A 288,358-nucleotide genomic window follows, 5' to 3' on the forward strand; every position below is an offset into this window, starting at 1 on the left:
AGTTCACCAGTTGCCTATTATCAAATTTCCTCTCTTTCTCTCCACCAAAGTATCTCAAACACTGCACAGAATGTAAAATAAGTGCTGTTAAGGCTATTACGACTAGACATGATTTGTTTTCCCCTGAAAGGATTACTTGTCCAATTACTACTTTTAAACATGTTGCAGCTGATCTTATGGGACTATGTGGAGTTAGCAACTGTATATTACAAAAGCTTTAAGAAATCAGCACAGATTTCAAAATGGAGTCATACAGGAAATAGTGGTAAACATGTGAAACCAGCCTAGCGAAAGAAAAGGGACCAGGGACTAGGCTTTAAAGACTGTTACAGAAGTAGCAAGACTGGTGTCTAGCAGAATTTACAAAAGCAGCTTTATCTCACTGCAGTGCTCGTAACTCATTTAGGCAATCCTGTAAATATCATTAGACATCTCTCTGCATTAGACCTTCACAAATTTCATCCAACAACAGCGAGTTTTAAGTTTTCATGAATGCTATTTATTTTCTATGCTCTCACAAAGAGATCAGGTACAGGACAGCAGGTAGAATATGCAGAAAAAAATGTAAATGGCAAAGACAGAGGAAGTAATAGAGACTACCAGACACAGTTATATCCCAAGACACTCTGCTCACAGACATTTTTCTTTCAAAATGTGATGAAATAATCTGGATTGGAAAAACAGCTGTAAACTCAAAATTATTTCTTCAGACAAACAAAATATCTATAAAATAAATAAAGGTTTTAGTAGTAGGAAAGTAAATGTATTCTATGCAGCCTGGAAAAAATCCTACAAATTGAATGCAACACAAACTATAATTATCATCCTCTTCAGGATTTGGGATAGTATTACATTATATCAACTTAAATTCCTGCGTGGGGCAGAAAACTTGAAGCTTAAACTTCTAGGGGCACGAAAAGGAGTGTGACCTGTTTTACAAAGACAGTGGTAGAGCCAATCCTCGGGTGAGCTGACTAGGATAGACAGGGTGAAACAAACATTTTGAGTAAGTAAATCATAAGGTATTAACTACCAGAGGTAGTTAATTAAAGTATCAGAGTTTAAGTTACCTACTTACTTCTTATACAGCAGGAAGCAACAGAGCTATCACAATGCTTGAATGACCTTCTCCCAAAACTTCTAGCTGAATTGTAGATGCCCCAGATCCATCCCATTTTTATGGAAGATCTACCAAGTTCAAGAAGAGTTCTAGTATAACCTGGTTAAAAGTCAATATTTATTTTTTATTCTGTGAAGAAAAGTTTTCTTCCATAGAACAAAATATTGGAATTACAAAATTGCCCCCCGATTGGAAAATCTGACACAAATCATTCTGAACAAAAACCTTAACTATGAATGTGTTTAAACGACTCTTAATGAAAAACTCAATATGCTGCAGCAAAACTAGGAGCTAGGGCTGCCAGGTTGGCAGCTATGGGTCACTGAGCCTAGAAACCCTGAGATTTTCCTAATTGTATCTAATCTAGAAATCTAGGAATCTGGGAATCCTCAGGACTTCTTTGCTTCAGAGAAATACTCCAGAAGGAGAGATCCCTAACACAACTGGGATCTAGCTGGCTGCCCAGGAGACAAGAATTTGGAAATATAAGCCACTCATGGTTCATTGGTTTATCTCTACTTAATATTTATTTATATAAGATAATACATTACCAGAAAATATCCTTAGGCTTTAAAGAATTGCCATTTTCTGATAAAATCACTTCTTCCAAACATTTCTATGAAATGCTACTTCTGGGGCAATAGGAAAGCAGATACTGTAACGTACATCAGCATCCAACTGGCTGCAGCTGCACATGCATGTGAGGCAATCTCTACACACCAGTCCCGGTAGCAGTCAGGAGTTCGCAAGTTGTACATGTTTAGAAATCCAGTCCTGCTGAAAACCAACTAACGGAAGAAATTGTTTTTGAAAATGGAATTTAAGGTTCTCAGATATCAAGGGATTTTTAAAAGTCTGAACTTTGTCCAGAATGCAGAATCTTCCTTGCTGAAGGAGTTCTCAAAGGTAGACTAAAACTGAGCATGAAGTCAGATACCCCATGGAGCTCGTGACAGAAAGACACCCTTCTGATTGATAACCCAAGCTGAAAAAACAGTAGGCCTAAGAAATGGCCTCTTATTCAGTTTGCAGGGCTTCCCTTAAGATGTTCTGCTTCATCTCTGCATATTTTTCAAGATAATAAAATTACATCACAGCCTTTTCCCCTCACTCTGTGTTACAATAAAAGATGTTTGGTAATGACTTCTAAGTAATGTGCTTTGCTCCCACTAATATCCACACACTCAAAGAGAGAAAGAAAAACACAAGGGTACTTAGCACCTGGGATCGCAGGGCCTATCCACGGTGGACAGCAAAGCCAGCCTTTTTGACCCTTTTCTGAGGAAATGGTTTCAGTCATTATCAGAAAGAAAGGGGGGAAGGAGAAGACTGCAACTTTTTTGCCTTTTCTTTATTTATCTTAGTTTTCTTTATATTCAAAATTGTAATTATATAGGTAAGATGCAATTAATTAGAACTGATGACCTGACTGTCATTTTGAAGCTTATTTAAATATACGTTTTAGCAAAGACAACTCATTCATTGTGAGGTGTCAGAAAGATCTGTTCTGCTGTGTGACACTGGATGGTACTTTTTCTTTGTAAAGGACAAGATGGTGAACATAGCTCTGGCCCAAATGTCAAAGCCCCAGTATAGGTCCCTACAGCTCCTTGCTCCTCAGTCTAAAGACAGGAAAATACACTGCAGTTTTTTTAGAATACCTCATTCTCTCTCACAATTGCTTGGTGCCAGCATCCAGGAGTCTCAGCCACAGATCAAAATCACACTGTGTCAGACATTCAGACGCCTAGTAGCAAGAGTTAACACCTCCGACTCCTTCCGCCTCCCTTGTCCTACCGACTGCTGCCTCCACCTTTGCCTTAATAATTTGTTCCTGGATATATGGGCTTTCTGTGGAAACAGGAGGTAGTATTCCATGCTCGAGGAATTTGAGCAAGTCATGTCATTGCTCAGTGCCTCAGGTTCCCTGTTTCTGAAATGGAAGTGAACAACAATACTTCCCTTAGAAGAACTGTGTAAATCTTAAGGTAGTCAATATATTCATAGCTGTGAGAGGATTATCTCTGAGGATGATGATGTGAGTAAAAGAAATACCTGTTAATGAATAACACATGGCAATATATCAAAGCACTGTCACAATGAAGACATTATAGAAGACAGTATGTATTTTTAATTAAGGAAGATGAAAGATGAATGGAATATGTTGTGGATTTTTTCCCCAGATATTTATACAATTATAAAGTACTTAAAATACCACAATCACCGTGTTTGGGAATTATATATTAACCATACTGCATCCAAGCCATCCAGAGGACCTGGCTAAATCAGTGACCTCAGCAACATCCTGAAGTACGTATGCAGTCTTCGCAATAGTTCCAGACAAGCATAAGTTTAAAATAGACAGACACATTTACTCTTATGGCTTGGATAAAAGCTCCAAATAGTTGCAGATTATTTTTAATATTAGCCATTTTTACTAGCAGTCTAGCTTTCCTCCCCTGCCGAGTATATATCATTTCAAGTACATATCTGTAAGGAGAGAAAGAAGAAGAAATCAGGGGAACCACAGGGACAAAGACCAACCAGAGAGTGCTTGGGAGCAGTTCTCTTACATGTCACTATTTTTTAGCTACCTAGTGATATGGTAGCACATTTTGACAGGTCAGATTTACTGACTGCGTCTTGTGTATTTCTCACTCTGACCCTGGGGCCAGTCTTTCCATGGGGAAAAACATTTTCTTCTTTGCAAGTGTTTAATTTCGATGTACAACTGTATAGTCATTTAACAATTGCTGGCATGACAATATATATTTAGTTAGTTTTATTTATTTTTATAGATTATTTCTAGGTGTTCCTTCCAAATAAAACACATACAGATCTTGTGAAATAAGCATGCTCTCACAATGTAAGCCATTTAAAATCAAATGTCAGCATTGTAAGTCGTGTCATGAATCTTAACTGGTATTCTCCTGCAGCCTTCTTCTGGATGACATCTCAAGCAAAAAGACAATCCATATTCTCATACTGAAAGAACATGGAAAAAGAATCACATCATATTCCAAGATAATCAAATCTCTCTGGCTAATGCTGAAAGGAAGCGAAGTAATGTTATAGGTTTTTTGAGCAATTCATTTCTTATGAATTATAAGACATAAAACATACATATTCAACTGAATTCATACAGATAATTTATTTTACCTTTCTCAAGCCAGGAAGGTGTATTAATCATTTGTGCTTGATGAGCGCTCTCAAAGATTTATAAAGTAAAAATCTAGACCTCAGTGCTTACAGATCCTTAAAACCCCCTGTGCTTAAGTGTTTACATATTAAATGTATTTCGGCCATACAAACTGTGGCCAAATGCTGTGTCTGATAAGGCTTTTTGGTGCCTCAACACAGCTGGTAATGATATAATTATCAGTTTACATAATTCATCACAGTAATAAAAATCGAGTGAAATAACCAAAATCTACACTAGTAGGAAAAGGAAATAGTATCAAATCTAATCCTGCAGCTCAGCAAATTTGGGAAATTCTCAGAGTCCACACTGAGAGAGGAAAATGAATGACTTCAAAATTTGAGCTTCACCTTTATATTCCATCGTTATCCCCCTCCCTGCTGGCTACATCTCAGGTCCCAGACAGTTTTAGGAGTTCTAATAAGGCCTGGCTAGAAAAGCTGGATTACAGGCTAGAAAGGATGAAGATAACTATTAGATAGCTGGATCTTAAGAGTCAAAACAAGAGTGTCTATGATCCTGTACTATATCTGGAGACAGTTGGACCCTGTAAAAAAAACATCAAAAATCTAAGTGCAGAGCAAGGATTCACTTAAAATTAGCTGTCAGAAAGAATGAAATAGAAGGCATTTTTTCGGAGATCAGATACCTGCTGGGGAGCTGCAGGCAGATGTTTCCGTAATACAGACCAGCGAATTCTCTCTGAAGATAGGTGTGTATATTCTTTTAAAGAACTGAGCATGGCTCATTTCCCTTTTTTAAAGATTGCCAGAGATGGTGCTAGCTTTTTTGGAAGAGCACTATAGTTTATCACTAGTAGGAGATATTGTTCTCATCCTCAGATTGAGATACTTAAATTTAATATCTGCTCCACTTATAAGAACAGATAAAGCTGTGGGGGCATTCTCCACTCTTCCATTGACACAACTTGTCCTTTATTTTGGCTCTAGGAAATACCCTGACTGCCCAGTCTCCTGTGGGAATTCCAGCAGCCTTACATCTCTCTTCATTCATGGGTTTATTCCCAATTCGGAATATTTACAAAGCTCAGAAGAAGGGCTAAAGTAAGTCAGTCATATGAGTTTAATTCACTAGAGTTAGTTTTATGAGAAAAGGTAAACTATAAAGATAGCATCACTAAATAGTGATTTAGTAATATGGAAAAAAAAAACCTAGGGCACATCATAACATTCCACATACATTTCTCAGTCACCCAAACACTATCTTGAAGCCACTATGGCCACTCATTCACTGGTACTGCTTGTAGAAAACACATTGCCCGCATTCTTTGAAGGCCAGACTCAATTTTTTTTATAAAATCACGGGCTTTAACAGCTTAGCTTCCCTCTCTCCTGGTCTGACAGGTGACATCAACTGGGACTCTCAGGCCTATAGTCCTAAGTGAGAGGCTGAAGAGATGTTTTCAGTATTGAGTCCCAGGCTTCCTCCCCCTCAGGGTCCACTTTGCGTTGTCTGTATCATTCAGGCAGCTGAAGGAAGAAATCTCTCCTCTCTGCCTGTGCAACCAACAACAGAGGCCAGAAAATACTTGCTCTCACTAGCTATTTTTACGAGGTAAAGAAGCCTCTGTGTATTGTTAAATATGCATTCTTTCTTTTTTTCAGTTTTTTGGTGTATATTACATAGTTATATGTCTCTGTCTTCATCTTCTTTCAGAGTTCTGTATTTGTGTACCATGGTTTTGCATATGTTATGAGTGAGAAGCACCGCCATGAAATATGAAGATCAATGGAAAAAGAGTTCTTGGAACAGAGGGAAGAACATATACCACACCTCCTGATTTCCAGCAAAGGAAAAATTGCTATTATCAGTTCCTACTTCTTTGACACAAGGCTGCATCGTGTTCAGAAAGAAGTTTCTATCCTCTAATAGGCACAGATTCTTAGTGATATTACCCTGTAGATATGACACTTTTTATGCCTGACTGGGGAAAAAGTTTGAGTTTTTTAGGAAGATCTCTCTGAAGATTGCCATATACAAATGCAGAGGGCAGGCTCTTACTTGAGTTTAGTACGAATAGCAAGTCTTTCAGGGGACTGTGAAGGAAAAAGAACAGTGTATGCATCATATAGACATTTGGACTCGATAGAATCCAAATCCGATCATGCTGAGGCGAGGAGAGAGTTCGTAAGGAAGAAACGTTTGAAAGCACAGGCTGCTATGTTTTTGCTACTGCAGTCCTAGTGTTATATCCCCAGAGTATTACATATCACTGTGCTTAGTCCAGCAGGGAGTTCACACATTCTTCCTATTTTTCCATTTCAGTCCATCAGCTCCCATTTTTCACACAGGAGAAGGTGAATCATTCGACTAAAATGCGTGATTGGTGACTTCCCTGGTATTGCAGCAAACACAACTGGTAGCTGTTCTAATGCTGGGCCAGCAATGGTGCCCAGCAGAAGGCAGCTCAGAAAAGCGCTTCTCCCTGAGTCTTTCTCGCACTAGCCTTCTGGTCAAGTGGCGAGGCTGTAGGAACAGTCCTATAGTCAAAATTGCTTCCTCAGTTAATCGGTCCTCAGGTGCTTGGCCCAACTTCCTGACCTAAATAAATTAAAAGTAATCATACAGAGATGAGCTCAAACCAGCTGAAAAAGGAAAGAACAAATTTCACTTACCGCTGAAGGGGCTCAATGAAACAAAACAAATGAAAATTCCTTAAAAATATCTGACTACTATAGCGTGATTTTCATCAAGTGATCACATTATGTTGATTAATAACTGCAGGAAATGAGTACCTCAATTCAGGTTTTATGCAGACCAGCAAGAGGGTGCAAGGAAGTCTGTGTTGCATATTGCTACTATACCTTTCAAGTTTTTATGGCCCTCAAGAGAAATGAGGCATTCATAATGTGGGGAGAAAATAAAAATCATAGAGGGCATCATAAATCTAAAGGACTAAGTTGTGGAAATCACATCTTTAAACTGACACAGCCATGATTAACTGGCAATGGCTTTTACAGTTAGAAAAGTTTTTGGTTAAAGTTATTTGCCCAGAGAAAGTTTCTGTTAAAAAAAAAAAAGGAGCAAGTACAAGTATTTAATCAAATCCTTGTTTGGGAGCTGGTGGGATGGAATATGTTAAACCACAAGCCTTTCACCTCAAGAAGCTTGGGTTAGAATCTGTTTTGATCACACAGACTGAAATTTCCAGTGAATGTTGACTCATATTTTTTATAAAACCACCCACAGGATTCAGTAGTCTCTGTTCAGCAGAGCAGTGGAATAAATTGCTGTTCGTGACTGAGCTGTAGTGTCTCAGCTGTCTTTACAAGTTTTGACAATCCCCACATAGATAATACAACGATCCTCACTTTCCTATATTCAAATACCAACTTGTAATCAAAACTAAAAAGGATGCATGTATATGTATGTATATACATTTAGAGAAAACAAAGATAATTACCGTTGATATTGAAGTTTTTATAGAGGTCTGAACCATAATTGACTTACATGCTGTGCAATCACTTGTACTTACTCAGGATGTAGGAATAGCACTACAAATCAAAATAATAGCATCCTTCATCCATTTTGCATTTGCTTTCCCCACAGGAGACTGTACAAGGTGAAAAGTGAGCACAACACTGCGTTAGAAATGTAATCTTCCACCAAGGAATAGCTATACTACTGCAGAGTAGAAAAAGATCTAGGTCTAGACAAACACATCTCCCGAGTTTGCCCGGGACACTTATGCCTACGCAAGAACATTGAAGAGGCCCGAGGACATTCCTGGGCATAGAACATGTCTATGGGTTGTAAAAGTGCTAGAACAATCCCTTGCACAATTTATCCAGCATTGACTCCCCACAAGTTTCTAGGCACAGCTCAGGAGTTAGCATGGACCATGTGAACCATGTCCTTCCTGTAGTTTTGTTTCTTTCTTTGCACTCATGCTTGTAAGACTGGACTATATGTGAATATAGATCGACAAAGTGGTCAATACAAAGGAACAGTTTACACGATACAACACTAGAAAAAAACATTACATTGAATGTGGCAGCATTATGTGAATTCACAGATGATAAAAGCAGGACGAAACTGCCAACATTTTCAGTTCTAGCCAATGTGTCGATAGTACCCTAAAAGCCAAAAACAAAAGCAGTCCTCATTTGGAGCACTTCAGAGACTGTTATACTGTTAATAAAGCATATTATGCCTTGGCTATGCAAATTCTACTTACAAAGAAGTAAGTAAAAACTATTCCTCTTATGGCTCATTCACACACGCTGTCACATCTTTCATTCCTCTGAGAAGTAGTTTGATTAAAGTAAATGGACTTGGGGTTTACAAACTTACAACATCTCTGTGGAAAGAAAGCAAATGCCTGTCATAGCTTATTGATGAAAAATCCCATTTTGAACAAATTTATGGAAATTGTTCAAGCACATTAATCTAGGAGATCAATAACATCCCTTAAAGTAACTAAGACCCCAGTAAGCTTTCCTAATAACACAGGAAAAGAAGAATCTGGGAAGGAAAGGCCAGCAATCCAACCTGAACCCTCTTTAAAGTAGTAGCCAGAAATACAGGTAGGGAGTATTTTAAACTTACACTGCCAATTTTGCTTAGATGAAAGGGAATTATGAGAGGAAATTGTGTACATATAAAACTCCTTAGCTTGCATCCTTCTCTGCATACTCTTCTAGCCACACGTTCTTGTCCTCATGTGTAAGTAAATGGTTTGCACATATGCTTTTCATATTGCAGGACTATAATTGCAATACTTCTTCATTATTCATGACTGCACATTTTTGCATTTTAATTCAAATATCCTCAGTTTTGCATTTTAATCATAATATTCAATGTTTTTCTAAAGGCTAGCTGTATGAGTGAAAAATCGAGTGACAAGAAGAGAACTTCAACAGATTAGAAATTCAGATCACATAGCTATGCTAATAGCTATATAAAATAATTGAACAGAAGTAATACAGCTATACAGAAGTAATTGAACAACATAACAAACAGCAAAATGGTCACCTCCCTTTGAGCCCTCTCTTTCAACAACTAAGAGACTACCTAAGACTAAAAAAAAAAAACCAACAAAAAAATTCTAGTCAAAAAGATAACCTAGTCCATCCCTTTTACAAAGAGGGATGAAGTGCCAGTGAGTCAGGTTCAGTGAGTTATTAGCAGCCACCCAACGACTTTTGTAATCAAGGCATCACATGAGACAAATGCTACTGGTACTGTCAGAGATACTGCTGAAAAAGAGATGCGGGAGGTCCAAAGCACTCAGTATTTGAAGCAAATTGAGGAAAGAGAGATACTAAAAGATAGGGCAGTAAGGGAAACCATGGTGTTTCCTTCACAAGCAATAGCCATGAAACAGGATGCTTTCTTAGTGGAAAAAAAATGTTACAAAGAGGAGCAGCTCAGCAATCACAGATCAGATTTCAACTTGTTAATATTTACATCCTCCCGATTAGCATGGCAAGCCTGAAATCGAAGTCTGCAGAAGATAATAAAGAGGCAAGTAGTGAAATAATACAGTTCCACGGGTGGAATATTGCACCAAGAGCAGCATGTCAGCTAAGTTGTAACACACCCAGAAGAGAGCACGAGCGGCCTCCTGGAATTCCCCATGGGCAAGAATTTAAAAGTCTCTAGCACAATATAGCATTGCCAAAAAGACAGCAAATCAGATCTCCCAAAAGCAATGAAAATAGATTATTGGTTAAAAAACAGTATTTCTAACACTGTATTTGTCAAGTCTCTTGTAAACAGTGATATCTTGATCCTTAGTCCTTGAGCCAACAGATCTGTTTTTATTTACATTCACATACATAAACATGCATACAGATACACATATATTTTACATTTAAATACATATTTAAATTACTTGGGGATCTTTGTCTCCTCTCATCTTCAAACTTTCTCATACTGAATTAACCTTTGTAGATGTAGGTGACAAGAAATATGCCAAAACCCCAAGCCGTTTATCTAGGAGGGAAGGAAGGAGCATGACTTTTTCTAACCAGTTACAAATTATTGTTTGTTTAACAGCTCACATGGGAAAAATAATACGACCAGAGTTGAAAACCAGTAAGAAAAATATCAGATATCTATCCATTTCTGGCCTGTTTTACCTGTACAAAGTCCATCAGAATATGTAAATAAAATATGTGAGACAGGATCCAAGGGTTTGTTAATTAAATGAGCAATTCTTCATTCTGCCTGAGAACCTATAAGAAATCCACTGCTGCACTAAATACTTCAGCCTGCTATATGCAAGTACAGTGGGGCATTGCCCAAAGCATGCTGTTAGACTGAGCTACGGTTGAATGGTGATCTATACAGCTACAAGACAGCAGGTTGAAGAAAACATTTTTTTTTCTCATTTCCCCCCAAACAATGGAACGCTTTCTCTTTAAAAGTTACAAATTAGAATTGCTTGGCTGATGATAAGCTCTGGCTTTTGTTGGACAAACCTTAAGCCAGGAGTTCCTGTATTTTTTTCCAGACATAACCTCTTGAGACTTGTGCTGCTCTTGCTTCGGCAGCAGTCACTCTTCCTGCTGTTAGTGTTATTCCCACAGCCTCAGCATTTTGCAGAATGCCAGTTTTCTGAAACTGGATGAAATCCAATAGTTGATGCCTTGCACTAGAGCTTGCTGCATTCAGAGCTGCTACTAAAAGGGTCTTATGCCCAGTTCTGATGCTTTAATTTCCTTTTATTGAATTCCATTTCTCTCCCTCTAACTTGAATGGAAAACGTTTGCCACATTTAAGAAAATCATCCTGAGGGAGCTATTATGTGGATTAACAAAAAATGCCAATTTAAAATCAACTGTATTTTTTTCATGTGCTTTTCCTCTTTTTCACCTGCTTTCATACTAGGCTTTTTCAAGGTACTGAGCCCTAAAGTAAGTCTTGCTACATTCCTTAAGATTTCTTGTCTTTAGTGATTAGAGAGCTTTCATTGTGTTGATAGCTGAGCGTAGCAAAGCTGTGGGCCTCAGCTGCTATTGGCTTCATTCACTTACTGCAGTCCTATAAGCATCCTCCCAATATTATAGGTGGACAAATTCCTCTTGGAGAGGGCCCTAGCTATGTGATCTGTGCAAAATTATCTGCTGCAATTCGCACTGCACTGTAATTCGCAACAAGGAAGCTGGCCAAATGTGTAAATACATTTTAATGAATACAGCACATACTCTTCTCAACAGCCACAATATCTCTTCCTAGAAGACGTTCTGCTTCTCCTCCTGTCATAAAAGCAGCATGTGCATTTGAAAGCAGCCCTGTTCTGTTGCAATACTTTTGTGTTGCTGCCAATTAATGTCTGGATTGTTAATCTCTCGTGCCCCGCACTACACTGTTCAATAGGTGAATACAATATGTAATAAACTTTCCTACTGGAAAATTGACGGTGCATAATGAGAGACCCTGAGATGCTGTGACTTGGTAATGGAGTAGCAGTTAGGCCAAAGTTAGTACAAATCCTGTCCTTCCTGCTATCTGTGGGTACTGATTTTATTGGGAGTCTGAGATTTCACCACTGATCTAATCCTTGGCTTTGCACGTTTGGAAGTCACAGCATTTTCCAGCTCCGAGCTCCCCAAAATAAGGAATCTCTCTTGCATCACAGAATTCAAGCTCCAGCCTCTAGACACCAATCAAAGGCAAATTATCAGTCTTTTCAGGTAGCAATGATATATTTTTTCCTCTGTCTCATATTTATATTTGTGTAAAATACTTACCAGCATTCAAAATAATAGTATTAGTTTCACTATTGCAGCCCAAAATCTGCAGTAATAAAATAACAACTTTTACAAAGCAAAAGCTAAAAATTTCAAAAGATACAAGTTAATATCCACTCATATATAATTAAAAAATAAAATATTCTCATAGGCAATGGAAAAAATAGTACATTCACTGAATTAATAACCAGTCCCACAAATGTCTGTATATTTTATGAGTTGCAGATGTGCATTTATACTTTAAACATACCCACATTAAGTATGACATGGTTCTTCATATATTTGCGGTGTTTTCATGACAAAACCAGTTCTACAGAAAAAACAAGTCAAAGGACTTATTCTTTAAAATCAATTACAAAATGCAACTTGTGACATGCTTCTGCATTTTATACAACACTCTGCATGCAAAATACTGTTTTGTTTTCTGTATTTGTATTTTGAACCAGTGGTGAAGCCTATTAAGATAAACACAGCATGGAAAGCTAGTTTTTCTGTTCACCTAAGTATTTTTAAAAAGATCACTGCAGAAAAGTTTTACCCATAAACTTTCGATGTTGTTGAGACCAGTGAAAGTCAAGAAATAATAGTATCAGATTAGTTTACTTCTTAGAAGAATGTTTTAACTTTGAACAAAGTTCTCAAAATAGTGCCCAAATGCATAGTACTTGTTGAACAAATTCAGATTTATTGAAAGTAAACATTTACATTGGCTACAATCTTATAACTGTTACAAAGCTGGATAAAAGGGGCTTAAATAGCAATAGAAAGCAAGTGCAGTAAAAAGTGAATAGAGAAAATATTTGGCCTTAGTGATCTTTCGGCAGTATTTACATTATGTACACGTTGTTAAATATTTGTAATGACTCTAAGGCACCGTAGGCTAAATAGCAGGCTGCAGTACTATTTTGTGCACAAAATTTAATAAATTTATTTGGAGAAAAAAAGGCTGTAAAATTAAAAGAAACATAGGCATATTCTCATGTTAACATAAAGGAGTGGCTGCTTTTTCCAATTATATCACAAAAGATATAATACATATTGGGTAAATTTAAAAATTATTTTTAGAATGCTAAACTATATTGAACATCTACCTATAAGGATGATTTTTACTGACTTGCTGGTAAATATTTAATGCAATCTATTCTTCAATAGCTTTTTCATACACTAGATATGTTCATCTAAAATCTACTCGGATTCTTTTTGCCCTTGCAAAAATCTTATGCATAATGTATCATACTGTATACAAAATCCCAATGCAAAGTGTAATGGGTAGTAATTTACACTGCAGCTGTCCATTGGCAGACTAACACTTAGCAGGAAAAAACAATCAAAATATTAAATTTGTCACACTAAACAGCAGCTCAACGTATTTTATTCCATTTGGTGTTCCCATCGGCTCTTGCTTCAGCTAGTGAGCACAGGTAAAGAACTTCCATCCAGGTAAGACAAAAGGAGCTCAATGCTTTCTAATCTAAAGCTTTCAAAACTAAATCCTGAAATTCAACCCACCAAAAAATTCTTCTTCCATAAAACTCCACATTTTTTTAAATTTTTCCCTTCTGAGGCACAAGTTTCCCTACACTTGAGCACTACAAGGAATAAATTTGATCATTATTACTGCCCTGACAGACTAGACTCAAGATACTTTCTGGATGACTTTTAGTCCTGCACATATTTTGACTGCTCTTCAGACAAAGGACCTTATATAGCTTAGTCAACAGGCTTGTCTTTCACCTTGAGGTAGTGTTTGTAATGAAGAATTTCAGCAAGACATCAGATTGACACCTCCATTACGCAAATAAAGCGCTGTAGGACCCTAAATGCCCGAAGAAGCAACCTGAAAGCTGATGGGAGCCGGTGGGGCTGCTGCTGCGCTGCCAGCGCGCTGCCCTGGCCACAGCAGCCGGCGGGAGGCAGCTCTGCGAGCCCACCCCGGCTCCATTTACCGTGTCCTTTACAGCTGTTTCTCTCAATCGCCTTCACCAACAAGGTTGCTGCTCACTCTACAACAGTCTTAGCAATAACGCAGCCAAAGAAAAGCTCAGTCCTGCTAAATTCCACCTAGGCCTACAGATTGAAAGATGCATAGGTTTCTACATCTAACGCGATCTCATTTGCAATGGGCCTTTGCTTCAGAAGCTTTTAAAAAACTTACTATAGGAGTGAGAAATGACCAGTACAAAAAACAACACTTAATTTTGTTCAAGGGCCTAACCCTCAGCACCTTCAGTGGGTGTTCGGTACAACACAAGATCAGACCCAAAACCTGTATGTTTCGAAAATGCTAAGATTCCAGAGTGCTTTTACTCCTGCTTAGTTATTTCCTCGTCAGTCACGACAAGTATTCTTTTCATTTTACTTACATTTTCTAGAGCCAAGAAGAAATCCATTTAATTAATACATTGCTTTTAAGTACTTGGATACTGTTTCCATATTTGTTTAGGGGTTTTAGATTTTCTTTTTAAATAATGAACCTCTTCATTCAATCGTCCTTTCCTGGAACTTTGTACTCATCAGTATTGGAAGTACACTGATTATTTTTCTGCAGTAGGAAGTGCTTTATAGACATAGTACCTTTGATATAAGCACAAAGTCTTCATTTAGAAATGGTCATAGATTTGTATTAACAAAAGCATAATCTTAGCATTATTCATCTGATTCATTTTCAGTACCGAAATTACACAGCAACAGTAACAGTTTTTCAAGGGCTTTAGAGAAAAAAACAAGCATAAACAAATCTGGCATCATCAGCTAATTCCTGTAAAACATTAAGCAGAGAATTATACAAACTGGCCATTCTATGTTAAGTAATACGGAGCTAAAGACTCAAGTGATCAAAACAGTGTAGCACTGCTGAAGAAAACAGAGCTATGCCGATTTGTATCAGGTAAGAAGATAACCCATATTGCTTAACCCCTTGAATGCTAAACATCTGTCTCAATTTCAAGAAAGATTTAAAAGTGTATTTTTAAAATTCCGTTCTCAATGTTTAAAATACTCACAGAAGTATAAATGGGGCAATTTATAATTAGGGGGCAACATTAAGGTATTAAAATAATTTTTCCATCAAACCGCTTATATCTGTGGGTTGCAATTTGGTGTAGGATGCAGGAAGTTAGAAAGTTTTCCCAGGAGTGGTCTAGGTTGCTCCATTTTGTATGTGGTTACAGCTAGATAGATATGGCCTCATGCAGATTTCTACCAAGGAAGGTAACAGAGCCTGGGGCTCTGTTTTCTCTCTGTCACTAAAAGCTATCTGTGAAAAGCCTGCATCTTTACAGAGGGAGTTTCAAGGATGGCTCTTATATAGAGGATCAGGAGGAAGGGGAAAAGCTTTAGAAATAACACAGGGCCTTTGTTCCGATGACCCTAGCTTTTATTTTTCATCCCCTGGAATCCTCGCAAACGTTAAGTATTTGGAAGTATTTGACAATATGCAACCCCCGCCCTTAGATAAAACTTCTAGGAGAAATCCTTCAAAGAAAACCTTCTCCTCAGGCTTTTTCATTCCAGCTCTTGATGATCAAGTATTTGCTTCAGTTTTGAAGTCAGCGCTAGAAGGGCTATTTATTTTTGAGTTACAACCCCCCCCCCCAAACCTCCCTCTTTCCCTTCACCTTTCTAAAATGATGAGAACTAACACCTTGTTAAAGGAACGATCTGAAGAAACATTTCCACCTGCAGATAATATAACACCTAGAAGAAGTTTCTGATTAATATTTCACCTAAAAAAAAAAGAGTGATCAAGATACGGCGTAGCAAGTGAATTTCAGTTTAATTCTATTGCTGTTGGTAAAGTGGGAGGATTTCCGTGGGATGCAATCCCATAAGGTCCTGGATTCCCTCAACTCCCGTGGAGTTATGAGCTCTCAGATGATGCATCACTCTATATAGACTCTGGCACCTGCAGATCATGACCATAGTACCTCCGAACCAATTTTTGTCCTCGTGAGGAAATTAACTTAGCTTCCTATACAATTAGGTGCATGGTAAAGGTAAGGAAAATAAAGCTGGTAAGAAAAGCAGCATACTTTCGTGGATAGATTGACTCTGCAATGAGCTCATTGCTCTTCAGCTCCACTAATAATGGGGTTTAACAAGGCCTAGCCTCTCAGGACCTTGCAGGAACAGGTCCTTCTACTTTTTTAAAGTTAATTTTTATGCACAGGAGATTTCTTTAAACAAATACCTCTATATGTAAGTAGGAGTTCAATCAGGACAATCTGCTTCTTAAGTGAGGTCATCTGAGAAAGAAAACCACAGAAATTAAGATTGATAATCACACACCATACACCCTTTCTTAAAGCCTGCATGCTCCCTTGTGTGGCTGCACAGAGCTGAGAGTAAATACATGGAAAATCTTCACATTTCCCTTGAAGCCACAGTGTTGGCACAGTCCCACGGATGTGGACACAGCAGGGAAAGCAGAAAACACGCCCGCAGCTCCCTAGGGATCTTGACCTCCTCTCCTGCTCAGAGGGAGCTTTTCAGGATGACTCCTACAGATAGTAGGAGTAACTACAGATATGGAGGGAATAAACAGAGCTCCTTACACACTGACATCAGGAGACATAAGAAGCTGTTTCCAAAGTCAAGCTCTATTACCTCCGTTACCACCTTGTGCACTGATGCTCTTTGTGCCCCTATATTTGTATGTGACACTGGGCTGGCGTCCTAGCACTGCAAAACCTTCACCCGTAGCCCTGGCTCCCCAGAGCTCCCCAGGGCTGTGCCCCACTAGTGGGCTGCCTTTGCCCCACACTATGGCTTTGCCCTAGCAATCCTTTCTCCTTCCATCCATAACTTTCATATACGTGGGTGTGACCTGAGCTGTTAATGCCACCTATCAGTACCTCGGCACCTCCCATCCCTTTATTTTTCCCCACCAACACTCCACTTGCCTCTGCAGAACTATCCTTCTCCCTGAATAGTTTTGCTTTCTCCCACTGTTTTGCAGCCTCTGTGCTCATCACCCTATGCCTTTTACTTTTGGTCACCTTCCTTCTCCGCCATGCTTTGGTCAATCCCCTCAAAACTATTCTCTCAAGTGGACTCCTTACTACAGCAAGGTCCCCACGCACATTGCAGAGCTCTGCTTTCCTCCACACTTTCCCTTCCTCCCATTGAACCATGTAAAACAATTTTCCAAACAGTCTTAAAAGATGGCAGAGATGTACTTCTTTCCCCTTTTCAAAGGTTGCACTTACGATGGCTCCATATACGGCCAGCACCATGACACCACTATGCAAACCAAGGCTGACTTACTGTCATAGCTATATTCCAGGTTTCTTCCTTCAAAGGCTTCAGTTGTGATCCTGCTACGTGGGACAGGTAATACGACTGCTCACCTGGCTTCTCCCCTTCTCTCAGGGTCATCTTTCTTCCTAAATTTTGAGGAGGCCTCTCAGAGCAGTGGACAATCATTCCAGTAAGTCACTGTAGGATATCTTTGTGGACTTGCTTCCTAATTTTTTGGCTATGTTCTGTGACACATTCTAATTCAGCCACCTAGAGCAGGAAAAACTATGGAGGGATAGCAATTCCATGTTTGCAGCTCCACTTCTGAATTACTCTGATTTTGTGCAGTTGCAAGTTGCACAACCTAGTGCAGTCCTAATACAGAAATATTAATTTCAGGAATCCTCTTTGTTTCAAGAAGTTAACTTGTATCCCAAAACAAGAGATAACAATTAGAGCAGTGATTCCCAAACTAGGGGTCCACCAAACGGTAGTGAAAGCCAACAGAAATTCAAGAGCAAAAGGGGAATTTGCAAACAGAATCAGGTTTACAGGTTTAGATGTTAAACCAGAATTGAGGTCAGCAATAAGTAAGCCTGAGCTGCTAAAAACATCTCCAAGTAAAATAACACTACTTTGCCTGCAGAGCATTTCAATTACTGCAGGAAATAAGGAGAGTATAGCTGGGACTAAAAAAAAAAGGAATCACCCACTACTAGAAAGTATGAAAATTATCCCTCTAATGCAGTTCTATCTAAAGGAAACAAACACTAGCCTGTGATGTGCCATTATTAGGCTCTTCAAGATCTCTATTATGAAAATCACACAATGGAGAATTGAGGGTATGAACTCTCTGGTCAATTTTTACCTTCCGAGGTGGCCTGTACGAAGTGTATGGATGGGCAAGCTCAACTGCTCTCCTTATTTAAGGGTGCGATCCTGCAAGATGGCAACTGTGAGGGCCAAATGTGCTCAGCAGGGCAAACGGTATGCTTTATGACTCAGGGACCGGGCCCCTATGTGTGTTGCCAACCTGCTTACTTGGTGGTAACCATTTATTAAGAGAAAAGACAGTTGTTAGTGTAAAGGACAGAGAGATATGAATGGGCTCAATGTGTCTTAGGAATAAATTAATAAAAGAATTTCAGCAAGAGGAAATCAGTAAAATTTTATATTTCTTTGCATTTTCTAATGTATTAACAATCAACTCAAACATAAAAATATTCTAATTCTGGTGGCACTTAAATATGTGGCTAACTTAAACCACAAGAGCAGTCTCACTAAAGTTAAGGCAAAAACATTAAAGAATGTTGTTACTTGAAGAAATTGCAAAAATAATGTATACAAAATAAATCTGTAAAAAGGATGTTATCTTCTGAATTTCTAGTTGTTTGCTGGGCTTGTATAATTAAAATATGTAACTGAACTATTTAATGAATAGTTTTTTCCAGAGAGGCTAAAGAAGAGTAAAGACACACCATCGGAGTCATTACGTTTCATTTGGTTTCACTGACTAAGTCAACAATGTATTATTGTTTTAACCTTTGATTCTAAATCCTAGCTGTATCTGTGTAAAATAAAATGAATCAAAGATAACTGCAGGTAACCAATCTCTTTAATTTACATGTTCCAGATAGCCTTTTATTGTATTTATATATGAGAATATTTTACTTATTGCAAAGTATCCTGCATAATACAGGTTCTCCGCTATAAAATCTTCTCTCTTGGTTATAATTCAGTCATTCTAAATTTAAAATACCAGTATACAGTACTAAAACCTCCAATTGAAGAGTTTAATGTAAAAATATCAGCACAAAACTCCTTTTCAAAGTCTGTTTATTGTGAGCAACCCAAATGCCTGTTTAATTATTATTAGTTGTAGTATATCAATAGACTTTTTACCCCTACAGCTGCTAATTCATACCATCTTAGGTATCTTGATGAGATAAGAAATACTAAGTAAGAAAACAGTAAGTATTCAAAGGGTTAATTTGCTTAGAATAATAATAATAAATTAGTTTTTTGCATCTTCTTCAGTTCAAAATCCAGCTTTGAGACTGAGGAAGGCTTCCAAATCACATCAATTAAATAAGAGTGGTCCTTTTAACCAGTAGCAGTTTGATTGCCAATGACTCGAAGAATCTCTTTATGAATGCTTGGTTCCTGTGTATTTATACTTGTATCACCCACTTGACCATCTTCATAACTAAAAAAAAAAAAAAAAAGTACAGAAAATGAAATTTAATTAGTTTGTTATGAATTTACCTAAAAAAAAAAATCTGCTTCATTCAATAGTCAAGAGTGTTTATTCCATATGTTAACAAGTTTCCTGTTACAATGCTCTACTGTGCTTCACTGCTATATGCAGATGCTGAACGCTAGGGAGTGAAGGGTGGTAGGACTTCCCTTTTACCTGAAAAGCCTCAGGTTGAATAGCCCCTCTGATAAACCAAAAGGAACCACTGCAACGGGTTAACTGGAAGTCAGCATGACTCTTTTTGCAGGGCTGAGGTCTATGTCAGCCCGTAACATGTGTCATGGGTGAGAGGGGGAAATGCTGACATCGGAGACAGGAAGCCTTCTTCTCATTAATGAATTCCTTAGCTTTAAAACATAGATCCTAACAAAAGAGAAGTTTTATGATACATGGATAGACTTACTAACATGAGGTAACGCTACAGAGTGGGAAGAATCAGTAACTCTGCATTCATTGCACTTTTTCTTCTGGAACATAATGTTTACTAAATCATTGTCACTAACTTATACATTTCCTAGCAACAATAAGTACACAGTGAAATTAAAAATCAAGTAATCCTTTAAAGAATTAGGAAGAAATTTCTTATCTCTTTCATTTAAAACTGTCAGAGGGAAAAACATGGGGAAAAAAGCCTAGAAAAGACAGAAGGTGAATGTTAAAAGAAGTTTTGTACTCACACAAAGAAAAATCTTGTACACACATGATCAGTATTGGGAACTACCCATATCTCTCCATGTTTGTGCAGATCGGATGAGGTTATCACTATTAGGGAAAGAATAAATTTCAGAGTGATGAAAACATGCCTGGAAAACGTCATTTTAAAATAACTGCTCTTCTATACACTTTAAATGGCCTTTTGGGAACGTCTAGTTTTCCAGTGCGTGTCTGTGGCATGGTGTAGTAGCTCAGAGTTGGCTGCTTCTACAAACTGGGAGATGAACTTGATTTTTTTTTTCCAAAATACATTATATTTTCCAGAAAACACAGATGTCTGATGTATGGAAGCCAGTTGTTCACTGGAATGATTTTAACCTCAAGTCTGCTTTTATGGTCATTTGGCACTTCACTTAAACAGAGTTCTTTGAAGGCCCCAAACCTGCTCTGGAGACCAGTAAACAGAAAAAATGAAAAAGTGTATTTATTAACAATTGATTTTAAATAGACATAGGGCTGTTAAACAGGACCTGTGTCAATCAATCAGCCTTTGGCACAGAGATGTTTGGGTCTGATGATGGCTGAGCAAAAAATTAAATGCAAAATACGAAGCCTGAAACTGAGATACCAAGGATTTGGGATTTGAAAACTAACAAATATTTTTACAAAATAAGAAGAGTAGTTACGAATCAAGGGCATTATGAAAACACTCAAACACTTGCTGTACTGTTAGAAAACAGTAATGTATTTGAGCATAGGGTGTTTAGCAGCAGAATGAGAGCTATACATGAAAGAATTAATTTTTTGCTAGATAGAAACTTTACCATGAGTCCATATTTGAAAAGATTTCTATAAATGCACTTAAACACCCGCACGAATAAATGCGCATTCAATTTTTACATCAGGTCTTCTATTAACTGTAATCTTTGACTCTACTCTTTCTTTTAAAAAAATTAACAAACATTTATCTGTTGTAATTTATGCTGGTTAAAAATCTGTTTTATCCATGTTCCCTAGACACTTCCTTGCACAGAAAAATGAAGTGATTATCCACTGAGGTAAAATGTGTTTCACCAAATATTCAAAATTCACCCTTAAAAAAATCACAAATCCATTAATAAATGTAAGGGACAAAAGATACAGGTGAAAAGTCTTGCGCATTCATCTCTCCTATCACATAGGAACGTTTTGGAAAGATGTAAGTTGTATTTAAACACTTTGGGCATTAAAGCCAAGAAAATACTAGTAAATCCTAGATTCATTTCATATCTTTAATAAAAACTTTAGAATGGAAGTTATGCATTTTTCAGTCCAGATCAAACTGCAGTTTCATGTTGATTGACATTTTTGAATCACATCTGATTATTTTAATTGCTTCTCTTTAAAAAACACTGCAAAAATATATTTTAAAAAGTATAAACTTAAATTTTGCATTTTGAAATAATGTTGTGTCCAATCTTACTAATTTTTACTTTCTAAATGTAGAAAATGCTCAAAACATAAGGCAAACTGAGTTTAAATATAGGTATGCATGTATGTATATGTGTATTTTGGCCAGTGAGAGGAATTACGTACATAAACACACACACACACACACACACGTTTGGCCAGTGAGTCTAATTATCAGACACATTCAAATTTCATAATAGTTCTTATTCAGATCTCATAATCCTTTATTTTTTCTGCAAACCGTATAAGTTTTCATTAGTTGTTAAAAGAATGGTCAAATCTTTCAGGAATGATTATAGTCACATGTACTGGATTTTAACTTCACAGGATTTCTGAAGTAGTCATGGAGAACAGACTGGTTAGCAGATGAACAGCGTATTTGCCCAAGCAGTGAAAAGTTATTTGGCAATTCAAAAGGAAAGCTGTTATTTCTGACTGTTAGATGTTTAATGCATTTGTCGCAGGTGTCAAATAAGACTATGACTTGAGTTATATTGATGTAACAGGAATATCATCACATTTGAAAGGCAGACCAGACGATCAGTCACTACATGTATATGACAATTTCATGAAAGCTAAGCGTGCATTGTAGGTTTTGCTGGAAGAGGGAAACATTCTGCACTGAAATATAAAGGTTATCTATTTAGCAAGTACTTGTATGACTACCAATAGTCTCTTATTTAAAACCAACCAGTACTAGAATTAAAGCTTGCACTGATTTGCATCCAATAACAGCATGCACATGATTAAAAGAATTTTTCAAGGGTTTTCGACTTACCTTCACATAAGGCTATGCATTTTAAGTTACGGCTTTGCAAAAATTGTGACTGTTGTCCTTTCTTCTGTGACTGAAATGTAAAAACATGAGAAACATTAATTAGTGCAGTAAGACAAACTGAGTAAAAAAAGTAACAAAAGGGAGAGCTGCTATTTTCAGTGTTTTATTCATAAATAAATAAGGAGGTAGCCTTCTTAAAAACATTTTGATTACTTGTTTAGAATCATAGGAGGGTTTTAAAACCCTTTATCCTGACAGAAAAGTTCCAAATTACTAGAAATTGAATAATATTTTTTAGAAAGATCACATTATTACTGATCAACAATTGAGAGCAGAAAAAAACCCTAGAAGAATTTGATCACTGATTCTTTGACCACTGCCTTGGTATTTTACCGGCCTTCTTATTCCTACAGGCTTCTGCTCTAATACACAGATCTCTGAAAAGCCAGATTACACTGTACTTTTTACGTTTTACATTTGACTATGGAGACAGATGTAAGATTTCTTTCTCAAAATTTAGCCCTGCAAATAATTGCTAAGAGTTTGCTTTAGATAAAGCAGTGTTTTACTGGTTTAATGTTTAAAACTATGAAGAAGAAAAACTGATGTGCTATCAGTGAACCGCTACTCATTTTACAGCAATAACCACTCTCAATTTCTGCTTCATCATTCTTCAGTAAAAAAATCTAGACTTCAGAAAGCAAGGCCTTGCTAAGGGTCAAAATGTAAAATCTGTATTTTGGTTCCATTGCCTTTCTAGATATTTCTGCATGGAAAAGCATGCAGAAAGGGTACAGGGACCTGCAGTATACCCTGTAAATTGTTACTATAAGCACTTGAGCCAAATTTGATGGTTGCAATATCTCTGGAACTGTTGATTTCACACAATTTAAAAAAAAATCTGTTAGCTTTCACAAAAGCAATATTGCCTGCTTGTCAGCTACCAAGTTCCCAAACATAAACGCATATGTATCCAGAGATAGTTGATACACTACTGTACCTGTGATGTATTACTGCCCTTGCTGCTTGAAGCAGGTTCATCCTTAGCTGATACCTTCTGCTGCTTCTTGTTCATCCCTAAGGATTTTAAAATCATATAAGATATCCTGGCATATACATACCATAATAAGCAAAGTTAAAGATGGATAATCAAGCAGGTAATATGATGCGGATCACAGTCCTCTGCATAGAGCCACGAAACCTAGTTAACTTTGTCATAGAATAATTCAGTTTAATCCTGCAAATTATCTGTACGTCTGCACGTGTTGCAAGGACCTTAGGAAAGCCAGATTAGCTTTAAGCAGGTGCCAAAGTAGTTAAATATGAGCTTAAATTCCACTGAATTCAGCTCAGAAATGCTCTTAGGTGGTTGCTTAACAGAGTTACATGTCAGCCTGTCTGAGTTTAACTGAGCCTAATCAGGCTAAAGTAGCATACACTCTGATTTACTCTGGACAGAGTAGTAAAATTCTGAGAGAAAGGATTTTAGATATTCCTCTTTAACACTTTATTTATATTTTTAAAATCGCTATAATACTATTTTTAGGAGTAGTTAATTTAATTAAAGGTAGCTTTAAAGTCTGCCTAGCCTTTATTAATTTATCTAAAGATAAAATTAATAAAGTATTTGTTGACCCGTTTGGATGCATCCATCTCCATCTCAGAAATTTAAATATTTATGTTTGTATCTTAGATCTCTCTTGTATTACTCATGTTGCTTTGCATAACGTTCCCCTATTGTATACAGGCCTACAGGCCTAATATTTTTCCCAGTATCCCACACTTCTTGGCAGTTTGCAATCTCAGACTGATTTACAGGGAAATGGGATTCTAGGACTCCACCCTACTTTCTACCAGTATAAACTATTATATTCTCTGTGGAAATACATGCCTCTTTCTGGAGGACACTGGATGGAGTGACAAAGAAAGGTAGAGAGATGAGAAAAACACACTCAAGCTGACAAAGCAAAACTCCATGTAGCTAGAAAGTGATACTGCAGTCTGCACTTGTAGTGAGCCCTAAAGTTTTCATACTTCTTGAGTAATCTCTGAAAAGCTAAAAGCACATTTATAGAGATTGCTGATATTGTAATTCAATAAATAGTGGTAGAAAATGCTGAGCTCTAAAAATGGTTTGTGACATTACCTAAAAATACTGAAAATCAGAAAGCATAACTCTCTCAGAATAAAATATATCTACACACACACATATACACACACACAATTATGTGAACATTTAACACTTGTGATTAAATGGTAAATAAACATAACTAATGGAAAAAATCACAGTATTTTACAATCTCCATAAAAAAAATTCTTAATATATACATTTGTGTATCATGCTTCTATTTATGATTTTCTTTTATATGGAAAACTCTGCATGACTCACTTTTGGATTTACTAATGGGGCAAATTATGTTTCCGCCCCTCCTCATGCTAAAATAAACACACTGCTGTGTACTTTCGATGTAGCCTTGACCTAGTGATACACTTGGGAATATTCTTAAATATAAATATTGGAATACCTCTATTGATTTCAGTGCAACCACTCTCTTTATTGAAATGAGTATGCATTTTGTCAGATCACGTCCTGAAAGCCTATGAGTCCATAGCCGCTGTTAAATTGACAGGCAAATACTGACAACAACCACAAACATAGAGTTGGGTTCCCACCACTTAGTGAAGATCTGTTTAGCTCTATACAGCATCCATCTGTTGGATCTGTTGTATAGAGCATCCATCTGTTTAGAGTTGTATAGAGTCGTATAGAGAGTTGTATACTGAGGTTACTATCTACCTCAATTCGAGTTTCAATGTACTCAACACCTTTGAGCAAATCCAGATAGGTACTTAATAAGGGAAATTAGATTTTGTCTTTTTTTAATAAATTAAATCTTGACCTACAAAGATAAAATTGACTACAACGTTGTAAACATTCAAGCAGATAAGAAAAGCAGTAAACTAAGATACCCCCCTATATTTCTCCAACTTTAGAGTGATTTATAAATATCACCTGAGTAACCAAATGATATGCTTGACAATGGACTAAGGTAGATTCCACTTCCAAACATTGCACCATGGAGCTGAAAAAGAGCACAGTGGTTGTTTATCATTAATTTGATTATCTTAACAAAACAGTAATGCAAGGCACAAGTCCTAATGTGGACAAGTATCCACCTCATCACACTAATTTTTTGCCTGATAATAAATGGTGGTCAAAAAAGTCTGGAAAGAGATCATGCGGCAAATTTTACTTCCCCTCCAGGGACTGACTGACTTGTCTGAAAGGGCCTTTAAAGAAAATGTAAAAAGTAGCTGTTACAGCACAAATGAGAATCCAGATCATCTCCTAGCCAGGGAGATGTTATGACCACTGGGCTTCAAAGTCATCCCCACCCTTAGATCCTCCTTTTTGCCCAATGACCTTCACATCATCTGTGCAAGATGTCAGAGCTCTCATAGGAGTGTGCAAACATGCTCCCACTCCTCCAGACCCCACAGCTGGGTAACTGGTTGTTTTTCCTGGCTTGCTGGTACTGGGGTAGGTGGAAAGTACTGGGCTTAGGATATGCCATTTTTTTGAGAGATATATGATGACTTGTGTAAAATGGGGCTTTACTGCTTGCCTCACTTTCCAATATCTCACTTCTGGGAAAAAAAAAAAAAAGGTGCTTACTTTAGTGAATTTTGGTGTATAAATGTTCCTTCCATGGGGAAGCATCTTCCAAAGATGCTAATAAAAACACCTATACCACTGAGGGGAACTGTACAGATTTCCACTCCTATTTTTCAGGGTTTTCTGTTCACTACCTTAGTTCCCTATTCTGTACACTCATATCCTCCTCTAAGGCTCTAAGGCATGTAATCAGGGTCATGGATTCTGCTCTTGGGGAACAGCTGTCAAAACCCTGATGCTAAAATACTCTGAGTAATAGCTCCTCAGTCCCTCTGGCTCTGCCTATTTTGCTCTGCAGTACTGCTCTCCTGATAATTCAGCCTGGGGAACCAAACTGAAGTTTGCAATAGCTCCTCCCGGCCAGCACTCATACTCCTTTCTCAAGGGAACCAAAGGAGATGAAATGCTTAAACCCAGCTTCTGTAAACCTAGGGTGCTTTTGGATCCTATAATATAGATAGAGTTTATGTGGATCTTAAGTGTGAGATTGCTTTTAAGCAATACCGAGCTAAGCCTCCTGGAGGTACTGCTGTGCAATGCAAAACTGAAACTGCAATTACATTGAAGACAATGGGATTTTTGCCACTGATATAAGCAAATACATTGTTTCATTTTAATTGCTTCAGAATAGTATCGTTTTCAGTGAAACATGAGGGTATTTGCAATCGCCCTTTTTTGCCACCTACGTGTGCACCAACGTCAGACCCCTTGAAAACCTGTCTGAGATTATTATGTAATCAAACATACGCAGGTTAGCTGAAGTCCATTTAATCTATTATTTACCTGCAGCCTGGTATTGGAAGCAACAACTAAGCCGTTCCTCAGGATGGAATGCCAATTTTCAATGTGTGAACCACTGGAAAAATAAAATGAAAGGGTTAAAATCCACAGTGTAAAATTCAAAATAAAATCAACAGTCCGTTTAAAACAATAAATTCACAGTGGTAAACCTCAAATGGCAAGGGAAAAAAATAGCTTTGGCATTTTGGTAACCTTTGATTAATATAAATATATGTACTCACTGAAATGCAAAGGTACTTCCATAGAGATTTTTAGCAGCTCGGAAATTGGATTCTTTGGCTGGTGGACTACTGAGAAGAAGGAACTGGTGGGGAGTGTGCATAAACTTTAGTTGCTGTAAAATACAACAGTGCATGAGTGAAAAGAAGTTGATTAACACAAAAACATTGTATTTCCAGAATGGCAGTTCTTAAAATATCATGCTGTTTCACACAATATATTACGGCATCAAAATACCTATGTGAACTAAGTTGAAATCAGTCTCGTTACCATAGTTTTTATTCCAAATCAAACAGTAAAAATACTTCAGGGCTTACGAACATATATAAGTTTCTGAAACAGATTTCAGCCTGAAATGATTCTAGTAAAATAATTAAACTGAACAATTTCATCACGGAATTTTGATGAGAGCTAGCTTTGAATTAAAGCTCAGATTTGAAAGGCTGCAGATTACTACACCCTTAATCAAAGGATGAGAGGAACACATAACCAGAAATGAATCTCAACATCATCCCTCTAAAATTCCAGAGCCATATTCTTTTTTACAGCATTCTCACATTTCAATCTCTAGGCACATGTCATGTTCATATGTGCATTGCTTTTTACACAATCCTGTATCCAATATTCTGTATGGTAACAAAAACCAAAGTGAGGTTCTTCTCACCACTCTCAGATGACTACAAGGTAGAACTTGCATTTGAGCTACTCACCTTAAACAGGGTCTTTCAGAGCACGATTCCTTTGACCTATTTTAGGTATTCATAACATGATTCTATGACTCATGACCTAAAACTGCCTATTTCTTTCCACTGTCTATTAATGGAACATAGATGACTAGTTTGAATGTAGACACCTACATTTGGCCCTGTGAATCCCACCTAAAATGCTAAAACAAGCCATAAGAAATGATAAAATAAGAAAGAACAGGAAAAGGAACCCACAGACACTTACCCTATTCACTGGTAGCTTCACAATATGTGATCTATTACTAGAAATAACCCTAAAATAAGAAATAGTTAGATGTATTAGATATGATAACAAATCAGAACTTTCTTCTTAAAAACATTGCAGAATGCCTGTCACAAAGAACTCGGCTGCTGGCATTTGAACCTATTTGATCAAAGTAGACCAAATTTTGACTAGAAAATCAGATGTGAGGCCATACAAATCAGCTGGAGGCTTTCCAATGTCTTCAGGGGACCCAGATGAGGTTCAGAAACAGTCCAGAAACAAATGCACTTGCAAATGTCAGCCCTGACAGTGATTCTTAGGGTGAGCTTAAACAAAATTAAACTGGGAAGTAATTACTCATTCAGTTTGGTACTTTTATAATTATCATTTCATGTGGGTCAATTTTATACCATTGTAGAAGAGGATGCGCAAGCGGGTCCTGTTTATCCATCTGCTTCTTTATTTCCAAGTAAGGTGCCTAGAAAACAGTAATTATGCTCTTTATTGCTAGCTGAAATAAAAAGGTTACATTTCGTATGTTACATTGCCCATGACTTCATCTATTAAAATGAATACATGGGACTCATTTTTGGGCTTAAATCACAGATTTACTGACATTTAGCCTTGTACAGTTATAAGCGTGTTTTGACAACAACAAGAATTAATATAGCAATTATTTTCCCTAGAGTAAAATAATAAGCATATAATTAGCATCAAAATGAATATACTATAGCAAACATTGTTGATCTCAGTGAGAACAGCAGAAGACCTCTACTTATGTTTGGCTCTTGCATTAAGAAATTGGACTGGAACTTCAGAAAATTAAGTCTCTCAAAAAACCCTAGGTTAATTCACCCCCATAGTTTTAACTGCTTCATGGTACAAACTGGTAAAGTAACATGCTTAATCAGCTTATATTCCCTTTGAAATCTTTTCTTTATTTCAATCACCATGCAAAGTGTCCCTTTGAAACTCTTCAGTTCAATAATTATTGTTATTTTTATGTTTAAAAGATATTCTTTAGATAACAACAATATCTGAATCTTTATCATTAAAAGATGTTATATGAGCTTACAAAAACACCTCAATGTTTGCTTTCAGCTTATGTTAATGTTCTCCAAACACCTGCTTCCTTATTCCAGTATCGCAAAGTATTATACAAATACAAACAGAATAAGAGTTATATAAGTTTTTGCCTACATAGCATGGTGCATAGGATAGAGGTATTATGGCTCATGCTGAGTCAGAGGAAATCAGTTATAATCAGGTGGGCTGTTTGGAAAACGAAATATTACATAAACTAAGTATGGCTATTACATTCTGTCCCACTGTGAATATTGGAAAATCATATGGTAGTAATCTCAAGAGACCTGAGTCTCCAGCCTCCCACCACACTTTACTGACCAAATGGCTCATTATAATAGAAATAAAGTTATCAGTTATCACCTCAGAACACTGCCATAACATCAATTTCTTCTGCTTTGGAAATAAAAGACTCAGTTTGGCCTTGATATTTTCAGAAATGCAGCAACTGGCCATTATTTTGTTGCACTGTTTGATTCTGCTAGTATTATCTCTTAATTGAAACTCCACAAGACCTGAGTTCTATTTCATCACTTTTATTGCACTGCTGTTATGGATACTGTAGGTTTTTTATTTTTAACATGAATTTTAATATCCTTACAGCTCTATAGGAAAGAGATGATACAGTTGCATTCCCCTCTCCCCCATAGGCAACAATGTAAACACCTACCTAGTTCTAGAAATAGCTATTAAGTTATGTAAAGATTTTAATGCTCACCTGTGTCATCTCTCTAATAGAAGTGATACTATCCAATGCTTTCATGACTCGGTCATAATTCTTCTTCTGATGTAATATAAAATAAGCAAATAAATTAAAATAATATTCTGGGTCTTTGGCTATACAAAAACCTCAGTTCTTTGAGTGTGTACAAAACCACATTTAGAATCAATGTTCAGCAAACCAATCCTTTCAAATTTTTCTAACCAATAGCTTCCTTCCATCTCAGACATAGACTCTTGTTCGTAGTCCACGACAGCTCCAGGAAAAAAAGAATTATGTTTTTTGTTTGAATTTCACTAGAACCTCCAACATGCAACAAAGTGATCACTTCAAAAATTAGCTCACTTTTTAAACAAATATTTGTAGCTAAACATAGGCTCTGCCAGTTATTTAAGTAATATGCTATTATGTTAAATGATGCAGTGAACAAATAGATGTTAAATAAAATGCTAAATAAGCAGATGTGTTTACTCTGCTAATAGCTCTGTAAAACATCAGAGATACGCGCACCGCTAGTAACATAGTTTGCTACTCCACAGACTCGGTACCATGCTGAGTAGCATGATCGGCCATCCACCTCTGAGTCAGCCTCAGTTGCCACCCTGCCTCCCTCGACTCGTGCCTGTCTCCTGCCTGGGAACTGCTACCAGAGGGCTCCACCTTTTCCAAGCAGATGAGCTTAAGAGCGTGTGCTTCGTGACCCCCATGTTTCACATCAGCCTCAGGAGCTTCACTACTTCCTGCCTGCGGGTCATGCCAACTTTGGCACTTGTGGGCTTTCACCTCACAATGGTGGCAAGGGGCTGGGGGTAGTGAGGGCCCTGCCAGCTGCAGGCTCTCTCCGCAGCTCTGCTGGTGCTACCCTCATTCTTGTTCCCTGTTCAGCTTCATACCTACACTTTACCCCAACCGCTGGACGAGCTGTCTCCTCGCCCACCCCTTTCCTGGCACCTCCTCAACAATCCTTCCATCCCGTGCTCTACAGAATACACTTGCCACTTTCTCTGAAGAAGAACCACCGCTAACCGGCCTTCTTTCCAAACTACTAATGTGTATCCCAAAGAAGGCAGCCCAAAGTTCTTATTTATGCCCTTGAGAACAGCTCAAGTGGAATATAATAGTTCACGGCTTCCCTAAGGCTTCCCTGTGAAGCAGCTTTTGCAGTCCAAGGAGCAAGTACTGCAAACTTAGTTCTTTGCTTCAACTTTGATGCTTGTACAACACTCCATTGCATACCCAGCATCTGATAAATTAAGGACATAATTATTTACAAAGTGAAAATGAGATGGTACCAATAAACAGTTTAAGAATATAAAAGATGGATTGGAAATCCCCCTGGTCTACATGGCCTACACTTCTCAAAGGCCATCTTTTTCTTGACGTTCAAAGCATATATTGACAGGACACCAAAAATAAAAAAAATTTCATCTTGGATTTGTACCCTGAAAGAAGGAGCTCTTGGCTTCAATATAACTTACAGTTTATTTACCTTCTCACAGACAATTTAAAATACTGCAGAGTTCTGAAAGCAGAGCCACATAGCTCTAGAGCTGCATCTCTAATAGTAAAAAGACATCTGGAGAAGAAGGCTTTGCTTTGAAATCTAACACATGACTAAAATCAAGCTACAACATACTGAAATATAACTACTCACCCTGGGATTAAAGGCCAGCATCTGAGGATCATTAGGATCAACTACAGAAGGATATGGCTCAAAAATGACAACTTTTCTAGGTGACTCTAACGCAGACCGGCACATGGATACTAACAGATCAACTACCTGAGGATAAAGAAAAAGATTTATTCAGTATATGTACTTTCATATTGTATCATGCAGTCTGCTTTTCATTTTATACATTATAGTAATATGGTATTTCATTATTACCTATTATATCCAAACTGTTTTATTCACGGCACACAATTAGGACTGAAATTGTCCTCAACAGGCTTTGGGTTTGGCCCTGAAGCTTAAGTCTGACCAATATTTGGTCCTAAAAGTATTCCCATGTTAAATACATTGTCTACAATCCTGCTTTCTCTTGTGTACGTGTGATAATTCCTGGATTAAATTCATCCTCTAAAAAAATGGCTCCGTGTTGGATCTTTGTGCTAGATACCAGCAAAGAACATTTCATAGGGAGGAGAAAAAGGAGGAGAGGATGAGGTTGGTGAATCTGTACCACTGACTACTGTTCTTCTGAAGATAATTGTGCAAACAACAGTAAACATTGCTTCTGCAAGAGCCAGAATCGTGCAGTGATTTAATAGTCATTTGCATGGCTCACACTGAGAGATCCTCTTCCCTTCTTTTGCACGGATTTATGACACGGTTTTGAATATGCGTTGATTTCCAATATATCATCATAAGACTGTGTGTGTAATGCGCACACATGCAAGTATGCACATATGTGCATGTAGATGCACACAACACACAGTGAAACATTTAAGTATAATTGCACCAAAATTCATAACTGAGAGCTTAAAAATAGACTATAGCAATCACAAAACAGAAAGAAGGTAGTTTTATGGCAGCTATGAAACCTAAATCCAGCTCATAATGAAATCCAAAGTTGCTACATAAAAATGTAGTTGTAAATTGGCTCCGTTCTCTCCTGACTCCGCTGTGACTTTTGAACACATTTCTCTGTGAAAATGGACTTTTCCATGAAAGGAACAAAAAGCTGAGATGAGCTGTAGTTAGTAGGCACCCCTGGTTCCTCCCACAATCCCAGATAGATCAGATCTCAACTCACAGTTCAAGCTGTTCTAAAAGTTATTACATCTCTGTTATTATATCTGATCACTTGAAGGAAATAAAAGAGAAGGTCCTTTAGACAAGCAGAATGAAAACATGAATCATGTAATGAAAGTGAAAAGGAATTGCGCTGCAGTGAGTCATACTGTTGCCATTCTCCTCCTCTGCTCCTTTAGCATGAATGGACAATTTTCTCCATCTGTTTAAAAATATTCTGCTAGTTCCAGTTACTCAGTATCTCACATATATTGAAAAATGAAGTTATTTGAGTAATCATTCCTTCCTCCACAGTGCTCTGATTTCTCTCCAGTTTGTAATACCTACAAGTGTGACGACCATCCCAAAATAGGGCCTCTGCACTAGTATTTGCAAAGGAGACTAGGAGTCTGTTTACACAGCCAGGTCAGGCAACCAAGCCTGCAACTGGGTAAACTGGGAAATGTATTCTCATGAAAGTGGGCCCAAGTTCATACTCATACTTCTCCGAAGCACTTCTTAGCTTCCAGCTGTAAAACACTACTAGGAAAAGGCTGTACGAGTTCCTAAATCTTATAACGCAGTGACCCAAAGTTATCTTGCTTTATGACTTACATGGTGGAACTTTGTCTTAAAATTGGCACAGTTGTTATAAGAACATCATCCCAAAGTCTTCCTTTAAAACAAATGTTGACCTTTATATCATTTCTCACCATCATACCAGTATATTACTCTTTCATGGGGGAAAGACAAATAGATTAGGCTTAATTAAACCCCTGATTTCCCCTGAGATCATTGTTTTGAGCTGATGGAACTCAGCAGCTTAAACTGGGAGATAAGCATAATGCAAACATTACAATACAAACTTGTTTATGTGTTCCTTCGTTAATAGGAAGGTCTGTGGATCTAGTAAATGTCCTTATAGCTGGGCCTGAACTTCTCTTATTTAACAGAGGACATTTAAGTAGCTAAATTAGGATTTAAATATTTTCAAGGAGGAAAAAATAGACATCTTCTGAGGACAATTCTCTCTTACGACATCAATCTTTCAGGTAGTGCTTACCTCTCTTAAGAGATTCTCTAGAGGGAGTCTCAACTATCAACAAATCAGGCACTTAACTTTCAGGCATTCTGGGTAAGTGATTGAAATAAGACAAGGTGAATTTAAACTGAAAAGTTTTCAAAAGCGCAGTCTCTAATTATTAAGAAAGAGCCATCAGAATATTGGGAGTGACAAAGTAGAGATGTATACCTTAGAAAACTAGCTTTAGCTAGTTTTAGCTAATTTTTAAGCTAGTTTTCTAAAACTAGCTTTAGGAAAAGCACAGTCGAAAAAACAGGATGTGATTTCCAATACTGGGAGCCTATATTTAGGCTTCTTAGCTACATAAAATGGTTTGGAGACTTAGGGGAAGATTCTTCTGGAGAAATGTAGATATTCACAGTGTAAACACCTACATCTCAGCTAGTTAGCTTAGGTTCCCTTTATAATCAATGGAGAAAATAACCATAGATGTTGATGGTTATACTGTGATTCATGTCAAAAATACCTCAGATGAATCAGTCCCTAAAAACGTTGAATTCTTTCTGCAGACAAGAAAGGAAACCCAGTAAGATCAGATGTAGTGAGCTGGGTGAGATCAATGGAGTGAGAGTTACCAAAATTTAGTCATGTAGGTTCAACAACACAATCGATAAAACCTCTTATCGAATTCCTTTAACCACCATTAAGGTTGTAATAATTTCAGTACTGCTCAGCAAAGCTCTGCAGATGTAGAAGTGCCACATCTCAATACAGCATTCCTAGAACTAGCTATGCATACCTCTGCAGCAGAGAGATCTGCATAAAACAGCATGAGTCCAAATCAGGACTATCTCTCCTTTCAGTTTCATTGAAAAAGAGGAGTGAGAGCTATTTTTCTGTACCTAAATGACCATGCAAGTGCCTACGTTCAGAAAGTAAAAATCTAGCTCCACAGCATGCATAACTCAGGTCTTTAGGGGATATTAGACTGGAGAGGAGATGGTGTTTCATCAGCACGTATCTCTCTACATTTCTTATAGGCTGGCAAAGGTATCCCTATGCTTGGCGCGTGAGATGTTGCAAATAAAACTCATATCCATCCAACTCATATCCAAGCCATCCAACTGTCTTCTGACATCAGACCTCAGATCCCATGGTTATATTCTCAAGTCAAGAAGCTGATGTATGCTGCTGCAAGTTTCTTCCCCTGTGGATGTGCCCATCAGTGACATTCAGGCACTTGGCTGAGTAGTTTATTTCCAATGGCTAGACTCACCAGTTAAATGAACTGAATATCTGCTCTTTTGAAAAACATATTGCTTACTACATACCTAAGTGCCTAATGAGGAACATATGCTTAGGAAATTAGAGAGGAGTGTACTTATCCATAAGATTTCTAAAGGCCACTGTTCCTTGAATTTACTGAAACTCTGTGGCTATTTTAATCTACAGTTAAATGGTGATTCGGCAGCACAGTTAAAAACCTCTGATTAATAACCGAATTTAGAGTCGGAAGCAAGCTCATATTAAATTCCTGATCCTTGACAAGAGAGGAGAAACTTAGGTAGCAACATCAATAAGGACCTTCCCACTGTTATTTAATGATCAAAACAGCAGATGCTCAGGGGATAGCTCTATCCCAACACCAAGAACAGGAAGTAGCTTACTAATTGCATGAGAGTAGTAATGGCTCATTAGGTGAAAATAAAATGGGAATTATCTCCAAAAGACAATGGTTGCCTTTATTGACAGCCCAGGTGACCTAACTGAATACAACTAAATAAGAAAACAGGGCTACTCTAATTACATAGAAGGAAAACAATAGAAGCACCTCATTAGTTCCTTTTGAAAATGCCAGGCTTAAACAGTGTAGTTACAGCTATACATACAAGAGTGGACAAATAAATAATACTTACCAAAAAGTACTGACACAGGGCAAATAAGTCAAAATAAATTCTAGAAGAGATTGAGAAGACTGAGTATATTTATACAAAATCAGACATGTAATGAGCATTGGATAATTCTACCTGAGCCCCAGTTGCAATTTCATCAGCAGCTTCATTCATCACTCCTAATGTTTGGAAAGCAAAAACACAGAGCTCCCGTTCACATACAGTGGGCTAGACAGAGAAATAAAGTTAATTATATTTTTGTTCTAGTTTAGGGTTGTTAGTTTTATTGTGCAATACCTACAACAAAAACACAAACGAATTTTATCTTAACTCTTTTCTCCAGATATTAACGGGAACATTAATTTCAAATTATGAATATATATCAATAATTGAGGAAGACACACTACAAAAGCATTTTGCAGAACAGGTGATAAAAACTCAAAAGCTCTTGAGAACTCATAAAGGCTCAACTTAAAAGAAATCCAAACAATTTACAGCATATAAATTATAGTTACAGTAACCAAATGTCCTTAACACTGTCCTACCGGACTCTGAAAACTACCTACATAATTAAAATTAATGGTGAACAAATCTAGAAACTAACACAGGCACAATCCCTTCATAACTGCAGGTTTATTCTTCACAGCTTGCTGTTCTGCCAAAGAAAACACACAAAAAAAGATCTGATTCAAAAGATAAAATTTTTGAAGAACCTACTTTTAATTTGTTTTTTTATCTCATTTAACAATTTATTTGTTAACTTCAGGTAAATGCATTATATTTTCATAGAATAAATACCTATTTGGGAAGGTCACATGTTATTTCTATAAATATAATTTGTGAACTCTTTTTTACATATGGAAAAACTCATTGATATACCTCACTTGAACCAATTTTTGCCTTTCTTTTTTGAAATGTCAAATTCACACTGCTAACACAAAGTTTGAATAAAAAATACCTATTTAAAGTTATGAAAACTAAGTAAGATTTGAGAGCTCTGTCTTCATAAAGCAAAGAAAAGCAGAAACAAAAAAGAATACAGCTTTAAGTAAAGAGAATAGGCATGTCTTCATAGGCCTCTTAATTAGATATGCTCAATACAGCAACTCCACGCTTATTTATTGAAAGCTAATTAGCAGATCAACATTTTAAAGGCTCAGGTAATGAATCATACAAAGTGAATTGTTATAAGCATTCAAAATGAACAAACAGCTGAAACAAATACAAGAATGAAAAATAAATTAAAACCTTCCTTAAAATTGATCCCAACAACAGAAACTTTAACTACAGTGTTGAAAACAGTCTAAAATATATATTTTTGGTTACCATTTCCTTGAGTTCACAATATTAAATCCCAATTCATAGAAACTTACAACTATATCTGACAGGTATCAGAGAATAGCTAGAAGTTCTGAGTCTAGCTACCTTGACAATTGCTACAGAATTTGTAATTGTATGCTTTGAAGTTCAAGCCAGTGTCTCTAAAAAGCCCTTGCAGAAATGAAAAATGCATCAAACACACAAAGCAAACATAAAATTTAGTTGAATTCTGTTCCAGGAAACAGCTCTGTCAGTAATAAGCATAATGCTGTATTTGCAGTCATTTATTTCATGGCCCTTAAAACATGTCTTTGTTGGGTTTCAAAGATTCCAGACTTCAATAAACATCAGAAATCTACTGCCTTGACATAGTCTCACATCAGTGGCTTTACAAGAGCTATCAGCTTTCAAGTCTAATAGAGGGTCACCCATTTGATTTATTTTATCTGCTATGTTACGTTGCATTAGGCAGTAGACAAAGCCTAACATGATCCAATTCGCTGTGTCATCACGCAGTAGACAAAAAGTATTTATTACTGCCATTATTCTTAGGCTTTCAGATTCAGAAGGTGGCCGAACCATTTGCTTAAGTAGTCAAGGAAGCATGGCAGTACCACTAGCTTGACTTTCATAATCAACAGCATATACAGATGCCCTTTCATCCCAGAGCAAGGAATGGAGAAATAATTCAGCATAGCTAAATTACCCATGCTTGCCATAAAAAAAAGAAGCATTAGAAAATACTTACTGTTGTCATTTTGTTTATAACCTCAGCAAAGTAAGTTACTCTGAGACTTAAAGATGGCAAGTGGAACACAGAATTTTTCTGTCTGTTCTGGTTTTTTTTTTCTTTGTTTTATGATGACAGAAACATTGGAGTATCCAGAAGGGGGAATTTAGTAAAGGGATCATTGTACTTCTGTTTGACATTTGAAAGGACTTATTGTCTCAGATAGATATTGGAGCTAAAATCTTAAAGCTGGAAAACGGTAGGTATGAGAAGCAGCAAGACACCAAAAGTTGACCTCTGAAGAGGAACTGACATTGCAGTTAGGAACTATAAAATTCTTCTAATTTTATGCATTTGATGAACTTCAATGTCTAATGAATAATTTTTTAGAATAAAGACTTCACAAGATGATGCTGATAAAATAACACTTCAGGAAACGGAAAGAGTGAAGAATCACTACATTTCCAAAATGCTTACAATCTAGTGTTATTTATTTACATATTCAGATAGTATGTTTAAAATACCTCCAGATGGTACCCCATATCATCCAAGAATTCCCAAAACAGTCACTAAAACCTCACATACTAACTTTTTTATACATTATAAAACCAGAGGAAATGTAATGCTAACTTTGCCTGATCCCCTTCAAAACAGGAGAAACAACTTTTCCCAGTGTTTGTTTGTTTGGTTTTTTTTAGTCTAAATCAATTTCTATTTGAGCAACAACATATATTTCAGGAATCCACCCAGTTTGCTACAGAATTCAGGTAAGTAATATAGTACACACCATTCCCAGAAAATTTTCTCCTATTTTTAACATTGCTATTAAAAAAAGGAAGGTATATCTAGTCTGAATTTATCTTCCTTTATTTACTGCTACTTTAAAGCATTTCCATGGTAGGTTCTGTCTAACTTCAGAAATCATGAAATCCCTGTTTGAAGTGGCATCGGTTAAAGATAATACGCACAAAATTACACACTATGCAATGTCTGCATTCCACATGCTCTCTTCCACTAAAAGCGGGAGCAAATATATAGCTTTGCATTAGATGAAAACATCTGAGCTCTGCCAATGTAATGGGGAAAAACACCCAAACCCTGTAGCAATACAGATGCTTCAATAACCTGCCTTCATATATCCACTCCAATATATCTTTAGAAGACAAAAGTTAAAGAAAATCACAAAGTTTTTGGTAAAGCTGTGGGACTCAAGGCAACTCTTATGCTGCTACTACTGTTTTGCGTGCTGTCAGCCTGTTTTCCTTTAAGGTGTCTGCGTGTCTCTTTTCTTGTAATAGGATGTGAGCCCTTGGGACAGGAACAGTTTTTTGTTCCAACTTCACATCATCAATATGAGAAATGCCCCTAGCCACAGTAAACAAAGAAGAACAACAACAGTAACACATTTTATAAATGTTACATTGCTCCAATGTCATTTCTGAATAATCTTGGTTTAAGATCACTTAATATTCAGCAAACTGAAGTTTCTAAGAACTTTCATGTACAGACACATTTTTACTGATGTAGGCTCATATCCGCAAAGGTACATAAATATTTAACCTGCATCAGATCCCATTAGCTTACATTGTTTCCAAAGGGAGAACACAGGTCTAAATAGGATTTACACACTTGAATATATGGGTTTGAACTCGGACCTTATCTATTAGACAGTGAGAGGTCATGCAAAATCTTACAGGTTACAATCACTACCTTGAACGGCACCCTGAACTGACTAGTTGTGCAACTTTGTTCTCTGCTACCTGAAAAGTGGGGCTGTAACTCCTATTCAACAAAACCAGCCAGTAGTCTCAAATATACTTCATTTTGAACTGGAAGGCAGAAAGTAAATGTAAAGCCATTGACTTCCACAAAACTGTTAGCTAAGTGAAGATCATTGGTGCTGAAAGACTATTTAGAAGGATAATTATTCCACTGGGAAAAGCCAGAAGAAAATAAGAGCCAGGCGGCTAACAGGCTGAGACTGCAAATGCTCAAAAGCAGAAGGCACTGATGAAGCAGAAGGCATTTTTTGAACAGAATAAGGTTTTCTGAGTTTTCCCTTAGCACCCCCATTTTTTGCATGCTCAATAGCACTCATCTACAGCTGTTGTGAAGAGCTCAGTCAGAACTGCTGCATGAGACAAAGCAAGTACCACTTCTTACAGCAGTGACTGAATAGCACACAGGCAAATCATCAAACTGCTATGACATATTCTGGTTTCTGGACACACGCATTACTTAAAATATTTCCCAGACATTCTTTCAATTAATTAGTTGAAACTTTCATAGCCAACGTTGATCTATCTTGCTATTTTATAATGTGTGGCACAGCTGTGCTCAGAAGAGCAATGTGCCACCCTTTCATGTACCCTGTGGGATGCCACACAGACACTAATGAGGCTGCAGCAACGACTGACACACCTAAAAATCTCCTGATCTAATAGGAGAAGCTCAGAGAAGGCTCACAGCCTGACTTACAGCAAACGTCACAATTGGCAAAGGTGAAACTATTAGCGACCACCTCACTTGTGCTAATGAAAGGAGCTGGCAGTGGAGATAAGATATATCTTTAAACCTATGTTCTGTTTTCAACTTTCAGCCATGATAATACTAGGTTTTCAACAGGAGGAACTTTTTCTATTCAGTACACTCACTAGAAGGATGAGGATCCAACGCAGCAGCAATAATATTCAAAATGTGGATAGACAGATACATAGAGAGAGAGAAAGAGAGAAAGGGAGACAAAGAGAGGCAAAAAGAAAGAGACAGGAAAACAGCAAGACAGACAGACAGAGGCAGACAGACAAAGAAATAGAAGGAAAAAGAAAAAGAAGAGAGGATAGAAAGAAAAAGATAGAAAGAAAGAGAAAGAAAATAGGTAGGTCAAGGGTTTTTTTTGTAAGGGAGCTTTCACATTTTCCATGTTTATTACATATTTTTTAAGATATGGATTTTCAGATATATATCTTATCTATATTTGTAAGGAAAGACAAAATAAGATTGGTTTCTAATTCTCCAACACGAGTCCATGTTACATAAAGATCAGGTCATATTTGGAGCATAAGTATAACATTATCACATCTGAAACAGAATCCTGAACTGTAGGAAAGGCTCTCTTCCAGACCTTTCATAGCTTACATCTGTTAGCCATGATTTCAGATGAATTAACAAGTGCTCCAGAAACCTCAGTTTTGTCTACAGTCCGACACACAAGGATCAAAATGATAACTGCAAGACAGGCACTAATGAGGGGCTTGTATACTTTCTACCAATGCTACTTAAACACTTTATGTAAATTCTCATTCTCTGTAAGAGGTCTAAAGCACATTTATGAATTAAAGACTTTTATGTTTCCTATAGTACAACAGAATGCTCAATTCAATTCAAAATTGATAAAACTTTAAAAAAAGTATTGTAATGTCTATCCTTGAACATGCTCCCATAGAATTATAAAATGTAAAGATTTTAAGAGTCCAATCTGTATGATTTCTGCACTTAATTACATCATTAGTGAAACTATCCAGACTTATCATTAACTAAAACACAGGGCTCATCAGGCTTCAGATTTCAAACAAATTTTCATTATTAATGATCAAGACTATTCTGAAAGGCAAATTAAACGCACATCTGCCTACTCTGCCACGGTGTATACTTCGCTGTTTCTGGTATTAGTCCACAGTGGATTAAAAAAGTATGGTTTATTAAAATTAAAAATTAGAATTATATTTTAATAATTTTTATTGACAGGTTTTACCTTTACATTAAAAATGTATTTCAAAATAAACATTCAAAATTAATACTTAATCATGGCACTGTATAGGATCTCAGAAACTTACACTGATTTAGGAATTGCCTTAAAATTAAATAATTACTAAGATGTACATCTTTGTCCTGAGGTTTCAAAGGAAGTCAAACCACTGACCCAGTAAATGCCTAGCATCTGAAACTGAGTTTATTTTTGAACTACTAAACTAACTTTTGATAGCTGTTGCCTCCTCTCTAGGCACTGAGAGAGTAATGAAAATATTTCCTGTATCTTTCATCTTATATCTGCAGGAAAGATAGGGATTTCTACTAATTCCCTAAAGTGAGTCTCACTAGTTTGTTGTTTTTCTTCGCTCCTTCTGGGAAACCAATAATGTACACCAAGGCTAGTGGTGAGGTCAAAATCTGCTTTTGTCATCTTATTCCTTAAGCCGTTAGATATAGGTGCTGGTAACAAGTGAGTTTTGGAAAATTACCTGTTTTTATCATAGCTTAGCACATAGGTAGCACTTCTCTTTACCTGAGGTGAGAGCAGAAAGACTGAATGGGCTAATTTGTCTAAATATGATAGCATGAAAATTCCTTACTGGTATCAGAAAGAAATATTATTTCCTACTATGAAATATAAAATCATCTGTAATAGGAAAACTAATATTCACTGCATGATTTGACCTCTAAATGCCATGTTACCAGAACACATTCAGCATACCTGCAAGCACCTGGCTTTGTTCAGTGAAGAACATTTCCTCCATGTTTTAATGAGATGTCTAGAAATCTTGTAAATGAACATTAACTGCTCTGATTTAACTTTCAGCTAAACAGAGCGAAGCAGGTACTGAGAGGGGAGGCAGGGTAGAAGGGAATGCTGCCTGCAAGCAGTTTACCTCATAGCCTGTGAGCCTATTTAGCAGTGTCTGTTTTCATAGCTAATTTTCAAAGAAAAATGCTTCTGCTCAGGTTTTGAATCCTGGCTATTTTTTACACCCATGTGACACCGCAGTGGATTATAACTGAGCAGACCAGTGCCCAAACACTGGACTCAGGTTTTAAAAGAGCTGGAAATCTTTATAGGTGATGTAAGGCAGCTTCTGTCGCCTTTAGGAATTCAAGAGCAAGAGCAGCCTCTATATGAGTTTACACACTGCCAGAGACCAGGAATCATTTATTTAATAACCTATCAATCACGTTAAATCAATGAGATAAGCTCTCTGAACAATCTCACTGTATTTTGTGACACATGAAACACACTGCCAAAAGACAGAGTAGAGACTACAGCGGTGAGCAGACCTTATATCTATAAGACACAGAAAGATAGGAGAATAGACTGAGATTGAGTGAGAAACATCACTTGCTCTGTTTGGCTTTGTTTATCTGGATTTTACTTTCTGCTTTTCCTCTTTCTGCATTCTTTGACAGTTTAGACTTTCTTTATTTTTATTTTTTTTCATTCCCAGAAGCATAGATGTCAAATAAACAAGCATTATGGAGTGCTAGCTGGGCAAGGTGAGCTCTGATAAGCTCTTGGCTCCTGGACAGACTACGCTGCAGCCAGCTTGCTCTCCCAGTAAACAATAAAAAGATTCAAGTCCGTTCCACTAAAGTACTGGTTGTAACTGGAGACGACTTTTCCATAAAAAGAAAACGAAAAAGCAGGTTATACTGTGCACTGACGATAAGAAAGATCATGGCACTATTCTACAAGAAAGAAAACTTAACTCCAGCACTTTGGCTAAACTCCAGTCTGGCTAAATATATTTGCATAGCTACACTTTCCTCCATAGTTCAATGACTTTTATTCTACACCCGCCCCTAAACGGTGTACTCTTTCTGCAACATCAATGCTACTGTGTTTCTGTGGTGGTTAAGAAACATATATCTGAAGGCCAGAGAAATCCAAGACCTATTCAAGTCAACAGGAATTCAGCAAGGCCGAGATTTCGTCCATAATGACTAAATCATAACTCTGCGGGGTGAAAAACATTCCAAAAATGTAAGGTTGCCGATATAAGTACAGATATATCAGAATTCTCAGATTGTACTTAATTTTAGAGCTAAATACAAACAACAAACATTTCAAATATTGTTTCAAAGTATTTTACCATTCATATTTTATAGACAGCAGAGACATCTGTACCAGAGTGCAAATTTTAAAGAAAATAGCTTCTATATTTAGTTTTTCTGAATTTTTTTACTGCCTATTTCCTGCTTTGTTCTAAAAAGGCCTTAGTGTAAGATTTCAACACAAGATGGCACTCTAAAGAGGCTTCTTGACTCAAAGAAAATTTATTGATACCCTGAGGTAGGTTTTTGTTTATCATCTTATTCTGGGAATTTTTACCCTGTGTAATTGTCTCACAGGTTTTTAAAATCCATAAAATGATGCTCTTTTACCAATGGCTGTAGTACTGGTGAATGAGAAATTCAGGAAAGCATGCAGACAATATGATAGACATTAGCTACACATTTTAAATTATATTGTGCAAAAGCTGACTATGATAATATATTTTTACTATTCTTATTTTAATCATATCCTTACATACAATAACCACTTTCATTAATGACTCTTCATCTCAATTCATCTGAATGTTTATAATAAAAATACTATTATCACATGCTGTATCCTAAAACAAGATCTCTCTCTAGCATTATGTCAGCAAAACTGTTGCATTATTAAAATATTTAGTCCTTCCCTAGAATATTACTACAGCTCTATAGAATAACAGTGAGAATTTCAGATGACGTTAAAAAAAATGTTAATAGCTTTTCAATATAGAATCAAATAAGGACGACATTTCTTTACTATCTTACTACACCTGTTCTGCAAAATACACTTAGCTAGAGGAATCAAATCACAGGATTAGGAAGGACCTTTGGAGGTCAGTTAGTCCCTCTTGTTTTCTAAGGCAGTACCAGCTTTACCGAAACAGAAGCTAAAACTATACTTCATTGACATTTGCATCTTTATGTTTTACCCAGAAAGAGCTTTCTCTCTCATGCCCAGATACTATAGACAGGAGAGGGGCAAGGACACTCCTTGTCTCAGCAGCCTCTTCGCTGTCAGTATTTCTAGCATTGCCAATACTAATTTATTCAGGTATCACCTTTTTAGACCAATTCTTATATAGAAAAGCACAAGAGGACACCTTTCTTCTTGTCTTGTACTTTGTATCTCTTCCAGATTACAAATTCTACAGGGCTGGAATTAACATATCTATTCTGCCTTGTGCAGCACCGTAGCCTAGTTGGAGAAAAACTATTAACAGGAACAGGTTCCTGGTTTTCTTTCATCTCTAAGTTGATGAGAGTTAAATCTCACCTGTAATTTTTCCTAACAAATCTTCTGCCCTCTGTGTGACATTTCCCTCACTGTCCTTGGATAATTTGGAGCTGACTGCCAAGCACACATCAGGTAGAGTCTTTATCACATTAAAATTTGTCTTTTTGTGTCCCTTTTTTGAACTCTAAAAATTGTTTTAAGTGGTTCAGGCAACAGGGCTACAGCTTGGTAACGTTAATGTTAATTTCTCAGACATCTTTGGTCACAGCAGTAAAAGTTCACTGAGTTTTATGGGCATCTTACATGCATTGCCTACCACCACTACAAGAAGCACCTGGAGAGGTAACTGATCAAGTGCCTATGGGAAAAAGTGAAAAACTTAAGCCAAAAAAGCTACCTTCATTATATAAACAAAACAACAATGCCACTGACTTCCATGAGATTTGGGAATTCTTGGGGGATTAATTTTGTGGGGAGAGGAGAAGGGAAACGTACTTTTAGCTCTATTCCTGAGACAAAAGTCAAAACTTCACCTGAAAAACTGCAATCCAAATGTATTTTTTTCTGTCTTTGTGCATGTCATGAGTTAAAGGGATGAGCATAAACTTGAAATGTTTACAGTGCTTGGTAAGAGAAAGTAGTTTTTCCTTACAGAAGGTAAGTGTTCATGAAAAGAGAGTCCCTGATCTAAGATACTCTCAGTAATAAGAACGAACAAGAAGCAGGCGTTAGAAGGGAGGAAAAAAGAGATCGTTTAAACAAGTTAAATGACTTGATTAATATCTTAAACAAAACATATAGCAATGTGAAATATAATATATGAACTACAAGATCCAGTTTCTGTTTAAGACTGAATCGATACGTTAAAGTTCCCAACTTCTGTGATTCTAAGACTGCACTCTCCCTTTACGCCCTTTACTGTAAAAGTTATACAAAGACATATTAAGAGACAATCCCTGCCTTGGAGTTTATCTATCACCTCAACCACAACAAACAAATAAATAAGTAAACAGGTATAGGAAATACCGTACAAAAACTGAGAAAACGATATTCATTTATCTTAGGTGAGCCTGGAAGAATTTCAATGACGCATGGTAAACTGACATAATGCCTAACTTAACTGACTCAGGTGAAATTCTCTCTTGCTCAGACGCTGCTTTCTATAAAATTTTAAATACATATACTTACAAAATGCTCTAAAGGGCAGTGGATGAAACAAGCTCCAGTTTCAGGCACTTTTCACTTGCCACATTCGCCTCAATACTTTGGAATAGACTTTGTGGAAGTGTTAAAATTTCCAAACTTTACCTCCAAGATTTAGTCTAACATGCAACTTTGACAGAAATCAAGATTATCCATTTAAATATTTGAAAACTATGTAAATGAGATATTAACTGCTTGAAAATGTCAGAAAAAACATTTCAAAATATGTTGTTGGAACAATTTAAGTTTAGTAAAGAAGATCTAGATTTACTACTAGATTCAGTAAAGAAGCCATTGCCTTACAAACAAATAATAGTCCACGTCTCACTGATCTAAGCAACTTTTCCATTGAGAAATGATTCAAAGATATTCATATGAGACATTGTCTAAAGATTCACATGAGCAGATCCTTATTGTTCTCAAGAATGTTCATAGGAGCTGACTTTCCTGTCTCTCCTCAGCACAAAACCACCTCTGAACTTGTACTTCTCACTGTTTATAAAGCTGAGCAAAGAGCTACTTCAGCACAGACCGATTATGGAGCTTCTAAAAGCTGTGCAATGCAGGTCAGCTTTCAGGAGATGCAGCCATTTCTCTCAGATTCTTTCTATGAGGAAAAAAAAAGAGTGGTTTGGATGCAGCAGCTGCATCCCAACCCTTGCTAATTATTTCAAGGCTGTTTCTCAATCTTTTTATGAAGAGCGAAGTATCTCATATTCACATCAAATTGCTAGGCTCAAGGTTAGAAAGAGCTGCATGAAGTAGTGTGGCCTATACTATTTAAGAAGTCGTACAATATTTTTTCTTCTTAATATCCATATATTCATTGAATTTTCCCTGTGCTTTCCAGAAACATTGCAAATCATGCCATGTGGTAATTTCAGGGAATTTCCAGTTTTCTGTGGCTTTCTATAGAAGTGTGCATCTCTATACAACCACTTTAATATTTATATCACTTTGGATGCTCTAAGCATTAGATTTAATAAGTACTAATAAGCATATATCTCACTGTGCTCTTAAAATAAATACTAAAGAAACATGCTGTGACAAGAAACCCCATTCACCCTCATCTCATATGGAAAAGGTGTGAATACTTATAGGAAAACATTGCCCACTTGCCTGACTTTTCAAAAAGGAGATATCTTCATGAAGGGTTTTAGTACTTTTCTAAAACTTTTTCCTCCGTTCCACAGAACCTTTTTCCTTCCCTGCATAGTAATCACAGCAGCTACAGCACTCTGTGAAAGCACTGGCTTGTGAGTAATTCGGAGTTACCTCATCTACTTAATGTGCATTTATCTATGCACACACATGTGGAGTACATGCAGGGACAGTATTTGTAACTCTGGTCTTCTACATGTCAGGGAACTTTTGAAGCTTGAAAGTAAACTTTAGGTAGTCCTTAGGATCCAAACTTTGCTCCAGAAAGAAATTTCCAGGAGAAATCTAAGATTTTCCCCTTTATCTTCAGTAAGTCACTAAGACAGCTTAACAACATTTAAAGATTCCTGTGTGTGACAGGATCCCTGAACTGGCAGGGAACACTTGCATGATTACATTAGCACCGTGGTCTCTGGAGCAAGACAGCTTTTCATTGTAAGAGCATAAACCCAAACTTAAGCAATTGTTCCATGCAGCTGTTCTACAGTAGACATCTTCCACATAATGGTATGTCTGCCAGGCCGATCTAGTGACTAAATTAAGCAATTCAAAGAGAAGTATCTTGCTATTATCAAGTTGCTCCTATCTTAAGGGAAAGGAGATGTCAAGATGAATAAATACATAAATTGAAATATATTAAAACCAGACCAATCCCCCCAAAATGTTATCTAGGAAAAAAAAAATCACAATATTGAGAAGAAAGCTCATACTGAGAGGGACTGATTGAAAGATACTGCATGGCTAAGATGTAAAAATACAGCCTGTAGAACAAATTTGCAGAAAGGAAAAGCTTTATCTCATAGCTTCACTTGATATCTTCAGCTGTCCTGAGAACAAGACATCAGAATTGTGCAAGTCATTAATAACCAGCACAAGAAATTACACCAAAGTATGTGAATTTTAAGTATCATTTAAAGTATTAAAAGAATGTAATTTTTGTGTGATGGCAATCGTTAAATTTTTTAAATTGCATTTCAAGACAATTAATTAAACTGCATTTCCATTCAGGAAAGGTGTCAGGCTGAGAGAAGTGAGGGCTGCAGAATCAAGTTCTTTACTGGAATCAAGGAGTACTGCTTCCTTGTAATTGAGTAAAATCTAGACACATTAGACATTAGAAACATTAGACAACAGAAAATCAAGCCTAAATGCATTTAAAAAGAACTTTGTAAGCAATAACTCTGCTATGCTTTTATAAATGCATATGCCTTCTTTTTCTTTAAAAAGTAGAAGGAAAACTCATCACTAAGGTACATGCTCCTCTGTACACATGATCTGTGCACACACTCTGTGCATGTGTGTGAAGGAATCACTCTTTAAAAGGAAGAGAATAGTTAAATATCCAGAGCTATTTAGTCCGTGTCATCTTTTGCGGTAAAACTAACTATAGAGCCTATCTAAGTAATGTTTCTGAGATACAGATATATGTTGAAAATGAGATCAAGCCACAGAATCTAAAAATATAAGCGGCCCAGAGCAAGGTTGAGATTGTTACAAAATTCAATGAAGCTACTGTGTTACCAAAATCAGGAGCACTCTAAACTCTTTAGGAAGGCTAGGGATACTGTATCTGGGATCTGTAAGAGAAGTGAGGCTAGATCCTACAGAGTCTTACCTTAAATAAAAGCCTCCTGCACTCTGCTCAGTAGAGCACTGTATTCCCAAGATTCACTGTTACAGCGGTATCAAACAAACTGCTCTTTAATTTGGATCATTCTTTCTTCTTTTCACATACCAATATACAGATATATATACAGAGAGAGAGAGAGATGCAGGGATATATATGCATGTGTAAACTATTGAAGCATCTAAATAAATGGAACAATCTTCCTGAAACAAACTTTAAAATTCACTACTTTGGGCTGCCTCCATGGGAGCGCTCAGAAGAATGAAGCACATATTTCCTTAAAACCTTTTGGCAAATTCATGCTAGATTCAAACTAAGATCCTTTCTTTCTCACCCTCTGCAGAACTGCAGATTCATTAATGGCTCTACATTGCTTATTGAGTCACTCAAGCATACAGAGGGCATGACAGATTTCTTCCCACTATCTCCTTCTCTCTGGGTGATGTAAGGACACACTTTCATTTTTGCAATGCTTGCTAGGTTATGCTGCCTGCAAAGGCAGTGATGAACATGTGTGAAATGGCAAATATGTTTGCACTTTCCTCTGTACTGAAGCACTAAACAACTTCCAAACTGATGGCTAAAATAACTTCTCTATATGCTGAAGATGATCCAAGAGAAAAGTCATTCTGAGAGATCTGGATCACTAAGATGGGAAAGGAATAAAAACATTTAGCAGTAAACCTGAATTAAGATTTTTAATTTAGACCTGATGACTTTCTTTTAGTAGTTGAGCATGTGAACAGCAAGAAATTCTACTTTGCTTTATCTGAGTCCTATGGACAATAGAAAAAACTTGGTAATTTAAAAAATTATATCATCCAGAATTTGCACATAACTCACTTGAATCTTATCTCGTCCTGTCACAGGTAGCATGTGTAGTACTGCATTCAGAGAGAAAAGACAAGAAACTGGTGCCTTCTCTATCGGTTTCTCATCAGGATTTCATCGCTGATAAAGCTGGCCGAAATCCGTGTTTATAAAAGGCAGATATGAGCCTAAAGAGGCAAATAACCACTTGGTAGGATTTTCAAAAGTACACAGGTTTAACTGTGACTTAAATCAACGTTAGCCAAATATGTAGGTGCTTTTGAAAATCCTATTAGCAGCCTATTTGCATACTCTGCCTGCAGTCAGAGTTCCTGGCCGTGGCGCCACTGAGTACCACGCGGGCTGACTACGAGGTGATTTCTGCTTCTACGGAAGCAACGACTTTCCTGAATGTAGTTCCATGGGAATATCATAGATGATGTCTCGCTCAACTCCAGTAGTTGCTGACTTAACTGTGGACCTGATATTTGGGAAAGATATTGGCAGGTGAGGTGTTAAGACTACTCATACACTGGTGCTTAACACAATTTTCCACAGCTTTAATCTTAACAGTTACTCGAGCTTCCACAGGATTCACGATAGGTGAAACATAAAAGATTCCGAAGCGCTCACACAGTAAGGTCAGGCCAAAAGGTAAGAGTTTTATTCTCCTATATACTTTTTTACCAAGCTGTACGGATCCAGTAGCTCCAGGCAAAGCGTGTCTTTCATGATCAACCTTACTCTTTTTCACTTTATGCATTCACCAACAGCACTTCGAGGATGCAATGTTTAGAACGCAAAATTCCTCATGCTCAGTTACAAGGCTATGAGAAGGGAGAAAGAGCTGCATAACTGGCCAGAACTTGGACATGCTGAACCACCACAGTACCTCTAGTCTACGATGCTGCTTGCTAGGATGCTTCACAGAGCATCTCCTTCTACTGCCTTTTTAAATCAAATTATGGAGGACGATTCCTCCCAGAAGGGCAGAAGAGAAGGGCAAGAAGAGAAGGGCAGCAGTACTCGTGGCCTTCTAGCATTAATACCAGTGTATCTGAGAACCCCGGTCATTGCATGATAGGAGCTTAAGGACTGAGATAACCCCTGAGCTTTGAGAAGGATGTCAGAAGGAATGGGAAAAGTAGTCTTAGTTGTCCTTATCCAGCCACAAATACTCTAAAACATTAGTTTTCAGTGAAATACGTTCCTCCTTTATATTTCTACGATTACTCTACAAGCCTCCTTTCCCTGTCTCTTATTTGCATTATACGTCTCCAAATGTACAGCAAAAGCTAGTCAAAACGCATTACATTTTTGTATCCTAATAGAAAATTAGGATGAGCCTCATCCAAAATAATTCAATAGTTTTGTAACAGGCTTGTCTGGTCCACTGCTCCTGAAGGCATTAAAATTGCATTATTTAACCCAGCAAACATACAACTTACCCTCAGCATAGGGCCATTCTGGAACACATGGGGTTCATCACAAACCACACAGTATTCATTCAACACTGGTATCCGCTGCTCAGCAAATTCAATAGTCTGAGAACAATGAAAATGAGAATAACAACATCTGCTTAAAAATAATTAACAGTCAGCTCATGCTCCAGAGTGTTTTAAAAATGGGTAAGATATGACATCCTACCTGCACAAGAAAGCCACGGTCTCGTATCGGAATGCATTTTGCACCATAATTTTGCTGCAAGGAAAAAGTTCAGGGAACTTCAGTGATGTTACAAGGCTTAATTACAAGGCTTTCTTGAGGAGATGGTAAAACACTTCTATTTTTTGTGTGCAAATCTGTTACTTAAACAATATTTGCATCTAAAAAAATCTCTCATTTGCATAAACCAATTATCACAAATTGTTAACTGTTTGCTGAGTGCAGGGTGGGTTTGCAGCATTTCTTTCTTAGTTTTTAAATCTGATGAGCTTCTGTATGTCAGCATCCCAAAACTCAAATGGAAACACAAATTTCCTCAACTCCATTCTAAAGAGTAGGCATTTCATTACTTAAAACGTGTATTGTCTTTACGCCAATCTAAATACAGAATACGTGCGTAGGCTTGAATGACTAAAATAACTCCTAGAAGTGTTGAAAATCTTTTTCTTTCATATTTACTATGAGCTCACTTCTGTGAGCTCCAAACTGACAGCTCTCTGTGCTCAGATCCCACTCACACTCCTTCTGCCTTTTTCTTTCAATGTGCAACAACAGAAATAGGGAGGTACCTTTGTTTTGGCAGTCAGTAAGGTACAGGATGCCCCCTAGGCTGACATTTATCATCTCAAACAACCCTTGTTTAGACTGAGAGTCAGACCAGCTCCATTTACAGCTTTTTGGAGTTTTGATTTATTTACAAGCTTATTTTCTTTCAGTCTTCTAACTGCTTATTTGGGAAACTTCACTTTTTTTCTCTTCGGAGATAATCCTGCTATTTGTGCACATATATGAGACTCAAACATTTTAGCTGAGAATCAACATAAGTTAGGGTCCTAATTCATCGGTTACACATTCCACAGATTTCAGATTAGAGTTAGGCACCCAGATTACCTGTATACCTGGTCCCCACATGTAAAATGTGAAATGGATTCTTGATGCCCTTCTGCCAATACCAGTGAAATTACACATGACCATGTAGGTGATGATTTTCCCTCAAATTATGATAATAAAATTACTCGCAGTTCTTATAGAATGTCAAGTAGGGCTTTCATTTCTTCTGAATCAGCTGATACTATCAGTAATGAAGCCACTTAGGCAGCTCTTCGTTACCTCATCAAAATCAATGGGACTTTTTTGCACTTAACTTCAGGAGGAAAAAGGCTGCTAAGTTGAGACCTCCTCTGCTGGTTCAGAAGAAAAAATGAACCTCTGCACTGGTACAGGTAAAAAGTTTGTTGGCTCATCTTAAATTAGTTTGGTTGTGCACTTTACAGGAACTAATAACATAGCATGTATATAAATGATTTTACAATAGTAAATCAATGCTTTCAGATTTGATGAGCATAGCTCACAGCTTATTAAGCTTGTTTACCATGAGACATAATACACTCTATGTAATTTCATTATTCAAAAAGTATTATTTTGAATGTATGTATGTACAGCATTTCAACCAAGGATCTCAGTTTCCATAGGCTGGGAAAATCAAGGTACCCTCAGGCTCGGAGACTGGAGAGGACTGTCTCCTAAGTGCCTCTTCACAGGTAGTGAAGTCCAGCTCCTTCCTCTAAAGTGCAAAAGTCATCTTTTAAGAGTCAGAGACGGAAGAATTAAGTTTGAGCTCTAACTTCTGAACTTAAAAATTTGTACTACTCTTTGTTTTCCCAAACAATCATACCTCTGGGGAAAGAAAGGGAGGCAGTGTGGGCCTAATTCCTTCCCTGACCTTCTGCTGCCATGAGAGCGTTTGAAGGTTAAACCTTTCGCAAAGCGTAAATGCGCCCAAGGCGAGCTGAATCATAACTGCATTCCTTCCAGTATGATGATGGTCACAGATGAAAAGCCTAGAGGGAGAAGTGACTTAGCACCCGAATGAGCCAAGGGTGTTGCTTCCCCCATGAAGCAAACAGGAAAATCAAAAAAGACCTGTGCGACTAAGCCAGTTTTGCAGCACAGAAGCTCACACTGTCCCTCCTTCCTGTGGCAAGAAAGGAAGCAGGGAAGGAAGTGGGTGACCAGACTTTCTCAGTGGCTGGCAGCTGTACAGTAAGCTGTGTTCGGAAGAGATGTAAAGTCTCCATCTTGACTTAAGAAGATTCTGGTTTTATGACTTAAATACATGTGTATTGGATAGTTGTTTAAATCCACCTTAAAAAACAGACTCCATTATTCTTCACTGAATGTTAAACTCTTTCAATATCTCCACTAACGTATGTCCTGAATATTAATGCCTTTGCATAATAAGCATAATAGCATATTTGAAAATAATGTGAGAAAAACAAGCAGAATAATAAAATTATTACGCACAGCAGCTTGTGAAGGTGATGATGAAGAAGATGGTGTTAAGATACCAATAAGCCCTGAGGTAAGAGAGAGCCTCCTGCCCTCTGCTATGGTGGACTCCTTGAAAGGCTCCATTTTGGATGATTTAGGGGCATTGGAGTAAGTCTTGCTGAGTAACTTGTGGTTCTTCAATCCATCCAATTCTTCCATTCTAAGATTACTGGAGTAAGACCTGCTTAAAAGTTTGTGGGGCTTCAAGGTGCTGTTGTGCTCACATCGAGGATCCCCCGAACACGACCTACTTAACAGCTTATGGGGCTTTAACGTGATGCACTCCTCTTGCTTGACAGCTGCAGAGCAAGAACGATTCAACAGTTTGTGCGATTTAATAGCAATTGTCTGTTCAGCTCTAGGGTCACTGGACAATGAGCGGCCAAAGGTTCTGTGGGATTTTGTGGCACACACATCCTCTGCCTTAACTGTGCTAGAGCAAGTCCTTCTCAGTAGCTTGTGAGTTTTGGAGATGCCATCCTGTTCTGACTTCAGTTTTGATTTATTTTTACCACAGCCAGGTGGAGGATAACTTGGCGACCTTAAAAATAAATAAAGGTAGTTGGAGAATAATCAAAAACTTGTGCAAAACAAGCAACTAAGTCCATGTATATGCATGAATTTTTAAGTGCCAGCTGTCTTTATGTATCTGACTAGTGATAAACGAACCCAGCTTTTTAAAAAAATGAGCACTTCCATGTAGGACCAATTTCCCAATACCAAATCTTACTCCTATTTATACACAACTTACTGACTGAAAGGCAACTAACTGCATACATAGAAGAAAGAGCCATATCGTTACAGTTCTTGGTCTAGGTGCCTAGATCTCTAACCAAATGACTTATTTTTGAAATGGAAACCATATATTTCACACAAGATTATAACACATTTTTCTGATCAAAATCTATCTTTCCTATATAATCATTATGGCATGATCCCATTAAAATTACTCTCTTCTGCACATAGCACAACAAATTTTACATGCAGATCAAATGGAAGATATAATGAGCAATGAAACTTGCAGGAAGTATCTCAAATTTAATTCAGCTGAAATGATTTTTTTAACCCCACAATAATCCGAGTGCTTTGTGGAAGACAATTTGATCCCATTCTGTCCTATTTTGGAGAAGTTCTACCTCTTTAACACCGGAAATGAGAAACTGAGGAACCCAAATTATGAATACAGAAAATAAAGAACAAAAGGTTTTTGCAAAACATCATTCATATGAACTGGCACATTTCTATAATGTTCACATTCACCTTTCCTTGCAAAACAAGATACCATAAAACTGGTATCAGGTATGCTGAATCATTTTTCTATGCTTTATAAGTAATCCAAATCTTTTGAGTATTTTTGGCTTGGATCAAATACAAAAGAAACGAAACCCCAAAGGGAAGATCCCTGTAAGAGGCTGGCAGGTTTCCTCAGCCTGTTAGCAAGTGGTAACAGTGGGAGTGTAGCGTGCTGACTCATGGTTGCAGACGGCTCATGATCCCACTCGGATGTATGGGAGGTAGGTATGGGACTCTAGAGAGAGGGAAAGGGGGTCTTGAGCTTGGGCTGAACACTCCTGGGAGAGGGACTGCAATAGCAGCCAAAGCAAGAGGAGGAAGATTGGTCTAGCTGTTGTATGCTCTTTCTGAATAAAAACAACCTCCAAGCTACAGCCTGCACAAACTGCGTTGGCCAATGGTGAGCGGCAGGCTAGGGGATGGGTAAGCTTTCTGCTCAGAACACCATCTTCCTCTTTTACCTTTGAATAGGGAAAAAACCTTTTGTCATCTGTGATATTCCTTCCTTCTCGATGCGAATCAACTGTTTATTCCCCTCCTTTTTTACACGTGGAATTTAGAATGGCAAAATACATCAAAAAGGGGAAACATTTAAAGAAGTATTCGATTCAAATTCAGAGAAGGGGTGATCTTTCAACCCTTCAGAAGCAGGCAAACATGCTAGAGTAGACAGTCACATTCCTGAAAGAGAGAAAATCAGAGCCTGATTTTACAGAGACTTAAAGCGTAAGAGTAACTGGTAGCAGTCATAATGAATTTAACCGAACTAGCACAAACTATTATTTGCATGGTTTTTAATGTCTTTGGACTTTGTCCTTCAAAATTCTGTGCCTTCACTTCAGAAGTTCTGAACGTTCATACGTTCAAACAGTGGGGAGCGGTGGGCGCTCAGCAGCTTTTGAAATCAGTCTTTGACACAGTGACCGTTCTACTTAAAAAAAATCAAAATACAGACAGCTGTGGAAAGAACAGCTGGACAACCACAAAATTAGCAATACACATGCTTGCTACCCAAACAATAGTCAAATGCTACCAAGCTAGTAGAGTGACATATACAGCCAAGTAATATAAAATGAATTATTTCCAGTTCTAGATGAATCATGGTTGTTTCAGAGAGTAGGGCACTGAAATGTTTTGCCTTCAAATAGTCTTAGAAGCTGTAGTAGTACATAGTTCACTTTTGAAGCCATGCAAGGCAAGGACTGGAAACCCATGAGGCAGGATATAAATAGAACACTTCTCTATGGAGAAAAGTCAGCATTTCACCTTGTGAAGTATGCTGTGGATTTTGAGCAGGATGTGACGATAACAGCTCATTTTCCTTGTTATTACCTGCGCAATGTAGAAAAGATGTGCAGAGGGGATTTCACCTTTTTGTCAGACACCTTCTTATTGTGCGTACAGTTAGATTTTTCTTTGCTATTCTTCCACTGCTGTGTAACAAACGTCTGCATGATTCTGCAAATTAAGAAAGAAAGAAAGATTTTCGTATCATAGCCAAGTCACATTCATTTTAATATCAGGGCCTCTGTATTCACCACATAGGCTGTGTGATGCAACATCCTCATTCTACAGGCAGAGCTGCTCTGTGGACTAACTACTGAGGGCTTCAGCACCTCGGAAATGCTTTCTGCCTCCCCTTCCCCCCAAAACTAATTCACATGCTACTTTTATTGAGATTATGCTCTGTGTAATCAACCACTGCAAGACTTGTGGAAGCGTGCTTCTCATGGAGATCTAGGCACAAACTCACTCAGAGTAAAAAGATAACTCATTAAAATTTTAATAAAATTGGGATGTATCAAGAATACAAGAAACTGCTAACTTTTCTCTGCTATTCTTCCTTCTTGTCCTCAAAAGTTGGGCAGCCTAATTATTGTAGTATATCCTAAAAACTACCACTTGGAAAACCTAACTCCTTTATGGTATGTATGATGTTCAGAAATATGCCTGCTCCAGAGACTTCACAATCTAAATGTAAATATGAAATTGAACATGCTTAGCTATAATCTTTTTGAATTTTTGTAGCTTCCTTCCTAAATGTCAGTAAATTGCCAGGAAACCCTGGCAGGGAGCACAAATCAACTTCTTTCCAAGCACTGTCAAAACTGGACTTAAAAAAGGCAACAACTGTTCTTTGTTGTTGTTGATTTTTTTTTAAGAAAAATATGTTCAAAATGCTTTGATTTAACCAATCTGATAATCTGTGAATTTTCTCGTACTTGAGATGGTCCAGGAGCTAAAATGAGTATAATATTTAAACCTAAATACATGGGTTTACACTTTTCCAGACTTACTTTTTCAGCTGATGTCCCAACCCAAATCTTTCCTTCGTAGAGATCTGAAATACATCCACAGTTGGCACTAGGGAAAAAAGAGATCTTGTTGATGCAGGTACTTACAGCAATACTCAGAACAGAGAACTCACGACCATATGTATCGTATTTGAGGACCCCATTCTAGCTAGACCTTTACTATAGGCAGTACCATTGCAGTAGTGGTGCAAGTGGTCATGCCCTGAGTCTATCAAGAAATAGTTCTTTTTGCAATATTAGTCAGTATCAATTTTAAATATTTAATCTTCTAAAATGTATCTCTTTCCTCTGTTTTTAATGACATAAATGTATCTTTACTTTTCATGCTATAGGAACAACTGGAGAGCAGGATCAGATTAAATATGCCTGTATTGACAGTACATCTCAGTCATAATCTCTTAAACTTTCTTCCAAGTAAATAAACTTTACATAGACAGGGTAGGATGCCCTGGCTTTAAATAAATTTACTTATTTAAAATCTTCTCAGTTGAGAACTTGGAGGTGCCACTATTTGTTACCTCTGGTTTGAAGTCTATCATTTTTTAATGGCCCTAGGAGGATCTCAAAAGAATTTTACATGCAGTTACTTTAGTTCAAACTGAACTAGTCCTCATTGGAAACAATGATTTTACGCCTGTGTAACTGGGAAAAAAAAAAAAAAGCCCTTTCACAGAAAGAGCTGCTGATACAGTTTCTTTAGTTACTGGATTTTCCTCAGTAAGATCTCTGAGGATTTTCCTCCACAATCTGAATTTCAGAACTTTATAAAGGTGCAGGACACCTGAAGTATTTCTGTGATTTTTGAGAAGAGAATTCCACGTAAGAATTCAAATTTCCTAAATATAAGTAAAATTCATATGAGTTCCGCACAAGTATCTTTAAACTTAGATCTTGGATAGGCATGTGTGTACTCCAAATCTAGTCAAATATTTCTCCACAGGGTTACAATTCTTGTGAGTATGAAGAAACCCAGATCAGAAAAAACTGAACTGACTTATACTTGAGCTTTCTTTCTAAGGACTTTTTAGTACAAGGTCCATAATACTCATCATCTAAGTGCCTGATGTACGAATCCCAATGGCCAAGGATTACCCTGAATTTCCAGCAAGACCCTTCCTGCCATTGGTATATCTTTATTCACCTGTCAGAAAATTGAGAGCATAAGGGGTAGAGGTTAAGAATAAGCTCCTGGTATTACTAAAATCCTTTAATAACATTTACTAGAGAGAAGTGGCAGATGGGATCCAGCACTTGCTCAGAGTGCTTCAGGTCTTCGCGGCAGGACAACAGCAAACACATATTAAAAGCATGAATCAACTTTATACTTTGTGTTAGGTAAGGGGGCAATGATGATGGTAAAAGAAAAGAAAACAAAATGAAAAATCTGAGTTTGGTTCAAATTTTACTAAAAAAAACCCCAGTATTTGTATATCTATATTATTCTGATCACTAAGAAAGCCAGATCTTATTCAGAATGTCAAAGTTAATCTGTTAATTTCGCTTTAATAAGACAATTTTAAAAAATACAATGTACCTAACTTTGCCATGTAATTTCACTGAATTCAGTGCAGGCACCCTTCCTCTAATATTACTACCAAAATACAATCTCATCTTTTAAATAAAACTGGTTAATTTTTCAAAAGGGATGAATAATTTCATTGAGGTAGCAACGTGTTTAGGTCATCAAATTTCGGACACGGGGTGGGGGAGTTATTTTCAGCGGGATTCATCATACCCAGTTTTTGCAGTCTTAAAAGCTGACAACTAGACTACATTTGTTATCTAACCTTCATAGCCAGAGGAGACAGCTAAGCACCTCCAAAGGGTGATTCATCCTAATCTAAGGCAGGTTTCTAAGATATTGGGTGAAACTGCCCACGGGCATATATAATAATCAGAAAAGATATTAACTAGAAGAATGAGTATCTACAATTAGGATATTAAATAACTACAGGGTGGTTTGTAGACCCCCCCATTGTGCTTTGGAGTATACTGCATATATGCTTCTTTTATCAATCAGCAGAAGGTACTACAAGGAGAAAAATACGTTGCATAAAGTAATGGCTTTGTAGTCTCAGGAGGAGACTTTTCAGGAGGAAGGGGAATATACAGAGAAAGGTCTTGTTAACACAAAGGATGGTGGATCTCACTGTCCTTTTTTGGCAAATAAAAAGACATGGCTGCAACAACAACTGCACTGAGCTTGTAATACCAATAATAGCGAAGCATCTGTCTCTGGCTCTGATCTTGCCTTTCTCAGTATTCAGTCACTACCACAACCAGGCAGCTGCAGGACTGGGAACTAAACTTTCTGTTTAACCTTGTCAATAGTGCAGAAGATATCTTCTTGTTACTTTCATTTCACTAGATCATTTCTCTCTGTACAAGGCTCTTCACACTTCATCCTTTTATTTGCTGCACCTAATTTTTTTAATTACATTGTGATAGAAATTTTTCGTGATTACTAACACAGCTACCTACAGCAAATGGCTATTTAAGGTCTGCACATTTATAAAAAGGATTAAAAAATACAGACAAAAAGACAAAAGATAAGCAAAAAACCTGACACTGATGCAATGAAATGTTCATTTGAATGAACAGAATATAGCCTACAGTTAGCATCAGCAGACAACATATCCTATAAAAATAGCTCATTGGGACATATTTTGCTAAACATACCATGACTGGAAATATCTATTCATTTTCCAGGGGCAGAATTCTCCCACAGATACAAGCCTAAGCTGACAGCTTGCACTGGAAGCCTCCAAATCCAGGCAAGTTTTGATTCAAAATATACATTTAGTTCTGACTTCCCACTGTAAAACTATATTTGAACTTGACTCTTGCATATGAATGTTTCCAAATTTTGAATCTCATTTGGGACTTCATGAATTGGAACATTTTTAATCTCATGAGGAAGCTTTACTTACTTAACAACCACAGAGTCGGATGACAACAGAACATTAAAAATTCTCATTCAAATTTAAAGATCCCCAGAGTTCACACAGTCATACAGAAATCAGAAGTTAACAGGATAATTATCATGGCCTGATTCTTCAAAGGTGCATAAAAAAGGGCATAATATGCTGCACAGATCTGTATATGTGTACATAATCAGTGATGTCTGCATCTATGGCGATGATCCCTTGACTGCATACAAAGTGCCTAATTTCAAAAAATCAGGAAATAACATATTAACAATTTCCGATTCTTAATCCTTAAGCATCTCAGGTTCCTAAGGCAGTTATATTTCACAGGCCATCAAGTCAGCAAGTTCCAAAATCCAACCTATAAAAGTTTAAACTAGTGTCCCTGTCATTATTGATGGCATAATCAGGCAAATATATAATTTCAAACAGACAGGACTGCTCTCCTTAGTAGTAGATCTAAGGGTCAAAGATTTGGCAATGAAAGAGTATATCTGTCACCTAGTACCTGGCTCAGAAGTGAGACACCACACAAATCACATGAAGAATACGCGGGTGACTAACCTGGACCATTTAAGTACTGTGTAAGTGAACAGTGCAATCGCACTATTATAGGCTCTGTGCGAATTACATCCCAAGCCACAGCAATCTCTTCCTAATTCAAGATAAAAAGAAAACAGCAAAAACCATTAGCCATCACAGAGAACTGCTGCATTTTGTCAATTTACCTTAGGCTAGGTATAAACACTGATCTTCCATTCATTTACCCAGTCATGGGACATCTATTCCAACTTTAAAGTTGAGAATTAGGACAAACTATTGCCTGCTGATGCCCATAAGAGCAGTGTTAGATTGCTTTCTGTTCTTGAGTAAGCTCATTTAAACTGGGCACGGGTTTCTACACGGTACTACATCTGCAGTGTAGGCAGACACATTCCCATCTATCAAGAGATACTGGTTCAAAGCTGAGGAGCAAAGGAGCAAATAAAGATGGAAAGGAAGCTCGTCCCATAACATAGGGCAAAGGAAACCTGTTCCTCCTTAAGACTGATCAGAACAATTCATAGATTTTCTCACATTTTAGAAGAGCCCCGAAACAACTATCTTATGTGCTGTACTGAACTGGGAATATGATATATCTCATAGCAGAAGCTAATGATGCTCCTAAAAACATTAATTTTCTCTCTGCTTCTAGAGGAGAGGAAGTAATTGCACAAACGAGGTGAGGAAGTGTGGAGTTAATGACAGCATAACTGTCACAGAAGCCATGCCGCCAGTTGGCAGTACCGCTGTCCTGTCTCCTTTGCCGCTCAAGCCTCTCCCTAATCAGGGGCTGATGTTGAGAAGTACACAGGAGAGCCATAGCCAAGGTCTAGAGCTCCTCTAGGAAGTGCTTTCACCTAACTAAGGTCTAGGATAGCAAAAAAAGAAATGTATTTCATTTATATCAGTTACAACATTTACCGTTCACAAAGCATGTTTGAAAGGAAATATACATGCAGTAAATAAAAGCTGACAAAACATTTTAACAGTGAGATTGTAGAAGGAAAAGAAAATCTTTCCACAGAGCAGCAATCAATAACGCGACAGCCACTTGTGAAGATCAAGCCTCTGAAGAAGGAAAGTCTCAGTGGTTGTCTGGAGAGTTTGATATGTAGCAGAATTAAATGGGCATTAATGTTCATTATGTAATTCCGTGATTAGATTACTTACATCAAGAAAGCTAACATCAATATGCAGATCAATATCTACATCATCAATGGCTCCATATTCCCTGAAAGGAAAGAATTACATTAGATTAGATGTCTTTAAGATACTCCTCAGCCCAGGAGTACTTAGAAAAGGGAAAATTTTATACAGGATAATCTTGGCTGTAAAATCAGAATGGTTATAAAATACACATTTACATAGATCAGATCAATATTCCCAGTGGGTGATGCTCTGCTGCACTGAAACTTCCTTTCAGTACATCTTGCTTAAACGGGCTAAATTTTTTCTACTAATTCCTCAAAATTCTCATTCCATTGCTGCTATGTATTTTGGTCTCAGGTACTGGGCAAATAAATCAAGAAAACAATAATGGTCACATGCTGCTCCAATTTATAAGAAAGGAAAACCCCAGTTAATTTAAAAAAATATTTTAAGTAAACACCCAGTGGTCTAAGGAGAGGCTTCAGATGAATCATTAAAGACAAATACCATATAGCCTAGGTGTTTCATTGCCCTCTGAATTTTTACATTTAAAGTGTGACTGTTTTGTTTGTCTTCTGACTCATTCCCATGGCCCCACTCAGTGCATTTGAAGACTTCTGAAAAACAGGGCTAGAAAATACTTGCTCATATACCTAAATCAAAAATTGGTTTCCTTTTTATTTTCATTACTTAAGTGGACAATTCTGTAAAAGTGCAGTTACTCACATTTTTCACACATTAGCTGATACTCTTTTAGTCATTAAATTTTTGCTTTATACTGCATTTACATGCTTGTTCTCATGATGACTTCCATGTTTTTCAACTAAGCTAGATGAAGACAGCACACAGCAGCAACTGGGCCTAAATGAAGCTGATTGATAAGGTAATTTTGATAATATGAAAATATTTTTGTGAATATACATACCTATCTCTTAACAAAGTGGCCATTCAGCCAATGGTAGGGCCTAGTTTACACTAGAAGCGACCAGTTCCTGAGAGCTCAGTCCAAGCGTACATGGGCCTTGATCTTCCATGAAGCTCTGTGAAGGGAACCTCTTCCACCAAACCTCGGTGTCTCTGCAATGCTCTCCAGTAAGAGCAAACCTGAGGCCTCTCTCTTGATCAGACTTGTCCACATGTGGGATGAGGTATGCCAGTGCATGCCGGGCAGGTGGGTGGCTGGCTACGTGCTGTGAGACCTTGTGGCTTCCCAGCTGATCTTGTGGCTTCCCAGTCACCCTTGCAGCCGCTCATGCAGAGCGGTACAGCCCCTGATCTGCTGCAATGGCTCCCAGAATGCTTTCTGACTTTGAAGCTCCTGGAGGTCCTCTGTCCATCAATGGATAGGTAATGTAAACAAGAGTTCGGCTTGGGTGGTCAATGACCTAGCGCCAGAGGTCTTTCTCATGGCTTTGGGGGCCAGATTTCAAAGGGCAGTGATGAAAAGCAGGCAGGTATAAGAATTTCCCTTTTTATATTTAGAGCTCACTCTCTGACAGTAAAAGACTACTAAAAGAGGGACAACTGTCAAAGAAACATGCATGCTTAGTGGGTGTCACTGTCAGATAGACTTGTTGCAGTCAGAGAACTGGAGCTCCAGGAGAGGGATGAAACTGATTGCTAAAAGTTGTATTTGTGGTTTCCAGGAATTTAGGACTACTTTCAACTATTGCAGACTGCAAGAAGCATGAAAGTTTTCCACATGCCAGAAGCAGCCGCAGATGCCAATTTCTAATACATTGAGCCCTAGGAGATCACAAAGCTTACAATGAAACAGCTTATTCAATAAATTAGCTGCATTAAAGTTTTTAAAAGATTACATAAAATGTTGCAGTCTTAAGAGCCTGAGGGACCATATTATCAAGGTATATACAGTTTCATATTTATCAGTTTAGCAGCTAAATGTTTATCATCTCATTAATTTCCTAAACCCATATACAACTATTTGGATTTTAATTCCCCAGGTCCTCTAAACCTAACGAATTTCCACTTAATTTTAAAAGGTATAGTACGCTATAGTTGTAGATAAACTCTCTTTTCTTTGTAATAGTTCTGGCAGATCTGTAACATCTTGTCTACATGTTATTTTTGCAGAATTTTTACAATTACACACACAGAAAATGAAGTCATAAAAATAAAAGACCAGAAGGGACTTTAAGATATCCTATACCTATGCACACTTGTATATGTCCCACAGAAATTTTGTGGCGTTTCTTTTCACAATCCACCTCTGAAAGAGGTTCCACAAGCTCACTGAGTAGGCTACTCTAGTGTTTCACGAACTTAAAACTAGAAAACTTTCCTAAAATCTAACCTAATTCTTCTTGCTATCAAAGTTAGTTTATTATTGTCTCTCTCATGATGACAATGGAGAACAATTGATCACTTTTCCTACCTATAAACAGCCTTTTTTTTTTGCCTGAAGGATGGTTATTATGTCCGCTCCTTCTATCTTTTTTTCCCAGACTAGACAAATCCAGTTCCTTCAGCATTTCCCCAGTGACAACATTTTCTAAATCTCTTATCATCCCTCTTGCTCACCTCCCGGGCAACAGACAGAATATGACAGAACATAAGCAATTCAACAAGGGTTTAGTGTTGTGCTGAATAGTAATTTTCAGCAAAATACAATAGACTGATCCAAAACCTATTGAACTGCAAAAGAAAATGATGTTTTAGAAAAGGCTTCCAGGACCAGTTCTCCGCGTAGCCAATTGTATTAGTATTCAATCACAAAATGAAACCAAAACTAGCATTACTGCCAGCTAACTGTGTTCCTTCATTTTCCTATAATATGTAGAAATCGTTGCTTCAGAAATGACTTCTGTTTCGGCAGTGAAGGAATACCTACATGGAACTCCATTTTCAAAATATTAAAAGTTCCAGAACATGGAAGTGTAAAATGACATACCTGAGAGATACTGCATTATGTCCATAGATCTCTCTCACTGCTGTTAAATCAGCTTCCAGCTGCGGGTGCTTGTGAAGTTCTCCATCATAGCTAACCTGCCGGGAAAAAAATTGTAAAAAGTTTTTATTTATTTCATCATTGGCACCTGTTCAGGTTCCTGAAAGTTCCCCCAACAAAATATACTCAAATGCATAAATATTTCTTAACACCCTGCCCAAAAGGGACACCATGCTGATAAGCTCAAACACTGAGGTTTGCTCTCCTAAACCATTTGAGATTTGCAAAGTAGGCACCCTGACACTGAAATCCCTCAGGACTGAGACCCCTCAAATGCAACATCACGTGGAGTACCAAACTACTCAACATAATGTTTTCTCCAAGCTGTTTTCTGCTATGAACTCAAAGAGAAAAATAAAAATGAAGGGAAACGAAGCTGTGTTCTGGCAAAATGGAACACCCCACTACATCTTCCATCCCCGAATTAGTGCCACAGCCACGCTGTTGTGTGCAAAGGACGCTGCCCGAGTTCTGTATATCTGCGTTTGCAAGTACGTTCTGTAACTGAAGCACGAGAGAGAGTGGGAGAGAATGCGCAAAGGCAGTAGCATTATTGTTTCAGTCCTCTATTCTCTTCTGCAAATGCACAGAGGATAGAGATCCAGAGTAAGAACTAACAAAGAGTCTCAGAGAAAGTGAATATAAAAGCTAAAAAATCTGATAACTTTGCTGTATCTTAAGGGTCTGTTTTTAGACAGTCTCAGTATTTAATCTGAGACCTGATTCAGATTATTCTGTCCCACATAATGACAAAAGGTTGCATTTTTAAAGGAGATTAAGTGATTTACAAACCTAAATCCCATTGAAAATCAATAGGACTTAGGCTGTCGAAACACTTAGCTACTTTAAAGTATTTATCCGTTAAATCCTTAGGGAGGATTACAAGCAGGTGCATAGGAAGTGGATACAAACATTTAATTTATGACCAAAAGGTCATATCTTGTTTTCACTGCCCATCAAATGACATTTCCCATTTTCCACGGTCCTTGTTTCATCATCAGTTCTTCTCTTGTCCCTCCAGCTGTAACCACTTGGAAATGTTAGCATTATCTCTGACTACCACCTTTTCCGACTGTGCTGATCACACAATTACACTGGCATCTATAAATTGCCCTGTAGTTGTTAAAGTAAACATTTCTGTAAAAAACCCTTAGAATTCACTAACTCTATTTTAGACTCCTCTTCCAAGAGTTTCTCTGTGGGAACAGATTCCCTTGCCTCAAATGAAGCAGCTTACCTCATTTTTTTGCCCATACATACAGTCAACTATTTTGTCCTTTTGCATATTATTCAATCCCTGTACGCTTGGGTGCTTGCTTGTATGGGTCACTCATACAATTATAACATTCAAAAAAGGACTGTTCTTTTTATCTCTTGAGGAACTTTGCTCACTATTTGGTTTCCTATTTATTTCCTAAGTCCTCAATACTATCATTTCTTTAATTCTACAGGTCTTCTTCAGAACTGTTTCTTTTTGACCACACAGTTTTTAATTCTATCTCCAAAGGAGTCTCCTTTTCTCTCCTGTTAAACATACTGTCAGTGGTACCTTGGGCTATTTTTGTTTGTTTGTCCTCCTTATTTTGCTTTTCCAGTATTGCGTACTCAGGATGTTTGCAGTAATTTGTTATTTTATTTTTATTGTTGATTTAATTGTAATTTAACTCCTTGCTTGACCTGCTGTCATTTCTGCAATTAAATGTACTACCTTAAAAAAATTACAATGCAATATAGTATAAAGCTTCCACTTCAGATGTAAAGTAACTAAATTTTGATCAGCACTACCTCTTAGACAGCTGTTTTAGACCTTGCAAAATGATTTACTGGTCTCTATATTCATCCTCCATATACAGTGTTAAAATTTAGTCATTTATTTGGGCACTGACAGGCATCCTCTAGGAAATCTAGTCACACTGGTTCAAGAAGACTGCACTTCCAGCTCTCTTCTATCTTCATCTTGAGGTTACTGCCCTTTCTGTAGGGTTGAAACAGAAGGCCAGTACACACAACTTATCACCACAAGGCAAAATCGGATTTTTCTTCTCAGGCAGATACTAAACTAAGACACCAGGCTTTGCAATGTACTATGTGTACGCAGTCCACTCCAATACTCCGTAGGGCTGTGGGAGCTGGTAGCTGACGGGAGGCAACACTTGAAGCTATTGCCACAATGAATGTGAGACAAAACCCCAAGCTGACTGATTATTTTCTGACCCTGAAAATACATTCTTTCACTTCCAGTTTCAATTTCACTTCTGATAGCTTTTTAGGGCTGCGCTTTTACTGTAAAGCACCTCGCCTGTTATTTTGTTTTCAAACTACAGCCTGTGGTTGGCTTTGCAGCAGAGCAGGGCTGGGCAGCATCCCGCTCATCAGCATGCCACCCACTCTGCGCCCACACAACCGGCTGGCGCTGCTGACGCCCTGGCATAGCCCCTGCCTGCGCATGCAGGCCATAGATGGCTCCAGCCTCAAGGCTGAGCCAGTGACAACTTTCATAAACATTGACCTAATTTGCTAAAATGTTCATCAAAATAAACAGTGCTAATAACATAAATGATGAATGATTCCGCTTGGGCAATATTTAGAGTAAAAAGATACAAAAAAAATGAATAAAATGAATAGAGGCTAACAGTGTGAAGTGCTCTACTGACATCTCAAAAGAAAAAGATATGAAGGGCTTTTATTTCCCAGTACATAAGAGGATGTAATACAACTAATTCTGCTCAGAGAATAAGAAGGAAAGACAGAGAGCAGGACAGTCATCTTAAAAAATATTCTGCATCTTTCAAGGCAAATTTAACTGAAGAGCTCAGAAAAAGAATGGATTGTTCCCTAGATCAAAATTTTGTTTTGTCATAACCATTTTTACTATTAAATTGCAGTGCTGTTGATGTAACACAATGTCAGTCCTCCAAAAGGAAGCAGATTTGGATCCAATCTGACTTCCCACTTGTATTAATAATAGGATACGCTTTAAAGAATACATAATTATTTCCTGGAAGTAAACAATTGGATTTTTTTTTCAAACATATTGAGCAACAGCTGTTTTTTCTGTTCTTACCGCTTTGCAACTATAAAAGAAATCACCTTATTATGATATAACTCTACTCAATACATTCAATATTGTTCTACTATTTTATAGTAGACTATACATAAAAAAGTAGTATACATACTCACCATATTCTATAGTGTACTAAGTAACTCAAGAAAATAATCATTATTATACATTTATAATGGAACGAACCACAGAAGTTTACAAATGTTAACATTCTGAAATTTGTGGTAAAATACCCTCTATTACCTGTCCTCCATAATAAAATTCTTCAGAATCATTATCTCCTTCAGAATCTTCTTCAACTGCGCTGTTGTGCCTGGACTCCTTAATTAAAAGGGAAAGTTAACAATAATATAGGTCATATGTTTGTGTCTTGCATTTATACTTCTAATTATGAATACTGGAATTCTGTCTTTATAAATAATTCCTCCCTGCTCTTTAGTCAGAGATCTTATAGTAGCATTTTTCTAGAAGTGTACTACAGGCCTGTTTTGTCAATAATGAAAGAGCAGATAAAACCCACACCCACTAAACTGGACACATAAAAATACCCTGAATGTATGTTGGATAAATGACACTTTGCCTGGATATAGAGACAGGATGGCATTCTATGGAACTAGAGAAATCAGGAGAATATTCAGGAATATTTCACTCTGTACTTCTGCACAGAGCAATCAGAATCAAAATGTTTATGATAAAGCTAAAGCTAAACTAAGCAAACTTACCCACCAAAAGACATTGGTTTAAGGAACTAACTCAGGCCCAACCATGGGAACTCTTAAGTTCCTTTCTGTGGAAAACTCTGACACATTTCCGTTTAACTATTATTTTTAACAGAGGTATCAACCTGTTGCCAGAAAAGTTCAAACTTAATACTATGCCTAGGTCCATTATAAAACTTTAAAAATTTAAGGATTAGAAAGTAATATGCTTACCCAAGTAAAACCTGCTCTAAATAGGTTGATCTGTGAATAATTGCACTCAAGTAAATAGAACTGAACATGGTACAGCGTGCAACTCAGCATGAGCTAAGTGTTATATTCTGCTTCTTACTAATGAAGCCTATTCTTCTTATTATGTAATTGTTTAAAGATATTAATCCTTGTCTCCATTTGTAATTCTTAGACCCTACAATGAAACGAATCCCCCAAAGAATACTTGCAAAAATCCTAATTCTTCAGTTCAGCCTGAACATTATGTACTTATTACATGTTTTTATTTACGTCCTGCACAGAACTGCCATAATGAAACAAAGATCAAAGAGGACAGTCAAAGATGAGAAGCTACCCCTAAACCCCATACATTCAAAAAAGTCAAATACACTGTTATCACCAATTTCTATGGTCAGACTTTCTAATCCCATTTCCTTACCTTGGCCTCTAAATTCATGCTGTATTCACTGCATGTATACAGAAAGCAAAAATTGTAATTCAGCCAATTTCACAGTAATGTTTTTAAGGCAAGGGATAAAAATCATTTCTGCTTCTACTTTGCTGAAGAGAAACAAAATGACTTCAGTCTTCTCTGTTTAATGATAACCTTAGCTCAAGGGGAAGTGTGTTTTAAAACAGAACTCATATGACCACTAATTCAGTGCACACTAAAGAGAAATGAAACTCTCACACGAGAATAGTGACAAACCCATCCTATCCTGTTCAAAATCTGTAACTGTCTAGCCAACAGAAATGGCCAGCGTTGAAGACTTTTATATAAAGGCTTTTTTTCAGTACTTATCTCCTTAAGTACCTTCTTCAATTAAAAACAAAATGAAAGCTCAAACTCTGTCCCATAAAGCTAACTGTATCTCATGCTTTTAATCAAAAAGGTAAATTATTGCTGCACTTAAATGTCTAACATTTATAGAGCACTATACAATTATGAAGCAGTGAAAGTAAAATATTTCCAGTATAACTTTGTAAATCAAATCTATAAAAAAAAGCCATATCTATTATCATGTCTTCCCATGGTTATCTTCCTTTTCCAGGATCAAATACAGATCTGAGCCTAAAGAGCAGTAATGAAGAAAAATGTGACCAAATTCAGAGCCATCCTTATTCAGTAAAGTCCTTAAGCTAGGCACATGAACTCTGGATACAGGGCTCAATTTCTTGCTTCGGGTGGGAACAGATACAAAACTTTCTTTAAGCTCATAATGCTGTCAGCCCCTGTGGACCTCACATTAACATCATTTCTATCTTGAGTTAATGTCTGTTAAATGCGTTAGGAAACTAAGGTACAGCAAACCTACAGTGACAAAGGTACAGCATAAACACAACTGTAACTGGAAGGCCTTAATTTTCCACATGCTATTTATGGTGAATAGTGTCATGAAGAGGTCCAGAGAATCCAGCAGGATTGCTGTAGGGCACAGGAATAAGCAGGGAGCTGAGAAATGGGATGTCGTCTTGCGTGCAAGACTAGGTTACAAGGTAATGGCATCCTGATCAACTTCTCTGGCACAGCTGTATTTCTAAAACAGACTGTCAGTGCCACTGCTTGACAAGCAGTGATAAAAATGTCAAAATTGCATCTACTAGGGTGAGAGCATCCACATCCCAAGTAATCCAATAGTGAATCACCCAATGAAATGCAGAGAACTATGCCCACTATGCAGAGAACATGCAAGCCCACACTTCGGGTAAGTATGTCTTTAGGCTGAAATTTCTGATACATTTTCGTATATAATTATTCTCTGTAGTTTGTCAACATGCCTTTTGTTAAAATATACATAGAAGAACTACATACCTCTCCATTTTCCTTCTGTAATTTTGATTTTATGGATAAGCAGTAGTTGACATCACTGGTTTTTCTTAATTCTTAAAAAAAGGGGGGGGGGAATAAGAAATATCTGTGATAATGTGAAATAACTTTACATATGCAGACCTGAAATATTTAGTTGGAGAAGGTTTTTTTCTATTTTAAATGACAAGCTTTATTTATTTTTAAATTACAGGCATATCTGCAATATAAATTTATCTTAAAGTTCTGACTATAATGACCATTTTTTGTTCGGGTGCCACTCCACCAACTTTAATAAAATTATTCTTTATTTGCATTGGTATAAACAAGATCAAGGTCTGAAGATCATATTGGTTTTCCAATGGAATTCAAAGTAACTCTGTTACGCAAAAAAAAACCCTGAAGCATTGTAATAATAATAAAAAGACTGCAAAGTCAAGTGCTCCTATCTGATGAACTGCCAGAATTAAGACTAAGATTGCTCTATGCAGTCTTGCCTGCATCCTGAAATCATCAGGGAATTTGGCTGTTAAAATCTAAAAAAAAATGTCTATGGAGTATGCACAAATCTTGATTATATATTGTATAAAAGTGTCCAGAACTCTGAAAAGCATGCCTGTTCATGTACAACATGGAAATAATTTCAAATGAAAAGGTTTCTAAAATTTCTCCTCACTGGAAAAAAAAATATATTTTTTCTATAGCCTTATTTCTGAAACGGCTGAATAATTTTGTTTGAAATTTTTTGAAATAATTCACCAGAGACAAAGGTAGGTATAGACAGTTTTATCCTCAATGGTGAAGATTTAGTGAAGTTTCAAGCAAGTGAGCATGAGAACTTGTAACTGGGAAGTGTTAAGCACCTTCCCTGGATTCAAGGAGAAACGCTTTAGCACAGACTGCAAGACATTGAAAGAATAAAACACATTCTGCCTACACAGTTGTGTTGATCCCAGAAAAAAGTATTTTAATTGCTTCTACTCTCAAATGTAGGACAATACAGTATGACAAGCTTGTGAGGCAATAGCAGGCTACACAGTTACACACATTAACTCATCTCTCTCTACATATGTGTAGAGTCTTGTCTTTTCTCACCAAATGTGAACTTGATAAAACACTCAGGACTTAAGATTACCTGTAGCAATCTGATGGAAAATTACCGGGATTGGCTCTGTTGTAACTAACACATCTTCATCATTATCTGAGCTGGAAACATACGTGTTATCTACAAAAGAAAGACATCTTGTACATTGAAGTCCAATGGGGCCATTCAAACCCCTTCCCATAATGCCCATCACATGTTCACCCTTGTACCCCAAGGAACCATATGCCAGGTAGTAAGGGAAGCTCAGCACAATAATCTTCCTGGCATAGGAAGATCTTTTTTCTGCTGAAATTGCTAATAATAGGCAAAATATCAGAAGGAAGATGGGAGATAACAGACCCAAATTTTATATGAGCAAAACCCTGTATTCCAATGCTGTTCCGTTCATTAATCACATCAAAAGTGCTGCTCAGAACCATTCCACAAGGCTTACAGGAGGCTGAACCAAGCTTTACCCAAATAAAAACTTGTTCTATGTTTTGTGCCATGCCTTATGCTAAAACTCAAGCTAGGTCTGATGTGGAGAGTAAAGCTGTCTCCAGAGCTGGGTGCTAATATAATAACAACATTATGAAAAACATCTGTGCCTCATTTTGACTGGTTCCATAGAGGATATTTGAAGTATCTTATAATCACTGGAGAACTTCTCTTCTGCCTCGTGCAAGAAAAAAAAAATCCTTCATGCGACCCTCCAACTTAACAAAAACCTAGGGATATGAATCTACAGAATCTGTTCCAAATTTTCTTTCACAATTTGGAATTAGGGGAGGATATTATATTTGTGATGTTTTTTCTTTTGCTTTCCAAATAAACCTTTAGTAACAACTAGCACGGAGCAGTAACTCTTTATATGGTATCTGGAGAAGCTAATTTTGCATGAATTATTGAACTGCCTTTGATGGTAATAAAATTTTGTTTTCTGTTGATCTGGGCTGAATTGGAACTTATGCTCTTGAGCAGAAATGCTGACAACTATGATAATAACAGATAAAGAGAGAAATAAGAGAACTGAAACAAGGGCTTGATCTACCATGATGCTGAACACTGGTCCCACTTCAGCAAAGTGCATAAACTCATACGTAATTTTAAGCATACTGCTGCACCTGGGTCTCACTGCCTTTGACCACAGTGCTTCCAATGAAATCTTAAAAACGTAACATTAATTTATGAGTAAAACTAGTAAAATCATTTGTATTACAGTGGTTCTTAGAGGCCCGCATCAAGACCAGGAGCTAGGGCTGCGGTCCCTCTCTCGCAGTGACGTCAGTGGCTCCTTCAGGTGTGCTGCACCGCCCTGCAGACGAGCAGCTGCACTGCTGCACGCAGACAAGCACGCGGGGCTTTCCCAGCTCACCACCTGGGAAACAGCCACGTTCTGTCACATTCACACGGCCCTGCTGCGTCTGACGCTCTCCCACACCTTCGCCTACTTCCACTCTGGCATTGCCCCATGAGGTAATTCGAGTAATCTGCACGCAGCTCAACGAACATACTCTGCGAGGAGGTAATTGGTCCTGCAGACTGACAACGCTTTTCCCTGAGCACTGCTCTCCAGTGGGCATGGTAACTCGCTCCATCTGTTCAGCCAGCGCAGGCTGTGTCTGCTTGGCTACACACTTGGCACAGCGACACGTTTTAGAGCCACAGCATACTGCGAATAAAATGGGGTGCCCCCAGCCATCTGCCAGCATTTACTCCTCACATTTGTCTACTGGCATCTACGCCCACCGGCCCTACAGACATGCTGCAAACTATGCCCCCAGGATAGCTGCGTCTCACTCGTCCCATGAATCTCTGCCTTGCCTCTACTTGTGTTTTCCACTGTCCCATCATCATTTCAGCCTTATCACACCGGGCAGTTCTGGATGGTAACATGTGCCTGCTACTTTCCCAGGTTTGGGCCTGTGGCATAGTGCTACCAATGTGAGGCAGTACAATAAGCAAGGTCATCATTTGGCTCTAGGTATACCTCATACAAGATATATATGGATGGATGAAAGGAAATCACATGCTAGAACTTATTGCTGTGGTGTATGAAAAAGTAGGAAACACATATATGAAACAGTAGGAAACACAAAAGTAGGAAACAATCTGTGCTGTACAGAATATAAAACTACCAAGATATACATATAGGGAAAAAACAACTACTCAATAACAGGTCTTACAGCTTTTAATTACATTTTTATGTCCATTGTTTGTCATTCTTTCTTGGCAGCTGGATAATAACTTTTCACTGCCAAGTTTTTGTTTTCCTTCTCCATTTGGCAACCACTGTAATTTTTTTTCTTTACTTCAGTCAGTCTAATGAAACTTCAGATTAAGATAATGGTTTTGGTTTACTTTCTTCAACTTCCAGCTTCTAATAAGCTATACACTGGAGCACCTCTCCTCTTCAGCAGAGCCTACCTGAACCTAACGCAGGGATGCAAGAAACTACCCCCTGCCAAACGGGTTCTTTCCATCACTGCTGCTATCAACCGAGTTCTAAGGGGAGGGTGTTTCTGTTAACGTGTGTGCAATCCATAAATCACTGAGATAACAGACAACAGCAGTTCTACAAGTTTTTGACAGCCCGCATGTATCACTCAGAACATTGATTCATTAACAAAACGCTTGCTACTGTAATGGTTCTCACAGGACTCATGATCGATTCATATTAATGGAACTTCAGTCTACTCATTGCTGTTAGAGTCTGTAACTGCTCCTTAGAAGTACAGCTTTCCCCCAGCTGTTTCAACATTATGAGAAAATGGTTACAAAGCTTTTTTACTGAAACTGTTTTTACCCACCTCTAAAATTTTCACTGATATTTTCACAATTTCAGCAAAGTATAAATGACTTGGAGACATTACTGTCTCAACACCATTCCTACTAAGTTCTGCAGTGTGTCTTTATAAGCATACTTTTAGCTTTCACTTACAATTATGAAACTTTCAAATACCTCCCATTATTTAAAGTTGTCATGTCCTATTAGAGATCTCATAGCTATTATTTAACACTCAGCTGTTTGTAATCTTTTGGTGCAACTATGAACCAGTTCAGCAATAGATCACACTAATCAGTGCCAAAATGATGACGCTAACACAATGCAGGGAGTTAAAATATATTCAGTATCCAAAGCTCTTCCTATAGTATCTAAAATTTACTTGTGGTAGTATCACTTCTAGCTGAAAGAACATCAGTTGTAGAGTAACTTAATCTCTTCTGTTTTCATATATCTATCAAGTACACTGGCAATTTATCTGACGATCAACTCTGACAGCCTCCTGAATTTCCAAATTTGTTCCACTGTGTATTACACACGCTCAGTCTCTAAAGTATACAACTTTGATACGTCTACGAGCTAAGGCAGTTAAAACTTGATCTGTAAAGACTTATCCTATGATAAATTTTATTTGATGAGTAAATGCCCTTCTGAACTCCCTCAACTAGTAGCAATACTTGAAGATCATCTTGCAGTTGAGGAAGATACGAGCACAGAGCTTTCCAGGGCTGACATCATCATACCTTGACATCTCCCTGAATCATCCCTTAAAATACAGGCTAGAGAAGAGAAAGTCACAGTCAGCAGCAATGTTAAGTTAGAGGTTTAGTACACGGAAGGCAAGGAATCTGCTTCACCAAGTCAAAAGGAGTATATTTAGGCTCAAAGCTGTAAAACGGCAAAAAAGTCATTATCATTCCTAACACAGTAAACACCTCTTCATCACAAAGCAAATGTACATGCTGCAAAAGCTTGAGATGTGAATGAAATCAGCTCTTCCACAGGCTTGAAGGTTTAGATTTTAATCAGTAAACATGCACAGCTGCTTTACTCCCCCTCAGCAAGTTAGCTACAACGTAAAATGTTCAAATTCTAGCTGGCTTTAAAATACAGGGGCTGATAGCAGAGAATATTCAACAAGTTTTAGTGACACTGATTCGAAGTCATTGAGCCTTGTAGACCATCAGGGCATGCTGCAAACAGCACCTGTATAAGAGGTTTTAGGTCTGTCAGATGTCAGAGTCTGCTAGGAAATAAGATCTCATTTGCTGTGGAACTAACTGCTGGCTCAGTGTTCCAGTTTTGTAATTTAGTGTAGGGGTTCCCAGAGATTAAGTTCTGTGCTTTCACAAAACCTCACACCCTTAAAATGAATAAATCAATTGCTGACATTTTATAAAAGAGAAAGTTAACGACATACGATGCAGATTTTTTCAGCTATTTGTCCCTCTTTTCACTGTCAGATCAATGGAGCAATCAATCAATCAAGTTATAATTGGTATGACTGTGTTTTTTATGAATTTGTTTCTCCAGTAACTACCTGATTAATAGATTAGGATTAGTAGCAGTTTTTCCTCTGCTGGTGAGAAAAAAATCTCTCTCATAAAGACTGTGAGCATTCTTTCACAAAATCCGTCCTGTTTAACATCAATACTGAGACTGACTTCTCTTTGCATCTGTTTCAAACATTGTGATGTTGTGAACAGACAGATATAGTACGCTCCTGCTTATCAGTGAACAACATCAAAGCTATACTTTTCCAGAGATTCTAACAGAAACAATAAGTATTTATTTTAGAAATATTACAGAGATGTTACGGATAATCATCAAAAAAGGCCAGAGGGTTTCATATCACTTAGTATATTTACACTGTTAACTACTACCAGGTGCAGAATTCAGAAGGTGCAGTCCCGCAGTACTACCATGTAACTCTACTTAGGCACTTCCTTGTCTGCCCTCATCTCAATTTCCCTCTCCTACTTCTTGTAACCCCTATGCCTCCAGAAGTACTCATGCAATGTCTTTGTGAATGAAATCAGGGAAATAAGAGAGATATGGAGCTACTGGAGCAAGTCCAATGAAGGGCTACTAAGATGATTAAGGAACTGAAACATTTCTCACATCAGGAAAGGCTGAGGGAGCTGGGACTCTTCAGCCTCGAGAAAAGAAGACTGAGGGGGAATTTGATCAATTTGTGTAAGTATCTGAAGGGAGGGTGTCAAGAGGATGGGGCCAGACTCATCTCAGTGGTGCCCAGTGACAGGATGAGAGGCAACAGGCACAACCTGAAACACAGGCAGTTCTCTTTGAACATAAGGAAAAACTTCTTTATTGTGAGGGTGACTGAGCACTGGAACAGGCTGCCCAGAGGGGCTGACCCAGCTTGACCAGGAGGGGTTGGACTAGATGATCTCTTAAAGGCCCCTTCCAACCTCAACCATTCTGTGTTTCTGTTAAATAAGCTAGCTAAAGAATATCTTCTCTTTCTGCTTGGTTGTATTTCTTGTGGATTCCCCTTGTCTAGTTCAACCCAGCTCAGGGTATAGCAGTAAGGTAGGAATGGGCAGCTAGGAGCAGCTCTGCAAGTTTACCTTACCCGAGACTTACATATACGCAAACCTTCAGGTCCAGCAAACCCTGAGAATTATCAAAGCACATACCACAGGCTTAACTTTAAGAAGGTGGGTAGCTTCATTAAGGCTTGACGCATTGAAGTGTTTTGCTGGACCAGTGCCAGACTGCTCAGTCTCTTGAAGCATCAAGCCTTATCTACCTTGCCAAAAAGGAGTTGAGCACTTTCAGATCCCTGACACTGATGGCTCCAGACACTGCAAGTATCACAACCCCTGGCCCCAGGAAACTTGTGAGCGACGTATTCTCACCCTGACCCAGCTGGCAAACGATGCCTGAAAGGCAAACCACGCCTGAAAAGGAGAAATGACTGTGAAAATAATCTAACTAATGGAGAATGATTAGCAGAAGGATGCACCTGGAACACATTAACGCCCTTTCAGATATTCTCATCTGAATATTGCAAAATTGCAGTAACATGCATACATGTGTCATGGACAAGAATGTTGCACTGTACCTGGGTAATCCTCAGAGACATGCACTGAATAGGACACGCTGCAAAAAGAAAAAAAAAAAGAAACACAGAATTAATAACAATAACGTTAACTCCTGGCATAAGATTTTCTTCCTCTTCCTGTATTATTTTAGGTTTATTTATTGGTTTCTGACAGTTTCCAGGACAGGAAGTAACAGCTATTTCGACAGCTTTTGAAGTGCTCAGCTAAAAAAAAAAGTCATGCCCATTTTGAAAGCTTACTTTGCTAAATTGGCACATCTTGAATTCAGCATTCCTAAAAAGAATATCAAGAGATCACACTGAGTCCTGCTAGTTTTTTAAGGTTAGCATACATCTTCATTTTGCATTAAATAAATCCAACTCTGGAGCATGCTGAAAGCTTTCTGTTGTATAATTCAAGTTCTTTCCCTTTCTGACTCCTATAAATCGCGTGTGTCAACCTACACATTTAAAAAATACATGATGCTCATGCCTGTAGTGAGTTAAGCAGACACACAAAGGCAGGATGGCAGAGTTCTCTGAACAGATTTTCGTATGTAGTGTATGTACTGTACATTGCTGAAACTTGATACTTGATTCAGTGGATCATTCTAAATTAGGTGAATACAACTTCTATGTAGACTATAAAATAAATCTATGTATGTTTTTTTCATTTTCTCTATCAAGGAGTTCAGTTAAGTGAGCTCTACTTTCATAATTCAATGACCATGAAAGGCAACCACTAAGAAAAGGTACGTCTCATACTTTCTTCCATAAGTGGATCTATTACAGCACAGCTCTGTCAGCTGTTTTTGCAGATAATTTATTCTAGCATAATTCATTTTATGTATTGTTTGATTAAGAAGCAGAGATGCCTGTTTCTTCAACAGCTGCACATGTTCACATAAATGGAAGCAGAAAGAAGGTTTATTACAGCTGACAACACATTTAGCCACACAACTCTGATAGCTTCAGTCATGCCAGCATTAAATCCCATCATTGCATAAATTCAACATTTTGTGATTTTTCTATTTTAGTTATTTTTCAGACATCTGGAACAGGCAGTATCTACATCCCCTCATCTTGGAGCATTTTCCCTAAAGACATGAGGTACTTAAAGCTAAATAATCTGCAATGGCATTAGCTGTCACTATTTCAAAGAGAACATTCCAAAAAAAGGGAAGATCACCCAGTGCAGGACAAGAAAACTTCCCGAAGATGTGTTTGTAACCATGATTTCTTCCTTCTACCACCAAAAGAAGTCCTTCCAAGTAGAATTAAGAATAATAAAAAAGTTCATCACAGTGAGGGTGGTCTAACATTCAAACAGGGGTTCATAGAAGTTGCAGAATTTCCACACTTACAGATATTCAACACTCAACTGGACCTGGCCCTCAGCAACCTAATCTAAATTTGGAGCTGGATGTAACTTCAAAGTTGGTTTTGCTTTGAATGGCGGGAGGAGCAGATAACCTTCACAGGTCTCCTCCCACCCAAATTACTCTATGTTCCTATGTGCAGAAACCCTATGAAAGTTGTTTCTCTTCCTTCTTCTTCATCATGTGATATCTCTGACAGAAGCATCTGCGCCCACATTAAATGGAAACAAATGTGAAAAAAGAATTCTATACAGTCTTGTGAGATGGAACTAAAATGAGAAGATTCATGAAGATGAAGGTTAAAAAATCATCTCAAATCAGATTCTGTAATGATTGCAGGCAACTTCAGGGTCTAACCCAGAGCCCAGGGAATCCTGTAGCGGCCTCGCTACTATGATGAACCCCTCAGAGAGGAGAAAGGAAAGGTAAAAAAAAAGTATAAAGTAAAATTATTCTGTCATCTCAGTAATAAAAATTCCCCCCCTAGACAAAATTTTGCCACCAAAATGTGATGTCATCTCCATCTGAAAAAGCATTAATGGAATATCTAACTGCCAAACCAAAATCAAACGATAAAATGCTGGATATAATCATGGAATCTGATAGGCCTAAGCTACCACGTCAGAAAAAAGAATTTAAGGGAGATGTGAGCCAAAGCTTACAGAATAAACTTATTAAAAATAGAATGTTTACTTCAAAAAAAAAAAGCAGTTTTGATTAGAAACACGAGTGACTCAGTTTTAAGAACTTAGTTTAAGGTTCCCAGCAGAACTATTTGTTTATTATGCTGGGTGTGGTTAATTTGAAACTGCTAGCCATTTACATGATTAGCCTCCCCACACACAAAAAAGGAATGTCCATTTGTTCTTCTTCTATTTAAATTCATACTTTCAGCACATGTGGGGATCCCTGTGCTGCCCTCTCTTGAGTGTCCTCAGATCAGTACACTCTGAGAAGTACTGTGTCAGAGAAAGCTCTTAAGGGAACAGCTCTTAGATGGGCCATTCCTCTCACACATATTTGAACTCATAGTTGGTGAGAATAAATGGCTTGTTTGAGCCCCCTCAGAGTGGTGGTACTTTGCTTGGGCTTGTTAGTTATGCTCAGACTGTGGAAACAAAAAGCCAAAATAAAAGAACTAAATGGAACAGAATTTCTTTTTCTGTCCCAGCGTACCTTGTCACATATGATCACATTTTGGCACACTTTTCTATGCTCAGGATAAACTTTCTACCAGTTGTGCACCTGCTTTATCAGAAGACAAAACATACCAGACTAATGAAGGTCTCTCTAGAGGTTCCAGTCCTACAGTCACTGAGACATTTTCCCTACTGACTTCAAATAAATTTAGAGCCAAGACAGAAACATAGGACTGTGATGGCTTAAAGCACTTTCAATAATCACAGACCTCAGTGAATATGCAGATGTTAACACCCCTCAGTATTAAATCCCCACAGAGCTAAGGAAAGCCTTCACTCAAGCAGCTTTCTTGTTTAAGTACTCAGAAATGCAACTGGAACTAATTTAGGCCTGGTCTCCACATAGAAGTATAACATGATTATTCCAGTGAAGAGTGTGATTTTTCCTTCTGGCAGTGCACTTCTACTGTACAACCCTATTGCGGTTACATCGCTATAAATACAGCTTATAGCACTGTAATTTATTTCCATTCCCATAAACACATCCCAATCAGCCAACCATCATCCATGCCTGTTCAGGTATATTGCTTTAGCTACACAAAGGTAGTTAAACTCTTGGGTGTAAACAAAGCCTCATTGACCATGTTATCTCTGTTTTATTCAACTTAGATCCTTTGCAGAAGGAATCCTAAAGTACATATATTTCTTGATCTTTAAGCTCAGAACAACCTTCATACTGGAAATGGTCCTGCAAAATTTTTCTTACTTAGCAAACAATAAAACACCATATGAGAGATATCATGTTTCACTGCTTATGAGATTTTAATGTAAACCTCTTATTGCTTGAAAAAATATTCACATGTAGAGCTCCTGCCTTAGTTTAGTAACAATTCTATTTGCGGTGCATTTCTTGCAAATATTTTCTAATGTGTTTCAATAATACCATTTCTTTCTGTAGAGAGATTATCCTGTAAAGGCCTATGTGCATTTGAGAACTGATTCATAAACTAGATGAGGATGAACAACATAATTGCCGTTTTTCAGATGAATCTCTTCCATTTTGAAACAGAACAAGCAGATCCACCTGTATTTGACATTAATGTCTTAAAGCTGGTTAGAAAGGCATTTTAGCCTGTGTAGATTCACAATTTGCAGAGTCAGGATCCACATCTACATAACTTAGCAAGTAAACAGATTATATGCCACCAGGAACATAAATTGCTCTGAGATTTGACAGAGGTAGGACTAAATGGCTTTCAGATATCCCTGAAAAACAACTTTTTAAATGATACTAAACCACACTCTTATACCATAATCCTGAATGGGCTTATATCTTGTTGGGCTCTATTAATCAGCACAGAGTCCAAACTGGTTATACTACCAGGCACAGGCCAGTAAAAAGAATGCCAACATGTAAGCTACTGGGCAAAGAAAAAATGCCATGAAAACTTCAAAAGGTAGCAAAGCAAAACTTACTGAAACAAAGTATGTTTATCAAAAAAAAAAAAAAAAAAAAAGGAAAAGTAACTGTTTATTCCCTTAAATATAACAGTGTTTTTGGCTTCCGTGTGTTTAGTGCATATGAAGAGAAATGAGTGATAGCAATGTTATTCCATAAGATCAGCTTCCTGACATAAACTTGTATCAGCCATTGTGCCAAGCTTTATGTCTCTAAAACAATTTGCAATTGTTTCCTGTGCCTAGAATTGTAGGTTTTATGTATCATGGTATAAACCATGGGATGAGGCATTCATCCTAAAGCCACAACAGTGACGCTATAGCTGAAGTACATGACGTGTCATCCCATCAAATTCACATTATCTCAAATCATGCCACCTGTAGTTTCTCTCTAGGAAAGAAACCCTTTAAGCTGAATTTCCAGCTGTTTTACACAGCAGGAACAGCAAGAAGCATCTGGCACAAGTCTAAGATTTATGCCTACGCAATAGTTATGACAGACAATTTAACTAGCTCTGTCCCATGGCAAAAGCTGACTTTTTGCCTTATTAAGTGTGGAAATCGTGATCTAGTTCCTATTCCAGTTTTAGTTTCTTCTCCTACAGACAGCGATCCATGTGCTAATGTTGTAGCTTAAAAACTTGTTCAAGAAAGGAAACAATCTTTTTGCTCTGTAGACGTTTATGGCAGTCTAACATCAATCTATAACACAACAGAAAAGATATAACAACAGAATAAATATGACCTAATCTCAATGGGTACGGAACTACATACACTGAAGAGATTATGTTTTTAAGCTATCCACAACCCTAGATCTATCTCATCAATGAATTAATGCAAGAATTTAAAAAGATCCACCAAGGTCTGTTCCTGAAGAGAATTCTAAGACTTAGCGTAAGGTATGGACAAATATGTAAGATTAAATACTACTCTGAGACTATATGCCAGGGCCAACTTCTGAACACGCTGATGAGCTAAAAGAAAGGTTAGTGAAACTTTTTAAATAAAAATAACAAAAATACTAGAGAAAACTTTGGACTAAAGGCCTTTTTAATGACCTGAATATTATTTCTGAAAGCACAGCATGATATAGGCCCTCCCTACTCCAGATGAAAAAGTAAGATGGAATAAGAACAAGGTTCAGTTGCACGGATTCAATTGAAATTGTATTCTCTTACCAATTGTTAGCTATAAACTATCACAATTATTACTTATCTTATAATATGAAACTGAAGAACAACATTTCATGAATGTCCATGAATTGTATAGAAAAATTTTCCATTGCCATCTTCACCCTTTTGTTTCATTAGCTTCAAAAATTGTACAAATCCTTCAATGGATTCCTATCATTTTCCTTTAGCCTTCTCTTCTACCTCAGCAAGATGACAGTTTGATAGTGAAGCCAAACCCTTCCTATTATTACTCTTCTGACCGGGGTATTTTTACAAATCAAAGGAATCTGGTTCGTAAGGATTCCATCCACAAACACAGGTCATTCTCTTTTCTAGTAGCTGATCTGATAGGCAGTTTGAAACTTAATAGCTTGGAAATAAATCATATCACAAGTACAAGGTGGAAATTACTATTTTCAGAAGATGTACAGTGGGACACCCTCCAAACTAAACTTCCAGATTGCATTCCTGAAATGTCTGATATATGAACAAGTGCCTTGAGAGTTGGTAAGAGAGAAAAATATTTATTTCTTGACCACCTGAAAAACCAGGCAGGCTATTTTCACAAAAGTTGTGGAATACATAGACAGAAAAAGAAACAAAATCCATTACTCATTCTTTCTTTCTCTCTCTCTCTTTTTTTTGGTAATTGACCTTATTTGAATCTTAGCAAATTCTCTGAAGAGAATCACAATTCTAAACTAATGGTTTAACATTCTGTAGAAAGTTTCAATGTTACATCTTTCTTCCACTTTGTACAAAGATCACATACATGCAAGCAACAGCAGAAAAGACCAGCAGCCTTATATGGCCAAGAGAGCTCTTCAGCTTAATGAACAACCAGCAAAGCGGGCAGGAGACCTGCATGGATGAGCAAGGAACTCCTGGCAAAACTCCAGCAGAAGAAGGAAGTCTACAGAATGTGGAAAAGGGGACAGGCCACTTGGGAGGAATACAGGGACGTTGCCAGAGCGTGCAGGGATGCGACAAGGAAGGCTAAGGCCCAGTTGGAATTAAATCTGGCAAGAGATGTCAAGGACAACAAGAAGGGCTTCTTCAAATACATCAAGAGCAAAAGGAAGACTAGGGAAAACGTGGGCCCGCTGCTGAATGGGGCGGGTGCCCTGGTAACAAAGGATACAGAGAAGGCAGAGTTATTGAATGCCTTCTTTGCTTCAGTCTTCACTGCTAAGGCCAGTCCTCAGGAATTCCAGACCTTGGAGACAAGACAGAAAGCCTGCAGAAAGGAAGACTTTGCCTTGGTTGATGAGGATCAGGTTAGAGATCTTTTGTCCAAACTTGACATCACAGATCCATGGGCCCTGATGGGATGCACCCACGAGTGCTGAGGGAGCTGGCGGATGTTATCGCTAGGCCACTCTCCATCATCTTGGAAAGGTCCTGGAGATCAGGAGAGGTGCCCGAGGACTGGAGGAAAGCCAGTGTCACCCCAGTCTTCAAAAAGGGCAAGAAGGAGGAGCCAGGAAACTCCAGGCCTGTCAGCCTCACCTCCATCCCTGGAAAGGTGATGGAACAGCTCCTCCTGGAGGTCATCACTAAGCATCTGGAGGACAAGAAGGTGATCAGGAGTAGTCAGCATGCATTCACCAAAGGGAAATCATGCTTGACCAATCTGATAGCCTTCTCTGACGGAATGACTGGCTGGGTAGATGAGGACAGAGCAGTGGATGTTGTCTACCTGGACTTCAGCAAGGCTTTTGACACTGTCTCCCATCACTTCCTCCTAGGTAAGCTCAGGAAGTGTGGGCTAGATGAGTGGACGGTGAGGTGGCTTGAGAACTGGCTGGATGGCCGAGCTCAGAGGGTTGTGGTGAATGGCGCAGAGTCAAGTTGGAGGCCTGTGGCTAGTGGTGTCCCCCAGGGGTCAGTCCTGGGTCCAGTCTTGTTCAATATATTCATCAATGACCTGGAGGAAGGCGCAGAGTGCACCCTCAGCAAGTTTGCTGATGATACTAAACTGGGGGGAGAGGCTGACACACCAGAAGACTGTGCTGCCATTCAGAGGGACCTGGACAGGCTGGAGAGTTGGGCGGAGAGGAATCTCCTGAAGTTCAACAAAGGCAAGTGCAAGGTCCTGCACCTCGGGAGAAATAACCCCAGGCACCAGGACAGGCTGGGAGTTGACCTGCAGCTCTGCCGAGAAGGACCTGGGAGTCCTGGTGGACAACAAGTTAAGCATGAGCCAGCCATGTGCCCTTGTGGCCAAGAAGGCCAATGGGATCCTGGACTGCATTAGGCAGAGTGTTGCCAGCAGGTCGAGGGAGGTGATCCTGTCCCTCTCCTCAGCCCTGGGGAGGCCTCACCTGGAGTACTGTGTCCAGTTCTGGGCTCCCCAGGACAAGAGAGACATGGAGCTCCTGGAGAGAGTCCAGCGGAGGGCTACAAAGATGATGAGGGGACTGGAGCATCTCTCCTATGAAGAAAGACTGTGAGAGCTGGGCCTGTTCAGCCTGGAGAAGGGAAGACTGAGAGGGGATCTCATCAATCTCTACAAGTATCTGAAGGGAAGGTGTCGAGAGGATGAGGCCAGACTCTTCTCTGTGGTGCCCAGCAACAGGACAAGAGGCAACGGGCAGAAACTGAAGCACAGGCAGTTCCATCTGAACCTGAGGCAAAACTTCTTTCCTGTGAGGGTGATGGAGCACTGGCAGAGGTTGCCCAGAGAGGTAGTGGAGTCTCCTTCGCTGGAGATATTCAAAAACCATCTGGATACGATCCTGGGAAATATGCTCTAGAGGACCCTGCTTGAGCAGGGAGGTTGGACTAGATGATCTCCAGAGGTCCCTTCCAACCTAAACTGTTCTGTGATTCTGTAATTCTGTAACACCATCATAAGACAAACCTCCTAAAATCCCAGTTTGGAGACATTCTAAATTGCACTTTATGTTGAAATTAGCACAAACAAAACGACTATAGAACAATTGAAAAATAAGCAGAAAGCAGTACCAGATTACTTACAGTTAGGCCAGACAAATTTAATGCAAACTTTCCTTTTGGTGCTGCCAACTGTCGCAGCCATGAGTGAACGATAAATGTTAATTACACTGATAATTTATGAGTAAGTGAATTAGCAAAATACTTGATCACTTGGTATCTACAACTATTATGTTATTAAACACTTTAATACCTCTCTCTGCAGCTCTACAAAAAGAATGCAGTCATGCTATCAGAGCAGCAATCTTGCTATTCCACTCTGGGGCTTCTGAAAGAATCCAACTCACTCTGCACACATCAGCTAAGGGCTACACTGAATCCAACTTTCAGAAATGCACATGAAATTATGGCAGCATCCTATTTTTGTAATTAGGTAAATTATTTAATCAACTACTGTTAGTATTGACTTCAAAATGTCTTTAGTTAAAACATATTGGAGACTTTAAAATGTATTGCAAATCACATTTATAAGTGAAGTAAATACTATTTAAAAGAACCAAATAGAAAGATCAGCAAGTACTGCGTTCCATTCATTCAAGATATCTTTACAATAAGGTCCAAGTAATGTTACAAAAATGTAAGTAAAAAAAGTTTCAGTTGCGTAAAATGCTAACCACAAAATGACACACGTCTCTAATTAGATACACAGAGAGATGAATAGGTAGTTAGAATCATGCCATTTAGAAATATGGAAGATAGCACATATCACATGATTCTGAAAATAAAAGCTTGCATAAAGCCATTTTAAATACAAACAAATATACAGGCTTTTTGCTCTTGCACACAGTCTAATACATGTTGAAGCAAAGGATCTTTTTTTTGAACAGTGAAATACAAATCAATGTCATTAAATAAAATAACAATTACTGAAAACAATCATGTTTATCTTCTGGAAAGAGAATTAAAAGTCCTCCCAAATAAGACAGAAATTAAAAATGAATGGACATAAATTCTCATGCACAAGTTAGCACAGCCATGGAAAAATGACCATTAACCAACTGCAGCAAGAATATTCTCACTATACTAAAATATATTTTCTTTTTTGTTACTGAATTTAGGACTTGAATTAAATCCCGCCAAGATCCAAGGCAACCTCCAGTACTTGACAAAGATTACAGAGGAGCTGCACAGGAAATACCAGGCTTCCACCTCTGCCATGCTCCTGGTATTTCTACAAACACGTATGTAAACACTTTGCTAAAACTTTCAAGAAATGTTTCAAGCAGTGCAAATTTTGGTGAGCATTTTTTTTTAATTTTTTTTTTTTACTTTTGCAGCTTGCTTTACAACTGGACTGTGACTATCAAATCATTTCAGCTATCCCATTTTCTGGATTCCTTATTAAAACAAAGCTCATAGATTTCAAACCAGCTTTTTAAGTACCCTCTAAACTGTTATGAATGTGCTTGTCTGGATCTCAGCAATTTGTTTTCAGATATATAGGCCACCTTAAACCTCTTTCTGAAGCACATTAGTTCAACAAATTTTTGTTTCCCCTGTGATCCAGTAATTGATGACCCAGCAACAGTCACCATTATTTGTGCAACGAGAAAGAGCCAAGTACTTGCAAAGAATCAAAATTTGTTGATACACTCCTTATTCCTTTCACTATATACCAAATTTCCCTATGGTGCACCTGCAATTATACAGAAAAGAATAACAAGCGACTCTGAGTAATCTTTTCCTCTGGATGCTGGAGAATGTATGTATGATGACATATGAAAAGTCCTAGGCAACTATAACATTTCTTATTGATGTCAAATGGAAACTATTCCAAAGACATATGAGCAGTGTCGATACGTCAAAAATGGCACTGCTTTCATTTCCTGACGTACCCTAGAGGAACAGAGGTGCTGAGTCAAAGCTATTAGATGTCTGCATTTGTCACTAAGAATAATTGTGCTACTGGACCTTTTACACAGCCAAAGTGCATCTGAATCAAATGGGGAACGTTATTCATAAAGTGCTGCTTGATTTAGCATGTTATTCAAATAAAGGGGATACAGAAGACTGCAGCTCAACCATTTCCCTTTTACAAAGCTTCCCATGAAAAAAGCATGACAACTTCTAGTAAACGTACAGTGCTCTACAGAATTGTCTCTCCAACAAGCAACACAGGGGAACTCCAAAAAATAAAAATAGTATTACTACTAGAATAACCAAATCAAGGAGAGCTGGAAAAAAGTGTGTGCTTTCATAAGAACCACTTGTTTTTCACATAGAAGGAAATACACTAACACATGGCCACATGTGCAAAGCCAGGTGGTCCAAAACCAGACTGTATCAGAACTATGCAGAGGCTGTGTCTTCTTGCAGTCACCTTTGTCTGACCAGTTCCAGCTCCCTCCCAATGTATCCACAGATACTCTTCAGACCTCTCTTCTATTCTCTTCCTTCTCTTCACTAATCCTATGGGTTTGAATTCTGTCTCCTTATTCCCCATCAGCTCTTCATCCAATTTCAGTCCTACCCAGAGCTCAGAACAAACTCTGGACGGTAACCTCTCAGCTTAGCTCAGGTGGGGCCAGAGCAGTATCAGAGCCTTTAGTGATCTTATTTCCAGGGCTTTTTACACTGTTCGTAATCTTTCTTTTTTTAAAGAAAGTTAGTTTTTCATCTCTTCAAATAGTTTCGTTTTCTTTTGGAGCATTACTGTCAGAAACAGCTACTTGACATGCTTCTTTTTAGAAGCCAGTTAAGAGTTATCTCAAAACTCTAAAGTTTTGGTCTGCATTCTTCCTATTGGAAGGGTGCTCTCAGGATTACTCTCTAGACTTTATTTCTAGTAACTCTGCTTTCAATTCATATTTCATTCATGTAATGGCACAGCAAATTCTGTCTAGCCCCTGTATGGAGCCCCTAGCTGGAGATTTTTCCAAATAAAAATAAAAGGAAACAAACAAAAAATATTTATCGTCCCAAGGAAGAGACAAATGAAAAATTGCAAACTGAACAGTTATCGTTTAACAAGAATTATTATCCAATCCTTTTAACAAATAATTCTACTCACTTGCCAGTCATTAAATACATAAATAAAGCTTTAATAAATCCATAGGAACATGCACTGTTTACCTTCACCAAGTCATTAGCAAGTGGAAAAGTTCCTTACTCTTATGTGCAGTGTTTGGCTAAAGAACAAAGTTCTAGGTATCCTTCTTAGATCACTCTACCTATTCATTAATTAGTTGGCATTTTGCTTGTTTGTCTAATGAGGTGTGCGACAGCCACTGCTGTGTGGGGAAAAAATAACAAATTGAAACCCTATGGTTAGTCAGTTCTTTTAGATATCTGATGGCCTAAGAAATTTAACTTTTTTCATAAATAAAGTCCTAATACTTCCTGGTATTGCTGAAATGTTCTATTTTTTGGATCAATATATATTCTTCTGTAAATTCCATACCTATAGCTTCCATTAACATCAATACAAACAGAACAAACAACTTCCAAATGTAGCATGAACTTCAAAGTACAACCTTTATGAATACTTTAAACTGGTATTGCATATCCTCGCACACATTCAGCATATGAAAATGACATAGGGCAAGATTTTCAATAGATGTTTACCTATGAAATAATACACACCAGTTTATTCAAATCAATATAATGCACTCACATAATACAGGTCCTTGTGGATACATAACAGACACTTAAATTTATCTATTGCTCACAAGTACACGTAGTCTTCTGGTCTGATCAACAAGGTGGTGACTGGGACCTCTGAAAACTGCTAGATCATGAAACAACACTAATCCATATTCTACATGATTGTTATTTCAAGGCAACAACGGTTGTTCCAGACTCTTATGCCATAAAACTGCAAGGATTGTTTGCAGAACTGAAGGACTGGCTCATCTTGGTGTCCCATTACGCTAGTATGGTCCAAACACACCACTTTTGGTAGTTAGAGATACAAAAGCTGCCCTCGCTTCCAGCTGTTTTTGCCTCATTAGGCCAATAGAGCCATAACTACAGTGGTGCAAGGGACAACATGAAACGAGAGTGGGTCATTCTGGCCTCTGGATCCACAATAGGATACCTTTAACTTCTCTGCTACTATATCGTGAAACTCCTGCAATCAAGAAGAGTAAATAAAACAGAAAATTCAGTGAGATGACAACAAGAAAAGACACTTTTCTTTCTTTTTCTTTTTTAGGCTATGACAGTTTGAGAGTATAGGTGAACTAACACTTTAAATACAACATGTAGTCCTGGACATCCTTAGCATCAGAAAGATTCCAATAAACTGGAGGTAGTTCAGGCACCATTGCAAAACAATCGTCGACCTGGTAGAACAGGCCAGTGAGGAAAAAAATTTAAAGATGTTCAGAAAGCTGGTTACACATAGTGTGGCAAATCAATGAGCAAGTGTGATGGAAAATACAATGGCGCTGAGACATGTTTTCCAGACTGCAAACATGAAGATGGATATCATATTTATATGATGGCCTGATGGAAAATGGCAAGCCATATTCAGGTGAAATTAGAGGGAAAAGTATAACTAGGATGAAAATCAGAAACTGTGAACCCCATTAAACAGTGAATTAGTCTTCTGAGGAAGTGGTAGAAGGCTAATCATATAGTCATTTAAAATCAGTCTGGAAAAAGAGCTTAAGTAAAATTTATGGAACAATTTTGCATTGGCAATGATACTAACTAATATGTTTTCCATTGCTACCTTCAAAGCTGTTATGAATGGGTAAAATGTTACTTGCATTTCTCACTAGTAGCTCAGAGAATAAAGTTGTAAGCTGACTATGACATTGATGATTCAATGTGACTCATGGAAAAAATTTCAAAGTATACCCCTTGTGCTATAACTCAACAGCGTGCAGAACAATAGTAGCAGGAAATTTGAGTTCAAGAGCTTTTCATGTATTTGAAGTGGCAGCATCAGTTAAGATCTGAAACAGTTCTCATGAATTTTAGCTGGTCCTGAACATCAGACTCTCTGATTTTCTCTTCATGACAGAATGCAATAGAAAGCACACTGCACTTTTTTTTCCCCCTCACATTAAGCACACTTAGTAACAGCCCATCCAATAGGGAATAATTCCCAAATATAAGGGCTGTTCTTTGAGCCAAAAACCAGCTACAAAATGCATGACTGATCACAGAATACCATATTTCATACCATATCCAAGGAATCATACCTGAATATAGTCTGACAGACATTCCTGTAGAAAATGCTAAACAAACCACAGAATAAACAAATAAAGATAATTTTAGTATGTTACCCCAACATGCAGTCAGAGTTTGAATATTATTTTAATTTGTAAAGATACATTCAAAAAAATCCCTTCACTAGTCTTAATTAGGTCCCTGTCTTCCCATAAAACTAATTACATGTCAGATGAAACAGCAGCTTAGGAAGCCCGTGTAATTCTTGGAAAGATAGAGCTAGATCTATTCTCAGCTCTGTTACTGTGACTTCGGAAGTGCCTCCCGGCAAGAAAAAATGCACATGCTTTTAAAAGGCTTTCAGTAATTACAGAGTGTTCAGACACTGATTTACCTTTCATGTACGCTGAACCTCTAGATCTTCAACAGAAATCAGTGGGAACCTTTGGCAGTTTTGAAAAATGAAGCTTTACAGTCCAGATTTAAAACATAATTAGGCAACAAAATTTGTGCAGAAATGGCAGTTAGACACTTGACCTGAAAATCCCATCAGAACATATCCACCATTCTAGATAACTCAGTGTACTCACAATTTATAAAAATGTCTAATTTATCATGGATTTCCATAGGAGTTTAGGTATCATAAAAGGGAGTTGGCTACCTAAGCACCTTTTTGGAGGCTGGCATGTAAATACCTTTGGGGAATTAGCCAATTGAAACTCAAGCCAAGGCACTCAAAATCAGCACATACTTTTCAAAACACATGGAAGCCCCATGGAAGTCAATAGCCAAAATTCTCACTAACTTCAAAAAAAGTGAGGGTTTACCCTTATTTCAGCTTCTTCATCAGCAAATCTGCAATAATAAAATGTCACAGACAATATACTCCCTTTGCCCCTTCCTTACTACTCATTCCGTTTGCACAGTGTAGCACACTTAGCCACCAAAATGATCACCAAAACTTGGAAAGCATCCTGAAGACAGGAAATGCCCTGTAAGTGCTAAGTTTTATAATCAGGCACGCTTCTATTATGACGCATTTCCCGTAAGTCTAGAGAATGAGAATTAACATGTCCAGAAAACTTCAGACTTCTAACGAGAGACTACAAACAGCACGTTTCACTAATACAGAACTCTTAATCTGAAGATCTCCTCAGAGCATCCAATACAGAGATACGAATGCTGACTAATATAAGAAATGTGATAGCAGAAAGAGAACAAAAAACAATTATCCTATAAAATAAAATGAATAAAAAAGAAAAAGATCAAACAACAGAGAATAACTCCCTCCTTTATGCTTTACTGACAGCACATGCACTTTCAATGACATAAAGAACTGTTCAGCCAGCACTGCCGTTTACTATAAAGTATCTGTGGAAGTAGTAAAGCAGCTGCAAGTGCTTGTCACCCTGTTAACTGAGGCCATTTTACCGAGGAACCTAAATATAGAGATTCAGAAGTCTGAATCAGACATCTACATCTGAAAATCTGGGCCAGTTTTACTGAGATCTAAACTGTTTTCTCGGGCATGTCTGGACACAGAAATATACGTGGCACTGGTAAGTGAACTGCAAAGAATCTGAACTAGACAGAGTTAAAACAATGTAAACACAAGCATTTGGGAGTACTTTCTAGTTTGAGGGTGAGGGTATAGGGTTTTTCTTGAGGAAGTAGAGTTTACATAGGAAAAACTTTTGGGAATATTTTCCTAAGTGGGTGGATGCACTGCATTTTAAAGTCCTCAAAAAAATTCCCCTGAAAAACCCACCAGCAGGCACGGGTCAAACTGCCCACGTGCTTACACAATTACTTATCGTCAGAAACTTCAGTGATATGAGCACCTAGATCAGTAAATATACAGATGTTCTCCACAGCCCAGCCGGATGCTATAGGACTATTGTGAAGGCTGCTTCTGCAGAATGGAAAACTAGAACCACAGTGGCAGAGTGACTATAATTCGTTCCACTTTGAAAAGTCACCCACTTTCCATCATCTGATGCTGTCATTAAGCCCAAGAGAAGCAGGATAACTGTTCAAAATTACTGCCCGGGGTGAAATGGAACAGTAAAGCTGTATCACTTATTTGTACCCAAGAAATTAAAGGAAAAATAACAGTCTCCTTTCACACAGGGACATATGTAGCAGAGGGCTTGAAAAATATAGCAATATTTTACTACTTAACAAAATACTTACAGTGATATATTAAAGCACAGAAATTACTGCTGTAGCAGAGTTCATAAGGTATTCATCAAAACACATTTGAAAAGCTGCAATGAATTTTTGCACCATATGGGATCCAATCTCATGAGGACTTTGCCACTTCCTGGAACATGCTAAGCGTTCCCAATCCTTACCGAGACCTTTGTGGGAATAGCACCTTACAGGATGGGGCCCTTGAATGCTTAAAGGACAATGTAATCTCAATGACTGCATCAGATCAAGCAGCATTAATTAATAGCATTTAGCAAGAATGTGGTTAGCAATGTTAAATGTAATCAAACAAATTTCAAGGTTTTTTTTTTAACTCAAGAACTTTGCGCTGACTGAGTCAGTTCCCCCACTAGTTAACAGCAGTTGAGCTGAGAGAGGGAGAAATAAGCCTGTCTCCCTCCAGAATTTCTCCAGTTGCTGAAGCATCAGAGGGCACACATATTGCTCTCTTTCTTGACATCATTCTCCCTCAGACTCAGTGCTGGGGAAACATTAACACGCATGTTGGGACACAGCTTTGGTGGGAAGCCAACAGATATCCCTCCTGTTTTTTAAGCGGGGAACAAACACGTAGGACATTGAAAAGTTTCAACACACACACACAGATAGTCAGTGGTAGACAACAAGCTGGTATCATAAGCATCAGCTGAAAGGTACCCTTTCTCCTACAAAGTTCTTTAATGCTGGCAAAACTGTTAGCTTCCACAAGATACCAGCCTTTCACATTGACTGATTCCTGCTGAATACATGTATTTTCTATCCTCAAGGGAAGGTTTAGAGTTGACTGAGTTTTGGATAAGTTTTTCAAGTCATGAGCTATATGATCAAAGTGTTACATCTACCACCTGCCTAATTTAGCAAGCTAAGTCAAACTATGAATATGTCATACAATAAAATGAAATTATAACTAATACAGACAACACTGCTCCATTCCACTTTGCAAACTGCAAAACCCTTCCACCTTTTCTTTTGAGGTAACAAAGTAGAATGGTTTACATGAAGACAACTGCTATGTATTTTCAATAAAAATAAGATTTTTTTGTTTTATTTTTGGAACATCCTCTGTATATTTCTTTAAAAATATTCCACCAAACACAGTCACAGCAGTTGATGATTTGATTGCTGCTGGTTGGCAGTCCTAGGGAATTTTACTCAACACACATTCCCTAAAGTGACTCCAAATAGAAGTGGATGAGTAATAATCAGTTTTATTTTTAAAAGCTTGAAGATTTTACTACCATTATGGGCTGTAAGTAATATCATCGACAATGGGAATAAGAGGCCCTTCCACTGGGAATAAGAGGTATAGCTCTTATTATTAGGACACTGCATTTACACAAGAGTTTACTGAGCATGAACATTCTTGCATAGTACTACCAAAAGGACTCATCCTATTATGGCCATAAGCTTTACAGCAGTGGTAAAGCCAATATATAGACCTTGCTGATACAACAGCGCTATAACAATTGTGTAAGGAAAATTGAAAAAAAACATACAGTTAAGTGACTGATTTCTTTAGAGACAAACAAATCCTCTGCATAAAGATTTTTTCTGAAAAAAATCCTTGCAATATGGATCACACAATTATGAGAAAGAAAATTGATTTTGCAAAATACTCTTCACGTCAGTAACAAATCTTAGCTTTGATGAAAAAGTAGTATAATTCAGATTCAATCATCTCTTAAAAAATAATTTGTTGCCCCTCACCTTCTGTGAATTCATCATGTCAATCAAACGTAATGAACAACAATGTAAGGCATGCTACATCTTTCTTACATCAAATAACTTTCCTCACAAAACACTGATCTGAAAGAAGTGAAATTATAGAGAAATAACAGTTTTGAGAAACAGAATATAGAGAATATATAGAAAAAAAAGAATATAGAGAAATAATAATTTTGTTTGCTTGTTTTTGCTTTAAAAATAAAAAGTAGACTCTGCAGGACACTGAAGTGACTGCTAAGTGTGAAATGAAACTCAATTCCATTAGTGGTAGTACACTTTAATGGGTAAGAGAGAAGGGGAAATGCAGTATTGCACTGTAAATGTGCCTAATGAAGCAGGCAAACATAGGCATCAACAACTTGCACAATATATTTTAAATGAGCTGTATTTGTTTTCATCAAAGTATTTGTGCAAGCAGAAACTACAGTCTAAACATAAAAAGACATGGGTATAGCTCATTCAGGCAATTAGAGGTCTAGGAATGTAAACTATTGAATTTAGGAGTCTATTCTGCTTTTCAGGGTCATGCAGCCCTCTCCCTTGGTAGATCCTTGGTAGATGTGTCAGAAAAACAGAATTCTAAATCAAAGGTTTGTTTGTCTCTCCTTTTACAGCTTCTTCTTTCAAATCCACCAAAATAAATGAATTTACTTCTTTCTTTAAGAAAGAACTGAAAATACCAGAAGACGTGGAGAGCTACATGAACTGTGAATGCTTATGCTTAGGAGTTAAATTTCTCAAATGGACTGCCACTAAAACTAATGGGAACTCTGATACCCACTTCCACAGAGGAAGAACTGCTTCCATGCAGTTAAAAAGCCTCATCTTCCACCATTTCTTCTACCACCATAGGCCTCCCTAACAAAACTCCCGAAAAACTTTCCTTTCTTGTAGACCTGCTCAAATCTCCCAAAGACTGAAAGGTGCTGCTTTAGGCCATGAACATCTTCAGCTGTACACTGAACCATGTTAAATATCAACTCTTACAGTAAGCCCTGGCCTAACTAAAGTCTAAGGGATTTTGGTATGCCCTCCACAAAAGGACCAATATTTCCACTAGTTCAACTCCTAAATTATAAGAAAAGTTTGAAAAGAAGGTTTAAGAATGAAAGAATGTTCTAACAGAGTCCAACTTATCCCACCCTAAAGGAGAGTTTGGAGAGACAGGAATGGACTACACTCCACACTCTTGTCACAGTGACCTATAGAGCAGGCTAGACATGAAACAGAATTATACTGTTCTCAGGCAATATGTGAGGCTATAGTATGCTTGACCTTGTCCTCCTTTTGAATATACTAGTGCAAGAATTTTGCCCTTGTTTCTCTTGAGATGACGAAAATCTGTGTTTAAAGGCAACGATGCAATCCAAAGATTTTCACACAATATATGCTTCAGACATATTCCCTAATCAACAAGACACACAACTATGATCAACACTGTTCCAGACTTTCAACTTACATCTAGATTATATCTATCAAAATAAATATCATGCAATGTTTTGAACATGGTGCCCTGTCCCCATACCATCAGGAAGGTATCACTACCCTACGAGATTTCAAGGGAACAAAGCAGATGTGTTTATTATTTTTTTAATTATTAGTTGTGATAAACTGATATTCTGTTATGCAGAATCAAACAAGTAGAGGTTTTCATATTTGAGCATCCAATTTGAGAGACGAAAGTGAACTGTCTCTTTGTTTTATGATACATTAAGAGATCTAGCCATATAGAAAAAAAGGAGAAAAAAGGATAATGTACCCAAATCAGCGTGTTCTCAAATGATACTGAATTTAAATAAACAGAAGAGGGTTCAAGGAGTTCAGCTCTGCCTAGACACAAGTGAAAGTGATGCAAGTTGATTTATTAATAGATAGATAAAACCAGCAGGAAACAACTTGATGAGTCAGTACAAGTCAGCAGCTGAGGGAGCTCTCCATAACCTTTGCAGATTATGGGTGCCTGTTGCTACAAGGTCTACAGATGAAGCCAGGAGCAGCATTCAACTCTTTGGAGCTGATTCTAAGTCTTAAGCAACTGTAACACAAACAGGGCATTCTGCACTTCACACAGGTTATTTTTAGGTGACGTGATGAAAGAAAGGCGCACAGAGGCACAAGGGCAGCTGGGGGAACCTCAGTAACCCCAGCAGAGACACGAGCCCCAGCCCCTGCCAGGGCTCTCCTAAGGGAGCATCAGCCCTTGGGTCGGGGGACACCCAGCACCGTAAGCTGCAGGAGCTATCGCCGTACAGACCACTGCCTGGGGGAATGGAGTCATTATGGGATGGGAGGAACAGCATTTGGGGATTGCACAAGACTTATTATGGGATGTTTAGAGGAGGAGCCAAGCTAGGGAAAGGAAGGGATCAAGGGGGTTTGGGAAGGAACAAGGGTAGGAAACTAGAGGGATAAAGGAATAAAAGTGGAATAAAAAGAGGCCAGTAATGAATCAGTATGGTTGTTTGGCCATGCCCTGCACCTAATCACCTCAGTCTGTTCTGTCTTCTCATTAAACTCAATTTCTAGCTGTTTTCCTGGGTGATGGGGCTTTCTATTCTGTGTGCACGTGTGTGCATGGAGGTCTGAGTGCCAGCACCTGGGGTTGGACCGTGGGTCATCGGGCCCATGTGCCTGGGGTGCCTGCAACTGGAGACACTGGCTTGCAGGTTGCGTGAGCGTCAGGTCAATGTGCGATCGCTAGAGGACATCAAGCTGGACTAGCCAGTGAGTCAGGTGGCTAGTCTGATCAAAGAAGCCCTAGGTCTGGGCTCAATACTGGAGAGACCAGAGGGCATGTGGATAGGCTAATGGAGGGACCAGGTGTCCCAGCCAGCTGCTGGAGAGATCGTAGGGTCTGGGGGTCAACCGAGAGACCTGTTTGTGTATGTGTGTGTGTGTGTGTGTGTGTGTGTGTATGAGGCAAGGGGAGATGAGGGAATCCACAAGGCATGTGTGCACAGGTCTGAGTACCTGCAACTGGACTGGGGCTGCAGGCCTTGGGGGTTTGCATACCCAGGTGCCAGCAGCTGGGGAGAGCTGGGGATGCAGGGGCCTGCTACTGGATAGACTGAGTGTCCAAGGCCACCTGCTGGAGGGATTCACATTATTTATATGTGTATACTCCTCACTAACAGACATTCATCCTGGACTACCAAAGAGGGAGACAGGATTAGGCTGTTTGTGCCACTGGTGTTTTCATGAGTGGTTTCATCTGGGTTAATCTGTATGGTGCATAGTGTGTATGCGTGCATGTGCCCCTACTGGGAACACATGCCCAGACTCGCTGGACATGGAGCTGCAGCAACCTCACCTCTGTCAGGCTACCAGATTCAACAGCTCCTAACAGTTATCATCTTTGGGCAGGACTTACACAAATAATTGGCAACTCTTCATCTGATTTCCAAATAGAAATAATTCTTGTATAACCAAGAAAGTATGATTAAGGATGTTCTGTGAGCCTCACAGCTCACAAGCTTCCAAAAATCAATTACCATTGAACAATATAGCAAAGCTTTCCAGATGTTCTGTCTGTGAAAAGTTGAAATCTGAGAGTAAATACTAACAAATCTAATATAAAATGTAACAATGTAAAACCAGTAATAAAAGATCTGTATTTCTGCTGGGGAAAAATATTAACTCAAAGGTCATGGCAGTTTACCGGAAAACAAGTTTAGGTGATAAATACCGGTTTGTGGCTTTAAGTTTGTAGTATTTCATTCAGTTGAGCCAACAGCCTCTTTGAACAGCTGAGACTCATAAAAGTGTGGGCCAATGAAAACAAATGAGAATGAGTTCTGAGCTTTGTGCCTGACAACTAACAAAGTCCCTTATATGGCTTTGGGCTCTATGCTTCCTGTTCTCCTTCGATAAAATGCTTTGAAAACTACAAAGGAAAAGCATATATGTATTATATATACACTGAAGCCTTATACTCCAAAATCAGATACAAAGTAAAAGTAAATTACTGGCCAAATTCTCAGATGATATAGAACAGCCTCCCGCCAATCTCAGCTTTTACTTTTCTCAGACGAAAAAGTCAGCTCACAAACTAGCTCTTAAATTAATTTTTACCTGTGACAAAACTTTTTAAAAACTGTTTGCAAAGCTGCAATTTGTCAGAGCCTCCACCTCCAAAAGCAACCAATGTCCTTGGCCTCATCAACCCCATTACTTTTGAATCTTCACGTGCCCAAGAGCAGTAAAGTGCATCCAACCAGAGCTGGGGGAGAGCAGTGGAGCGACTCACGCAGGGGCAGCTCCCTGTCCTGGCAGCCCCACCATACCCCACCGCAGGACAGCCTGTGGCAGGGCTTGCAAGAGAGCCCAAGATAACGGGACAGTATCAGCCTCTGCAAACTTGCTGCCCCACTTCTTTCCAAACGCGGAGACTCGGACTACCTAGCAGCCCCAGTGCGAGCACAACCCTCACATCAATCATCTCACAAAACTCCCCAAGTGGCAACCACATCCAAACTGTGAACCGGGGGCAGCTCAAGAGCTACAAGTTGGTGACTTCTTGCTTTAACTTTCCAGATTTTTCAAAGAAAGCGTGATCTGTGCAAAGGAATGCAAGTAGGATCAGACCTTTTCAGTGGTAAATCAATCGACACACAGTTTGTTTGAAGATCAAAATTTCTCTAATGTCAGTTGCAAAGTAAAAATATCTTTTCTTGATGACTCATTTTCCACACTAGAAAATGTCTGTGGGTGGAAGAACAGAGCTAAAGCAATTCTATTTTTTCCTCTTGTCACTATTGTAGCAGTTCTAAATTCCAGTATGAAACAGAAATGAAGCACTTGCAAGATGTTTTCAGAAGTGAACTGAACAATACTATTTTCTCTTTTGTCACCATTTTTATCTAAATGAATACTATCTTCAAATCAGCACTCTTATGCTCACCCTCAGAATTTGACCTTTAGAACACAGAGACAGAAGTGTTTTTTTTTAATTGCATAAACTTCTGAAATGAATGGTGCATTATTTGCAAAACTTATTTGCTGTTAGTGTTGCAAGTCCAATCATGCTTCAGTTAAGTTAGCATCAGAGTCCCTATGAATTTAATGAGAATATATTTATCCCACAGAATCAAATTCTAAGCAATAGCCTCTCAGAGTAAGGAGGACCTCAGAAAATCTCTAACACAGCTGGACTCCGAAACTCTACACAGCTCAGCAAAGGCTTTCTGCCTCCTGTACTCCCCCCGCCCCCCAACTACAGATAACACCATCCCTTTTGTTATAGATGGGGAAAGGGATGGGATGCTGACACCTAGTATCAGGAGAAGTAGGTGATGCCAGCATCCTAATATATGAGGAACAATTTCCATACACTCAGAAGCTGAGCAGAAAACGGCCCACAGCTTTTGGAATCAATGTTCCCAAAACAGAGATACCAGGAAGTGTGGGATGAATTATTATAAAAGGAGATTTCCTAGCCTCCTCCTCATTCTCTTGAGTAAGCTGACTCATGGTTTCTCTGCAGCATAGGCAAAGAGTCTTTTCCAACAATGCCAAGCATGTATCCTGCGGTGACATTAATAAAACTCCAGTGGGTTGAGAAAGGATGACAGAAAAAGTTGGAGGTTTTCAGAAAGGTAGAGGGATAGGAGGAGCTAGTTTCAAGGGGTATTGGAAAGCTCTGATGGGGTGGGAAGTAGTAGTAGGCATCTCTTGGTATCTCAGGCTGCCCTCAAATGCCTCCAGAATCTCCTTTTTCCTCCAATGGAGATATAGGGTCCCCAATCCATAAACTCTTCTGCAACCCAGAGACTCCCACATACTAAATATCTGCACTTCCCTTTCACCCTTATGTGCCTCCCTGGCTGCTGGAAAAGAAACGAGGTCAAATCTGGCTGAGGGAGAAGCCACTACACTTTGTTCCTTGCCACCACAGAAGAAGAAAGCATTGCTACTGAGAATGGTATTTAGAAAGTCTGAGGAAAAAAAAGAAGTTTTCTAAGGGGGGAAAAAGGCAGAGGAACACTCTCTACACAAGAGGCAAACAGCATGCAGATTGCCTCAACTGGTCCCACACTTTGTATACAAACATAAACCAAGAGTCTTGCTCTTAGCTTAAGAGGAAAGGCATTTATACTCATTTCCAGAGAAATACGAAAGTATATTAATTTAAACGCAAGTGTCTCTTGTTATTTTGAGACCATTTTCTCTAATGATTTGCTGTGTTGCAAAAACTGTGACATTACGGGGTTGCTTAGGAGGACTCAAGAATTCCTTCCCGTGTTCTTATTCGCTAGATAAACTTTTTAAATTTATGTAGGCTCAAACACTGCACAGCACCAGGTACAAGCTCTGCATTAAAAACACAGGTGTACAGTTAAACCAGCCCAATAACAAATATTTGGCATGGTTCCCAGATCTCTGTCTGAGATAGCACGATCTGATAGACTGACTTTGTTTTTACATTTAGAAGGGGAAAGGATCAGCAATTGCACATAAAGAGAGAGGACACATGCTTTCAATTAAGATAGAAAATTTCTCAGGCAACTACAGGTATACTCAAAAGAGTAGCGCTTTCAGAGAGTATTAGTGCAAGCAGTCCTAAAGACACAGAAAATATAACTGCCTGTGTGTATAAACTCCTCAGTGCAACAGCTACTGATCTGACAACAGATTTGAAGATGCCTTTCCACACTCTTCATCAATCAGGTCAGTACCAAATACACCTCTACAGATTTATTTCCCGTATCCAACATACAGATAATGACTTTAACTCAAACTCTTTTTACTGATCTAAGATCCAAAGATAGGTAGCACCAAATCGATTCACTAAAGTTTGCGCAACATGATGAAGAAATGAAAAAAACAGCTGTCATGAGCGCTCTCAAACTGCTAAACAGTGCATCAGAAGAGGCACTAAGGTCTCCTCTTCACTGCATTTCAACTCACATACAATGTGATTTTCTTGAAACCTGCTGATTCAGTCAAAGAGCTGGCAGTTGTCATATATGGACAGTTATTTCCTTTGGTGAACCTTTGGCTTCTGAAATCTTGATGAGTGCATGGGCTAGGCCACAAAAATCTAGTATTAGTTATTATTCTATGTTGAGCCCAGGGAAGAAACCACCATAGACATATTTTCTGGGATTAGGGATATGGCAACAATACACAGAGTGCATTTACTACATACACGGCCTGCACACCGTCCATATCTGTCTGAGCCTGTGACACAGGAAAATTGGCTAAACACAGACCATCGGCCAAAACAAGAGAGAATTGTTTTCTGAAGTTCTGTAGAACTTAAAAGAGTTCAGGTTTCACCACTGTCCAAAGCACAAGTCTGGTTTTCACTCAGGATTCAAATTCCATGTTAGTTATGAGTAATCATAATTCATTTAAAAATTTGGCAGGCTCATCAAATCTCTGCTTAGCTGTGAACCTCCAAAGCAATATATTGCTAAAGAACACAGGATTGGTCCTCATTAGGCTTAAAGATTCATCTGTTTTTCAAGGTATTGTATTACATTTTATTTCTTATAAGCTCAGGTGAGAACAAAGCCCTCAGGCAAAATATGAGAGACTAGCAAATTCTTACCTCAGAGGGTTTTAACATAAGCTAGAATGGAGAATGGTTTATTTCTCTTTCCCTCAATTCCAAACTAATCTAGGTGACAATCATGTATTTTCAGTGACAGCTTTCTCCATTCTTTGCAGAGGGAGAAACTTTTCACCCTTGGCATCTCATTTACATATGCTGAAGTTAGAAATGTCTTTGCTGATGTGTATTTCACAATGATCAATATGAGAAATGGAAAGGAAACAAAAGGCACTGTAATAAAAACAGAAAAGAGCCAATGGCAAACATGACACACAATCCTGTAAGGGTCTCAGAGATTATTTTCAAGATTAAAAGAAAAAGAAAACCTTGTCCCAGTCCCCCAGTATAAATCATTTTGTTTATCCAAAGTGCAACATTTGCCTTTCTGAAAAGAACGTCTGCCAAGCTATCCCCAAACTACACGGGAGCCCCTGACGCTCACAAACAGTAAAAAGGAAGAGTGCTTGTTTTCCACATCCCATTTCCATAACTAATCTAATTCTTAGGACTGAGCAGCCTGAAAAAAATGTTTATAATACATGTCAACTTACTTACTCCTATGCACTGTGGAAAATCCTACGTAACAGTAAATTCAGGATTATTTTTAACTTTAAAAATATGAACATTACTATAATTTCAGCATATGAATAAAATCAGGTTGCATTAATTTGACAGTTTCTGAAATCTAGATTTCAAAAACAACACTAGGAAAGCACTGTTCCCATGAAAATAGAAGCCTGTAGATTTTGAGGAAAGCTAAGATTTGCACTGGATTTTTTATAGTATATATTTATAATTCCAAACGACACATTTATGACAGAAATTATTCAAAAGACTTTTACTAAGGATTTTTGCACTTCAAATTACATTGCCTTAAAGTTATTGAATTTTTGCTTCTCTCTGTTAGTTATGGTTGTTAATCACTTGCTGATACACAGACAAATATCTAGTTGTTCTGATATGGCAAGGTAGTCAAAGCCTCCATTTTCTCTCTTCCCTAAAAAGTGTGTCTTCCTGACCTGCCTACCCTATTCTCTTCCTCCTTCTTCCTTTCCTCTGCATTTTACTCTCTCGCCTTCCTCTCACCCATTTCTCCTTTCTTTGTCTACAAGGAGCTCCGAAAGGGCTATAGTTCATTATGCTAAATGGAAAGGGTTTAAAAATTCTTCATTATTTATTTAAAAACTGAAAATTATGCCTCCACTAAACCAAAAAATTCCATGAGAAGGATGTGCTTTCTACAGATGAGTTTTCAATCAAAAAGCTAAATATTCTTCAGCAAAAATATTTTTATATGGGCTCAGAGCATCTTGGGAATGGTAGTTAAGGAACCTCATGTCCTCTGTGGCCTGAACAGACTAAGTATTCTATATTTAACACAGTGGCAGAAACTCTTGCACACGATATAACCAAGGCAACTACCTGACCAACCAAACACATTTCATTGCAAAGAGATAATAAAATAAATTTAAGAGCAAAAATGGGAGCAGAAGCTTCGTGGCAAGACAATGTGCAAAACGTCTTGGGCATAACAGCAAGGAGTTTACACTGGGGTGAATTTGCCCCACTGCGCTGCTATATAATATAAGCAGGAAGAACGCAGGAAACAACAGCCCAAAGGTCACAAGGCACAGCAATGTTCATTTATTTTGCGATTTCCTCGCTAATAACAAAATAAGGATGGCAAGATATTAGGCCAGTATCTAAGCTGAGATGTTTATAAACTTTTACAATTAGACAATTTATTGTAAAAAAATCACTTTAATTGAATTTAATTACGAACAGTTTAAATTAATTACTTGTACAACAAACTTCAGGTAAGACTGAGGCCTCCTGTGCCTTCCAGAAACATACAGTAAAAGAGTGTCTACCCAAGCAAATCTACAGCCTCATTCTGATTAAGGTTTTATAGTCTTATACTACAGAAATACACAAAACACACAGCAAAACTGGACTAAAATTCAGGAATTTAGATATAAGATCCTGCATATAAGAAGGGAGGGAATGTCCATACTGGAATATCTTTGCAAATACATCATGCATAAGACAATGTGACTTTTCTGACTTCAGTGTAGGGTTAGCCTATACATGTGGACAGATGGCTGACCTACAACTTCTAATTATTTCCTGCCTGGCAGGATGGATGCCCTGGCGGTGACATCCATAAAATTCAGTAGTGAGATCCTGTGTGCTGGTAGGAGGCACTAAGGTGATTTGTTCAAACTCATGTAGATAGCCATTTCACTGTAATAACTAATATCTTAGGAGACTAGGTAGTGAAATAAGTGTAATAGCTTTCAGTGAATGTTTCTGGACATCATAAAACCACTGCACACCTAAGACCAGTCTTCGCAAGCTGAGTTCCAGTGACCGACAAACAAGATCTATTACAAAGCAAGTTAGACGTAAGTTGCCAGGGAGGCCTAGTACTGCTTCATCCCTTCAGTTTATTCAGTCCTTCTAAAACTTATTGCAGCACCACTTCCACCAGGGACGTTTTTTGCCTCTTGGTGGGAGAGAAAAAACAAACTTCAGCTGAAAATTGCATTTCACAATTAAAATCGTCCCTGAGCTATAATTCCAAGTATTGTACAATATTTGCTCAAAAGCACTAAAGGGGGATGAGATGCATAAGCCTAATTAGAGAATACACAGACTGTATTAAATTAATATTCTCCCTCTTTCCCCATTCATATTAGGGTATGGCAATTAACAATTCCAGTTAATGTGGTAATAAATAATAATAGTAATTAATAATAATACTGATGTGAGCACAGGAAACTATTCACAACTTGAGGGTATAGAGGGCAGACTTATTATCCCCCTGAGACTTGCCATAGAGCCTACGTTGGTCAAGTAAGGAAATAAAGCACAAAACCCAAATCCCATTGTCCCCATAATGGCTAAATTTATAACAGTGAAAAGCTATTAGGACAATTTAATATGATCCTCCTAGAGTTCCAAACAAGTGTTTCATATTTTGCCTACTTACAGATACATTAAAATGAGTCCTAGTTAAATTATGGTTTTGGTTAGTTTGGAGTCTGTTCATTAGCAGAACCTTTACCTCCTCCATGCATTATTAAGGTTTCTCTCTTAATGAATCTTTTCACACAAAGAAATATTTTATTGACACAACTCAAACACAAGTATATATATTATATACATTACATAGCAATGCAGAACTGAAAAGCTACAGCACTGCATCATTTAATTTTTGCATAGCAGGCTAAATGGTCCTACTTAGTAAACAGCCTAGAATTTTATGGATTTTAAAGAGAAGAGCAGCTATCTAACACAAAAAGAGAGATTTATACTTCCTTGCTTTCTCTAAAATGCAGAAAGAGGGGAAAATCAAACTTTTGTACCCCCCTGAGGAAAACAGAACAGCTGAGGAGAGGATTAGGAAGAAAACAGGTTCTTATGGTCTTTCATCCCTTACATAGTCAAAACACCAGAGAGCTGAATGACCAAAGCCATAAGGCAAAAGTAAGGGAGCAAATGCAAGCAAGAGTAAAACTCTATTTTGATGCCAGAAAAGGTTAAAAAGTTTTATTAAATAATACATCTCTACATCAATTCCATCTTTTGAAGCAGAATCACCAGTTCCAGGTAAGTACCTAAAATTAGGTGGGGTGCATCTGTGTCAGTGTCAAGAAACCCCATCCACTTTAAAGACATGCATTGAGAAATGAAGGAAAGGCCCGTGCACAAAATACACATACTGAATGAATCTTGGTTGAATCTTGGTTGAATCTTGGTTGAGGGCCTAATCTGAAGCTCATACATTGGTGTGGCTCTAGTGAAGCATGCAGAACTAACTTATGCCAGGGAATGATCTGGATATGCAAAGTGGAAGAGCTGGTAATCTGTAAATATAAATCCAGGTGCAGCTTTGTCATATATAGCTTCTTAGGTGCAAGTATGAAACATACAGCAATGACAAAAAAATGGCAATGAGTACTTGGAGCTTTTCTTTATTAGCCACAGGAGGGAAAAATGTATTTCTTCTATCATTTTGGAGACACCCCTATATGCCATGTATTGAGACTCCAACAAGGTCAGAAAATCAACTCTATGAAATACAAATTACGCATGTATATTTTCAGGTGTTTTATCTTTATCCTTACATTTCCATTTGTCTATGACAAAATAAAGGTACTACAAGCCCATTAATTGCTAGGATAGATTTTTCAGATACTGTTTTTATTAGCAGATCACAGTACAACACACGTTTGCATAAAATACTGAGAAACTTCTTCAGTTCACAGGCTCTTCCTTCCACCTATATCATACATGAATCTACAACTTATCAAATGATGTTGTAAGTTGTTACAATGGAACAGCCAAGTCTAACAAATGAGGTTGTTAGACAACACTGGGGAACACTGAGTTCCTTAATTTTACACCAGTGTCTAATAATAAGAACAGATGGTTCCAAAGAAAATGCAGACATGTTCTCTTATGATATGCCAGGTTAATGGCTACCACTTATTAAAGGGCTGATATCTTTTCCAGCTGAGGAGAATAACTAAAATGCAGCCAAGAACACATACAGTTTACTCAAGAAGCTATGGCTTTCAGTTACAGATCTCTAATTTAGAAACTGCTTTCCCTTAATCATATATACTTACTTGTTGGAGGTACCTGCACATAATAAACATTTATTACCGATTTAATAAGCCATAACATAATAAGCCAAATAAGCCAAAGTGCAAAGAAAAAGATGGAAGTTGAATTTACTGTCTGAAATCACAGACCTCGTTTCACAGATTTGTAGCAGCCATCCCAACACTGAAAGATCAGGCAGGGCGAGAACCACCCTTTCAGGAGGAACCCAAGAGAGGTAAGGAAAAAATAAAGTTGAGAGGGAATGCAGATGTACCCTGATAAACACCAACGAGAAACAGCAGCAGCTACTTAATGTAAAGAAAAATGTCCACGCAAGAACAAGCAGATGGGTGCAACGTTCACTAAATACAGCTAGGTTGGAAATGGGAAGACTTTCTAATCATCAAAAGAAAAGTATCTGAAACCGTTAGCAGAAATAATTTGCCTTATATCGAGTTTATACATCTGCTAAGTGTAGTATATGACATCATTACATAGAAATAGCTAGGATCTAATGCTATAGGAACTATTCAAATTCATATCCAAAGCTTCAGCCAGGTCTCTCTCACCAGCATATACCATCTTCAATAAGTCCACCTCATTCTCAGCAGGTATTACTAGACAGGGAAACCCCAAAGCCTCCTTTCCCGTGCCTACACATACCCGCTCCTTTCCCAGTTCCTATCTTCATGCACTAGGAAGTAGCTGCCTAGTAATCACAATTATCTGCTATAGCAGATAAGTGGTTGGAAGTCATAATGCTGTTACTGCTGCTCTACAATGACTCATATTAAGGCTAAGAAATTTTTCTGATACCTAATTCTCAACTTGCCGGCTATAACCAGAGTCTAGTGGGAGCAGAACTGCTCCTGAATGCTTAACTGGTCTGTATGCAGCAAGAGTGTGCCTGCTCCCGCCGCTGCAGCAAGACAGTGAGAGATTGTCTCAACGTGCTCTCTGCATAAAAACATGAGTCTGAAGGAGCAAATGTTACAGCGTGCATCACCTCTTCTTGGGCGTCAGAGGAACTGAACACCATAAGGTGCATGCCTAATGAAATCCAAGCCAGATCTCAGGGGAACAAAGCAAGATGCTTATGATTTTCTCCAGCACAATGTGTATAGCATGCAGATATGTCTGAGGTGACACATTTATAACTACAGAGGCAAAGCAAATTAAGCTAAAAACAAAGGGGCTGAATCATTGTTGCACGCTGACTGAGAGGGGAGATGTGTGGAAACAAGGAAGGTGAGTTACAGCGGTATTGAAGGATCTCAAAGTTAACTAAATATTTGGTCCCTGAGAGAGCAGCTTCACATTGTGTTTAATCCAACCTAAATAGGGGGCTGCCACCAAGAAGAGACATCCCTTTCTCCCCCCTCCTCTCACTGTTTTCACCACTCTCAAGACCCAGCCACCCATTTCACTGCCTCCCTTGCACTGGATCTAGTGACTGTGCAGCATAATCATCAGCTGTCCAACGTTTCAACTCCCTGATGGAAGGCAGAGAGGACAGTAACACAGCCGCTTTACCACAGGGCATTCAAAAAGCAGCCTCTGGGCAGCAGTCTGCAGTTAGACTGGATTAAGTATAACCTGGAATTATATTCTGAAACTGAACAGTCTCTCTGCACCAGCACTTTCCCCAACATTTCACCCACTTCTACCTTGAATTTGCATCATCTGACTTAAATTTTCAGATGTGGATAGTAGCACATATGAGAGATCATCAGTTTATAAAGACATTTTTTCCCCATCTAGTCACAAAACTGTAATGAAAAGCTTTCAGATGTATCAAGCGATGTCAAAGCCCCCAAGGAAACAACTAGCATGGCCATAAGCATAAATTGTGAAATTCTATTCTTGCAAATCATGAACAAGCTTAAGCACTGAAATGTCAACTCCTAAGGTATACATCCATGAGGACTTAAAGTACCATCTGCTTATGGAGTTCAAGGAAAAGAGAAATGTAAATGCTCTTGTCCAGGCAAGGGCAATAAAAGAAAAAAAACCCAGCAATGAAGTTTGGTGGGCAGGTAAAGGGTCTACCTTGCAATTTGCAAGCTAGCTGTGGCAGACGCGTACACAGAGTTCAGCTGCGGGAGCACAGATCAGCTGGTGCTGAAACTGCTAATGCTCTTGCTCCCTAACCTTAAGATATTATAACGAAGACAGGCTTTGACAGGGCTGATTTAATATCGATAAAGCACCATGAACGAATTAATCTCAGAATACAACTACGAATTATAGCAACGTTATCCCTATGCATTTGTTCTAAGATCACACAAAAGATTAAGGAAATGACAGCTGAGAGGCACAAATAAATGAAAAATGACCTAGTATTTTCAATATTTGCCAACATAGTTGAATATCATATACTGAAAAAAATGAATTCTTTGCTGCTGAAAATATACCAACACCCCTGTCAAATCTCTATAGTAAAGGCACTGTGTAAACAGTCACGTATAAGGAAAAAGTAGCCTTTTAAAAAATCTTCTATGCTTATCAGATTAATTCTGGCAACACACTATGTAGCCATCCTTCCATACAGTAATCCTTCTGAAACTGTTCGTTTCTTTCACCAAAACTGCGTTCAGCGCAGAGATAGCTTCTCCCCTGACAAACGTGTCAGATTTTCTTTAGGGAAATACTCTACCCAAAAATTTGTAACGTGAAAAAAAAAATTGTTCTGCTGTGTGATTCTGTGAAGGGTTTGGTGTGTAAGATGGCAGCAGTTCTAACTTGAGGAGATGAATGCTGCAAAAAATACGAAGGGAACAGAGACAACTGAAAGCAACATGCAGGACAGAAGGACTTAGAACAAGAGAGTATCTGCCTCAGGCATCTGCAACCTGTATTTCTGGAAGGAGGTGAAAAAATGCATGTGCTACTAAAAGCTTGACAAAAATATGACAGTAGCATTCAAACAACTTAGTTCAGAATGACCAATACAGAGGGAGGAAGGAGATACCACAAGCAAAAGTTGAAAATGCTATCTCTGGTGCTGTGGGTGAATCTGTATATATAAAACACATGAATTCTCTTCTGCCTTTATGAGCTGCCTCTATTTTTAAGTCTAACAGCTGCCTTTCACTGTGTATTGAACTGTGTTCCTCCTGATGAAGAGAAATAACACCAACAAATTTGTTAGAAAAAGAAACAGTAATTAAGAGCTAATAAGTAATGAGTCAGGTTGTGTCAACATATAAATGTTTTTTCGCTCTTCTCTGCAAAAGGTGGTAAGTTTGAAGATAAAAAATCTCCACAACAACCGAAGAAAGAGAGCAGGGTCTGATGCTGCCATTTGCAGTCTCAGGGGACGAAGAGAAAGAACACAAAGTCAGAAGCACCAAGCCAAAGACAGCCAGAGAGGTACGGCCTTTCCCAGCAGGTCAGCAAGCCTCAAACCCAGGGCTCAGCCGGTTTTCAGGGAACATGACTTAAACACACATAGGTCAGCGCGGCAGGCCTCAACCCGTGGCCACAGTACACGTCCAAGCAGTGAAGAAATAAGCCAGGGAACCAGCTGTAGGACTTTGCTGCTTTTGTCTGCGTGTAATACAGACCGAGTTAAGCCTAACTGACACAAAAAACATATGTTGTACCTATCATACCTATTTCCTTTTCTTCTCACTTGACAGCTACCTGCTAAGTGTAAATCCATCCTGGAGGTGAGACTCTGGAAACAGAAGTTAGTAAGCAGTTGCAGAGGCATCTGCCCCAGGATTAAGACTTCTGGCCTCCACGGTCCCAAGCCTGGGAGGGTAACAACAGAGTGCCTGCACCCAGAGAATATGTTGAGAAAAGACAGTGGTATCCTCTACCAAAAAATAAAAATAAAAAAGAAAGAAAGAAAGAAAGAAACTTGGGAGCACATAGCTGTAGTTTACTCAACCCAAACTCCATTTCTGGCTGAGTGTAGGGAGGAAGGAGCGTCACCAGGTGCAACAGCTTTGCTGCTCGGGGAGAAGGCAGCCATCACAGCAGGCCTGCTGCAGCTTTGCTTGTTGTCTCCTTGTGTCCTGCTCCCTGTCCTGGTTTACCCTCTCCTTACTGCCTACCACCACCACTTCCTTTTCAGAGAAGCACCCCCCCACCCCCAGTGAAGAGACCAAGCTAGTAAGTCTGACATGCTTCTAAAAAAAGTCTGACCTGTTCTTAAAATGTTTCTACCAACAGAAAGTGCATTCCCCCCAAAATTACTTTGGTTCTCTGAAGGATCACGATTTAGCTACTCCTACTGGACACTGCCAAGACAGTGGTGTGCTTTTCCAAAACAGCTTGGATCATTAGGACAAAGACACCCAACTGGGAAGATGTGACAGTGGGACAGACTTCCCTAGGGTGGTTAAGCTGAATCACACTCTGACCATCCTTAGGATACATGATAACACTTTCCTGTCAGACAAAGCATTTCTTGCACACTCAAAACAACATTCACAACATAAAGAAGGCACAGCAGTGGAAAAACTTCTCACAGAGGGAGGCCTATTCATTATCAACAGCTATTTTGAACGGAAAAGCCTCAGGTGTCTTCGAAACAGAAGCCAAGTATCTACAGGGGCCCATCTGTAGATAAAGGCCACTTTGACAGTAGCATCGGAGCACTGACGAAGTTAGGAGAGTCCAAGCTTTGGTACAGAGAATAATTAATTTTACATATGGGCTTCCTACACAATAGAGCAAAGAGAAGATTAGCGTGAGCAGTATATCTTGCCTTTCAGATACAGCAGTTCTGCAGGACAGGAATGCAAGTGCAGCCACTCTGCTTTGGAAACAGGACTACCAGGAGACCTTAGTGGTCATGGAGTTTCAGCAAAAGATTTTAACGAAACTTTTTGGAAGGGACAACGTCAAGAAACAGCATCGGCAGCAGCCATTTCCTTAAGTCTTGTTCTTATTTCAAAAAGAGGAAACTCTGAAGAATTGTACTCATACTGCTGATGTTCCCAACGCTGCCTTCAGACAGAGAGCGAATGATGGACTCTAACCCACAGCACTGCACTGCTCTAAGAGTGCACGAGACACTTTTCTTGTGTACAGTTAAAGCAGCAGTGGCAATGTATGTTTTAATTTTACAGTGTCTCAGCACTGATGGATTAAATACATTACAGCATAAAAATTTCATTCACCTTTCAAGTCCACTGAATATCTGTGAGTTCCCACTGCTACCAGAAGTCTTAAATTAAAAAGAAAAATTTGAATTAAATTAGATTCGCCCTCAGACATACCTCTCCTACATGTCTGTCACACAAAAGTGCTTGAAGGTTTATTTTAATATTCCAAAGTGAAACAGTGGAGGCAAAATATCTTTTGATCAGATAAATAAATCCTCTGAAAAATAAAATAGAGAATACTACCCTGAACTGACTTAATTTCCCAGAATGGTGCCCCTGGCGTTTATCACTTCATCAAATAAGACCTTTGTTTCATTCAGACTTAGCGACTACACCAATAAGAAACACGAGGCCTATAAATTAAAACAATTTTAGGAATATATACAAATATTTGTTTGACATGTTTCAATTACGCTTTAAAACATTTTTATTGTTTATATGCAAATACAGATAGGTAGGGATTGTTATAATTTAGGATCAAAGTGAGCTATAGTCTGAGATGTGGGAAAGGAAGCACACAAAAAATTCAAAGAGAGTAAGTTTCTTCCTTTTTTTTTGCTTGGTTATACATACACTCAACGTTATTGATTTCAAGGGAAATTGTTCCCAATTTAAATGTCATTAGTGAGGAGAGAAAGGGACCCGCTGAGCTGAGAAATAATTAGCAACTTATTTCCTTCTTCCTCTTCCTGTGGGGGCAAAAATTCACACAAACGCCAGTGTCAGTGCAAACTGCAAACAGGAGCTTTGGGAACACGCACTCACGTTCTTGTAGTTTGTAAGTTCTTGAGTTATCAGTATGAAAGTAAAGTACAATGTTAGGAGGCAAGTCATAACAGTATGTGCTGTGAACTTTCATTTCTTGCTGTGAACTTTTACTTCTTGTAGCAGCAGCAATGTCTCCAATTTCAAACATTTCTCTAAATCTTCCAATCCATCTAGATCTCACTTTTCTCCATCTCTTCTCCATTTTAACTCATGCATGTCCCAGCCAGACTTCTCTATTGTAAAAGGAACTTTGAAAAGCATCAGGGATATTACCCTTCTAGTAATGCCAATTCTTGTCTTTGTTGTAAAACTTTTGGAATAAAACCATATCATATGAGAGCTTCTTTTAAAATATGCATAGCAGAGACAGCAATAGATCCATATCTAACTGCAGCTTCTGTTGTTAATTCTATCTACCACAATCTCCACATACTTCTGTAGACTTCATTCTGAGTCTTTATCTGAGCATTCCCCACTGCAATCTCTTTACACTAGTAAATTTATGTGGATCAGGATTGCAATTCATATTTAAAACTCCACTGACAATTAGACAGATGCTACAAACCTCTCCTTCATCTGCATGCATACAAGCATGCACATTTTCAATTTTCATACTGTAGCTAAGTATTTTAATAGGAAACCTAGGCCATATACAGCCAAAAGCTGTTCTATAGTTAATAGAGTTTTAATTTATTTGCCTGAAATGAAAATGCTAGTTCAGGCAGGAGTTAGATCGAGTCATTGCTGTTATAGTTTGCAATAAAACTTGTAAGTTATAGCAACACAACTGATACTAAAGCCAAATTTTAATCTGTTCACGGTACATAACGTGGTTTACCATGTCATCATTAAAACTCTCCTTTTCAGTTACCTATGACTTTGTCAAACTGTACTGTTTTAGTGGAAGTTTCTCAAACTTCCACTTGAGTGGAAGTATCCTCAAGGTGTAACTACGTTGAATGTTCTTAAAAAAAAAAATCTAAAATGGGCCAATTATTTCTAGGAACGAGTCTAAAAGAAAATACGTTCTTTATCCGTATGAAAAATTATACACATCTTTGCAAGATTTGGAGGCCCCACACTTTAGAGCAAGAACTTAACAACCGGCAAGAGAAAGGCGTTTGTCCTGCCCTGCCAACATTATCATATTCCTTATATAGTACATACAAACATATGCACTTATGTGCAAATGCATTAACACATTCTAAGAAAATTTGCCTTATTTTATATAGCTGCACAGGCTACTTACACAATTGCATACTGTTCTGAGGATTTTCTTTCTATTTTCTTTTCTGTAGTTGTTTTGGTCCCTGTGAATATAGCAGTAAAATGTACTACTTTTTACTCCTTTTTCTAACCTATTTTAATCATTTTGTTGTACATTTCTTAAGAACACCCCACGTTTTAAAATCTCTTATCTCAAGAGGGTTTCTTTTTTTTTTAGATGTGATCTTTTCTCACAGGTTCACATTGGCAGCATTTTCTCTCTGACTCAAGCTCTCACACCTGTCTTTCTGTTTCCCCTTCCAACGTACATGTGTCTATCTCTCTGTCACTCCCATTGTCCCCTTCGATAGTACCCAGCCATCTTCTGCTCCCCTTTCTCCCCCCGGTTCTCCACCACCTTTTCACAGTCTCTTTTCATCAAGCCCTTCTCTACAGCCGTTCTGGCTCTGACTACAGTGAAGTAACTCCTGCACACCCTTTCTGAGAACTGCTTACATACATCTATGATGATATGTGGCCTGAGTTAGATTTTCAATTTGTGTAGCTACTGGAAGGCATGAAGGCACACATGGTGAAAGAGCATTAATCCTACAATGTCCCAAAACATCCCAGTGAAGGCAGTGACGTCCACAGTTTCCTCTGATGTCACTAAGCCTTTCAGTCTGTAGACTTCCTAAAGAAATGTGACAATAGCATTCATTTAGTTGTGAGACATATGCCAAAGCTACATTAGGGCAAGATTTGCATAATCATATTGCTTTAAAATTGACTTAACGGCGCTTCTCATTGTTGAAATCCACAGATGTCTACTGTGATGCAACTATAGGTCATTTTGCTCTATGCTATGCATAACATCTTAAACACGATTTTGGATATCTAAATGCAAGTATTTGCACTCATATAGTACAGTTCCTAACGTTCATAAGCTCATGATCAGATTACACTGTTTCATCAATGCAATGCACATCTGTGAAAGATAATCTAGACCTCATTCTCCATTATCTCAAACTTAAAAAAAAAAAAAAAATCTGAGAAGGAGAACACAGGAGAGCAGAAACTGCTTATAAACAATATTGCACCACGGCAGTTTGAGAGAAGTTGTAAGATGGAGATGTATTTATTTCAGGATCACAATACACAGACTTCATCAATGAAAAAAATATGTTGTGTTTTTTTATTGATGCAGTATATCTTAGGTGTCAAGGGCTTGTATATCCTTCACAATTCAGTGGCTCCAGAATCTCATGCAGATGTATACTGGAGTTGCAACTGTCATTTTGCCCAAAAGACCACAGCAAAGCAAGAATCTCACAACTATTAAATGATGGATTTAGAGCAAAATTCCATTGAAAAATACATGAAGCTATGTCAAGTGATATCAGGTTATTTCACTTCACAAAAGGAGTTCATTAGCTGACCCCAGAGACAGAAGACAGAACATTAAAGGATCTTTTGCCATCTATGTTTCTAAACAGTAAAGTTTCCTAAGCAACTATATTTCTGCTGTAGAGCCTGCCCAGAACTGCCTACATCCAAGCAGTCTTACAGAACTAGTCACAGACGTACAAAAAGATGGAAGGATCTTGGGATAAAACTTTAGACACCTCCATGGTTAAATGGCAAATGAGAAGCAACTTGGACAAGGCAGAGGTTTTAAGAAACTTTCAGGCACTAGGTTCCTCAAGCAGCTCCAGTTCTGTTTTTGGCTAGAAGAAAAGCCTAATCATGGTGCTGAAAGAGCTGCACAGTCTGACAACGAAGCACACTAATAATCTGCAAATTAGGTGTTCCTTTGCTCAGGGGACTTCAGCAGGAACGCGCCCTCCAGATCGGCCCCATGTAAACTACTGAAGAAAAGGGAAACACTGCCACAGAACATTTAGCTGTATTTTGGGACAAAAGGGCTGCACAGATACCTAAAGCTTCAAGACTGTGGATAGGAGACAGGCACGTAAATTCCCTGAGAGTTGTTTGTCTTGACAGAAGCCTGACAGCTTTTTCTACCGACCACCTCTGGACATATCCTCTTTATTTACTGACTTTATAAAGACTACTTTAGAGGCTTTGGAGGCTTTACAGTAGGCTTGGCAGCCCACTAGTCCTACTGGAAGCCTGTGTGCCTAAATCAGGATTGCATTAGGCAGCTAGTATGTACAGTGAACTAGCTATAGGGCCAGTATGTGTAGTGAGACAAGTGCAATAGCAAATGAATAAATTTCATTTCACAGATATTTTGAGAATGGTACAAAAGGCATAAGTATAAATTTTTCTGACACAAACACTACACTGCATTCTTACTAGTATACTAGTACTTGCTCAGTATATTCATCCATCTTCACTTTCCATAGATTATAAAAGTCTTAGATTTTATTCTTAAAAGTGAATGTTTTCACTATGTTGTTTCTCAAGACACCTCTGCAGTATTATTTGCCATTTTACTGCTGCAATTGCAAAGTATTTGTTCAGTAACTCAACTTCTCATCATAAGCCTAAACACATGTTTATAGCAGGAACATAAACATTGCATATTACATGTTGGAAAATCCTGAAACAAAACTTGGATGAAGTGGAATCCCTCACAAGTTTAACCAATGGATAGGCCATCAATCATTTATTCTCCTCTCATAATGCTATTCGGTATGTGAGATGGTCATTGTTAATGAAAATAATACTCACAAAGGAAACACGAAGTATCTGAAGCCTCTGTAAATAAATATATATTATATATAAACATAAACAGGCCTTTTGGTTAGATAGATGGCCAGAGAGATAGACAGGGTTAAGCTCTTCAAGTGCAAATAAAACCAATATTGTTACTTCAGTTTTATGCATATGACTGCAGCTGTATGTAATAAGACAGCAAAACACATCAAAGTAATTTGAACTATAAATGGGACTATTTCAAAATGAAATTTGGCTAAATATGTTAACTCTTCGCCTCAGTTACTCCAATAATCTCTAACTGAAATCAGTGGAATGATAAAGGCAAAGTATGACCACACATAGGAAATTATACTGTCTTCTTATACATAGTCTGGGGGTAGAGAGGAACAGGCTAAATGCAGAAACCTTTTCTACACTTATATTCAGTCAAAATACCGATCAGCAGCAAAATGGGAATGTTTATGTGATAATCTCCTGGAACTTATCAAGGACAACAATAAAAACCCTACAGTTCTGACCAATTGACTTCAAAGGAGAAATAATCTAAGCAGGAAAGTCCCAGCATCACCCTGGGCCAATCCTCATTCACCTCACAATTTAAAAATTTTTCACTATAGAACATTGTCTATCATAAGCATATTGAAAATATTAGACATTGAAAACACCCTGAAGTCTGAGAGCTGTAACGGATTCTCACTTAGTAACAGCTAATATCCCAATCAATGTTACTGTAATTCTAGAACTGTGTATAGCAATGTAACAAGGAACTTCAGAGTAGTAGGGACAGAACAGCCTGACCATTTTATCTACTTGATCCTTTAATACATGTCAATCAGATACATAATTTATAATTTATTAATTTTATTTAGAATAAGATGTGGCATTGATCATCCTCAGCCATCAAAATAAAATGAAACCAAATCTAGCAATAGATCTCTGAAGAAAATAATGCTACCATAATATGTAGCATACCTGGCTTCAATCTCCTGCAAAAACCATTCATTAGCACTAAAAATAAATGAGAAACAACTCAGAGAAAAAATACACAGGTAAACAGATAATGATATAACAGGTATTTATATTATGCTTACTTTATTTTAGATTGAAGTATTTTAATTGTAGATCAACGTACTGCAATAAATACCAGTTTATTTTGTCTCTATTGCTGAGCATACAATTTCTTTAATAAAGATGCATTTCCATATACAGCCACACCGAAGTGAATGAAATTGCTACCACTTTGCATTGATTTAACTCAGAGCTGAATGTAGACCAATGTTTTTTTACCACTCATCCACATTTCTCTTCTATAATCCTTCATGCAACGGCAACAACAACAAAAAGGAAACAGTGAACCTTTTCCTGTTACAAGAATCTAACATGTACGGTCACACACTAGCACTCCCCAGAGCAGCGCCGCAGAACCACTGCCATGCTCCTGGCCATTGTGGCAACCTACCAGGAAACTGAGTGGCATAACTGATTTGCACGTACATTTAAAAAATGCACACAGATTTTAATCAGAAAAAAAAAAAGTTCTAATTATGAAACATTACAAATATATTCAGAGCTATAAAAACTCTGAGCAAGAACAAAGGACAGGCTGGTAAAGAGAAAGGTGACACCACTTGTCTAAAATCAACATGCATGCACGCATTTGATATGATCTGGAGTGGCTGCATATGCTGCAGGTTTGTGCACATTAGGTTACTATATACGTAACCTAATACGTATATATGCAATGGAGAAGAAATACTCTCTGCTTAGCTCCTCACTAGGAGAAAATCCTTTATGCTCAACCTGAAGAACGCAGAGCCCTCTGGAAAGCCAAAAAAAACCCAATGAGAAGGGGCTGTGATCCATCTTCAGCTTATTTTTTCCAAATTTCATAGACACTGAACTCAGAGAATTCCCCGTTTGCCTGATAGGCCTGAAAGAGGTGCGCTGGCTAGGCTCCTTGTCTCGCCAGGAGCAGCTCTGTGCCATAGTATGAAACCTCCCTGATCAAAGACAGTCATTCAGGGTAGCTTACGGTGCTATATCTACGCAGCTGTGAAAGAGCAGTCTTCGGTGAGGTTATGCACACAAGACTTTCACTCTCCTTCCACCTCCCCAGATGCACGGGGTACTCCCTGCGCAGCGTCTAGAGCCCATTCCTGTGCCCCTGGAGGTGCCCGATGGCACTAACCCTCCAGGCTAGCTCAGCCCATGTAGGTCCTGCCTGCTCAAGGCACACTTCACCCACCCTAAGCCTTCAAGGCTGGTGACCTGCACAACCGGCAAACCTGGTTTTAAAGCCTCTTTCGTAACCGAAAAACAGAGACTGCCTAAGGAGTCTGGCTCAGGCTAGTGAAACCCCACCGACTGGTTTACAACGGGAAGAGGGAAAAAACCTTCATCTGTCACATAAATCATTACAGGAGAAAGAGAAAAATAACGAAGGAAAACCTCAAACAACATCCTAGAAGGCAAAAAGTAGAGGAAACACCAATTATATTACTGGACAAACACATTAAAAGATGTTGTAATGATCCCCTGAATAAGTATCGAACACCCTGGAAGTTCAGAGTTAGAATTAATAGCACCATGTGCCTAATAAAATACGTGTTGCTGTTGATGGAAGTATCAGAAGGTTTCCTATATAGAACAGTACAGAGTTAAAAAGTAGTTACTGGAGGGATGATTCTGAAGGTCCAGAAGGAGCATTTTTAAAAAAGAGTAGCTATTCTGTAAATGGAGGAATGGGAAACCATATAAAGCAGTATCTATTTTCTTATTTGCTTTACAGTTCTATTTAAGGCATTTTCTATGATTCCTAAGAATTTAAAATTTTTATGGGTTCAGGCTAGGATGTGTTGCTATACTGTGCAGCATCAACAGTAAAAGATCCAAAATACTGCTTATTTCTAAACATCTCTGTTGAGTCTTACTTAGGTACAATAGAAATTTAAAAACATCCCAGTTGAAATAGATTTTTAAACCTAACTCAGCAAACAGCTCGGACTGCAGCTGCAATTATTTCAACAGTGACTTTTTTCCTATCCACCCACATATTAGACACCAGAAACAGAATAACGGATAACAATGAACATGTGATCTCTCTGATTAAAAGTCTGAGCACCCTTTGTTATTCTGGTGAACCTTCCCAAGAACTGAAATAAACATTTCAGGAGATGTATGTATGTATGAATGAACGAGGAGAACTGAGAAATATCTGATCTATATCCTCTGTTTTTAACTAGCTCAGTAGTTATTGAATACCAACTATTTCATGCTTCTCTGCTTTAACAATATGAACATAATAGATGCCAGTTTTTGCCAGAATAAATCAACATGCAAAGCACCCCTGGAAAACAAAAGGCTAGAAGAAAGAAAATGGAGAATGACGAGAAGGAATGCAAAGAAAAGTTGTAAGGAGCCCACGCTGACCAGTGGCATGGCCAGAAGTGGAAAGGGCATGGCCAGGATTGGTGTGAAACCATCTCTAACGTCTGCTGGTAGAAGAGCTCATTATCTCCCGAGAGGGGGCTACAGAGGCAACGTTTTCCAGGGGCCGGGACCTTCTCTATGCCAGAGAGATGCTGTGGGAACAGCCATGCTGCACGCAGACAGGAAAGTGCTCTGTCAAGCTCACCCCAGCACCGAAAGTGAAAAAAGAGACCACTGCGGCATCTTAGCTGATGCCTTTGCTAGTGGGGTTGCACCACATTCAAATCTGAGACTCTAAGACCACACAGCTGAGAACACCTGCTTGTTATGTGGGAAACTTCTCAACTCGCTATCACTTCATCTCTGCCCCATTTTTCCCCTTTTCAATACAAGCCATTCCCAAAGAACATTATATCTCACTTTGTCAGCTTCCATGAAACTGGTCCTTACCTGCCATCTGAAATGCAAACACAGACAATGTGTAATTTCACTTTGCTATGTATTCACACTTACACATTAAACTATTCAATTAGATGTCAATGAAGATAGGTATTGCATTTATATTTAGCTTCGCTCTATTTAAACTTCTTTAACAAGATGACTACAATTATAGATAGATCCTCAGTGCTATAAGTTGGCATGACAATGGTAATTTGTCAATTTAAATCATCAGAGAATATGGGTAATGTTACCTCCCATAAAGTGCAACAGAGAAGTAACTTGGGATAAACTACAGATGGAAATGTGCTGTAAGAAGCCAGAATAATGGCAAAATGCTCATTAATATCAGCAATTTATGATGATTTGCTCAGAACTGATGGCAAACACTTCTACAGTGTGACTGTTATATACTCTAAAATACACCTGCAAGTGTGCTTTAGAAATTGCTATGCCAGACAAGGCATGCCACTTCTCACAGAGGCCTTATTTGATACTTCAAAGACTTGACCCATTGTGCTCTTGGCTCATTACGCCACATTAATAAGGGAGGGGAGAAAGGAGTTGGTCGCTTGGGTAGAAGCTTTTCTTGACCCTAGATGACGATCAGCTTATGTCCTCCAGCAGAAAAATCAATAGCCTTTGTAATTTTTATCCTGACTCATGTAACTGCAACTCCTGCTCCCCTCATAGACAGCAATGCCTAATCCTTATTAGCTCACTAGGAGGCCAGGGCCTTCCGTGCACCCACTCCAACGTTGAAGCCAGACAGCGCTTGAAGTAAAAAGTATTTACACTCCGTATCTAGGTGTGTGTGTTGTCCTTGACAAAGGTCAGTTTTTAGCTGAACTACAGGATCAATGTGTACTTCTTCATGCCCAAATAAACAGTAACACTTTTACAAAGTCGTATTTTTAAAAATCTATTTATTGATGCTTAAACAGAGAAACAATATAGTAACCAATCATTAACAACAAGAGGGACAATCTAAAAGAAATAAACGCACATCAATAAAATATAAATTCAGGTACAGAAAGAGCCTAGAGTCTCCCTCCTCTCATCTATTCCCTATAGTGTGGTTCTGAGGGAAAATGCATTTCTTCTAATTCACTACACATAGCTAAACCCAATAAATATAGGAATTTGATACAATTTGTCACTTTGAATAGGAGTAACAGGAAACAAGAAAAAAATGTAATAGCCAAAAAACAGAATTTGTAAGGTCTTTTCAAATCGATATTACCTAGCAAAATACCTTAATAAAAAGAACTCAGCCGGTAGCAGCTAATCCCATGCAATTTTACTTCAGTAATAAAGGCAGCACAGAGTTAACCAAGACTAAAGTTTGATGTAAAAATTCCCATCAACAGCTAAATTTGCCACAGGGAACATTGAGAAAGCAGGACGATATGCCAAATGTTATGCTGCTTTTGTGTCGTACAGATACTTGCAGCAATATGAAGCATGTGCAAATAGGTTTGCTGAAGGCAGGAGAACTTGTATCTTTGGTAGGCTGATTACTGGAACTCCTTACTTCGTACTCTAGAGACCAATACTAGCTAATTTAAAACTTCTCTTGGCCTGACTTAACAAAACTAGCATATGCCCAAGGAGATTCTTTCAGAGTTTATGTTCCTCCTGTTGCCACCTAAACGTACCCAATTTCACTCTTCTCATCATCCACTGATAAAACATGAGTCCTTTTTCAACGTATAAACCCACAAAATCCTACTATTGAAACTTTATTCCAAGCTTAGTAAGCCTTCTTCTATATGGTGGTTAAAAGTCTTTATAGAAAAATAATTCTCTTACTCTGCCTTCTTGAAAGAAAGAATTAATAAGCTCAATTTTCAGCTGTGACCTCATTACAGCTACGGTAATGTACAAAATGTAATATACAGAGATGTAAAATCCATAAAACCTTGTTAAACCATTAGACAACCTTTATTTATTTAATTCCCCAACCATAAGGGAAGGTTGTTGATAGTGTCCGTAAGTACTGCATTAAGTTGGTAATTAAATGTATATTTTTCAGAAGTTTTTAATACTTGGAGGTCGTATTTTTTGGTCCAAAATACTGCAAAACCCAATTCTTCTACGTTATTTTCACTGTCTTGTACAAATTGTATTGATATGATCGGATTTCACACTGTTTTAATATGGGCAAAGCTAATACGACCCTTTTAGGCATATTCACAGGGTAGTCTTCTTTAAGAAATTACCATTTCTATTTCAACTGGTAGTTGTATCTACAAAAAGCTTTGAAACCATTTTGGGAATTAGTTTAAGATTTAATGCCGATTCTGAGTGAGTGACAGGTAAAGAGTTTTTCATGTGGCCTAGCAAATTATGTTCTTTAAAAAGGACTCTCTGACAACCTGGTTTTCAGATGCTAAGGCAGAAAAAGACACAGAAAGAGGAGCATGGTTTTGACAATTGGCCTTCTATCTTTGCCCTCTGCAATGACAGCGACTTGATAAGAATGCATGAAAGAAAGCTTTTCTCCTTAGATAAATTGCAGGTCTCCTGCCATTGACGAAAGTATTCAAAATGAGAATACATCTTCAAAGATGGCAGTATTAAAATAGAACACTGGTCTTCCTAACTCCCCCAGTGTGAAAAATTACCTGCATTTCCATTCACTAGGAGTACAGTCATGGCCAAATGAGAAATTCAGCAATGCTGTTGTAGACCCAGTTGAGACCCATCACATCAGTGGAACTAGTCTGGATTTACACAGCTGTAATTGACCCTCAGCAAGTACTTTTATGACAATAAAGGACTTCCTGTTTTAAAAACCTTAATCAATCAACTCTGGGCCCTAATCTGACAGAAATGCATACTAATTACTTTCATGTCTTACTCTATGTATGATTATGACCGGGTGAGAACCCCGGCCAAAGATGAATTTTTCAACATTAAAAAGGGGAGATGCATGAAGGAGAATGAGCAGAATTTTGAAAAAATAACATAAAATATCCTATCACTTGCAGAAAAGTTAATGACCTGGAATACTATGTCTATCCTGTAGGCTATTTTTCCTACTTGAGAGTAAACGCTGTCTGTCATATAGGTATTGTCTGTCAATAAGGTATTAAGCTTATTCGGTAGAGACAAGCCAGATGAATAGTGAAAAGTTATCCTGTCTTCTAGCTTTGCTCTTAAAATATGAAAAATGTTTTTCTATAAACATAAGACAAAATATTCATTTAAAGTAACGTTTATGAAACCAAGATTCCAAGACAGCATTCTGCAACCTACAAATTAAACGTGGAATGCTGTAGAGGAACTGAAAGCAACTTATTTTTAATTATAAACTTTTTTTTTTTTTGCAAATGCTATGTTGCCATTTTTTGCACTCTCTTTTTACAAACAGTACATTTCATTAGACAGGAGACATGCTGGTGCTCCTCCTAGCTCTAATCAATGCTTTAAGTCTAGAAGGAGAAATCCGGAGGGCTTGCTAGTTTCTTTGAGCCTCCTTTCTGCCCTCAATTCTTTACTCAAGACAAGTTCCCACTGAGCACAACACAAGCGTCTCTCAGACGGACTGTGTCAAAGGGACTCAGCTCAATAATAACTGCCGAGATAAGCCACAATCTTTTACAACAGCCAGAAAAAGCCAAAACCTCCTACAGGCTTCACACTAGTACTCTGTCTTCAGTTGAGTTATGGAAACACACTCACCCTCCGATATTTAACCAATATTTTTTCTCCCTGTTGCCTAATCTGAGCACGCGCAAGACCATGACTTACTCCCACAGGATTGCATAATGCCCAAAGCATTTATAAAGTTGTTTAGCCCCTGTAGTAGGGGAACACAGTGTCTGATATAAAGCTCCCTGGAGTTTAATGGGTCTTTCCAGGAGATGCCTGACTCATAAAAGCTATGATTGTTCCCAGTCCTTATGTAAGGCTCTTTCCTACTCTTCCCTCTCATACAAACAGGCTGGATGCAATCTGGCATTTAGACTGCATGAGCATGCAGACTGGGAAAGAGAGGTATTTTTGCATCTTCCTTATTCCCTTTTCTTTCAATGAGGTTTTTACCTACTGCTGCACTGGATAGTAGAAGCTTATCTTTATGAGTCAATTTTACCCTGATAAAATGAGGTCCTTTTCCCGAGCTGAGGCCAATTCAATGAAACATGCTGTAAAAATCTTCAACCTGCTGTAGCAAGGAGGACATTAATTCTTAAGAGCTATACTCTAGACTGTGATTTATTTAATGTCAAGGCAGAATTATATATTGGACTCTTTTCTAGATTTACTCAAATTTCATCTCTTTCTTTGTTTTAATTGTAACTAAACTGAACTCTCCCAGCAGTTAAAAATTTACTTTCCCTCTAGCTGCTGAAGCTTATTAAAGTAGGTATTTTGATTCTGAGAGATTAGACTCTGACTCAGAGGAGAATTCATATGCTGCACAGTAAGTAATTCATGGAAAAAAAAATGCCAACAGGTATCTTTGGATCTTTATTTATGAGTACTGAAAAATATGGGATATTGTTAGAGTTTAACAGAAAAAGAAATCAGAAATGGCAATAGTCCCAATACAGACAAAAGTGATCTAAACGAATTTTGTCACAGTGAACGCAGCTTTTAAATTTATTTGTCTTATCACATTAACACTTTAACAATGACAGCCTACAGGTCTATTTTTAGGTACTTTAATATGTTAAAATATGTGATGAAAGCAGAGAAAGAAGAAGTTGCTGTAAACGTTTTCTGTAAAGACATTCAAGCACTTCTCCAAACTCAGTGCTGGTGAAACATTCAAACAACAGTGCATACATTAATACAACAAAAAAACCCACATAAAGAACCTGTTGTTTCTCAAATGCGTTAAGCAAAGTACAGTAATACTGAGACCAGTATGTGGTGTGGGAGTTCAGCACTTTTGAAAACGAGGCCATACATTTATGTGCCTAAGAACATGTTGTACTGACAGAAAAGTAGACATTCACAATTTGAATATATTGCTCTTAGTATCAGTACAGTAGCTAAGTGAAAGGAGATAGCCCCTCACTTTACCAGCCTGGCAAGCGATCTCCGCAAGACCATAATCTCCCTAAATCTCCATCTCACTGATGGAGATTCAGTTCATTTCAGACACCGCTGATCCTCTAAAGCAAGGCAAGAGGGATCTGTCAGAAACAAGACCATCTAAAAAGGCAAGCTCAATGAGATCGTGAGTAGAACAGAGTTATTTTGCTTTACACAAACTCTTAATGTTGCATTTAATTGCTTTTCTACTATAGTGTTTTATTAGAAGTCTTTTTAGGATGAATCATTTGCTAAGTTACACCTACTGAATTTCTCGTAGTATCTATCAAAAAAATTATTATCTATCGGAATGTGCTGGTGGGTTTCAGGTACATACTAAATACAGTCAATATTAGAAGATACTATTAAATCAGAATAGGTATGGGTATCAGGAATTCATAGAGTAGGAAATGCTTGCTTTAAAGAGAGATTTTAAAACTGAAGTACAATTAATACCTGACACAGAACTGCTTTTTATAAGTACCCAAGGCTGTATTCAACATTACTTCACCTACAGAATCTTTAGTGAAGCAACGAAAATAACAATGTATATCAGATCAGGGCCAGTGCAGGTCATAGATAAACCTAGACTGATGTCCCATATTGCATATTTATCCTGCAGAAACAGATGTAGTCCCAGCAAAAATGCTAAGCCATATTTGATAGGAAAGTTAAAACTGAAAGAGGACATTCAGTTTTCCAGTTATTTTGGAATAGCATTAAACAGAATTAAGTACAAGATTGTGCATCTAGCCTTCATCCCTATCTTGCTGTAGCAGAGAGATATTTTGGGAACCTAACTATATACTTAATATCCTGAACACAAAGTTGAGAATAGTAAGCAACTGTCAGCAAAAGAAGACAACCTATACTTGTACGAGCCCTTCCTGAGCACTGTATTTACAGACCTGTATAAAACCGATTCCAGCTACACTAAAACACTCAGAACAATGGGTTCCAGAAAAAACAGTTTCTCATCTTCTTAAGCCACACTTTCATGGAAACTTTTATCTCATATTAGTCACCACTGCTTCAAAGAAGAGCAGCCCAACCTTTTCTTCCCAACCCTCATATAGCTCCCTTCCTAAAGCCAGTAAAAGCATTTATTCGTCCATGCAATGAACCAGGCAGATGAGCTAGGTTAAAACTAATCTATCCAGAAATGACTAGTCTTAAACTGGATCACTTTGGAAAAGAAAGGAAGAGTCAAAATGTTCAGAAAAATGTTTCCATTTTGATGTTTTCGGATGGAAACATTTTTATGCTTTGGTTTAAAAATGTCTTTCCTTTTTTGCGACAGTACAGTTAAACTGAATGTAATTTTAAGATAAAAACATGCATTAATTAGCCTGAAACCATTTTCTTCACAGGTTTTTTGTATTTAAGACTTTCAGTATTATCACAATGACACCAGGATTTCAAAATCATTCATTAAATGGAATCCTGATGTAGGCAGAGTTTTATTAAATTTATATAAGTACCAGTCAGGTATGGGCCTAAAAATTCAAAGAGCCTCTGGTGGGAAAGTTATTTAACACTATTTATTATTATCAAGTGGCTCAAACACACGGTGGACATGACGCACCTGGACTTCTGATATGTGGTTTCTGTCTCTAGCTGTAGTCACTGCTACGCTGAGGTGGGAATTAACTCATCCATTTACGAGAGAACGCCCAGTACTACAATAATAAGCACTGTGGATAACCCCTTGAACAGAAAACGAAAGCTAAACATTCAAAATCAAAACAACGTAAGTTAATATTTTGCCATTATTTAAAGCAAAAATAAAGAGGAAGGAAAATCTTTACTCGTGTTCTTAAATCATTTCAGACCACTATTCAACTTCCCATGCATTTACAGAATTGCCATTATTATCATCATTCTGCTCATGTAGGGAAAGCAGAACATCAGAATCCACTGTGCAAATGGAAGATGTAAATTCTGCCAACAAAATTAATCTCTGTGTTTAGTTCATACAGGTCGTATCTACTTTCTTTAAAATATGCTGCAGTATAATATATGTTCACATGCACAGCCTTTATTGTCACTGTCCCTCACTGCCAATGGCAGTTAAGTACATATTTGATTAAAGAGATATATCAGAACTGATATGATGTCCTTGTTTAGCTCCAAAAAAGAAAAGGGGAGAAAAACACTAAAAAATGAAGCACCTTTTTTTCAGGGCAACCAGGCACTACTTTTATGTAAACCATGTCAAATGATATATCAAGTGAAAACAACTTCAAGGCATCATGCATTTTTATTAGAAAGATGACAGATCAGCAATTCTGTTCAGTCTGTGGGGTTTCTGGAGAAGCAATGTTTCATACAGGCACAGATAATAGGACAAAGGAGACAAGAGATTTAAAAAAAAAAAAAAAACCTTCAACATGTTCACGCTTTAATATCCTCTTTAGTTCCTGCAGTAAAAAGCATAAAGAATTCGGCCATTTCTGATATTCTGCCAGAAGTAGTTAGAGTAGAGTAAATCTTGCACAGTCACAGCATCTGAACGAACACCTCACTTTATAAGACATACCTCTCACCTTACTATCACTTTCTGACAATGAAATTTAAATGATTAAATTGATAGACTCATATTTAGTGTTCACACTGGCCACAAAGATGTTCTTCACTAATAAATTCCTCATTACAACTTTCCAAACCGGGAAGCATCTCCGCACTATCAAACAACACAAATAATTTAGAAGTGTGAACACAATTCCGTTTAGAAAAAAATGAAGTACTGTCCAAACAGAGGCCAAAATGATTAATTAAACTACACAGTTTGTAAAGCGTTATTTATGGTAATTAAAGCAATATAAATATGTTTGTATTTACAGAGATTCTTCCCTCCTAACTTTTCAAGAAAAATCCTGCAAGTGCAGGATCTTCTTTAAGCATATTCTTGCCTACCTAACGATCATTTACACATTTACTATTTAACACAGTATAATAGCTTAATACCACCTAAAGGTCAAATGTTGGAACAGGTCTACATAATGAACAAAAAAGATAATAGTTCTCAGTTGGTTTCACTGGAAGCTCTGTACTTGAACAAAAGCTAAGTCATGCCCTCAAGGTTTGGTTCAGGACTTTACTTTGGGAATACAAATTAACTCCTCAGAAGCTGTAAGTGTGCTCTGGATCAGGCCTATCTGCTTGGTTTGATCTGAAATGTGGTTATGCACCACCTCAATATTTGAATAGTGCTAATGTACAAAGGGGCAGTGCAATCAATCCAAGCAACAGTGAAAAATCTGATAAGGTCAGAGAAGTTGGGCCCCAGAAGAAAAATCTCACACAAATAAAGTTAACCGTTTAAAAAACAAACAGAAATTTTAGGTTATCATTATACCCAAAATTGTACTGGTACACTGACTTCCATGGGCTTATACTGATTTACTGAGAATCTGGCTCCACTGAGACACGGACTTAATGTGTACCATTGGCAGCTACAGTATGCACAGGAAACCCCCCAGCTATGTTTAGCTTGCTTCATGCAAGGGTAAGGCAAAGAATTTTCCCTCTCAAACATAAAACATAACTGCCTTCCTTCAGGTGTTTCTGTTCTTGCACCTAGCCAGAGCAAACAGAGCAAAGCTGTACTACACATTAACATTTGAGTGTCATACATCTAAGGGAAGCAAAGAAAAAGTCCTAGTTTGAACCATCACTAGAGAGTGCTAAAGGGCTGATCGCATCCTGTAATCCTCCTTACACACCATTCCAACTCTTACTGATTTAAACCTGTTTCTCACTTTGGAAACTGAGCATATTCCCTTTGCCCATTACTTGAAAACCTGTGTTGATGTCAGGTTGAAAAATACAAAGTCATCAGACTGAATATCTGAAGTAACAGAACGAGGCATATAAGCTGATATTCCGTCTATGACCTTCATTGCGTACCATAAGTTAATAGAGGTTTTGCCATATAGGGACAATTCCTGAGTGCAGTAGTCAAAAAATGGGATCACCACTCAAAAAGTCGATAGCTGCAGCAGTGTCGACAGGAGAAAAATCATGGCCAAGTACAAGATCTTTGGATAGCCGTCCTAAACAGATATCACAGACAAGTCACCGCTGTTGAATGTTGTAGAGCCTGCACTGGAGTCCTGCCCTAAGGTTATACTTATTACAATATACCCAATGTTCACCTAGCATCTTTCTCTAAGAATAAACCACTAACTTATCTTTGACATGAGAAACAGCAGTTTGGCCCTTAATGGTAAAGGCTTAGGGTTTTTCATTTTATGTATGAAGAGAGCTTACTATCATAAACTAGCCACTCAGTACGCCACTGCATACTAAGAATATTGTAAAGCATCTCTCTAAATCCGAAAAAAAAAAACAAGCAGAGAACATGAAACCCTTTTTCAAAGTATTCTTTCTAAGCGTCCTTAAAATGTCAAAAGGAAGGTGAAATTTGAGTATGCACTATTTAACCCACTTTCATCAGTTTCTCTAAGCTTAACTTTTGTATCTCAATTCAACTTGAGTTTTCAGGATCCTGCGACTACTTTCAAGTCAACAGCTTCTTAAGCGGATGACCCTAGTAAAAATTCTAGGCTGCGGGATGCATGGCCATCTTCTGTCTCTCCTTGTAGAAGTGACAATATTTTGCTTCAGTGTTACCAATAAGTTTGTTTTCCATCAGTTATGCCCTTAGGCTTTTTACTTTATTCAGCTTGAAAAATGGAAACAATAGAAAGGTTTCACTTCCTGGTTTCTTGCTGCAATGTTGGGATTACAAAATAGTGCAAAGTAACTTTCAAATTCAGTTTGTTTTAATTAAATGAAAAGAAGTAGTACTTCTGTAAGATAATTTCAACTGCACCAAGTTTTCCAAAACTATCTTTTAAAACAAGACCAAACCAAAACATATGTTAAAACCCTACATTAAAGGGTATATTTTAAGCAACCTGTAAATACATTTGATTCTGAGCTATTGGATGAACTGTTCTGCTCCACCGAAAATGATATGAGTTAGTCTTTCCTTCAATAGGAAGAAATAGGCTAGGGAAGTAGGAAAGTGTTTTTCTGAGCAGTCTAGGAGCCTGCGGACCATCTGGAAGCCTGATCCTACAGCCAGACCCTGAAGCATGCACAGAGCAGAACCGAGGGCTATAAGCACACTGCCTGCATCGCAAGGTTCACCTGCAAAGATCAGATTTCAGTATACAGTACTTTAAGCTGACGTACCCTGGGAAAGAAACACAACTGCCGCACGTATCAGATGAACTGTTTGGAAAATAAATAAATAAATAAATAGAACCAGGATGTCTTTCTAAGCCTTGTAAGACTAAGTGATAGGAGAACGACCTAGCATATACTCTAAATACTATATCAAGTAAAAGCCAACTAGAAGCCAGGAAAACAAAAAAGATGTGCGTTCCACTAATACAAGCTTTTAAATATGTTTTCTTTTGAAAACAGACAAACAAAACAAATGATGAAATGTAATTAAAAATGTATAAATGCACAAGCCAATTTATAAACAAAAACTGTTCTATTAATTTAGAAATAATGTCTAAATTAACATTCAATTAAAACAACAAATATTTTATGTTATAAGCTAGCCTGACATTTTACTTATTTTCTGAGAAGCTAAATTTGGTCAACTGCAGACAGTCTTGCATCTGTCGTGGAACTAAATATGGCTCTCAAATGCAAGAGAATTAGATGCTGATGTGATATTTGGCTTATTTGTTATTAAAATCATTTCTTTCTCAGTTTTTTTAAAGATGAATTAACTTCTTATTTCATATTTGTTGTATTGTCTTTGTTGTGTTTCTGTTAAGTTCACATTATAATTTCTACGTATACACATAAATTAAAAAACAGAAACGGTGGAGCGTGCCACAGAACAGCACTTAGAGGAATGAGCTTCTGACAACTAGGATCACCTTTCTGATCACCTCCCTCAACACTTTCTCCTCAGTTTACGTTTGTCTAAATGTAGATGATTTACTGATCACTCCTTGCAAAAGGAAAGGAAACATAAAGCCTGGCACTGTGCTGTATCAATGTAGCTCACCGAAGCAGGAAACGAAGTGAGTCATTATTGCAAAAAAAGTACCTTTTGGAGCCTCCGATATAGGTGAAGGTAAAGGTGGAGTCTGAGTACCTGAAATCTGAAATACAAAGGCTTGCGTTATTATAACTTATCATCCGTTCTTTATTTCAGCGGTGGGAGCTGAGGTCTCCCAGACCAGCGTTCTGCTGCCGCTAAGGGGGGGCTACCATGAATCAGGGGAAATGCAGCAACTCTTCCCCCCCCCCAGCCCCTTGCAACAAGTGCTCTGGTGCTATGGCAACGGCAGGAATTTCCATTGTCAGTAAAAGGCAACAGGCAGCAACAAGCCGGGCGCCTGCTACGGCAAATCAAATACTGTACAGAACCGTCCCCGTGAAGAAAGAAGCCAAACCCCGATGGTGTGGCACGGAACAGCGTCGCTTGCCCCTCGCCGTTCCCCCAGCGCTGACTGCGGGCAGGCATCTGGGCGTAAATACACGCCCGGAGGCGGGCAGCAGCCCGAGCGCCCCGGCGATAACGCCGAGGCTCCCCGCGGAGCGCAGCACCCCGCTGGGCACGGCACGGCGGCAGCGCCAAGCAGCGGCCCCCCCCACCCCCCACCAGAGAGGCACGGTCGGGCGTGTGGCCACTGCCATGCTCCCTGACTTGGGATACCCCCCCCCCCTTTCCCAGCCGGCGTCTCGTCTCATCTGCCCTCACATGCCCTCGGAAGGAGAGGAGGAAGAGAGGAGAAGAGAAGGGGCTGATGCCAGGCACATGCAGGCTTCAGAGGCGGCCACCATCCCCCTGGACATGGCCCCCGAAAGGGCTCAGCCGTACCCCGGCCAGGCATGCCGCGGCGGGGGAAGGGGCGGGGGCGGGCGGGCAGGCAGGCGGGGGGCGTCGCGCCGCGGACCTGGCGCCCGGCAGATAAACTCACCTGCAAACAGGCAGTCCTTCTCCGCCTTGCACTTTTGGATCACAACGTCAATATCCTTCTGAATCCTCTCTTGTCTTGAACACATCCCCATGAAATAAATCCCAGGGGAAAAAAAAAGCAGTCTTTATTTCCACCCCGCCCCACCCCCCGCTCTGCCAGTTTCAATATTCAGTCCAAAAGATGGACCCCGGGGCCGGCTAACAGAAGTCTCCCCCAGCCCCGAAGTGATCCGCTCGGCCGGGTGGAGGACGGAGGAGGAAGGCGGCGGGAGCCGATGTTGCATGCCCAGATGTGCCCGCCCAGATGTGCCGCCGCTGCCGGCGGATGGCAATTTCCTCCTTCCCTGACAATAGATCCAGCGGAGGGTGGCGGCGGCCACACGGGAACCCCCCCACCCCTCAGGGTTTTTTGGGTTGGTTGTTGGATTTTTTTTTTTTTGAGGGAAAAAAAAGGGGGGGGAGGGGGCAAAGCGCCAACCCGACCGCTCACATCCCTCCTGCCCCCTCCCGCCACCAGCGGCGACCGCCGCGCAGCAGCAGCGCTGAGAGCCCGGCGGCGGCGGCGCCCGCACCCGGTCCCTGGCGGCGCGGCGCGGCGGGGCCGGGCCGGCGCTGCTGCAGCGACGCCGAGCCGCAGACCCTCCCCTCGCTGCCGGCCCGGCACGTAGGGCCCCGCGGGCTCCCCCGGCGGAGGCGGCGCGGGGGAAGGAAGAGGCGGACGCAGGGAGCCGCGCGGGCAGCCCGGCCAGGCGGCGGGCGCAGCGGCCGCGGCAGCCGCCGGCCGTCGCCTCCGCCGCTCCCAGCGCCGGGCACCGGCTACCGGCTACCGCCTCCTCCCGAGCAGCGGCGAAATGCAAATGGCAAGTGATCCCGGCCGCCGGGCGGCTCCCAGGTTGGCACCGGCCCCCGGGCGACGGCGGGCAGGAAGCGGGCAGCGCCGGGCGACACGGGGCTGGCCGCGGCGCTGGGCCAGCGCCCAGAAAGGCGCCTCCCAGCCGGGCTGCGCGGGCAGGGGCGCTGGCAGCCGGTGGCCCCCGCCTCCCCCGCCGGCTGGGGAGGGCAAGCGGCGCCCGCTCGGCAGCCGCGGCCCCTTCGCCCTCTCCTCACCGGCCCCGGCGGAGCGGCCCCCCCTCCTGCCGAGACCTTCCCCCCGCCGGCCGCAGCCCGGCGCCCCCGCGGAGGCGGCTCCCGCCGGGCCCGCGCCGCCCCGGCCGCGGCCCCCCGCTGCCGCCCCCGCTGCCGCAGCGCCTGCTGCCCCGCCCGCCCGCCCCCGCCGCCGGGGCGCTCGGCCCGGGGCGCCCCCACGCTGCATCTGCCAGGGGGCCCCGGGGCCCGAGCCCCTGCCCGGCGCCGGCAAGGGCCTTGCTCGAGAAGGGAGACCCGGAAAATCGCCCTTACCGGGTTTCCATCCCCCTGCCGACCTCCGCTCCCTTCCTACCCACGGGGAGGTGTGCACGGTAAAACAATAGAGAGCGAAATAACGTGTTTCTAATCCATCTCTGACCACCGTGGTTTTTAATCACGCTTTTCTCCCATCAGTCTTTGGCAAACCTACCGCTAAAACCTAAGGGCTTTAGGGAAAGGACTCAGGCCGTTAGCACAGTGCCTAACAGTGAGCACTAATCCAGGCTAGAGGCTTTGGGCACTAATGCAATACGAGGAGTGACTGTGATATAATTCAAATGGAATGGTTAAGTCTGCAAAAGCAAGTGTTTTCCATCACCCCAAGTGCTAAGTGAATAATCAGTAAAAAATAAAAATAAATGGGTGTGAACACAGTGGAAAACAGATTTGTTTAAAAAATTAAAAAGAATATTCATAAAATTCAGTTTGTAAGTGTTTGTCCTGGTCTAAACAACTCCCATGGATTATTCATTATTGAGCCCAATGGTTTCAGTGCTTTTTCATTAAGTAAGTCTGTATTAATCATGTATTGCTGATTTCAAGCACAGGGGACAAACGCGATCATTATTTTGTTATTTGTTCTCCAGGGGAAATATTTTAAAATGTGATGATAAAGAGATTCCATATATATTCCTAACTTGACAAGATTTCTTGTCTGAAGGAGGGAACACAAGGGAAACTATAAGAAAAGCAGATAGGCTTTAAAGAGAACAAAACCCCATCGTGTGACATAATTCTCTGCTTTTAAGAAAATAATTTATCTTTGAAGAGAGATTTCCAGACAACTTTTCAGTGCTCTTCCGTAAATTCTCTTCTACTGCAGTAAGACTTTCCCAGGGCAGAATACAGAACTTGCTATTGTACTCGCTGATGGAGTGTAATTCAGTAAGACTTTGTCATCTTGGCAAGTTATACCAGTTCAGTCAAACAGTGAGGCTTCTCTCAAGTTTTCTGCACATATTACACTGTTTCAGCTTTTATCTCTGTTACCTGCCTGCCAGGTATGGCCATTCTGGCTTTGATGGGAAGCTGGTACATAGGCAGGCATGTCTGCTGGCTTGTCCATAATCATAATTAGAAGCTATAATCAGAATTTGGTTTATTCTGGTGAGTTTTTGATCCTCAACCTTGTATAGAAAGGTACCCTTCCCACGTGGATCAGGACAGGGGGACATGGGACTATATTTTTACAATATATTTATGCTGACAATCTCACAGATTATTTTAACCACAGGGTGATTCTCAGTGTCGTAACAATTAACGCAAGTCTTGACTGCCTTTTTAAGCCTCAAGACTATTTTCACAGACTTGATACCCGTGAATTAAAAAGTCATCCACAAAAGAAACACTACTATCATCAGGAAAACTGTTATGGTTGGAATCTAGTTTCACAACATGAATTGAATAGAAAGAAAAGTCGGGAAAAAAATGTTTGGTTAAATATTTATTGTATTTATTGTGTCCCTTCGATTTCTAGATTCTTAGGCAATCTGGCCCTCTACTTACCTGATGACTCTGATACTGTTATAGCAGGAATGGTTGATTCCCATGAGGAAAAGCTAGGTTATATACTGAAGTTATTCTACTGATACAAATATTGAAAACGGAACATACTGTAAAATCAAGGTGAATCTTTAGAATTAGACTTAATCCTGAAATGTGTAAAGCTGCTGACATCAAAGTATCCTCAATTTTATTGCCACATCTGTGTGCGTGCTGTAATCCCCCAAAAAAAAGATGTATCAGCATCTACCAACATCTTTAAGAAACTTTCCGAAGAGTTTTACAAATAATTTCAAGAACAATAGGGCAATTGGTTTTGGAAGTAATGGTTTTGTTTCAAGGGAATTCAAGGTGAGTCTTTCCAATTGTCTTTTTGATCTTGAAAATCTGTTCATGTCATTTTCACTGCTCTCAAGTTCAGCTCAACTCAGTTTGCTTGTACTGAACTGATTACCTCAATTAAGCAAACAAGAAGTGTAAGTAATTTTTATATTACTTGGTTTTTTTACTGTATTGGTAAACAGTAAGTAACGTAAAAGTACATAGCCCCACATTTACATGCCCCAACTGAAACTCTGGTACAAAACAAAGTAAAAATTTGCGCTTTCTGCAATTTCAGTCACTATTTGCCAGTCACAGTACTGCAAAGCTCATTAATTTCTGCAGACATTGAGCTCTGGGAGGTGGAATGCTTAAAGGAGCGGTATCATTCCACTCTTTAGAGTGATAAAACACAACACAACCCCTTCCAGTAAGCTGCCTCAAAATGACATGGTTGTTTCTGCATTACACTGTGCTGTTAAAGTCTGAAAACACAGGCATTAAGTTGTGAGATATATAAGAATAATACTTACCTTGACTTACCTTGTTTCCAACAAAAGAGAAGTGACACAAGTGCATTGTAAAAATACCTCCCAAAGCATAAAAATAGTTTAGCTTTAAACTTTAGTATAATTGTCACTAGAACTCTATTATTAACAGTTATAATCTTATACCCTGTATTAAGATAATACTCTGATAAATACTCTTGAGTTTACAGTTACATTTCTTTAAGAATATTTTTTTTAGATGGATTTCAAGTCACCTGTCTTCAATGCCTTTGCTCTCAGTTGTCCATCCAAGTAGAGGGTCACTGCCACTCTTAGGCAGCCACAATCCTTAGCCAAAGTAATCCATAAGAGAATATAAAGCCACTGAAATCACATTAATTACAATTTTTTAAACAGGTATTAATAGACTGGCTTCTTCAGGTCATCACTGGAAGTCTGTGATGACTTGGTTTCGAAGACCACTAATATGACGTACCTATGATGATTTAAGGGTGTAGTGTAAATAAAGCCTCTTAAGTGATTTTTGGAGACAGTTAGCATTGGTCCATTGATCCTTCAATTTTTTAAAAAGAATACCAGTTTACATGGTATTAATAACATGACTTAAAATATTGATATGATATAAAAGCTTTAAATATTTTTGCGTGATGAATATTGAGGCAATGGCTAGATTACAACGTGAAACAATGCCTTAAACTATCACCTGTTCAATCCGCCATAGGTTTTTAAAAGGATTTTAAGCCTTTTCTTCTATTCTAGTGGCAGCAAACTTTTAGCTAACATATTTTAACATTACATATTTTACTTTCTTTTTTAGAAAAGCTATAGGGGAAAGAAAAAGACAAAAACATTGCAGTGATATACCAGAGGACCAAAGCTTATTTTTTAATTCATTGTTGAAATTTAAAAAGTTGTATTTTTCTCCTTTTTAAAAAATATTATATAAAACAGGACCAAGAGTCACCTCAAACAAAACAAAAGGATGTACAGGTGCTACAAACAGATGTGTGGAATTGTTACGAGAGTAGTCTCTAATTTTCCATCAAAGACCAAGTACTTATCCTTCTAGATGTCAGCAAGGCCCAGAACAGCTATCCTTTTGGCTGCTGGCATTATAAATGCTCTCAGCAATGTCCAGTAAATCATGCAATCAGATTCCAAAATGACACCACAATTTATTGCAACTCTTAACATTAAACTTTGTAACAACTGCTTAACCTGTTTGGTTTTTCCTCCTCCATTAATTCCTCCTCATCTCATCTTTCAGCCTCTTCCCGTTTCCCTCATTTCTCCTAGTCCTTTTGACTTCCCTCATTAACTCTTTTACCATTAAGTTAACATCTTATTTCTTCTAATGAATCTCATTATTCTCTTTTCTCCCCTATCCATTCAGTTCCCCTCCTTGGTCTCACTCTTAGCACTTCACAGGCAGCACAAGAAAGAGGGCAAAAAGGGATCTTTCTCTACAGAAACCAGAGTTTTATAACACAGGCAAGCAGGAGTCTTTTAAAACTTGTTATCCCTTGGCTTTACGGCATCAGTCACCTAAGCAAATCCCAAAGGGGAACCCCCTATGCCTGTTTCCTGCCAGCTCCTGAAGTGAGTTGCGTCTTGCCAGCACGGTCATTATTTCCATGAATCTTGGACAATTCTGCCTGCACAGTGGCAGTGCTCAGTAACGCAAATAACGGCGCCTCCATCCAAATTAGTCTGCAGCCTGGTAGTCAGAATATTTCTCTGGGAGATGGGAGTTGTGAGTTTATCCTCATAGGCTGACACTAAGTTGACACTTAATGTCTCCACAAATGTCTCTTGATAGAAGAATGCCTGAAGCTCAAACAGTGATTGAGCTACTGAGTCCTGAAGGTACATCATCCTGCCTGAGCATAAGAAATGGTTTCCAAATCAGAACTGACTTTCCACAGAGAGGCCTATCTCAAGGGGTGCAGATGAGCACCTAAACCCAGGTGAGAGGCAGAATATTAGATCTAATCTTCATCTAGCCATTTTCAGTGTTCCCTGTCAGGCGTTACAGCTATTCTAAATCCCTTTTTCAAGAACTTTACTTTCTTCATTCACTGAATAGAGAACGTAGATGATTGGAAAATCCACACTAAAAGCCTGCAGAAAACATGTGAGCACCGTGAATTTATATTTAGTACCAACCTGAATATTTAGGGAATGGCTCAAGCGTATCCAGACTATTTAAAAAATGCATGGCAACACGTATCATTTGCCACAGCTGCAAATTATCACCTAGCAAATTTCTCAATTGCTGAGCAAACGCAAAGTTAAAAAAAGCCTTAGAACAAAACTCGTCTGTTGCCTATATACAGATTGCAATTTCTTAATGGCAAATAGTCATGCCAGAAAGTACTAAAACTGTAAAATACTTACCTTACTAAAAATATTCAATTTAGTCCATTTTCTGCAACACTAAATATGATTCACCATGTCACCATCTGTTATCAGGTACTGATGCTCGCCTGCTAAAAAAACCTCAATTACAGCCAACCTATGCCTGATCTTAACTAAGAATTTGTAACCCAAAATTACAAGGAACTGCCACGTACTCTCAGTTCAGTTGAAATTGATAGGGTTGGAAGCACTCAGCACCTTGCAAGATTAGCCCTTAGAAAGTGAAGACTAGTTCCAACAACATTCGTTTATACTGCAAGCCGTGGGGTACTGTTTTGATCTCTGACCTAACTCTAAATGAGAGGCTGAGAAAGGGGGGAAATTAGCACATGCAGAGTTTCATGCTGCTGCAACTACGCTACTTCCTGTACCCAAGGAAACTCATTTAGTGTTTGCTCAGCTATTGCTGCTCTACTAACTGTGTTTAACCCCACAGAGGTAATTAGATTTGGGTGTCTGCAGTTGTTCCCTTCAGAAGATTGGGACCAGGGGTTAATGCAATGTTCACTCAGTCTTCCTAAACCAAAGCACTCTTTAATCTTAAGGAACTAAACATAAAAGAAAGTGACATTTACGATAATTAGTGAGTGTATGTACTTGTCTCATCTAACTCTTACCAAAAGCATCCCAAGCTTGCATATGACAGCAAAACTTTCAGACTCCCTATGGGTGTCGTCTTTAGTCATTTTCCCACAGTCCCCTGTCCAGTGCCCCTGTGGTTAAGAAAAAGGTTTTGGTTTTTTAGCTGTTTATAGGACACCTTTTATGGCTGTTTCTCTTCTGGTAAAACAGTTGTGTAACCTGGCAGGATCCAAAGTAGGTGTTGCTTTGCTTTGTTTTGTTTTGAACAATATTGCAAGCATTGTATTTAACATGAAACTCATACAAGGGAGTACGTTGTGTGGGGTTTTTATTTTTTCTTTAGCTGCCAGGAAACCCAGCCAAACCTATGCGTACAGTATTCGTCCCATTGACCATATCACTTGGTAGCTATCCAGATAATTTGTTTGCAAGCCGTGTTCACAATTACTACAAGTCGACCCATTCCCCAGTTTCCCCATTATCTTAACCCTGAGGTACTTTTGTCAGCCAGCAGTATCCACAATGCAGAATTCACTATGAAAACCTAAATAATACCATAGTCTAAGCTAGTAAAAAATTGCAGTCTTTGCTATATCTAAAAGAGACTAGAATAAATACAAAATCCTTAGGCAAAAAGACTGTGGATTCATAAATGAAAACAACCAACACGTTTGGGGAAACAAGTCCACTCCCTTTTAGTTATCTGAGGCACTTTGTACAGTTTGAGTACAAAATCATGCTTATCAAATTTCAAGTAGATGTCTTTTCTTTTAAAACCATCTTCCAACTTCACAAGACTGTTCAGTAGATGAACAGCTTCAGCCATCCAATACTGAGACTGCTGGCTGGCTGTGACATAGGAAATGACTGAAATGAAGGAAGTGCCAATGAAAGAAAACCTGAAACCCCTCAAAGAGATATACAGCAAGTGCAAAAGAAACTATGCAATGTTTTCAATAAAAAGATTACTCAGAGATTAATTACACTTTTGGCGGGGGGGAGGTGCTGGGGGGAAATGGTAGAGGAGTTAATGAAAAGAAAATCAAGAAATAGCTGAGGGAAAAGGACTAAGAATGCTTTTTCTGGGAAGAGAGGAAATAGTTAAGTATATCAATTTTTTTTATGGACATCATGTCAGCATTCTGGCTTCTTATTAGAAAAATAATGTCTAAGAATATCAACATTTAATATTGAAGATCAAGTCTTCATTGCAGAAATTGTCAATTCAGTTAGACCTTGCTTTTGCAAATCACATCTAAGCTTTCAGCATGAGTAGTCCCATTGACGCAAGCAAGACAAGTTATGAATTAAAATGAAGCAATTAATTAGTTTTTAAACACAGGTCTTAGGTTTGCCACATCCATACTCACTCAGATTTTTAAAACCCACATATCTGGGTGGAGCATAAACAAAAAGTGCCATTTTCTGCAAGGCTAGTGAAGCTCTGCCTATTGTTTCTAATAGTATTATTTAGGTAAATATTATAAACAAGCTTCTTTAAACACAACATATTCTTGACAAGAGTATTTACCAAAATAATTCACAGTCATTATTGAAAAGAAATGCATAAATGTCATTGTGAGAAAGGAGGTTGGTATATCCTCATTAAGTAAGCCATGCAAATACACAGTAAGGGTTTGAGTTATCACGATGCTATGTACCTTCTCTGTTCCTTCTGTGATACACAGAACATGCCACAAGACCAAGGTTATATCTAAAAAGTATGGGAAAAGATACCCTCCTGAGCAATTTCCCTACCTTAGCCAAGAGGGGTGCCGTATTTACTTCAAAAAAACAAAATTAACGAGGGGAAAAAAATACTATCAAAGGTTTCTGGACTCAGTGTGTTTTTTCAGAACATCTTTATGACCTTTTTCTCTTTCCTCTTCCTCAGTTCTGCTTGTATTTTTGTCTGAAATGAGATCTGGGCTGCCAGCAGTGAAGTAACCCATTTTACAAATCGTGTTGGAGCCCCATCTGTTTTGGTTGAACTTTGTGTTTATTACTGTCCCACCTAACATTCATAAACACAACTTCAATTTATTATAAAATGTAGGTGAGCTGTCTTGTGACTGATAAGGTTGTTTTACAAGGTTTACAGTGTGTTCATACTGTAGCTTGTGTAGTATAAAATGAATTTCTTCTAACATTCACAACATAAAAGACATACTTGTATAAAGAAACTAACTCAATGATACAGTTATCATTGCTATATGGGGATGGGATAGAAAAACAACCACAATTAAAACAAGGTCATTATTACTGATTCCTAGATTTAAATATCAGTTATTATATATATTTTTATATAATGTTTTATATTTGATGCTTTTCTTTTTTTTTTCTTCCAAAATGGTGAAAACTATCAGGCTATCATGTAAATCTTTGGAAATATTTCAAGGTTGAAAACCGTAAAGTAAAATCATCAGATGCTAATGTTTCAGCAAACTTTTTTTTTTTTTTTTACACATCTGCAGTTCCTCTAAATCAATTATTAGTATGTCCATCATTGTAGTTAAATTATTTGAGTTTTATAGAGATGCTGTATATTACAGTTAAGGTTTTGGTGTGCAGAACAGTGATAAAAAGTTACATAAGAAGATTTATCTTAGTTGTGCCTTGGTGATATTTTTAATGCAGCTACAGACAGTTCTGTACTATAAACCCTGTTTTTTTATTAAATTAATTTTCCATCTTCCTACATAATTATCTAAATTCTCTAAACTGCACAGATATAGCTCTTGGCACAATATTTCATGCTGACAAGAGAATGCTAAAAGAGAAATGCAGCTGGATAGACTCCTAAAATACTCAGCACTGATTTATGCATTTCGGTAAACTCAGTTACAAGACAAGAGCTGGGTAAATAGTAGGAAAAATTATTCATAGACACATTTACAAATGCCTTTTAATTTGGCTATCATCCCACCCCTTATACTTGCTTGTTTTCAAAAATATTCAGCAAGGCTGTTTTATTGCATGATGTCAATATGCAGCCACGATAATTCTTGTACCAATGTTAGTACTTATGCTTCAGCTAGAAAATTCTTTTCTTCTGCTTACACAATCAGGAAATAAACTCAATATCATGTAGCATAATTCAATCACACATCACGAATAAAATATTATAACTAGTTAAAGATATGATTTAGAGGGAACAATTTTCAAGCAATACATTACTTAATAGCTGTTCACATAAAGGTATTTAAATATTGATGACACAATACATACTTCCCCAAAAATGAAAAGGCAAAGGTCTCCAGCATTCTAAGGGCCTTTTGACCAAGACTTTTGCTGCTGAAAAAGAAAGTTTGTATCAAGTTAAACTTATTTTTGTTATCTCTTTTTGTCACTGAAACAAGAGAGAGAGGAGTTCTGGTCCGTTTAACACAAAATTGTTTTTTTCATTCTGAAACAAGATGTTTCATTTTGGGACACTCATTTTAGGGAAAACAAGGAGTCATAACGCTAGCTTGTGAAGAAACGTCCTTTTATTCAGTAGCTTAGAGGCTTGAGGAGACACCATGTCATTTTGTCTCATCGCATCTTTGCATTTTCATATTTATTCAAGTGTTTTAAAGAAGGGGAAACACCTTCAACAAGAGGATCCTGCTCCAGAAAATCCCCCCAGCTTTTAGTTAGGATACTTGGTAGAAGTCAAGGTTGGTTTTGTTCCTGCCTTGAGTGGAACAGAGCTTGTTTTTGAAGGGCACACGAAGGGAAAAGGAATGAATCCTCAGCTCCATTGTTTGAACGGTTGTTCAAGGGGATTCCAGTCCCTTGCCCACTGCACTTTTGGTTTAGAAAAAGAGAAACAGTTTTACAAGCACAGAGCAAGAGCGCTTGTCTGAGAACATGGTATTTATGGCACTCTGTTTAGAAGCACAGGATTGAAACTCCTGAAGAGGAAAGAACTCTTTCAACTTTCCCATATCTGGAGCGAATGCAAGAGCCACACTATTCAATGAAGTAGAAAATTATTTTCAGCTGGGAAAAACTACATCTACACAGTTAATCAGAATAAGTAATTCAAGATCCCCCTTAAAATGGCATTTTTGTGACTTGATAAAAACATTAAGTGTTTATGTAGCAGTCTGATAATCTGCTAAGAAAGAAGCCCCAAGCAAGAGGCACATCCAGGAAAATGAGGTATAGCTTGAGCACCTCTGGAGTTTGGAAATCCTTGGCTCTCAGAAAAATATTTGATTGACACAGTCATTAATGTTCTCTAAGGTAGTGTGTCTCAACTGGTGGTCTAGAGTCAAAATGTGGTCTAAGAAAATGGCTATAAAATAGAAGATTTTTAAGCATGCACACATGCAAGGAGACAAACCTGAAGGAGGGTAAAGAGTCAAAAGCAAAAAAAAAAAAAATCAGACTAAACTTTGAATATGCATTTATATTTGGATGTAAACAAAAGCCTCTGCAACATACTGTACAAAGTAGTTCTGCATGTTCCCCACCCTCCACCCCAAGAATGAAGATAGAAGTTTCACAGATTAAATTCGAGTTTCCATAGTCCACTTCCCCTCTGCCTTTGGCTGTCTGTTTTAAGGCCCTTTATTAGGCCAGCAAAGCCACAGTGAGGTGGTTAAGGAAATGGAGCCAAAAATTAGGTCTACAGAAACTGCGGCTTGGAGTCAGATCAGCTCCTCACATGGCTTATTACAGAGCCATACCTTAAGCAACATGCTGGTTCAAGAGAGGGGACAGGGCCACAGCAGACCCCAGTGTTAGGCTGCAGCTATTCTGAGAAATCCCTAAAGTCCCAATCTTATCTAACACATACTGATTAAAGTCAGGTAGTCTACTTACCCTAGCACAGGCAAGAACATATAGCTTACACTCTAAAATATAAACCTTCTAGTGAAGCATAGAGTACGTCACTTAACATAAGGGTTCCTAAAAAAATGCCAATTGAACTGTACTGCAGAAAACACCTGACATGAGAAGGAAATAATAATTCATCAGAAAGTGGAGGAGTTTAAGCAAACAGAAGGCCAAATAACATGATACAGTTATCTCATTTACTTCTTTACCATACTGGCAATGAAGGATAGCTCAGGTCTAGACAGTGGGAGTTAGCCAGGTGAGTAAGGACACAAATCAACCAGGAAACAATGCTCATGATGATAGTGTAAATGACACTCTGAAAATCATTTTGCAGATAGTCTGGGAACAGATCTGCAGATCTTTGTTTATGAGGGCGCAGCGCCTCACGTAAAGGAACTGCCTTCTCACTGCCTGGAATAACAAATGTCACTGTTCTGCCTAAATAGACTGCAATGTTCTTGATGAGGCTGGTTTCCAGACTCTGTCATCCATAAAAGCAGTCCGTATTAAGAACATCCCTCAGTCCTAGCCTCCCACCCAGAGGGGAGCTGTGATACTATCCAATAAATTATTTTAAATAATACTTGTGAGGAAAATAATTCAGAAAAATACTACAGAAAGAATGACATAGTTGCTCTCCATGCAAGCCTCTGATCACAAGTTAAGAAACTCATTTCCTTTAGTGGTGTATGGCCCATTAAATTCTTCCACGTTTTAAAATTATGTATTGTCCTATGGCCATATTACCTTTTAAGAAAGTAATGTAGCATTTATAATTTTTCTGGAAGAAATGAGTATGGAGACCTATATCCTTGTATTCATTCTTTGTTTCACGGTGTATTTAGCTTAAAACACTCTAGTTGATATTTCAGGATAGCATAAAAAATATTTTGTATTGGTAAAAGCAGTATATGGAAATCAAACTTCTTCCAGTAGGTCCAAAGAATAAAGCCTATTATGTGGCTTTTTGCAGCTTTCTTTAAAGATTCTATGTGTTTGCTGCCTGGTGTACACCCAAAAATAAATGGGAAAAAAGAAGTTCATGCTTCATAACTTTATTCTACCAAATGTAAAAAGTATTTTAAGTTACAGGTTTTGTTAAAACCAACCTTGCTATCTTATTATCTCTGACATCACAGCAACTAACACCCTGAGGGAGAAGGGAACCCTGTAAGGTGTGTACCTCTGCCCTCTAACTGTATATAATCAGTATACAGTTAGACATCTAAGGCCCTGTACTTGTGAGCGAAAAATTGCTTTTTCCTATGCAGATTCTTTGCGTTATAAGACTGTCCAGCAAGCTGATCTGTGCAGTTTTATTCTATTTGGGGTGTTCTGGGAGATGGGTGGGGTTGAGGACTTCGGAGGGTTTTTTTTTTTCTAAACACAAAATAACAGGTGAACAAGTAAGGAAATGTGCTAGATACAAAAGCCAAGCAGACGATAGAAGTGGAAGTTCTGGTTTTAACTAAAATGTTGTCTCCCATCATGCTTTTTTTTTTTTTTTTTTCCATTCTGAGCAACTCTGCTTTTATAGTAGAAGCTGAGTACTAGATCACTTCTTCCAAAAATATTCCCTTTGTCTTCCTATCAGTATTATGACCACTGCAACAGGTAAAAGAGCACATGGCAAAAATTATTGTAACACTCAAGGAAGCTGGGGGATAGCTAACTGTACAGGATGAGGCGCCCATCACATGGTCTCAGCCGCTCCCTCAATAAATGGAAACAAGTTGTCTGACCTACTAATCTGGGCGCACATGCTCTAAAACCCATTTCCCCAGTCAACCTAGCTGCAAGCACCATGAAGTAACCAGAGCTTCTTCCTCTGCTGTGGGCTGGAGGGGGCCCCCAGTCTACCTGCTGTGTTTCTCTGTGACAGTCTTCACTTTCTTAAAAACTCTTTACTGTTCCTCTTTCTGTTGTCTGCCAGGGTGAGCTGTGCAAGCAGCTGCAGAGAGGCACACTGCACAAAAAGACTTCTATCAGAAATCAGAAAACAAAGAGCAATGACAGATTTTCTTTAAAAGGCATGAAGATAAATCTGAAATACGAAATAAAACAAAGGCATGGCCAGTCTGATTGCACAGTTTCTAGGCTGGTAGAAAATTCACTGTAGGAAGAGCTGCAGAAAGAAGCTACAGACATCCTCTTTGACTACAATCAAACCCGATCCTTTGAGGTTGAGAAAGGAAAGTCTGCTATAGACACTATACAGCATGGAGCACCCTAATGCTCTTGGAGGTGTCATAGTTCAACTTTGGTGTTATAGTTTAACCTTACACCTTATTTGATAGTGCTTCGTTGGTAAAGTACTTGTATCTTATTTTTCCAAAAATAATACGGTTAAATATCTCAGTGCAGGTTAAAAAAAAAAAAAAACAACCTCATGATAACTTTTTTTTATTTCAAATATAGTTCCAAATCCATGTTGTACATATCCTCTGTTCTAATGTAATACTAGTTTATGTTCTCATATCTATGAATGATTTCCTCTTTCTGAATTAGGTCATCACTACACAGTGCTATTTTTTGTTTTGAGGAAGAGAAAAATCTCTCCTGGGTTTCTGAAGAAACATGACCACTTGCTGTTTAAGTAAAAACAAGCAGGAGGGGTTGGTGTTAAAACTATCATCTTGTGGTTAATAAGCAGCCATCCACATATTCAGGCTGTGTTGTACTGAATTGTAATAACTGCTCCACTGAATAATGCTGTAGGGCAGCCTAAAATTAGATATAAACACTGTATTTAATTTTGAAGTACATGCAAGATTTATCACTGGAAACTGTTTCTATATCTTGTATAAGGTTGACAGTACATTGCATACAATGTAGCAACACAATCCTAAAGAAGAATAAAAAATGAAAAGGTTTTAAATATATATCATGGAGAAGAATTGCAATCCAAGACTGTGTTAACAGAAAAAAAAATAGAAAAGAGGAATGAGTGCAACGGATATGCCAGTTTGGAGGGTAGTAAAAGCATAAAAAAATAAACAAACAAGGAACAGTTAAGGACTAATTTTTTCTCTATGCTTATATTAATCTTCTCTGATCCCTGTTACAGAAATTGGAACCTCAGATCTAAATATCATTCTGTTCATCTCTAAAAATACAGCTGATTATGGCAAATAATTAGTTTACTGAAGTTATTTACTCTGTCAGAACAGCAAACCCTTTATTCCTTCTCCAAAATGATCTTTGAGCAAACAGTTTTCTCCGGTGAAATAGCACAGTCTTTAAACTATGCTAGAGATCATTAAAGAACAAATCTCAAATTGTTCTTTGACCTAAAAAGATATTTACATTTTTTACCACACCAGAGTATATTTCTTCTTTGATGGTGAAGAAATCTATCCCCAAATGACCATGATGTATTGGCCAAGATTGACTTGAGAGTGTTACTGACAGTTCCCCATAAGTGGGGAAGGGGTGGACGGGGAGGGGAGAGAAGGCCACTCAGTTCAACTTTTCTCTGTATCTTGATATTTTAGAACTTGGAATTTCTTATAGTCTCTGAGCTACATGAGAATTTTAAACATGGTCACAGGAAAGGGCTAGGAACAACTTCAAAAGTATCAACCAGTGAAAGTCACTAAACACTAGACAATTCATTGACCTCTCCAAGTTTTCCCGGTTTGGAATAATTCTATTATTTGTATGCTGTTTTACTGATACCTTCTTAAATGCTGTGAAAATACTTCCTCCTGGAAAGCCTGGCTGATTTTCTACATGATATAGACAATGTGATTTATGGTTATGGAACGTTGTGTCCAAACTTCATTGTATGATCTGCAATTGAAATGCCCCCTTGCTTTGGTTTATAATGCTCCCAAAGAATATTAGAAAGGAAATTTTTTTTTGATTTTTTTGAAAATAATTTTTTGTTATTTTTTGAACACTGCAACTGGAAGAAACTATTATGGAAATCATTTGCTAAAGAGGCACAAGCTGATGACAAAGTGCATGCATAAAAATATAGGCAAAATGCTGACTATTGTACAACATAGGCAGTTTCTACTGAGGCTTAAAAGCGTTTTTTGCTTAAAATGAGCAAAATTGCACACACAGGTGTATTTTTACTCCAAGAATTGCTAAAATAATAAAATTACAGTTAAAATGATTTTACTTCAGGCAATTATATGCTGGTAGTACAAAGTCATTGTTTTACTTCACAGAACAAAATCATTATTAAAGGAATATCATGTTTTTACTTTGCCATTTTTTCTTTAGATAATATGAAATACTAAAATCCTGGACTGATATCAAATCCAGACGTTCCTGAATGAGAATAAAAGAGGGCGTTTAAAGATCACGTCGTATTTACTATGGGTCTGAAAAGATTCCCGATGACAATAACTGAAGCGTTTGCTTGTCTTGAGGCAAAGACCGTGTTTTTTGAATAGCAGATTGTAGGAGTTCCTTAGAGAAAATGACATCCTTAGGAGGTATGCAATGTAACAATCAAATGGCAGTTAATGTGAACCTGGGCTAGATCGAAGGAAGAGATAAGTCCTTTATGCATTAGAGAGAAATTAGCTACTCAGCCCGAAACACCGTTTAGGGGGCACCTTACCTTGAAAGCACCCAGATGCCACGGGGTGCCACAGGCTGTGCCTTGGTCGGGTGCCCCAAGGGGCTATTTCTGCACATCCTGCACTAGTTTTGATGGGGCTGAGCACCTCAGCCCCGCTAGCCAGACTTCACTGGTCTCCTGCCTCCATGTGAGTGTCTTGGTGGGTTTTTTTTTAGTACTGCTAAAAAACAACTGCCTTCCTGTAGCGAGCTAGTGCTGTAACAATAGCTGCACGCAGACTAGTTAAGGGATAGCCTAGCAGACTGTTAATGATTAGCGGGTGGGACACTCCTGTAGGCAAGAAGAGCCATTGTTCAAAGGTCCCCCCTGCCCAGAGGCTTCCCATCACCCAGAAAGCTATCCTAACCTAAGTATTTATCACCTTGCTAGTGAAGCTGTCCCACTGGAGCAAAGAATCTCTATTCATTAACTGAATTTCAGGAGCTGGCAGTAACATAAAAGGGATTCAACTTTACAAAGACCTTTTCCTGGTCTTTGCTCCAAGGTCTGTTATTAATTAAACTGTAATTAGATGAAACTCATATGTAATGTTTGGAGCAGGGCCTAACATACAAATAACACTATTGTCTGCTGATTTGGAGCCTTATTATGTTTTCTGCTTTGGTGGTCTCTCTCTGGCCTAACGAATTTGGTGTTCTTTATAAACGAGTGGCACAGCCTCAACAACAGAACTACCCCCTTGGCCCAGCATGCCGTCTAGTCAAACAAGAGAAAAAACGTACCTGGCAACTTCAGAAAATGACAGTCGCTCGCTGCCAGGGCGCCACGAGGGCCGGCTGCTCCCCGCGAAGGCTGAGCCAGGAGCCCGAGGGTGCCTGCGTGGCCGTGCCAGCACCGACCAGGGCACGGTCCCGCAGCCTCTGACCCAGCAGGACCCGGTAGCAGCCCCAGCCACCACAATACGATGAGCCAGGTCCAGGGTCCCTCTAGGGAATCCCACCAGCAGCAGCAGGAGACCAGGCTGGAAACAAGCTGTAATGGGGGTCTGAAATTCATCCTGGGGGCAGGGCTGGAGACAGGACACCCACAGGGTAACTCAAGCAGGGGCTGATGGCCCTGGATTGGGCTGAAACGTTGGCCTGGGCCCGGGTAGGATCAGGGAGCCCCCGGGGTGGGCAGGGACAGGGAGGGCTGGTGGTACCCGCAGGGCCTGGACACTTGGAAATACTAGGCAGGTACATAACGGCCTCGTGTGGGCAGGGAAGAGAAGGGAGCCTCCTCTATCATTTTATACCGTTTTTGTCTCCTGGTTTTTGACCTGTAAAGGAATGTTTATTTTCAAATTTGTATTCACAACCACTTGAGTTACCAGTAGTGACATTAAGACCTCAGAAGTGGAGCTCAGCACTTTCCCCTTCTGTCAGAACTTTTCTGCTGCTTACTACATGACTGAATAATGTTTTCAGTACAGGAAAAACATCGCTTGCTGACTAGTGGATAAGACTTTCACTGTGAAATGAAAGTTTGAAATATGAAATGAAATATTGGATTTCCAACTGTATTTCAAAAACAGTTACTGAATAAAATACATAAATAGGATTTGGAAGAGTTCTAGTCACTCCCTAGTGAGTGCTCTAACCACAAGGCTACAGGTTCACGCTCCCTTTCAGTCTGTGTCTCTGGGCTAATTAATCTTTAATTATGCTATGACAAACGTTAAGAGCTATGGCAGAAGAGGTGGGGAAGGCAGCCACTGCGACCTCATCTGGGGGTTAAGAGCTCTCCCAGGCCATGAGCGACGGCAAGCAGAAGAAAGAGCAAGTGTCTACTTAATTCTTTCTTGACAAAGGTTTTTTCTCCTGCTCTAGATGTTGTGAAGATGTTATTTCCTGAGTTCTCCCCTACATCAACCAATTTAGGTAATGATCAGTCCTGAAGACGATAAATCTCTAAATCTGTTCTGACTATAGATATAGTAAAGGCAATCTAGTTGGGATGGTGGTGTCAAAAGGTCTTCACTTGAGAATGATCTTAGTTATATATTTTTAATCCTGTACTAGAGAGACAAAGGCAGATTTGCCTTACCTCTTCTTTAAAGAGAAAAGTATATTCTGAAGTGTCTGTAACGAGCATAGCTACCAAAACAATGAAAAAATTCAAACACAACACACCAATTAGGCAGAAAAAATGAAAGTATTGTCTTTGTTCTTGGACCTGGGACAGAAGGGAGTCTGTTAAAAGGACAAAGCTCTCCAGAGTTTCAGGACAAGCCTGAGGGATGGGGAAGGGAAATGACAATCCCTTGCTAAGGGGGAAGAAGGGTGAGCCCTTAGAAGATGCATACTGATGACAGACTCCATGCATAAAAATATAAGCGTACTGCTGACTGTAGTACTGAATAGGTAGTTTTAAATTCAGCTTAACAGTAGGTGAGCAGATTTTCATGTACATGAGGTGAATTTCTTGCTCCAAGAAAATAAACAATCAAGATGAAATCTAGAACAACATCTGAACTACCAAACACTGAGACACCTTAGTGCAAACAGAGACAAGAACAAAAGGACAAGAGTCTTATTATAGTGTGTCTAGGGTCTTTCTCAGGGTACAATTTTTCTCACCATGAAGGGAGAACGGGAAAAAGGTTGAACTAAATGAGGGCTGCATACATGCAGTAACTGAACAAACAGGAATAAGTGGGTGCAGACTTTACACGTGGGGAGAGGCACACAAAGGAATATCAAGAGGCACACAACAACTACTGGTTTCACAAAAGTGGTTTCCCTAGGCTTTACCACTGGTTTCATTACATGCTGTTTGCAACATCAAGCATCTACTGCTTAAAGATATTTAAGTGTTGTGTCAAACCACGGTTGAATACCTGACCCACATATTTGCAAATCTTTTTTTTCCCCCCTGAATAAAGAAACAAAAAAGCCCTCAAAAGCTCCTGAGATTTTTCATAACAAATTTATCATCATTATTATCATCATCTGAAATTATCAGCTAGAATTAGATAACTAAGTCTTTGCTTTGGTAATTATCACTTTACGGGGATGTTCTTAGCAGCATTTAGGCAGACATGCCATTATTAACTCCTGCGTTCAAATGTTTGAAACAATGAATTTTAATGTTCACAAGCAAGAACTAAGGTATCATTTCTAAGGCTGTCTCTTTATTTTGTGTTGATTTTTTTGATGGAATTTGGTTAAAAAAAAAATCCTTTGCCAGCATTCAGTATCCTCTGAGATTTCTAAGCATGTGAAACAGACCTAACAAAGTCACAATCCAACTTACCATAGTATGCACAAGAGAGATGAACAATGCTTAAAAAAAAGGTTTAGGTGATTTAATCAGTATCAGAAATAGGAGCAAAAGGACCACATAGAGCATGCTAAAATATTACACCTTTTGACCTAGGCATATGACCAATATTCACAATCTTATAGGTTGTTCTAGAAGAAAGGCTCATTTCACCATGAGACGTTCTTAGATGTAGTCCTGCCTATTTACAATTTCCACGTCTCTAGACTAAGCACAATGGAGGGGTGTGACACATACTCTTTGCTAACAGTTGAAAGCCTTTCTACTTTCAACCTTCTTCTGAAAACTGTTTAAAAAGGATTTTTTTTTTTCTTTAGGGTCATACTAGTTCTTCATCCCCATGATACTTTGGATACTTCTTTGACATTGTCTGCATGCTTATGTGCCATTTCTATTTCTTTATTAGCTCTCATTGTGGGAGTAATTAATATTGAAATGTTAAAATTGCAGTCAGATCTAGGAATAAAAGACTCCCCTAAACACACAGCTCATTTCTTATTTCAGCTTTTCACCTCTATTTTAGACATAAACTCTCCCCATCTCCTTTTAAATTAATTGTTCAATAAAGTACTCATTTTTTAACTATGCTGTTTAACTGTCTCATAGCTTCAACAGTTTTATGCAATATTCAGCAGAACAATATTGTGCAAGTCAGAGAAAATAACGATTCAGAAGTTAAAAGTATCAGTAAAGTTCAGTTGTTAGGAATATTCATGTTACTACAGTGGGACATTTCACTAAATGCATAATTTTTTCACAGCCAGTCTCACCTGACTCCTGTTCCCTCCTGTCCTCTCCACCCAAAACCCACCAAACCTTCAGGATCTAGCAAGGAGCAATGAAAGCTTTTGACATTAAAAAACACACAGCAGGTTAGGTATCTCCAGGGAATGGTCATCTCTCATATCTTACAGGTCAACGGTTCAAAACTAGCTTGTCTCAGCAGCAAGTGAATGCTGTTACATTCATAAAAGTATTCAGCGATCTATATAAAATGCATTATAAAGTCTCGTTGCGTTCTGACCTTTTTAGACCAAAACATTCTTTTTTTCTACGTGGAGATAATTTCAGTCCTTTTAAAAACAACTGGAATACTGGAATATTCACTTTTAGACATGTCCTAACTCAAAGATGATGTCCAGGCCCTGCAGGTACCCCCTGCCCTCCCTGCCTCTGCCCATCCCCAAGGCCTCCCCGACCCTGCCCAGGCCCTGCTGGCCCCCACTGCTGCCCAGCCTGGAGCCGTCGGTCCCTGTCTGGGCTCTGCTGGAGACGTGTCACAGCTGTGCCCGTCCCTGGCCACGGACTCTGTTGACCCAGACCCCCCAGCCCACGCCACGGGCTGATGGCTCATATGAGTATGGGGGGGGGGGGGTTCAAGCTCCCCCAAGAGGGCTGGCTGCACTCCGAGAGCTTCTAGCCATAATTACAGAGGAAACTAGATGGCGTGCCAGGAGTAGGATATTCCTCTAGCTCATTAGACAGAACTCAGGTTCAGACATGCAAAAGCCTAACCTAAGGGCTAAAATATGCCCTATGTGAAGTGCAGCAGAAAATACAAAGAAGTGAAAACAAACCAATTTTCCTTTCCAATTTTCTGTTAATGGTAACTATTTGTAAAAAGAATTGGTGAGAATTCACAGAGAAAAATAGTTTGTTTGATTTTGGGATGGACGTTATTCTCTGTTGTCTTTAGAGGGGAAAGATTTTTCCTAATACATATCAGTGATTTCTATTATACACCAGTTTAACCTACCAGTTAATTATTGCAGATACTTGTACTTTTCCCTCTTGTTAAGCTCTACTAATGTTCTTAACTGAGCCTACCAATTTGAAAAATAGAGACTGAGATTCTAAAATACATTTAGTGGAATATATACTATGATAGAAGCCAATTTATTTCCTAGATGAGCAGCAACCACATGCTTCCCAAAAATAAAATAGCCACAACCACCCATCTACCCTTTTTATTGTCACTGAATCCAGCATACTGGCAAGTCAATATGTCAATATCAGGAGTAAATTTGCCTAGGGATAAAAAGCAGAAGACATAAAGAGGAGGTTTTCTTTCCTGGGAAGTTGTGCCCCAAGGCTTATTCTACCTATGAAAAGAAACTTATCATTTTGTCATATCATACAAAAAGTTAATTTTGCATTGGAAGAGGGTTTTTTGTTTTTGTTTTAATTTTTAACCTGATTTACATATTCCTAGTTATTTGTTTTCTATACAAACATGGCTTGTTTTGGCTATGTCTACACTGCTTTCCAGATACAGACCCAAACCTGCACCCAAGTCCATGGACTTCTGGACATATGTGAGCTTGGACTACAGGCAAAATTCTGACCATTCCCAATAGCTAAATCACACACTACCCTTTAGTATGATCCCAAGCATGGTCCTACCTGCTGATCTGTGCCTACTGAAAGTACAGCAGCTGCCTTGGAAATACAATGAAGAACCTAATGTGTTTCCTATAAGCCAGTTTCTTCAGGCTCTAGTTCAAGATTTGACAGTGTTCTGCAAAGAGTGTTATCCCTCTATGCCTATGTAGGAAGAAGAGTGATACAGAAAAAAAGACTACGTAGACTTAGAATTAAAGGAAACATATTCACATTTCCTATCTCATCTTTTTTGATAAGAAATAAAATTGGGGATTGTAATTCTCAATTCAAGTTATACTCACATGCACAAGAAAAAACATGGCAAGAGCTATCACAAGCAACACCTAAAGAACAAGAAATAAATATGCAATTGATAAACATTATTCTCTAGCTTCTGCTTTAGAAGCAGAAAAGTAGCAAACGCTACACAAACAGAGGCATTTTCTGAGTAAGAGAAAAAAAAAAAAAGCGCTACTTGATAGCGCTGCTGTTCTCAGTAGAAAACTTCTGGGAAAACCTTTGGTCAGTTCCCAAAGAAATCCAGTCCTTCTGTGTGATATCTCCCTTTTGTATGGTGTTTTCTTTTAAAAAGCCCAGAAGTTTAATTTTTTGAACTACAGAGGATGTCTGTTTAGGACTAAATGTGGACAGTCATACTGACAATCAGATAAGCTGCATACTTGGCATACAGACAAAGAATTGGAAACGGTGGTGTTTCCGGCTTCAGTTGACTTCAGGTTGCCGTTACAAGATCCTGTCTCTTTTAAAAAAATTCCTCTTTTGAAAAACCCCAAGTGGGTTTTAGGGGTTGTTTTTTGTTATGCATCGTTACGCAATATGCGTGTTAGGAAAAATATAGAAAGTAAAAACGTCCCCCTTCTTTCTGACAAAAGACTGCTTCAATAAAAGATTAATTTTTGCAGTTTGCAAGGAGTGTGAAATGAAGTAATTGAAAGCTCATTGCTCAGCCTGTTAGCAAGATTAAATTAAGTGATGTGTGGACCATACCGTGTTCTCCATTTCAAGCCCATCTCCAGATGGGCTTTCCTTGCAAGGATACAGTAATAACACATTTGAAGGTCTGCTCAAGAGTGCAAAGGTCTTCAAGAATGAGTAAGCAGACTAAAGAGAAAACTGTCAGAAAAGTAACACATGCATATGAATCAGATTTTTTTTCCCCATTAGGAGGGAAAGATGCGACTCAGATTTTCAGTGGGCAAAGCAACTTCTGCAGCACACATCTGGAAAAATTACTGCATTGCAATGAGTCTTCTTAGAACTGGTTTATCTTTCACTGTGGAAAGACACGGATGTCAGAGAAGCTGTAAGAATAGTGATGAACTGTTGCACTGACAAACTGTGATGCACTAGATGATTCAGGAGGTCTCTCCATACCCATACATGACTATTTTTCCCTTATCTGCATTAAGTAAAATAGTGACCAAGAAAGGCATATGAGAAGAGGATCATGTATTTTCCACTCTATTCAGAGATCCTAGTCAGTGACTTCTCTACCAATTTATTCCCCTATTTTCCTACTACTATGTTCAGTTAGCTTATTGCACGGAGGTGATCAACTATTACTGTGCCAAACTATTTCATGATTACTTAAAAAAAACATAACTGATATGCACACTGCCCCTGGTATAACGCATTGTAATAGCTATGCACCATCATTCTCAAGGAAGTATTATTAAGAGAAGAATAAGGTCTTAAAGTAATTTAGAATTAATAGGTTTTAGTTTAGCAACTTTACAAGAAGCCTTAAACAATTTTACAAACTATTCAGAAATGCTGGGGAAAAAAAAAGTGTACCAGTAAGAAACTATAATTATGACTGAAATTTTATTTCTGATTATGAGATCCCAAGACAGTTCAAAGGTAGCAGTGTGCACATCACTTTTACAGTAAAGCTAGACAGTATCTATCTGTTGAGTTCAGAAAAGACAGCTCTGTAGGAAGCTTCAGCTTCCAAAATAGCCTTTCAGCCAGTCCATCTACTACACTGGCTGTAAATTCAAAAGACCTGTAATCAGCAAGTCCTAGAGATCTGCAAACAATCAAAATCCCTTGCAGAAGTCCTACAGAATAACAAACTCATTGCTCAGTATTAATTTTTTCAGGCCTATTGTACTTGGAATTCAGCTTCCAACACACTGTCAATGTATAAAAGAACTGGAAATTTTGCTTGCATGAAAATGACTCCATTCACACAGTTGTATGCACTCCTTGACGCCCACCTCTCAATCTGTGACCTGTGGTAGAGGAGGCACCTCAAATTTTTCCCTAGCCAGGTCCAAACGTGTTGTCTATGCAAAGCGCAGGGCTCTCTAAAGGAAGGAGGAATCACAAAGTCAGCCAGCAGGGAATGCTGCTACTCTTGACATTTTCAGTGCACCCTGACTACCTACCCACCCTCCACTTCATCCCAGGGAATAAAAGTAACCTGGCACAAGGAAAAACGAACTAGGAAAGAACAGGAAAGTGTAATGCTTTTCCTGGGTTACCTCAGATAAGGCATATAGTGTCTCAGCGGAGTTAACATCACCCACAAGGTTGGTGTGAGGACAAACACATTAAACGTTACAAGGCATGGGAATGGGATCCATACAAATAGACTGAAATTTCTTCTGATTGACTTTTTCCAAATAACAGAGGAAGTCAGTCAGAGGAATATAAGCCATCTAAATTTTCAGAATGACCCAGTACCCTCATAGTAAACTATTTTATGTTATTCTCTGAAACCTTTATGTTCCAGCAATTATATAACCCTTAGCAACGCACCTTCTTTAGTCTTACTGATGTCAAGTATAATTTAATATTTATTCTCTTTCCTTTCTGATTTATTCAAAACCAAATAAAATAAAAAATTTTTCTTTTTAAAAGTCATCCCAGCATTACTAATTCTAGTTTGAATTAATCAGAACACAATAATTACAACAAAGCCTTACACTGTAAATTGAAATCCTAAAATACAGCTTACTGTTGGTTCCAGTAGCTCTTATAACCAGAGGAAGGTGAAATAAGCTGAAGAGGAAACTGGAACAATGAAGAAGCGAAAAATGATGTTTTTCTAGCACTTCTGGGGTTTGCAAAGCCTGAATCAAACCGGATAGATTAACCAGGATAATTTGATATTAGTTATTGCTGAAACAACTTACGTTGCCTTTACTTCTGACTAGATTTTTCACTAATGATATATACTACACATTCTTCGCTTCACAAGGAATCTTTTCTCTTTTTAATTAAATTTTTGAATTGGAAAGTAAAACTAAAATAGGATAAGTTATCTTTGTTGAATCCTCTCCTAATTTACTGCGTATATGCATATTTGGAAATATATTAACAATTGCAGAAGCAGACTTAAAAGTAAAATCTACCTATTACCATTCTCTTTCACTTTGAAATTCACATAGCACATACTGATCTATTTTGGGCTACTTTCACACAAAAATGTATTTTTTTTCCCCTGGGAATATTGGTATCATTATAGAAGTTATATTATAAACTCATAAATCCTGCGTGGAAATGCCTCCAAGGTCAAACTGCTGTTAAAAAGACATCTTCAGGACTTCATCTCTGAACCTTTCTGGTGTGACATCAGCTCAAGCAAAAAAGATATTTTAACTCCATTGTTACCAGTGTTAGGTAAAATTTATGTAGTAACAGGATCAATGGATACACAAGATGTACGATACCCCAGTAGCTCCTCTCCACGTATTCCATTGGACACTTCCAATGGAGAGGTTTACAGCGTAGGAGTTAGAAGTATATATCACTTCAGGCATCAGAGAAACTGTAGGATTATGATACATACTCAGACTGAAAAAGTCAAAAGGTGAAAATGGTTATTCACTAATAAATATTCCACAAATTCTAGATATGCAAAATTTGACTCTTGATATTCCTTCGTATTTCAGACAAGTAAGCTTCTTTATTTTAGCTGTGGTGGCTTTCCTTCGTCTAAGCCCTAAATTTGCTGCATACAGTTTCCTCTACTCCAAACAAAATATTTGCAGACTGAAAAACAATCATGTTCTGAAAGAAGCTCTCTCTCTACATACAAGGAACTAAAAATGTTTTCAGGCTATTTTGTTTTAGAATGTTCTTTTCCTTCCTACCCAAAGGAAAATATCCAAGACTACCTCTCTTCGGATCAACATACTCTTTTATTAAAGTACCATGCCATTCAATTCTCAGCATGATTCATTTCAGAGAGTATTTAAATACTTCTGTACCTGTTACATAAATGTTATATTTGGCTGAACTAAAAGCTCTGAGAATTATCACTGTGGTAAACCCCAAAACTGGATTTTCTCTGTAACAAAAGTAGCATCATACAAGGAGCACAAATGTATCCTGTAGCTTGCATATCCCAGTGTACGTTTGTTTGTGCTGTCTCTGAGGGCACGATTCTGCCAACCTGCATGCAAATTCTTAAGTTTTAGGAGAGTTACTATACACATTCACTCAGAGTGACTAATATTAGGTATTCCTAATGCATGTGAATTGAGGTCTCAGCTGGTACGGTGATGAGGACGTGGACATACCTTATTTGCATTCTGTGAAGCTACGAAGCTATCAAGCAACAGCACAGTTCTTCCCGCTTCAGCTCTTCAGTTTTGTCTAAGATCATTCTGCAGTGTTGAAGATTTTATCAAAGCTTTTTCAATCCTTTCCCCTGCCCATCATAAAGCTCCACTTCTGGAGTCCTGCGATTTCCGAAAAGAATCAGATTTCATTTAAGAGGGAAAATAATTTTCCTTGCCATATATTCATAAAGAGGAGCTGAAAAGTATATACTTTCACTACACACTAAACATTAAAAAGCAAAAGACTATTAAAAACTGTTTAGGAATTCAGGAATTTGGAATTACAAACAACAGAGTAGTTTTAGCCGATCGCGCTTTTTGCTGAAGTCCTCATCTCTATTCCTAAAAATAATACTTAAAAATTAAATGAAAAACAATGCTAAAAGTGATAGGATCCTATTAGTGATAGATTTTCTAAAGTTTACTGAAGTTAACTAACAAATATATCAATTGTTGTTTACCTTGAATGACTTCCCTCCACCAGGAAAATAATCAGTAATGATTAGCCCAGTTTACTGATTATTTGTCTTATGCTATCTTTTAAACTTTTATTTTCAGTATTACAAACATGTTAAAAAAAAAGCAACAGTGAAACTGAGTTTACGTGAGTTAACAAAAAAAACCACAGTAGAGGAAAAACATAAAACAGATCAGTTGAATTAGATAAAGCCAACGCTGTCCCCACCCACACAGAAAGCAGAAAAAATATTGTCTTTGATGCCTTCTGAGCTTCTCTAAGACACGCACATTACTCCCCCAGAGCAGAAACCCCACACAGCTTAACCTGAACAAAACAAAGAGGAGGAGGGGCCTCACTTTCACCAGACTCTTCAATGTTCCCACTTATTGCTCATAACAATGATTTTAAAAGTACAGAAAAGTCTCCTCCCTTGTGCTGCTGTATAGTTCAGGATATAGAAGGCCTCTCATCATTTCTAGCTTTGAAACAAAGCAGAAAGTACTATTTTTAAGAGTTTGAAAGCTTAGAAACCAGAGGTCATGAAAGGAAAGACTTATTAGAGGCAACTTTCTTGATATTAAAGCAGGAGGTGAGACTGTGTCTTCAAGTAATATACTCAGAGTAATTGTTCTCAAATTGTATTTAGCTGTAAAGTATGCTGCTTCAGATTAGAGGCACGTTTATTTTTTCTAACTACATGACTATAACGAAAGATACTAAGTACCTCAAAACCTGGTCTTGCTCGAGACATCTAGAATGTTTTCTGCATACTTTGAAGCAACAGCTAGCAAAGCAAACCCTGTCATAGGGTGGCATGCATTGGTATCATGATGAACTTTATTTTTATATTTAAGTAACAGATTGTAGAAAAATGTTTAGATGTCTGCACATAAAGTTTCAATCTAACTTGCATTTTAAACAAAATATTAGGTTTTCATCATACTTTCCATTAAAAATTTCTATTTTTTTCAGGCTTCAATTGAGGGGAGAAAAAGTGAAAAGAGCTGTTAGCCAAAAATCTTTCTTGTCTGATATTCTAGTTGGCAGTCTCTAATTAAAGTATGTTTCACGTGAACAAAGCCTTTTCTGAGCAGACTCGCACTACATATAGACTCACTGCAACCCGGCACAAAATCAAACCCCGCACTAAAGTGACTGAGATAGTATCTTGTATAAAACAATATCACCAATGCCAATAATTGGTGCTGATAGCAACATAATGGATCCCGACATGAAATCTTTTTTTCAAGCAACCAGTGCATTATCTCGGCTAAGATTTTTATGAAATATGTTTCTAAAGCACTACAGCTCAAATTTGTGTTTCATCTACAGCTCAGCTCTTAGCCAGTGACATTGAACATCTGATAAACGGCAGAATTCTCAATAGAGGTTATAGACTTAATCTTGCAAATTGCCTGCTAGGAGGTGACAGGAGATACCGGTACTTACAGCCCTTCAGGAGTGTGCAGAGTTTGCAGATTATGCAATTGCTGATTGTATAATCAGACCTGTAATATCAAATCCAGTCAAGAGGTCAGTTTAGTTAATTCCCTCAGAGAGGGCAAGCACAAGATAAATGTTTGGCAAAGACAATAAAATTCAGTTTTGTAGTCTTGCATACAATATATTGCTTTGGCTTGTTTTTTAATTTTATTGCAACTTGACTCTTACATCAGAATGGGGACCCATCTAGAGCTCACATAGCATCTACACTAGCATACCTTTTTGACAGTGGTCCACAGGTTAGTAACACATATTCCCTAAAATCCTGGCCTTACTTGCAAGGCTTAGTTCTCAATTAATTCTAAATTGTTTCTGCTGTTTCCCACTGTTTATTTTCATGTTTTCTCATTTCTTACTTTTTCATCTATAAACAAATGTTATCTCCTCTGTCAAGTCCCTTGAATGGCACAAAAACCTATCTAGGGTCTAACAGGGTCTTAATGACTCAGTTTCAGAAACTGAAAGTAACGGAGCACCATCCCTGAAACGGAACGGAATTGCCACCTCAAAAGGTTTTCAATCACTTTTGACTAGTTCTTCCTTTTCCCTGTTCTTCTTGCACATATGCATTAGTTGCCTTTTCACACTGCGGTTGATTTTATAAAAACATACCTTTAGCAATGGAAAACTGCTGGGTCAGGTAGGTTAATTTACTCCTTTAGTTTTTAGCAGAAAGAAATGAACAGCAATGAATAAGCTTTGAGAACATGCAAGGGGTCGGTGGACAAAACATGCTGCAAAAGTACAGAGGATTATCATCTGGATTTTTCTTCAGCCACTAATTAACATGTCAAAGCTATTTTCAGAGCTCTGTTTATTTTACTTCTGCCATGAAAACATATAAAAAAGACCTTCCCAATGAATAAGCTAGCATTTCCCCTTAGTTAGAGGTTTTACTTAATATAAAAGTTTACTCATAGTCAAGAGTACAGTTCAAGCTACAAATCCTTGTTCCACTACAAATATCACATTTTCCAAGTTATTGCCATGTGAAAAAAAGTCAAGGGAGAGCAAATAGAGAGAGAAGAAGAAAATACTCTGGATGTTTATAGATGCAGCAGATTAATCCTATTATTTAAAGTCTAAATAGAGATATTTTTCCTGGAATTCCTAATTACTCACCAGTCATTGTTTCTAAATATAAAGCAAATAGGAGACTTGATTTATTTAAAAAGTTTCCTCAATATTCTGTTTCCTCATAGTTTGTTATTACTAACCTTACCATTTCTGAAATCGCTTATGACAACACTTCCAATAATCTAGCAAATCCCATAGTACTACTCGGGGAAGAAACTAGTACTAGCATGCTATTACAGCAAGACATACTTTAGAGCAACTGAATATACATCTGTTTGGTTCTTTGCTTGATTGGTTCCTTCAAATTCTGCTTCTCGTTTTCCTATTCCTCCTTCCGTTGCTTTGTGGCGTCTGTAGCTCATATCATGAGTATCACAGAGCAATGGCTCATGAAGAAATAGTTTAATATGTTTTTTTCACTGCCTGCTCAGCATCAAATAAGCATGGGATATACCATTTAGCAGACGACAAGACCTGAAGAAGCCCAGAATTGAGAAGGAATTCCTGCAAAGGTATTCAATACATCTTCAAATTGCTTTGATGCTCTATCCAAAATGACTTGGTGGGAAAGGCAGAAGCCAGTCCTACACAGGACATAATGCAAAGTCAGTCAAAACAAGTGATCTCTCCCAGAACCTCTGCAGCTTCCTCTAGACGGTAAGTGGTAAAGTTTGAGCTATATCCTCAAGCAGACTGTCTTAGCAGCTCCATTCCTGGCAAAGTTTAGCCATGCACTTCTACTTCTACACAACGCTAATGTGTCCACATGGTTTCCAAGTGGATAAAATCTGCCTCACCAAAAGGTGCTGTATAGCCAACTGCTAAATCAGGTAAACATAAGGATTTCTTTCTTACAGGCAAGGGTGCCGCATGCCTGCCTGCTCCACCACCCCTTCCCAGGAGAGCTACTTTGAACTACAAAGTAGCCTTTTCATATCTTAAGACAGCTGCCCTCTCCCCCCCAACCCCTTTTTGGTCCTCTCAGAGACACGTCTCTTCAGGCCTAACAGATTCAGATAAACCAGCTTTCAAGCTCCAGCTAAGTGTTTTGTATTAAAAGCCAAAGGCCTTTTGCCATTCCTAAACAGCCTCATCTGAATTGGATTCCCTCTCTTAATTCCATCATTCTGTATGGTTGTAGCAGGCTGACAGATTAACAATATACTGTGAGTTCAGTCTCTTCTTAGAGACAGATTGGTGCTGTCTATCAGACAACTCCAGAAAAACTGTAAGTTGTAGCTTAATTTTAAAAGCAGTGGATTTCCAGCTGCAGAGGTATCACTATGCATTCATTACTTATACATGTTTATGACTGCCTACTTTTTGTACATGAGATGAACAGGCTTACAGATGGATCGCAGAAGGCTTCAAGTATATGATAGGGCATTCATTCTCTCAACACTAGAGAAGACTCCTCTCCATATGTGGTGCCATACAGCCAGGAGAAATCCTGAGTCTTCCTCTAGCACACAGGAGGGCTTAATGAACCAATTCTGTTCCCAGGCCTTTGCCATTAATTAATTAATGCCATTAATTAATTTCTATGGGAGACTTTAAAATGGAAAAACTTAAACTGAAGGAGACTGTTCTGGTATTAGAGGACATGGATGGCAGCATGGACAGGCATGATGCTGAAATATCACTATGCAGGGCACCTGACTTATTCCTGCTCTGCATAAACTCCTAGGGCTCTGCCAGCATGGGAGAAATAAGATGATTTAAAGGCTTAGTTGCACGTGCTGCTCCGGGCTCCTTGAAGGCTTTCCCACCAGCTGCTCAGAAGGAGCTGCCCGCAGGTGCCGCCCCGCCGCCGGGCGGGGGCGCGGACAGGGCGCGGGCGCGGCGGGGCCGCCCCGGGGCGCGGGCGGAGCGCAGAGCAGCGCAACGCGGCTGCCCGCAGTGAGGCTGCAGCAGCGGCGGCGGCGGCGGCACCATGCCCGCCTTCTCCGGGGAGCGGCTGGTGCGGTGGCTGCTGCTGCTCTCGCTGTGCCTCCCGGGCGGCAGCCCCGCAGGTAAAACCTTCTCGCAGAAATGCGCCTGCCGCCCCTGGCCGGGGTGGGGGGGCGGGAGGAGCTGGGCGGGGATGGCGCGGCGGTGCCCTCCGCCCGGGGTCGGGGTGGGCTGGCGGGAGGGAGGGAGGGAGGGAGAGGGCCAGGCGAGGGAGGCACCGCCTGGGAACGGGGGCTGAACGAAGGGCCTCCTGCCCGAAAGCATCTCTCTGGGTCTTCGGGGTGTCTTCTTGCCACCCAGGACACAACTGGCCTTAAAATGAGACTGTCCGCCGGCCCTGTTCCTATGAAAGATCGAGGCTTTTGTTTCCTTCTGCCACCCCAACCCTCCCAGATGTTGCAGCAGTCTGTGAAACTCCCCGGCACTTCCTTCCCCTCTGTGCTAGTTTCTCCCCTAATACCAAAATGCAGGTGCAGCACCTGCTGCCTTGCCTTGCTCCTTCTGCATAAGCGTTGGGGGATCTCCTAGGCCAGTTAGAAAGTAAAAACTGTTCTTGTGCGTTGCTTCTGATGAAAGCTAACGTGCTTGCTAGCAGTGCCTCGCAGCGTGTTTTCGTAGGTAGCTGATAATCTGGCTCTGATGCTGAACTATGTCTAGTGATACTAAAATTCTGTGATCGAAGAGTTTATGCTTTCTGTCTCACAAATAAGAAGGTTTATTAGTTCACGGGTGCAGGACTCAGAGGTAAAGACAAAGTATTCAGTTGCTGTTGTATCTTTATCGAATAATGTGTTATTAAGTCTTAAAAAAAAAAATCCCCAACCCTGTAAGTTCTAAACTAGTAAATTACTTAAATATCAATACACCTAGTGGGTTTTGAAGAATGCTTTTTGGAGGATTTTATATTGCATTTTTAAATTCAACATTTAAAATATTCATGAAGGAAACTGGACTCAAACATTTTGAACTAGATGCCTCTAATGGTTTTCTGTAGTTCAAGAGCAGGCCAGCCACTTCTAAGGAGATATGAAGTTATTTATAAAATTAGTGGTTTTCCATTGTTAATCATTGTTTTTGAAGTGTGGCAGGGTTACACTGAACAGTAATGGAAGAAAATATCAGGCTATTGATATTTGCCATGCAAGATGGAAGTAATAGAGCATGTTTTGCTAAGACCGGAAGTTCTACCTGCTATATGTATGTGACCGTTAATGTTGTGAGTTTAGTTAACCATCAATGACTTAACTCCATTTTCAGTGTACAGTATGCAACTAAGTAGTTAGATATTTCTTGGTGCCTCTGTTCCTCTTCCTAAATACTGTTCCCTCCTTGATGTTATCATCATTTCAATAAAATTTTTAGAAGTTTCGTATGAAAATGTGAAAAGGCAGAAAACTTGTTTTGCAGGTCTGTAGCTTGTTGAAACTAGTGTGTGTGTGTGTATATGTATTATATATATATACACACCACATATATGTGTGCATATGAGAGATTTACTTAGAAGTCCTTTCTAACAGTTTCTTCAATCAATGAAAAAGTTTTGTTATTGTCAATGGACTTAACGTTTGTAGGAACCTGTCAGGGACATCATGACAAGCAAGTCATAATGGTATTAATTTTTTTGCTGGTGACTACTACCATTACTACCAAAAATTATACCTCAAGGGTCACTGAAGCAATTCTAAATTTCAGAGTGCACTTATGCAAAACCATCTGGGCAGCTGTATCCTTTTCTGTCATAAAATCCCTGTTTGGGGAATAATTTCCCCAAATCTACTATCTTTCTAAAGGGATGGATATTATGTCTAGTTTTGATCCAATATTAGTAATTGGGGTCACCTGTGTTAGTGACCCTTTATCTGTATAAAGTAAGGCTGGTTTTCATATTTATATTAAACACTTTCGTATTCATGTAATAGGTTTGGTAAGTGGAAAGGCTTCATGCTGTAATTTCCACGCTGTCTTAAATGCGGGGAAGAGTTTTTTTGTTTTTCCGTTAGCTGATAATTTGCAAACACTTGGTCAAGCACAGGCACTAGCTGAACACCACATCAAAGGGAAGTTAACACCTCCTTGGAGGGAGATATGCTAAAACTGCCTTCTAGTGAGGTCCAGAAACAAGATGTATTCTGGAGACGTTTGCAGGTTCACTTAAATTTGAATCGCCACAAGCATGTTTCTTCAAACAGAAAATTAATGTTTGTGGTTAAATGAAACCTAAGGAAGTACCACATGCAAAAGGACTGCGTCACTGATGGTGGGTTAGATATCCTACAGCTGGTCAGGCAGATACCAAAAGGGAAAAGGCTTCCTAGTTTTTATTTTGGGATAAGTAGCTTGAATAGTTTTGAATTCTGTCAACTGTATCTTTTAAGTCTTTAATTGTTGAATTTTTCAAAATAATTAAATAAGCAATCACCTCTGTGTTGAGTTGAAGGTAATTTCAGAGTAAATACTAAATGCCAAGACACGTTCTTCAGAGCTTGTTGCTTTATTTAGTTGCCTGGTTTAGTTGCATTGTATGTTGCCAGATTCCTTTAAGAAAAGCAGACTTAACGCATCCTATCTTGTAACTTCTGCCTCTGAAAACTCACACAAGTTATGCGAGCAGAGGAAATGTCTCATTTCCTATAGGCTTTGCTTCGTTGTTGGTTTTTCTGGTTTGTCCTGAAGGAACGACTGTAATCAGGGTGTTCAGAGCTCCCTTATTAGGGTTTTCTGGTGCCTAACAAGAGCTCGTGCTGTAGCTGTTCCCTTCATAGGGGCCCTATGAAGTTCTCTAGTCTGGGAGCCAATTTCAGATGTTACTGAATGCTTTGTGCATTTGCAGAGAGTATAACTGATACTAAATTAATTGACAATAAATTAAACATAAATGACAAATTAAACCAAGCTGTATCTCAGACTTCTTTTTCAGCCACTTTTCTCTGTTGTGCTTTTGTGAAGATACACAAGTGGGCCAGGCTGTCTGTAGGATTCTAAAGCAAAAGCAAAAAATGTAAAAGCCTGAAATTGCTCTGATAAGTACAGTAGATCCCCTCATTAAAATATTGGTGGTACTACGGAGCAGAGGAAAGGCAGAAAAACAAATAAATGATCACGTGCTCTCATCTGCGCTTTCCTCTATAAAGACTGGGGCAACAAGAACCCAGCAATTCACCACTTTCATTGGTTAAATCTAATGCAAATCAATTATGGGCTAAGACATTTAGCCCTGAGCCAATAGCTTCTGAGAAGTTACTCTACTTAACATCACTGTCTGGCTTGATGACACTGGTCATCTAGTGCTGGTTCGTGTTGATCTTCTATGCTGTTCAGCAGGGTGCATATAAGAGGACAAGACAGAGGTGCGATGTTACTTCTGTGCTACACAGGTTTACATATGGACAGATATGAGCTAAGATATAGAAGCAACTCTGACTAGAAATTATGTTACTTGACTCTTTTCAATTGGTATGTGAATCAAGGAAGAAAGCCAAGATGAAAACTCTTACTATGCAAACCATGTTGCAGGTTATCTGGCTTCCTTGCAGAGAGATAACAGAGCTGCTGTACAGCTTGGCACTGGCACCTTCTAAATTTATCATCTTGGAAGATTTTTAATTACTATGCAGGTGACTAAGCTGACACAGTCGGGTGATCCATGACAACCATAGACTGTCTCAAGACACTGCACAGATGTAAAATTCATTGACCTTTCTTCAACCTTATCCTTAATATCAGAAGTATAATAGCCTTCCCTGCTCTCATCAAGCAGAGATCAAGCAGAACTACTGTCCTAACCAACCAAAGAATCTTCATTTTTGTACATTCTGTAAGGACCATGAATTCTTAATACAAGAGTGACACAGCAGCATGCTCAAAAACTAAACAAATCCTGTCCCTCTTCCCCTACTGTCCTTTATTCAATCAAGAACATAAAGCAAAACCCTGGAATCTTGCCTGGCTCTTAACAAAAACTGTTCTTATAGGAACAAAATTAGATTTGTGATGGTGGTAAGGAAGCTGGAACCTGGAAATAGTGATTAGTATTACTTGGTGAAATCCATGTTCCATGCCAGTGATGCCTTTTGCTTTGTTCATCAGAGTCATAATGAAAGGTGAGGAGGTTGTTTGTTATGTCCCAAAACAGGATAGGCAGATGTCATGCTGTAATGGAGTTCTTACACTATTACTGAATCTGCCAGTCTATGTCTAAAAGTAATAAATTAGCGTCAGTGTTAAGCTGTGATTGTCTAAGCCCAAAGACAAGACAAGATTTGAGTACAGATAATACATTTTATTGGACTACTGAAATAACCTGAAGGGCTTTGCCTAACGGTAGGCTTACTACATGAAAAGAAGGGCTTGTCTTTTTATAGAGCAGATCTGAACAAAGAAGCTCTCTTTCAGGTCAAAGGTCAAATAAAAGATACTACTGCTGTTCTCCCAATCTTTTGTTGTCTAAAATAAGGTAAACTATCTGAAATTCAACTGATGTACGTACAGCCGAAATACTATTATTTTACTTAGAATTTAGGAAAAAAGAAATGCAAATAGTAGGCTGAGGTGAGGGACTTCTGTTAATTCTTCTCATGAACTAGATATTTCTAACTCAGCCCTACTGAAAAGGATTAAAGTTTCTTTATGCATTTTTTTCTTTTTAGATCTACCCATGACAACACAAGATGCCAGCCAAGCTAATGGGAATTTTTTGACTCAAATGCCAACTGGACTTAATGAATCATCTCCTGGTAATCGTTTTACTTCAGTACACCTAAAACTGTAATGTTTTTCCCAGTCCTCCTAAGTGGAGGATCGATAAAGCCTAAGTATTACGCGGCGTTTACAACTTCATACTAATTAAATCCTTTGAATCCTCTTCAGAAGAGACAGAAGCAAATGTATCATCTAGGCCTTCTAAAGCCACTGCAAAAGTTTGTGTCATCAGAATCTTCAGGCCTGTGCGAAAAAGCTATCTGACTGCCACTTGCGTGGTCCACTGCCGTTATGCATATGTGCCATAATAGCAGGTATTGATTTTAGAGACTGGACAATTCCCAAACTAGAACAGGAGGTTCTGTTCTAGCACTAATTCCTGAGTTTTTGATATGAGGACTCCTTATGCTTCTGTGTTGGCACAACGTGCAATAATGTCTTCATGTCACTGGACCTACTAGCTTCAGCTATTTATATCTCTTAAAATTCAGGGAAGTGTCCCAACCTTCTGCTGTCCCTGTACTTTATTTACTGTACTCCAGATAATTCTGGCTGTGATAGGGAGCCAGAATTAGGGAACTAATTATTATTCCCTAATAAAGTTCCAGATAAGAGAATAAATTGGTGATTGTTGATCTCAGCTTTCTTTTCTCTGTAAAGATCAGCACTGCAGAAATTCAGCCATGCATTAAAGCTCATGCTGATTAATCCAAATACAACATGGACTAATCTATATTTATACATGAACTTGGGGCAAGTTCTGACAAGTAACCCCAACCATAGTTCTCTCTTTGAAGATGGTAATGCTATTTATTTCATGTTCATCTTCTGAGCTTTTTAGCACAAAGTGCGTGAGAGAAAGTGAGTGCAATAGCTAATAGATGCAGTAACTATGCATACATATGCATATATGTATGCATGAGCTGAAATACACAAGATCTTTTGTATAATATGACCTCACCTAACTATTTTCATTTGGTATGTGAATTAAAGAAAGCCAATGTGAGAATCCTATTGGTGTGCAAGCAACTCTACAGGTTGTTTAGAAGTTCTATTATTTATCTGCAATGAAACTATACAACCTGGCACTAGTGTTTTCTAAATCTATTGTCTTGGAATTTCGGTTACTAACTAGGTGATGCATGCACTAGGCTAACAAACTCTGGTGATCCATGACAACCTTGTAATGCTCTGAGTGTTTGCACATACAGATGGAGGAACAATTTCGGACCTTCTGCAGCCTTCACATTTAATTTCAGGGGAAAACATTTGGGCCAGTTTGATCTCTGCCTGATAGAGAAACAAGGCCTGCTCGTGCTCCTTTCCAGAGAAATGGTACTTAGTGTCTAGGGCTGGGAGATGGTTTCATAATTTGGTTGCTTTAAAAAAAAAAAACACCCATGTTTGGGACCAGTGGGTGGGACTGACAATGTTCTGCTATCAACAACTATCAAATGCAGTAGCCTAAAGCTCTGTTCTTCCACATCATTCACCTTAATATACAGGTTTACTGTTAGTTACACTGGTTGAAGGACAAGGCAAGGTATGAAAGCACAGATGGGACAAGCCAGGCATAATGCTGATTGCCTGTGGCATAGCATACCTAGTGTTGTGAGCTGACATGTTGAGAAAGAAAGAAAAAACTTGCCTTACAGAACTGGCAAGCAGTTCGGGAGGCATGCAGGACCTCTGCTTAAGCTTGCTCAGATTGCTGCAAACCCCTAGTAGGGACCTCCTTTAGCACACCAGAGTGTCTGGCAACAACTGTAGCTGGGAGGCATGTGTTTTTAAGACCTTTGAGGTAAACTTCAATATTTTATGCAGGGAAAGGGAAGAAGAAATAATCTGAGACTGTCTAGGCTTTCAGAGATACCACTTCCACTGCCCAGTGATAACTGTCACACAGTGATAACTCTGTTGCCTCTCTGCTTAGCGAGGACTGAAGCCATAGCCCTGCTTTCCTCTATTTTTCTTTCCTGCTTTGGGACCTTTTCAGTCCTTGGGCAGGAAAGATCAGGATGCCCCTTTCCTTCTACAAAAACTGGAATTATTTTCTCTGTCTCACTGCTTATATAATTTCTGAAATGTATTATAAAATAACTGACAATTATTTTGCAAGCATGTAAACCACATATGGTTGTGTGATTTCTATTTCTGTTTCATCACTTTAATTGAAAGAAAACTAAATTTGTTTATAACAGCTTGCTTTTTCACCTTTCAGACCCCGTGAAAACTACACAAATTATCAACCGACAAACTCGGGAGAGCATTTCAGATCACTCACCAGATGGACATAATGTATCTACACCTGGTAAAAGCAAGCATATGTCATCTTAAACTTGAATTGTTAAATATCAGTTACTCTAAGGTTCCAGCCTGGGTTATTATTCATCATGTGGTTATGAAAGATTTATGTTAGTTGATATTACCAGGATATATAGATTGATTAAATTAAGGAGGATTTAAATCCTCCTTAAAGCTGTATAGAAAATAATCATGGAAACTGGAAAAATTGAAAATTGCTGTAATGGTACTGAATTGACCTTTCCTTTAAGTATAATTTCTACTATCTTCTCCTAGGGATTGTACTTCAGTTCACTGGCAACTTGTATGCAGACAGTACAATACTAATGAAAGTTATTTGTGTAGATCTGAACAGATGATGTTTTCTTAGCTGGCCTAAATGTGTTGTTAAAGCTGTAGTTCATCCATTTGCTTTCCTGTTCGTTCTTGAAATGCAGGCAGCACAAGAGCAAATCTAGTGGTAGGAACCAGCTGTGTTTTGTGCTTCCTATTGCCTACCTGACAGCTGTATTGAGCTTTATAGAGCTTTATAAAGATAGTCTCTGAATAGTATGCTGTCCATAGTGCTACAGTGGGATTTTGCTGGCCTTCCTAGTCGCTTTAAATGTCACTTCCTTTCCTGGAAGGAAGGGAGTATCTTTCAATCAGGCATCTGATGGTGCTTAACTATATTCTTTGTGTAGGGAAGGAAATTCCCTTCAGTATAGAAGGAGGTTTGTGGAGTGGTGAGAAACTCTGACCAGATTCCTATTTGTCCAGGCCACTCAGTGGAGTTGCCTCTGGAGTAGATAATTTACCTCTATCTTTCCGGCTGTGTTAACTTGTAATGGTTTTGAGAATAACAATGGTCTGTCCTTCCATTTCTTCTCCTTGTTTTTTTTTTACTTTTTATTTAATTTTCTGAGTCTTACTTAAATATTAGTCCCATACAGTCCTAGAAACCAACCAGTAGGCTTTAAGAAAAGCATGTGTATAGGTGACTCTTTAAATCGGTCTGTAAAATAGGTAGCTATTCCATTTTACAGTACCTTCTTGTCATTCACAATTGCTTTATTCTATTAAAAAGCCAGCAGCTGCTATCTTAAAATGGGGTAATTACTATAATAGTGGCTGCAAAACACTGCTACTTTTAAAACTTTGACCCTTAATGCATAAGGTGTATGTAAATAATCTCCATAGGTATCAGCCTTTGGGAAGATTCCTGCTTTCAAAAAAAAAAAAAAGTAAAAAAAAAAAAAAATTACAGTTCCATAGTGACATTCTGCTGCATGATTGCCCCTTACGTTATAGGATCATAACGTATCACTTCACTTCCCCCGCAATCTTGTTAGGTCCAGATCTGACCACAGAAGACTTCAAGCAGGCAAATGAAGAGAAAGCAACTAATTTCACTTATATGGTGTATGAGATACTCCTATCTGGTAAGTATGTTACTTTATTTACTAGTTCAATTGAAAGCTTACAATTGTGTGCAATCTTTTGTATAAGCTGGCAAGTATGAAGTTATAACCAACTTCCTGGATAACTAAAATGCTGATCTAACTGGTAAGTAGGTAAAATTTGTAGAGATCAATTAGAAGTCCTTTACAAAGTTTTGGAATAATATTTTAAGAACATAATAGCACAGCATTTATATTTTATTTTCTTCTGGCAGAAATAATGAGGTAGCTTCTTGTTCTGCTATGAGTATTCTTGATACATGGCTCTCTGCTTATACAGATGCCACCCGTTCTGTTTTTAGCCACTTCTTAATCTGACTGTAAAAACTTGCGCTACTGTGAAGCTAATACCATTTTCAAAATCACTTTGATCAGAAACAACCACACTGAGTTGTTTGGCTCACTTACTGAGTTTAGTAAATGGATCTAATAAATAAGTTGCTGTAATTAGTTTTGCTCTGCTGTGAAAGACTGAGGTGTTGAGTAAGACTCTAAGCTTAACTCCAGTTCAATGGATTCTGTAATATTTCAGCTAGGACTTGGAGTTCAAGGTGTGCTGTTCCATAAACTTCAAATGTCTCTGTCAGACCCAAATAGGGCTTAAAATATTTTACAGCAGTAGCTTTTGCTTTTTGACTTCAACTACATCTTGCTGCTTTTTAGACTTGAATTTCATTAGTAAGCTAGCCAGCTGAACTTTAAAACTTCCTTCCCTCTTGGAAGGGATTTCAGCTGTGAAAAACAGCCCAATTTTTTACTGATCAAGGATATGCCTGGGGTTGAGGTGGGTCCCAGAATAACTTCTCATCAAGTATTCAGGTGCACTAACCGCGGTTATATCCAGAAGGCATAAAAGGAAAGTCCAATTATGAAACAAAATGTCAGTGTCTGAGAGTACAAAGTAGGTTATTTTTGCTTTGTTTTGTTTTTGCGTAAAAAGTTCTTATAGATCAGAGAGCATGTCTGTTTGCTGTTGAAACCTACTGTCCATTTATGCACATACTGTATACTCAAGAACCTGGTTAAAAGATGAAAAAGGGTCAGTTTTCCTACTGTTTGGGAATCTTTTCACATTACTATATGTAATGCTATTTGTGTGCTAATAAGAAGGCAAAGGCCTCCTTATAAATAAAAGCGTTTGAAGATTACGATTTCAAGATGAGTACTTCACTGGCAAGAAGGCAGTACCTATAAGTTCAAGGTATCAGGAAAATTTGCAACTGGCTGAAAACAAGATATTTACAAGTCTAACTCTTTTTGATATTACTAATATATCTTTTATTTCATATGTTTACTAATATATATTTAATTCAATAACATCTACTCATTCCATTAGTGCTAAATTTTGCTTTTTAATAGCAGTGCAGTCAAAAAGGAGGTTTAGACAGTGAGCATAGTGAGAAGACAGTTCTCACCAGAAAAAAATAAAGTACTTAGTATTTTGATTTGAGTTAAGTGACAAAGAAGCATAGGCCTCTCTTGCTTTCAGTGAAGTGGATATCTGTGTTTCTATATGTGAGCCCATTAGCAAGTTCATCTATAGAACAAAGTGACTACCTTTGTTTTGGTAATGCATATGTATCCTTTTTTCTCTTGGACATGTTTTATAAACCTATTGTGAAAGGCTGATGGTCTAACATTGTAGTTCTGCTAAAATCAGAAAGTATAAGAATCAGAGATCATACCTATGTGTAATCAAGCACATCTCAAACACAATCTTTCAAACTTTTCTTCCTCTAAAATGAAGAAATATGATGTTTATTTCATAATCACTTGTTAGGTGTTTCTGGTACTTCTGTGGAAAAAAATATCACTTTGGACAGCTCAGCTAAAGTTGAGCTCTCATGCAGCCTGGCTGGTAAATATCCTCATTTGAAAATTCTTCAAGTAGCTTGGAAGAAGGGAAATGAAACAATCAAGCACATCAATAAAACGGAAAATAGCTGGAGCATCCAGTAAGTAGCATTCTTGGCAGTTTGACTTGCAGGTTGTGATGTATTATATCACATGTGAATACACAGCCAAAACAAATTACATTGTATATATTGGTAGAGTACAAACCAAATTCCATTGATTATATTAATGGCCATAATCAACATACTGAAACTGAAGAAAAAGAAAAAAGGTTGCATCTCCCTGAGCATGGAGGAAAAGCTCCTACTTTCTTCAGTGCTGGAGAAACAAGCATTCTTCCAGACAGGAATATAGGATAAGGACCTGGTTCTTCCAGCTTGTAATTTTGTTCAGTAGTTGAAGTAATAATCTTGGCCTACTGTGCTGTTAACTATCTCCCCCAATTTCTACCATTCTTCCCCCAGCCCCTCACCTGCGCCTTGCCTGACAGAGGCATTCTGATAAACTGACCACTGATGCCCGTCAGTTTTTTTTCTCCATAGTCAACAAAATGAAAAGAGAAGAAAGAATTGGCTTTACAGAAAATAACTATTTAAATTGTTGTAAAGCTTTTCTTAACTCTTCCTGTGTTTCCCCACTCTATGGAGACTCTAGAAATGTTGTAGAAAGTCGTCTTCAGTTTATACAATTTACTATTGGATTCTGAAAATCTATAATAAATGGGCTAATTTTAACCAGGTAATCTCATGTTGATTTCTGTATGTCTTCAGTTTCTTAACCTCAGTTATGTCCATATAAAATTTCTGTGATGAAAAAAGTGAGACATTCTGTCACTTTTCTGCTGCTCCATATGCACAACTACTACCCATGTAAATTTTTTAGCAAAGTGCTTGTGAAGTAAGTGGACTCCAGCATTTTCTCGGTTGTCAAACTATTAGATGACAGCTCTTTAAAATTGTTCTGTGTTAGAAAATATTAACCCATTGACTAACAGGCTTTAGGAAAGAGCAAACTATTTAAATTATCTGCTCTGATGTCCTGCATAGCTCATGCTATAAATTTCACCTGGTAAACCCACATCTAATTCAATAACTTGTTCAGTTGGGTCATATTGCTTAAAAGACATCTTGTCTTCTCTGGGGACCTATAAGCAATAAGGATGATAATGGTGTTCACATTCCTTAGCAACCATGTACTCTTTCTTCTTTTTTCTTAAAAATGTCCTGCTGTTTCTACATTGCTGAAACACTAGGATTCACCTTTAGTGCAATGTTCTGTGCTCCACTGCTAATCTCGTCTAGCTTCTTTGTAACTACTACTGACGGCTAACTAACATTATAAGACAGCAAAGAAATACAAGCAACAAAGTTTCACTGTTTTGCTCTTTTCTATTTTAGGTTGACAATCACAGATGAAAATGAACTGGGAAGTTACAGTTGTACTCTTAAAGGTGAAGAAGAAGAAGAACTCAAAGCTGTGTTCCATTTACAAGGCAAGTTGTGTTACGTTTTATTGTTTCGCTTTACCATTGAAATATTGCATTAATAGGGTTTCTGGATAGTACGGAAATTCCAAGTTAGTTTGATAAGCAGTGGCTAATGTAGTTGAGCTAAATGGGAATCTGTCAAATACAATTTCTATAACATGGAGACAGGGAGGAAAAACTTCAAAAGAAAAACTCAAAAGCATTTCAAACAAAATTTGATAACAATCAAAGGAGCAGGTAAGCCTACATTTTTCTGAAGGAATAACTGATTTCCCTTCCTCCCCATCCCTCCAGCAGCAGTGAATAGTCATCACTTGCAGGGGGGAATGGAGGGGGAAGGCATGCCAACAATAAAAACCCTTTAATGGAGTCTCAGATCAGTTATTGAAAAAGCAGAGCCAATGATATGTAATTTCTGAAAACTTGGACTGAGACGATTTGGTGTTATCACCAGTGATCAGTGATGACTGGCAGAATAGAGGCAAATTTTTGGTGAACAAACTGTTATTTCTGAATCAACATATTATTGCTCAAGGGCATCTTTATATTGCATGTAAGAGCATCCCTTTATACAGTTAGAATGTGCTTCACTGGTAAGTATGAATGAAGAGCTGAGCACCTGGATCTTTCTTCTGTTTTGTTTTTCCTGCCCACCCCCCAACCTTCCTCCTCCAGTAATTTCAGACTTGCATCTCCAGATGTCAGCATTGCTATCGTCAAGTCTTGGATAGCAATGCTGACATCTGCTTTCAAACCTTCAGCCAGGGGAGACTAGCTTGTAATACTAAGGAAAGACAGAATTGTACTAATTTTTTCAGACCTTTTCACCTCTAAAAATGATTATATTTTTCTTGTCAACATGTGAGTAAGACTTAGCTGAATAGCTATGCAAGTCTGAATAGGTTTACAAAAGTCAAAGCAAGCCTTATTCTTCTGAAAGCATAAAATAACTATTTTAGTAAGGGCAAGAGTTAATTGATAGGGAAGTCACCTTTTCTAGAACACAGTGCATAGGACTGGTTGATTTCTTACTACAAGATGGGAGAATGCACTCAACCATTGGGAAGCCAGCCACATCTGAGGCCATACAAAGTAATGGCTTGACACTTTTCAAGATTAATGCAAGTGTGAAGGAAGTGGGAAAGAGAAAGCTTTGAGTTTTCCAGTCAATGCAGTGAGAATAATTCTCAAACTGATGGCTAACATGTTGGTAGAGCACTTTACTATACACAGTGGTTAAAATAATCGCTATTGTTAACTAATTCTGTTGCAAAGGTATTTCTGCCAGTCATCAGCTAGGCATTGTGTTGCCTCTTTTGTTTCTCACTGCCACAATCCTGGCCTAGCACAGCCCTGAAGATTTTAAGGAGTTAAACCTTAGGGAGTTGAAGAGGAGTTACTTCCTTGCAGACATTCAGGGATTAACTGCTCTGTTACAGAGCCAGGTCCTAGAGGACCTGATGAAATATATTCATGTCCTTAATCATGGCTAATGTGTTCATATGAATTGCTGGTGTGTCTAGAGCTCTGCTTTGCTTCTGACCAGCATGGCCAATCTTTTTAAGTAATGTAGAAATCTGCAGTGCTGAGTACAAGGGTTTTTGTATTCATTTTCATTTGTTCTAATCTTTAATTTTTCAACCTGCCTTTGTTTTTTTGCCTCTTATAGGTTGCAAAGGAAGTGGCAGCAGTTCATTAATAAAATTTGTCCTTTGTATTGACAGCAGTGAAGATGGTCTGACATGGCTTTTTAGAAGGATAAAATGTTTAATGATTAAATCATAATACACACAGAGAAAACTCACTGGTAATGAGGCTGGAAAGCTGAATTGCTGTATGGTGCTAAAGTATAAATGACAACTAAGCTCTCTTGTGATGTTGATCTAGAGTTGGACAAGTTCCAAGAAAAGTAATGAATATATGACGTGAATTTACTTTAGCCATATCTTCTGAGATTGCAAGCAGTGTCCTTAACAAAAATTGGTATCATGTATATTCCAGGAATGGGTGTTTGTAAGTTTAAACACTCAGAAGTGAGCTTCTCAAGAGAATAAGACTTGTGCTCAACCAGTCAATGAGGGGAGGGAGCACGAACAATCTTAGTTTATATCAATCTGTTCCACCATAACTCTGCTGAAAGCAAATGTTTGGACTTTTTGGTATTGTGTGACTGATAAAGTTTTAAAAGTGCACTAGATCTGTACTTACAAGATAGAGCAATGAAGCTTAAGAGGTACACTATAAAATAAATGGATCTGAGGAAAACATATGCTAGTAAGCCTTCAAAGAAGAAGGGAGAGGTGGGGGAAGGGGAAATAGATCCTCTATCATGATATCTGCTCAACTAACTACATTTATGGAATGCCTCAATATATTGAACAGCATTGTATGGGCTTCAGCTCTTGGAAGGCTGTGGTGCATCTGCAGTTACAATAGCTGGGACAAGTAGCTCTAAAGTTATTTCTTGTGGCCAAAGTCTGCGTTTCGCAAGATCGGACCAAAAGTACTTTTTACTGGCATACACCAAAAAGTCATTGCTTCAACTAAGAAAAAGTTTGCAGCTACAAAACTCCCTCATTCTGCAATTTGTCATAGTTATTAACATACAACTTGCTGATACTGTTATTTGATAACATTACAGCTAGAATAGAAGCTTGTCAGTTTTTGCAGATGGAGTGAAATTACAGGAAAAAAAAGCTAATTTCAAGTGCAATGGAGTTGAAACATGTAGTTCACAGGTGTTGGGGAGGACAAGGGGAAAAACTACCATAGTCTGATTCTCACTTAATTTTCAAGGTTATTTGTCAACTTTTAAGGTTGTATGGCGACTGAGCGCAGGATTCCTGTAGCCTTCTGCAGAAGTTATGTATACAGAACATCAGCCTGAAATGATGCTTCATTAAATCATGTGTCCTAAATGACATAACTATCTGAGTTATTCAAGGAAAATAAATGATTGCACTGCTATAAATGCATATCTAAATATATTTTATCTTTTTTTAATATTGTAGTTAAAACCTGTAGCACTTACATGCTGAATTTTTTCCTGTTTGTTCTTAGTACCAAAAATTGAAGACAAAGAAAAACCCATTATCAGTTATGAAGGAGATTCAGTTGTAATGATATGTAAAAGTTCCAATTATACTCCCATCACTTGGACCTGGTACCTGACCAATGGAAGCGAACAGGTAAGTCTTCCATCTGTTGGGCAAACAAAATAGTATGGCAAAACCCATATACTTTGTTTTTGTATACTTTACAAACACTTGCTTCTTGCTGTAGGTTCTACAAATTGCATTTCCATCAGTGTTAATGCAAATCTCTGAACACGGAAAAAAGTCATCTGTGTCAACTAGAAGTACTTTTTATCACAGAGGTGGTGTTTCTGTTCTGGTTTGTATTTGGAAAGGGGGGGAGGGTTGTTTCTTTTCTAAATTCCCTACCCTAAGAACATTACAGCTAGAGAAGAATAAAACAAATCAGATCAGTCTTGAAGTACTTGTTTTCACTGCATTAACGACAGCTGTAATTCTTGAATCTCACTCATTGATACCGAACAATCTCATAGCAGAACACCTCTTGGACAAGGTGAAGGTAAGGTTTTGGAGGCTTAAGGGGGAACATGAGCATATGCCTCCTCTTCCTCATTCTCCTAACTAACTTTGTGTTTCCCAGCCAATGTGACCTCTTTGAGGCACTCGGCCTGAAGGAAGTCATCTCATGGTGGAAACTGATGTGAAATCTCCTCAGTTCCTGCCTTGAAGACTGTGAAAAGCTCTAGCTTGGCAGTTTCCCTTCCTCACATGCTCACCTTCCAGGATCCCCCTTAGCCTTGGCAGCATGGCTACTTTTAGTCCTCTACTGGGAGAAGCACTATCAGTGGAGAGGCGGTAAATAGATGAGGTCTCTTCTATATTGCTGAAGAGAAGAGAATGCACTCTTGAGAGTATATTGACTCATTTCCTGGTGCAGGGCCACTCCCAGCTCTGCTTCATTTAAAGCATATTCTTTGTGCTGTGGTGAAACCTGGACATCAGATCCTGACATCTAAGACTGCCTTTGTCAGTGGAGAGTCAATACAGTCAAGGGTACCTTTCATCTGATCCCAAATTACTAAGGCAGGTCAGATAATTTGCTCCCTAAAAGTGCATTTTTCTCCACTGATTATAAAGGGAAGACAGGGTGAGTAGCTAAGATAAATCTTTCCCTTGGAGGTAGACTAGACGTGCTTCACAAATGCCACTTGTTCCTAATTCATTTTACGTCTTTCTAGATATAATGCTGTATAGAATTATAAATGTTGATAACATAAATTTGATTAAACACTTTCTCATTGCGTTAGTAAGACTTTTTAATGTATTTTTCTGTTTTTAGATTGCCATTAATGATTCTTTGCTGTCAGACAAATATGTAATTGATCGAGTACCTGCAAACACAACCCATCTCAAGATATTGAAGCTTACTAAGAAAGATGATGGTGCATACTGGTGTGAAGCTGTTTTTCAACTAGGAAAAAGTAAAGGAAAGCTGAAGCTTAAAGTTCTCACCTTCATGGTGCCACTCAAACCATTTCTAGCAATACTGGCTGAAGTTATTATTTTAGTAGCTCTTGTTTTCCTCTATGAGGTGTACTCTAAAAAGAAGGAGAAGCCCGCAGGTAGGCTTTTAAATTATTCTTAATGGAATATATTGAATTTAGTGCCTTACTTTCGACTGTAGTTTTTAAATTGAAAACTGTAAAACATGGCCCATGCCACCTCATATATAAGTTCTGTGCAATAGTTACCTCTTTTTTTCTCCTATAAAATAATTGTTTCTAGAATATTGTGTTATTTAAGATTTTAAATCTGCTACAGGAGTCTTGAATTCAGCTATGAAGTGCATTTGGTATGAAATAAATTACCTATAGAGGGCCTGATATGGTCCTTACCGATTCCGAAGGCATTTGGAGGCTATACCTGTTTGGGAAATGCTTAAGAATGGAACCAGTGTTAATTGTCTTGATGGGAGGAATTTCTAACCATGAGGAAGAAAAAGTAGACATTAAAACAGAATGCACTAATCTTTGTTGCTGAAACAAAGGCACACATATGTGAGTCAACCTACATATGAGGGATTGAACAAAAGTGAAACAAAATATATACAAGAACAAAATCTGATTTTTAGAACTTGATCAAAATCAAATTCTTAATTAACTTTCAGGTATTTCCAGCTGGATAGAAGAATAGAATACTTTGAATGATAAATGTAATACAAAAACAAATAAGCAAAACAAAATCCTAGTTTGATAATTCATTTATTCTATGCACATAATCATTCTTTTATTGAATTATTTAATGTGTATGTTAAACTAAGACCTTATAATCCTTTTTGCAGAAGATGAAAAAGAATTTGAACAAGTTGAGCAACTGTGAGTAATGAACCTATATTCTATATTGAAATATTTGCTCTTTTGCATACTGTAGTGTATTATTCAAAGTTTCATCTTACTGTTAACACAATTGTTGAGGGTTACCTGTAAATGCCCAAGTACAGTTTATTGCCTTAAGCCTTCATAACTCCAGAAGATGCAGAATGCTGTTTTCTTCCTCTCACTTAATTTTGTTTGGAAATTGTTTTCACTTTATTGTCAGATTGCCAAGTAACCTCACTCTAAACTCATTCTAAAAGTCTAACTGTTAAGAAAATCATTTTCAGGTGGAAACTTTTCAGAGGTTTTTAAAAGCCTTTCACTTATGTTGTTTTCCTGTTAACCTTCATCTATCTCTCACTAATATGTGGTCAGAAACCTAATTTTTTAGATGTAGTTGCTGAACCTATGGGATTTGGCATTATTTGGCTGTGTTGGGTGTATATGTAACCTTTTTGTGAAAGGTTTGCTAACCTCCCCTTGTTGAGACAAACTGTACTTCCTTCCCCTTCCCCTCCACCCCTGAAGCCCAGTCATTTCCTTTGGCCTCTGTTATCTTTTATTTCCTGTTAAGATGCATTTCAGTAGTTCCTTTTCTCTTTAGATGTATTCCAGGTCACTCCAATTTTCTTTTCCTTCCTCAATCCCTTCTGCCTTCCTATGCTGATCCTGCTTTGTCCCTCTGAGTGGTACTAATCTTTTCCTTTTGAATTTCTTGCTGCAGTGACCTTTGGTTTCCCTGTGCTGTATTCACTTTCCCACTCTTTTTGCCAATGCTAGCTGAAAATGTATCTTAGCTTTTCTTTCTTTTTTCTACTCTAAACAGTTTTAAAGTTGTAATTCAATTATAGCATAAAGTAGGGATATGTCTTGGTAATATAGTATGCTATTATACTCTAAAATGTTTGGGGATATATCTTAGGTTGAGAATTCAGTACCTGCTCTTGTCACATAGTCCTGTTGCTTATAAACATATTGAAACTGTATTATATTAGAATTGTAACACAGTATAGTGCACTAAAGCAATGATACGTTTTCATCTCTTATGAGATGTGGGATGTTTGTAATGCCATGGCTTTGATCAGTTGCTTGATCTTCATGGAGTTCAGCCTTGTTAAATCTTTCTCATAGGTATCTATCTATTAAACTATGTACTTTTAGCCTGACTTCAATAACTGAAAGTTATACCAACTGCTGGCTACTTAGAACAGATTGGTGTACCAGAGGGAGTAGCTCCAAAGGAACGCTTCTGGTCCATTATGTCAAGTGATGCCTTGTAATGCAGTTGAGTGTGGTGGTTGAGGTACAATTAAAATGTCACATCCAAATGTCACATCCAACAATGCAGTAGATAGGAGGACAGTGACCTGGAAGTATGTTGTGGCAGCAAGAGAACTGTTAACACAGATCTAGCTCAAGTCCTGATTGATACCAGGTTAGTGAGTTGTCAGTACTTCAAAAAGAAGTAGTGATCGGAGATGACAGTTTCAGCCCGTGTTCTGTGGACACTAAGCTGTATATTGTTTGTTGTATATTATTCATCTGGGCATATACTTTATAAACTAATTGTAAACACTGAATGAAATTATACTGCAGCAATATACTAATGGGAATATTATCACTGTTCTTATAACTTTTTCCAGAACTTTTCAAACACCTTTTAGCATTGAGCCTTTTTTACTGGGTTAAAAGATTTATTTTTAAGTCAGTATATTTCATTTACTTCTCTTTTCTCTTTTCTCTTACCTTTACATATCAAAAGAGAAAAATTCAAATACATTCTAGATGTGCTCTGATTTGATTGTGGGACTGCAATGACTGTGCTGATCCTGCATTTTTTTGAAAGGTGTTTGGGAATTTAATCTTTCTTACAGTAAATCAGAAGAAAGCAATGGAGTGGAAAGCAGTAGCACTAGGCACAGGAAAGTGTAAATCCCTTCCTAAAGGAAGGTAAGTAAAAAATAAAACAGACTGAAGTTTTGTTTTCCCTTAAGTAGCCTAACAAAAGGACAATAAAATAAATTCACTATGCCATCCAAATCTGCTGCTTTTATGTGGGAACGACATAGTAGTAGAACCGTTGTTTATATAAAACAGTACATAGTCATTCATGACTTAATGGCAGTAAGACAGTAAATGCAGTAACCTTTTAGTTGAATGCTATCATCATTATCACCACTGCAGCTGAAAAATGCGGTATACCCATTCAGCTCTTAAAATAGAGCCCTTATTAACCTAATTAATCAATTGGTTCCTAATCATGAAACATTTCTGTGAATGCCAATGTAGATGCTGAGATGCGTAAGGATTGCTGATGTATCTGAAGTCCTGCTATCTTGAGCTGTAATTTTGAAGGTTAGGGAGGAACGATGCAAGCGCAATAGCAAGAGGAGAACCCAAAAGTGGGGAAAATGGCATTCCTAGAGATGTAAAACAAGGAGTTAAAGGACTCCAGAAAAGAAGACAGAGCTTAACAGGTGGTGACAAATGGATCAGTGGCAGAAGAAAGCAGAAGATATATAACGCTGTAAAAGCTATAGAGTATACTTCCCTGATTCTCTACCCTCTTTGCAGTCTAATTACAGCCTCCTTCAACTTCTGCCAGCTGTAAATGCTTGTCAGAGGATGGTCTGTCAGTTGAGGACCAATCCTGCACTCTAGCCACTTCCCCTTGTCATTTCCTCCCTGCATCTGGCACCCCAATGTAGCATGTGAAGGTGACAGATGCGACTGCATTCATGTCACTACGGGTATTGTGCTTCTTCCTTCTCACAAGCCATGCACTTGAAGATTGTTTCCGTACCTTTTGTGTTTTAGACTGGGAAGACAGTAGTGTCAGGTAAAGCTCATAGGAAGAGAGTAACAAATCAGAAAACAGTCAAGAATCATACTTTTTTTTAAAGAGTATGTTTTCTCTTATGTCTTTCACATGTTACTGTGGCTTTTAGTTGGTTGCTGTGATAGGCTATAAAGGGCTTATCCCATTTTGGATTCAAGTTCCTATTTTTATGAAGTCATTTTGGCACATGATTCTTACTGAATTACTAAGGATTCACTGACTTGCAAATCAGGTTTCAGTAGGTATCTAAACCCCTCACAAACTGGACTACTCAAATGTTGTTAAGTATAAATGTGCAAATGCAATAAAGTTTGTTTGAAAACAAAAAGGGAAAAGATAAAGCAGAGAAATAATAGAATTCATGTAATAAATAACATGTTTGTTCTTCTTTAATTCAGGAGATTTAAGCCAACAGAATTGGAACACTGTAACCATTACAAAGCTATAGAAGATGTATGCAACTATGCATTTTAAACATCCACTATGCATCTACATAAACTTCTCTATACTTACTTGTGAGAAATAAGATGCTTTAAAAATAGCTGTGAAACTAATCATTTTATACAGACAACATTGTATTCTGATATACTGCATTTAGACCTTTGCTTTCTATAATATCAGTGTTTGTCCTTTTACTACTAAAAGGCAATCATTATGCAACCACACTTCTAGTTATTTTACAGCTGATCTGTTTGATTTTTTGTGCCCTAAATTGGGACTAATTTTGCATTCACTGAATGGGCAGAGTGGGCCCATTATCTAAAAGTGAATATTGAAGACTTCTTATAAAGCTGGACTTGTAAGATCAAAAAATTATTTCCACCGAAGAGAATATCTTTTACTAGCAGATTAGGCAAATGTGTCACACAGCCATTTTTACCAAAGAAATGGTGAAAGGGAAATCTTTATCATGATTTAAATGAAAGATTAATAGTTTTGCAATTTGCTGTGGCCACTAAAATAAAATGTCTTCATTTGAATTTTTGCTCAGATTCATTTAAATCAGGAAAAATATAGGTATATTCTGAATATTTAAGATAAAAATTTCCTTATGATGCCCTGCCATATGGCTCTGCTACCATGCTGTAATTCTAGATAGCCTAAGCATTTCTGTGCAGGTAAAGTTCTATAGCCATATTTCAGAATAGCTGGGAGAAAACAAGCAGAAAGGACACAGTATCATATAGTAATATAACTGAGTTAATTCCCAACTCTTACACAAATTACCTCAGGATCTGAGAGTGCCACAGATGAGCAGTTTTAGGATTGTAATTTGTGCAGAAGATAACACTTTTGGAAGAATAGTTATATGGTTCATATGACTGTAACTTCTGGCTTAATACACAACCAAACAGTCTTTGGTCTAATTGGCATTCCTACTTTCTGTAGCATACTCTACTGTTGTTTAACAAATTCCCACTCCAAACACAGAGAAGGTCTTAAGCAGCGAAAATTTTTAGGGTAATAGGATAAAGCAGGAGAGCTCTGTCATATACAGTTGTAATACTGCTATTATGACTTACCATATTGCCATAGAAGAGCTAGTCGCTGCACTTTGAAATGTACCAATTCATTGTGTTACATATTCAGCAAATAAAAAATGTACAGCTAATGGTAAACCAATTGATTACACTAGTAGCCTTTTTAAGAAAGGGAAAAGTATACTCCTCAAAAGCATTCCTTCTCTCAGCAACAGTGTAAGAAAAACCAGGCAGCGTTTGCAAACTCTTGAGTCAAGAGAAAAGAAAAACCATCTCCTGAATTGCACAGCCTCAGGTGGCTGTTTCTTTCTCAAGACACAAAGTATACACAAAAGATAAAAATGGTGGGGGGGGAGGGGAAGGAATGGAATTAAACTTAATTTTCAGCTTTTATGGTTTGAAAATATCAGGAGGGCTATCATTGGATGTTTTGGTGGGGGAAAATCAGTCTGATCTGTGCATTTTTTGTTTTGAATTAACACTTTAAAATTGTACGAATTAAAGCTAGAAAATGAAGTCTAAATAAAAAGCAATGGGCAGCCTAAAATGATTGACTTTAAGGGCTGAACATTGATAAAGATTTCCCTTAAATATACTGTTTATTGTATTTGGCCTTGGAGTTTCTATGCACTATACAAACAAAAATGAATTTACAGTTTTTATATGAATGTATATTATTGATATGGCAGTATTTTTGTTATAGCGAGTAAATCTTTGTGCAGTTTACAAAAAATATTTCTGTATATTGACTGTTTGAAACAAATTCCAATATTATCACTTTTGTGGAAAATGTATTTTTGTTGGAAACCTAGTAATAAAAAACATAAGTTTACTTACAGATCTATGAATTAGATGCTAAATAAAGAAAAAGGAAGAGGCATAGGTATAATATGAAAGACATGCTATCTGGAAAAACAAAGCAAAAAAAAAAAAAACCCTTTTATCAGAAATGGAAACAACTTATTGCTACCTTCAATGAGTGTTCCCACCTGATCTTGAAACTGCGAGATGAAGTCTTGGCCACGACTGGTGAGTTACATGAATAGAATATTTTGCTGTATCAAATAAAGGCTGCACTAAAGGCAGGCAGGAAATGGACTAAGCATGTGTATTAGATCTATGATGTTTGTTCCTCCTATCATGACTGTATTGCAGACAATTTCTTCAAATTGGCTGCTGAAACTATAGTTTGATCGTGACCTGCCTCCAGCAAGTTCTGCTTGCCATGTCTTCAAGGGACTAGCTGTTTACATTTGGGTTGGCAAGTAGTTTCAGCCTTCATATCCTGTTTGCCTAGGCTCAAACCTTCCTGGGCTCCCCTACAGGGGGAATGATAAATATTAAATAATAAATATTAAATAATTGGCATAACTCCAAAGGTGAAAACCCCCCATTTTTTAGTCCAGATACCAAACAGAAAGCTCTAGAGATGTATAAATTCATATTTTACTAGAAATTATATTTTGTGTATGTTCAAAATATTCCTATTGCAGTTGCTTTGTGTATGTTTTTGTATGGCATAGGTAGCTTTTAATCTAAAAGAACAAAAATGGGACAATTTACAAAAATTCAAGGCAATGACTTTTTTATCTGCTTCAAGCCAAAAGAATACCAAATGAGGGCCGAAACAATTCTTAAGAAGGAGACTTATATTCTACCTTTAAATTTTCCCTGAAAGCATTCCAACCTTATTGACAGATACACAAAATTAGAGAGAAACTCCAACTGGAGTCTTCAGTGTAGGACAAATGTTTCAACTGGGTGTTTTCTAACCCATTCTGGTTGGACCTACTATAGTGCCCAGCATATACAGGCTGACTGTGACTAGCCATAGCATGCTATAATTCCTGTTGGGAGCTCCTGGCGGGAATAAAATAAGAATGGCCAAGGACTGAGGGGGGGAAAAACAGCTCAGAAGGTTTGTTGGAATAGCAGCAGGTCTTCCTCAGGTTCCTCTGCCCTAAGGGACAGCAGGAGCTGAGAGAATTTGATCTTAAGGGTGTATAAGCAAGATGGACTGCAAATCAGTAAGAAATCAAGCTTTGTTCATTCTGCTGTTTGTATTCCTCATGTAGGAATTTCTGTACAATGGCTGAAAACAAGCTCCCATTGTTAAGCACTATCATAGGTGAAAACACATAAAGCTAAGTAATACATTTCGTAAGAGAATAGAAAGTTATATTCTTGGAAACTTTTCTCCACTAGTTTTAATTAGTTTTACAGATTTACTATTTTCTTATGCCATAATATCAATATAAAAAATACAATAAACTATTCTTCATGAAAAGATAATCCAAGTTCCAAGTTTTATCACTTTTTTACTAAAACTGTCTTTAATTTCTTTAAATTTACTGTTGCTAATTGCACTCACTTTTGTAGCTGAATTTTTATAAGACTTCAAAGTTGTACTTTGTTCTAGCCTTGATTTTTTTTTTTTTTTTCTTCCACATAGAAATGTTACCCTAATACAGGAAAAAGAGGACAATCTTTTTGCAAACAAAAGGTTGAAGGGAAAAATAACTCAGATGAAATTTCTATCAACTGACTTTCTGAGTTATTCTCAAACTGACACTAAAAGTTATGCAACAGTGCCTTGAAGGAAGGAATTTGTTTGCCATATTTTAAAGTTCATCTTTCTCTTTTGCAATATGTTTGTTAGAGTTTCAGAGGAAACTTGACAGCAAAAGGTATTTTTCTAGTGAAAGATTACTCAGCCTAATGCTTTTATCACGCTTGCCTTATTTTACATTCTGATTTTATAGTCTGTGCTCACTCAGCTATGTTTTATGGTTTTGCTTGAGCAGTAAGATGTGTATAGAAAATGGAATATCTTCTCCTGTATGTTTACTGTATATGCAATAATAAGAATAGTCATATGAGTAGCGGAAATCAGCAATATTGTACTTACAAACAATTCCAATAAATTTAAACACACAGATTCCATAAAGTGGAAAGTGAATTTATGCCTCTTATTTTGGAGAAGTGAAATCAGACACTGGCTCTCATTTCCTCTTTTTTTTTTTGTCTGTATAAATAACCTTTCACAAGGAACACCCACAAATCTTTTTCTAGTCCTAACCCCCTCATCTGCTTGAGCCCCAAACTGTTATTCACACATAGAGATTTATGTGCTTCTAGGTAAAATCAAAGATAGAAGGAAAGTACTCAGACATCACTAAAAGCTACATCTGGCCCTGGTTCATCCCTTCTAGTGGAGATATCTAGCTTAGCAATCTATTCCCTCTACATCTTCTAGATGCCAGTGGGGGAGAAATAGGTATCTTCCAGTAGAAAAAAGATGCCTACATGGAGTCTAAAGCTGGGCAGGATGCATCTAAGCTTCTGAGACAGAGTGTTAATTTTTTTTAAACAGGGAAGTTGTCAAAATGTACTTAAAAGTAGTGGTAGTCTTTCAGTAAAGAAATCTCTCCAATTGGCTTTAAAATAGATATGTTATTAATCACAGGTCTCAGTTATAATTTTAAAGGAGATTTAAGGATATTTTATAAAGTTGTTACCTATGTGCTCACAAACAGATGTAATTATCATATTTTCATAGTTCATATTACTGCTTTGTCTTGCAAATGTTAAAATAACACATCTTAGCCACTAAAATGCTCAGTGCTAAATGCTGATAGCCCTATTTTCCCACATAGTTCCACTAAGATGAAATAATTAAAACAAACTGCACAGCAGCAAGCATACCTTCAGTCCCTCTTTTTGCAGTTATTTTTTTATTTGTCTGCACAGAAGAGCAAGATACACAGACTGACAGTTGGAAGGACAACAGATACTATGGACAAATGTACCTCAGACATTTTATCAATTGTCAGTTCTCCTTTGTACCAAAAGGAAAACAGAGCTCAAACCTGACTAGATAGTTTCTGTCTTTTTTGGTGGAAAGGCCAATTTATGAAAACTGAACTCTTCATCATAGAGGATTAGTTTCTGAAATGACTAGAATATTTACAAATAGAATATTCTAGTGGAGAGAGGATCTGTTTTTCAGCTCAGAATAACCTTTTGTTTCAAAAGTTAAAATAGAGTGGGAAAAATATAAATTAAAAAAAGGCAGAACATTTTGATATGGCACCATTTTTTCCTTGATTTTTTTTTTGCTAAAATGTCAATTTTGGTCTGACTGTAGGACAGCAAGAAAAGTTCCTCGTCCTGGTTTAGCTGATATACAGTCTGGTGAATACTGGGTATAGTAACTGTGTGTAGATAGATAAGCAAGTGAGTGACTAAAGATCTGAGTACTGACAGTTTGGTGTCTGGAAATGACCACATGAAGTGAAAACATGCACAGTGTAATAAATTCACTCTAGAACGGGCTAGGAGTAATAAATTCACTCTAGAACTAGGACTGATGTGGTTTCCTATATTTTTAGCAATTGAAAATATCTTGATATACTAAAGGTAGCCATGTCTGTTGTTTCTCTTGCAAAAATTCATCTTCAAAGGTGATTCTGAACACCAAAGAACCCTGAGGTCTATGTAAATACTTAACTGTGTGACACAAAATTTCTGATGTGAAAACCTTACTCTAAATGACACATGTAACAAGTATGTGGAATAATTTAGATTACACCAAGACAATGGAGGGCTAACTTCAACCTACCCATTAAAGAAAATGGAAAAACTCATCTAATTTTTGCCAATTATATATAAATGGCTCTATTTTCTAAGTATCAGAGTCTTTTTGTCTCCTCTAAGATACGTAAGGCAATACTATGTGTAGCATATCAGGCCCCTCAGATTGTGCTGACTACAACTGAAAACCTAGACTTTATTATTTGATGTGGGCTTGCAACTATGGAGTAAGTATAGTTAATGTCTGTCTTAGAAGTATATTTTTATGTACACAAGTGAAAAAGGAAATAAAGAGTATGATATTTGGAAGCTGAAATAATTTGAAGTGAGGCATAGGTTTGGTTGAACTGGTTTTTTTGATGCGTCTATTCATGGAAACTATGCCTCAGATAGCTAGCTCGATAATATTAAAATCTAACTGAGGCTGTTCAGCTGATATGGCCTATCCTCTGACAGCTTTAGTCTTTGACATTTTTGCCTAGTCCACTACTTCTGTATAAGAAATGCTAGGTGGCATAAATGTAGCTAATGGCTACCAATAAATAGTCACATCCTGAGCAGATGTAGGATGCGCAGCCAAGATACTCAGAGAACATCTGAGAGAACAACTTACTGTTACAAAATGAAAGAAAGAGTGAGGCTGCATTTGTACCACCAAATGCTTTTCTATTGCCTTTTTTTAAAATCTTCAGTGGGAATTTAAAGAACAGTAAGTAGAAGGGACATACAGTAATAACAGAGGGACACAAAGACTGGAGTTCTTCCAAAAGAGAAGAGTAATAGGATTTGTATCCTTTACAGTCATTTTATTACTGTTGATGGTCATAAGAGTCTTCTAAATGCACACATAGTTCTGAAAAGCATAAAAGAAATATATCAAACAATGTCATGTTAAAAAAAAAAAAAAAAAGCTGACAGCTCAAACACATGCAATGAATTTGAAAACCAATCATTTCCATAGTGCAAATAAAATAGCAATAGCAACAGACTTTCCATACTGTTCAACAACTTTAGTTTAATCCTTTTGAGTCTACTGTTTTTGTAGATAAGAGCTGTTAATCATAGTCAACATTTTAAAATATGTTAGCTTTTAGATTACTTGATAGATGGGCACCTACACAACTGTCTTCTGCTCCCACTAAGATCATCCAAAGGATTGAGGCAATGCATGTTTTTTTTAAACAGTGACGGGGTTCCCTTTAGGAGCTATTCTCAATTTGCCACATAGCTCAGCCATTACATGCAGGTGTGCAGTCAGGGCTTTTGAGGATCTTTTTGGGCTCAGGTGCTGTGCTTCTCCTGTTTAACCATGGGACCATGCAAATCTCTGCCCCCATTAACTTTTACAACACAGAAGTGAAGGAAAGAAGTGGCAAGAAAGAATCAAGGAAATGCTTCAAAGAAAGGAATCCCAGGAGATATATCCACTAACTCAGAAAAATAAAGTGTACATAAAAGTTCTTCCTGGCTTCTTTCCCTCCAAATACATATATATATATTATTTATGAAAACTGATGCAATCTGACAGGGTGTGCTTTAGGAGAAGTAAGTAGAAACATTTCTGTCAAATCAGTTAACCTGGGGATACTAGCTTCCTGATCCCTATTTATTATGTCAGACTAGATAGAATGAACTGCAACTGTCTATAACACCCTCAAATGCCATCATGATGAAATAAGATGTCATAGCTGAAGAGTTCAGGTGACTTTCACTTCTACTAAGCCACAATTATTGACAGGGGAAATGTATGAACTAATCAATAGTCTGAGTTGCTTCCTATAACTTCCTTTGGATTTCCACACCTTGGAAACCTTTGGATTTCTACCTCTTTTGGAGGAGTTTTACATTGCTTGGCTATTGTCTGATTTTGATAGTAACAAAGTGTATGCACAGAAGGGAGAGTAAAGTTTCAACAAACTAATGTTTTAGAAAGAATGGCATCAGCTGCTCTTTGAGCTTATACTGATAATAGTACACATCAGACCCAATAAAGGATGATACGCTTATTGTTCATCCAGCAGGAATATAGGCACTACGTCAAGTTATCTGTGGGCAACTTTAAAGTACAGTGCCTTACTGTACTACATTTTACTATACATTTTTAAAAAGTATAGTAAAATAAAGCAAGGGAAGGATAAGGGAGGAGAAACATAGAATTCTATTTTAAATGTTAATAAAACACAGCATTCTATTTTGTGTCAGGGCAATTTTATTGACAGCATGCAAGATGATAGTCAATATTTTTTCAAAGAAAAGAGAATGTTAATTCAGCTATATTACCTGATATCTCTTAAAACATGAATGCAAAGCAAGATAAACATACTCAAAAGAGGGACTGCTTTAAAATAAAGATAGCAAACAGAACCACCATCTCTGCACCAGAAATGTATTTATCAAACCCCTAGTATCTAGAGAAACATGTCCCTAGTACATGGCCTTATCAGTTGTGAGAAGAGCTGGCATGTACACTAGCACTGGGTGACTAGGGCAGTGGCTAAATGGTAGAGCTTGCCTCTTGTACAAAAGGAGCCCCTGTTCAGCAGCTACCAGAGCTCATTCTCCAGTCTTTCTTGCCCAGCAAGTCTAGGGACTTTCAGAAGCTGAGCACTGGTGCAACTGAATCATCTGCCACCTCAGGTAGCTTTAGTTTTGGTCACTGTCCTAGGCTCACAGCAATATTCCAAGAAACTAAGCCAGGATAAAAAGGTCAAGACCAAATGTGATGATGACAATAAAAATATTGTTTAGTAAGCAGGTGGTTGCATCTTGTGGGGGGTTTAAGTTTCTAAGAGGTTCAACTCCAGGAAGAAGATACTGAAAAGAAGTGATTACAAAGCACAAATGCTAGTAGTAAAGCCTGCACATAAAGGAAAAGGTCACAGAAAATGGGAAGGAAAGGAAAGAATTCTGGCTGTGCAGAGAAGGAAAAGAAAAGTTTGCAAACTGTTAGCTGCTATGCAGTAATTGCCTCTGTGCAAAAATTTGACTGCAAAAGACATACGACTTTGTTTAATAGCCAGAGAAACAGATATGAAACTTAGTCAACGTGGCTAATAATTTTTCTGCCATAGCTTCTCTGAATATAATGTTATAACTGTCACTGTACTGGAGGATATCTCAGCTTTTCCTAATTTCCTTTTCTAAAGATGTTTAGTTTTAAAATGCATGTTGAGTGATAGGAAAACAAACAGAGTAAGTAAGTGGATGATTTTACCTTTCCTTTCAATCCAGAGATATTATGTATGCTTTTGCAAGATCACAGATATCCTCTGTGAAAGCTGGACGTCGTGCCTTTGATCTTGTCCTCCTAGCGATCCTTCTCCTGAAAAAAACCTAAGTGGAAAGTATACTCTGAGAGGAGACATAAACCATGCTGTGCCTGAACCCTACCTTCTGGGCATTTTTTCAGCAGACAAGTAAGGCAGGCAGGAGAGTACAACCTGCAGCAAGAAAAGGGAAAATGAATGTGAGCCCCTAGGACATCATAAGGGGACAGAAGAACAGAAATGACAAGATAGTAAGCAGGAGAGGGTATGAGAATAAGCACGGGCAAAAACGTGTGTCAAAGAAATGGAAGGTATACGATAAGTGTCCAGGGAGATGAATGGCAAAAGCTGTCGTTAGTGGTGGATTCAAATACGCTTCCCTTCGAAAAGTTCTCTCTTCTGATCCCAAGCAGCTCAGCATGAAATGTAAGAATGAATAAACTAGATAAGACATCTGGTTAATGCAACCACTTCTGAGAGAAGTATAGGAAGAGATATGGGGAAAACTGTCCTTCAGGTCAGAGTGTACCCTCATCATTATTACTTAAAGTTTGGAAAGTATCTGGAAAGAAATTTTCCAGGTTATAGACACATCTAGGTAAATTTAAATTTGTTTTATGTTAAGAATGATTGAGGAATTATACTGAAGTAAAACAAATATGATAACAACTACATTGTTAGCTATAGTTATCTATACATTAGTCATCCTCTTTGTTTGTAACTCAGTTGCTGGGGTTAAACTAAACCTGTAAATAGGCCTACAAGCTTGGCTCTACAGGCTTCATATAGTTAAGAGCCTAAGGCATATACCACATACATGGGAGAGCTGAGCGGGCATGAGGCAAAACAGGGTCATTTTGGGTGAATAGCTGAGTCTGAGTATGATCTACTGATGCTGGTCTCCACTGCCTCTTCTAGTTCTATTTTGTCACCATCAGGTAATTGTACTGCCAGCAGCTTTTGGACAACCCAGTCCTGCTGCTACTCAGGTGGCACCATCCCAGCATGAAAGCTGCATGTAGCTCTAGGACCAGATACTGACTACCTATTTCTCTAATTCTTTTCATCACTCTGTACTAGCCACATAGAGGTGAACAGCCAAAACAAGATATCCACAACAATGATTTGTTTTTAAAAGGGAAACTGTGTAGAATGACAATTGCTAAGAAGAAATAACAAGCAGCAACCTTGATAATACAATGCTTGCAGGCAGCCCAGAGACTGTTTAAAAATGCTGTAACACAAGCAAAAAGTAACTTTTGCCACTATTAAAGAAATAAAAGAAAATGAGGGACAGCCAGCATGACTGAAGAGCAAAAGAAAGATGGGATCGTCCTGCAGGAAAAAGCTCATTTTTCAGAAAGTGAAAGGTAATAACCAAACATGCAAAGCACCTGTGACAGGTAAATTACCAGATAAAATAGTGATAATTCTTTTGGAAGGGCTCCAAGATTCCTCCTGGGGCTACAGACCAGTAAATCTGATGTCTTCATGAATAAATTGGTAGATACTTCAATAAAGAATAAAATTAGCAGACATAAGTGCATATGATACAATGACAAAGAATCAACAGGAGGAGGAGTACCGCCTCACAAATCCATAAGAGTTATTGGAAGGAGTCAACAGTGGAAAGAGTGAAATGGTGTACTTAAGACTTTCAAAGAACTTTTGACAAGGTCCAATACCAAAAAAAAATCCCTGAAAAGACTAAGGAAACAGTCATATTATAGACAAATAGTTGCTTTAGCAAGAAACAAAGATCAGGAACAACAGTCAACTTTCAGAGTGTTACAAAGTGTTTTCAGTGCTAAGATCTATGTTGTTCAATACACAAATGAAAAAGGGAGCAAGATGAGAAAGTTTTTTATCTGAAAATGAGCTCCCAGAATTGTAGAACAACAACATTTTAAACAACTTTAAGTGACAGATGACAAAAGCTGATAAAGGCAAAATTATAGCTAGTTTATGTACATATTGTTAGGTTGTAATTTTCCCATATTATGTAATTAAACTGAGAACTAATTGCTGCAGCATATTGCGAGTGTCAAAGTTTAGACAAGCTTAAAAAGCAATTATGTAAATTCACCACGGAAAACACTACCAATATTATCAAATATGGATTAGAGCCTTTGTCTGAAAGAAAGTCAGAGCATACCAGTGTGCGTCTGTCATGTTCTCATGCCCTTCCCTGGTGATCTGCTTAGGGCTACTATCAGATACAAGCTAGATTTTTGGTTGTTCTTTTGTTCTTATGGGTTATTACTGCAATAATTATAGTACAAACTCATAATAATGATGTGTTTGTATCAAGATGATGTCATCACAAAGGACTGAAAGACTTTGTTCTTGGGAGCAATTGTAGCCCTTGGAAGGAAGGAAGGAAGGAAGGGTCCAACTGGGAGATGGATCTCTGCTCCATCTTGTAATGTAGTTATTTCTTAAGTATCATCCTATCGGTCAGTCTGCAGAGAAAAGGGCTACATTATTATCTGTATATGTAGGAGAGAATGAAGCAAAAGAAACTTCTCATACCTTTGTGCTCCACATATGTGAAGATTATAATATCCTTCAATAAAATTGTCCATTAGAACAAATTACCTCATGTTGAACATTGCTTAGCAGATATATCCTGTAAATGGATTTTTCTATCTGAATGTAATTATGCCGCAAACATAGCAAAATTGAGAAAATGATTCAGCACATGTTTAGTAATGCTTACTAGACCATCAAAAGATAGATTCAGGCATGGTGTGGGTTGGTATAACTCTCTTAACTTCATTTGTCATTCCAATGATTTCACCTAGCCAGTGTGCCTTATATTTAAATATGCTTCCATTCAGAGAAAATATTTTGTTGGTGTTGTTCTGGTTAAATTGGAGAACTATTTCTACAAAAGGCAAAAAGACACAAAAAGTCACTTGTAAAAAGCATCAGGTCATCTTCTCACTGCCATTCATACAGAGTACTAAGTGACTCCCAGCCTCTGAAAAGGAAATTCACGAAGCACAATCCTGAATGCTGCAAAACTGTGCCTGGCAAACTGCGCATTCCCAAACAAAGGGGGAAGAGCATGTTCTGAATTCCGAGCCAGCTGACAAGTTACTTTGATGAGGTGAAGTCGGTTAGGAAACATGATATGGCACTTGATGTGAAGTTTCTCAGGAAACTGTTTAAACTGTTTGACAATTAAACAAAGAGTACCATCGAAGGAAATCCTACACCCCATTTGTCAACAAGAGTTGATAACCCAAGTCAAAACACTGCTTGCTTGTTGCTGTCTTAATACTAATGATGGTGAAGAGAAAGCTAATGAGACTTCACTTGTGCATATCCTCTTATCATAGACTCTCTAGAAAGCCTGTGAAAAAGGTAACTGCATTCACAAGCCACATCCACCTCTCCTGTATCCCTGAAACCAGGATTTTGACTTTTACAAAATATTCCATAATGCAGAGAGAAAGCAGCAGCAGCAGAGCTAGACCATATGACAGCCAAGGGTAACAACCATTTTCTTTATCAAATTCAGCAATGAAATTCAAAGCCTACCCACTGTTTTCTATGCTCATATTATTGTGGTATTATCTTTGTATATCATTCAGTTATCGAGGTCCCAGTTTCTTTCTGAAGCCATCTAGTACCACAGGATTATAAAGATTTACTTGTCGTAATCATCATCCTATGGAAGGAATTACAGAAAGGCAAGACCAAAGACAAACATGCTGCCTGAGATGTGGTGCAGCAACTTGGCTGCATTTTGTTTGTTTGTTGCTGATTGTTGCTGAGAAGAATACAACAGAAAAGATTTCTGGAAGAAGTCAGTATTAACATAGCATTTGAAAGACATCCTATAAACAGAAGTGAGATTTCCACAGCATTGGTGAATAACTGAAGACCCCTGAGGCCAAACGTATATAGGTACCTTGCTGAAATTAAGGGCGATGGCAAAGAACTAGGTAACTTAATTATGAGCATGATCAAGGCCTGGTATTTTGTCATCAACACAATACTAAAATTACTGATTTTCTTTCTCTTTTATGTTTTTTTTTCCTGACATTCACAGCCACTCTACTTGTGAAAAACAGAGGTGCCAGTCTATTTAACTCTCCTTGTTTCTGGTGTCACACCTTAAAGTCAAATGCTCTAAAGAGAATTACCAGTCTGCTTGAGTTATTAAGTGTCAGACCACCTTTAAGAGAGCAAATTTTTTGGTTACAGTTGTTCATAAAGTTTCAGTTGACCTAAAGGTACAAAACTGACACACCAGCTGACTCAACCAACAAAAGACCCTGCTATCCAATTCCCTCTGCTCTCACCACCAATTCTATTCATCAGTCATTAGTTACTGATAGGTAACACTTCAGCCAAGAAAATTTTAGGGTGACTTTCTAAAGCCTTCCAGGAAATTCAGTAGGTAGAAAGAGTAATATAAAGGTTATCTGAACTAAATTATCCCAGAGCATTTCAGACACTCAGCACCCTAAGCTGTCCATCAAATTTCAGACACTGAAAGAAACTGAGTATTGCAATTTGCCATCTGTATCATAATATATGAAGCCCTACTTTGCATTATAAGTTTAGTCTTTGTGTCATGCTGAGTGCTTATTTGAATGTCACATAACATTAGGACATGGTAATGAAGGTACCATTAACATACATCACTGCAGATGTATTTTTCTCTGTTCCCTTAGCTAATGAATATTCATTAAATGTTTTTTAAAAGCAAAAATGGCTGAAAAAATAGCCTTCTCAAGAAGTTCATTTATTTACTGCAGCCCAACTCTAAAATGAAAAACATGGCTAAATATCAGCAATAGAGCATGAAGGTTTCCAGGCACAGGAGGCTCTCTGATGCCAGTGGAAAGCAATTAGATGTCAAGAACAAAATTAATTTATTAAAAAAAAAAAAAAGTACAGTTTGCAGCAGTTATGATAATGACTTGTTCTGTTCTTCGTTCTGAAATCTCTCCCTTGGGCTCCCAACGACACTGCAGCTGAAGCGTTTGGGAGTTGTGCAAAATTGTTCTTTGGCCAGAAGGTGTCACTGTCCTACTATTGTTTGCAACCCTTCAATGTAAAGCTGAGGGGCTATTGCTCTGATAAACATAGCAGTGTTTTGAGCCCAATGACTCATGAGGAAACTGTCTCTGCAAAAGCCAATGCCGGAATATCCCTAAACAAAAGGACTGCACACACCTTTACTCCAACCAGTAAAGATGAAACGACATTCACTGTTGAAGTGACATGCAACTTATTAGAAAAAACACATCACTTCTGGCGGCTCCTGGATGAACTATGGCTTGATTTCCAGTACAATAAATTTCACTATAGCATGAAGCTGTTTCCCTAGGACTTTGGTGAGTGGTTTTTTGAGATCGTGACAGGCAAAAAAATGCTCCAGTTTGCTTCACTCTTGATATGCTTTGGCCTCTGCCTTTCCACATCCCCCTTGTTGATGTTTCCTTGTTTAGTTTAAACAGGAGAGAATATATTGGAAAGAAAAGGTGTTCTCACCTTGGAGAGAAAAGGTAGAAATAGATAAAACTCATCCAGTTTTTTAGTACATACAGACCAATCATACCTCTTCCCTCCCTTCAATGCAGGGTATGCAAAGGATCATTTTATACTCAGAACAAACTAGCCAGATCCTGGACTACGTCTAGTGGGTTAAAACAGAAGTTCTCTAATTCTTAAATGCTTCAGCAGTGAAATATTTAGTGGTGCATTTCCAGTGTAGCAAAGCCAGGTATCTCTCAGATGGCATTCAGCAGCCTCTGGAGCTCATATAACCTTTGTGGGGCAACATCCATAGAGGCAACAGGAAACTGAAAATTATTGTAGGATTATTTAATGATTATTACTATTTGTCCATAAGGAGCCCATTGCTGTAGTTTCTGGTACTGTAAGAGAGACATTGTCACTTTCTGATACGAGAATTATGTAATACCCCCAAATTTCTATTCCCATTCTGGGCACTTAGTTTTCTTTCTACAAGCATTTGGAGACTACTAATGACTTCACATGCATACATGCACATCATATTGTATGGAAAGGAGGAGTCCTATCCAAAGAATTAAGTTACTTAAGTTTCTGAATCATTGTGTTATGAATTGCAAGAGAAATTGTTGCTATTTACAGATAACAGATCATAAGGAAGTATGTGACTAGAGAGAGCAATATCATACAAAAGCAGTATGTTAGAGAAATATGACAGCAACAGTAGATTTAGAGACCAGAATCTTTCTCTCCTAACTTTAGGCACTTAACCTTCTAGCTTAGACATCTATTTATCTCTGCACTTCATGGAGAGACAGAGAGATACTTTCAGCAGCAATTCAGACTTAAGAAGGTCTAAGTTGCCCTCTGTCTATAGGGGAGCCCTAAGCTAAAATATTTATCTAAATTAAGCATTATGATAAGGTGCTGGAAGTTAGTGCCGGGATAAATCTGGATCACCTTTTCTACATTGGCTCTTTCGAACAAGGAAGGCTTGAAATATCAAATTATATCAGTCATAACAGCTGTAGATTTATTTTTGCCTAGCAAGGCTCCACTTGCTTCCACAATAACTACTGCCAATGCCACAGATTTCAAGATTAAAAGAACACAAGTATTCAGCAGGAAACTATGAGAGCTAGATCTGTACAAAATCACTTGCGAGTGTTCTGCTGAGTAACAGTTTTTAGATAATCAGCTTCTGCATAGCCTTAATACACTGTCAGGGTCAGATTGGATTAGGATCAATGTGAGCAGTGTTATTCCAACATACGTGACACTGCCACTAACCAAGCTAGTCCATGAAACACTATGGTAACACTAAAGGCAAAACCTTCCACAATGAAGTTAAAGTATTAGGCAAGAGAAATAGCTCAATAAACGCAAAACTATTCAACATGTCCTGTTTTAACTAACAGTATATGCAGAAAAACTACTACTTAGTAGGTTTGCATTCCCTATGATAAACAACCATAAAATGGCTTCCCATATTCCAGTTTAGGAGCAATAACGAAGTTCCCTGCATATGTTTATCATCCTTCTGATGTAATAGTAAAGATGAGGAAAAAAAAAAAAAGAAGAAAAGCATTGCATTCATCATGCAGTATATTAATATCAGATTATTATTATCATTCCACAGACAATTATGTAATACCTGGAACTTAAGTTTAGGTTGTCTATTACTTAAGGTACAATAGGTGAAATCTGAAAAATACTAGCATGATCAAAATGGATTTTGACCATACAGCATCCCAGAAGGTAGACTGTAAAATGAAAAAGCCACACGCGCCTGAGAAATACAAGTTTCTTCCTTCCCAAGAAGGACAGCAGCTCCAAAGGGCTACCACTTCACTGCTGTCAGTAAGCTCACTGAAAAACACTGACAAAGGCCTTCGTGTATGCACAGTGCCTGGCATCGTGGCATAATTTGCTGACAACTAGCGTAGCATCCCTATGCCAATGTATGCCATGTGAACTATATAGATTTTCCAGTGTATTGGCCAAGAATGAGTTATTATTTGAAACAATTACTTTCATGCTTTTCTTTAGTCTGACATCTCTTTCTTTCCAAAATGTACTGTTATCTTCTTAAGTGAGCTTTGTGTGTTTTTCTCAGTCCCTCAAGAGAAACACAATTCGTTTGCTATCTGAAGAAATTTAATACCACGGTTAAGTTTCTGAAGGAAATGAAGACACACTGTGACCTTTTTTTGAGCATATCTTTCAAATCAGTTTGGGCAAACTGATTTGTCCAGGCTAAAGGTCAAAACATACCATTCTCTGGCAAAGAACCCGAAGTCTAAGATCTTTTCCTCTTTTTCCTCCCTTTACGTGCTCTCTTTTAGCAATCTAAATGGACAAAACAGATAAATGGTAAGAAAAAGAAGTACCTTCGCCCTCATTTAACATAAAGAAATCTCTTCCTTATGATTAATATTGCTAGACAGTGGAAAATTAAGAAAGCAAATTAAAATGAATGAAATCTATATTTTAAATAAGAAATATGTATTGTTAGAATGTGAATATCATAGGACCATATTTTGTTCTCAAGTACAGAATATATTCATATTTTACTTCTGACTTCACTAAAAACTGTTTGCTCCTCTGAAATCTTACCTAGCCAGATATGTTGTTTACAGAGTATACTCAGTTACCTCGTGTTGGCCTCCCAAATATAATCAGGTATTACTGCCTTTTTATTATATATCTACACTGTGATTTTATTTTTCACTGGTTAGTCCAGGCAGAGGTTAATGAGGAATACAGCGTTCACAGAATGTGACCTTGCAAAGCTGTTTTATCCCCAGCAGCTCACATAAAACAGTCCTTTCTCGTTTGCAGTTAAGTCATTAATTTTAGCTGACAGACCTGAAGGCAGCATAGATATAAACGTGCAGCCTGCAAGCCACCTCTCTCTGCTGACTTAACCAATGAAATCACTCTAATTTCTACTGTCTTCTCCATTTTGCCAGCAGTTTGGCAAAAACTTATCCGAGTCCCCACATATATCTTTTCAAAATTACCTCCATCTTACAGTAGTATATTTGTAAGGGGCTCCCCAGCTGTCCAGCTTAATATGTAGGAACGGTAATTAATATTTCATATGTTGCATCAGCAATTAAAGGGGGAAATATCAAACTGGCAATAATTTATTGACGAGAAGCTGAAGTTACTTATAGGCTTGAGCCTTTTTTTGGTGCCATTGTTTCTTGATGAGGAACCAGAAACTGGACAATGATTAAAGAACTTTTACCATCCTTCCATAGTATACACCACTCTCATTTATTATCCTGAGGCCTTGTGTTCTCTTCTTCAGTGTCCCATCAGGTATCATATTATTTGTTAAAAAGCTTCAATAAATTACAACATTAATATGCATGAGACTCACTACAGATAGCACTGACAGCTGCAAAGAGCAGCATTGATTAAGCTGCATGATTGATAGCTTTCTCCGTTCAAACAGAAACAAATTCTGAAAGGACAAACTGAGACAGGAAACTGAAATATCAGGAAAATGATGTTATTTTCTAGCTCCAGTACTGAAGAAGAAAAATCGGCTAAAAAGTATTCATTTCATAAAAAGGGTTCAGATACAAACTTTCTAAGGTTTAGAGATCAAACTATTTGCCTTTTCTTCAGTCTTCTACTTCCATTTTGCCATCATCTTTTCCAGTCCCTCAAAACAGGAGTTTTGTCTATATAGGAAAATTTTGCTTATGTTATTTCAGTACTGTTGGGGCGGTAAGAACTGATGTCGTCTAACAGGTCAGAAAAGCAGAATTAGGCTATGGATGGTATCATTTTCCAAAGCCAGAGGTTCTTTCCTAATTTCCTTCTGCCAAAATTGGACAAAATAGCTTAAACATTTTAAATGGATGTCTGAACTAATCTCACTGATTATTCTTGCAGTTATGAATTTTGACAATGATGGCAGCAAGTTTCAAAATACCCCTGTCTTCAATATTTCCTAGTAGACAGTTTAGTATGTCCAGTGAGGCACAGGTGGTTCTTTCCTCAGCATGATGAATTTTCTTTTTGAGGCATGTAAGTCCTTTCCAGAATTGCATAGGAAACCACTGTGTTTCTCTGAGCTGTGATTCTTCTGGAGGATGTCAATATGAAAAAAGAGACATTGCAACATTCAGTGCTGCAGTTACTAAGCCCTTCTGCAGGTTTAAGCCTCAAGGCAGGCTCACACTTCTGAATGCAATGTTTGTTACAAAGCCACCAGAAGTAGTGACACCTAGAAATACCATTGTGCATCAGAAATAAGCTGAGACACGACTGAAATGCTAATTAAGCTACTTAAAGAAGCAGCCCAGTCCTGCTCATTAGTTATGATAGGAGGCTATTAAAAGTGTAGGGAGAAGGAAAAGGGGGAGGGGGGTCAGGTCTGGATGATGAAATACATAGCACACTGCTTCTCTATGAAGGAAGATGCAAAGACAGTACAAACAAATCTAAGGACCCTCCAGTACATTCTAGACCTTTAATGAGCAATGAATGGAGCTCTCATTAGAAAAAGTAAACTTAATTTCATACTTTTAAGTCTTGTCAGTAATACGTAACTTCATTTCTTAGGGAGCTCTGAACATAAAGAGGTGTTGTATCATTCTCAATGTGAATCCCTGCTTTGGAAGTACTGAAAATCTGCAGTACATGCTTCTGCCAAGCTTCAAGGGCCAAGGTTGCAATATATGGCTCCTCTGACAACATACGGTGCCATCCTTTTGGAGATAAATTTAGAGATAATTTGTCCTGAGAAGGTTAACTAGAACATATTTTCAAATAACAAGAACACAGGAAGAGAGCCTAAAAGTCTGGGGTCACAGAGTGCCTGCAGTTAGGCAGTGCACAGGCTGATGCTCTGTCACTGATAATCTAGCAACTAGCTGCCACAAATGGGATGGTCACACATCTGTTTCTGAGGCTACCGTTCCTATCCCGCTGGCGCATTTGTGAGCTCTCAGTAAGCCTATTCAGAGAGTTCATCTAGCAAAAAATAATCACTGTCTTTCACAGAATTAGTTTTCTAAAAGTTTATCCCCATTAACGGACCAAGTCAGACAGTTGACAAAAAAAACAGGGGAATGAGGGTGCAGCTCACGCCGGGGGTTGGTCCCGCTTTTGACAGTAGCTAGCTGGTAGGTCAGCTTAGCTGCACTATCAAATCAGTCCTCAAGTCCAAAAGTCATCCACCACCTCTGGTTGTCATTAGTGAGGTTAATACAATAAGAAAACAAAAAGAAAGAAAAACAGACTTTATCATACAGTCAGGTCAAGTCTAGAATCTGTTAAGCCCTATTAAATGACCAACAACAAAATGAAAAAAGTTACTTGTGGCCTTGATTTCTTAAATAAACACACTTCTCAGAGACAATAATCTCCAGACAGGTGGGAACTGCAGCCTCTTAAACTGTTGCAACACAAATTGCCAGAGCTAGTGAGTCAAAGATTTTTATACCATTTATGTAAATAAGTTTTAAAATGCACCCTTATTTTTAAAATAGTGACGTTTGTTTTGCTTCAAGCATCCACACATTGGATTACATGTTTCTATTTGGACATTATGATTCTTTCCCCTCTGGCTTGGACCCACCACACCCAGACTGCAAATTATGGATTGATACAGGATCAGATACCTAATTTAAAATGTATAACAAAACAACAGTTAGCATTGTTAGCCTCCTAAGTTATATTTAACACCTGAACTGGAAGAATCCCCCACCAAATAGCAGTCTTAAGAAGACACAATACATTAAAATCTACTTGATGGATTCAGAGTATTTTATGCACGTCATTTCATATCTCAACAACTCAGCTGGAATTAGGCAAATAACTTTGTAGAATGTTAAAACTGAAAAAAGATTCATATCTACTTTATTATCTAATAAAACCTAGGAAATAATCCAATTAGGTGTGTAGAAAGAAAAGAGATTTTTCTGTATATCTAGGAGTCAGCATCTGTATTTGGATTTGTAGAAGTTCTCATTCTTTCTAGATACATGTATAAGTTAAAATGCATCCTATTAACTTTAAAATTTTGGAAGAAATAATCACTAGCAGCAAGCTGTATTTGCCAGATGAGACTTTCCCTCATGGAAAATTTTCATGGTAAGAAACAGTAATGTTTGTTGCAGTAATTCTGAAGGGCAGTTTAATTTCAGAGATATTACTGTCAGCATCCTCACTTCACAGGCAAGTGACCTGGCAAAGAGAGGAGCACAAGTTGCTAAAGGGATTTTTCAGTTAAAAGACCTCAAATTAACTGTGCTGCCAGCTCGCACATCAACGAGGAGAGTTTGCGCACTTTATGAGTGAATAGACCAAAAAAATTCTGCAGCCATTAGAAGCAAATCTTCTTCCTAGATATGCCTGATTAAAGACTATGATGCTAATATGAGTTCTCATGTTTTCTTATTTACACAAAGTAAAGCCAGAAGAAACTACAATGATGCCAAACTAAAATCACAGGAGTTCCAGTCCACTGTCTCTTGCAATATAAAAACTAGGGTCATCCAGCGAAACCAGCACATAGTAGGTTTAAGAAAAGGAAGGAATAAGTTATAGTTGAGCTTTCAAGCTTGCTGATACAAGATGCTGTAGATGCTAAAAGCATTTACAGGGTCCATAACAGCTGAACAAGTTCATGCAAGAAAAATGCATCAAGATGCTATGTCTGAATCGGAGAGACCTTTAGTCATGAAACATTGGGAGAGTATCCTGGCTAAGTATTACCCAGTCTTCATGCTGTTTTGTCTATGCTTCCCTTGACATTTCCTATCAAGTTAGGAGGACCTTTAGTCAGACTTAGTACTTCCTCAAGGAAAAATATACTAAAACAAGGGAAAGTGCTATGCATGCTATATCGTCTGTTGCTATTTCTCTATTGACTTCTCTCCAACAGTGACGATCTTCTGAGAAAGAAATACTTTTTGATATCCAGTGTTTACAAGTTCCTTAGGGCCTAAAATCATTTTTGAATGACTCATATGAGTTGACTGAATAGTGATTTACTTTGACCATTTTCCCTTGCTAAATTAAGGCATGCATGGAGTGAGAGTATCAATAACTATATCAGTTACAATAAAGAGCAGGCCCTAACACATCATAATCTTTTTGGTCATTTGTGGGAATGGCAGGCAAAACAGTAATAAACAGGCTGAAGAGCAGGTTCCATCTATGCTATATGTTGTCTCTTACAGAGTTTCTCTGAATAGTAGGGAGGTCTTACCTCCCTACAAGATGTCAGAGATCTTTCTTTATGTTTGGCTAGCGAGTCTTTAGGAAACCATCCAGTTCTAGCACTGATTGAAAGTTAGTAGAGTAGGCACATAATAGGGAATATACACTTAATCCTTTATTCTTTTTTTTTTTTGCTTTTTTCCCAATTTTTATTTGATATATATTCATTATTCATGAAGGTTTTAGCATAAGACACTGCATGGGAGACATGATGCTTTGATGCTCTTTTGCTTTTTGTTTCCTTGCAGAAAGTAAAAACGGGTTAATTTTCACATCTCTTTCCTTACAGTTCTGAAACTAGCACAGTAAATTGTTCAGACATTTATATTCTTTATCTCTTTTATAACTGCTGGGAAACTCAAGTTCAAAGGCAAGAACAGCTACTTCAAATCAAGGACCTATTTAAAAGCTGATGGGTTCTAGAAACTAAGTCTCATTTTTCATCTGTTTGCCAAAAAGAAGTTATAATCTGTACTAGGAACATGTCTGCTAGTTCTGCCAAAATAAATTCTTTAGCTGATTTGCGCTAAACTCAGAGAAATCTCCTCGATAAATTTTTTAATAGGACTCTACTGTTACGTACTATTTTGTTAGGAAGAATAACAAGATGAGGTAAGAAACTTCAGAGGAAGATTACCGATGCTTAAATGTCCTTGAAAGGACACTAGAATTATAAGCTTACTATGAACAAGTGAAATGAGAAAGCTACTTCAGAAAGAAGCTTAGCTAAATCACAAGCAAGTATATTGTTTCATAACAAGTAAAGAATTCCCATTCCATAGTTTCTCCACCATGAGTAACAGCTGAATAATCTAGGTATGAGCCATGCATCTATTTATTCAGATATAAAATTGTAGCATGCAATGCAAGTGGTATAGAAGGGGTTGTCTGATAGCAGACATGACACAATTACTTTGGAATTAATCGCATTAATAGCCTATGATAAGAAGAACGTAATGTATACTGAATAGGTTAATCCTCAAATGCAAACAGATTGAAGTTTCTGCTAAAAGTCACAGTTTAAAATATACTATAAAGATGGAAGGTTTTGTCTGGAAAGATAGCAAAACTACAAATATTGTGAAATTTACAAGAATTTGGGTGATCTTTAGAAATGGAGTAATAGAAATACTATAATACAGAGTGTGAGTGCATGCACACAGGGACTAAACAAAAAGATGCGGGATTTCTGTGACTGGAAACAAGAGGGGGAGGGAATATGTCAGACTAGGTGACTAGGAAGCCATAGAAAAGTTAAATATCCACTTTGAATAAACTAGGGAAGATATATTCAGGTGAGATAAAGAGGTATGACTCCGTTGTAAAAAAAGCTTCAAGTATTCTCATGAATATTCTGAAATAGCTGAAATATTAAAAGAGCTTTGGTCACTGACGTGTTTGAAACGTGAAGTGATACAGAGAACAGCTAGTGGGAAGACTGGGAAAAGGACTGCCCATCTTCAAATCGCTGACTAGAGGAACAACTTAGTTTTAATAGCTCTAAACAGAGTTCCTTCCACTTTCCTAGGAGACTGTGACCAACATATCAGGGAATAGAAAATACTTTAGGACACATTTTTCCTCCAATATTGTTGGTTAAAATCTTCAGCTATTGACATAACAGAAAGCCAGCTGCGCTGAGTTACATTAGCGGCCCATCTGGCAGAATATCTTGTCCGTTCTGGCCACAGAATCCAGCATGGCAGAAACGGACACTACGGCAAGAGTATAAGAAACAGAACAATCGGCTGGTTAGGCACTTAACAGAGCATATATCTATGCTCAACGGATTTTGACGGATACCAGAGGATGATACTTGCAACATTCAGGCCTCTCAAGAGCCAGACTTCAGCTAGAAGATGGCATCTGCACGTACTAAAGAACCCCAAAACCAACAAACAAAGAACTCCAAACCTTTCACTCACAAAGACATAGTTACAAATTCATACAGTTTCTAAATGGTATTTCTCTTCGTCTCAAAATCATGCAGGGGTTTACTGAAGATACTGAAAATTTTAAGTTGATTAAAAACAAGTGGAAAAGCTGTATAAATTATGCCATAAAAATATCACATATTGTAACAACCAATTAGCAGTAGTGGCAAACTCCATACAAGCAGCATTTATTGTGAAATAACTTAGCTGGACAAAATTGATCAAGTCCAGTAAAACAGTGTATTTCATAGGCATATAAACTCTCTTACAAGCACACTGATCCATTACTTTTCTAATTCTCTCTTTACTGGCTTAAATAATGTTTTCATTTACACACAAAATATAAACTGATATACATATATATTTAAAACTGTATCTATATTCTGTCCGTATCAGTGGAATTCACGTTTATAAATCCACTCAGCCATCTTGCTAATGACAAGGTTGTCTTTTAAACTGCTTCAACAAAACCTCAGTAGATTGCATAATTCTAAGTTCAAGTTTGCATAACATTTCAAACCAATTACCAGAAAACAGAATAAATTTTAACTTCTGCATTCCCGGGCTTTGGAAAGTTCACATGCACCCACAAACAAATTGCCAGTAGATCTCTAGGTCAGTCAGCAAAACCATGATGATTTACCTCCTAGAAGATGTAGTCCACTGCACGCAAAATGCAAAAATTCATTGCCTTTTTACAGAGCTGCAAAAAAAAATGCATACAGGGCACTTTGCAAAATTCCTGGTGGAAAGGTAGGGAGGACTAAATAGCTTAATTTCATTCATTAAATACTGTGATATGACTTAAATGCCTATTCCTAATACATATCATAAGTACAATACTCTGAAAATGTATGGTATACAGATAAGCGAAGAGAAAACACATGGAGAGTGGGAGACTGCCTTAGTTTGCCAGTGCGGTTCCTTCCATATAACAGAATAACACAGAAATTTGTAAGAGATCACAAATCTTTCTGCAAGCACGTTATCATATTTTCAGTGTCTATATTCAATGATGGAGAGAGTTGTCGCTGATCCTTAACTTCATTATATGATTAAATTCCCTCTCTACCATAGAGGTCACAGAATATAAAGCCACCAAAGTGGGGACCCCGTTGGACGGTGGACAGTTAACAGCCAGCCAATCTCCAGTCAGAAGGTCCCTTCACTGCCTTTCATCCCTGGTAATTATCACTGCCTTCTGCAAGGTCAGCCAAAGGAGGCCGATCTGCTGTTCCCCAACAGCATCCAGATAGAAAGCACCTACTATGTTTAAAATAACCACGTTTCAAAACATCTGTTCCTGTGTATAACCAGAACATGTTTGCTTGCAGTTATATCCTAAGCAACACTCAGATTCTTAAAAGAAAGCCCATGCTGGAACTTTATCTAGTAAGGCAAGGTTGCAAGACACAAATAACTGGGGGCTTACTTTCTAGTAAGTGCTTACTCTTGCGATAGCAGTAGTTTTGTCCCATCTGGATGTGTTGCATATAGTTGTGACTATCTATTAAGGGTTAAGTTCTCTACTTTCAGTACATCATCTCCACATTTAAGTTAGGGTAGAATTCAGCTATTGTATGCAAGTTTTATATTTGCACCCCAGGCATAATTTGGTCTTCAGATGATTATTTAAACAACTCATTTATGAAAGGGCTATATAGGATCTGTTAGGTTCTATTTTTAATGGTAGAACTTTACTTTTGTACACTTAAGGAGAGCTACAGAAACTCTGAACTGCATTATGAAAGTAGATGAATAAGTGATGGCAAATGCAGGCACCATAGCTCTAAAACTATATCTAGCCAATATAGAGTTTCTCTTTGTTTCATTCATTTTAAAAATTTAAAGGTAGGGATTTACCCTGCACTAACCTTACTGCCTTTACTATTCTAATGTGATATTAAATATGTATGTATCATTTCTTATTTAGATTTAGAGATACTCAGTAATAAAATCTTCAGTTTAGGCAGTCCTTTCAGGCCAGGGAAATCACAAATGAGCTCTTTCAGGATAAATTTCAATATTCCTGAAGTGGAAATACTTCTAGAATGAAAATAGCACTGCTTTCATAAGAACCCTAATTCTTGAACTAAACTATTTATTTAATAGAGAAGACTACTGTACCTACTTGAAATCACCAACAAATTGATAAATAGAATGTAAACACTCCATGTGTAATTCATTCAGGTCACTGACAAATACTGTAAATTTTGCAGAAAGGATCATCGTCAGAGTAATGTGTTCTAGTAGGTCTGGCATCATGATTTAATGGTTACCTGACCTTAAAAATCTCCAAATCTTCAGTAACCACAAGTGTTAAGGACCATGGATTAAGCTGTCATTTGAAAAACAGCGAATTATATATTGGTCTCTGTCATATGCTGGTGAATGTAATTAAGTTTTGTATACCTTGAGGAAAGAATGCCACCTGATATATCACAGGTTCCTGCAATTGATGCCTTTCTATTCAAGTACTGTTTCAGCTGGGCTACATTTATCTTGCAAACATCACTAAGAGCATGTCCTAAGTAATACTGTTATTCACGTATGCTTTTGTTATCATAATTTATATGTGTATTTATTTAAGAAAAGGTTACAGTGCTGTGATGGCCTTTGGCAAGATTGGACTGTTAGGAACCCTTGACACCTAACAGCACACGTTGCTCCTACGAGCAATTAGTGGGGTCTATGACTGCAAAAGCTATACTCCCTATATCCTGTAGGGTGAGTACAGACAAAGGCATTTCAGTTTACTAATCCGTGAGACACTATGCAACATCAGACAAATTGCTGGCGCAATGGGTCTGTATGATAGATGTACCTGCAGATGACAGGGAAAGGATCCTGAGATAGTGAAGGGCAGCTCCCATTAAAGTATACCTTTTCTAGTGCCTACACAGAGCACAGGACCCAGCAGAAGCCCCCTTTCTTCAGTCATACAGTAGCACTTACCTGCTCAGTGAAACAAATGTCATATGAAATGCAGAAAGTGTCACGTTCAGAGAATGAGTTCAATGGATATGCAGAAGGATGAACACAGCATTAGCTCTCCAGGAGCTCTACTGTATAAATATAGATATGAATAGTTGCTATTACTCCTCAGGCTTCTAAAGAATCAAATGTGGATACCTTCTTTTCCAAGTTTGGCATTTCATTTTTTTTTATTATGGTGTTCCCTGGTTTATAAATCATTCTTCCTTCACTAATGTTTTCCTGTTTCACCTTGTTTGTCCTCTGATAGTTAACCCTAGTTTTGTTCTTTAAGTGATTGTAAGTAAGCTGGGTGAGATCTGGTTTCATTTGTTCACACCCATTAGCTGTATGTAGATCACATATTCAAAGTTTGCCCATTCCCAATTAAAAAAACCTGTTTCTTGAGTAAAATTCAATTTAGGATTTTGGTCAGTGCCTGAGAGGAGTAATCTTAATTACTCCTCTCAAAGTGATATCCTTTATATATTGTACATTCTAAAACAAAGTGAAAGGCTTTAGATACCTAAGATAAAAGCACAGAGTCTAATTTCTTTGACAGAAAAAAGAAGATGCATTCTTGAGGGAATTGCTGCCTCAGGCAAATCAAAGAGGAATGATACTCCTAATCAAATAAATCCTTATACAGACACCTGGGGGCAGTAAGTCTTCACCATCTACAATTCTAATTCATGCTTCCAATTTTCTCAAGGAAAAAAAAAAAAAAGACTCTGCAGGCTTTATATTATTGCTAAATCATGTACACTGGTCTCATTGTTTGTAAGAATTCTATATTCAGTGTATAGGCGAAACATGTATGCACCTTTTTACTTGCATTGGAATGGTTTCAAGGGCTAACATTTATTAGGGTACCTCATAGGATTTACAATAAGTTACTTCATGTAACTTTAAATGTTACATGACCTATTTTTAATTTTATCTTTCCTGACTGATATATATGCTCTGCGGTGCTTTAATCATCAACTTTCCCTCTAAGTACGTTTGAAGCACCTTTACAAAACATAATTAATAGTTTTTCTACAAATATTTTCTTTTAGATCTGTTACTTTCAGAAAACAATAGGTCTAGAAACAACTGTATGGATCTTAAATATGTTACTTAGGAGTATTTAATCCTGGAAACCATTCAATATACTTTATAAATGGAGGAAATCCCTACAGCATAAACACTTAGGTACAGGCAAAAACAAGTTTAATGTTAAGACTGAAAAGGTGGAGCAAAAATATGTTTTCGGAGCTAGTAGTAGTTACTATAGCATTAGTCTGATTATGAGTTGGTTGTATTGTGATCATTTCCACAACCTTCTGTGTCCATATACTGAAAGCAAGGGTGGCAGATAAGGCTCCGTGGAAGCTGCGCTATACAGAGGATACCCCTTTTCATTGTGACCTGACATCAGCCCCAATTTCTTGGGTTTCTAAATATTGCTAGTTTTTTTGTTTCTGTTTTGTTTTAAGGAATTTGGAGGCGGGGAGGGGGAGGTTAATAACCAGATTCAGACTTCAAAGAAAGGTGTGAGAGACTTTCCAGCTCTGAAATGACATATCCACTGTTTTTTTTTTTTTTTTCTGAGGCTGCATTTTATATTCCTTCCAAAATTTGTATACCTTCGACTCTGACCCTTCTGACATTTTGATCAAAACTGTACAATCTCTGATTAAAACTTTGTTAAGCTTAAGAAGATATAATTAATAACTTGAAGAGATACAAATATTTCAAAATCTTGCTATTAAAAAATATTCACTTATGAATAAAACAGTTTAATATTACTCTCAATATGATAGGTTTCAACATTCTTAGTTGAAAGTATTATACAAAATGGCAGAGAAATCTTTGAGAATTGAAGAAACAGAGAAAGAAGGAACACTAAAAAGACACTTCACGCTTGGAGATGGTCAAAATTCAAGTGAACAAGGCCCTGAACAATATGATTAGACTTTGAGGTTAGCCAGTTGTGAGTAGGGGTTGGATTGGATGGCTATGAAAGCCCCCTTCCAGTTCCAGTTTTCCTATCATTCTATTCTAAAGATCATAGATTCAGAAGAACCTGCAAAACTTTCAGTGCCCAAAGTTTACTCTGGCCCAAGCTTTAAAAAATACCATGTTTGAAACAGTGCTGAAAATACTACCAAGTCTTGAAGTAATCCCTCAAAGATTTCAACAGTATAGTTATAAAGGTACTCCCTGTGCAAGAGTCCAGGCTGGGCACAGACTGCCTGGGGAGCAGCTCTGCAGAAACAGCTGGGGACAGCTGTATGAGCCAGGACAGGGAGGGAAATGATCCCTCACCTACACTAGGCCCCTCTGAGACCACATCTGAAGTACTGAGACAAGTTTTGGACTCCTTGGTACAAGGCATGGACAATACTAGAGCGAATCCAGCAAAAGGCCAACATGGTTTGGGAGCTGGAGCACACAACGCACAAGGAAAGACTGAGGGGCCAGGGCTTTGTTCAGCCTTAAAAGAAGGCTCAGGGAGGAACCTATTGCTGTCAACAACTACCTAATGAGAGAGCATAAAAAAGACACAGACAGGCTCTTCTCAGAGATGCACAGTGGAAGAACGAGAGGCAACAGGCACAAGCTAGAGCCTAGGAAATTTTGAACAGATACCTTTTTTTTTTTTAAACTATTAGCAAGATTGAATATTGGAGCAGGGATCCAGAGACTTTGTGGAATTTCCAGCTTTGGAGATAATCAAAACCTGAATGGACAAGGCCCTGAGCAACCTAATCTAATCGTACCTGCTTTGAGCAAGAAAGTGGAACAGATGACCTCCAGAGGTCCCTTTCAACCTACATAATCCTATGATTCTACCCTGTGGCTGTACAATAAAAAGTGAATTATTTTGTGGCAGTGGGAGCCATTAATCCATTTATAATTTTGCTATACCCAGGCTATGCTGAAGTAATTATTATTATGAGCTTGATTACAGTGATCTTACTCCTGTTAAACAGTCAATGAAACTACATGAACAGAATACTGTTACACTAATTGTACAGTTTTTTTGATTCACATGATTTTTCAGTAACCATGACATACTGTCATCTGGGATTTTTAAATGGTGTTTCTTTGTACTGTTATTTTAAGAAGTACTTCTATCACAGGCACAGCAACCTTTTCCTATTAATTGTTGCAGGTTGTTCATAGCTACAAAATCTTGTACAGTTTGACTGGCCATATTTCAACTTGTCACCCTCAGTAGTGCAGTGTGTTTCTTTAGGAAGGGCACCTAGGCCAAATGGATCCCATAAAGGGAGAAGAAAAACATGTCTTTTCTGGGGAGCAGAGAGGAGCAAGAGAATCGGCAGAGAACTGTGAGCCTGAAGCTCATGAGACACCACAATTACTGAGCAGGATGCGGACAGCCAGAACTCAGAGGAAGACGCTTCCTAGAAACAGAGAAAACGGTGCAGAACGTGGAAAAAGATAGAAAGCCACCGAGTTGTTTGAAACCTTACCTGAAAGCAAGAATTTGCCCTGCAAGGACACAGTGGGCAGAAGGAAAGCTATTTATAATCTCTTTTGATTTCTGTTCTCTTCTACTCACTTAGAGTTTTCTTTATGCATTCTCATATGCAAAAGCTAAGGAATTTAATTTATGTTCTAATAAAAACTGGCTTTGAGTTTATAAGCCCTTTCATTTTCTTTGGGGAGGTTATTAGAAGAACACAGAGAGGCAGATTCACCTCAAAGCACTGTACAACGTGGGAGTTTGCACACAATGCGCAAATATATTTAGGCTAGATTTTTCAGATGTAGTTATCTGAGCCCAAGCACCTGGCAATCTCTAGAAAAAGCAACCAGCATCTCTAAAGCCAGTCACATGAGGATCTAAAGGCATTTTTGTGGGAAATTTCAGAATATTTTTAAAAAGCAAAAATGCTGTTTCTGTCTTTTTTTCCAATTCCCATAATAGAAATTCCTAAAATAGACAAGGGACTTTTCAAAACATTTGAAACTGTTGATTGTAGACTTTGCAATACTTTGTTAGAGCTGTACTGGAAGAGGTAATGAATAAGGCATTGAACTGAGATTCAGTAGATCTAGATTTGTCTGTTAATTCTCAGAAACATATTCTGTGACATGATCATGGGCAATTCATTTATTCCTTGGTTCTCCATCTACAAAATGGAAACATCATTTATTTCCCAGTCATTCAGGCAGATTAGGAGGAAAAATCCATTAGTTCTTCTTGTGAGGAAATCAGATATTATTCAAGGAATGCCTCGGAAAGCCTTCAAAGAAAAGCAGTTATTTACTATGCAATTTGGAAGGTGCAATATAATTAAGACCTGAAGCTACATATCAAACAATGAAATACAGACCAGTTGCCTCATTCAGCGAGTACAACTGCTGTTTATAGCATCATGAGTTAGGATTGTTTCAGAAATAACACCTGCCAAAAATATAATGAAGTATTTTTCAATATATACATATGCAATGGGGAAAAGTTACAGATAAAAATGTTCAAATGAAAAGGAGTATACAAATCCTTCATCTGTGAGGAAGGATCACAGGGAATAGGCATATTGGCACATGATAAGAAAGACAGCATCAAGTAGCTGACTCTCTTGACTCAGAATCCCACATTGGATTCCTCCAACACACAAACACCAACTGCATGGAAGAATTTCAGTAGAGGTTCACAGATTGAAGGTGGCAATAAAGTTTTGAACTAGCATGTTATCTTTGTGTCTGAAACCACAAGGAGGAAACAAGAGTAGCTTTCCAGCTGGCACCTGTATTCCTTCAAACTCCCAATCAGACCGAACCCATGGAGGAGTACTTCTCTTGCTTGTGACCAGATCATCTTCTATGTGAGATCTTTATCTTAATGAACCACTTTAATTATTGGGAGAAAGTACAGAATGAAGGTCCCATTTATGTCATTATGTTAGCTTTTTATTATATAGCTTTTGGGAAAATTTTGTTATTTAATGATGTGTTAATGCTAGCCTTCACAAACATAGTACTTCAAAGATTTTCATGCATCAACCCTCTATAAATAGCAAGTAATTAATGCTCACTCTACTTGCATATGCTACATTTGTCCTCCTAAGCATACTATGATGGAAAATATGAGAATAAAATACTGTTCATTTTCCTTGTTCTATCAATTCTGTGAATATCACATTCAATATTTCACAGCTTTTTAAGGGTTACATGCAAAGCATTCACAGTGAACATATGCTATTGCAAACTGATTCTACAAAAAGTTTACTTACGTACATATGCAGATAAATATGCTATTTATTGTTTGACATCTGAGGCTTTACACTACAAGAAAATTTTTTATAAATTTACAGAGAAAGTACAATAGTTATCATAATTAATGCTAAAATCTAGTAAGGAACTTCAGTATATACTTTTTTTTTTTTAAATCACGTTTGCTCAGAGCAGCTTTGAAATGTTGTGTTGAATTTCAGTCATCCCCTAGAAGTTAAGATACTGTCTTCTACAATAACCCATACATTAGGTACATAACCCTACATACATAACCCTATTTCAAGAACAAAATAGGTTTAAAAATGGGTGAGGTTAGGTGAGGTAACAGATAAATGCATATGTGTTCTTAAAGCCAATGGTCCACACTGACTAAAATTACTCCAGTTAACCGCAGGATTGGATCTCAAGGTTTGTGGCACCAGGCAATATATATTCAGTCATAACATTAACAGAACATAGACCTCAGCTTGCCTTTCTATTCTGATGAATTCAACTACTCTAGACTTTTCCTGCAAGGAATTCTATATCCTAAACCTAGGTCCTTTTAGACAAAAAGCAGTTGTTTTTAATCTTTCTTATGCTTAACTGGGATGGACAAACCAAATCAGGCAAAAGGAGCAAATCAATCAGCTTCCCTCTGCTGGCTTTTAATACATGCTAATAGAATGGATTAAGGAAAAACAAAAAGCTTCCCCTAGTACATTCATACCAAACTGTTTCAAAGTTGAGGCTTTATAAAAATATACATCATTACTACTACCTTCAAGAATGATTTCGGCTGACCTTTACCCACAGAACACCACCACTCTTACATGACCCTCTCCTGTTCTCTAAGTGGTTCACCAGAACTTCAGTTCTTAAATGAGTCTCTGGTAAGTGTATACCATGAGGATCCTCTATAAATACTACTGAAAGACAATGCCATACTGGTAAAATATAACGCTCAACCCATGCATTTGACTTGCCAACATAAATATCTTACAACCTCATAACAGTTTAGTTCAAAGAAGCCATTGTTTCTCCCTTTTGTTACTAGCTTTGAAGTTGATTGGGAAAAACCTCCACATCTCATTTTCAAGGTCTTCAGTTTAGTTAGCAAGAGGGTTAAACAAACAAAAAACCTCAAATTAAAAAAAAAAATCACTTTTAAAAAGCCTATTCCAGCTCTGCTTATGTATTCAAATCCTCCTTTGAGTATTTCTATCACATAAGAAATCCTCTGATATATAGTTAGGGTAGAAACGTGTAAGTTATTAATACCTGGTTCTGCCATACAATCGTCATATTCAAACACAACGCAGGAGGACAACTAGTACACATGGTTAAACATTTGCATGAATTTCATTTCTGTGAGGTAACAATTTTGTTCCAATTCAATATCTGGAGAGTATTTTTTTCCTCACATACAAGAAAGAGAATCAGTATTACCTCTTAACACTTTGGACTCAAAGGATGGATTTTGGAATAGCTTTCCTCCTCCCCTCCCCAATTCTCAATAGAGAACAGTCTTAAATGTCCACTGCTCCTGATGATGAGTAGGATGGCTTTTATTTTGATCTATTTCTTTTCAGAAGATTGTTACATTTTTGAATATCAGTAAGGTTTTGAGAGAGGAATCCTCTGTAAATCTTGCAATTTGATACTTACCAGCAGCATACACATCTACACATCATAGGTCCCTCAGTCACAGAAAATCATAATTCCTTCTTCACTACCTGCTGGGTCTTCCCCCCTCCAAACCAAAGGTTTCAAACTGATCTCATCACCATCTTTCCACAGAAATCATTTTCCTTTTTGCTGACCTAGTCCTTGATTGCTAGGCATTATTCTCCTTATTGTCTTCTGAGAACAATGCAATTTCTGAAGCTTTTATCTGTTACCTCTCTACTGAAAACGCAGGTTTAACCAAAAGCAACTTCTTAGTACAGCCTGTCCCTTCACAACAACAACTTGACTCAGTGGATTGATGCAAGTGCCCTTGGTATTTTGAGTAGTACCCATTTTATATTCTGATCTTCAGCAGCAATATTCAATTGCTGATCTATAATTTTAGCCTGTAGAAACAGAATATAAGACTAGTTTCTGTTAGGAATAGCTGTATGCTTTTCTTCTCGGTCTGCACATGCACAGGTGTGTTGCTGCTGCTGCAGTTTATGTAACCTTCAATTCAACCATATCCATATTTAAAAAACTCTACCATTTAATTAATGCTTGTGATTCAATAAGCACTAGAATTTGTTATTTGCTTGATAACACTGCAGTTTGGGGTTAGTTCTCTCAGCTCAATTCAGTCTCAATTAACCATCTTCGGCACTATTGTTTATCTTTGCAAAATTGAACTGGAACTTCAGTCTATCACGTGTGTTCCTCTGCCAGCTAGAAAACAAAGTTCATTGATGCTTCAGATGAATAAAATGCACCATCGTATATAGAATTTTTTTTTTTTTTTGGCAGAGGGAAAGACAGTTTCATACTCCAATGTGTGTTCTGTGCAGTTATTGCAATTTTACACTTCTATTTTTAGGAAGACTCCACTTCCCCCCCTCGACTGGCAATATAACTGAACAGGCAGAGGTTAATGCACCTTCTCAGGTAAGGCTGCACGTTGGACCAGATTCTCAGTGTCTGTACTGTTGTCCTGAAATCCTGCCACGACTGAGAGGAGAAAGATATTTTGTACAAATGCAGGGCCACATCTTAGGTCAGAAACAGTTTATTATGAAACAGACAATACTCCATCTCAAGAAGTTGGATTAGAAAGTCTTGAGGTGGCTCTTGTACTGTTCCTCATTATAAGGAAAAAAGTTCATTGATATCAGGAAAGCAAGAATAGAATTTTTCCTCCTCCTCCTGACTTTGAGAGCTGTTCATTGCTTTTCAGTAACCTTCCTTGGCATAACAGTAACAACAGAACTTCAAACTTTGAGGCAGATCTTCATGTATCTTTTTCTAAAGCACACCAAGAACACCAACGACTGCTAATCTACAACGGAAAGATCTTGAATTGGCTATTGGCTGAGGATGTATGCTCTAGACCTTTCCAATAATAGAAACAGCTCAAAAGGCCCCCCCCCCAAAAAAAAAAAAAAAAAAAGAGCAAACTTCTGCAATCAAAAGTCAGATTACTCTGAGCAGTTGCTACAAATATAGAAAATTCCAAGTGAGGTAGAAAAGCCTAAAGAACATTCTCCCTTCTGCCCATTGTGGACTCCCAGGGTGTGTTTTTTTGGTCTTGTTTTTCCTTCCTTTAGGCCTTTTCTCACTTAAATAGTCTTTTGTTAGCTTCCTGAGCCACAGGAGACCCTATATATTGTCCCACCTTTCCCTCATACCTGAAGATCTGTCTCTGCTTCTGGCACTTCTCAGCAGTTTCCCAGCCTTTGCTGTACTAAAATCTTCCTTTGTCCTACTCTTCATTTTCTTCTTCTTGTACCTGTCTTATACTGTCCTTCAAAAAGTCTTCAAGCTCAAGCATCCTAAGGGAAGGTACAGATTCCCATTTTTTTCCTAGGCTTTCCACCTACAATGCAGCCCGGCCAAGGCAAACAGTCCCTGGGAAAGACACAATGTCTGTCTTTAACAGAACTGTTCTTCAGGGACAGAGCTGACACATTGTTCACAGGGTTTTTTTTTTTTTTTGGAGGGGGAGGCTTGAGGGAAAAATGTTTTAAACTCCTTTCATGCCTTCACAAGGGTATACCTTTTTTTTTTTTTTTTTAAGCCAAAACTTTTCCAATTCTCTATTTTATCTTTCTTATTTTATAGCACTGAGATAGGATAATCTATTAACTCCAGCAACATACAGAGTCCCTGATCATTCAATTCTAGCCTGTATTTAAGTAGCTTATACATATTTGATTAAAGCCTAAACATTTTTTCCTTCCAGTACTTTTAATGCAACATATACAACCAGAGGGAGAGTCATTTCACTAGCTGCTTGAAAAATTCTCTTACCACCACATAAAGGTATTTTTACCCTGTCTCTCACAGCCTGTGCTTAAAAGCAAAGCTTCTCTGGCATCATCTGGAACAGTCCGCAGCAATGTTCGGAGAGATAGTATCATTAAAATTGGGTCTTGCCTGACAGGCTCACCAACTGTTACTGTCCCAGAGCCAAAAGAGTTATTGAACTAAAATTTTGAACCAAGCATCAAACAAATATCACAGCTTTCACAAGCCCCTGAGGTGCTTGTGAAGTGCTGGGCCCTTTTAGAAAGCACCAAACATTTCAGCAGCAAGCACAGGTCCAGGCTAACATGAGGGCCTCACAGGAACTTTAGTTTCCATCAGACCTTTGGGAAGTATAGCCTAGCATTCCCCTGTGAACATCACATTACCTTACAACAAAAATACACGAGGAAAGAGGCCATCTACTCACCACATCATAGAGATACCAGAATACATGAATGTCTGTACGGCTTATGTCTGAATATTGAATCAGAATACTAAATAGATGTTGAAATCTTTTTTGAAGTGACAGACCATTGGCAGAGCAAGAGTCACATTGCATTAAAACTTGATAACACAGATGAAATCATTTAAAACACTATTGAAGTTCCTGGTGTGGTCATTTATTTGTATTACCTGTTCACCCAAAGGAAAAAAAAAATCTGTAACTGATTTAAAGCTTTCATGCCTCTGCATCAAAAAAAAAAAACCAAAAACACCTCATTGCAAACAGGCAGGCCAGACAACATAAATAGAAGATACCAAACTTAAGCATTCCTAAGAGGAAAGACAGTTCAAGAGAGAGCTGACAGTTAGAAAGCAGAACTTGTCATTCGGAAATGTCAGGTCAGATATGGAAGAGCTTAGGGGTTGGGGAAAAGGTTATTTCCACATGAATAAATATGAGCAACTGTTATCATATCTTTTCATGATATCTTATCAACATTTCAGTTCTACCTAAGATGAACAGGATAGCTGTTAATCTCAAAAAGAAGAGATAAGTAGGGTGTCAAAGCCTAACAAATTAAAATCAGAAATTAAATTTTCTTCAGATCCGTGGTTTCCTGATGTATTTTCCCCTCTCAAGCACACATTAGAAGTAGATTAGATTCAAATGCAGTCTCCAAGCTAAGAAGATTAGATTCAATTGCAAACTTATTCTAAAGAAATCTGTTGCTCTCCTAATTCAGAATATTACTCAGAGCCATTTCACTTGGAAAAAGCATTACCTCTTTGCACTGCTTTTGTGAGACTGTTTCTGTAATTGCACTGCTATAGATCCAGAAATTATTCTCTCAGAACTGCAGGATAAGCAAAGAGTATCAAATCAACCTGGTATATTTTGTGTTCAAACTGAAGGTCTGCTATCTGACAACAAAATGAGTGATTTCTCCTCTTGCTGAAAAGGCCTGCAAGCGTCTTGTTAGCTGGTGCAAAGTGATCACTGTGACATCCTAGATAAACTCACTGTCAAGTACCTTACGGCTTGAGATGGCAGGCAACGTACCAGGATATACCAGAGCAACTCTTCACTGTCTAGCGAAGAGGAACAAGACATCCGAGTCGGCTTTCTGCAGTATTTCAGTACCATCAGGGCAGTGATCAGTTTCTGGTCCAATATACAATTCCCCTTTTTTGGTTTTTGTTTTAGATGAACAAATACTTTTATCTATGGATATTATGTCTCTAAGTAGGCATGAAATTCAAACTATATTAGCTTCCTGCACTAACAGGCCAAAACAACACGCTTACGCCACAGAAACACTACCAGCTGATCCAGGTAAATAAGAGCATTAGAATGAGAAGATGTTAGAACAAGCCATCTGTATTGTAAACACTGTTTAGAAAAGTAAAAGCAAACTAGTTCTGCTAATTGTATGTACAAAAGCTTTAGTACTGCTGCTTAATCACCTGAGCCATGAAGTGGTTGAAAACCACACAGATATTTTTATAGGGGAAAAAAAAAAAATCCTTAGAAGGACAAGCAGTGTTTCTCATACCTGCAACTTCTAAATGATATTTTACAGTCTGTGAAGGCCTGCATGACTGAAGAACAAAATATTCGTTTACATTTTTTCCACAAATGAGAATTACATAAAATATAACATTAAAAAATTAAGGTTTCAATTTTGATTTTCAGTTCAATTAGGTACAATTAGTGGCAGGGCAAAGTTTAATTAAATAATTTTGCAAAAAAAAAAAGAAAAAAAATGGAATTTTGCTAATTTGTTTTTTGGCCCTGGCAATAAATAAATAAATAAATCAGTCTTCAGCCAGTGCCACTGTGAGGTGTTAAAAATCTCAAATCATCACTAAGGTAAATAATCACAGGTGAAAACAGAAATAGAAACAGACTGAGGACAAGGACTGAGTTAAAGTTTTCTGGCTGAAACAGTGTGTTTTGCAAATACAGTGTTCCCCTCTCACTGAGAACTTACTGTAAAAGAAAGCACGAAAGGAGGGAAAAAGTGACTTCAGTAAAGTTGGAATTTCCTGGTTTAATATTCAAATTTCTGTTTCTGTTTTAATTCTAGGCATTCTTTAAAAAATAAATTCTATATAATACCAAAAAATAAACATAAAAACAAATTAGCATCTAACTTCCCTAGATATATTTTAAAATAAAATGATTTTTTAAATTCTTGAAATTTCTCATAAAACAGTATTTTAAGTAATAGATTTTTCTAAAAAACCAAAAGCTCAATATTAGGTCTGGACAACAACATTTCCAGTATCTAAGTATTCAGTTCTTTCAGAAGGAGCTTGAATTTATTTCCACCTCTTACCTGGAAAAAATGTTTGGTTTTCTTAGTCTTTTGTCTTCCAAGGTTCCTGTTACCACCTTTCAGTGAAAAAGTTATCTTAGTTGGCAAACAGTTATTATTTCGTCACATAAGAAGCCCTAGTATAAGCCTTATATTAAATTAGGTCAGATAACCCTTTCCAAAAGTTTGTTTTGCACATTGGGTCACAGTATTGGTCCCATTAGCATTGACTACAGCAGAGTTCAGTACAATATTTGTAATCACCTTTGAGTAGTTGTATACTCAGAACAGATAAGCTCAGCAGGCATTGAGGAAAAGCACATAACACTTTCTACAGGGCCAGTGACAGGGCTTAGCTAAGGACCAAGCACATGCTAGTGCACTACTGGTTGCTGCCTCAATTTATTTAAAATTGAAAGCTATTCTGGCAGGGATCCAGTTTCCACTAACTTTTCTATAGAAGTCATTCTGACCCTGAATGTAAAAACATGCCCACACATATTCCGAAAGAGCTGGAGAGACTCAGTTATACAGAGGTTCCTGCAAAAATACGCTCATGGTCAGATACATGGCCTCCTACAGCCTTTTTAATTTTATTAGTAATTTTTTCTCTCAGCATTTTGAAGGCTGAGAATAGAATAAAAGGGAGATATTTCATCATTATTTTAAGACTACTTATCTATTTCTTTTAGAGAATTAGAAAAAAAAATGATGAAGTATACAGCAAAAATCATTACAGAGACCACTTACACTGAAATACCCTGCTAATTACATCATGTCAACTGCAAATACATTTGCAGTTTTGGATTTCTGCCAGCAGCAGTTTCTGGTGGGCCCAAAATAATATCTTGTTCAATTATGTTTCAAGTTATGTTTTTCCACATGTAAAGCCACAAAGACACCTTCAACCACATTTTGAAATTAAGAAAAAAAACCCAACACACACACAAACCTTAATGCTTCAGCTTATCAATTCAAATAAGCATGCAGCAACTGGTTTAAATAACAGTACCAATGTAAATTAAGCCAGAAACACTCTGCCATGCAGATAAGGCCCAATTCCACCTCCCCAGTCCTCCCCCTGACCCCAAACCTTTAGTTTTCATCACCCAGGAGCGTTGCAATAAGTACATAGGGCTATGTAGTCTTCAAAGTTACTGCTCTGGTTTCCAAAGAAAATTAATTCTGTGCAAATGCATGCCCATGATGCTGTCATAACCTTTGAACACTCTGGCAAAGTTCAGCCACAGCCAATACAAAAATAACGAACTCACAGTTTGTGAAAACCAGTCTTCCTGTGCTCCCACTGTGCAAAAAACTGCTCTGCTCCCCCCACCCCCCATTTATTATCAGAGAACCCAGGTGGGAGGAAGTGCTTATGAGTTCCCCAGCTACAAAAAAAGCTTTGAGCAGAGCTCACACCTTCAACCTGTTAACCTTTGTCAGATAAGAAACAGGGCTTACTTGAGACCAGTGTTTATGGCATGATTTATTTATTTTCCCTTCTGTAGATAACAGAAGGAAGCTTCATTTACTTACTTGCTTTCCTCTTACAAAAGAGATAGGGTAAAAGAATAAGAGATTAATGAAATTTGCTTCAAGCATACATTAATTGTGCAATTCTTTATATTTACCCTACCACATTGACAATCAAAGTCTTCCCATTCAGGTATTTGACTCTTTGGTTGAAAGGTGCAGAATTATCTCAGGCGATTTTTTATTCAATGCCTAGATTTTTTTTTTTTCAAATTTTCCAAAGATAACTTTTCCACGCACCTTGATATTAGAGATTTTTCTCAGACATTAGGCATTTTTGTTTTGTTAAGTAAATATCAGATCAGTCAGCCATTGGAAGCATTGCACAATACATCCATCCATTTGACAGTGCCCATCAAGCCTATTAAACTTATCACAGACACTTGTGTTTGCACCTTAGAGCGATTTGGTGTGCTTTTTTTCCCCCAAATTATCTCATTTCTCTTGCAGTCACCGAAGGCTTGAAAAAGCAAGTATATGCATTTAAACCTCTGTCCTACCTAAGAAAAAAGAAAAATAGTGCTGTGCATACAGTTGGAAGTTCATGTGAGAGCTGCTATTTGGTTAGCAAACTCTTGTATTGTAGGATTTTCTCAGCTGCTCCATAAAATCTGTTATTTCATACTGCTATTGATAACCTTAACTTCAATGGGAGATATGAAGCTACACAGTTTTTAAGAACAGTTTCTATAATCCTTTCCTCTATGATAGGGATTTTCGCTTTCTATCAGAGAAGGTCTTCTTTCTTACATATGAAGACTTTGGAGATTTTCAAAATGTGAGAGTTCAAAAAAAAAACAAAAAAAAAACCAGATCATTTCTACCTGATGCATCCTCCCCGAGAACACATTCAATGCTGTGGGCCTTTTGTTTCCTCTCATTTCTGTTCCCTCTTTTCATTTTATTTTTTATATTCATATTTCCAGAATGGAGTAATCATATCTATGTTAAATTTGCAGGCTTAACTAGATTTCTGAATAAATTAGAGGACTACCAGCCTCAGGTTCAGCAACTCACCTTACAAAGCTGCTTTTGTTCCAAGTAAAAGAGTTCAGATCTTTCACCTTCTCATTTTTTAAGAAGGACTATTAAAAGGAGGGTCTATTCAAATATCTCCAAGAAATATACAGAAATAATCTTTACACAGAAAACAGAAGTCTCTGCTAATTAGGACAAAAATCACTTCCAATCTACCTTCAGTAAAGGGCAGATTGTGGTTAAGCGTATCTTTGTTCTGTAAAAGAAAAGGAAGTGGGGTAATTAAGGACTTGATATGTTCTACTTAACTCTTCAGTCACGTCTGTCACTCTCCAGAGGTTCCTAAATTCTCAGCTCATTAGTCAGCGTCTAACCTCTCGCGCCTCCAGCTTCACAGCTGAGGACCAGGTATTGACTATAACACTTAGCTTTGTCATATAATGAATTAGGCTATTACTGTTACTATTACTGAGTTACAGATGAACAGTTATTTACATATATACACACACAGAGGGAAACTCGTTAATACGACATCCACGTGGATCACACAAAGGATCATACAAGCGACAGAAGTTGCAAAATTGCACCAAGTTTTAGCAGGCATCAGGCTATAAATGTTAAAAGCAGAGTCTGTAAGTGATAGCAAGCTGGAAACATTGCTGTACATAACAACTGATTTTTGATCAGTTGACTAGTGTATCCAAAGAGTTGAAAAGCTAGGTAATAAAACTTAGGAAAAAGGGAAAAATGCTGCAACCAAACTCCATCCTCAGTTAAGCTGCTACAATCCCATACAGGTCAATAGGACTGTGAAACAAACAAAAAAAAAAACAAAGAAACAAACCGTACTATGCCACTCTGTTCCATATCCTCCATTCATTGTGATAAAATACAATGGAGAGAAAGGAGAAAAAAAAAACCTTCTCATCTTTCAAAGGAGAAAAAAAAAACAACAACACACACCTTCAGGCTTCATTGACTATTTGGAAATTTCAGAATTTCAGAATCTGACAAGAGAAAAATATTAACAATAATCATTCTCAAATATATCTGAGAGGTTATAACACATAATTGTCTGCAGAGACCTGTGTGATTAAACTGTATTTGTTTTTTACTGCTAAGCTGTACTAAGACAGCTATAAATATAGCCATTGCTTTTTCACATAGGCAACTGCTGTATTTTTCAGTGATGCCATGCGCAAGGAAGCCTACGTAATCATAAACAGGAGAGGAAATTGATCCATAAGATGTTTTAACAGTTAAGACAGGAACAGTATAAAGAAGAACATTTAAAAACCCCTTCCTACCAATATTTCAACATATCGTTGCAGATAGCAGTATCAGTGCCCTGAGAAGCCTGAGAACAAGAGAACCGAAAGGCTATCATGTGGCTAAGTGCCCTCATTTACACCAGGACATACAAGAAATACAAAGGGTAATATCAGATGCCAAGGATCACTTTTATTTGCTCTGTGTATGAGCCCTAACAGCCCAAGACTGGTTTCAAATTAACCTCAAATGGGCACTTGAACTGGTATTCTCTACACGCAGCAGTACCAAAGCATAAGCTCAGGAATTAAACTATTTTATCAAGGTTAATATTGGTACTGTTATTCATAAATAACAGTATAGAATTTACATTGTTCAGTTTAGCACGACTCAAAAACAGAGTTACCTAAAAGCCAGCTGATGAACATAAGCAAAATGCATCAAATCTGAATCAAATGCAAAACATGCCAAGATCATTAAAAAATGACTCATTCTCTCATTTGTATCCTTTTGGCAACTGTTGGTTGCACTAGAGCTACAGTAATTTAAAGTGATTTATTTATTTAGGAGAAAAAAAAAAAGTGAGTTGCAACCTGCTCTTGTTAACCCTGCTTTGAGCAAGGAGGTTGCCTAGATGACCTTCAGAGGTCTCATTCAACCTCAGCTATTTTATGATACCTATAGCAGCATCACAATTACAAATATGTTTGCAGAAATACAACTACACATGGAAATAATTTTTTTTTTAATTTTAAGAATATCCATCAAATCTATTAATAAACATTTGGAAGAGTCTCTGAAGTTATTCGGACTGTTGAAAGTTTCCAGCAATTTCAGACTGCTACTCAGAGGTAGCCCAGTTTTATGTTTCAAACTCTGTTCCATCTATATCTCCAGTTAACATTATTTCAAACCAAGTGATCTTCATGAAGAGGTAATAAGCCCCAAGAAAAAGACTAGAAAATGTTGACTCCCCAAAAAATAAATTGAGACTTTTGCAAAATCCAGGGTGTAATTTCGTGCAAGTCAGGGACACTGTCTATTGGGATTGACTTTACATCAGCTCCTTTCCAGAAAAGAAAATTGCTAAACAAAAGAGTAGTGTTCCATTAGCTTATATCAGAAAAGCATTCTGCCAAAGCTTTTGATTTGGTCTTGTTATGGTAAGACATATTTCTTTCTGTATGAACAAATAAATAAAGAGAGTACAAATAACATAGAAGGCTTAAAGAGAAAGAAGAGACAATATTTATTCCATTTTCTATATAGTTTTATAGCTGTAAGGGCTTGGAAATAAGATTTGCTTTCAGATTTTTTCCACCCTGTCCAGCACTGAGAATGAGTGGGTTTTTTTAGGACAAAAACACGTCTCAAATCACATACATAAATAGTATAAGTAGTTTTTTATTGCTAAAAAAAATAGGATGAGGGTACTTTAGTCAAAGATTGGAGATAATTATTTAGGTTGGGCAAATTAGAACTTGTTTTTGAATCAGCATCAGTTCCTCCACCACCACCACCTGAAAAATGAATAGTACCTTTAAGCTGTTGTTTGGATCACTTTTTTAGATGAAGAGCAAAATCCACACTACATACTTAAACTCTTTAGGGCCTAGAAGTAGGATTTGGTCCCCAGCACCTTTACATGCTTTGGAAATCCATAGAGTCTTTGGGGTGCAGATAGTTTTGTTGAATGCTCTCTCCAACACAGGCAGAATTTGGGTAGCCTCCACCTTGCGCAAACAAAAGGAATTGCAGCAGAAAGCCGCAAGTTCTTCTGTTTCGGTTTTGTTAGAGAAAGCAAAAGCATTTTGTAGTCTGGGACATAATAGCGCTGTTTAAACCTTCAGAAGAAACCTACATACATGCAGTGTGATCCTACAAAGTCAGTATTCAATACATTAGGCTTATTTTGTGCTAGACTCACTGTGTCTCTGTAGTAGGGAAATCAGCTCCCCACTGATTTCTAAGATTAGGAAAGTTAACAGATTTACTTGAAAGGTAGAACTTTAAATAAAAGGTTAGATCCAGCCTAGGGCTCTTCCCTATGTATCCTAGAAGCTGGCCAAGGAGCATGAGTAATTCTTTCAAATAAATTTAAGTAGCTAATAAATAAAGCTAAGCACGACTGCAACGTTGCTGATGCTGTTTGCAACTTCCAACATACAAACGCAAGTGATTGCAGCTGGTATCATTGGTAGGGCATCAGACTTACTGCGTACCTTTTAACACACCAGTCTAACTTACATGAAGACCAGGGAGACCCATACATCACACAAACTGAAATAATCAAATTGTAATTGTGCATCTAATTTGCATATGGATTTACTACAGCTACATGAGGATAGGGGCTAGCTGCCTACAGGATCCACAAATAGCCAGTTACATATGCAACTGTCCAATCTGAATGTATAATTGCAGTAATTATATGAATAAATTAGACACAGGATTGCTTTTGCATTTTGCTTCTAACTCCTCTCAAGATGAAATCCTTTCTCATTACGTATTGTTTGGCCGAAAGCAGGGGAAAAAAAACATTGTAATGAAGTGTAACAACTTTTATTCTTCATATTCTGAGTATTCCATTTTAGGATGCTTAAGTGGTTTTGCAAATGCATCTGCCTGTATATTCCCTGAACTTGAAAGGTCACCATAATTGCAGCTGCAGAGAGCTGATGAAAGAAATTTAAGCTTCTAGTCATCAGCTGTATCCGAACTTACATCTTTCTTTTCCTACATTCACCTCTGAGACTCTTCGCAAAGAAGTGCTGGCATTTTGCCTCTGAACCATATAGTCATACCTGGCAACAGCATGAATAAACCCAGAGACTCAATTTTCTTGAACGCTTCATGAAACATAAGATTAAAAGTTAGAATTATGCATTCCTCACAATTATTTATAAATACTGCATGTTGACAGTGTTATTAGGATGTTTGTGCTATGACTCCACTGGTTTACTTCAAAAAGAATCTGAAAAATAACTTCAAATAGATCTCTTAAATGTTAGTGTCTAAATATTACAACTCAGTTCTTTGCTAGGCTATAGAACTGGCTCCGAGTGGGCCAAAGACCACGTACCTGCATTTTAATCTGGTAGATATCCCCTTAGCAACAGTGACGGAAGACAACCACCGCAACAGCAGCTCCCAGATCTCGGCTGAGACATGTGAATTTCAGAAATGGCTTGAGCACCCTAATGCTGTGAACACCTAAGGGCCGACAATCCCTAGTGTGGCTATCTTATTGTATCAGCTTCTCTGAAAACACTGTTCTTATGATTTAAGAAATATTGCTTTGATTTCAGAAAGGCTGTCAGAGCGGCACTCCTCAGCTACAGAAATGAGATGGGAAGCCCTATAAGAATCTGGATTAATTTGGATTTAATTAGTTAGAAGAGCTACACCAACTGCTGTAGCCCAAAAGTAGTGAGTACCAAAACACATTATGGAATACCCTAAACAAGGCAAGCATATTGTTTTCCAGATGTGAATGCATACACTCAGAGGACAAAAAAATAGAAAGCTAGGGAATGATCTCATCTTTCATGTGTGGTTCACCTTAGACACATGGGCTCTTCAGCAAGACAGGCAGCTAAAACTAATTCAGTGAACCTGAGAACTACAGGACAGGAGGTTTGAAGAGCTATCACAAAATGTCAGCATTCATCATGAAACCATCATAATTCCTTAAGAAAACTGCATTTTTTTTTGCCTTTTAATCAGCATATAAAAAAATCCTGCCCTGTTACCCATGAGGTGCTGAATAAATAAGACGCTTTGGAAGTTCTGCACATATGCACTGCAGAGTACTTCTAGATTCTTACAAGGAAAGGACAAGGCTTTATTAGTGATGTAAAGACTCATCATTACTCAGCAGTCTGCAGACTTCATAGGAAGTTTACTCCTACACATACAGTTTTTTGAATTAATGCTTTCAGAAGATTTTACAGAATATAACAGTAAAATATTTTTGATATCTAAATATATATTAATCAGTGGTATAAATCCTATTTTTGTAGTGGCTCATGTTTGCATTTTTATGTGGGAAAGAATATAAGAATAAGCAGGCTACTGCAGTAATTTCTAAGTAATTTAGGCATTTAGGCTATTCAAGTGAATTACAGCATCAGGTCAGGTAATAAATATATAAAGACTATTTTACCAGCCACTCCAATAATGATATAACTGTAAGCTGCAGTCAAGCTTGGTAGGGCCCCAGGCCTACTGAAAAGTTAACATCTTTAAGAGGTTTCACGTCTTGGTGTTATTTGAACACCACATGGGAGATGAGAATGCCATATCTTTGCATCACGGTCAGCACCTTGTAAGGTCACATCCAAGATAATCTCAAGGATCTCAAACAGTTTTCTGTTAAATCATTCCAGAGTAGCTACTCTGTCAGTGTTTTGCAGATATCTAGAGAGCTCTGACACAGTAGTGCTGAATAATGCTCTCTGGGCTCAAAACATGCTATAACAGAAGGCCTCGTCTCATTTTCTATCAATATGTGTGAGGGTCACAGGAGGGCATAGGGTCCTAGAGTCCCTAAAGAGGACAGCTCCTCTTCCACCCTCCATTTCCAGAAGCAGAAAGAACAGCCCCTGCTCTAAAGAAACACTTATGAAGGCAGGCTGCTCCCATCATTGTGCTGTGGTGTTCACTTGTCTGCTTAGATGCATGAACAGCTATGCACGTACCAAGCTTTCGCCTAAGGGATGCTCATGGGATACACAGAACAGCACGGATCCGGTGCTTACAGCCCAATTCAGATGCCTGAGGAGGTGGAGAAGGAAGATTACGCTCGACCTTCTCCAAATGAAGTATTGAGGCTACATAAATTAATTACACTAGAGTCGTACGTAAAAGCTTTTCTGCACAGCCAGGAGGATTTTGTTGTATTTGTTTTCCTTTTTAAGGGGTAAAGCTGAGACTGTAGTGTTTGAATGTTACTCTAGGAAGTGGATCTTTGAATAGGACCAGCTTAAAAGATGGACACATTTATGCTAGATTTGAGTAAGTACTTTATCCTGTATCCCATAAATCATGCAAAGACATCATAGATGATGATACAGTTTTAGACTCCCTCACTACATGTAATGTCCCAGAAATTAATGGTAGCTTTTTTCCTGATTAACAAGACAGATGATTCAAATTGCATTCCTTTCCTTTTTATGATAGATGATGTACAAGTACATAGTGATTCCACAGTTCTATGGTAACTAAACAGTTTGTGGCATTGAAGAGGGAAAAATATATTTATGATGGAAAAAAGCCGATTGCATATTAAATTGCAGCCACATGAAATTACGGTTCTGCAACACTCTGAAATGTAATATTGATGTAGACAACAAGTGCTAGCTAGCTTCTGAGACACAGATGATGTGCATAAGGAAACAAAAATGAGTAAGAACTGTTCTTGCCACAGAGAGCACTGGCACATAAAAGATTTTAACCAGACGGGAGTTCTGAAGTTGTCAACTTTTCTGCTTTAGAAAACAAACAGGAGACAGACCTTCTGTTCTTTGTGGGGCTTTTTTTTGACAGCAGAAAAAGATTTTAGAACAGTAATTATTATCATGATCTAAGTGGTGAGCATCAATACTTGAAGAGTTATCTCTATTTTAGTTCAAAAACTTTGAGTTTAGCACAATAAAAGTTATGTAACTCCCAAGAATTTTACTTTGCATTTTGATTATATTTTCATATAAAAATCTATAATTAATTCATATATAAACAAACATTTTCAAGATAATCTACCGCAATTTTTAGCCTTAAAATGGGGGAAGGGATTTTGTTTCTTTGTTTAAGAACAGGCACTGCTGGAGTGGACTATCTGACTTCAGATAACATAACAGGAGAATTTAGACATTAATATAAGAATTAGTAAAATGAAAAACAAAATTACAGTTAAGCTTAAAGTTGAAGGAATTCTGTATGAAATAACTAAAGAAAATATTCCAACATTGGAAATATAGTGACGGTCTTGCCAACTTAACTCATTCTTTCTACATGTTGCTTCATTAATTATTTGGACATAAAAAATTGGTCCTATCTGCACTGATAATTTCCATTTGGATAGAAATTACATCCTGCTACCTACAGTATGCTGTTGTTTCTTCCTGGAGAATCTGCAAATCAGAGAGAATTGTCATAAAAAGGACACTGCCATCAAAGATGGCTCTGTCTTTTGGACACAAATGACACAAGTGCAAAAGGATAAGATATGGTAGATTAAGAGTAACTGGATAAGACAGATAAGGACAAATCTGAAGGATCTACTGGATATATCCAATATCAAATATGCAATTTCTTTTTCTATCTCCACTGGAAGCATGCATCAAGAGAATAGAAAATAAAATTAATTGAGCCTGTTTTACAATACGAAGAAGAAATAATGAAAAGTCACAAAATAATGAACAGGAAGATTTTTCCCTGTTAGGTGCAATGATTATAGAAAGAGAATTGGAAGTGTCTTGTCTATGGAGAGACCTATGCAACTAAAGTAGCCAAAAAAAAATATATATATATATATATAAATACATACTCACATATAGAACTAACTGCCAATAAAACTAAAAAATATTAACTTCTTGGCAATTTTCCCTACTGAAGCTCTTTCAGTCTTTTGGCACCAAACAGAACGCTTCTCTAATAGCTGCATTGTGTGAATTGTGTGCAGAGGCTACCCCTAAGATGAAAATGGACTATCATCATGACAAGCATATAGCTACTTACTGTAATTTAATTGACCCTGATGAATAAAGTAATATATCCACTCTTAAAACAAATCTGAAATGAATGATACTATACCGTCTAGGTAATAAAAAACTCATCTAAATTACTTAAGTAGTTGTTCTTTTCAAGCTTGCAAACAATCCTCTTAAGAGTAAGAAAATTATTCTTAAATGTAAGCTGAATAGTGATTACATTCTTTCCTGAGCTTGTCTTAAAAACAAAAAACTAAATTTTTGCACTAATTTTCATATCAAGAAGCCTTACTGTACTTTATAATGATATCTGGAAATTTAAATGAACATATAAAAGTCTTAGAAGAAAAAAGAGGAGATGGGCAAGAAGAGTGAAGAATGAACTGAAACTCCCTCCCACCCTTTCACTCAGTCCATACAATCTCGATTAATACATCTATTCTTAAGTTGCCATAATTATGAAACTCCTACGTGCTTGAATAAGAAGTACCCAGTCAAAATGAAAGAAGAGAGCACAAAATATATTTCTGCATACATCCTAATTTATATTTTCTTCTGTATTCACAATATCATAAAAATTAGACATGGAAGAGACCAATTAAGTCATCCAGTCATCCCCCTCACTGACAGCTCTGAATAATTCCTTATATTTTCAGGTCCTGAAAATGCAGCATTTACATACAGATGACAAAATACATTTTAATCAGCCAGGTTCTTTTTCCTGTGCAATCTGAGAAGAAGTGTTCAGATGAAGGCAGCTCTTTGTCACAGTAGAGGACTTCTAAGGGAATATGTACTTCATTTAAGAAGAGTGCATGCTACTGTATCAAGTGGTATACGAAAACAGGTTATTATTATGCATTTCAGTACATCACAGGAAAAGGACACATGGTAGTTAAGATCAATTAGCACACCTTCTAAAGGCCAGTGTGGTGACTGAGAGGTTAAATATTACCTTAGACATTAGGCAAGATGTTCTAGCAAATAGGATAAGGTAACCTTAGGTAAACTCTGTTCCCAGTCATTCAATTAAAGATCAGTAACGATCCACCATTAGTTCAGGACAAAGTCATTCTTTCATTAGTGAGCATCTCAACTACCAGTTGGTCAGAACTGCAGCCTAAGAATTTTCAGCTGTTAAGGAATAACTAGATCAAGATGAGTTTGTAGTTCAGAAGACGGCCCCCAGGCTGACCTTTTATCATGATGTGACTCTTTTGGTGTGAAGTTATGATCAGTGTCTTGCACTTCAGTATAAGCTCCCATTACACATTGGAGATGACCCTCCCTCCACTCCCCTCGGAATTAAAAATTGCCTTTCATGAGATTTTTAAATAAGATTTTACTTTTAGACCTGGCTTTGTATCACAAAGATGTGGCTGGACTCTGGCTATTCTTTTATGTTTTATTCTCTTAAGCTCTTCTCATATAGTGACATTCTGATGATAAACAAGCTACTATAAACGAGTATGCAACACTTCTGAGGGACATGTTCAGCAAAATTTATAAAGATTAGAAACTATGCAATGCAGGATACACTAACAACATTCTAGACTACTATTCAGATAGAGACAATAATGAAGTTCTAGTAACAGTCGTGTTATAGACATCAGCTTCACTAGGACCTGTACTTGTTATTATGTGATAAAAACACCTGTAGAGGATTCAGCTACCTGAAAATACTGGTAAGACAAGATGCAAGACTGAAATGTGAGAGAGGAACAGCTATGACAGGTCTGGATCATCTGAAATAACATACTTTGAAATGCTCATGTGGCCAAGAAGCTATCTTGGAAGTTCTCGTATTAAAACCAGGACACACTACAGACTGGTCAGGGGAGAAGCAATAGAAGCAAAAAAAATCACTGCACCTATTTTTCTTCCCTTACTGTATAACTGTAAGCCTACAATGCTTTTTCTATATTTTGATAAGCTTTTTCAGAATAATAGAATGGATTTAAAAAAAAAAAAACTGGCTTAGCCTCAGAATCAGCGTAACACAAAAGGATTATTATATTACAAACAAAGATATGAAGTGTCATGATCTATTAGCAATTTTCCTCAAGCAATTACTAACAAAGCAATCCTAGCAAATGTGTACTGTTAAAAATCACAGACTAAGAATCAAGCACTTAAACATACTAAGCGTGTAGCTGATCTATTAGGAATCACTTTCTCTTTTCATATACAAATAACAATGATTTCAAGTTTATAAAATTGTGTTTGTACAACATGTTTTACAAGCTGTGATTTGATTAAGCAGTCCTAAGTTTGCAAGACTTTTCTAAACCCATACAGTTTTCTCCCAATATTCATTTATGTGGGCGGAAAAGAAAGCACGTGATAGAAACTATGAAGCAATGGTATGTCATGAATGGGAGCTTTGTTAAAAAAAGATTATCTATAGAAAATGAACATAGACATCCCCCTTCGAGACTGATCTTCACCTTTGTTTCACAGGGAATCACAGGCTCTGCAATTTGGTACATGAATTACCTTAAATAACAGTTGACTATTTTAACATAGTACAGAAAGTCATGAGAGTGGGCAGGATCAAAGCCTGCTCTCCAGTATAATTTGTTCCTCTATACATACATAAAGAGGCATCAAGAATTTAAAGGCAGCTTTACACTTCACACCTTTTCCCAGAAGTCGGATTTATCATGCACCATGGAGGAGCACAGAGAGGAAAGTAATAGCAGAGCAAGTAGCAGACACTCAAAATAAATGGGGATGTGGACAATCCCACAGGTTGCCTGTGCACATCTCACAGAATCTCCATGGAACCATGGAGACACTACTGTTAGCTCTACTGCTGTGTTTATGTCAATACACAAGAGCTTAGTATACAAAATAAAGAGCTGCTTCATTTGTTTCAAAACATGGTAACACATACTCTTGATTTTTAAAATATCACTACAGCGACCCCCTATGCTGTTTCCTCACAGAACGTGCAATGAAACGCTCCTTCCAAATTTTCAAAGTTGCTTATGGAACTCGTCCTCATAACAAAACAAACCATTGTCACAGAGATTACATCCATTAGCAGCATGGTTTCCCTCCAGAAATTTCTCCGTCTAAAGGAGCACGTTTGTGACAGCAAGAGACAGCTTACGTTGAAATCAAATTGAAGCACTGGAACACACTATTGGAAAAATTCAAACAACCACTAATCTCAAATCCTGTGAGCAAAATGAGTCTCCCTTTTCTGACTTTGCTATTTTACAATGGTAGAGAACAGAACAGATGGGCAGAGGAGAGGCAAGAGGCAGTGAAAACGAAAAGGAAGAGAAAGGAGGGGAAAATAACACTCCTTGAAAATCTTTTGATTCAATAGAAATTGGGAAGAAAAAATTGGGTGCTTGTGGCATTTGAATGTAGTTGGAGAAATTACCACTTTTCCATACTATTTTTCTGTCTGCTCACTGATTTACCACTTTGCGAGTTGCTCAATTACTACAGGAGCTGTTATTCAAATCAAGACTGAACTGGCAGGATTCACACAGCTTTACTCCAGCCTATCTGAGGCAGATGGGGGAATCAGCTATTTTTGGCAACTATACAGTATGGATGCGTCTTTTTTCTTTCTTTCTTTCTTTCTTTCTTTTTTTTAAAGTTTATAAACCAGTGAAATAGAATGCATCTTTTATTCATGATACACTGAAGACATGAATAAAGCCTAATTTCATTGCTTCAGAGGCTGAAATATTCACTGTGCAAAACAGCTGTAAGATACTGTTGTACTTTGACTGTGAAATAACTGTCTCCTGGGGACTTCACTAACATCATAAACCATGATCTATGCCCCTGGTCTTTCTTTTGACACAAAAAGATGAATTCTGTGTGCATGCTTAGTAGAGAAATAGAAGATAAGCGTTCCTGTGATCAGTCTAAAAATTTATGTCACATAAGCTTGAATACAGTGTTTTCTTGTGTATTTTATCTTGCTTATAACAGGGTCCCAGGATAACTCAGTGAAAAATATGCAAATGAAAAACTAGATTCCCAAAGGATACATACCACTCAAAAATAATTTTATTTATCCAAACTGTAACTAATAAACAAATGAATCAGTGAATTACATTCCATATTTCCATTCCCTGCCATCTGTTATTGGCAATAAATTTTCTGTTTGTTCCCAGTTACAAGGCTCAAGCAAGCAGATAACCACTAATTTAAGAGAGAATAGTGAACACTGCATGGAAGTAGTATGGCTGCATTTCACAGAAGGATATATTTGCATTTCAGTGGCGAGCAGAATTTAACACCTACCAAAAGAGAGCGAGTGAGCGTGTGTGCGCACACATGCATGGAGGGGAATTAGTAACTAGAAGGTATTAAAAAAAAAAAAAAAGACATGCAAAATTGTTTTTTGTCATTAAAACAGGAATGCAGCACTCTGAGCTGCATGAAGTTACTGGATAAGTCTTTTCCACTTACATCTAGACCATCTATACCTTCCCTTGGGAACCTATTCCATTTTACATAGTAAAAATCAAATGGGAGCAATACTCAGCGCTCTCTTGCTTTAGTGATACAGCAAATGGCGCTGCTGACTGAGTGGATTGTATCCTTTCCTTTAAAGGGACATTCAGCATGTTAGAATGAATCCTACATATACTTCCATCTGGGGAAGGGGGGAGGGAAAAAAAAAAAGTTTGACCGGAGTTTGGCAAGACAGCAGGATTCTTTGTTGTGAATTTAGGAAGAGGATTGTTCTTTCATCAGTCTGTTTTATGCAATTGCACATCCTCCTTTCCACATGTATATTAAAACTATTTACACTACTACAGCAACAATACAGAACCACTCCTGAAGTGTAAGCTTTTAGGCTTGCAACAGTTTATGAAAGAAGGGAAGAGAAAGATGTGATTCACAGCCTTGTATTCAGAAGACGTTCAGTTCTATTTTAAAAACAGTGGCTCTCATTGCCTTACTATCATTGCCAGTAAAGGTGCTTTATAAATGTTATTTACTACAGCAGGTACTGTGCTTTTCACTCAAATAGGAAAACTACGTGGTCAAACGCAGACAGTCTTTAGCTAGTTCCATCCACATGCTGGGCTGGTAGGGAATGAGCCATCTGTATACGGATCTAATTAACCTTATTTCAGCACTGATATCTGCTAAGTCAGAGATCTTTTAACAAAGTTATTTTCAGTTCTTTCATAATCAGCCTGATGAAATACTGTAAATAGAAGTTTAGGCCATTTTCCCCTCCACCCCCATCAAATTAAAAAAAGACTTTATTATAAATAAGTAAATGTGAGGGTGACATTGTGATTAATTTCACGAAGACATCTGTAAGAGAAGCTGGTCTCTGAAAAGGAAAGTTAATGAGAGATTCATCATTTTCTGGTTATCTCAGGAGGGCTCTGCCATCTGCAGAGAGCAGCATGGAATAAACAAAGATGCTTGAGAGAGGAGGGGTGGACAGGTTAATGAGACTGAAGTCATTAGGACAGTAGAGAAAAGTTTCGTAATAGCAGACTATGCAGCTTAAACATACCTTGTTTAGAAAGCACGGCTACGTCCTGAAGCTGAGAAACTAGTAAATGACCTTCCGTGTTAGGGGATGGAGTCTATGAAGGGGCACACACACGCAGCAGTTTGCTTAGGGAAGGCAGACAAGCTGTCAGCACTACTTACATTGCTTCCCTTAGCTTCAGGGTGCTCTACCTGTCTGTGTGAACCACAAACACTAACATCAAAGAAAGGACATTTAAGGGAAGTTGAAATCAACTAATAGGCAAACTTATCACTAAAGGGAGGTTAAACAGAAACCTAGAGTAAGAAGTACTGTAAGATCATCTTGGGCAACAAATACAGTCTAAGTACGTGTCTTAAAAAAAATACAATCCAAATTAAAAATAGCGCATTTTTAAACTCCTGTGCAACCAAAAGAAAACATGCATTACTTTTGAAAGCTCATTTACCATTTCAGTGTATGTAGACCGCAGTTTAACTTCAATTAAGCTATGGAAATGGACTAAAAATTTTTTTCAAGCTTAAGTATTTAAGTAGTAGAGTCCCTATAACATAATAAAAATATGTACCTGGTCTCATTGCACAACTTGCAGTCACTAAGCTGACCAGTCAAGCCATTTAAGGTCCATCCTTCCTTTACTCTCATATATAAAAGGCAGCAACTAAGACAAGACTGCCTGGAGAATACTTTGTTTGAAATAAGGCATTGAGTTATTGATGGTTTTACTCAGGCTCTTGTAGTTTAAAACCTCAACCAGCATGGGGATTCTGAAGGAAGACATCGTACTTGGTTAGGATAAACCTTGAAAAAGGGAAGAGATGATTATTTATTGGGTTGCTGCTGACTGTCTGCCTATAAGAAATGAAGACCAAAATCAGATCTCACAAGCTAAGCTAAGGTTAAGGAGTAAGGAAACATGACTCAAATTAGAAGATGCAGCTAACTGCAATTAGTCAGAAATCAGGAAGCTGCAAGAAACATTCTGAGACAAGGAGTTAACAAACAGCTGTACAAACAGCAATGCTTAAAAATTCATTTAAGGCTGCCTGCAGTCTGTAAGCTCACCAAGGGACAACTCAAACAGTATTGCAGGCAAGGTATACACCAATTCTAGACCACTTCCCAACTCCTCATGCTTATCAGGCTATTAGCTGTTCATGAGAACTAGTTTATAGTCAGGAGATGGTCTGCCAGCACCTCATTGCAATTGGGGCCCTGCTGCAGGTCACAGTCTCATCCCCACAGTCACTCCATTCTGCTATATATCTGCCATGTAGCCCACCTTCTTAGTGGCATAAGAAATCAGACAAGTCAGAAAATTATATTTAATAGTGTAATTCCTCCAGATGTTTGCATTATTTTGCATGTTTGATATTTATTTGGTGTGTCTCCAATTTGATGACAGAAAAATAAAGAGTGATATTATTTGAAACAAGAAACTTACATAAGAACTGAAAGATGCAGCTGAAGCTGGTACGATCTGCCACATCCAACATTGCTTCTATGAGTACACACATTAGTACTGACTAAAACTAGCACTTCTGAATTATTATATATTATATAAACTATGCTCTTTATTAACAATATTTTATGGATGATTTTTAAAAAAAACCCTGTTTCTAATATGCATGCAGATTAACAGATCATCTATTTCATAGTAGCGTGTAATAGTAAATGGCAGTCATATGGTGCAACATCTGGAATTCAAGCAGGAGACATCTATACTGATAGGAGTGAAGTATTTTACAACTCCATTTACCTCATTTTTACTTCATCTCTATCTCTCCTTATCTTCAGGGTACATACTAGTCTATCTACAGAATAAGAAATTAGAGTTTAGACGGCTGAACTACGTTCTTAAAGACTTCCACTCTTCAAGAGGAATCAGTCACTTGAGCCAGACTATATTTTAGACATTTAATATGACACTAGTATTAAGATCAATATTGCAGCTGTATTTTCATGCAGATTGTTAAAAAAAATGCTTCCATTTCTGTTCCTTTTCACCACCATGTTCCATACTTGGAATCTGAACTTTAACTAACATCTAATCTGCCTGGGTACCGTATAAAAGTCTTCAGCGTATTAATTACCTCCTATCCATTTTATAACGGGTACAATGTTTTAAGGCTAACAATTAAACTTGGTGTTCCTTCCTCCATACGCTTACATTTTTTGTATGGCAGTGCAAGGTCTGATTGAAGGTCCATCTAGCTAATATTTCATCTCTGATGGCAGCAAACATTTATGAGAACAGTAAGAAAGACAAGCACAGAGTTATCTTGCCTACAATATATCCTTCTATGTAAGAATCAATCTTTATATTGTCGACCATCTTCAGTAAAGAAGATTAGGCCTTATTTTAGATACACAAGTCAAGTTATTAAAAAGCACACATGCACATCACAGTTTTAAAAGCGGAAAAATAAAAAACACATGGGAGTAAGTTCAGTTCTGTGAAAGGAAGCCAGGGCATAGTCCAGGGATTCAGCTGTATCATAGTTACAAGCCTGTCTAGCTTAGCCCAGGGTTGGCAGAGAAGTCACCCACTGTTCTGGTCTTCAAGGCAGCAGCCATAGAAAATGTGGTCGACTGGGGCTGCTGCTGACACCAACAACCTGCAGGCTGTCCTAAGAAAGTGATTACCAACAGTTGTGCATCTACTTCCCTCTGAAGTCAGCACATGCCCGGAGCCAGAGTAGGTGCCTGTCTGTACTGCGGAGGGCAGTAAAGCAGTAATGGCTCCTGTGCGTATGTGAGAAAACTGGCAACCACAGTTGCTGCAAACTGCTCCTGCTATGATGAGGAGACCTGTAACGGACACCTGTAACTTGTCTCACCAACAGCCACTGCTCCCAGGAAAACCCTGGGAGCCATGTGTCCCTATCCCTTCCTCTTCCCCACCTTCCACTCCCATTCTGTCATTAGAAAGGCAAAAGCAGGGAAGAGGAGCAATTCATTTTTACCTCCCTTGCTCAGAAGCCTAGAGACAATTTTCATATATAATTTTTACTCCTTCACTGTAAAATAACATTAACAGAAGAGAAAAGAGAGAAGTTCGTGTCTTGCTCCAATTAGTAATTTAAATTAGTAGTCTATGACAGAGTTAGGAGCAGTTTATCAGCAAGCTGCAGAGATTGTCTGAAAGATCCAATTATTTATTACACAAAAAGCAAGCAGCAGCAGTGAGTGTCGACTGCAACGAGGAAACCCTTCGAGAAGGTTCTTTTCTGAGGTATCTCCATAGATGCTTCCAAGGTGCCCAGCAACCTCAGCTGCAAACCTGGCCCTTCATTTGAGAAAGCAAGAAACAGACCGTTTCCATTTTCAGCAATCTAATTTATCAAGATTATATTTAGAATTAAACAGTAGGAAAATAGTAGGAAATTCAACTGATCCTAATGGTCAAAAAACTGCATATGGTGTTAAGGTTTTTTTTTTTTTTTAAGTATGGTTTCATGACTGTGACTTACTTTATCTTTTCAACTTTAACAGTACATTGTACCACTGCAATGATTCAGAAAACATCTTGCAGATGATAGGCTGAAAGACATGAGGTAACTTAGCAATGAATTTTCATCTGAAGAGATTGGAAAACACTTACATTAAAGTGAGCTTGAACATTATTAATACCTCAGGAGTTTGAAATTTTGTCTCCATAAAATAGTAATGCAATCTTGGCATCAGGGCACAACCTCAATGATGAAAATGTAAATAGACTTTTACTCGCATTCAAGCTTCAGTCTACCGAGTCTAGTAGTGGTGCTAAATTTTATATCGATATTGTTCTCATAGGAAGTATCTACTTATTTCACAGCTGGTAATTTGTCACTATTCATGTGACTTGAGTTTGAACTGATGACATATGGGGGTAAATAAGTATATCACATTATTTTGAATCAAACTGTTAGACCAATCAGCATTTGTCCCTAACTATGCAGACAAATACATATATGCACTAAAATAAACCGTGCCCAAACTGGAAAGTTCCTAGCTAATCCACTGAAAACACAAAGAGGAGGATAGACCATCAGGTAACAAAAGTATTGCTCGGGTAATGTACATTTACCACAACCAAGAAAGGCATTAGTATAATCCTTCTGTCTAAAGACTTGATGATGAAAAGAATGAATTTCAAGAGAAGCCACACACACAAAAAAATCAACTCCTTAAATACAATAAAAAAACCCCCTAACATTTCAAATGCTATTTTAAAGAACTTAACCAGAAACTAAAGTAAAACTGTAATAGTGAATACTTCACATTTTGCCTAGTGACTTCAAACATCGTGTTATATGAACTGAAGTAAGAAGCTATAAGAGTCTGACTGCTTTCACCTTACATTCCTCCAAAAAGAAAATTTCATGAAAGCATCTGAAAGAACAAAGGCACAAATTTGCTCAAGCAGGTCCTAGCCTATAAATCAGGCTTCATGCTTTATCTCATTTCCTCCTTATTTCTTGTTATAAAACCAAACCAAACCAACAAACAAACAAAAAGTAGGTTTCTGTTGCATAGTACCTCACACAGTGCCTAAGCCTGCCTTAGCAGATTTAACCACTTATAGTAGTGACTCATATATCCAAATTCTAGGTGGAGCACAATGAGATCAAGAACATACGGATTCTTTTTCTGTGAGGTTAAATTGACTTTACTGCAATAGTTCTTCACAGCCCTACAGGGTTCACTGAAATACCCAAGGAAACAAATTATGCAGACAAGTGAATTTTGCCAAAGTACACTTTTTCTCCTGCTCCCCCTTCCCAATTTAGTCACTGCTTTCATTCCACAGTGTAAGTTTTGTGCAAATATTTTAGACTGTGGATTGATTGCCAAACAGAAAAATGAACGTTTGCTCTTTGTAATTCATTATTTGAGCCAATTAGCAGATCACCTAAGCCACATGGTGCTTTTCTATTTGAAGGAATGAACCCGATTAATGTAAGAAGTATATTCCTTTCTATAATAATGTATTACTTGCAAATATTTGCATGTACTTACTACATCTATGAACAACATAAAAAACCTCTTCACTTACAATCTATAAAGCCATTCTAGTACAATTACTTTCACAACTATTTATTCACACATTACCATGGTTTTTTTTACTTCTGCTATAGGTTTTATGAACAAAGCTTCATTCCCCAAATGTCTTACAATTAAACAACAGAAGAACTGTCACATGGGATGATACCCAACACCCATGTGGTCTAGGATCCCATCTCTACAGTGGCCAGAGGCAGATGCTTGCAAAAAGTGTACTTGGGGTGGGGGCAATCAAACAACAGCTCTCCAAATGTGCCCTCCAAGATTCAAAAAAAATCAGCAATTTACAGACTTTTTTCAAGCTAGAAATTCACCCAAAGTGACTTGCATGCCCACATCCAAAACACGTTTAAACATATTAGTGGAGGAGCCTATTTACATTTTTGCACTTCGCAAACCTGTGTCTAGGAGTTCCACGATTTAGTTAGTACTGTGTGAAAAATTCTCCTTTTTGTTGATTTTATTTTTGTCAATTTGGTTCAAATCTGCTGTCTGATCATTTCATTGTTTTCCCTTCATTCCTGTATTGTGAGGGGAAAAAAAATGTTTTCAGTAACTCATGGTCCACATTCATATTTCTGTTAAAGTAAAATTAATGCACCTAAAAACAAACAAGCAAACAAATACAATATTCCCTTGCAAAGACATGCTTTGAACATTAATGATTACTGCCAAGCAATAATCTGAGTATGATTTAAAACACTGAGAGGGAAGAGAAATTTCATAGCAATAATCATCATAGTTCAGGAGAAACATGGCAAACTGAAAACTGCTACCAGAGGGGTGCATTTGTTTTCTGATATACTTAAAGAAAACTGACTTCGTTCCAGAAAGGAATCAGATAGAAAACTAGACAAGTATCAGGATACATCTTCAGTCCCCACCCAAGTGCTTCCACAAAACAGTTACTGAAAGGCATTCAGTAGACGGAGATCAAGTTACCTAAAATACAAAAAGCTCAGTTTTATAATGTAGTTTATTTTCTGGTTCCCTACTGCTCCAGCTCAAAGCTAACTTTTGCTCCCAGATTCTCACAATAATGAAACAAGACCATAGATAAAAATGAAGTTCAGAATTTGCTTGCTGATTTCTGCAAGTTAGGGGCTGTGCTACAGAGTACCAATGAGACAAGTGCAATTTTTTAGCTCATCAGTAAGTGAAGCTACCAGACACTCAACGAGTGTTTTTAGAATCATAGAAAAGTCTAGGTTGGAAGGGACTTCTGGAGATTATCTGATCCAAACTTCTGCTGAAAGCAGAGCTTTGGCTTAACAGGGCCCATAGAAAACCTAGAGTCCTGAATACTTCCAACAAAGGAGATTCCACCACTTCTCTGGGCCTCCTATTCCAATGTTTAATTGTTCTTGTGGTGAAGAATTTTTTTTCTTATAGGCAGACCAAATTTCCCCTGAAACAACTTGTGCCTGTTGCCTCTTGTCCTGTCACAGTGCATCCTTGTGAAGACATTACCTTCATCTTCTCTTTAACTACCTTTTAGGTATTGAAGACTGCAATTAGATCTCACCTTGGTGGCTCTCCACTGGGCCCTTTCCAGTTTTTCAATATCTGTCTAGAACTGGGGGGAACAAAGCTGGACAGTTTTCCTGGTGTGGCCTAACAAGTGCTAAGTAGAGTGGAATAGCCATATCCCTTGATCTGGTGATGGTGCCTTGCACCTTGCTGATGCAGCCCAAAATGCTGTTGTCCTTCATGGCTGCCAGGGCCCCAGGCTGGCTCCTATGCAGCTCTCCCTCAGAGCATTTCCGCAGAGCTGCTCCCCAGCCAGTCTGTGTCCAGCCTGGGCTGCTGCTTGGGATTATTCCATCCCAGTGCAGGGCTTCATATTTATCTTTGTAAAACCTCAAGAAATTGCTAAGGTTAGACTTCATGCATTTTTGTCTTAATATCAAACTAAATTCACTATTTTTAGGTGGCTAAACTTTAAATAGCCTACTAGTTTGGTTCAGAGAAATAAAGTTTGAAGTTGTAGTAAGAAAACTGCTTGTTCCTCAAGAATCACAGAATTTTGTCTTTCTCTGCCCTTTATGACAGGTCAGCCAAGTCACAGCAGATTACATAAGATGCTTTGTACGCCTAAAGCTGAACACCTCTGAGGTTCAGCTTATTAAAATATAGGATGTGATAACAGAAACCATTGCCCTTTTAAAGCCTCCAGCATATGGTAGAGCTCAAGCTTCTTTCACCCATAAGCCAAAAGCCAAAAAGGATTTTTCCCCAGAGTCCAAGTAAAGTATTAATCCTCTATAGGATTAATAAAAGAAAAACCTTTTTCTTCAACTACAGTAAGAAGAGAATCAGAGATCTATCCCTACACACACTGCAAAGAGTGAACCAAAGCTGTAGGACAAGTCTTTCTTCACTGTCCTCTCCTTCCCTTGTAGGAGAGCTTTCCACATGGGAGATGAAATAAAGCTTATCAGCATCACTGGGGGAAGGAAGAGTTGAACATTTTTTCGACCTAAGCTTAAGAGAATGATTCCTTTAATGAGCAGAGCTACTGACCTTAGCAGTATCTAAAAATTTTACTTATCTTCATATTTAAAGGATTAAAAAAAAAAAAAGTTCTTCCAGATTAGAAAAGCCATCACACAAAGGAAAAAAAAACAAAAACTTAACACGCCTCCAAGCAACCACATGAAGCAGTGAAGAACAAAAAAGTTTTTCCCCTCAAAAGGTATACGGCAGTTTCTGGAGAGTGTAGTTAAGGAATGGAATTCTTTGCAGTAGAATATCATGGACACCAAAACTGTTTGAGAGAGAACTCTATTAAGTACGCAAACACTATCTAAATCTCCTTCTTGCAAATACAAGTATTTCAGTGCTAGGAGACAAAGTAATCAAAAATTCCTTGCTCTTACATTCTGTTCTAGGAATCAGCTACCATCAGACACAAGGTACTAAGCTGAATAAACACTTTTCCAGGCTTATTAACGACCTCTGCTGCATTCCTATGATTTTGTTCTGTTGCTACAAAATTGAAATAGACAAACTTCAACCAAAAAAAATCCAAAACAAAACAAAAAACCCCAAAACCCAAACAAAACACACACACCCAACCAACATTCATATACTTCCTAGAGCTGTGTTCCAAAAGGTCATAATCACATAAAATTTTCCTTCAGCATTAATGTAGGCTTGGAGCCAGCTAAGGCCACATCAAGAAGACAATTTGCTATAGGTTTGGTTACTAAACCTGACAAAGAATTCGAAAGAGTGGATGTTGGTTATCTAGTTGGTGACTTGGAAACTCCACAAACAGTTCTCTTAGTATCATATACTTACATTTGACTGACTTTAGAAATTATTTGGGATAGGGACATGCCAAAATTATTAACGTTATTATGCATCTCTCTCACTTTAAGATGCCAGCCCTGCAATTTATATAGAATGCCAGAGCTTAATAACTGTAGAAAGGTTATACAATTTCTCTGAGACAGTACAGCAGCAAAACGTCCTCCAGCACATCGCTAATTTCAGAACCAGATCCTACAAAACATATAGTGAAAGAGTTCAATATGGTTAGTGGACAGTCAAGATTAACCTTTTAGTCTGAATTCAAATAACGTATTTTCATAAGTTATCTAGGGGCTTACAGAGTATATGAAAAGAAAGCCAAGCATTTTTTCCCCTCTTTTACTTGTGACAATTGCTTTATGAATGCACCAATAGGCAAATCAAAGCCATATTGTAGGAGGTTCGCATTTTGTTTTCCTTCTCTGATAGATGGAGTTACAAAGGGGAATTATTTTATTTTCAGTGTGTTATAAGAGGAACAAAGGCCTCTCCCTTTCAAGAAAAAAAGAATAACATTGATTTGAAATTGTGCCTAGCACAGATGGTGATCATGCCGACATAATTGCTTTAGAGATACCAAATAAATTGCAGTCTCTGACTGTAATGTTTGATCAGAATGAAAATGACATTCTAACACTGAATTTCATTGACAGTTGTGGCTTCAAGAATGTCCATTCAAATTCAGCCATTATCTTAAAGATTTGTCCTAATTGTTTTGGGACTCTTTTGCAGCAAAGAGAAACATCACAAATAAAGCAGTGTACTACCATGGCAGTACCTCAAACCTACAATATCTTCAGCTGAATATTACATTATAGCTCAAACTGTAGAGAGCAAACTGACACATAAAAGAACTTGTTACTAAGATCTGAACGTTCAATTTACAGTATTAAATACTCTGCAAGGAAAAACTACAAAAAACCTCCCTCACAAATTAGATGCAGAGAGTCCTGCACGTTTGTTAGGGCTGTTTATTTTAGAGTCTTGTAACACGGTTGATTCAATTTTTCAGTCAAAAGTCAAGAAGTTGCAGAATCTTGCTTCAGCTCATCCTACAAGACTACAAAAATGAGGTAACACTGAGAAAGTCTTCCCTACAAATTCCCATTCTTTTTACCCTCCCCTCAAACCTCCATGTTTCCCCAGGAACCACATTGCTCTCTGAAAATAAACATGCTGTTTCATCTCTATGACACAGCAATTCCAAGAGTGATGTCTATTTAGCTACAGAAGCTCCTGCTTAATTCATATACATTAGCATATATAAATCTAAATAAAACATATTTCTATTTGCTAGGCTGCCTCTGTGCTATATCTATTTTCATTCTTTCTAGATCAAATAACCGGGGCTGGACAAAGATAGAATGTGATCTAGTTTTATAGCCAATATACTGTATTCAATATTCCATCCTTATCAGCATTATAAAAGCAATTCCTATAATAATGTTAACACTTCTACAATCTTATTTATTATCTTATTGGCACAATTATGTTTTAGGCAAATAACTTCATGGATTGTGCACAGGTCCTTTCCCCTTAAAAGGCAGTTAGTTTAGAACCTGCCAAGGTATGTTAGTAGTTAAGACTATTCCTTCTATTGTGCATTAGCTTGCATTGCCAACTTTCAGTCTCCTCTGTTTTTCTGCCTTCCAGGCATCTAGCTTTATAGTCCTCTTGAGTTCCTCACAGTCTTCTCTTCTCCAGTAGTCCTAAATGATTCTATATCAGCTACTCATAAGCGTTAAATATTATCAAAGGAAACTGCGGAGAGGAGAGGGAGAGAAAGAGGTTTCTTGTCTGTTGATGTATTTTATAACGCACACACATATATGCACACATGTGCGCTATATTTCTTTTTATATATATGCATACACACACACAAATGGACAGGATGAACAGGTATTTGTATTTGTTGTTCTATCACAGTTGTCCTCACAGCATACAAGAACAGCTGGCTAGATATATATGCAGTGCTGTACTATTTTGGATATTTTTCCTCTAGTTTAGGTGTTAGAACCTCCTGTTTACTCACATTTCAGAAATCATCATGAGCAGCATTGCAGCAGCAGTGAAATTTCTAGGTAGCTGGGACTTGTTCCCCTGTCATCAGTACTCACATGCTACTAATGGTAGTACCAAATGGTGCTGGAGATGCACAAGCTGTACATGGAAAAAATATCTAGTAAAAAGATAATCAACCAGGGAAGAGTTTAGAGAATCAAACAGGCTATATCTTACTTTAAACAAGGTGTCAACGTTTTTTCCTGGAGACAAATTGGCATGTGTGCAGAGTAAGTGGTTTAGCTAAGGTTTTCTCAGTCAGTGATATTGGCCTCCTCTGCAATACCATACGTTAAGAGACAGCCATATGAAGTGACACCATTAAGATAAGTCTTGAAGGCTTGTTCTTACGAGGAGGACAAACGTGACCTTTCACATCACAGGATTACACTTTTTAGTACAGACAAAGCCACTCTAAGTAACTTCTCAGATTTAAGTATGCTAGCTAGACTTTTCATAGCTTAAGGACAAGTGCACTTGATCCAAATTAGACTATGAACCACGTGACAGTTTGGGTTTTTCTCCAAAAATGTAGTGGAAGCAAGCGTTACTGAAAATTCAGTGCTACAGTAATTGAATTGAGATGTATGTAGCCAAGTTCTCATTTGAAATAAAGTGAAACATCTCAGTTCCATGGAGCTCTCACCTATCAGAAACAGAAAGTCACAATTACAAAACAGACATAATAGGAAGTGTTCACTGAAGTCAAAGGGAGAAGGCAAAGAGAAAAAAAAATAAAAATAGCAAAAGTAGAAAAGATGTTTGCTCTTGTATAACATACTATTAGGGTACATGTCTCTCAACCCCCACCCCCCCGAAACTAGTCAAATAAACTAAGTACACAAGATAGTAGAATATTGTGTATATATATATATATATATCTAAATTTTGGGTTTACTTTTTTTCAATAATGATACTATCTGACTCCCAATAAATTCTTCATCACTTTCTCAAAACCAAGTCTTTTTATAGACTCTAAACAGCCAGAGGTGGTCATCTATACCCAGCACACATTTCAGCTATACCCAGTATATATTAGGAGATTCAAAACTTGTTCAGTAAGTGTGTGAAAATGAAGCTGGAAGAGCACAATATGAACAGAATAAGCAGTACAGTCGGTGTTCCTTGGTACAGAATTGACTCTTAGTCATCTTCGTTACTGGAGGCTACTGTTCAGACTTCTGGGAAACGGATAAAGCATCAGACACTAGAATAAGCATTAAAAAAAAATTTGCAAATTTCAACATGAATGGTATTAACACTGTTTCAGACAGATGACTCCTATCTGCTCACAGTTAGGTCATAGGGTTCAACCTGAAATGGCTAGACAGTTATTACATAATCAGTTTGAAACTAATAAAGTGTCAAATAATAGCAAAAAGAAACCCACAACACACCCATCAAGCAAAATATAGGGTAGTCTGTTCTTGAGTAGAGAAGACCACCCAATAAAAGTTCTGGATGCCAAGCCATGGACATACCTTGGAACCAATCACTCCAATATTGTCACAACAAGCAGCACAAAAACTGACAATAGAAAAAAGTGGAGTAATATACAAAGACTAAAGCTCATACGGATCAACAAACCACAGTTCTGGTAGTTCTTTGACTCAAGTGATTTTTCCAGGATTTGACTTTTCCCCTCACAACAAACAGCATGACAACCTGTGTACGTTGCAGATGCATAAAATGAAGCCAGGTCCAGGTAGACTTTGTAGCATTAACGAAATATTAATTTTTGACATAATATCTGTGTGCATGCATTTACAGTCTTAGGAATTAAGTAAAAAAATACAATGCTTTATCTATTTAAAAATTGAATATAAATGGGGCCTTCACAATACAGAGCTTCTCAGCAGGAGGATTCAGGATGCTCTCCAATAAGCATACTCAAGTGTGTTGGAAGGAATCTAGGGCAAACTAGTAGCACTAGTTTAGGCTTGCATTTTGCTTGAACTTCAAATAGCTGGGACAGCATAGCTCTTGCAATTCTCCTTACTGTGGGCTGCACCCAATGGATCATATTGAAGCATATTGTTTATATTTTATATTTCTATATGAAGATGTTCACTTTATTTTATTTACAAAGAGAGGTGGCATTTGATCCAGAAGACTATTAAGCGGTTCAGCTAGTGTCTCAGCAAGCTACTCTAGCGTGATGCATATGCTCCGTTTCAATTTGAAATACAGAACAGATCAAGACAAATTAATTTTATCCTCAGAATGTATTTTTTTTTTTAGCTAGCATAAGATTTGCACATTGCTATAAAAAGCTCATGGAGAAACTCGTAGTTAATTCAATCACATAAAAGCAACTCTCTCAAAACGAATCTATTTTCTAACTGAAACAATGTCCACTTACAGCCTGATTTTCTGAGACACCGATTACCCTGCCCCACCTCAGAAAAGCTTATGACCTTTTTCTGCTTCCTTCAGAAATACTTTCTTTTCCAGGAAAAGTCTTTCCCATGCCCCCACCCCCCCGAAGAGTGAAATGACAGCCCTCATCTGACGCCACAAAACTACAGAAGCGGAGGCTGCTAAACCATACCAGAGGAAGTTAAAAGATGTGGGGCTAAGGAAATTGTCTCAACAACTGTAGTGAGCTGCATGATGGAGATGTTTAGGAGAATTTCAGCTGCAGGAGAGAATCCATGATTTACACTTGTGGTTCTCATGACAGGGTCCTGTAAAGACTTACAGGACTACAGCATCAACAGATTAAGACAGATGACATAATCAGGACTTTATCATCACTGTTATTTTTAGAACAAACAGTAAATTTTGCATATCTTTCTTTTGAAATGAGAATTTGCATGAAATAGTTATTTGATACATAACTCACGTGTTAGTATACCCCAGGCATTTACGTTACCCTTTTTAGCTGGAAAAAGTCTATTACACAAGAAGTTTGCATTCCCCCTTTACTATCCTTATCAAAATAGAAATAAATTTGCCGAAGTGCAGAAGCTGTAATCAGAATCGCTACCCGAAACATGCACAAGGTGATCTCTGAGCTCTAGTTAGCAGCTGTAAGACCTCAGCTGCAATTTTTCAGAATATAGGCCAATTGTAGAAAATTAGAGAAAAGCAAGAAGAGTCGTCAGAGGCCCACGCAGAATCCGTACGAAAGACTGAATAGCCTAGGATTATTTTATCTAAAGAAAAGACCAAAGTTTCCATAAGTCTTCAAATAAGAACTTGCTTAAAAGAGGAAAGAAGCAATCAGTTCCTAGCTACAATAGGACAGAGCAAGCAATAGGTTTAGTTAGTAAAGATTTGGATTAGCTATTAAAAAAGCTTCTGTCGAGATAGGACCAGAGACAGCAGAACAGACTGCAAGAAGAGGTTGTGGAATCTCTATCATTTGTTAAATACCTCCAAAAGTCCGATAGACATCAGGAGAGGTTATTATAAGATAGGTCTGGTTTTGGATGTGGAGGCTTTAGACAATTTCTCAGGGCCCTTTTCAGTCTGTGATTTGGTGTGGGCCTGGCTCGTTCTGTACACTGATGGTTGCATATTATGTTTAAAGGCTGCAAATAAATTTTAAGGATTAAATATTAAGCAGAGGAGTGTCTCAGTAATTTAAAACATCTGCCTATTAATAACCGATTATTGAACAAGACTGTGGTATCCTACTTTGTCATACTTTTAAATGAATACAAAATAATGCAGAGTCCAATAAGATTTTTTAAGAGATTTAGCTGTAGAATCTACCTGAATATATATATGTGCCAATACCTAAATTTCTTTTCCCTCACCAGGATTCCACGTTCTATTGTCTTCATTAGAAGTCAGTGGAATTGTTGTCTTCAGGCATCATCCCCTTCATTTGTTCTCCTTTGACTGTCAGGTCAGTGTTTACAGCTCTAAGATAGTTTCATATCATTATGTAGCACACATTATTTAAAATCAAGTTGGCAGAATTTATGCTTTTCATCTGCTCTGTATTGTGTTATTGAATCCTCCTCAGTTGTCTACAAATAAACAGATTAAAGTAGCAAGGTGACTTTTGTGTTACTCTAGAGAGTCCTAGGTTTTCAAGGCCATCTGTCATTTTGTTCCTCTTCCACATTTTAACCCTCACTTGGTCAACCAGTCAGGTATGAATATTAATGCGCTGTATGGGTTTATACAGGTATTTCATAGGAGATTGCTCACAGAACTTCCAAATTGTGAAAGAACCTAGAAACAAGCGTCACAGGAGCTAAGGAATTAATCATGAGCATCAACCTTGGGCCTTACTATATTAGCTAGCAGCACATTTTATTCAGGAAAAGTATAGAGACATTACTGTTAAAGTCTTTTGTGCATGCAATACACTAGCTTTGTGATTTTATGCCTGATTTGGCAGCAAGTCTATGATACAAAGTTAACTTGTCAAATATGTTCTGAACAAGTTTGAAACAGCAGAGTAACAGGAAGGTCTGATCTGTTTATGAGGCTATACCAGGTTTTGTGACAGATCGAAACCTGATTAAAAAAAACGCTCCCCCCAAAAAATCCCAAACCCAAAACACACACATACTAAAGCCAGATTTATTATATCATTGAACTACAATCTAAAATACTGTTTCCAGGAAGACTACTGCCTAAGTAATTGATGAAGATTTTCATTTGATAGAGGCTGAGAACCTTGCTAAATTATGTACTATTTAATGTACTGGAATATGTCTTTGTGTTAATGATTGAATACAGATTGTAGAACTAAACTACAATATGTGAACTTCCCTTGCAAAGATAGCAAGCCTAACAGCTACTAAACAGGCTCTGCCAAGAGTCTAGTATTTTGGATTTACGGCATCGGATCGTGGGTAGATGCTGTTCTTTGTCTTCTCTCCCTAATAATAAATAGAGCTATTTTGTCATTGTACGAGCCTTTCTTTATCCTGGCTTCTTCTAGGATACTGGATTTTGATTTATATTCCATGTCTCTTCCATACTACCCCCCCGCCCCTTTTTTTTTTTTTTTTTTAAATCTGATTCAGTGATTTCTTGCATCTCCCTCACCTTAGTGGAAACAAACTGATAATTTACTAAGGTAGAGGGTATGGCTCCTTATTTTAGCCCCTTCCAATACTCCTCACATGGAAAGTCTGTCTTTCCATTACTTCAGTTTGTCTCTTTTGCTTGTTAAGCTAGTTCATGCAAGAAGCAATGAGAACATTGTCATATTGAGGCCTTACAAGAAAGGACACATTCATTAGAACAGTCCCGTGTTCTGCAGGCATCATTTAGGCAATGACACCAACTTGTTATTAGGTAGATCCAGAGATCTTACACCCAAGACAACAGCCCTAGCTGCAACACTAAGTGACAGTGGCAGAAGGTCTGTTTGTTTCTGGAGCACACAGGCAGTCCCTGAGAAAGAGGGTAGCCCGAACTAGGCTGCCACTGCCAGAACAATTTGTCCTGCTTTCTCCCCACCACCTTCTTGGTCAAGGAGTGCATTGGGGTGTGGGTTTCACAGGGATCACGCAAAAGGCAGATGGGAAACAGTATTGTCTGTTCTCTGAAGAGAATCCTGGAAAGATAGCAAGTAGGAAAAGATTGCGTGAACTGCCATGATTAGCCATAGGCACTACTAAAATAAATCATTGTTAATTTGATGGAACGGACCATGACAGCTTAGTTAACAGGAACACACTTTATACAGAGGTTAAAACAGATAACAGTCCTTATTTTCCTAGACTTTTTTCCCCCGCCGTGTAATAACTGAAGATGTTTGAACTTACATCATGCTTGTAAAAAAAGTGTGACCCCATGTCATTCATTTCTTCTGCCTCTAACTGTTCCACGCAGATTTATATCTGCTAAGACTCTCTTAAATCATCTGAATCATCGAATTGCATAGCTGTAAGAGGACTGAGTAGGCACTGATGATTATGCTTATGGTTATTGTTTTGTCACATGAAACTCTGCAACAAAAACATCTCATGAATGAGTCATGGTGAATTATGTTTAAATTATAGATTCCATGACTCACTGATTTTCACATTGTTTCTTCTTTCCAGCATTCTTCTATACAAGTCTAAGAGACAAATGCCTGCTCTGTCATAGCACCCAGAAAACAATAGAAAAAACAACAACAAAATGCTATTCATCTACTCCCAAGCCACCCAAAGTACTAAGAGTGAAAATCTAGATCATCCTAACCAAGGAAAGGAAGAAGTAAACATTTTCTTGCATTTTCTGTACATCACAGCCTGGGGGAGCTATCCGCTGGCAAATTAAAATATAGCATTGCTCTGTCACCTATTCAACAAGGCTATTTATGGCATTACAGCATCTGAAGTTGTCTTTTTCTTGATAGATCTTGACTGCTTTCATCAATAGTACAAATCACAGAATCGTTTAGGTTGGAAGGGACCTCTGGAGATCATCTAGTCCAACCTCCCTGCTCAAGCAGGGATCTCTAGAGCATATTGCCCAGGAACACATCCAGACGGGTTTTGAATATCTCCAGCGAAGGAGACTCCACTACCCCTCTGGGCAACCTGTTCCAATGCTCTGTCACCCTCACAGTGAAGAAGTTTTTTCTCAGGTTTAGGTGGAACTTCCTGTGGTTCAGTTTCTGCCCGTTGCCTCTTGTCCTGTTGCTGGGCACCACGGAGAAGAGTCTGGCCTCATCTTCTCGACACTCCCCCTTCAGATACTTGTACACATGGGTGAGATCCCCTCTCAGTCTTCCCTTCTCCAGGCTGAACAGGCCCAGCTCTCGCAGTCTTTCTTCATAGGAGAGGTGCTCCAGTCCCCTCATCATCTTTGTAGCCCTCCGCTGGACTCTCTCCAGGAGCTCCATGTCTCTCTTGTCCTGGGGAGCCCAGAACTGGACACAGTACTCCAGGTGTGGCCTCCCCAGGGCTGAGGAGAGGGGCAGGATCACCTCCCTCCACCTGCTGGCAACACTCTGCCTAATGCACCCCAGGATCCCATTGGCCTTCTTGGCCACAAGGGCACGCTGCTGGCTCATGTTTAACTTGTTGTCTACCAGGACTCCCAGGTCCTTCTCTGCAGAGCTGCTTTCCAGCAGGTCAACCCCCAGCCTGTACTGGTGCATGGGATAAAATCAAATCAAATCTGAACTAGTACTGTTAAGCACTTCAGTCAGTACTTTAAAGGAAGAATTAGAGCTTGAATAAAATAAAGCTTTTCCTAGCTACTAGTCTCCATTTCTAATTCTTTGTAAATTCTTGGCCTGAATTTCAGCAAGTATCATGCTTTACCATTACCGCTCCCTTTAAAGCACAGCTCAGGCCAGTATTTTCCAGGTTCCTACTAGCCCCATGTTAGCTTGTAGCACTAATGACATCAAGAACATTAAAAATTGGACCCATCATAGAAGGCTCACGTTAGAGCAAACTCATGGCCTGAGCAATTACTTCCTTCATTGCTGCCTGCCTGCCTCCTGGGAATAAGTATAACTCATTGTAAGAGACACATGGTAGGGGATGCTTCTGCGGCACCAGATCCTAGGACAGTGGAGGGGGTTTAGCCCCATCTGTTGCAGTTGGGGTGAGAAAATGCCTCTACCTTAATTGCATTGCAGCATCATGGTCCTAGGTCCTCTCCATGACACACTAGGTACAACTAGTTCTCAGTTACATTTGCATCAGAGCTGTGGCTTCAGGTCTAGTCCCAGCTGTGGGGAGTGCACATGAGTAAGCATCCTTACTCGGCACTAGTCTGTGCTCTGTAACCAAGCCTGGTGGACATCAGCTCTCTGTTGTCAAGACAATACTTCAGAGATTGTACCTGGCTAACACCACTTGAACTGTACTGTAAGAGTTTAATGCTTCTGAGCAAATTAATCTTTATTTTAATTACTAAATCTTCTTCTCCAGTGAATAATCAAAATCTACAGCTGGCCTAGGCATCTCACAGCTGATAAGCCTATTTCACAGCCTCATTTTATGGCATACTCTTATTTTCAGTTAACACAATCACATGTGAAACATGCTGGCTCCAGGATCAATGTGGGGTGGGGGGAGGCAGAGAAGGAAATCGAGGATACACTACATTTATTCTACAAATAAAGCTTCAGTGCAAAGTAGGACATGCCAAAACAGCTACATAGTGAAAAGGAATTCAAGAAAATGCATCATACTTTGGATTGAAGCAGAATTTTTATTACAATAGGAAGCTTGTTCTTATAAAACTTTAAACTACGAATCTAGTATGTTCCCAAATACTAAACAGTATTTTTCACTTTCTCCTCCAAAATCTGGCTTCACTGAGCATTTTGAAATCAACAGAATCATCAGAATTGAGGGAGTAACCTGCCTGCAGAGGACCAAAATCCAAGTTTTATAAGATGCCAAGTCAGCCTCTTACCTGTTATGCCCATGCAGGCAGAGTCTCACTTTCCAGGCTGAGCTTTGCTACAATTAAATCAGTAATCTGTCACCTCTGAAGCCTACCTGTCTGCTCTCTACAGTCTCCCACCTTTGTACTGTAATCACCTACGAGGCTGCATTATTACCTGAGTATGGTCAGTTGCTCACCAGCCAGGAACAGTCTCTCCTAGGCTGTCTTTGGGAACACTCCATTTTACCCCATGACTTAACACACACATAAACATATATGAATGAAGTACCGTTCATCACAAGAAGAACAGAAAGGGAGACACAATATAGGCTTTACAACATTAACTACATGACCATGCATATACTATTCAAGAAAGACCACAGTGGATAGAGGGATGGTGTCAGGCAGGTATGCAATGTTTTTAATCAATACCTGAATGCATGCACAACTTCTTACGTAGCCTTCTTTCAAATTCAAAGTCAACTACTTAGTCAAATTAGCAACTTCTTGTCCTTCGAGACTTCAGGCCTTTCTGAAAGAATTGTTATCAGGGCATAAGTTGCAGGCCCACTACAACTTTCCCATCCCCTAGCAGTCGATATTCCTGTTGGACAGGCCTAGCCTTGATCTGTTTTATTTCGCTTGTGCCAACATCCTCCCCCTACCCCCTCAAACCCAGCTAATATGAAAAACAATGGAAATTCACTTGAGTTCACAATTTAAAAAAAAGCATACTAAGAGCTCTACACCCAGGTAAGGCTGGCATTTTAGAGGTGTACAAATAGTTATGGAATACCTGAGAAACTTGTCCTGCCTATAGAAGATGTCTATCAGCAGGCTAGAAACTCTGAGCATAAATAGAATAATTTTCTTGGGGGGTGGGGGGAACCCCCCTTAACCTACAATTATTTAAATTATGTGGATAAGCAAGCACCCCCAATCACTTCCTGTTCTCTTAGGGAGAGTACTATCATCTTCAGCAGCTAAGGATCAGAAAGATAAGGCTTTTTTCTAAAAGACTTTAATGTATTCATAATCCTGCTCCAGGACTTTGTCACTGTCATGCTAGGTGTTCTATATAAATTGACAATGCATAAGTAATTCCCTATATGAAATATTTCACATTACTTCTCCGCAAGAGACTTAATTTGCCCTAGACATGCCTAGACATGTTTTGTATATAATATATTGAATTTCTCAGAAGAAGTATCCACAGTTAAGTTCTCTTCTGCGCAGTGCACTCAGAAGTAGTGAATGGCTGCCATCTGCAATTGGAATGAAATAAATAAGCGCACGGAAATTTAAATGAATTCAGAGGAAGAGAAACATTTTGGAAAATAAAGTGCTCCAGCTGAGAGGACAAAGGATGTCAGGAAGTGGAGGAGCACTATATTTTGCTTAGATACATTTAGTTAAGAAAGTAATGGTACAAAGAAGAAATAACACGAACATTTAATTGTTTGCAGTACACGCGTCTTCTGTAAAGAGCGGTCAGAGTTAGCAGAATAAGCTAACAAAATTTTTCTCAGAAAAATGCAAAGCATCAGCAAAATGTCTCAAGCAAACATCTCGGCAAAAATGTTTCAAGATACATAACATGCATGCAGCAAACCAGATTACACTGGCAATGTCACTCAGAGTCAGGTGTCTGAATTATCCCTATCTGTATAGTCTACTATAGGTTCAAGTATAGGCTAAATAGACTAAGTCAAGGCAATATGCCCATACTTTAGATTCTGTATATTATGCAAGCCTTTTCAGGATCAGATACTTCCATGGAACATATTTTTCTGCCAGAAGGCATATCTGAAGTTGAATTGGGGCACGAGTGATGGGTTTTAAGCTGCCACTTATGGAAGATTTTTGGAATTAACCCTGCAAGTTTCACCTTGATGCTCAAACATTGAAAAAAGCTCACTGAATAAGAAAATATTTGAATTACAATACTTTCAACAGCTTCAGTTGCAATGCTTGGGGCAGGGGAGGAGGGGGGGAGAAAACCCAAGAAATAAAAGTGGAAAAGATTTAGAGAATGGCTTCAAGGATATAGAATGTCTTCTGCAAAGGACAGACTGGGGCTCTTCACTAGGAGAGAAGATACTGAGAATAGCCATGATATAATCCCATATAACCACAGAAAACTGAAAGGCATGAAAATGATTAGTTAGGAGACCAAAACACCCCAGAAAGATTCTATTTCACTTGTATGGTTTGTGTTATGAAACTAGTTGAGACTGCCTGATTAACAGAGCACACTCAATTACTATGTAATTACCATTATATTTGCTTGTAAACATGTTTGACTTTGATCCAATAACCTACACGGCTGTTTTAATTTCACTGAAGAGAATAGCCTGGCTTTTTGAAAGGGTAAATTATTTGGCGTCAGCCTTGTTTTAAACTATATCAGGGAGAGCTCTGCTTAACCATTTGAGGACTGTTATTCAGAGAAGTGAGATGTATATATGAATATTGGAAATCTTAGCACTCAAAGCATAGAAAAAGTTCTGTGAATTCAGTGATCTTTCCTTTTATATTCTGTTATCCTGAAAAGTGATTATATACATTTTTACCAAACAATTACACAGATATCAGAAAAAAATATAATGCAAACAATATAAAAATCACAGTTTAATTTTATTTAGCAGGTTCATTTTTAAATAAAAGTACAAAATAATCACATGCATAGCAAACAAATACCAATTTTGCAACAATACAAGTCAAAGACTATGGTAATCAAAGTTGAAAGTGTAATATTTTATGTCATGTGCTACATTCATGACAATAGCAATTGGAGATACTGGACAATTTTTGATAATAAGCATTCTCCAACAAGCATTTAGGAAGCACGAAACTGTTCACTAAAAAAGTCTTATTTCTCAGAGCCTTTCAAATCTGTGTAGTATTTACTGAGACATAGTACCACAAAATCATATGCATAAGGAGACTTGAATTGCTAAAGTAGTTAAAAATCCTTCTTAAGACAACTACTTAATATTGAGAACTACTAGATATACAGATTAATAAAATAAGAGTTACTGCTTTGTTTTTCTGTGTGAATAGCCTATTGAAATACGTTTGGAAAAATGTATTAAAACTAAGTCCATTTTTATCAAACTAAAAATGACTCAAGCCCCAAATATTAACAACAGGCAAAACGGAAAACTAAAGTCATTTCCTCAAGCCACATAATTTCTAGGAACAACTTGTTTTGACACAGGATGACAAATGTAAAGTTACCACTAGGTAAGTATAAAACATCTTTTTTTGAGGTATGAATGAAGTACTTTACTGACAAGTATTGGACATAATGATTTTTAAGTGTTAGAGGGAAAATAGCACTTCTATTACACTTACACAGAGCAACTCCCATTTCAGACCAAAAACTTCATATCTGATCAGCTGTCCTGCAAGCCTGACATAGATCATATTGTTACAACCGGAGCACCAAGCACTTGACAACTAGTTATAATTGACAAGAGTAAGGGGGTCAATAGCAGTTGCAACACTTGCAGCCTAAATATTACAGAAGTACAGGGAGAAACATGACATTTGGCATTTGTTGACTTGCAGAATGCCATCTTGGTCTTTCTCATTACTGATTTAATCCATTTGTTTGGCATCAATGACAAATTTTCCAAATAGCCCCAAAGCACAACACATCAGTAAAAAAGAAGTCTCATGGATGCGATTAACAACTTTCTTCTATTAGTATCTTGGTTATCACTTCAGTTCTGTATGAGTTACAACTGAATTAACTGCTTTTTATTCAAGTACTGTTTTCTGTACATGTTATAAATTCCTTAGCGTCATTAGCTCTTATGGTATATATTTCATAGATCAAATGAAGTAAAAGAGAAGCAAGAGGTATTAAGAAGCGTTAAGTGCTGGTGGCAGCGCTAAGAGCTTTCACCCAGTAGTCTTCCCTGGTCTTCTCCGTGGCCTCTTGCAATATAAAGGCTGAAAGAGGACTACACTCACTACTAAGTGAGCTGAACAGACAAAACTGACTTTCAGAAAAACTTAAGCCCATATTTTCTAATAGCTATTCATGAAAAAGTTTCAGTGGAACGTTACTACATTTGGCATATACAAGCATGAAGTAAGCATTACTCAGATTTTGTCTGATGCAAGTGATGGAATAGGGCTTCAGGCTAAATTTATAGGATAATTCCAGTAAGCAGTCCTGGTCTTCTCTAAACCCTCTTCAAAAATCAAGTTTGATAGAAAAAAAGTTAAGAAAGCTTAAGAAGCCATTATGTTATCCAATTTGGCAGCCTAAAAATGGAGCAAAATTTGATTCAGATAGTTCTGCTATTTCTGTTATTACAAGTGTTTTCTGCTATTACTGCAATTAATACAAGAATAAGAAAGATGAACAAGGTGAAAATGGCAAAACAGGAAACTGTTGGATGAAAAAAATTCTTCAAACTTTTTTGTTCAAAATTTAGGTCTTTGAATAAGCTTTCCATGTTTAATATATTAAGTGGACTGTGCAACTATGTATAGCTGTTTGAAGGTACGTAAGTGAAGCGGGAGCTGGCAAGAAGATGAAAAACTATCTTCAAGGTGAACATGGAGTTGAAGAATAGGGAACAATTTAAAAATTTGAACCCCTAACTTATGTTGCAAGAGTCTTGGTTAGTAGCAGTCTCTAGAAAACCTAGGTTCGTACTTAATCAATACAATTATCAATTAGTCGACCATTCAGCGTAAGCAGATTAAGCAGAATCTGAGCCTATTATTCTCACAGCTGTGCTGAATATGTAGTTCATCTCTTCCTATAAGCTAGCTTTCAGAACTAAACTGCGTTGCATAATTAACTAGACTATCTCATAAGCAATATTCACCAAATGACCAAACTGAAGTTGATTAATTCTGGTACTGCTTAAATTCTGAGTGCTTAAATCTAAAGCCTCAACCATCTTATAAAATACCTTTTATAAATATAAAATGTTTTTATTACTTGTGAAACTAGGAACTAGAACACACTGAAAGTCAGTTGTAGTTGAGTACTGTAGACAAGTCAGCACTTCTTAAATTTCAACTCAGGAAAATGTGCCATAAAACACTTTTTTACTGCCATGGGCTTATATCGATCCATTATTCATGTGAGAGCTGCACAACCATACTACATATGACACATAACTTCATTAATGTAGCTTTAACAACACATCTATGTATATATGACATACAAAATGAGCACTTAATAAAATTTGTTCAGACTTCTAGTTAGACCAAGTTTTCTGGATTTACTGCACCATGATAGTGGATATCTCTAAGCTACTGAGGAAAAAAAACAACATTTTTGTCCTCTAAATAACTGAGAGTGATAACTTTTAAAGAAGGATGATTCTTTACTTTTTAAGTTATTTTATTGTCAGAATGAAGTTATATGCATCATTTTGTGTGAAACAAGACTTTGTTTTGGATGGTTTACTTTAAACCCTCCAAAATTATTTTGTTCAAGTTTAATACTTCAAATTTTTTTTTCCTTTGCCAAGTTAAATTGTCTTCCTTTCAGGTAAAGCATTCACCAGAACACAGGCTGAGTCCATAAGCAGATCAGATTGCCTCAAGTTTTAAGAGTGCTGTCACATGATAATGGAGCACTTATATTTGTTTCCTCCTGTGCAAAGGGAAGTCCTACCTAGTCACGACCCACTGCCTCGCATATGGCATGGCAGAGAGCCTGCAATTCATTGCATGGAATCCCTTTGAGCATCAGAGGACTTGACTACAGCCCCATAAAAGGTACTGCTGCTATTTCCGTTCTAAAGGGCTTTCAACCCTAAATCCACACAGATTACATTTTGCTGACTGCTTCTAGTCTACAGCTGACATCATCAGATATCCATTAGAAAGCTGTACTCACTTTAATTGAGGATAAAGCCATCCAGAAAAATGCTGCACTGGAATTCTCAATATACAAACTCTTAGCCACTTTTTTTTTGTTTTTCAAATAAAACTAGAATAGATAATGATTAGTTATTGCAGGGTCTTGACTCAAACCCACCAATCTAGACTGTAGTGGTCAGTCACACTGCTTTTGCATTTTCAGATGATTCAGTAGTGTTAAAAAACAAATTCAAAAAAAACATACACGCACACACTCACCAAAACACAAGTCTCACTGACATTTATCAGTTTCACTGACTGAAGGGCAAATTCAAATCAATGGAGATCCACCGTATTGTCCAAATTATGAGCGTAAACAGAATACGGCTCAACTGACTTGTATTTCCAAAGCTTACACATTTCTTTCCTTCTACCACTGCAGCCCTCTGGAACACACTCAACGATTTCAGTATAAGCTCTAACAAACCCTTCTGCTGCGTTTCAGCCACATTTGCGTTCTGCTCATGTCCAGCATGCTAATGCCCTAGGCTTTTAAGGGTCAAAATCTAGACTGACCTGCAGCCTGCAAAGGCGGGAAGTGTCAAAAGCTCAGATCGCATCAGCAAGTTTGAGACAGACACAGGAGGATATCCAGCATTTCACAGAAAAGGAATTATAGTTGGTAACAGTCGCTGCTGAAAGCAATGCAACTTCTCCTACTCTTCCTCCTCCTCTGTTTCTTTGTTCTAAATTGGACGTGACAAGTAGCAGAAACTGCCTCACTAAACAGTATTCAGGACCTGAAGTGTTACATTTTCCAGCAATATTTCTCACCATTGTAAAAGAGCAATCTGGAGTGAGCCACTAATCTACTTTATATAAACTAATGTTTACAAAGGCTGGCACTTTATATCTTCTGAGAAAGATAATCCTCTCCTGTGATGAGCAAAGGGCAGCCAAATTGGCTACATTCAAAAACCTAAGAGACACAGGTGCTGTGTTTGAACAGAACTAGGGGTGTTAAGTTTTTGAAGTAACCAAGTGTGAGACGTCATTTCTTTATCACATACTTCCTAGTCAATTGTTGTACATTTTCAAAAAATCATAGGGAATGTATAAAACATTCTTCCCTAGCTTAACTGTCCATTCTCACCCTTGTGTTCCTTAAGGCTACTTATAGGGTGCTACTTCACCCTTGGCAGCTTTACAGGACAGGAACTTCTATTATGTTAAGAGTACCCAAGAAAGAGGGTTCCGGTGCGATTTGAGACTCATGCTCCTGCTACAAACACAAATTACTAATACCAATCTAAAGCACTTCTGCTTGAAATCAAAGAACAGAATAATGGTATAACACTGTTAAAATGGCTTCTGCTCCTCTTTACTAAAATAACTTCCCAAGCTAGACCTCTTAAATAAATCCAAGCTTCTTTTTGTTACAGTAGTGATGCTTTTAAACTTACCCCTCAATCCATCTCTAGCGATTTATTGTTCTTTCTCACAGATTGAGAGGCTAGACTATGTCTCCCCATACACTCCATCTGAGAACTGCGCACATATCCTTCTGTTTTACTCTCCTCAGCTTATTCATGCAATGTATGACTTGAACTGATTTGCCAGTTCTTCCTCTGTTAAATTTTGTGAGGCAAACATCTTCTCTAATAATTGCAGGAATAATCTAACTTCGGATGGCAGTTGCAGTAGTTAGCTACCTCAGATGACTTTGTGCACAAGTGGACCATTACAGGTAGCCCAATGGAAGTCAACAGAGCATCAATAATCCAAGGGTGCAGATTTCATTTCATACCTCATATTACCAGCTGGTAAGGGTAGGGAATCAGGCCTTCCTATTATAATGGAAGCTGTTTATGTCCTCTAGCCACTTTCATAATACGAACAGAAAGGTTTTCCCACTTCGTTTCATTTTTAAGATATAGACCTTTTTTTCCTCATGGCTCTTAATATTAAAGATACTGCATAAAGCTCAAGTATTTTTAAAGCAATATAGGAAGCTAGGAGATGAACTGAGATAAGGAAGGTATTATGTGCTTATGTCAATTTGTCTAAAGTAATACTTTGTGCAGCAGCATTTGTTGGTATTTCAAAAACAACATCACAAGATTGTTCAAGTAGTTTAACAGACTTTTCATATAACTCATGCCATTTATAACATTGGTTGTATTTTTCAAGTTTACCATATACATACAACTTATGACAATGCTTTTAAAACACACAGGTGTTATTAAATCTTATAGCCCTACTGCAGAGTCTTGCTTATCCAGTATTAACACCATCTGAAGTAGTGTGTACAGCAGTATGAAACACCACCATCTTAGTGCAAGCAATGCTGTGGAAGACCAGAGGAAGTTTCAGGGCTGTACATTCTAGAAAATGAAGAACAGCGTCTCTGGATAGAGATCCTCAGAGTTCTCATTACATGCTGAGACTGAGCAATGCAAATTACAGGACACTTATAAATTCAGTTACAAGAAGATAATGAGTTTCATCAATTAAAAAAAACAAAACACACACACAAACACCACCACCACCACAAATTTCTGCCTTGGAGCCAATTATCCTAGACCACACCTAAAGAGGTAGAGACTGACTTTAAACAAGTTCGAAGGCATCTCTCTTGTGATAGCAAATAACTAAAGGTTGAGGCATCACCATAACTTGAACAGAGGTCTGCATATGGTGATCTTCGGAGGCTGAAGTTAAACTAGCTTTTACTGTTCAGCAATGATGTACTGTGAATGCTTTCTTGAGTTACAGCCGCCTACGGAAGTAGTCACCCTCTGTAAATGTGATTAAAAAAAAAAAAAATCACATTCCCAATCTTACAGCCATTCCCAGTATTTACTACATGCAAATTGATTTTTGTCTTGAGAGAACGCTAAGTCACGATTTCACTCACAAGCAGTCACTAAAATGTTGTATTCGCTAATGGGAGCCAAAAGCTCCAAGATGGACAGAACCCACTACTGAGGGGAAGCACTAACTGAATCGGGGCCAGACAGTAAACATGTTGTTCTTAGCAAGGCTATAACTTGACTATCAGAAACGATGAAAAGGAGAAATTAGAAAAAACTTCAAGTAATTCCTAAATGATCAAAACACTAAATTAGCCCCTACATCAGTCTTCAGACCTGCTTCTCTATAAATCGTCTTTTCTATTAATTTCAGTCTTCTGAAGCAGTTAGTACTAGCTTGATCCCATCTCCCACCCATCCCCATCTCCCATTTCACAACTCTTAACAAACCTAACCTAACAAAGCCTTTCGCTCCTAAGAAAAATAAGAAGCCTTACGTCTGTCTTATGTGGATGCGGGCACCTCCTGCTCCCAGATAGCTCTTTTCTGGCCTCAAGTTACAGTTCACTCTCAGCTATTTATTTATTTTGAGCTTAAGGCTAAGCTGGCAGAGTGGATGATTTGCTGTATTTTTGCCATGTGTTTTTCCACATGCTTATACATTGTGTACTACAGGCACAAGAAGGGTCAAAACTTTTCGGAAGCATCAGATTCACTTTAAGTGCATACTACAAAGGCCCCCTGCACAACTGGCAGGGATCTGTAGGTTAACAGAAGTCCAGCACTTTGGAACAATCCTCAAATTCCACCCAAATTTCTAAGCACAGACCGCATCCAGTGAACCCCAGATATGACAATCATTCACCAGGAAGGCCATATATTATTCTGAATAGATGCAGCAAACGCTTTCCTTATAGACTTCCTCCCCCCCAAACAGAAGAGATGAAGATAGTCACAGTATGATCTCTTGCATACCAGTCTCTTTTTATAACTAAAATAAACAGGACGTTATTTTGTTTTTCAGAGAATACCTAGCAAAGGAAATATACTCTGCATCCTCTCACATGCAACGTTACACAGTAGCTATGCAGGCTTTCTCCATCTAATATTTAACCCATTTTGCCTCATAATCCACAACTACTGGCATTATATTTCAAATATACAACAAAACTAACATAATTAGTGGCATGAATAGAATACATTACAGGTAAGGTAGCAATGTTTAAACCGAAATGGGGAAAAGTATTTATTGTACTTCAATATACTGGTTAGTGACGGATTTTTCTTTCCAAAAGCTTACATTTCCCCTATATATAATATTAAATCGTAAGTGACAGACGTTAGATAAAACTAACAAGTTCTTAGCATCGGGTCACGTGTAACCCTAGATTACATTGTTTGAAATTTGCATGAGATACATTGACAGAAGCGATCACAAATATCACTAATACACAAGAAATGCACTTTCAGATTCGTATATTTTGAACTTCAATGCTTGTTGCAGGAGAAGGCAACAAGCTAGGAGTTTTTGCTATATTGTAGTTTTCATACATGCTGACAAACCTTAAAGAGATGTGGCCTCATTTGTGAGTAGCTAACTCATTGCTTTGAGGTCACTTTTTCATCTCATACTGCACTAATATATTTCATTCTTAAAAATACCTTGCTCTTGAAATTCAACACTCTGCACAAAGTGAAGAGAATATAAAAACCTTCAGTCTTTAATTTTGCTTTGATTTATATCTATACCTTTTTTTTTTTTTTTAAACACAACTTGGAATGTAAGCTTTAGGCAACTGCTCTGCCTTTTTGAAGTTTTCTTTTGTTTAAGAACTGTTTGCCCTGAATGAAAGCCTCTTTGAATCTTATGAGACCCAGTTTCATAGACTCTGTACAGATTTCATCTTCTGATTTAAGACAAATCTACCCCATTAAAGGAAGCTGTAATCATAGCTGTTCATTACTTTCATAATTGGAGTTGCAGAACTTAAATGACTGTAGAGCTTTTACAAAAACGTGCCATCTCATATTTCACATTTAATATTTCCAGCAGAGTACCAATTTAAATCTTAATTTAAATAATTCCACGGAGTGGCTTCCAATACAGAGAAGTTTGGCTTTTTAATTTTAGTACAAATAGAAATAGTTCATTATAATGAGACCTTTGTTGAAATTTGTGCTAAAGATATTATGCCAAAAAACCTAATAAAATAAATTATAAAACAGCGTATTTCAGCAAGTCTAAATTGCAACTCTTCATCCTGTCCAAATAAAATAAAGATTCTTAATTAAGTAAAATCAAATTAAGATCTTAGAGGTGGATTTATACTCAAATAGCATAGTAACCACTTAGTTATTAACTAAGTGATGACTTACTAATCACATAGAATCAAATCAAGCACACAGTATTATGACATAATTGATTTTCACAGCCTCCCTGGAGCAATGGCTATATTTTTTGAACGCATTTCTATGTTGAAGATATATAACGACCTCGCTGACCTCATGTATCTTCTTTCCATGTGATGTGTACTTTTCCTCTCCATGTACAGAGCTAATTGCCTACTTTTCCAGCAGGTGATCCCTCTCCATACATTCAGACAGTGAACTGTATGCACAGCTGTACCCCACATCTCTTATTATTAGCATCTTTTCATTACAACTAGTATCAGCTGCCACCAGTTCCACTAAGCAAATTCACCAGAGCATCATTAGAAATAACACTCTTAGCATCAATCTGAAATGTTGAGTTGCCTTCACATGTATAAATTCCTTTCTTTAAAAGGTATTCAGAATGGTCAAAGTCTTTCAGCTTTGGCCTCAGTTTTATGCCTAAATTACCTTTAGGCAGGAATATGCTATCGGCTTACGGCACATTCCCAGTCTTCACTGGGATGGTAATGCAGCACTAGAAAAGGCTACCCAGAGATTTTTGCAGTCTCTGCACCTGGAGATTTTCAGGACTCAGCTGGACAAGGCTCTGAGCAACTTGATCAACCTTTGAATTAGCCCTGCTTGGAGAAGGAATATTTATGTAAACTTTATATAAACCAAAATAACACACCTCCACTTTTCAGTAATAAGAGTCAGAAAGGCATGCTGGCTTAGACAGTTCCTTTGAACAAGTCTTAACTAGATTATGTTGCAAGTGCCCCTGAGTAGATGTACTAGAAGCTTGAAAAGCTACAAGAAATATCTTTCCCATTGCTGTTTTCATGCAAAAACTTCCAGACTTGTGATTCAAACGTGAAGAATATGAAGACTAAGTAGTGTTGCATCTAGAAGGGTGAACAATTTGTTGGGACTTCTACGGGCAGGAACAGAAAGGCTCATTTTTTCTAGAGACATTATTTGTCTTTGCTACATAGTATGCCTCATTTTTCCTTTCCCTGAAATCAGAAGCACCAGAAGTTGCATTGTCTAGATAAGACCTGGGAATGGAAGCCATCTCCACTGATTATACATTGAACCATAAACAAAATTTATCTGCAGACTAGCAAAAGAATGATTTTTTTTTTCTATTCTATAGCATGTGAATGGGCTTCCCTGAAACTGTTGTGTTAATGTCTCTTGTGAGAGCGTGAGAAGGAGAGATATGTAAAAGCCTTGCCAACTTTTAGTACTCAGTTTGATGCCATGGCTCATTTAAAACAGCGTCAAAAAAGCTGCAGTCAAGAATTTGTTTTGCCAGAAGTCACAGAACAGTCAGTTACGTTAAATCAGTGAAATCAGAAACAAATTTAGCAAGATTTTTACTTTCTTCTACTGTCTATAGAGTTCTTAATGCTCCTTCATTAACGCATCTGATGATATGCATGCAGTACTATCCTTCAAACATCATCTTAGCTTCAAACTCATGTAAGAGTAAAATGTGGATTTTTCTTATGAATCTTTCCATGACGGTTAAGTCATCTAAGTAGTTCTGAACTCCTGCACTACAATAAGAATTGTCTACATCCACATGTTCACTTTGAAGACAAAGGTTTTTTTTGTTTTTAAAAACATTTTGTTTTCTCCTGTTATCCAAGGCTGAACTCTGTGTACATAAGGTATGAGGGTGGAAAGGTTTATTCCTGTTAAGTGCTGCTTAGAAGTTCTCTAATATAGAAATTCAATAAGTCAATTTTATTTATATAGTACTTCCACATAGCTGATTTAAAGGACTCCTACTGTTACTGTTGAGCAATTTCTTTTATACTGTTCCTCCTTTAAAAATGTTTTCCATTAAAAAAAAATGCTGAGAACATTAAACTCATAAATCCACAGAAAGCAAAATTACAAGTTTTTACTACAGCTTAGAGAGAATGTTTTTGCTTTGTACTGGTCAGCAACTTGAAGCAGTCATGAATGCAATTTCAAAGCACTTCAGCATTTTGGGGGAAAAAAAAAACACACACACAGACTCTAATGGCTATTTCTTGGTTCCACAGTAGCCATGGGACTCCACAACATGACATTTTGAAAAATCATGAGTGAACCATAGGCTTATGTCATAACTAGTTAACTGGATTCTAACTTAGGTGGCTTTTATTCTCATCCTAACAAATTTACAATATAGCTTACGTTCTCAGTAGAGATGAACCGTTATAGTTCTGCAAGAGTAACCAATATTGAACTGTACTGTAGTACTTCCAGCTGTGTCTCTTATCTCACTTACTTGGCAGTGAGATCTAGAAATCAGTTTGAGAGAGCCTTCGAAAAGAGCTGTTATTAGCAGGAAAGCTTTGGTATAGATTTTGAGTAGCCTCCATGCAAAACAGACTCATTTACAATACATCACCACCTCACTGCAAAAATCCAGAAGGGTAACGTCATGAACAAGCAGAGAGATGCAAGTTCTACTTAATTTGCTTATTATGTTGGCAAAGCACATGAATGCCAGTTTCCACCTCATTACCAAACATCTGCGGATTTAAGATGAGCATCTCCTTCTCAAATAAAGGAAAAAAAATCTCTAATTCTAAATGCTTATCTCTATGTTCAAAAACAAAGTCTCTATCCACTGGAAAGTACATCCAGCTATACACCTTAACTGTCAGCTTCACCCTGCCCTTACTTCGCTACCTATACGGTAGAAACATAGCATATGCTAGTTACCTACGCTCCCTCCACAGTCAATGAAGAGAGACAAGTACCTCCAGGGAGCAATTTATTTTATTTTTTTTGAACTACAGGAAACCACAATAGATCACACAGAGGACCTAGTCAACTAACTAACTAGACCCAGCTTCACAAAAGATCAGTGAAGATGAACTCCATGCTAGAGTTAAAAAAAAAAAAAATTGAGATGACACTAAACATTAGAATTCTGCTAATCAGCAGGTGCTGTTTTAAAACTCAATGCTGTACATTTCACACACAGTTGATTTATTCAGCTATATGGATAGTTGTCAAATATATCCCCCCCATGAGTAGTCATGAACACAATCATTTGCAAGTACAGCATGACGTCCATGAAAATAATTTGTTTCTCAAGACCAGTCCTTTTAGGATGTGTTTGTACAACCTGTCGGAAGTAGAGGTGAACTAACCTCAGAAGAGCCATGGAAGGGTAGCTACTGTGAGGCCAATAACCCTGCAAAAGGCCTGAATTAAAAAGGTAAGCTGAGTCAAGTTAAAGTTAACTTAAGTGCACTTAACAGTTACCTAGTATAAAGACAGGCTTATAATAGCATTTATGTTTCATTAGAACTGACTTGACTAACACATTTGTTTTCTTACCTCTAATTCTCTTTTGACCCAAGAACAAAGGAGTGGAGCTTGGAAACTTCTCTGCATATTCTCCTTTCACTGTTCCTAAGGAAAAGGACATAAACAGCATCTGAGTATTCTCCTAACAGAATTGTGTCTGAGTATACTACCACTTACACCTGAACTGCAGAAAACACTAAACATCTTAAGAAGTTTTCAGGGTCCTAAGCACACTGTGGTGTTTAGCTGCCTGTGCTCAAGGTCAGTGCTGATACAGCACACCTGTGTAACCTTGGATGAGACTGCTGTGAGAAACAGCTCTGAAAAGTGTGAGCCTTGCCCCCTGACCCTTTGCTCAAGAGTTGTATTTAAGCTGAGACCACATGCATTTAGCGTTTTCCTGAGCTATATTGCATCTATGCTTGGCTACGCACTGATCTGCATAGACCCTGACCCTGACCTTGAACCTGCCCCATCCCTGTGAGTTTGTCCAGCAATCTGGACTCTCAGCTGACCTGCCCTGCTCACTCTGTTTGGGTACCGCGGGACTGGGCCCTGTTTGGTGAAGCTGCTGCCTCGGCCAGCCACCTTACTGGTGCCCTTGCTGCTCCCTGACTATGGCCTTGAGAGTGATGGGGACTCTGGGAGTCAGCTGCAGGAAAAGACAGAGTGAAAGAGGGGAATTTTAGGTGCTTACTACACATATGATCCACTAGTGTTTTATTTCAGACCAGCTGTGATGCTAAAGTCATCTGCTAGCCCTCCTTGCTTATGTTAGCACTACAGAGCAGCCCCAGAGGGGAAAAAATGAATTTCTCTCAGATGAAACTAAACCTGAAGACATGGTCCAATTACTAATAGGTAGTTCATGGTACCAGTCCGGAGTTAGTCTGAAGTGCAACTTTCAAACACCACACAGTGTGGATGTTGTTGACTCCTCTCAACTAATTGCTTCACCTTAAAAATGCCTATTTCGCAATAGGTTTCATACCTACATTGCTATATAGGACTTGCCTTTCAATATGGCAGGGAATCTACCACCAGAAAACATGAATAATATAAAACTATTTATATAAATATGAAACTATGTTTATTTAATATCCCAGTAAGAAATATAATACTTGCACTTACAAAGTTGGTTTTGTATAAGCCCAAAAGTTGCAAGTATGTTTTTTCTGTCAGTATCTTTCATATATATATGTAAAACTACACTAACAGTTGTTGCACAGTTATAAACATGTTTGGACTCTGGAGGAAAACTTCAGAAAAATTTCAACAAATATGTCTGCCCAGGTTTTCTACCACATTAGAAAATTCAGTGTTCAGGCTCACGTAACTGACCACAGGTTCAGCAGTTTATCAGTTACTCATTGCCAAAGATAAATGGAGCTGAACGGTGCCACTGGAATTCTCAATGGACACTCTCACAAATCATCATTTTCAATGACACTAATTTGTGAGCCTACTGGCAGTCTCACAAGGTAAGAGATTATTAGGTGTAGGGTAACATTTTCTAAAAGGCAAAGGCCAAGCAGTAACACTAAATCCAACTGAGGTATACAAAATATGAACAGGAGAATGAATTTAAGCCACACAGAATTAACTCCAATATTGTATAAAGGCTATCATCCTAGATATTCTGGATGGCACCCTGACTATTGGATCTCGGTGGGGAACATTTCAGCATCTGCTTTTACTTTTCTAGAAAGATGCAAAGAGACTTCCAACCTCTGGTTCCCATTAGCATTTTTCTTTTTAGTGATATATAGTATCATGCAAATGTAGTATTTAAAGGACTTCTCCTTTTAGCGTCTTTCCAACCTGTTCATTAAATTTTGTTTCAAATCTTTTAAACTCAGGTTTTGAGTACGTAATTAATTTTCTAACAAATCAGGAAAGATGTTTTGCTGCCAATCACAGAAGAATCTCAAGGAATTTAAGTATGCAAAATAATAATCTAGTCCATTTAGCTATTAATGAGAAACATATGCAACAAGCAAATAGATACAAAAGTAGCAAATTAGCCTAGAAGTTCACACCAATATTTTTCAAGCATTGAGGGATGCTGTTGGAGATGTTAATAAATTATCAAGGGTCAGTATAGTTTTTATGATTCACAGAAAAATGAAGATTCTTTTAAAAGTCAGTTGAGAACGGTAGACCTAATTCAGCTGTTATGAAGTAAAATGCAAAGATTTACTATTAAGAAATTGAATTGTGATCTCAAGAAATAGTATAGAAACGTAATGACAATAATTTCAAGTGTCTAGCAGCTGTTTTCAATATCCTTGGTTTTGCCAGTTTTTTTTCTTTTATTATATTGCAAACAGCTGCTCTTCTAGTACAGAGTATGCCTGTCATCTGTCTATCAAGTGATTTCATTTCAGCGTAAACAAGGAACAGTTTGGTCTCAAAAATAGGACACAGAGCAGTCCACAGGAGAGGATTCATGGAACCTATTCTCTGTAAAGAAGAAACATTCATTATTTCTAGCTCATCTATTTGTAATCTGTTTCTTGCTTTTCACTTTGTTTTTGCGATTTGAATGATCTACGGTCTATTGCAGTTTGCAGTTGCAGATTGCTAAGGCTGTGTATTATGTACAAGGCAGGAGTTTTTGGCTGAGGTGTGAGGGAATCTAGCTCTCTTTGTGACTGACAGGTAGTTACTTGCTAGGGTCTCATCAAAGGGCAGTGCTGATCAAGGAAAAAGCTTATTGGCTATAAGTGCTCTGTACCGTTTGAGTGCCCTGGGCTGCAGTGCCCCATCCATACCCATACTACACTGTCAGTGTCATTTGCCTTGCCAAAACCTTAGCCATGTAAGGATTAGTCCTAACAGTCTCCCTATCAGTGGCACGGTAAATGGTCAGTCTTGTAAATAACATAAGTGTATCGCTGCCTGTGGTATACAGTTTCTAAAAAGTACTGTCTGTCATAGTGATTGGAAAGCTAGGATATGACAGTGATAGATTCACGAGCTAGCTGCCACCTCTCAGAAATGAGATCTTAGAATGACAAAAGGTTTATGAAAAAGTCATTTTATGAAAGTTTATACGAATGTCAGCCCAGCGCGCAGTAGCAGTAAAAAAGCAAATCAAATGTTAGGAATAATTAGGGAAGGAATAGAAAATAGAACAGAAAGCATCATCATGGTACTGTATAAATCTGTGTAGCACCTGCAAACAACACCTGTGATTTGGTTCTTCTGTCTCAAGAAGATTATGGGAGAACTGGAAAAAGAAGAGAGAAAGGCAGAAAGGATGATCAAAGACAAAAAAATCTCTTCCATACAAGGAATGACTAAACAAAATAGGTCTCCACAACCTACACTGGGAGGGGGGAAGGAAAGATATGATGAAACGTCTATAAAATCACAAGTGACAAAAAAGCAGGTGAATTTGGATTGATTCAGCTGGCCCTGTGAGTGCTTAGTCTGGCCATCACCATTTTCAGTGTTTGATTGGACACCCTGAAACAAGTAGAGTATAATAGTGTAGAAAAGCAATAAGCCTTGTTCCCTTGAAGAAGGAAGGAAGTGAAATATAAAAGACAAATATCTGCCACCTAAACTGACTGCAGGCTGTATCTTCAAGGCACCATATAAAGGATATGCACTTTCTGCCAATTCCTGCTTCAGCAAAAAATAATCCCTTCAGAATTAACGCCTTTCATGTTTATTGTTATAATATATTTCCAAAGACAATGCATCTCAGGGCAAGGTTACCTCCAACTGTAATTTAATGCAACTCTTGACAGGTATATGCTATTCAATACTATTTACTTCCGCTGTTTAGCATTTCAATATATATCAGTTCCAAGCCAAAAATATTCTAATTCTTTAAATACATTATCATGAAAGGCTGATGGGAAGACTTTGATTTAAAACTTAAAAATAAAATACCACAAATGACTTCAAGTAATTCCTGTGCATTTGCCACTCTTACGACTCATGGCTTTACATTGGTTAATTTAAACTGTTCTGACAGACAGCTCTGTAGATACACTGAAATAGAGAGGAGGATCTAATAGGAGTAAAATAAATATTTGTATGTCATTGTTAGTGCAAGAATAGAGTGAAGACCAGTGATCACCTGCAACTCTTTCCTCCAAAGATGAGACAGAAAATAATTATCCTTTAAATTCACTTATCTAAACTTATTTCATCAGGGAGAATGATGGGGACAATCACACTGAAGGATGATAGAGCTGTACATTTCAAGGCATGATAGAAATGAGGAAATAAACTTGGGGGCTAGGAAGGGTTAGAAAGGTAAAGGAATACTGAAGATCCAAATACTTCTCAGTCATCAATATAAGAATGAAAATTATTCTTTCTGCTAGACAGTATCAGAACTTGAATCGGACAATGATTTTAAATGATTAAGAATCCAATTAAATGACAAACTAAGGTGCTAAGAGTAAATTAATTAATTCCACAGTTATATGCATCAATGCCAGCTGATGGCCATCAATGCCATTGTTTGATTTAGAAATATAGATTTAAAATCAAAATTTAAACTACATTAGTTTAACATTAAGTCAACAAAAATCAACATTAAGAACCTAGAATCCAAAAATAAATATTTAGTTTTATTAAATATCCACACTTGAATACTGACTTCCTAGTTATTTTCGTAACTTTCAATTTTGTAATATTTCATTGAGTTAGAGTTATCTTTGGGTCCTCAGAATGGATCCATTTCTGCAGATAAAGACCACGTTCAGCAATTTTAGTCTGCTAGCCCAATGGTGCAATCAACAATAAAGGTAAAGCTTGTCTTTTCAGAAGATAATGCACCCCCACAGATTGGCCCATGGCTATGGAGGAGATCACCAAGGGAACTAAGAACTGTCACAGACCTCACCGTCTTCTACTTCGGCTGCAACCTGTGTTCCTGCAGTCTGACTTTACATCAGATGGATGACAAATAGGTCAGTCAGACTGATATATTTATTTGTGCAAATCAACAGTACAGAAAAATACATACAACACTTTACAATTGCATACACATCCCTCTCAGGGGAAAAAAAGAAAGAATAAGCACATGAGAGAGTAATTAATTTGCTTAATGCATTACTTGAAGGCACTCAAACTCAAGTGACAAGAATAGCAAGAGTGCATGAAACCAGTATCAGCCAAGCAGGATATCAAAGCAAATAATTAGCCAACCATTCCAGTAACACCTTCTCATAAAGTATATTCCTTACTGTGAAATTGCCATTCTATGGTCATGAAATTGGTTTGTTTTTCTTTTTAAGTGAATTTGTTTTTTGTGAGATTATCTCACTAATAGCATTTGCTATTAAGCCAAGGAAGTTGTGAAAGGGTTTTGTCCAAATAATTAACCATTGTCCCTCAGTTCTGAGGTTCAGTAGTCTAAATGCTCCAGCATAATTTGCTCATTATTAGAATCTGCCATCTTGAATCATGCAGTAGCTTTATAGTTCGGGTGTTTTTATATTCTCAACCCGTGAAATTCAGGTAAAGGGTCAACAACATACAATACTGAATTTTGTGCCATTCCAGCAGTGTTTCAAGATTTTTTTCATTGTTCATTAATGCTCTGCTGGAATATTACTGTCATTCACGGTACTTTCCAAGCACAGAAGGAAGATAAGGTTTCCCCTCTGGAAAGCTTGATAAGCAAGTCATAAATTGTAAGAGTCTTGGTCGTAGATAGTGAGGAGGTATTGGAACAGAAATATAGAAAAACAGTACATGATATTGTTACATTTGCTGAATAACCATTCAGTTGGAAGAGGCTGACACTTAAACATCTCTGGCCCGCTTTCTAGTACTTATCTAAACACACCTAAAGAGCCCCAAATCTTAACCCTGCACTGAAATTGTCAGGTAAGATTGTTCTCAAGCCCAAGGTAGAAATTACAGGAACGCTAAGAAGGAAGCATGATATCTGAAGTACTGCGCAACAGAAGTTATTTATCATTGTATCTCAAAGATTCACGACAGCTAAGCTAAATACTCCATGTTTGGTATTCTGTAAGTTGATGGCAAAAACAAAGTGGAATTTTGTTCATCCACAGTAACAACTGATGCATTATTTCTGTGATCAAATAATCAGCTATGTGAGACAAACTAGTTTATGTAATATTACAGGCTATCAGTGTAGGAATTTACTTGATGCTGGGAAATAATTTTTGAGCATACAGCAATCGCATTTCAAGGTTACTGAACATCTAAGTTTCAGTAATGAACAGGTTATTCTGGATGCTCCTGGAACCCTATGATCAGAAAATCAGTTCACTGTAAACCTCGGCATTTCTGTTTGTTTATAAGTCACTGTAGACTTTCCTTTCTGTATCTGGTTACTCAGTTCCCACTGTGGCAAAGTAAACTGCAAGCACACCTTGGTAAACATCTCAGTCCTGCTCATGATAACTGAATACCTACCTACACATTGTAAGAAGCCCAGAATAGATGTTGATGTTTAAGCAGCCTCCAGTAGCCAACAGTTTCAATACTTCTAACTGCTTTGATGATCCCAGACTCATTTACACATTGAACTCCCATTGATTTCAGTAGAAGCTGAAGTGCATTTGAGTGAGAGTGCAAAATATCAGTGCTAAATTTGCACAGGCAATCTTAATTAACCAAATGGCAGTAGACAAGTTGCCTTTAGCTATTTGCTGCTTTGGTCTTTCTAATAGAATGAAACATTATATTTGTACTTCTGTGTCTTGACAAAAAGAAGAAAGAATTCCCTCCCCCAGAATCAGCTAGTCCAATCAATTAGAGTAAACATACAAGTAGTTCTTTTTTTTTTTTTTTTTTACGAATACAATTCTGAATATTATGAAGTTAAGTCATTTGTCAGCCTTTGGTTTTAAAGTATAGCTTCATGTCAGTGCTGGGGAGTGGGACAGTTCCAGTCCCTGACCACTGGGAGGTAGCAGATGTATTATGCATTACTTAAAGATCTCTACAACTGCTTGGTACATCACCTAATACATAACCCAGTTGATCCAGGCTGCTTGAAGGATGTTTCCGTTCTCTTTAGATTTACTTAGTATTGCTGAAAATGGTACATTGATGCAGTACAATAAAAAACCTCAAATATTTTATATAAAAATTTAGGGTGGTCAAAATTTCTATGAGCAAGTTTTGAGCATCTACTACTGAAAATGTTAGCAGGGAAGTTGCTTTTTTGAAAATTTTTTGCAACATTTTTAGGAAGAATGATTCAATGACTTGTTTTCCACATAGGGTTATCCTGCTAAAATGATAGCTGTTCTATTTTCTTGCTCTTGTTTTCCACCAAGATTACTGTCCAGCTGAGAGAAAATTTCTAGGTACTATCGATCTTGCTGTTTCACTTGGTGAAATGTATACAAACACTTAAAAAAAATCACCAGTTCATACACTGACCTAATAAAATATCTTTGTCTGTATTTGTTTTTTTCTAGAGAACAGAAGAACAATACTTTTGTAGCATTAAATAATCAGTGTTTACTTGGTGACTAAATGCCTTAATCACAAAAATTAGTCTAAATTTTTCAAAAGAAAAAGCTACTGTAAACATTTCAACACTTCTTTGTTGTTCTAGAAATATCATGAGAATAGCTCTTTCTTTCACATTGTTTATTAAAATGTAAAAAAGCCCACTTGCACAAATGAATTATGGATAAGAATGGAAAAAAATGTGTCATACTAAAAACGTAGCTGAATTTTGTTATTCCTTGAATAAGATCATGTGAGCAGCTCCATTCACTTAATTTACACGATCCAGTAAGGACTGCAAATATGAACAACAGATACTACAACCAGACCTAAGAGTTATATCCAGGGCAGGTAATGCCTGAGACTTGAATTACACACTATGTACTGGAGTAAGGGGGAGTTACAAATAAGAATGTGCGGTTCTCTTTCAACATGCTAATTGTTAACACCCTACAAACAGCAATATAGCCTACCTATAATTTCTTCTTTCTCCTAAAAATTCTGTAATTACTCTCCCCATTCAAATAGGTTTATTAAGTAAAACTAAAGTTAATTGCATGGAATATGGCTCTATCCCTAACTTGTCCACAATATACATTGCTGGGCTTCCTAATCAAAATGAGGATGGACGAAGGCACAGTCCAGTGGAAGTTCATGGCACAATTTTAGAAGGATATTTTTTCACATTGTATTTTATATATATATATTTTCTCATTTCAAACAACTTGATCTATGGCTTTTGCTTTGAAAACTGCTTTAAACTTCTGTAGTCCTTTTTCTATCAAGACTTTGGTGTGCTTCACATTGCCCTTTGAGTTACCCCTCACATTGTCAGTAGTTTAAGTGATACTATTATTATTTAACTATGTTTTTATTGTATCTAATTTTGACCATCAATAAAATAACCATTGCAAGGTTAAACATCTGCCAGTGTTCATGATGACATTCAGTAATAAAGATAATATCAAAAGCCAAACACCCAGTCTGAATTCTAATCAGATTGTCTGATTTTACTTGACTTCAGACCCTACTGCTTAGAAATCTCCTATTTCATTATTGCTCAAATAGGTGTAAAGTTATTGTTCAATGTAAATGTTTTTTAGAACTTACTGGTTATAGCTACGGTAGTGCATTCAACTCCTCCTGCAGAGGAATTTTTTAGTCCCAATAGTTGTGGTGAATGCAGATGATGCTGCATTTTTTGTTATGCTTCAAAATATTTTTGTAATTATGCAATCAATATTGAAAACCTCTTGCCAAAAGAAGAGTGCATGCTCTTTTGAAAAATAATATTATATAAATGTTTTTCTATACTTAGATATTAGAAGCGTGCTGACATTCACTTCCTGTGATTTTTATGATTTGCTTAAGATTTAAAAAGGAGTTGTGCCAAAAAAGACTTAAAAACAACCCTCAGCATTAGTTCTTATTGATATAATCTTCAAACAGGAAATACTGAAAGAGAAGAGAAAGTGAATAAATGAATAATTAGCGTTACAGGGTGGACTTTTGTCACAGAGTTCTAGTGCTGAATCTGATTTATAATGTATTGTTTGTTTGGATCTATAAGATAAAAAACCACTTGCTTTGATCTATTGATTTTTCAAATAATTTGTTAGGTTATTTAGCCCAAAATGCTGTGCTTGAGAGAATTTATTGCTTAACTGTCTATAGAATGTGACACACTAATTTGAAACATTTGCTAGCAGTTGATAAAACAGACCAGAAGATGTTAAAGAATATCAGGTGGTGTTTTATTCATTTCAGAAACTGAGTGCCAACTGGCACATCAGCTTCCATTTATCCTTAAGGAAAGGCTTTGCAACAGAGGCCCAGACAAAGCTGAATGATTTATTCAGTTTATGAAAGGACCAAGCCACCAGCCACTAAGCCTGGTCAGTCCGTTTCAGAGCTCACTGGCAAGCAAATACCCTTAGCTACATCCAGTTTATTGCATTGAAGACAAAGTCTGTGAAACATACAAAAAGCTATTTCAAGCCTATGAACTCTGTACTGTGAGCACTTCACTGTTCCTGTAATGATCATACTTGTTTTATCTCTGATGTGACAGCAAGGCACACACTGAACGGTGATTTGAGATTTACCAAATAGGGCAAAAGAAAAATTTTAGAGACATTCCTTCATATTTTGGCATAATTTTACTCAAGTATGAGTGAAATCTATATTCTTGTTTGCCATAGCAGGAAACTTCAATGTCACTACACTAAAGGAAGACCTACCGATGCTACTGCAACTGAACCATGCAGATGTTATCATTATCCATAACTGAGAAAGTTAAGTGACATTTAAATTCCTTCCTGTAAAAAAAAAAAGCTTCTAATCTTATTAGTAAAGACTGACACTCAAAGGCAGCGATATTTCGGTAGATAGCATTTTTTGGCAGTGCTATTCAGTCTACATTGAATTCAATTTGCATGCAAGAGTACTGGCTCAAAGATTTTCATCCTTTATAGCTTGCATATGGAATTCAGCATCTAGAATGTACTAGCTGTTTAAATTTGACGCTGTACTTTTGAAAAGTTAAGTAAGACACGTCTCAGAGACGCAATGAAAACGTGTGTCAGAATTAGTTTCTCCTGCCACTTGCACTGAAATGACGCCATTAATTCTGTTGATTTCCGTAGAATCATTTATATTATACTTCTTTAAAACTAAGACAAAATATTACAGGTAATGTAATTATAGGTAATGAAAGAGATATCTCTTGATTTTTGGTTGGCAGATTTACCATAATCCTAAAAACACACTTTACACTACACAATTCTGTGCAGACTTGAGATTATCCAGTGGGCTGTGCTGAGTGAATTGAGAAAAGTGAAAATTTAAAATCTCAGCACTGAGTTCATGCATTGTTTGTTATCAACAGCTTTGGCAGCTTATGAGCTGTACATGGAAAGGTTATATGATATTGGAAACATCAGCTATACGCAAAACAAAGATCATCAAGGGAAGTGTGTAGCCTTCTTTTATCAATTTCCTACCCAGAAAATAAATGCTTTCTTGGAGAACAGTCTTATGGTATTTCAGCTCTGAAACACACAACTCTGAAACATACCTGCCATCTCTACAGCACAGAAAAAAAGCCAAACTAGTCCTCCAAATTCTAGTGCAACTAGAGCAAGCACTAGCACAAATATTTCAACTGGTCCCCTTAAAAAGGAGGGTGGAATATTAATTTATATTAAAATGTAATCGAATAGACTGTGAGGAAAAGGTGTGAGGGAGTATGACAGCTGAAGACTAAAGAAAGTGCAGTGCGAATGTCCTTAAAAATATATATCAGGGTATACAAGCAGGATCACTATGATAAATAGCCAAAGGACTACATATTGATCTGAAATGACAATGAAATTTAACTCAGAAAACTGTAGACCTGGTGTATTAGAAAGCATTACTAAAGAGAGTGGGATATTCTTCAGCTCACTACCCCATCTCTGAGTCTTCAAAAAAAAGAGCTTTAGGAAAAGGAATGACTACATCAATGTTCTAAGCAATCCATCAGAAAGGGCTGACTGGCACCTGATATCCTCCTTAGATTTTACCATGTGCTGGTGTGTACATCTGGATGGATGAAATACAGTCCTAGTAATACTAGGATCTCAGTTCACCAAATTATTGAGGTGTATACCAGAAAGCTGAGTATTTGCATGCTCTCAAGAGTCATTCTGCTGAATCAGAGAGTAAATTACTATAGGTAGGCAAAATTAAGTATGTGATATTCACCTAAAAACTTCTGGAAACTGCTTACCAGTGCGGATAGAATAGGCTTTAATCATTTATTAGGTTATAAAAGTTTGTTTTAAAATAGCATGCCTAAAATGAGCTTTACTGCTTATTTCTGAAAGTAACAGAAATAATCCTGCAAGCTTTGCAGTGTTACATGTTCCTGCTAGGCGCCAGTATAATATCTTTAAAAGTATAACCATAGACAGTGACCTCCGAGGTTTGGATTGATTATCTTATATAAGCAAGATAAATAATCTTGTGCAGCATCAGTTTTTTTTATTTTAGTCACAGAATGCTGTGTTTGATTTTTGACTAAAGGTGAGGTGACCTGCACAACTGCATTCTCTTCCAGAGTTTCACAAGAAAGATCACTGTTTATCTCAATGACCACAGATCAGGGGATCACACGATAAAAGATGAAGAACATTTACATTTTAAATAGCACTGTGAAATAGGTCAGTGGTCACCCAGTGGATTTGATGCCCGTTATACCATAAGGAGATGTTTCACATTCTGATGTGTTTGTCCTCTTGGAGACTCAGGATCAGTGAACCGCACAGTTTTGCTTAGATCAGCAAATACATAGGATTTGGATGTGGTCTGTCCTGCAGAACTGAAAGTAGTGGGATCTCACTTAAAGAGACAGAAATGCATAAATTATAATCTAATAGAATTCTTAAAAATGATTAAAAAGGTTGCTAGATTATTTTCCTTATAAAGCAGTCAGTAAGACCTTCTTCTAATATTTGCAGTCAATTGAAGACGACGCTTTGATTCCAGTGACCATGGGATCCGATAGCCAATAGAGTGTAATATCAATACTCAGTGCTCACACAACATAGCCTGCATGACTTATATATGAGTAATATTCAGCCTTATGGGTTATGAATACTTCTTTTCTCCATATTCTGAAATGACAATAAAGAATCTCTAGTGCTATCCGAGATACTAGTTGTTCAACAAGCATTTCTGTATAGGTAGTCTCAAATCAGTATCATCTTTCAAAACAACATCATAGATGCAATCACTCACTGCAAGTGTGAGTATCCAAGTCTTCATCTGCACAATGAATGGACCTACACATTTTAAAGACAGTACTATATAAGATTCTTTAGTATGATTAACACTGGATGTCCCAATTTTTGACCTGTTAGAAAGCTTTCATAGATTAAAACTCAAGCTGTGTATTTAACATGTGAACTCCAAAAGTCAGAATAGAATTTTAATGAATGTTTTCTCCCTAAGACTTTTTTCCACAATCCTACAGATACTGCTAGAATTCCACTACTGCTATTTCTATTTTCTCTTACAATTTTCTTCTATAATTGTATGCTCCGTATTTTTCCTCCTCCTGTTTCCATGTGGTAGGCAAAGATATTCCGTGACTCAAACAGTATTAGCAATTGAATAAACTTTTGAGTGTAGAGAGAAAAACAGAGAGATGGTAACAGTCACATTTCTTAGCAGCAGAAAAAGCGTTTGTGTAGCATTCACTGGCATAGCTGAGCATATGTTCTGCATGGTTCTTTAGTCATCTGCTTGGAGTGGGCAGCAGTGTTGAGGAAAAGACAATCTGGCTCTGTTAATGAAAAAAGTATCTCTATAAAGTGGAGTTGATTAGTATAAGAGTAAACTGTTCAGTGAATTAGAAACTGAAAAACAAAGTATTGTGTGACTAGCACTGAAAAATAAAAAACTGCTTTTTCTGTTTGAGCAGCTCAGATATTTATGTTATATGAAACACAAATATGGTAAAGTTTGTAGTACTTTAATAGTTGAAGACAGAATGCAGGCAATATAAAATATTTTAAACTAAATATATCTGGAAAATTTGCCAAGTTACACCTTATTTAGTTTCCTCTCAAGTATAATACTACCTCCTTTTAAAGTATGCCTGCAGTTCAGTATAAGAATATACCAACCAGCTTTAAAAGAGATAGCACAGGCAACAGAAGAGGTCTAAATCTGTTAGCGCATAGCTAATTTACTCCATTTCTCACTTGAATGCCTCGACTCACATGGAGCTCCATGATGCTGCTACTACATTTTTTCATATAAACAAGCTCAACTTTGTAGCTAGCTTGACTACCTCTGTACTTTTCTGCGGGCTCTAGGGCTGGCATACTCCTTATACAGATCTGAAATGGCAGGTGACTGAGCAAATAAAGTGAAGATCCAATTCAGCAGTGTTACTATGTTCTTTCTTACCTTTTCTCTCACCAGACATCAGGCTGCTGGCATTTTGTCTGACAAAAATAATAACAACATAATTACATTGCAATGGAACTAACACCTCCTTCTTTTATTAAGGCTGTCCAACAGCAAAAGCCATTCGAATTACTTAAGAAAAAAACAGAAACTTTGTCAGCTACACAAAACCACAGATTTTAAAATGCATTTTATTCCTATGCCAGGAATCTGCCTTGGGCCAAACCTTAGCAGATGAACAAAACAGTTCAGATATTTTTGTAAAAACGGTTACACGAAACAAAGTGTATTTTCCTGTATCCAACTGTAGTATTATTTTTTTTTTAGAATGACCATAACATCCAAGATTTGAAGTAAAATTTAACATTTACTGAAGTCTTTTGGGCAAGAAATAAGCTCTAGCCTTTCTTCCAAAAACGTATTCAAGATCTTCCAGTGTATAAATTCTGAAAAAGTGAAGAAATTTGAATCCAGAAGCAGGAATGGAATCCATTGATTTCACTGCTCTCCTGTTGCCAGCAAATATTTATGAAACCTATTAGCAAAGTTTCTCTCCTCCATATTGCCAGTTTTCAAAGTACCTAAGAGTACAAAGTACATAAATCAATCATTCCCAAACAGATGATCAACAACGAAGTGTTAGTAGTAAAAATAAGTTTTCCAGATATTTGCTCATCTGTACTTTGATCTTAGGCAATTTATGAAATTTGTACACAGATGAATAAACTCATGTCCACACTAACATATCTCTTATAATGCAGAAGATAAAAAGCCTAGACAACTTAGACATATTTTAAAGTGATTTTGTTTATAGAAGGTGGCACAGCATATTTTAAAGAATTATGGACTGCTTACTGTGATTTTCAGAAGCCACGGCTCTTGCAAATTGCATGACGTTTTGGGAAACTCATCTCATGCAATCACGGACAAGCCTATCAGTGACATGTAGAATTAAAACTTTCTATGAAGTGTTCAATACTTAGAAGAATGAAACTCTGAATATAGAATATAAATTACAACATGATTTACTACTTGAATGGTTCAATGCATAGAAGGGATCCATCAAAGATCTCCAATAATTTTTAGATTGAAAAAGACACTGCTAGTTAGCACTTTGTGAACTTTGCTATTTATGTTATACAGAAAGTGTTCAAATACAGCAGTCTGAAATGGTGGTATAAAACTAAAAGAAATGTTAGTGAATAGCCAATAAAAATGAAGATATAGATTACAAATCCATCCAATTTACTGAAAATAGAGAATCTAAGAATAAAACGTATCAAGACACTAACTCACAGAACATTAAACAGGAAGCAAAGTGCAGAGAGCGTACTACCAGATCGCCTACAAGAGGATAAAACAGAGCCACGATTCTCATTTGATTGAAATATTCAGCCTGATCACGCATGTAATTATGCTATAGTAAAACCCCTGACCTTTTGTAGACACAAAGTGAGAAGAACACAAAAAGAATCTATTACAGGTCCTGCCCAGAGACTTTATTTCTTAAAGACAAGAAAAAAGGCGAGCCATAAAACAAGTTTAGAACATAAGAGCTAATCAGCAAGATTATTTATATCCACTGCAACTTGCCACCTAGTGTGTAGAGACAGCTACCAAAATATTCCAATAAAAGCAAGTTTTAGATATAGAGCTTTCAAGATCATCTTTCTGTCGCTACTACTAACCAGTTTCAAGTCGTATTAGTCTCCTGCATATCAGGTTTGAATTTCCAGCTTGAAATATCTATGAACATCTCTGAAATTCTATGTCTTTCTTAGAAAAGAAATTGAGATAATGTTGTATCATTTAAGATCAGCATCACCTGCCCTCTTTAGTACACTACTGCCAGGCAAGACTGTTGCACTTTTGAACAAGTAAGCACAACAGGAGAATTTAAAGCCAGATACGTGTTTTTCCTATGTTTACCTTTGATTGCTGCACATGGCATGTATTTTCCCACAAGTTTTCAAAAAATCTTTGAGGATACTCTTGGCCTTCAGCTTATGCTCCTTCTATTGCAAGTAGTATCATGCCATACCCATTTTTGAAAAAAAATCACATCTTTCATTGACAGCTATATTTCTCTGAATACATTTTTTTTTTAAATAATCTTGCTTCTAGTGATGCTCAAACCTTACCTGCTAGAACTGATAAAGCTCTTTTCAGGTCCTAAAGAAGATGCTTTTGTAATATTTTTCCACATTTTTTTCAGTTAAGGTTTGAACACAACTATACATTCTTCCTTATTTTCCCCTTTTCTCTGTGTTGCATCACCCTGTTTTCAAATGAAGGTTGTTCATTGTTGAAGGATCTGCCCTCTCTTTTCCCTACCAAAAAACAAAAATGCTTTTGTCATAAAAAGGCCTCTGAGTTTTGCTAAAATAGGTAAAATATTATAGAAATATTGCCCGTGTTATGGTTTTTTTTCCTGTTGATCTTTGAGTTCAGCTCTTCCATTACTCACACAGATGAACAGACATTTATATATGCACAATGATCTTCACTGTTCTGTGTGCCAAACACACACCGTTCCATGCTTTCGTGTATCACAGGCACAAGTGACCAGTTGGCTGTACAAATCCATTCACAAGTGTTCGTATCTCTCTAACTTCTACTCAAGGTAGCGTCAGTAATTTCTAACTTGACTGAAAGGCACTTTGCAAAATACAGTCCTTTAAAAATATTTTATTCTGAAATAAAAGGATACATAAATAGTAAAGGAAGGAAATACCAAAAGTGCCTTCATTTACTGAAGCTTTATGGATACTTATTTTACCGTATTACTGAGGATAGCTACTACTGTACATCCTTTATTGCCCATAAAAATGTTACAAATTTTTACACAATTTTTTACCTACTTCCATCTTAAAATTACAAGGTCTTCATGTCTTTCTCTGGTATTACTTAGAGACAATATTTATAATAGTCTTTCCATTAATTCTCCACAGTTGCCACCAATGCTTCAGCAATACTGTGGTTACAAGTACACTGAAAACCGCTGCCAGCATTAAATTTTGAATTCCTCTGAGCTGGCTTAAAGGATATAGTGGTTAAGAACCTCCTTACGCTTCATGTTTCTAATGCTCCCACTACAACAGCCCTGGGGAACTGACTAACTTAAATCATTCAGTTCAGAAAGTCATTTTTTTCTGTCTAGTATCCCTTCTCCAGGGGACCTGAACCTGTTACAGATGTACCACGGACCCCTACAGCTCTGTGGAGTCT

At 37.9% G+C, this 288,358-nt stretch overlaps 2 protein-coding genes and 1 long non-coding RNA gene across 7 annotated transcripts; 2 read left to right on the forward strand and 1 right to left on the reverse strand.

The window, feature by feature from the left end:
• Positions 1-12,702: 12,702 nt before the first annotated feature.
• On the reverse strand, positions 12,703-133,730 carry LOC138060890 (protein mono-ADP-ribosyltransferase PARP8). 3 transcript variants are annotated; one of them, XM_068924659.1, is made up of 27 exons: positions 133,694-133,730; positions 132,297-132,370; positions 131,420-131,474; positions 77,350-77,387; positions 71,528-71,617; positions 70,399-70,469; positions 67,900-67,977; positions 64,539-64,633; positions 61,649-61,709; positions 60,500-60,590; positions 56,991-57,057; positions 56,026-56,151; positions 53,374-53,941; positions 51,052-51,105; positions 50,853-50,948; positions 35,647-35,739; positions 31,519-31,644; positions 29,862-29,927; positions 28,471-28,538; positions 28,061-28,109; positions 27,112-27,224; positions 26,873-26,945; positions 25,427-25,496; positions 23,414-23,490; positions 22,414-22,483; positions 20,210-20,294; positions 12,703-19,481 (listed from the first exon to the last, which is right to left on the reverse strand). In XM_068924659.1, exons 1-27 carry the CDS (start codon positions 133,702-133,704, stop codon positions 19,379-19,381), a joined length of 2,568 nt encoding a protein of 855 aa, XP_068780760.1. In that variant the 5' UTR covers positions 133,705-133,730; the 3' UTR covers positions 12,703-19,378. The 3 variants fall into 3 exon arrangements, with proteins under 3 accessions (XP_068780760.1, XP_068780759.1, XP_068780761.1); XM_068924658.1 differs by lacking the exon at positions 133,694-133,730 and having other exon boundaries at positions 132,297-132,889; XM_068924660.1 differs by lacking the exons at positions 70,399-70,469; positions 71,528-71,617; positions 77,350-77,387; ... (1 more) ...; positions 132,297-132,370; positions 133,694-133,730 and adding an exon at positions 69,025-69,194.
• LOC138064034 (uncharacterized) lies at positions 132,996-152,311 on the forward strand. 3 transcript variants are annotated; one of them, XR_011137246.1, is made up of 4 exons: positions 132,996-133,155; positions 135,177-135,325; positions 137,852-137,999; positions 145,796-152,311. It is a non-coding gene; the product is annotated as an uncharacterized lncRNA (long non-coding RNA). The 3 variants fall into 3 exon arrangements; XR_011137245.1 differs by lacking the exon at positions 137,852-137,999 and having other exon boundaries at positions 133,002-133,155; XR_011137247.1 differs by lacking the exon at positions 137,852-137,999 and having other exon boundaries at positions 133,114-133,187.
• Positions 152,312-163,556: 11,245 nt separating this feature from the next.
• On the forward strand, positions 163,557-186,033 carry LOC138064130 (embigin-like). Its single transcript, XM_068925309.1, has 11 exons — positions 163,557-163,746; positions 168,331-168,417; positions 170,604-170,693; positions 172,018-172,107; positions 173,906-174,080; positions 175,377-175,471; positions 178,526-178,653; positions 179,840-180,122; positions 180,842-180,875; positions 182,750-182,825; positions 184,113-186,033. The coding sequence occupies exons 1-10, from the start codon at positions 163,668-163,670 to the stop codon at positions 182,805-182,807; spliced, it is 1,119 nt and encodes a 372-aa protein (XP_068781410.1). The 5' UTR covers positions 163,557-163,667; the 3' UTR covers positions 182,808-182,825; positions 184,113-186,033.
• Positions 186,034-288,358: the final 102,325 nt, after the last annotated feature.

This window comes from Struthio camelus, chromosome W (assembly GCF_040807025.1).
Source record: "Struthio camelus isolate bStrCam1 chromosome W, bStrCam1.hap1, whole genome shotgun sequence".
NCBI classification, from domain to species: Eukaryota; Metazoa; Chordata; class Aves; order Struthioniformes; family Struthionidae; genus Struthio; species Struthio camelus.

Excerpts from the sequence above, each read along its gene's own strand:
- LOC138060890 (XM_068924658.1), bottom strand. The coding sequence starts at position 132,387 with ATGGGGATGTGTTCAAGACAAGAGAGGATTCAGAAGGATATTGACGTT. Across the intron at positions 56,152-56,990 it reads TTGGGACATCAGCTGAAAAA|AATCATGCAGACGTTTGTTA; the intron begins GTAAGTCTGGAA and ends CTTAATTTGCAG. Across the intron at positions 50,949-51,051 it reads ACCGTGGCTTTCTTGTGCAG|ACTATTGAATTTGCTGAGCA; the intron begins GTAGGATGTCAT and ends CATTGTTCTCAG.
- LOC138064130 (XM_068925309.1), top strand. The coding sequence starts at position 163,668 with ATGCCCGCCTTCTCCGGGGAGCGGCTGGTGCGGTGGCTGCTGCTGCTC. Across the intron at positions 168,418-170,603 it reads ACTTAATGAATCATCTCCTG|ACCCCGTGAAAACTACACAA; the intron begins GTAATCGTTTTA and ends TTCACCTTTCAG. Across the intron at positions 174,081-175,376 it reads GAAAATAGCTGGAGCATCCA|GTTGACAATCACAGATGAAA; the intron begins GTAAGTAGCATT and ends TTTCTATTTTAG.